Raw genomic sequence first — 243,727 nt, 5'->3', positions numbered from 1 at the left:
GCAAAAGGAAATTAATATTTAGCTGCTTTGCTGTTGTTTTTTCCACGAGGGCTGCAGATATGTGTCCCCACGTAATGTGTATGTGTGGTAGCAGTTCAGTGACGGGGTGAGGGACCTCTGAATGACGCCCTCTGCTTCTTTACCGCCTGGCAGGGAGTCTGCCAAGAGAGGAGCTGGCCAGTGGCAACAGGTCAACTGAATGCCAATCAGCAGCGGCCTGGAGGTCATGCGTGGTCAAATTTTGTTAGGAGAGAAAGGAGATAACCTGTAGTGTGGACTAATTTAGTGTTTTAATGAGCTGTGTGTGTATGTGTGTAACTGCCGTGTGGGACCAGGTTTGCCAAGGTTGTGCTGTAGGCAAGAGACAGATTTTGACAGATACTCAGGTATGAGAGGAAGGACTGTATGTATGTGTGTGTGTGTGTGTGTGTTTGTGTGTGAAGTGACCAGTGAAGCTTTCCTCTGCCTATAGATGGCACCATTACACTCCTGTGTCTCCACGTCAAAGCCCTCTCTCTCTACTGCTTCTTTGCAACTGTAGGTGAAAATATTGTCTTCACAGGTTGTGGCGTCTCACTTTCTTGCTCAAGAACACTGAAACAGATGATGTCACCTGCTGTCGTGAGGCTGCTGGGGACACGAGGTGAGTTTTTAATTTGGTTTCATTAAAATCAAATGAAAAACGACGACAGCCCATTGTATTTTCCTAGTGCTGGTCCCAAGCCCAGATGAATGGGGAGGGATGAGTCAGGAAAGACATCGGGCAAAGAATCTTTGCCAAATCAATATGCAGATCACTGAAGGTGAAGGTAACATCATGATATTATTTACTGCAGAAGACCTGGAACTAGTGGTTGAGACCATAAAGTCCTCAGGAGAAAGTTTACAGACGTTAATAATCAAAGGACAAGTAGACTCATCTTGGACTCATCACAGTTGTCCCCTGGTGGCTACTTCCATCCTTTTTCCTGGGACTTTTAAAACTCAAAAATCCATTTTCATCTCATCTATGGTGTTTTGCTCGATTTTTCTTTTCCCCACAGATAATCCAGACTCCCTGTCCTCCTTGCCAGAAATCTGAAAACTGTATGAATGTGGGACTTTGACCCCCAAACTGTAAGGTAAAAAACTTCTGTTTTCATTTAAACAGAGACAAAGTAGCATGGATTTAACTTAAAGGAAAAATTTGGAGTTACAGACCCTTTGGTTTGTCTGTTGGAACCCTCTCCTCACTACCATAGAAGTAAACTTTGTTTTGTGCACTGTTGCCCTTGTAGCTCTTTCAATCGAAATCACAAAACACGAAATTGATCAAAAGTCAACCAATTGACGTGATTGTGACGCCAACAAAAAATATGAACTCGTTATTATCCAAAAATGGACCTAGAATTCTCAAAATGTTGAACTATCCCTTTAAACCCGGGGCCGCTGACTGATTGACTGACTGATTGCACACTAACACACAGCCCGTGTAAAATGGGTCGCTCCACATGTCGTACACACGTCTCGACATCCTTTTTACCATCACGACCCATGAAATTGATTCCTTTTATCTGTATGTTTGGGAGTGTTTTCGCTGCGTGACACAGGTTTGGTCTCCGTCTTTGCCTTCACGCCGTCACCACGCAGTCACCTGATATGTCTGTGTTCTGTGTGAGACACTCATTTCATGCTTCATTTGTCGCCTCACAAGCTCCGTTAATAAACAAGACCCTCCAGTGCTGCTGTCTCTCCAACACCACACCCTCCATATGTGTGTGTGTGTGTGTGCGCGTGTATACGGGACACATTTTGATTCATATTGACATTGTGAGGACACTTTGGCTGGTCCTCAGGGTTAACACTTGGTTTTAGGGTCAAGGTTAGAATTAGTTTAAGTGATGTGCCTTTAGCCGTGATGGTTAAGGTTAGGCTATTATGTCAAGAATATGTGTGCGCGCGCAGTACTTGTGGGATTAGGTGAGAGGCAGTCTTTTTCCTTAAAGGGATAATTAAGTAAAAGTACAAATATCTTACCAGAAATTGACGTCACTTTTTTATAATATTATTTAAGTAATTTTTCTGATAGACAATGTAATTAAGTTTTAGAAGTAAGTTTTAAAAAGTGAGGAATTAGGATTGAGCCATGCTGGCTCAGAGGTAGGGAGAGTTGTCTTTCAACTGGAATGCTGTAGGTTCAATTCCTGGCTCTGCTAATTCGTGTGAAATTAGGTATGAAAGGTTTGTGAATGAGTGAATGGCAAAACTTTAGTGTAAAGCATCAAGCCTAGAAAAGCTCTGTATAAATACAGACTATTACCAACTTTTCTCCTTCTGATTTTATTTGGTAGTAACAAGTAACAAAGATAGAGGAAATGTGGTGGAGTAACGGCCTAACCCGTGCTGCAAAGGTACAGAATTTATTTAATGATTCCAGGCTTCTACCTCCAGCTGATATAATGTTCTAATGTAATGTAGTGGAGAAAAAATCGCTCAAAATACAAATAACAAAATTAAGTACAGATATGTGGATTTTGTACTTGGTTACATTACAACACTGGTGAGCGGTCTTGCTCATCAGCTTCATGCTTCATTCGTGCTGAAAGTGAAGAGAAATCATGTCAACTTTTATCATCACCATTTATGGATTATAAATCCTTCCATCAACAAATCACTTTGCCTAATTGTTTTCAGTCTGTGTGACAGATGTTGGATTCCCAAATTGGAAAGTGATGACATTCATAGCCACATTATAATGGGAGTTAATGTGTTGAAGTGCAACATCAGTCAGTCTGTCTGTCTGTCTGTCCATGTGTCTGTCCACGCACCTGTGATTAGAGAACAGTGGCCGAGACACTGATTTATTTCATTCATTTGACAAATCTTGAGGAGGAGGAGAAAGAGTGCAGTCACTTAAAAGGGTGATGAGTTTAAAAAAAAGCATATCATATTTGCTGAATCATAGTGTTGTAGCACTAAAAGTATGTGAAAGCATTTCAGCCATTAAGGGAAAACGATATTTAAAGCAGCAGTGGGATTTTATTTACCACAATCTTTATCATACCTTGTTCATTTATTTGTTGTCGTTTTTATTCTGTGTTTTAGTTGTGTAACTTGTGTTGTAATGTGATGCTGCCTGTCTTGACCAGGTTTCCCTTGGAAAAGAGGTTTTTTAATCTCAATGGGATTTGTACTACTTTGATTGATTATGAAAATAATCGTTGCAGCCCTACTTAAATGAAACGATAGCCATTCATTTTGAATGGAGCAGAGTCGTGCTGTGCAGCTGAACTACAATATTAATCCGTTGCTTTGCTTTGTTAGAATGTGTGCTGCAGAAGTCAAAGTACCGGTCCGCTTGTGCAAATATTCCAGCACAGGGTTTACCGTAACCAATTAAATCACATTCACTGTGAAATTCTGTCAAAATGCATCATGAACGTCTTTATTGCAGAATCATAATGGAATACTGTTTTATCATTTGAGGTTTTTTTCTCTAGACCCGCCCACCGTTGACAGGTGATTTGAGTTTGAGACCCCTGCTTTACACGGAGACCGTCGATCACGACGTGTGACAAAATATGACGCTTGTGTCTGCAACACAACAAATCTCTACAGGTGTGCATCAGAGAAGAGGAAAGTGTCGAGTGACACTTTCCTCTGTCACTATCTGTCGCCCGGCACGTTTAAAAGTGTCAGGGGACGGAGCATAAATCAGGTTTAAAACCACTTTGTTTTTCTATTCAACCCCCTCCTCTCCTAGAATATTACATCCTCGGTAGACCTCGGCGACGGTGAAGTCTATTTCCTTTGTATTTTTCTGTCAGCAGCACTTTGGATAAAATCTCACATGACACATTCATCGCGGGCTTACCAAGCAATTTGAGCGTGATATACAAAGTAACAGGGCTTTCATTGTCAGAGGTGCGATGTGATTTAAAAATTAGATTTTCAAAATGTGCTTAATGAACTCAACGCGGACACGTTCACAATGATGGAAGGATACAGCAATCCAGTTATTTTCAGTGTACGCTGCCGCCTTTATTTGGGCTTAAGCTTAACATAGAATTCTGAGTTTATTTTCTCCATCCATGAAGGAGTGTTTATGTACTGTGTTATTAAAAAGGAGAGAGCGGAGACAGTGACTAATCTATTTCCTTTCTCACACAGCAGCCAGTAATCACTGTTCAATGGAGCTGCTCACTCATCCATCCATAATGTTATCAAGACACATTATCAGTGTGTGCGCGTGTGTGAGCTCATGTGTGTCCGTGTCTTTGTGTGATTTTCACGGGCTTTGAAAGCAGGTGTTAGAAATGTTCGTGTGGGCATTTTGGTGAAAGCAAAGGTTAGTGTGCATTTGTGTTTCTCGGGATTTTAGATGTGTGTGTGTGTCTACTTGTATTTATGTCTTTGTGAGGTCCCAAAAAAACTTAAAAAACCTTTCTTTGTGGGGACATTATGTCTGGGCTCCTGAACTTTAAAGGCCTATTTCATGGGTTAAAAGCTGGTTTTAGTGTTAGGATTAGGCACTTAGGGGCTAGGGGAATGCATTATGTCAATGATGTGTCACTCGCTAAGATATACAAACAACTTTGTGTGTGCGTGAGTGTGTGAACCTGCGTGTCGGAGCTCAATCCAGGCCGCAGAGCCAAATGCAACACATTCACCCTGCAGCCTGTAGCTCCATCTCACATTGTCAGACAAAGGAGGTCACATACAGTAATGTGTGAACATCGATTCCTCTCCTCAGACCTGAAAAGCAGACGAAGGCTTCTGCTCGTACGACACCTTTCTCAGCTGCTTTTTTTTTTTCTATTTTACAGGGTGCTGCCACCACTTTCTTTGTGTTAGTAGCAAAGTTTACAGAGCTTTGGAGAGCGCGCAGTTCAATGCAGTGTGTCAAAACTTGTGGTCAGATGTCCTGAAATCATAGACTGCTTGTTGTCTTCTGGTTTGCAGAAGGAAGCCAATATGGAAGTAAAAATATAATGAGTAGCCACCAGGGGGCAACACAGTGTGAGTGGGTGTGACGTCACCTTTGAGTTGAGAAGCTGGGGGTAAAACATGGATCTCTAGGTAGCCATTCTTAGCGATACCAGTCAATAACAACACTCTCGTGAATGTGTTGATGTGTACGATAGACTTAATGTGGAACAAATAAGGCAGAAGTGCAATTGTGTTTTAACTGTTAATGGAAGTGGCAACCATCTTAGCCATTGTCTGCAGCCCAAATCAGATTCAAATCAAATGTATTCTTAAAACAGTCGCTTAATGTTGGTGTTTGAATTCCTGTCCTGCTCGTGCTGAATTCTGCTAAATTGAGGCATGTGTTACGACATTCAGCAAAAGTATTCCAGTTGCTTCTTCTCAATGGGAACTCAGGCAACTATATACAACAGAACCCTTTTAGTCTAAAGCTGCTTTAGTTTTTTCATTCACTCCTGACACACTGCCATCTGCGGATCTGAGACACTTAAACCCCATCAGCATGCATCGAAATAAAATACTGTATGTTTGTATTTTCAAAATACTAAAAATACACGACAGTGTAGTATTTTGATACAAAGTATGAAGGCCTTTTCATCAACTTAATAAAATACAAATGTTCTCTATTTGAAATACATGCATCAGAAATACTGGCCGTCCCTGAGTGTCTCGCCTTGAGAGACACATCAGCTCCACCACTGAGCCGCAGCCTTAAATACGATACAAATAAGGAAAATGAAGGTCTATTAGGCTACTTTATTCCATGTTGCACCCCCTTTTTGCCAAGGTTTGAATGTTGTTGAAAAAAGAAAACTGATGAATAAGAAATGAGCTAGTGAGTTGTTGGCTGTTGACTTTTATGGACTATTTATAAAGGCTGTCAGTCGGCTGAAAAACAAACTAATTGATTGCAGAATTTGCTGCGATTTATCGTGATTAATCATATTGCCGCCTCGATACTGAAGCTTATCATTGGTGTCGCATGCATCCTTGTGAATGATGTATACGGCCATATTAGTATATATTAATTTATCCCTCTATGGTTCACTATAGTATAGACACACGTTTAACAACATGCTGAGCTATTTTAGAAACTGCAATGTGAGACCGGGCTCACACAGCAGGAATACATTCATTGGATGTTTACTGTGACATATGTGTGTGTCGATGATGTGTAATAGTCGTGCACTGATCCCCGTGAGAGCGTCAGGACTCTGACCTTGACCTCCACGTGACCTCAGCTTCGTTTTACTGCCCTCAGCCTGCAACTACCCCCCACCTGTCGTGGCCCAGTAGATAATATAGCACACGACTCCACAGGCCGAATTCTCCTCCGTTCTTTGACCTTTGTCTCAATGACATACTGATACTGTATATGCATATTGTAAAGACAGACAGTAAACCTTTGTGTGTGATTCTCCCCTGTTGTTACATTGAACTCTGAGGGAAACACAGGGGGAGGGGGACTGGTCAGCTGCTGTCCAAGAACATTATATCAGCTGGAGGTAGAAGCCTGGAATCATAATATATTAGGTTCTCAGTTCAGTGTGGGCCAGGTTTCATCATTCCACTTTAATAAACTAATTTAAGTATGTATATATAACGCACTTACTGCAATTGTAAAATGTTGGTATTGGTGAATTTGTATGTTGTAAGAATATCCCTTAACTTCCCCTTCCCTTCCAAGTGTGTTGGAGAACCTATGTATGTATGTCCTTCAGTCAGCATCAACATTCAAAAAGGTCATTCATTATAATATAATTATAAAAGTCAATCAGGTGATTGATAAAAAATTAAGTGTAATTAATTTGTATTCTATTTCTGCCACTGTATAAGAATTTTAGACACTGGACCTTTACATCCATCACACAGAGCACAAGGCAACATTCATTCATTCATTCATTCATTCATTCATTCATTCATTCATTCATTGTCTTTATCCTTCTCATGAGGGTCACAGGGAGCCTGAGCCAATCCGAGGTCATGGTCACTAACCCGGGTGTTTTTGCTGTAAGACAACGGTGCTAACCACCGCTCCACCGTGTGGCCCGGATTCAGCTGGAAAGGTACTGTATTTTTAATTGCTATATAAAGGAATAGGACATTATACAGTATGACCCTGCTATAATAATAATAATAATAGTAGTAATAATGATAATAAAAAGAAACAATAACTCATTATGAGTTGATAGCAGTGAATTTCCATTATGTTGATAATCATAAATGAGGAAAGTGATTTGAAAATTATATATAATTGTCATGTTATTTACTTGTAATTGTAATGTATGCTTCGTAACATGTTGTGACATTTTATACAGAAGTTTATGGTCACGTAAGTCGTTCTGTTACATAAGTATAGTTCATCTGGGTTTTTTTCTCCCCATGTAAGCTTTGATAATGTGACAAACTATCGTTAATATTGTTGTATTGTGTACATTTTCCTGAAAGACTGTGTGGTTTGTTTCCACCACGCCTCAAAGTTCCAGAAAAAAGACACTCTGTCTTTTTGTGTCGCAGACTCACGCAAAAGTCCAGCTGAACCTCCTCCTCAGGAAATACGCTCAAAAGAGCCTGGACCTCGTCGTCTGTCCACTTGTCGTACGTCCTTTTCTTTTCCTTCATATTTTTGGAATGACCAGTAGCGAAATGAATAAGTTCTCCTTTTTTTGTCTTCTTGTAAAGGTCTTGTTTAAAGGTGGGTTGCAGCCACGCTGGTTTAAACAGCTGCAAAATGTGTTCTACCAATCAGCGTTCTTCAGCACACAGCCCCGCCCCTCTAAAGTTCTGAAAACAAGTAGGTTCTTCTTTAGGTGAAAGTTTAGGGTCGAGGGAAAATTTTTCCGCACGTAATTTCAGTGGAAATGTGCCATGATTTTTCAAAATCCTGGGTTAAATGAAAAAAAGTTCCTGTAGTGGAAAATGAGCTGTTGTCTCATACCAAGCTACAGTATATGTTTTGTCAGAATAATGTCTTATGTTAAGATATTTATGTTGCCATAAACTATTAAAAATCCAAAGCCTAGTTCAGTTTGTTGTAAAAAAAAAAAGAGATATATGGCTGGAACAATAACACGAACCAGTCTGAGCTGAACAGTATATGCTCATGAATGAATCAGGCACCAACACTGACACTTAATCAATCAGTTAGACTGTATTATTTATTGTTAATATTTGTGGTGGTAAATGCAGGTACATTGAAGAAAATACACACCATTTTTGCTTAAATTACTTTATAATTGTTGTTGTTTTTGAGTGCATTTCACCTTTATCTGCTGATATACATCATTAAGATGCCACTGATCTGGGAACCCCGATGATCCTGAACCTTTAAGAGAAGACTTCAGTGACCATCATCAATATTATCTCGAAACAACACGACAGACTGATTAAGTGTCCAGTCACTTCAGCACTAATTACACTCATATGTGTCAAATTTGATGCATAACTCCTTTCAGCCTCATCCCCCTCCAACAAAATAGGTGTTTTTGAGACAAACCATTTTTCAAAGAGAAGGTCACAGCGGGCGGCAGGTAAGGTGGAGACATATTTGGGTGAACGGTGAGTCATACAGCGCTGGTTTTTCTGCAGCTCCTCTCTGGATATTGACTCATTGCGCTCTCTCCGGGGAATCCTCTCTGTCAGACTGCTCAGGAAATTGACCTGTGAATAAAGCAGACTTTGGTTGGAATGGTTATTTATTGAAATGCTAGAGAGGAGACTTGATGACTCACTGACAGGTTCAGTCACAGACTCCTTCAGATGTACACACACAAACTTGGACTCTGGGAGAACTTTTATTTTACTTTTTTTTAAATGGTTGAAATATTGATGTCGCTTGAACTTTGAAATGTTGTAAAGATTTCCTTTTTTTTGCCTTGCACTCAGGATTGGTTTCTTTATCCTTGTTTTTGTTCTCTGAGTCACAATAAAGCTTTCTTTAAGTACAATATGATCCGGTCCAGTCAGTATAACTCTTTCTTGAGTGTCTCTTATACGGTTTTACCACCTCTTTGTCAGATGAAAGCATTCTGTAGCTTTTCATGAGCATAGAAATACTTTATATGAGTTTATACAGTGGTGTTTGAAACGGTGGAAAATGTTTTTCCTGGGTTTTTTTCCCCTAGACCAATTATGTTAGTGTTGTACACGAGATCTGAATTACCAGCTGGATCTCCAAAATTGTCAGAGAATAAGGAAGTGATAATGAAATGGCACTCAGTCTGATTATCAGGCTAGATAGATGTATGTAATCTTTCATCAGACGTGAAAACAAATCATCAAATTTGATTCATGAGGTCTCCACTTATCATCCATGAAGATGCCTCTTAACAAACCAGAAAAATAAAGTTATTAGGGCTGTCAGTTAATTTAGTACTTTGTTTTGGCCTGTAAAATGTTGAAAAATGTTGGAAACTTGGAAATGATGACGTCCTTGAATTATTCAGTTTAAATGATTTCTTTGTTATATGGAGCAAAGAAACCCAGAAAATATTCACATTTAAGAAGCTGAAAAATCAGAAAACTTGACCATTAATCCAGCTGAATGACTGAAACTCATAATAATGATAAAATGCTATTGTTATACAGTACTACATTCACATACATTTATAGTGTGTCTACATACAGTATATGGGTTACATTTTCTATCATTCATATGCACTCATGCGGTGCCAGTGCAGCCACCATCAGCAATGTGGGGTCAAGGTTAAGGGTCACACTTTCTGTGTCTTGCGTGTTGTTACAGGTTCGATGTAAATGTCATCAAAAGTCATGCTCTCTGTAGCACAACATTTTCCAATTTAGTTGGTGGCACATTCTTGTTTGGGTCAAAAGAGACAACAAAGAAGAGAGTAACCATGGAAACGCGCTTGTTTTTTCAGTGAGAAACACCTTGGTGCATGGGGGAGAATCGCTGACCATCGAAGACGGAGCATTGGGACTCATCACTTCATATCAGGTACATCAGGTACAACACTTACTAACTGTAATATTTTCTTTATTTTACATGCTTTTTATTGTGATGTCTAAGTGTACAGAGTAGGATGAAGTGAATGAATACTAATTAATATCTAAGGCTGCAATGATTCATCGATTATTAATCAGTTTGAGTGTTTTTGAGCATTTGTGGACGAAACAAGACATTTGAGAACATTGCAATTTTGAGGTTTGGAAAACAGCAATCAACGTTTTGTGATATTGTGTGGACCAAACCAGTAGAAAACAATCGACGATTATGAAAATAATAGTTAAGGTCAGGATCAGATATATTTAGTCTGGCATGAAATACAATAAAAACCTGTAAGTATCAGCAAAAATTAAGCAATCCCCCAGGTCATATGTTGTGTACAATATGAGTATTTTAATAATTTTACGTCACAAATCAGCTATTTTTTAGAGCATTTTGGGCAGATTGCAGATTGGAGGTGTAGTAGTTGCATCACTGGCTCCAAAGCTGTGAGCCTTTCATCTTTGCAGAGTCTTTTCCTGCCAACATGGCAGCATAAATAAACTGAGTCACATGACATCAAAAGCTCTATATTAAATTTATCCTAATAAACCCACCCTACATTTTAACAAATGGACCTTCAGACATAAAAAGAGACATTTTAAGAAGTCAGCTTTGAAATCCTTTATTTAAAAAAAAAAATAATAATAATAATAATAATAGACATTGTTTTATTCTTGCCTAACAACTGGGTTCAACCAACACAGACAAAGAAACAGTGAGGATGCCTCGAAAGCATTTCATGATACAGTTTTTCACACAGAAACGGTCACCACCCAGGCCAGCAGCTCAGCTGATCTGATGCTCAGTGACATGACCTTCTCATCTGGCCCACCACTTTTCCCTCCAGGCTCTCTCTCTCTCTCCCACCTCCCTTCAAAATGCTTTCCCTGTTTTGGTCTCGTACCTACAGGCGTGGCTATACCTCCACAACACACTGGTGCTGCTGCGCGCGAGTGAGACACGCAAACAATAACATACATTCATACACACACACTCAACTGTGTGCACATATGACAAACTATAAACAAGAAACAAGAGCAGGTTGAAGAGAGAACCTGGGGCAGACAGGAAGGCAAGGAAAGATGTTTACAAATGAGAGTTCTGATACAGTTTTGTCTCGATGTGTGTGACAGAATATTTGGCCGATTTGTTTGTGTGTGACTATCTCTTTGTTCTCTCCAAACGCTGTTACTGCTGTGATGGAATCCAACAGGACACAATGGGTTAGAGGTACAGTAGTGACTGACATACACTGGTTTCTGGTGTGTGTGTGTGTGTGTGTGTGTGTGTGTCCACTAACAGGCAGCAGTGTAACATGGCTCCTAGCTGTCCTGTCCTGTCCTGACACGAACTGGCCACTTACCAACCTGAAGGCACGCTCACTCTGACAGCTTACATTATAATTCATGAGGTGGATGTTTGTCTCCTCTAAACACACACACACACGCACATGCGCACACACACACACACACTCATATGTAACCTCTGGTGCTCTTAGACACAGCAGTGTACAGTCACAGATACAAAGATAGCCCCGCAGCCTTCCTGCATTATTACTGCAGATTGTTTTCTTTAACACAAGAGCGACATATAATCTGTGGTGGTGAAGTCTCACACTACACGGAAACCTCTGACCATGTTAATTGGGACTTGTTTTGTGTTGCTTTCATCATCTGCTTTTTACGGAGAAATGCCAGTTTGATGAGTGAGATTTCCAGAGAGAGGATCATTGACACAAGCACAAAATCATCTTCCTTCTCATTTTGAACGTGCAGATTGGCAGCAATTTGTAAGTCATTCCATAACATCCTTTCAGCATAATGTAAAGCAAGTGATCTGAACTAAATCTGTCACATGGGGAGACTTTGCGACCAATCACAGGGCAGTTCAGAGAGGCAACAGGTGTCTCTCTTGGCTGCTCTACTTCACAGACTCTGCATTCAAGTCCTTTCTGGTAAACTGTGCAAACTTCTGCCAAGAAACCTAAGACACTCTAAAAGACAATTTGGCATGAAATACAATAAAACCTGTCAGTGTCAGCAAAAACATTCAAAGATTAAGAAATCCCCCAGGGTCATATGTCGCGTACGATGTGAGTATTTTAATAATTTTACGTCCCAAATCAGCCATTTTTGGAGCATCCAAGGTGACTGTAGTCGTTACATCACTAGCTCCAAAGCAGTGAATCCTACATTTTGAGAGGTTACTGTAATCATTTTAAACTGCCTGCAAATTATTGTCTAAGATTTTAATTGCTCCCTGATTTATTGTTATGCAGCTGCAGGTGCATCATGCACAGCGTAGCTCAGATTTAGCCCAGAATAAAGTACATTGTTATCCATGTAGACCAGAATGTTTTCAGCTGCTTGTTGAACTGGTGGAATTTTGTCCAAATAGCTGAAAATACATTTTTATTTTATTCCCAGCAAACACTAAATAAAGTCACCTTCACACGAGGAGCCAAGAGTCAGTTTTTTCTCTCTCTCCACTTTGTATCAAACCAAATCTATTCCTGACTCTCTAATGAGAAGGAGGGAAAATTTAGAAACCTTATGGTGTAGTCAGCCCAAAGAACATCAGATCTGAGCCAACGTGGGTATAAAAATAATCAGAATTTCTGTCGGCATAAATGGAGCCTCAGACGTAGGAGCCAGCACTGGTATGTGAGGTTTTCAACAGCACAGGAACACAAACATGGAGCGTCACCTGTGACATGAGTAGAAACAACCACAGGACATTTCTGCTTCTCTTTCTTTCCCCTTCACTCTCCCTCTGTTGTGTGTTTTCTTTTGCTGACTGTGTAGGAGAAACACCGGTGTCGTAGTGTTTCTGTGAGGAAATACTTGTGTTTCTTGGTGATGAATTAGAGTGTTTTGGTCCCTCGGGATGTGTTTGTTTAGGGGAATTTTACTTTGGCCCATAAAGTTACTAACACACACTGTGACGCATCTGTCCGGACAAAGTCAAGGTCAGATTCACACAGTTTCTCTGTTTTTCTTTTTGGGGTTGTAAAAACTTGTTTATATCAGCGTCTGTGCTCCCTTTTGCTTTCGGAAAGTTTGAGTTTTCATTTTGCGAAATCCATGGTCTTAACAATGAATTGTGCCACAGCTGCATTGAAATACTTTTTTTTTTTGTCTCATTGCAGCAAGAATGAAGCCAGTGAGAGCAAATGATTTGGATTCGTGCCCTGCTGCATTAGATACTTGGAGAGCTGGATAACGTCTGTGCGATGAATAGCCATCTCCAATCTGACCTCGAGTGACCCAGCACATTATGGTGTGTTGTTCACTGTTCTCACACACAAACACACACACAAAGTTGACCTGAAAACATCTCAACACAGAGTGCATGAAAGTGTCAGACATTGCCAGCAGACATAAGAGAATGACTGCGTGTGTTCCAGGTATTTGTCATGTTGTGGGGACTTAAATCTGTTCACACAATCATATTATGAGGTATTGTCTTCCTTATGGGGACAAAAATCCCCAAAGCATATACTTTTAGATTTTAATTCTGTTGTATGGTTCAGGCCACTAGTCGTCTTTATGCACCCTATGATCTTTTCTCACATATCATACTGTTTTATAAACTGGTCCAATAGAAACAGGCAACAACCAGAGGAGACTGTGTTTTACAATACAGACGTTAGAAGAATAGCTCTGCAAACCTGTCTGCCTGTCTCTACCTGTCTCTGCCTGTCTGTCTGTCTGTCTTTCTGTCTGTCTGTCATGCCTGCAGGAGCCAGGCATGAGTGTGTGCTCATTCAAACTCATTCACGGCTTGTTTGTGTAAACCACCTGGGGCTTGTTTTCACAAATCTGGCCCTAATTTTTTCTTTGTTATTGCAACATTTTACTCACCAAACGTCATAAACGTGTTGAACTTGGGCTTTAACGGAGTCCAGAAAGCCAAGAACAAGCAGAGACGACCTTTGGAACTTGTTACCAACTGTACTGGTCATAGAGACTTAACTGAAAAAAAACACCTTTACCTGTTTTACCACCTCCAAGAATGTTGTGATCACACAGTTGTTCTGCAAAATGTAGTTCAGCAACATTAAAACCCAGTATTTCCAGATTTCCAGAAACAGAAATACAAATTTGGCTGTAATGTGCAGTTTAGCACAAGATGCACCCAATGCGTCCTGAATGTATATTAAAATCTAATCACAAATGAACAAACATGTGTTTACAGTGTTTTAGCTTCATGAAGGATTAGAGCCCGCCTTCTCCGCTAACGTTCTCCGTCCTGCTGCAGTTTCATAGTATTTTGACACACACTGATTTATTTGTCGCTACAGTATTAACACTGTTAACGCTGTTTTCCCCAAATACTTAAACATACTTACACATACATATTTCATGTTAGAGTAGTGTGAATAGAGCTTTAATTCACTCTACCTGTCACTCCTGCTGATACGCACACACACATCTGTACAGTTTGTGAATAGACATCAGTATGTGTTTAGAGACGTGAGACACATCCTGGACACATGATATTTCCAGGTGTGAACAGTCGTACTTGACGCTGTCCACATGTGACTGTGACCTCACAGGACAGATGTTAATATCGATACACACACACGAGACACAGCCTGCAGACAGGTGCACTAATGTTCAAGACACTTCCTTTTCTCTAATATCTCATCTCTTCCTTCTTTCTTCTCTCTCCTTCTCTCTCTCTCACTCTCTCTGCAGTGTTCAGGTGGGAGGTGATGCATCAGCTCGAGCAGGCGTCTTATTAGCCGAGCGCTAACAGGCAGCCTGTGTTCCCATGGGGGCTGAATGCTGCTGAGTCATCCGCTACAAGCTAAACAGTACAGTAATTCTTCAGTTTTCTCCCAAGCGCACACACACACACACAAATGGACAACTACACTCACATGCTTGTGCACAGGAACGTCAGACTGAATGGAATCCAATGGGAGTTTTAGTGTGTGTGTGTGTTTTCTTGTATTTGTAGCTTTGTGAGGACCAAAAAAGAGTATAAACACACAGAGTGAGGACATTTTGTCTGGTGGGTTAAGCTTAGGCATTAACTGGTTATGGTGAAGGATATGAATAATGCTTTGTCCAAATAAATGGAAGTCAATGCAGTGTCCTAAGAAGAAAAGCTGCACAAACGTGTGTGTGTGTGTGTGTGTGTGTGTGACTCAGTCCATCACCTGTGCAGCTTGTTGAAGCGTCAGCACGAGACCAAAGCTGTTGACAGTTCCTCTCTGTGCCTTCAGTCTGCCTCTGATTACACTGACAGTGAGGTTGAAATGTGGCGTACAGTTATGGATCACTGTGGTGAAAGACCAATCACTGCGTTGTGGTTTTCTCATCCCATTTACAGCCTCCTCATCAAGAGTCATTTCATGTATAGCTTGTTTTCACGTGGCAACTCCCCGAGTTTTTTTTGTCCCTTCCTTCCTTGTTTTTCTCCTTTTGTCACTGACATGAGTTGTACTGGTGTAAAGCTGAAGTTGTTGTTTTACTGTTGAGTTGGTTGAATGTGTGAACTGATCAAAGTGACTCCATCACACCTGAACCTTGGTCGCCATGAAATAGAGTTTGACCAATATGGATTTTTCTATACAAATCAGTGCAATGGTCGATAATGGTCGATCCATTTTTGGGCTGATATGTGTGACCAGTTTTCTTTTTTTATCCGATGAATTTAAGTTTAGAAATTTAGAAATAATCTTCACTGCATTGAAGATTATTTTCATAATTGATTAGTCTGTTGATTATTTTCTAGATTAATCGAGTAATCGTTTGGTCCATAAAATGTTGATCAGTGTTTCTAAAACCTGGAAATGATGATGTTATCAAATGTCTTCTTTTGTCCACAAGCCAAAATTTAATTTGTTATATGGAGCAAAGAAAACCAAGAGATATTCACATTTTAGAAGCTAGAAAATGTATTTATTTAAAAACACCCTAAATCTGATTAACTGATTATCAAAATAGTTGACAATTTACTTAATAATCAAATAATATATTGTTTCAGCCCTAAATGAAATCCTACATTGCTTTACCTAAATTGCTTATCTCCAATGTGCATTTTGTGTCTGTACTGCATTGCACTTATATAAAAAGAATGTATAGACTAAATATTAAATACACTTTACAAAAAAACGTAAACTTTTGGATGAAAACATTTTAGTGACTTAACAGCATTAACTAATAATTATCAGAGAGTTAATTAAGAATAATCACCATACATATTGTTACACAATGGCAGGGTAAACACATAGTGAAAATACAAAAGCAAATCTAGGGTATAATCCTAATCTTTAAGGCAAAACAGTAGCCACCAGTTAAGAAATACTGGTTAGAAAAAACTAATCAAGGGGGACGCAGTGTTAATATAGTGATGCAATAAATGAACCTGTGATAGACTAGCAGGTCAAATGATGTCATGGACAGACTGGGATTATTCAGACCTGTATTTAGCACAATCCACACCTTATCCCAATCTCTCAGGATTAATGGAACTGCTACGTTTGAACAGGTTCTTTGTATTTATTATAGATTTATTTAGCGTGTTGAGTTTTAGTTATTCAAAGACAGACACGAGTCAGTGTTGCCAAAGCTGTTTGCTCTAGTAATAGCACGGTTCTCACACTGTGGTACATGTACCACCAGTGGTACACAAGCTTCCACTGGTGGTACACGGAGGAAAATCAGAAATACTGGTTTACTGTATATACTCTACCAGTGTATGTGATTGGAGTGGAGCTGAGGAGTTTTGTGTGCAGACAAATATTATAATGATATTTATAATAAAATATAATAATTCATTCAATAATAATAATAATTAGAGTCACCTTATCTTTTGCTCCATCTTAATCTGATTTCACTATAGCAGTGTGTGACGTGTATGTAAGGAGGATGATGAGAGAGCAAATGATCTTATTGGGAATAAATTTGCCTCCAGTGAAAAGTCTGTAGCTGACTTTTTTCGTCTTATTTACACCGCTGTATTTTAACGTTGGTGATAATAATGTTACTTTGAGAACTCAGTATTTTCTCAGGTGGTTCTTGGTACAAAAAGTTTGAGAACCTCCGCTCTAGTACATTTATTCTGCCACTTTGTGTTTTTAGAGTTTTATGTATGGATTTCTTGGAGTTTATGATGTTCGCACGTACACTGTGGAAAGCACCGGTTTCCTCCCCTGACAGGTGTTCACATACCAGGACGAGCGAAATAAAGAAAGATGGTGTGGAGTTGAGCTACACACCCACAGAGTGAATGTGAGTGACAGACAGAGGCAAATACAGGGATAAAGAGAGTGTTTGAAAAAAAAAGGAACGAAAGAGCAAGTGAGAGCAACAGTAAACAGTCAAATGATCGATGCATTGCCTGACGTGACTCAGCTCTTGGTTGCCGGCCAGGATTTCCATGACTGGCGAGCTGCCTGCACGACGAAGACAAACGACCCAGCAATGAAGGAAAATGAGGATTTTATCACCCATTTCCCTCTCACACTGTTGCTGGCCCACACTGCACTGCTATGCTTGTGTGTGTGTGTGTGTGTTTTTCTGCACTGGGAAGTTAACCAAATGTGGATTACACTTTCCTGTCAGGCTGGCTTATGGTTGAACGTTGGCCCAAGGGTGCAGTTTAGAGAGATCTCTCACTCAGTCAGAGACTTGTGGAGAATTGCCCAAGGTCTGGAGCGTCTAGTATATGTTACCTGTGATCCTGTGTGTGTGTGTGTGTGTGTAAGGGAGTCTGTTTAAAAGGACATTTATCTCATCCTCAGATATAATTACACTGCCCCGGGGTGGAGGACAGTTATCCAGAATGCCCCCCTTTTTTGTCAGACCCCTCTGTCCCTTCGCTTCAACCTCTCTGTTTCTATCTTTACCTGCCCTTTTTATTTCTGCCAATCCAAGGCTGCCATCGTCAGAAGTCCTTGTGGATTTAGGTTATTCCCAGAGAATGGATACTTTCCTTGGGACATCCGTGCTTAGCTCACTCCAGCTGGGGTAAACACCCGTGCAGCCTGGAGGTCCACCTCGAGGAAATCACTCCTCACCCCCCACTTCATCCAAAAATATTAATCTTCCCCAAATCTCCTCAAAAATAAATAACAATTCTTTGAGGATTTTTGAAGAGGAGTGATCAGATTAGATGGAGGGTTATGAAAAATGTTGGTGATTCCTTTAATCTTTTAATCTTCACTCTGTAAAGTAATAGCTCCGACTGCTGCTGGAGCTGACGAACAAACGAGCGAGCGCTCGTGTAATGATAATAACTGCGTTCCCACAGACCTGACAGGAATTCACTGCCTGGGGAGAAGAAATGTAATATCAGCGCTTCCTGTTTGTGAATCCCTCGCCCCCTGTGGGCTGTGGGGTAATGACACCTGCCAACAACTCTCACTTTTTCACTCTCAGGGCAAGATGAGAGCAAAACAGTTTGTTCTGGAGGAGAGAACCTGATTGAGGAGGCTGTGGAAGGGATTGGAGGTTCCACACCTCAACCTCAACAGTCAGTTTTATCACACAGCATATGTTACAGAGTTTATATTGTATGTTATTCCATTTGCCGTGATGTAGTATTCATGCTGTATATTTTGAGGGAAGTGTGGCTTCAGGGCATCTTCTCCTCGAGCAGAGATTCTCAGACTTTTTATACCAAGCACAACCTGAGAAAATATTGAGCTCTTGAAGGTTCACCATTGCCGAGCAACATCAGCTATGGACTTTTCACAGGAGGCAGATTTATTCCCAATAAGATCATTTGCCCTCTCATCATCCTCCTCTTCCTCACATATACTGCACACACTGGTATAGTGCAATTAGATAAAGATGGAGCGAGAGATAAGGTGACTCTGAAGGCGTTTCCGTCATGGTACAGTTTGGTTTGGTACAGTATGGTCCGGTTTGTGCCTGATGTGTTTGTGCTCGTACCAGTGCAGCAACAACATCGAATGCGACACAACAGACAACATCCAGCAGCTCATTTGTTCCTGCTCGGTTTGTGGCTGTTTCAATGCCCACCGTCTATTTTCGAAGTGACGCTTTTCTGTCGCCCAATCAGCTGACTGTCGTGGGTCTAGCTCCACCCATACCGTACCCAAGTGTAGGGTTCCAAAGAAATGGAACAGTTGGGGTCGTTTATTTTGGTACTATTCCTAATGGAAATGCAAAAAAATACATGGAGTACCGTTCCACTCGATGGAAACATGCCATAATTATAATAATTAAAAATGTTTTGTTCATTTTCTACGCACTCCTGCCAAACTTCCTCAGTTCCACTCTGATCACATACCCTGGTATATACAACAGAGCAGTATTTCTGATTTTCCTCCAAGTGGAAGCTTGCGTACCAGTGGTGGTACATGCACCACAGTTTGAGTTTCTAAGACCTAAAACTAGGGAGTGAGACGATTAACTCCTCATGAAAATGTCTGCTGACGTCATATGTTTTTTTAGTGGCGATTGAATATTTTCTTATTCTGTGGTTCATGTGAGAAGGAACCTGGAAGACTACATCCATTTTTTTTATATATACTGCCCACATATGTCTGACCAGTACATGTTCTGTTCCTGTTCAGATTTAAAACAGCGACAGATATAGAAGAAAACTCATCTCCTGCTCATTATGAATAAAAATACACAAAGCAGAGTCAGGAAACGTCTGCACCAGTGTTGCTGTGCATGGTTACACACATGCAAGTTTGGACACAGACACCACTGCTCTGAGCTGTACCGTAATGAATGTCAGAGCCTGGACTCGCCAAAGCTCTTTATGACTTAGCCTCAAATAAAGGAGAGGGGGGGGAAAAAGGCACTAAAAAGTTATTAATTTGTTGTGCCACACAATGTGTCTGTTGATGGAATGGTTGAAGGATTTCTCGAGCCACAAGGCATCATTTTATTAGCGCGCTGTATAGAGAAATCGCTTTTAGTAGGGCCTTTCTGTTCTCCACTGTCTTCACAAGTGTGCAGCTGTCTTCAGCCTTGCTCAAGGGCATAATAACCATGTGTCGATGCCACACACACGCACACACACACACACACACACACACGCATACGTGCAGTGTTATCTTCAGAGTCACAAGTTAGTGTTTTTCTAAATTGAGCCATGTGGAAGCCTTCTGTTACAAAGAAGTCACACATATTTGAGTGCAGGCCAGGCATTTATCTAATATAATGTGATTGTGCTGATGTGCCCTCGCTGTCCGGGGGCCACAGGTCAGGGAGGGCCACATGGTTTGGGGCCTGCTCCTCCCCTGGGTTCTGTCTTTACTCACAGAAGTGCTGGCCTTTGTTTGTTCAAATATCGTCTGTCAGCTGAGCCTCCTTTCCTCTTTCTCTTGACTTGTTGATTTCAAGACAGTAGAATTTATTGTTTCATGTTCACTGCAAACCTAAAACTGTAAGGCATAACTTTGAAATGTCAACAAATGTCTGCTTCTTACAAATTATTGTCAAATGAGTTCACACACACACACAATACTGAAGCCTATATCAGCTCCACACACTCTCTGTGTTTTTCAGGATGTGTTTAGATCTTATGTTGCCCAACAGCTTTCCCACACTTGTTTATTTCAAGATAGACGAAGGCAACAGCAACATTGCGAGAGTAAAGCAAGAAGGCTGTGAACCGAGTGCCAGTTTTTGACACTTTTGACAATTTTGATGAGATAAATGCTTCTTGTCACCTTTTGCCTCTGAGTTGCTGCTGTAAACACAAATGCTCCCTGAGTCAGGTCTGATAGACGTGGCATCCAGCTGTGATCTTCTGCTGCTGTAGCATCATCTGCATCAACATTCAACATGTTGTGTTATCAGAGACCTGAATTGCTTCTGAACTATTTTTCTTTTTTGCGACAATTTTGTGTGAACTCTAGTGATGGTAGTGAGTGAAAATCCCACTAGATCCACAGTTTCTGAAATACTCGCCTGGCACCAACAACCATGTGCGGCATGGTTGTTGGTGAAAGTCACTTAAATCCCCTTTCTTCCTCATTCTGATGTTGACCATTTCTACAGGCCCCAATGAAGTGAATTGAGCTGCAGCCATGTGGTTAGATAGTTACGTATGCAGTTGAACAGGTGTACCTAATAAAGTGGCAGTATACAGTATATATGGACAAATGCTGACAGCACAGAAACACATCCTTGAGGGGCATTTTGGAGTTAGTCTATTTAAACCTGTGTGTGTGTGTGTGTGTGTGTGTGTGTGTGTGTGTAAAGTCCATCTGTATTTTTTTTTTCTTTCCCTTGGGCTCAGGTCTCCGTCAACCAAATAGGATTTAGTTTTCCTCGCTATACCACTCCTTTATCATTCTACCTTTTCACCTTCCCTCCTCCTGACCTTTTTCCCACATTCCCCGTCTTTCCCCAACCCCTTTTCTTCCACTTCCATCCCTTTCCGTTATCTCCACCCTGCCCCCATCTCCTACAGGGGAGTCCATCTCTCTAGAGTAATGGCTCGTTCTGACCAAGTGCTGCGACTCTTTCAACCACAAACATCTCCTGAGTGACAGACTGAGAGGGGAGAAAATATCGGTCGGATTGCTGCTCAAGATTGGCCGGGGGGGGTGAGACGGAGCAGTCAATCTCTGCTGCCGGAGAGTTTAAATATTCCTCCTAGAGTTAGCGTTACAGTGACAGCACTGCGAGACAAGAGTCTCAACTTCAATAGCAATTTCCTTCTGCAGCAATAGCTCCGGCGAGGGGCAAAGGAAATGTGTCCTTGTGTGGAAATAAGTGTGGGCATATGTTGCTAACACATGACATATGAGGTCCATCCTGAGCTTGTTCCTCGCTTTAATGTCACTCATTTACTGCGTCTAAACAGACCCATGCACTGACTCATCAGATAAACCATCCTCCCATATTCCTTTCTCTCTGTCACTCTCCCCTGCTCCTCTCTGCCTCTTTACCTTCCCCCTCCCTGCTCTGGCTGCTCTCCCTGCTCTCCGTGTTCCTCTGCTTTGCTGCCGTGGTGGGTTCAGTTCTTGACAAGGCCCCACATCCTGCTCGTTGCTAAATGAATAATACATGCATGTTCCAGCAGCGCTGTTAGACAGAGAGAGCGAGCGAGGGAGGGAGAGAGACAAAGCGAGTGCATTAGAGCTGCAGCGCTCGCGCGTATGTGTGTGTGTGTGTGTGTACGTGCAATGACTGTTTGGTCTTGAAGTCCCTTATGGAAAAGCTACAGCTGCCACAAAAACTTTAGATTCAGTTTTTTAACAGCGTGTAAAAGAGGAGATGTGGGCTTTTGATCCATCCATCTTGTCAGATCCTGTGCTTTATTTAGGCCGTATCCACACTCAGGCAGAACTTTCCCTATATGAGCTTTTGCTTTTTTGGTTTGTAAGAAAAGTTTTCCATAAACACGGCATAGTTTCAAGAAATGTCTTCATACACATGAAAGTATATATGCCAGGCCTGCATGTGGCACAGAGTCAACTTCAGGACTCTCTAAACCGGTATCAGCCTCAGAGGTTAAATACCTGGTTCTTCCTAATTGTTAATGAGAGGTGAAACGTCTTCAACTCAACTCAAGCAAGTCCAGTCCCCCCCAGCTAACCACTGAAGACGATTATGACCTGAAATACAAAGACGAAGGAGAAGAGAGTTCCCTTTAACCCAGTAGAACGACAGATGACCTACTTCTTTTTTCTTTTCTTTTTTACAGCTCCCCTCATTCAGTTTTGATGGAGATCAAAGCAATTTGCCAGCAGCCTGTATGACATGCATGCATTATCAACCATGTCTGTGGCCTTTTGTTGTTCGCGGAGAAATATTGCTGAACAGAAAGATCAAAAGGGAAAAGCAAGGTCATCAGTGGCAAAAAAATGTTTTTAGTTTTTTTGGATGCAATAGGTACATTTGTACAAAAGATATACTGTACATGCACAACAACTGTAAATTACACATGTGCAACTGTGACGATTTCTCTTAACTCTCTCTCTCAAGACTTAAGACATTTCTGGTGGAACCATGACACGTTATCTCAAAGGACGCATGCAGATTCAAATAATTTTGCCTCACACTCTGAACTATTTTTGCTCATAGGAGGAAAATAGGGTAAATGAATGGGAGCAGCAGGAGGTCTCTGGGCTGAGGAAAGTGACAGCAAGTGAGAGCCCCGTTTGTTTGCAGGCGACATCTGTGGTTTCTGGAGATGGTGCTCAGCCTGAGGTGCAGTCTTAGCTGATACCAGTGGTCCAGTAGAATGGAGGTTCTGGCACCTTAGCCAGAACTTTGCTGATTGATGCACCATGACTTCACACCTCTCACACTGACAGGCAGCCCAGGAATCTGTCTGAGCTAGATTCACACAACCTGACACAGGCACCTTGTTTCTAGGCAGAGTAGAGTCTGTGTGAGGGCAACACTGTTAACCTTGACACTCACTGCACATGACCCAGATGTAGGACTGCTGTTAGTAAAATAACAGCATAATAACCTCTAAACAACAAGCACTCCATACATTTAATGAAGCATCTTTTTACGAAACTTGAACAACATGAAATTTCTTAAGAAAAACAAGTGCAATTTCCACAGCTATCTGCAACTGAAAAATGCAGTATTTCTCATGATGATTTCATTTTTTGACACCCCCAGACCAATGTAAACAAATGTAGGTTCGTCTTGGCTGCGAACACTTACAGGCCAGTTTCACACATCCAGTGCGAAAGACGCCTAAACACTATTCAGAAGAGAAAAGTAATTTTTACCACACGACATCTGTCATAGGATAAAGTGGTAGAAGATGGAAGGATGGACAGGCATCTGTCATATTAATGACCAATTTGCGTATCGCAATCATATCATGAGATGCCCTGTGATTCCCACCCCTAATCTCTGTGACAGTTACAGAGTCTTGACATACTAAGCTTGTTATTAAATTATAATATTATATTATAATTTTATATATCAGGCAGTACAGGCACCTTTTTTTTTAAACACTCAAGGTCAAATACAACAAAAGCAAACAATGAAATACTATAGGTACAAAAAGAAAAAGTGTAATTTGATATCTTTTCCTGTGAAAATATAGCAATGCTTTCTTGATGCGCTGCATAGTTTCACTGGCCTCTCTGTCTATATTAATGCGAGTGAGTCATAGCCAAAAAAATCTGCCATTTGATGTAAAATGTCGTCTCTCCCTTTGAAGTTATGTATGTGACGCTTAACGTGTCAGCAACTCCGCCAGGGGCATAAACAGTCACTCAGCTGTGAGATCACTTTCAAAACACTTCATTTAAACGTCTGTGGGAAAAAAAAAAAAAATCAGAACACTCTTCTTCTTCTGTGATTTTACAAACCACTGCTGCTGCTGCTGCTCCGACAATGGTGCTACTGAGGTAGGTTAGGATAAGGGGGAGGTACTCGGCACGTTTCCACCGAAATTACTCCGAGAATCACTTTTTAAACGATCGATTATTTCGAAGCCTCCAGAATTGCAATTTGGCTGACACCCTGTTCAGAGTTCACAATACAGGACAACGCCAGCTGTCGATCACTCGTGTCCATTCATATGTCCCATATTTTTTATTGTCTATTTTCCTGTAAATGAGAAGATGGTTGGAAAAGAGCTGAAACTAGTGATTGAGACTACATTAACTCTTCAGGAAATTGTTGACTGATGTTAGAAATCATGTGAGAAGTAAAGGCTCATTTTCCCAGTTCATTTTACAACCATCTGCATATCATATTGCACATATCTTGAACTTGCCATACACACAAGAGGCAGAGAGCTGCAGCACTCAACCTGGCCTTTTGAGTGTAGAAACGATTTAAATATGCAATGTTTGCGCTCTCATCCATGTGTGAAGTGGGTTTTAACAAAGAAAATGTTTTTATTTGTTTGCTGCTCCTTTAAAACACACGAGTATTTTTATCTTTAACATGCTGGTGCTACAAATAATTTATGTGTTTTTCACTCATTATGTGTTTGTGGTTTACTGCAGACCATGATGCAGCGGGGGCTGCAGTGTGAAAGCTGACAAATTTCGCCACCAAGCCAAAGCTGTAAAGAAAAAAGAAAGAAGGAAAAAAAAGTAAGGCTCTATTTGTATTTGAACTGGACAAACTTTGTTTCCATAGCAACTGTACTGGCAGCTTTTAAGAGACTGTGTGAGTATGTGTGCATATTTCATAGTGGCTGTCTTGGTGCAATGTGTCTCTTTATAGTGCAAGCATACAAAAATCACACACATGAAGAGAACAATTTCACCTAAATGGCACAGGATGCAGTGATGGACAAACAGGACATGTGCATGGGTTTGATGATAGTTGTCCTGGTTTTGACATGTTTCCACTCCATTACTGTGATGGTGCTGGTGCTCAGACTGATATTTGGAAAAAAAAAACACGAAACACTAGAGATTTCAGTGACTGTCAATTGGTGCTTTTTAATACACAGTTCCAGCACAACTCGGCTCTACTCGTTTTTGGGCTTTTTTTTTTGCTTTTCCATCAGCAATAGTACCTGGTACTTTTTTGGTACCTGCTCTGGTGAGGTGATACTAAAATGTGACATCGTCAGACTGCCGGCCACTGATTGGTCAGAGAGTGTCGTCACTGGAAGAGTCATGAGCGCGACACAAGAATCAAAGCCGAACTGTAGATCAGTTAAAAAGACTTAATATCATCAAACATGCATTAACTTCCAACATTTAGTAAGGACATTTCTAACATCTCGATATTTAACAGTGGAGTCTTGTGTATTTAGCGACCGTGAGCAGAATCACAACCCATTCAGCCGTATTTCAGTTCTGTTTCTGTGCTCTGGTCATGCAGGACCGATTATGTGAACTTATATTTTTAATTAACTGATTCTAATGATTCAATTACACTGAAAACAACTGCTTTACAAGTCACCAGTTTGTGTGTTTGTGTCGCGTATAAAACAATGACACGGCAGTTTCATTTAGCCATGCTATGATGACTCCGCCCACGTTGAAGAAGTACTATCGTAATGGAAAACCAAACCAAACCGAGTAGAGCCGAGCCGTGCCGTTCCGAGCCGAGCCGTGCTGGAACTGTATAGTGGAAAAGCGCCAAATGTTGCATAGTTGTTGAGTTTTTCAGAAAACTGCTGAACTACTGGGATTTTCCCACACAACCATCTCTGGGGTTTACAGAGAATGGTCTGAAAAAGAGAAAATATCCAGTCAGCGTCAGTTCTGTGGGTGAAAATGCCTCGTTGATGCCAGAGGTCAGTAGAGAACGACCACAGTGATTTGAGACGTTAGAAAGGTAACAGTAACTGCAATAAGCATTTGTTACAGCCAAGATATGAGAAATATTTTCAACAGTGGTGCCGCTGAGCTGACTCTATTATGAGTGATAAGTGATTAGCATTAGTGGCACATGGATATTAATGATCACATGAAATGTTAGCAGCGGTGTTCAATAATCTAGCAGCTGTGGTGCACTGCTGCTGAACAAATGTAGGGAAAAGTCTGAACCATCTCTGAACTCACAACATGTCGCACTAGAAGGCCACTGCTGTCAATGGTCCGTATTTATATACTTGTATAGTATTGATGCTTTACACTACAGTTTCTGCCATTCATTCATTTTATATCACACATCTGTCACACACATTCACACGCTGCCAACACAGCTGGGGCTTGCTCGGCATGTATTACTTTTGTATACACTGTACTTGGATGTGTGTGTGTGTGTGAACTTACAACCTTGGTTCTAGACCTGGGTCTCATGAGGAAACCTAATTTCTGAGGAACTGGTTATATTCAGAGCTAAGATAGGAATTGTGATTAGGTTAAAGTTAGGGTTAGGAATTTACTGGTTATGGCTAAGATTTAACACGGTTGGTGTAGTGGTTAGCACTCTTGCCTTTGCAGCAAGAAAACGCAGGTTCGAGCCCTGTTTGGAACAAGGGCCTTTCTGCATGGAGTTTGCATGTTCTCCCCTGTGTGTGTGGGTTTTCTCCAGGTTCTCCAGCTTCCTCCCACAACCCAAAACATGCAATATGGGGATTAGTTAAATTGTTCACTCTAAATTGACCATAGGTGTGAGAGTGAATGGTTGTTTGTCTCTATGTGTGGCCCTGCAATGGACTGGGTGTACCCTGCCTATCGCCCTATGTCAGCTGAAATTGGCACAGCACCCCCTGCGACCTTCTGGTGGAGGATACAGTGGTAGATAATGGATGGATGGATGGATGGCTAAGATTCAGGAGAGTGCTTTGGCGAGACTGTCCAAATGAATGAAAGTCAACGCAGTGTCCTAAGAAGAAGCTTTTGTGGGTGTGAGGACCAAACAACCTCTCAACCAAAGGGAGTGAGGACATCTTGGCTCACGTTCTTTCACCCATTAAAGGGTCTTTTTGAGGATTAAGACTTGGTTTTCAGGTTAGAATTGTGTTTAGCTTAGGTTTAGGCATTTTGGCTGTGATGGTTAAGGTTAGGGTAAGTGGCTAGGTAATGCAGTATGTCAGTGAGTGTATTCAAAATCATCAGAGGATGCACAGCAGAGACAGAACGACAGCGAGACTCTCCTGATTAACTACAGGGAAGACAGAAGCTTTAAGCTGAGAGCAGATGCTCCTACACAACCTGGCATGCTTCAGCTGGCACAGCAGCTCAGTACAAACACAAGTAGCATGACACAGTAGCACGTGAAGCCATACTGCCGCATGACAACCTGCTGCTCTTAAATATGCTTCAGCATAAATCACGGGCATGGCTGTAAAGCCCCGATACGTCCCTCTCATCTGCATCTCCTGCTCCGAGTACACCAACGTTGTAGTTTGATTCTTGCTCTCGCACACTAACCTGCACTCTTTAATTTATCTCAACATCCCAAGTGCCTCTTAATCGCTTCTCCTCTTTTCCCTGCTTCCTCCCTCTCACTTTCCTCCTCGCCGCCTCCTCTGCCCGGGAATCCATTGAGGATTCACTACAATAGAGTTGTAGACTGGATTAAGCAATACAATGTCTGATGGAGGGGGTGCAGTGCAGAGAAATCAATGGGCAGATGTGATTTCCTAAGCCGCTAAACATCCTCTGACATGCCGTCCAATTAGCTGTGTCAAACGGGGATATCTTCACCACGTGTACAAGGTCATTAGATAAGTGAATCTGCAGCGCCAGAGCTTTCTGAACATTTATTTGAATATGTGTGTGTGTGGAGACAAAAGGATGTATGAGATAGGAGCGTTTAACAATAAAGCTGTGTGTTGCTCCTTTGTCTTGATTACCTGTCTGCCTTGCTGAACAACATTGGGGGTTACACGACTCACAGCTTGTGACACTCTGTTTAGTACTGTGTGGAGAAGTGAATTGAGAAAAGACAATTATGTCATCATATTTGTGTCTCACATGGTGAGTAAATGCACTCTTGTTTTGTTTCGCTCCCACTGCTTTGCCATACTCATCTTTCTGCAGTCACAGGGACAGACAGACGCAGAGGAAAATAAATGACACGATGAAATGCAAAATAACCAGAGTAAGTCAAAGTAAATCTCCTCATATGATGGTGCATTATGGGTGCAGCTCATCATAACAGGGACGTACTTTGGTCTAATCAGATTAATTTTTACAACTTTCCTGAAGTGTAAATGTTGAGTTTTTCATCTTAGAGACCTAAAGAAATCTTAAACACTAAGCATATGAAGAAATACAATCTCACTGTTACCACTGCCATTGAAATTTGAATGATTTGCTCACCTAACTCTCTGGTGTTTCTGCAGAAAAATGACCACCAGAGGAAGTTAATATGCACTCCTCACATTAGACTTTAGGGGACATTTTTTTTCAATTTGGCCGAAATGGAATATAAAATATTTATACTGATGTTAGTTTTTGAGCATACAATCAGACGCAGCTTAATACCTTTCAATGGTAACTGAGCACCACAATAGATTTGGAAGAGATGGGTGAAGTGAGCGATATTTGGCTGTAACAAGCAACTTCTGATCTTAGAGTTCTTTTTTTTTACTTATTTGATCTAAATTTCACAATAACAAGCTACTGACTATCATCTGTGTTTGGTCTGCCTGCAGTGGTTCAGTGGAAGACCAATAAATTATACTGTGTTTCCACACCCTTATTGGTGCTGTTTTGCCAGCATTATTAGTCTGGAAGGCCGAGTCAGCAATTCCCGGCTATTATATTTCTCTTTTCTTTATGATTATTATTGTTGTATCATCGTCTTCTACCTTTTTTGTTCTGTTTTATTTAGCTTTTGGAGTTAATTTCTCCTTCTACAGTTTTTCAGCTGATTTATACAGACAGTATTTCTGTGAGTGACTTTGTTTCGTGGGTGATAGAGAGCAAACACTTCTATTTCCTGATCCAACAGACACCACTGAGCATCTTAATGTTAATTTTGACTCAGTTCTCTGTCCAGCTCAGTGATGCACAGCCACCGCTCAGTCTTCCACTGATTTTGTTTTGCTCTCCACTGTTTCCTGAGGGAAATACTTGGCTCCTAATTTGGCTTCACGACACAATATTAACCAGGTAGTTGCGAACCATTTCTTTACTCTACAGTGCTAGATGTGTACAGTTGATTTGTCAGATCTTGTTATTTTCCTCCTGAAAACTGCTGCCTGCTCCTGTAAATGACGCTGGGAGCTTTACGGAAATCAAAAATCCGAGCTGAAAGACACAAAAACCTTATGTAGCAATGAGTTTATTACAGATTTCTCTGTGGTTTTGTTACCTTCCATATTACAGGACATAAATGTTTCGAAGCATGACTTTAAAGCTGCAGTGTGTAACCTTTGTTGACATTATTACTTTGCCTCAGTTTGGTCTGTGTCAGCAGAAACAATTTATCATGAGTGTCCTTCATTTGGTTGAGCTCGGACTGAGGGAGCGTTTGCGTGTATACAGCAGCAGTGAAGCAGCGCCTGGGGCAAAACACATTGATCCCGACTCACTACTGAATGACTGGGTTCTTTGAGCAGGAGAATTCACTTCTGAAACTTTTCATGGGCTTTGTCTTTTGCGGCCTCGCTTTACTCGCTCAGTGTTCCAGTTTTTTTCTGTCAGTTTTCACATAAAACAAATCGCTTCCTGTGTGCAGCACAGCCATGGTGAGATCTAAACACCACATATATACATATATATACATATATATAGTTGAGATGAAGCACATTCAGATGCAACATAAACATGAATCAACTACGTTCAGATGTAGTACATTGCTTTTAAATATAAACAAATGCTGATCAAGTATATATATATATATATATATAAAAAGGTTGAAAAACCTATGCAGCCATCAAAATGAAAAGATTGTCCACTGTGAGCTACTGTTAAAACACTATAGTCCAAAATGGCGGCCTCTGCACAGCTGACCGTGCTCCTAATATCAGTCAGTTAATTGTACACTTACAAATATTATTATTTCATCAGCCAAATTAAAACAATTTCAACTGCATTTTACACACCAGACTTTGATGCATTTATCTGCCTATACTGGCCATTTTTTCTCTTTATCTTATGCTGTCCAGACATAATTTGCACATTGTTCGGATTAGTTGCAGAACAGCTTCATTGTCTTCTTCTGCTAACATGAAGCACTGAATCAGTAAAACAACCCCGTGTGGCCTTGCTGCCTCAGAGGATTTATACCTGCTTTTATCATCTCGGCCTCATGCATCACATCCTGTGTGACCCATCCAACCAGGAAGTCATCGGGAAGCTTTCTAGACCAACCGCGACAGGTTGCATTGTTTTGCATATAAATCACTCCCTCCTCTAGGAGGACAATTGCACCGGCAGGCGCATCTTAGCATCGTAGCGTATCGTGTTGTTTTCCAGGTTTGAGCCGTGTCTGGCTGACTGAGTCCGGGACAGCTGTGAGTGAGGGCCACTCACTGCTCTGTCAGGAGTGGAGACAGAGGCACTCAACTGAGGCCAGCAATCCCAGGCTACTCCTACATGTCACCTTTTCTCTCCGTTATAGGTTTGCTGTGTGGAAGACAGTTGAACGGAGTAGATATTCTATTTTCTTTCTTCTAAACTTGCTGAAAAATTCTCAGGTCAGCATCAAGCCCTCCAGCACTGATTTACACAAACCTCAAGGTCTTACCACAGAATAGATTATGTAAGCTCCCTTGTGTGGATTATATAAGAAACACCGAGTGTGACTTGGTGTGACCCTCCCACAGTTGAAGGAAAGCAAGATTCTCCTCACCACAAAATGCTTTTATAAAAGGTGTCATTTAGAGCTGTGAGAAATGTTAAAATGGTCATAATTGACTGTTTCAGACAGTTCAAGTGGCACTGCTTTTAAAAACAACAGCAAAAAGCTCAGTTTGTGCTCAAATATCATCTCGAGTGCTGTGGGTATCTTGAGCCGGCAGTGATGAGCTTGTCACTCTGAAGTTCCACTCACGAGTGTCTCACTGTGAAATGTGTCGCCACTTGTTGATTTGTCAAGAGAGTCTCTGGCTGAATTGATTTAGTCCACAGCTTCAATGAATGACACTCACAGAAAGTAAGAATAAGAAAACAGGAATTGGAGGTGAACTGTGAAAAGGAACAGGGTGAAAGTTATGCTTGTTTTTCAGCTATTGCTCCCATTGTGACATCATTCTCTTCTTTGTTCTCTTTTATTTGCAGAGGATGTCTCTCACGTCACTGTTACTTTTATTTGAATTATTCCCTCTTGGTTTAGAATTGAAGCTATTTCGAAAATCAACTAATAGGACACAGTAATTCTGCGTTTTCATATTCAATATTCCACTTTTATATTCATTTCATTTAAATCAAGTGCATTGCAGTGTGTGACACAAAAGGCGCATTGGAAAGATGGCCCGTGAGGGTAACTAAATAAGTATTTTGTTAAGTTAAGCAATTTTGTGTATAATTTGTTGTTATTAAACAGATATTAAGTCAGATATAGAGGGGAAAATGGAAACCAACCAAAAATATTGTCCCCAAAACAATATCTGTATCATATATTGGCTATAAAAATCAAATTAAAATCCTGAAACAAACCTCTGCTGACAAGAGAGGCAAACACACGCAGTGTCTGTGCCAACTGTTTCTCTGCATTTTCATGTCAGAGGCACAAACTGCAGACTCTGCACAAGCAAAGACTGCATTTCAGAAGGCTGTGACAGGGTTTCCTGTGTAATGACATTTGTCTGAAGGGGGTTCTGGCATCTGCACTGACATTTGTATTATTATCAATCATAAAAATACAACAAATGTCCATCTTATTTCAAAGAAAGCTCCTATTTATAGTCTTCCACATGTTGTTGACTTTGTTTTCAAGGGTCCCAGTACTTTGCTTGACATCATAGATTAGATTCTATCGTTTAAAGTTGCCAAAGGCGTTTAAAGCACATCCCAAAATAAGCTAGGACTCCATATCCTAGAGGCATTGCATGCATACAAAGAGGCTAGTGTGCATAATTAAATTCATGTCCACATTTTTCACATCTTCTCAGAGGAAAAGTAATTTAAAATTTGACACTTGAAAAAACCAACAGGAATATAGGTGTTGTTAAAATAAAGAGTCAAAAACGCTGTCACGAGTGCAACAATAAACTGTTTGTGCTGTTGATTGAACTCTCAGGTGACCTACATTGGCTGCTGGGGGAAAAAAAAAAGACTCATCTGCAAGTGGCCCGTTTCTCTGCAGCGTCCATCTTGGGTTTTTACCCCGAGGCCAGTGGGATGTGAACGGTGCTGTCTCTCTCTACATGGGATCTTTTGTCCTCTCCACCTTCTCAATAATTCAATGGAAAGAGGAGACATCAGCTCTGGTATAATTACTGTGTGAGTGTGACAAGCTCCTCTGTCAAGGGCAAGATGAGGCCGAGCTTTACGGTGCTGGAGAAGGCTAAAAGACACAGTAATAATCTGTACCATGAAGGTACAGCTACTGGGACATGATGAAACTGCAGGTAATTTGGAGAAAAAGCTTCTTCTTTTCTTTTTGCCTTTCTGTAAGAACTCAACTCAATGTCTAATCGCTGCAAAGCAGCTCCCCAGCGGTGATGGCATCAGCAGCAACTTTTTGCACATTATTCTCAAATGTGCACCTGAAAAATGAATCACTAGACTACAGGTGCAACACTTTAGTTCTAAACTTTAGTGAACGCCTCGGGTTTAGGTAATGCTGGGCTATGTTATGAACGGTCAAGAGGCAACATGATTCATCACTGTTAGGAAAGAGATCTGATTTCAGCTCTGAGCACAGCTGAGATGACACATTCTGTTAATATAACTCCAGCCAAACCCCAAACTTCCTGCTCAGTAAAACCCTCGACGTAAGCATACCTGCCAAGATATGACTAGAACTGTTACTGTCACCAACACTGGCATGTGCAAAGGCCTGGCATAGTGCCCCAGTTTAAAATGAGCCAGACAAAATAGGCAGTAATTAGAAGTAGATGTTTTGACACACTTTCTCCCACAGGTACTCCGGAAAAGGTCTGGACTAAAACGTATCAAGTCTCTTGCTGTAGGAGGGATGACATTAGATCACTGAAGAGGTTCCCTGACTGTCTGTGACTCACGATGTAAAAGCCTGAGCTGATCCAAGACCAGCACCGATAATGAAACACTTAATTATGTTTTCTGAATCAAATTCCAAAAAACATTCAAAGCATGAAGAATGATCCAAGCATTCAAGGGTAAGACATGGCTTTTTTATGATCTTTGGATTTGATATTTTAGCAGATTAACAGTACATACTAACACTAAAATATAATAAAGGAAAGTGTCACCTCACCACAGGAACTGACATGGTCACAGAAACATGCATGTGATGTGACATGGGGAAGGAATAGGGAATCATTTCACTTGTCTTTTTCCTTTCCTGCGTCTTCTTCTTCTTCTCTGGTGAACGGGTGTTGGGTTTTCGCTGTTATCGTCTCTTCCTGGTGTCTGATTGTCTCTAATTGTTTGGGGTAAGTGGATCTTTAAAAGTGACTGCTTTCTGCCAATAAAGTGCCATTTAGTGACAATTACTGGACACTTGATAAACTCAAACTCAGAATGACCTGGGGGGCCAGTGAACTTCTAGTCTGGTCAGGAGAGGACCAGAGGCCAGTCAAGTGGAAAACAGTTTCAGGAAACTGAACTGTTCAGTGATTTGAATTTAAAAGGATATCTGGATAATCCATCATGATGTTGCAAATTAAAAATAGTCAGGGTGATATCTTGTTGTGCTTGTTTTGATATATAGTTCACAAAAAAGAACATGATGATGATGATGATGATGCAAAATGAATTTATAAATAACAAAAACAGGCAGAAATTAAACATGTAGACAATTGTAAAAGTAAAGTAAAACACTTGACAAGCTTGTACATAATTAAAGGTGGATTTGCTTATTAGCACTTAGCAGCACTACATTTGGGACTGAAGGTCTCTCATCAAAGTGTTGAAGATTTTAATTCACTAATTCATGCATTTCTATATGGCACATTATTCTATCCACTTGTTCAGATATTTCACTATTAAATTCCCAAAATATGCATTTGCTTGTGACCGATGAAACACCAGTAAAGTTAGGAAGGTTTACCCTCTTGGTACCGTGAATGTCTGAACAAAAATCACAAGTAACCCCTTCCTGCTCTTGGATATCATTAGCAACTCAGTCAGTATCAAACCACAATGCCTCACCATGTGGTATTTTAAACTTTTTTAGTTTCCAGAGAAGGTTAGCTTTGTGATAATTGGTTTACCTTATGTTTCAAGCCCACACACAGAGAGATATACACTTAAAGAACAAGCACAAGTAGTAAACATCAAAGTCCTCTTTCTTCATGTCTCTTTCTCCTTCCTTCTGTCCTTCAGATCACATGCCTGTGGAGTAAGAAAACAAAAGCTGCCCATATCAAAAGAATGTCATGACACAAGTTCCTGTCATTTTTGATCCTAATTAAATGTGTCACATTCAATCAGAAGGCTGGTGCTCGCCGGTCTCCGCGCCATGCTCGCCCCCCAAGGCGAACACATCAGAGGGCGGCAGAAAAAGTGTTTGATGGCAGCTGCGTGGCGACACAAAGAGGCTGTTTGTGACTAATTAGGTGCTGTTCGCCTCACCTAGATTTTAATTATGATCGGGTATACTTCAAAAACGTTCAAACCAAATATCTGTGTGCCCCCTTTCAAGCGTCATGAGAATGAAAAGGTGGGCAAGGGGATGGAAGGCTAAGCAGCTAACTAGCTTAGCCTACGAGTAGCTTAGCCCGACGCGACACACAACACCTGGAAAATTAATGTTACTGCCTTTGAAATGCAGCACTTTATTGATGTGCGACCTGGTGCAACATGCTTCTAATCATACTGTGCTCTTCATGTAATATCAAAGTCACAATAGCAAAGTATTCACATACACACATCACAAGCTTCATGGTGTGCTCAACCTACATTTTCTGCTGCAATTACACGACCTAATTGTTGATAATAAAGATCTATGGTCTTAAATTTACAGTAGACCGCGGGCAAATGTTTTTAGGGGACAAATTACAGCACAAATTAGCCTATATATTCACCCTGGTCCTGCTCTCCTGTCACATTCATTATAGGAAGAATCGGTTTTCAAGCGTATCACACTTTCAGTGTAAACGCAAACCTTTAGGATTAAAAACACTTTAACATGATTCATGAGGAAACACAAATTGTTATCATACCAGGCTTTTTCTCCCCGCTTTGACAGATTACAGCCCAGAGGAAAACATTCAGCAGCTGAGGAGCTTCAGCGCAGGTGATTCACTTCTAATGGATGTTAATGTGGACGACATGACTGAGGATATTCCCAGTGGTGTACACTTACAGTTAATTGATAATTGAGGTCTATGAAAAGATGCACATTAAATCATGGCCAACAAGCCTGCCTATAAGGTTGCAGCAATTTATAGAACAAGTCTCCAGAGTCTCTTAAGGTTTCCCCCACAACTGAAATGCACTCTAGATGAATAATTAAGGCGGAAATATTCTTCACTCATACTGCTTTACTTAAGACGTCCCAGTTTCAAAGATGTAACAAATGCATGCACATTTTGAACCTGTGCCATCTCCAGGTTGCCCAATCCTCTAATGATTTGATGTCTCCTTATGTTACTGTTTAATCAGTGAGTCTCCTAATGAACCATGTGCTGAGATATATTTAACATATTTAACATAAAACATCTGCATCATGTTGCACATAAATAAATGTCTGATTTGGTTCGGTTTGCGTGCGACTCATACCCGCAAACAAGCTTTTTATGTAAATTGGTGACAGACATAGTTTCGTGTTTACATGTTTTCAGTATGACACTGCAATTAACATGTACAGTACAGTGCTTTTAAAAATAAACAACAGTCTGCTCTACTGTACATCAGACAAGTCGTCAAATGTAGATGTAGACTGGAGCCATTTATTTTAGTGAAATGTATTTACTTTAAATAAATCATCACAGCTCCACCGAGTGTTGATCAATAACAATGACTCAACTTAACAAGCTGATGCTATGACAATAAAAATACCCCCCACATTAAAAGCATTTTTTAAATAATAGTTTAAATTTAATTTACCAATACAAGTTGCTAATCACAATTTGATATTCATCAAGAGAAAGTGAATTTTTGTCACTTGCACAATGGAAAACCATTGCATTGTCCAATGAAACTCATTCTTGCAAATCTTAGCACAATATAATAACATTTAAATATAAAGGATTCTATACTGAAAATATCTAAGACAGTCCATGCCTTTGTCTCCTCCAGACCAGACTTCTGCAGTGCACTTCTCACCTGGATTCCCAGCAATAGTCTTCAATGACTACAGTGAATTAAGAGGTAAATGTAAACACACAGTTCATGAGAGGGTGAAGATATGAACAGATCACACCATCAGTACAAGATCTCCCTCCTCTCCCACTGCTGCATCCATGGCAGTGTTGTAATAGACAACTGACAGTTTTTTATGGATTCACACATTTATGGTGATTGTACTGTATGTGTAAGCTTTGTTCACACTTGTATGTGTATTTTAGTGCTTTGAGATTTGTTTCATTATGTATATAATGTGTTACTATCATTATTATTAAGCATACTGACAAATTGTTCAGAACAGTGGTTCTCAATACTCTCATATACAGTGGAACAGTATTTCGGTCCCAACAGAGGACACTGGCGTACCACTGGTTGTACACGTACCACAGTTTGATAACCATAGGTTTAGAAAAACATACAACTGAACAACAGAGCAAAGGATTATGGGATAGTTTTGATCATATTTACATTCTCATCCAATGCAGAAGCCAACGGCATGATTATTTTAAGTGACAGTGCACTTAAGTTCCAAATAGATAAATCAGGAAGTTTCTTTCTGCCCTTCTCTGGTGGCACCGTGGAACAGATGGCGTGGTTCCATTTTGGCCCAGGATCCTGAGGCGGGAATGGGATTGGAGCGACTGTACGAACAGATCAGAGAGGTTAAACCAGACGAGCTCCTGTAACAGTGCTACCCAACGGTCAGCCGTCTTGTTCTTAGCCAATTAATGGGTCATTAAATTACCTGTTTCAACAGAGCTGCGCCTCCTCAGGTTACAAGGCCATCAAATCTGCACTTCGCCTGTCGGCTCGAATCTGATTAGTTTTATGTAAGTGGCACAGATTGTTGTTTTTTTCCCCCGCTTCCAAGTTAGAAGGATCCACTTACATGAGCAGTGGAGAACACAGCACTGATGAACAAACAGTGATCATATTTGTTTTGTTTGTTCAGTTCTAGACCTGATTATTATGTCTTGATAAGTTGTCTGTTTATGACGCACGGACACCAGTCTGTGCATTATTACTGTAGATAAAAACACTGCAGCATCTGTTTGCTTTGCACAATAATAATGCACACATCTTTGCTTAGTTGTGTGTTTGCACAGACCTTATGTACAATTATGTGTGCCTGCACTCATGCAGGTTAGTGTATTCTCTGCGTGTGTGCTTTCAAGGACTACTGGGATTCTTCCTTTTTCTTCCCACTGATCAGTCATTTCTTGTATCTCTCTGCTCACTTAAATGTTTGTTCTTCTTGCCAAACACTGCCCCGTTAATAGTGCATGAATAAAAACAACAATGACAAGCACAAGACGAGAGAGTTGAACAGCAACAGACCCCAAAAACAGCCATGGGTAAATGTATTTAATATTCTCTGTGCTTTTCTGCCCAAGCTGCTCAGCCTGTGCACCGTCTATTGTCAAATTGTGACAACCAAGATTAATCTGGCTCATTAAAAAATAAAGAAAAAACAGTCACAGAGAACTGTATGAAAAACCCCTTTAGTTGAAGACTATTCTGAAAGGCAGAGTAAGCATATTTAAGGTGCAATATCTTTATTTTAATACAAGACTTATGATTATTAAACACATGGGTGTGTTTTAGTGACAAAGAATAACTGTTCTGTTGGCATTATGGTAATTCAGTTTGTTTTAGTTACTCCCTGGTTTCTGGGTCTCTGTGTGTGTGTGTGTGTGTCTCACATTGTCCCTGATTTGTCTCAGTTATTCCTCACAGTGTGTGCTGCTTGCTGCTGGGTGTAGTCTAAGATTCCTTCTCCTCCTGCTGATTTACCTGCACAGCTGATTCATGTCATGTCATCTCAAACACCACTATGCTTGGACACCTCGGCATGATTGAGTCTTGTTATTGGTCAGCACTTTGCCTGCTGCCTCTCTTTGTACAGCACAAATGTTCATTACTACATCATATTGCCTCACTCCACGTCTCGGCCTGAGTTCTGCCGTGAGTTCTTAACAAAACCTTAAAGCTGCTCATTTTGTATGTGGTTCTTTGATCCCGGTTCACATAATAAGACTGACTTTGAACTTGCTGTGTTTCAAAGATCCCCACTGGAAGTTGCAGTGAACCTGGTTCATACAGACCCGCACGCTCAGAGCTAATCAATGTGCTTGTGTTTCAGTGTGAGATAGAGAATGCCTTTGTCCAAAGGCCTTTCACATGGTAAGCAAGGCTAATCTCCTGGAATTACGACGGCCAAACCGACCATTTCTAATGGCAAACAGGAGGCTTTTACAAACCTCTGAAAGCAGGCTGGTGTGATAGATCGCTGAAATTTAGCTGCTCTTTTATTCATTTAACACACAAATGTCTTTATCTCCCCCAATCAAAAACACACATGCCCCTTACTTTTATCAGACACACACTCTCTCTTTTTCTTTCTCTCTTTTACACACACACACACAAACACACACTCAGCGTATGGGGCCAGGTGGTGCGGTTAGTGCCAGATCTTGCTCTCTGCTCTCCTGAGTGCAATTGGTAACCCGAGCCGCCTGTTTAAATAACTCAGTTATCCCAAAAGCTTCCGTGCTGCACGGACAGCATGGAACATACACACTCTTGATCTTCACTCTATGTGTGATAAATATTGAAATTCAGCTTTCAAAGTCGCTTTTGCTGTCCGGAGGTAGTGTGTCATAGGAAAGGAGTTATAACACAAATGTTCTGAAGTAGCCTTACAGCCACAGCTTGTGTCCGAAATCTGTCATCAGAGTGTCAGTCTGTGTAAATTATTCGGTGTGAATGTGTCCACTGATGGTTCATGACAGGCAGGCCACGGGCCTCCTCATTTAATTAGGAGTCTCCCTACATTTTAGTTTAGCTCACAGCCAAACCTGTCTACCAGGATTGTTTTCTATTTTTAGGACACAATTCACTGTAAACGTAGCTTAGATTTTTATTTTTTTGCCTCAGACATAACATGCAATTTTTCAAAGCTATGCATCACATCAAGGCTAAATTCAATTGTAAAGGATTTGCTTTCTATTAATGTTGTGCACAATTAAGTCAAGCTACGTTTGTTGACGTTCACAACTACTGCCCTTGCCCTACTATACAAGTAACTTTTCAGTTGTTAATGTAAGGCAGTTTCAGCTTGTTAGCGTGTCGAGCGCCATTCAGAGTCACAGTCTTTCCATCTATTAACGCAGAAATGTCCCATTTTGTAAGACGATGGAGCTTCTTCTGTTGTTTCAGGGTGTTTCCGGAACGGAGAGGATGCAGTATGTATTTTTAGACATTTGCATTAGGAATAGTACCAAAATAACTGCCCCCAACCGTTCCGTATTTCAGTACCCTTCCTTTTGGGTACCAGGGTAATGGTATGATACAGTACAGGTGGAGCTACACCCACGACAGTCAGCTGATGGGGCGACAGAAAAGCGTCAGTCAGCTGCTGGATGTCCTCCGTTGTTGTCTGTTGTGTTGCGATCAGTGTTCGCTTTGTCAGTGCACCAGTACAACGTCACGCTACGAATCTCGCTGACATGGCCATCGAGCACAGTGCACACCCCGCCTACCACGTAAACGTACTGTTCTCAGTTGAAAAGTGAGCCTGACCAAAAGCTTTACCGTTCTAAACCATACCGTACCAAACCAAACTGTACCATCATGGAAACACGGCTTTAGTCAGAGGTCCCAAACTCGCTGCCCTCCAATCGATTTCATGTGGCCCACCACTCCATATCTAGTTATTTCTGTATGTTTTTATTAATTCACACAAATTCACAAATTCTTGTTATTGTAAACTATTCCAAATCACAACAAATTGTGATATATTTATTTATATCAGATATTGCTGTTGCAGCTTATAGAATTTTAAGCTCATAGTTGCCCGCCTCTACTGAACAGTTGCTTTTTCTGAAAAAGTTGGACTTTTTTTCCACTTGACCGGCCCCCTCCTGACCAGAATAGACACTCAGTGTCCCTCAGGTCATTTGAGTTTGAGACCCCTGGTGTTAGTGTTGATGTTATGGAAACATACCAGCTCAGTTGTCCTGCAAATATTTGCACTAACCATTTGCCTCTTGCCACCATCTCTGCCTCACACGATACTGCCTGTGTTTTTCCTTTGCTGCTGTCTTTAGTCTTATGTAACCATGTCTATTTTTGACACTCTGTATCAGAAAGGTGCTTTAAAATGCATTTTTGATGACATTGACAATCGTGACAGAGATGATTTAATGCTTATGTGATTTGTGGTAGTAAAATAAAATCAAATAAAATCTGAGGATCTTAGTGGTAGTTTAATAAAATGGCTTTTGAAGGTACTGTTTTGGCACCAGTGACGACTTATCTAAAAAAATAAATATTTGTGTCTATGGGTACTTACTTATACAGCTAATATGAGATTACATGTCAAGCAATATTATACCTAATGTGTGACAAAGGTAACGAAGCCAGGACATGACGACCAGAATAAATAGAAAGACAAATCATGGAAAAATAGTCGATTAGTGATTATCTGCAGGTTATTAAAAAACTCATGTTTTGTGTTCGCAGCTCTCTGTCCTGATCTCCGCTCATCAGATAAACATGCAACAAACGCGTTTGATTCATCGCTTCTCTTCATCTCTGAAAGTCTCTGCTGACAGTGACGTGTGTTGTGTTGCATTCATTGTATGACCAACACTGTGGATGTTAAGGAGTGTGTGAGCTGTTTGTGTGTTCATGAATACTTGTGACTAAGATGACGATCATCATTTTATGACACATTTATGCTGAAAACACTTAATTCTAGTCTTAATTCTATGTTTTATTGTCTCTTTTTTTTGCTCATTCTTGCTCTGTAAATGCTTTTCTTAATGTAATTGTGCCGTCAATTAAATGAGTTTATTCTTTGTCTTCTTTAATAGTTCATCTTATTGTCTCGTCAATGTGTTTGTTGTTGTATTTTAATAACTTACTTGGCAATAAAACTGATACTGATTTTGATAAAAGTCCTGATGGAAACTGGGGATTAGAATAGATTTACTCAGCATTGCAAATAATGTTACACTGACTAAACAAAGACAGAATAATAACATAAAGAATTCACCAAAACTGTATACATTTCTTTTTTATATCTTTGGTTTTTATTTTATTCTATTTAAATGCACCAAAACACCAGGTCATAATGTCATTTTATCCAATTTAAACAATAATTATTCTACCAAAAGTGAACATTTGCATTAATAATATGCAATACAACTATTATCCTCACATTAATTGTAATGTTGACAGTCAATAAAGCTTTTTTAAGCCCACATTTGCCTTAGGCCCCAAAATGACTCCACCCGCCCCTGGGCTCACTCCTCAGCCTTTTAAAAACCAGGAGTCGGGCCGGGGGCGCCCTCTATGGGCTGGTTGATGTACTGCATGGGCAGCAGAAAGCCGCCTCCTCCTCCTCCTCCCTCCCTCCCTCCTCCACCTAGGAGCGGAGCCGCATTCCTGTCTTCTCTCCATTCACACGCAGGGAGCTGCCGGAGAGAGAACACCTCCACTCACTCCGCGACTCGAGTGGAAAATTATGTTCCCAAGTTTTGGAATTTAAAACCATGGCGAGGATATCTGGTCCCAGGATCACCTGAATCTGTAAGTACCGTGCAAACTCAGGAGCAGGGGCTTTTCTGCGGGTGGAATCGGCGGGCTTCTTCTTCTGTAGTGGAGCCGGTTTAAATATTTAGGTTACATGTTTTTTTTTTCTCCCTTCCACGCGTTGCTCTGTGCGGGTGAGTTTTGTCGGTATATGTGTGTCACACTCTCTCCTCTCCGCTTTCCACGACTTGTCTCTCCAGCTCCTCTGCTTTGAAAGAGCTTGAGGAACCAAACCAAACCCGGTGTCGTGGAAAAGACACGAAGCATATACCCAGTTATTCCTGCGTGTGTTGGTGTGTGGAGGCGTGTGTGTGTGTGTGTGTACTCATTTGTGAGACCTCTGTCGGACCTTTTCTCCTGTCAACATTATGGGGACGAGTGGTTCTCGTGGGGACAAAAGCTTGGTCCTACTGAGGTAGAATCTTGATAAAGTTGGGATTAATTTGTGGATTAACTGGCTATGATTCAGGTTTTGTTTTAGCGCGCGCGTGTGTGTGAGAGACCATCAGTCGGAATAATGCTCACTAAACTGAAACTGGTGATATTTTTAAGCGTGAACTCGGCTTTTATCTTGCTAAATCAATTATCTGCTACTGTAAATTCACTTAATTATGTCATGTTAAGCACCTGGTGCCTGAAACACGAGGACAGCGATTTTATTTTTTAATGAAACTTAATAAATAATAAATGTGGTGCACACTGCACCAAATTGAAGCCTTTATTTGTTTTTGTAAGGGTAACGCACAGAGTCTTTTAGCTAAATAAATCTGGTGGTTTAGGTGCTGGGTGAATATGTGTGGGTTTTATGCAAAACTCAATAACAATCTTGAAATATCCTTAAAGTTTGTACTCCCAATATTTGCTTTTACCATTTTGTCGAATTTGGTTTAAAATTTTCATTTGCATTACATTTGTAATACATTTTATCCTAGCTACGGACTAGCTAACAGTCCTAAGAGTTGGCTGTCACATGATATTATATGATATTATTGCCACATAAAGCACCCTCAACAAAACGATAATGGCTAATTTCTTTTTATTGCAATAGTGAGTGTGTAAACTGTCTGTCTAGCTCACCAACATACAGTCATAGTGATGTATTTTGAATTTACCACAAGGGGGAGCCTGCATCTCTTCATTTATTCAGGTAACTCATGTTTTATAATGATCTTATTTAAGATTCTTTCTTTTCACTTCAAATATTTACTCCTTTTAGTAACATTACAACATTTTGTAACTTTTTTGCTTGCATGAGTCATTTTTTTGTCATGTTAGAAACAGTTTTATGTAATAGCAGTGTTGTTTTTTGTAACTTTAGTAACATTAGTTTATCTCTTTCTTCTATGACTGTAAGCTTTTGGAAAATGCTATTAGTTTTTTATTTGTTTGATAGCTTTAAAAACCAAGTCAAAAGGTAGACCATGGACAGACTGTATTTTCTTAACAATTACATCATGAATCACCGTGATTTTGGTCAGATTTATCCTGACATGAAATGTTCCACATTGTCCCATGCCTACTCGGGCAATCCTATGTGTGTGGCTGTTGCATTGCCTCAGCAATGCCAGCTCCACCACCACCAGCAGCAGCAGCAGCAGCACTGTACATAATAACAGGTATTCATGGAGCTGACACTCACTGTCTCTGGGATAAATAGTCCAGGGAGACTGGAGGAGGCTGCGATGGCTCCAGATTAAACATTTGGCTTCGTGCTTGTACATTTCATCACATTTTAGTGGATCCTGCAGAGGTTTTCTTTAAACGGACCTAAGGGAGGAGTTGCGCTGGATTTCTCTCGGGGGAGTGGGTGGAAGTGGAGGTGGTGCTTGCTTTAAAAGAAATCGATTCCCTTATTAGCTTTGAAATAATTAGAAATTGTGTTGGTGTGGTGTGAAAGGAGCGCTAATCTGCTAACGAATGAGAGGCAATTTGTAAGCTTTGGTATTCGACAGCAATTGAATTCCCCCTCATGTGAGTGCGGGTGGAGTGGTGAGGGCTGCCTGTCTGTGGGTGTGTTGAGTGCGCAGTGGCTGTCAGCTGTTGAAAATGCTCCATTGGATTCTCTTCAGTTCTGTGTTTTTAATCAAATCCTGGTTAACCAAATTAGACTGCCCACCCTGTCCGTGCATGCAACATGATTTCAATTGGAGCCCATTTTACACACGTATTAATGAATCATATTAGATGAGCAAGGGCTCAGACATATTTTCAACCTTTTGTGGAGAAAAAGGAGGAGTGGGGGGCAGAGTAGAGCATGTAGGCAAATAAAATCACTGCAATAACCAATTACTATGTATTATTTAAATCTTAAGTATGATTAAAATAGTTAATATAATCCTCCCTGCAGTTATTGGTTTTTATTTTCCAGTGTTTATTTGTCATAAGTGACGTGAGCCATTTTTCCCGGAGTTCAGTCGAGCAGCAGCAGCAGCAGCAGCAGCAGCAGCTTCTTATTGACATTTCAGTGCAGTGACCAGTATTCACATGTAAATGTTGTGGGATTTGAACCATGACATGAGTGTTTGTTTAAGAGGTGGTGCCCAGTCACGGCTTTAAATCATTCAACCAGAGACTGACTGACATCTCACCAACCACACAACACAAGTGCACCTCACTCTTTCAGTTAGTTTCTATAAAGGCTGCATAATCACACTCTTTATTTAGCTGGCACGTATTCAACAATGGTGTTGTGAAAAGAATTATTCAGAAGGATTACTGTGGATTGTAAAGATATCTGTACTTTATACACATATTTATCTGACCTGGGAAAGATTTGTGAACAGCGCTCTTTCCTTAGATGATTAATATGACGGTTCCCAACTTGTTTAGCTCCGTTCTTCCCAAGTTTTTATCATACTTTTTTCCAAAATTGTGACCTTGCATGCCATTTCACATGAAAGCTGGCAACCCAGCCAGAAAATTACAAGCAATTTGCCCCAATCTTCCCTAATTATGATACAGATCTGCCCCACAATAGACCAGCAGTGTCGTGAAATTTTCAAAGTCCACCCTGTCCAGTCTGTCTGCTGCCGTGAAGGGTAAATCGGTGCTGTCCAAACTTTGGAATTCAAGCTGACATGTGCACTTCGCACCCCTCTGCTCCTGCCTTTGTGTGACTTGCCCCCGTCACATTCCTCTGGACTTTTCAATGAGAAGCACATTAAAGGTCTAATTAGATTGTAGATTGGTGACAAAGCAGACGAGTTGAAAATAAGAGAAATGAATTGTAATTCAATCATTTTTTGTATTTATTAGAGGAGAAGATCTGAATGGAATTCCAGAAGGACCCCATGGGAGTTCCTCTGTTGGAGTAAAAATCTACTTCATTGGGTCACTGAAATAGTTTATATAAGTGAAAAGACTTTGAGTGCATAGCTCTATTCTTCAGGGTATACTGTACAGTGATTCATGGCTTTCATGCAGGGAGCCAATATATGGTTCACACTTCCACTGTGGAGCATGTGTATGTGACTTCACTGCAAAATTTAGCTCATTTGCCAGTTTCCCCCACTGTTCAACATTTCATTTTTCAGATCTAGCTCCCCTCCCCTGTTGGTTCTTTCCTACCTCCATCTCTCTTGTCACCTTTTTATAGAGAACAGACCACACTTAAAGTCCTTCACATATGTCAATCACAGTCATGTTATCTTCCCTTTTATCTCTGGTTGTCTCAGCACAATATTCAGTAATCATTCCTCAACCGGTTCTTCTGTATTAGCAGGGCAGTGCCTATCTGTTGCTGCTGCACAGTGCAGGAAGCAGCCTTTACTACAAGTGAAAGAGGATCCGCTCCCAAATGCAGGGGTTATGTCAGAGAGTGTCTGCCGCAGTCTACACTCTTTCCCCTGTGTGTGATTGAGGGCTTCCTTGCCACAGCTGCGATTTAATGCAATATCTGCTTTCATATCATAGCTGGTGGAGACGGTGTGTTTTTATTACATAAGTTTTCATTTGTGTCAGTCTTGTTAAAGAGGTTAGCTGTTTCTCTGGCGCTCTGCAACACTTTGTTTGGATCTGTGCGTCTCTCCTTTCCTCACCGCCTGTCATTTTCTTTTTACATTTTGAGCTTTCCTTTCCTTCCTCCTCACTTTGTCACCTCCCCATCTCTTCCTGAGCGTTGTCCTGTCATCTCTCCCTGTGTGAGTGAGTAAGTGTGTTTGTGTGTGTGTTTTTACTTGGTCTCTCTGGGATTTGTGAGGCGCCCCGAGGCGAGGAGCCAAACAGCAGCCGCTATATTAAAACGCACTAAAGAGAGACCAGCAGCATGGCTCTACCCATAGGCCCCGCTGTTGTACACACATGCACACACACACACACACACACCCTCAGCTCTAGTGGTACTAACATCTCTCCAGCCGACAAACCTTAATATGAAATAAACTCACTCGCCAATACCTGGCGGGCATGTCTTGACTGACTGCTCAAGTAGGAATGACCTCCATTTGGCCCAAGTTAGAAGCTGCGATTGCGAGTCAGTGGGTGGCGTTGAACTGCAAAGTGCTGGTGCGTTACAAATCATATGACGAGGTGAGTATGTACGTAAGCCAGCAGTATAAACCCTCATCAGTGCCAATCAAAAGTGAATTGAAAGGCAGACAGAGGTATCTGCAAGCTTCATCACACCTTTTTAAGAAGTCTGGAACATTCAGGGCCGGCGGCTTTGTTTTTTGGTCCCTGGAAACTGTCTGAATTAGAGCAGATGCATGAAGATAGTGCTTGGGTTGCACATTATAAATAAAAGTCTGGTCTGTGTTGTTTGGTACTTTGACCTTCTCTAAAAAATATTTTCTGTCCTCTTGCTCACTTCAGATGTAGCCAAATAAATATTACCACTGTGGTGGAAGAGCAGGAAATGTCTGCAGCCAGAAAATGGTTGGTTTTTTTTTGTAGGGAGCAGCCTTCGTTTCTCTGTCGTGCTCATCCAAGTGAAATATCTGTTATGTATAATTAATTTTTCCTCTCTCCAAGTTTATTTTTATTGCCTACTTTTAACCATTCCTTCAAAGGACCCATCCCCTGCCTCCGCCCTCTGCAGTGCCTGTTGAAAGTGACAGCTGCTTGGGTATGGGGGCTGCTCTTTGAAGCAGGCATTAAAAAGGCCACTCACTCTTGACGACTTGGAACAGAAAAATCTCCACTGTTCTGACAGTATCAAATACATGCCTGCTAATCTGGTTGAAAATAAACTCTGTTTCCACCGTAGTGTACGCAGTAGTATGTTAGGAAACAGGATTTACATAGTCTTATTTTGCTCAAAGAGATGTTGATTAGTTGAGTTGGAATGGAAAACAGCTTGAGGAGAAGGGCAAGAAGGCGTACTGGCCTCTGTTTTGCAGGCACTTGATGTTATTGACGGGAGCACTGCATTGGATCAAGTTAAGTCAACAATCAAACACATTGGCTGCATTTGAACCCTGCCACCTTACACATCACTACTGAGACTGAGCTAACAGTCGGAGTGAAGGTTGTGCCCAAAGTTCAAAAGATGCTGCATTGACCCTCATTTCCACTGTTGACCTAGTGGCCTAGTAAAGAAATCCCATCTCCTCTGCCGCTTGTGGGCGAGGCCACACAGCACAAGAGGTTCCCTCTCTGGCATGGTAATGCTCTGGTCAGCAATTCTGTCCATCTCTCCTCAGACATGACTGGCAGCCGTGCATGGCCATAAAAATGGCTTCTCTTTTTCTCACATTTCCTCCTGTGTCCTGCTATCGATCGTGGTGTCTCAGTTCCTTCCTGAAACATTAGAAAACACAGATCTTTTTGTTTCTCTTATTTTTTTGCTGTGCTGCAAAGCTGATTGCACTTTCTGTTATCCTGATCATTTGTGTGTAACCCATGGTGATCTTCCTGTTTAGTGCTTGAACAGAACATTGTGATTTAAAAGATGCTTACTGGTGTTGCATGTGGATCCCAATTAAAGGGGCATTTGAGCTCACACTATATGGTTAACCAGCATTGGAGTGGTTACATACTCCACAACCATTTTACTAGGTCTACAGGACAACTGCTCATCGTGTACCAAAGTGATCTTTTTCCTTCTCCCTGCCACTGTCACCTCTTTTCTAAAACTAGTTATTGGTACCTATCTTAGTTAACTTAAGGGAATCAATTGTTTAAAACTTTAAAGGATTTGGTTAATGAAATGTGAGTGTAGATAATTTAAAATTTCTTACACTTTAAACATTTCTTCCATTTGGTAAAAATGGTACATTGATGAGCTTCCGCAACTGCTTTCCATGAGAGCTGAGCTCTGTATTGTTGGTCTGAAGGAGCGATTGCACTCACATGTTGACATGTGAGAAACTGTAACATGACCATAATTATTTAATTTTTTCATTATGGGAACACTGGCGTCAGGCTGTCGCCATGGCTACCACTTCTTGTCCATCCAGGTTTTCCTTCTGAGTAAAACACACCAATCTCCACTGGTTCAGAGAGGGGAAAAAAATCAAATCCCCGAATGAATCGACTCCGGCCCAGAGTATTGGTAAAATCGGCACCAAGTGTGAGTTGCTGATGCTCAGAGATCCTCAGTTTAGATGAGGGAGCCTACTTGTTGTTTACTGTGCTCACCAGAGTCTGTCTGCCTCTTCAGGCATGTTTGGATTGTTAATGAGAAACCGCTGTGTGTGAGAGAGGAGACATTGCACTGTGGGTGTATGCCTGCGCATGTATTTGCATTGAGTTAAGCAAGTGTATCGTTGGTGTGCACACTGTATACAGGGCAGTATACAGGATGCACTCTGACTGAGTTTGTGGACATGGTGACTCCAGGTGTTCTATGTAACACTTTGCATTATCGAGGAGATTAAGCGAGGAGCGATCTAAATAGTTCATAGACATTTATTGTCGTGATTAATGTTAATGGTGTAACAACGTATAATTGCCTTCTTTTTTTTTCCCTTTTCTCTTCCCCTTTATTTTTGTCTCTTCCATTCATCGTCCACACACACACACACACCCGCCCCCTGCTTTCTGTTGTATTTAACAAGAAGGGGGATCTTAAATAATTCAGACAGTGTGTACTCCCCGCCCTGTAAATAAGACTAATAGAAGGCGGGCCTTGATGAGATGAGAGCCACTTGCCCAGGCAAAGCATCGCCGTAGGCCAGCTAATAAATTAGCTAGCTGCCTGCCCTGCCCCTTTACTGTGGCTCTGTTGAGGCCCAGCCAGCAACGACCCCCATGTTATCGAAAGAAAGGGCAACTCATTCTAGAGAGGTCAGCAGCATGGTGGTGTTGCCCCGAAGGCAGTGATGGACATTGAGAAAATGTGTGCATCTTTGTGGAGATGAAATCACTCTTCCTCTGCTTTCACCTGGGCAACATCCATCCTACTAGGTTTTCCTTTGAAAATCCTGTTTTCAAAGGAAATCCTTTCTTGAGGGTGTGTCCATACCTAATAGTCTGCTTCGTTGGTCCACTCCTGCTAAAAATTTGATACATTGTTCAGCTGGGTCAGTTCATGTTGACAAAGGCAAAACTTAAACACACTAGAAATTATAAATAAGTCATATAATCAGAAATACCTCTCCGTTTTTGGTCAGACATGTAGGCTGGTTTTAAAAAAAGTCCTCACAATTTGGATGGCAGGCATTTCTGCAGCAATATGTATAGATATCTTAAACAAAAACAAGAATGGAGTGGCGTGGGTGTATCTCTAGTTGTATTCTGGCTTTTGTTTATATATGTGCACTCTCTCTCATCGATACACAGTCCATGGCTCGTAAACCACACACGCACCTGCATGTGTGTTTACCAGATGAAGGAAAGTGCTCATTTTGTTTCCCTCACATTTTTTGCTCCTGACCTGTCTGGCACTATTTTAATGTGGGCTGGTGCTTCTGGAGATTTTAGTGTGTGGTCACGTCTGGTGTAGGCAGACACTTCACTGAAAACCAGTCAATAACTGGGGGGAAAAAGTTTTGTTTTTCAGAGTCATAGATAGGGTGGTTAGCCTTCTTGAATCCAGTGTGATCCCTCTTTAGCTGGAAAAAGGAGGGTAGATTTTGAGTAGCTTTAGCCCTAAATCATGTTGGAGCACTTCCCAGCCTCTCACTTCCTCATGTTTAACACTCACAAGGCACTTATACTGAAGTGCCAAGTGGGTCCTGTCAGGTTTTTGGACCGGTTCAGAACTTTTCGGAGATCTGACTGAAAGTAATATGAATAATACCACATGACAAATGATTGCTGTTCATAAGATAAGTCTGAAAATCAACATCAATAGTAACACTGATGAAAAGTGGAACATAAATGGTAGGCAAGCTTGATTTTAATAAGACCTTTCTTGCTCTACAGCTGTAATCAATATTTTATGCCCGGTTTAAGGAATTGTTTAGATTCCTGGCATCCATTTCCCCATGCTTATGGTGAAGCCCCCTCTAAGTTTTCAAATATCAGATGTACTGCTAAACTTTCCTCCTTAAGCAGTATAACATATCTTAAACCTCCTCCTCCTCATACCTCCCTTTCTTTCCACAGGCTCTTTGTCAGCTTCCTCTTTTGTGCTCCTCTCAAAGGGTTAAAGAGAGAGAAGTGATGAGTAGCCCGCCGAGTCTGGCCTCCATTGTGTTTTGGCTTTGTGCCACTGCATAGCATGGCGACCACAGACACATGTACAAGGGACTTTTCTTTATTTGCCAGCTACAGTTACCCAGTAATACTACCCCAACCATTTGTAAATCTATGCAAATGTTCTGCCAAGGTTTGTGAGGTTAAAAGGCAACTGATAACATTGAATTTCCACAGGTGGCCAACTCTCAAATAGAATGCAGTGTGTTTATGTTTGCATATTATTGCGTAAATACTGCCTTACAGCCTCCTTAAAGGTCTGATATGCATTACTTGAACTGCTCGTCACATTTGAGCATGTACATCAGACCAAAATAAAAATTACCTTTAGCGAGACACTTCAAACTACTTTCTGCCAATACTGAGCGGCTACACATGGAACTATAGAGTTAAGTTGACAAATGTCACAAGAGAAGGCTCATTTTGTGAACATGGTAAACAATTTTAACACACATTTAGGGTCTAGCATTTCCTGTGGTACTCTTTAGCTACGACTGGGCTGGTTAAAGTTTGTGGATACTCCAGAAAGACTTGTTTTTCGTCAACTTTCTCAGTGGAAACATGTGCTTGAGGACCATTAAACCCCTGCTTCCCTCCCTTACATAGCTTGTTAAAGGAAACCACTCAACAGTGTGTGGTGCACAACAGTGGTGGCTGCTAAGCCTAATTCTTTTAGCAGACCACGGTTACCTCTATGCTGCCATGATGCTAGTCCAGGGGGTGCTTTCATGTTGCCCCTCTCTGCCTAGCCCCCTGCAGAGGAGAGGCAAGCAGAGCAGGGGACTTTAGGAATAAGTACTTCAGGCCAGACAATAGTGGACTGCCGTGAGGGGGTGGGGTGTTGTTTGTAACCAGAAACAGAAGAAACACAGAAGGAGGAGGAGGAGAATGAGGCCTTCAAACTGGAGAGAGAAGTGTGATAGGGTTAGGGTTAGGGTTAAAGGTTACACTGATTCCTACTTTAAAGGTGGAGTGGGGCCATGGGGGTTTTATTGCCAGGGCCTCTTGTTGTTTTTTGCTCAGCTGGGGTGAACCTCTGAGCTGCGACTGCATTATGGTGATGGGACACGCAGGTGGTTGAGAGTGTGGTTATCCCATGATGGACCCAGTTGTGCTCGGTGACATCTGACCCTGTCCGTCTCTCCCCCCAACAGGAGCTCTGATGTAGGTCAGCGTCACATCTAGTCCCATGTGAAGAGAAATACGATGAGGAAGAAAAATTTAAAGGTGTTGCTCACGGCTTGCTTCTGGCATTTCTTGTGTTTTTTCCCCAGTGAGTCTGTTCGATCTCAGCTGGTAGAATTTCTGTGGCAGATGAGGAGGCTGAGCATGTGACGAAACCGCCAGCAAACATGAAGGAATGTGTCAGCAATCCCATTCAGTTCTTGCCGGGCCACTGCATTCCAAATGAAATGGGGTGTGTGACTTGTGACTGTTGTGATGTGCTGATGCATGGCAGCTGGGAGGAGTTGCTTCCTTTCTCTCCAAGTCTTTCTCTCACCACTGTCCACCCTCTCTCATCCAGATCCATGATTCCCGTGCTCTCCATCGTATGTGGAGGAATGTGGCTGTTGAGTTGATTGGCTCGTCTCACCATTGTTATCCAAGTGTGACCTCATTTGGCTCTTGAAGTCAGCGTGACATAGCCTCTGGTGCACCAGCAGACTCTCCCTGCCTGCCCTTTGACACAAAACAGAAAGTATTTGTCCAACTGGCACTAGAGTCAACACTGAATGTTCAGTGCAGCAAAATAACAACAACAATGACATAAAACCAATGCCTTAAGTTGCCCAACTGAAGATACAAGTTTAATCATATTTTAGAAACAGTCATATGTGATTTTTTTTTTGTCCCAAACAACAATAGAGGACCTTTTTAGAACCATCGCCACATGTGCTGCTCGTAAAACATGGCACAGTCTGTTTTTAGTTTATGTGAGAGGCACACCTCAGTCTGTTTGCTGCAATCTGTGCTGCAGTCAAACTTGGCTGCACCACAGACACATTTTTCAAAAGTAGCCCGTCTCCCAGTCTTTTTGTAGCTGCATCAACATAAAAGCCTCAAGCATTTAGATTTTTGAAAGGGGTGGGATTGGAGAAAATCTGAACAAAATGATGCCAGAGCCGACACCTTGGCCTGAAACAGCTGAGGGAAAAAAAAGAAGACAACAGAGAAGTTAGGGAGGGAACTTGGCAACTCCAGCTAACTCAGAACAGCAAAGAATAATAAATACTGTTGTGGATAAGCTCATGTGGGTAAGTCAGGGTGGAGGAGAAGAGTGTGAGGGGAAAGAAGGATGACAAAAACTGTGAGTCAAACATTAATTAAGGACTGAACTCGGCATTGGAACAGATGCTGCTGCTTGCGCCACCCTTCCACACCAGCTTTATGGCTTTTTTTTTATGTTGTGGCCAAACAGATGTTACGTGGGGGTGGCAACTTTATTCAACGAGAATTGTGGTTTCGAGAAAAGAAGCTATTTAAATCCTTCTCTATATAGATGGTATCAGTGTTTAGATCTGCTGGCCTCAGTATGGATGACATTGTGATCCTGTTACCTACCCTACATTAGTGTCATATGGATAAAGAAAGTTTATCAGCTTTCAATTACAATACATTATCATTATTTGATGCAGTTAAAGTATGAACAACCACAACATCCGGTGACATCAGACCACAATTTTAATCAGTCAGCTCACAGTTTGGGTTAGAAGCCAAAAATCAGGTCAGAGCCATGTTAATTAGGCCAGACATCAGAATTGTGCCATCAATCTTTTTTTGTTTTTGTTCCAAAGTAGTTATCGTTGTTTTTCATCATTAGAAATGTAAATGGGACAATTTAGTGGGAACTTTAGTAGTTCTCATGGTAAGGTTTCTGCCATTCTTGTGTCAGTGTCGAGGTGAGCCATCTGTGTCCACTGGAGCTCCAAGTGTGAGCTGTACTTTTAGGTGTGATGTGCAACAGCTTGAATTCTTTGCAGTTCCAGTCTCTGATCCAAATGTCTGTCATCATCAGTGTGGAGATCCCATTTGGTTGGCCAAACTCACCTCCCTTATCAGTGTGCCACTCTCTCCCCCGCTCTTTCTCATTCTGTCACTCTCCTATAGAGGACATGATGAAAATGGCTGTTTAATCATGCAGAGAGGTCAAACAATCAGCACAGCTGGAAGGAAAGGAATGGTGACGAGAAGAGAGGCAGAGAGGGAAAGACTGGTTGGTTTGTGATTGCTGTCTGACATAGGTCGCCTCTCATCCACTTACCACTGGTCTTGTTTTACCAATAATTGTCCCTGACAGACTGATGTATAGCCAAAGAAATGAATGGATAGAGATGAGAGGTTCACATTAGCAAGCCGGCCAGCTGATGATAAGATAGGTGCACAAACTCCAACCTGATGAGACATCTTCAACATTATAGGCCTTGTTCTTCCTGCCATTAACTTTAGAATTCCACTTCTACTGTAACAGTTAAGTTCTGTCTCTTACACATGCACACACAGTCTGTACAGTTAAGTAGAGATGTGCCCTAGTCCCAGTATACAAGTAATAGTGGGTAATCGATTTAATTAATGAATTGTGTTTGCCTCAGCTCTGCTAGGGGGCAAACATTTTTAATTTTAGGCAATATTGGGTTTCTGGTTCAACATGTGGTTAGTTTTTAGCATTTTGAGCACATTTGGAGTCTTCCTAAGTATCCAATTCTTAAAGATTATTTTAAGACAAATGGTCAAAGTGAAGGTGTACATGCAGTACTTGCTTAACTCCCAAATGCATAATATCTGGGTGCACTGGTCCAACTTGGAGAAATTGGATTTAGTACAATTTCTTTCTTGCCAGTGTTATGTAAATGTACTGACTGTCTGCAGACAGGGCATTTCTCACCTCAGTGTTGATGGGAGTCCCCTTTTGAACAGAGATTCCTGCTTTACTACCATTAAGGCAATACCCATGTAACTCTGTTTTCAAACAAAAGTTATTGCATCCGCACAAGTGTTTCATGTCGGAATCAGAAGAAATCTGAATCTGTACGAGGACACCTGAGAACATCATGTGACCATTCTGGCGTGGTTTGCTCCCTGTTGCACAACACTTTCCAGTCCAGTTGGTGGTGTGCTCTTGGCTGAAAAAGAGCATAATCATGCAAACTTGAGGATAAACGAGGAAGTCTGCTGACACCTACATATGTACACCTTAGTGCTCAAACAATACAAAGAAACATTGAGAGAATTGAGAAAATTAAAGCTACTAAAATGAGATCCATTCAACACGTGTGGACTGCTAGACTGATGCGGACCCTGGTTAATGTATGAACAGAACTGCGGGCATGTTATGTGTCTGCGTAGAGCTACTTGGTATGACCTGGCCCTTAATATTTCAACAGGATGTCTTTCATTCCTGCTTTGTATTTTCTGTCTAACCATCTCTATTTTGTGTTGTTTTCCTCTGTCTTTCCAGTTTCTTTACATCTGTGTGTCCATCTCATTGCTGGAGTGTTCTCAACGCTTGTGATTTTTGTTACGTTGCGCCCACTGTCGCCCTGCTCGTTTTCCTGATACAGCCAGCGAGTTAGTATTTGTGGAGTACCACTCCAACAGATAGCTGGCCTCTTGCTCTCTCTCTCTCTCTCTCTCTCTCTCTCTCTCTCTCTCTCTCTGCCCCCCCTGCCTCCCCCTCTCTACCATAACCCTCCCTCCCCGTTGCTCTGACCTTGCGTCGGCGTGTGCTGATGAGCACTGAGTGGATACACTCATATGTGGTGTGCGCGCACGTGTGAGCGCTACAGAAACCGTGGGAGCTCCATTTGTTGTGTAAATGCAAGCCGCTAATTGACTGCCGGGCACGCAGCCTCTCCTTCAGCGGCTGAACCCTGCCCTCCGCCGGGTCCCAGGGACCCTGCCAAGGGAATGTTTGCCCCCTCACACACACATCCGCACGCACTCAAAGCACCCTCCCTTTCTTTTTCTCTTTCTCTGTCGGTGCAGGCCTGGAACCGGGCCAAAGTGAGGATAGGCATAGCCTCTCTGTCTCTCTCTCTCCCAGTATGTCTCCGTGTCTAGCTCTTCAACAAAGCCTTTCCTCATGATAACATGTTGTGTTTTGTTGACAGACACTCTTTTGATGAAATGCAAGACTTCTCTCTATTTATACTTATTCCATAATTTTGAGAAAAATATTTTTAACCCAGAAGATCATTGGGTGTCCGTATGATTAGGTACTGGCATTAATTACACACATAACTGATAATGCCACAGTGTTAGATAAAGACTACATCCTCACCACTCATTTCCTGCATCAGATTTGCCTGTTATTCACACACCCTTGGCGTTCCAGAGGAAATGCTGCTGGCTCTGTTTTAGTCTGGCTGGGCCGGGAAAAAATAGCTTTAAAGATGAAGATGCAGTTACCCGCATTTAGTGGTTCTTATTGTCCAGGACTTAACAAACAAAAAAGCTCCATTAATATGTCACAACTATGTCACCTTTGACCTTGTCGTAGAAACAGAAATACTTGCTCTTATTTTCACTAGCTTTGCTTCGTGTTAGTAGAACTTTCTGAAATTAAGCAAATGCCTACAGGGAAGAGAATCAGCTTCTTGTTTATTTATATCTATCTATATCTATGGCAAGTTGTTCTCTACACAGGAAAGTGGATTAGCAGATACCACTGTATTGAACAGCTGGGTAATAACTTGCTATCAGTGATATGTGGTGTCCACTGACTAGTTTGTTTGTTTATCTTCAGGCATTGTATTTCAATTCAATTCAATTCAATTTTATTTGTATAGCACCAAATCATAACATACATTATCTCAAGGCAGCTGCTGGTGGAGCTAATGCTATGTGGTCCGCACCGACTACTGGGGGCTGGCTAACTGATTTAGCTTCTATGGTGCGGAGCCGAGTTTCTACTTCACTAAGCCTCGCCTCCACCCTAGCCAGCAAGCTACATTTTTTACAAGTACTTTTATCACTAAAGGAGGCAGAGGAGTAACTATACATGTGGCACACAACACAGGACAGAGCAGGAGAAGGAGAGGGAGAGAGAGAAGCCATCGCTGCTAAGCTAACTTTACGCTAGCAATAAAGAAACACCGTATGTGATCTACGTAAACGATAGAGTTTACGCAAAAGTAGCGGGTGAAAGTATTAGTCTTAGTATTAGTCTTAGTACTAGTATTAGTAATAAAACTAGTGTTTGTTCAGTGAAACGATAATTCCAGTAGATATAAAACTGCAGAGAGCGCAGGAGACACACAGCGGAACACCAGTGGAAGCACAGGAAGTGACACAATACGTTACCGCCCCTCGGAAAACAGGAGTAAGTAAAACAATAAGTACACGTTCAAAATAAACTGACTTCGTTTTTAGAAACTGAAGTGAAACAGGAAGTGGTTTGGTTTCTGCTAAGCAGGTTCACACAGGAAGAGGTCGCACTCTGAATGTTTTGATGGAGACCAGATTTCAAAGGAAGCTTGTTGCTTGTGTGACTGCAAAGGCAGCAGCTTTCTTAGAAGTCTTTTTTTCTTCTTCAGAGACTAAACTTGTTGAAGCCTGAAAGAACTTTATTTTATTCCCGCATGACTCTCTGGAGTTCTACAAATCCAGCTGCAGGTTCATAACTGTGGTTAGTTTTGAGTGTCATGGAGGATATTAAAAATGATTCCCAGAAATGCAATCAAAACCGTGGTGTTTCGTCAGAAAAGCACTCTCTTGTTCACAGGTCCAGACCACTTGTGCTCAAGTTTTCCCATGGCAGTTCATTGTTCTGCTGAGGTAAACATCAGGAAGCACAAAGAGAGGAACAGACAAACAGTAAACTGACACACTCTCGCGTAACACTCTGTTTAGACTGTAAACACAAAGAGCAAGTGTGTGTGTCTCTGTTGGTGTATGTGTTTGTGTGTATACAGCCATTAACACAGTAAACTACAGGTCTGAGAGCAGGGAAGAAAGAACGGTTTGGTTGCTGCACCTGGAATATAATAATGGCAACTTGCCTATTTCTCGCCATTAACCTTCCCACGGAATGAAGCATCCAAATGTCAACTGTGTCACTTTTCATTCATGGCCGTTCACAAATCCAGAGAATGCAGTAGATGGCAGTGATAACTGAAAAAAGCCAGTCCGATATGTAGCTGCATATAACTCCTCTGACGCACAGCTTGTTTGATGTGATATTTCACTGTACTTTACTACAGTTGTTCACGGTATGCATGAGGATGGTACTTGACTTTGAAAATTGGTCTACACTTACATGAGAAGTGTAAGTGTGTTTTACGTGTTTGATAGGAGCAAATGAGACACAAAGAGACAAAAGCAAGGATTTAAAATTAAGCTCGCCACATATGCTCTAGAGACAACAACAATAGGATTAGCCGGCATGCTAAATAAGTAAGGCCAAGCCTCTTACACTGTCATAAGGCCCTTTAAGTGTTTGCTCATATAGTAACCCTATTTTAACATAGTAAATTGCCTTTAAAATGAACAATGAGTGCTTTTAATTCCTGAAGTTGTCTAACAAGATTGATTCCCTACAGTTTGCAGCAGGAGAACAGGAAGACCTAGTATCCACACGTGAGAGCAAACAATAGAGTGTAAGTTAGGAAAAAGTAGATATGGCTTATTGTTGTCAAGGAAGTGTTTATCAAGTGCTCTTCACTGTATTTCCTGTTTTGATCTGAAATGTAATCTCCAACTCTGCTCCGCACACAAAACCATTGCCATTAAAGCTTACTGAATCATATTGAGTGTGTGTGGAAGTGGGATGGAAAGTGGGCGAGAGAAAATGACAGGGTAGCAAGGGAATGAGGAAGTGAAACTGAACGATGCACAAAAAGTATAAAACATAGAGTCAGTGGAACAGGAGAAGGAGATGAAGGGGGGAAAGAGAAAAGGGAGAAAGTGGCAGAGACAGAAAAGGGGTAATTTGCTCTTCCCTCGAGTACCTGTACCAGCAGTACTGCAGTCAGACAGGCAGTGTTGAATCTGAGTCAGCAGGACTTGAACCCGAGGCCTAGCTTATAGCCGCGGGGCTGCTAGAAACACACACGCACACACAGACAGGGTATCAGACCTGTTGTTCTTTTCTACTCAGCCCTCCAGCTTAAGACCTAACTATAGCTGTTCAGCCAACCACTCTTAATTAGTAGTTGCTGCTGCAGTTGCTGCTGCTGCTGCTGCCCTGCCTCGGCGCCACTGTGGTAAAGCCCCAGCCTCAATTCTGTGTGTGTGTGTGTTTGTGACGGGTTTCTGTTTAAGTTTACTCCCCTGGATCAGCTGCACTGTTGCCTCTGACCTCTCTTTTCAGGGTGTGTGCTTGTCGTCTGTGTGCAGACGTTGCCTTTAGAACTGGAAAAACTAAACATCACATATTTTACTGCGCTTGCCCAGCAGACAGTGTGGTTTTGTGTGTCAAAGTGTCGCACCTTAAAGATGTGTAAAGCTCTGGTTACGCCCAACATCCACAATATGTTTGCATTTTCAAGCCCTGAAAACAGAAGTTTAAAAATGCTGTTGGCTCAATTTTTGTTTGTAAACTCCAGGGTCTGAATGTGCAAAAATGGAGAGCTTTGTAAACAGTGATACAGTTATTTGCTTCATGACTGGTTCGTATTGGTCACAACTCGACTCTTTTCTGTGGACAGAAATCTATGTTAGCACTTAGTTTCAGATCCAGATTCACTTCAAAATCATTCTCAAAGCTGGAATCCTTGCCATGACCGTTCACAATTACTGCTTCTCATTTTTCTTAAACGTAGCAAACAAGTGTAGAGGAATCTGCAGGAGTTTGCTGAAGGCAACTGGACCTGCTTGAGTTACGTTGAAGATGTTGTGGTAGCATTTACATAATGGCCTTTACTTGACAGTTTCAGGATATGGATTCAGGATCCTGTCTCGCTGTTGTTTTGGTGGATGTTTACATCGATCAAAACAAGGGTTGGGTGTTTGTGCTTCTTTACGCGTCTCTGTATATTTATTGCTTGAGTATTTGGCTGTACTTGAACTTTCAATGGGGACAAATGTCTCTAATCCAGTTCCATGTCTGTGCACCATCCCCCTTTTCTCACATTGTGCCCTATCTCTGGTCCAAACCACGGATCAGGCCGACACATTTCTCTGTGAGGACCCCCTCAGTACAAACACATACCTGGGATAACTCTGTCAGCCAAGCTACCACAGCCCACTGGCAGGATAATCATGACCATATTTCAAACGGAGAGGGAGAGAGAGAGCACTCGCTTAACTCTGCACAGGAAATACACAGCTGGAAAACAGACAATAGAATAAGTAAACTAGTCCTGCATGCACACCTCTGTGCACACACACACATATTAATTGCTGTTCCTGGAAGATTATGGGCCATAACTGGGCAACAGAGTGACCTAAATTAGTGGCAATGCGGCTCTTTTCACACCGATGCTGGATGTAGGCCACACAGAGTCACGCGTGGATGGAACACGTCAAGCGGCGTCTGTCGCCATCCACTTACAAACAACCAAACACTGATGGATAACACTAAAATCCACTGTAAAGTGAGAGATTTGGTTGTGTGCTCAGTCGGGAGCTTGTGAAATACCTGTTTACTGTGCCCCGCTACAGTTTAGTCTTACCAGGATTTCTCCAATATGACATGATAACAACTTTAAAAGTTTTAGAGCGATTGTGGTCACCCTACATAATCTGTCGATCTCTTTGACTTTGATTATTTTTCCACTCTGGCTCCTGCTGTCCAGAATCAGCTTACAGAGAAGCTTCATGTTCTCTTGTGCTTGTTAAGCTCCATATGTAGGTGCACAATATCCCTTCTTTAGTGACCGACTAATGCATGTGTGGAACTAAAATTAAGACCAAAATGCAGACTGCCGGATTGAGCCTTAAGTAATCTGCATTTGCTTATAAAAAGCACTAATTAATTTACAAAGACTGTCCTAATTTCTTCAGGAAATGAAATGAACTAAATGAAATTGGTTAATTTTGGCAGTGAATATTGTTTGGGCCGGCAGTTTAGTGAGAAGAAATAATGTTTTTTTTTTTCATTTCTTATTGCTTAGAGCGAGTTGTTTGCATTTTGATTAAGAATTTTTTTTTGCATTTAAGATGCTAATGTGCCCTTTAGGGCAAGTGGAAAAGCCTAGTCTGTGCCAGTGTTCTGCTTTGTTTAATAACTGCTGCGTCATGCAAATACTGCAAGTAAAATTAGATTTACTAAAGTTAACCTAACCTAACATTACCTAACCTTCTCTTCTTGAAGACGTAAGGGTGAATAGCAAGACACTTGAGAAACATGAATTCATGACTGTCAATTCTCTTGGAAAGATGAGGTAAAAACATGTAATCAATGCTTGTATGTGTGTGTTCTACTGCAGAACTTGGGTTGCACTGTTGAAATTGAAATGAAGCGAGCAAAGGAAAAGAGAAAGAAACATTTATCTCCTAGGATAGTCTCTGTCTATCGCTGTCTTTGCTCGGGCATTGTTGTAGAGGTCGAGACTGGTGACAGGTTCCTGACGTTGTGTGAGTGTTAACCTTTCTCCCTTGTGAAGTCACATGAGTTTTACAAGCCAGAACAGATCATACACACTGGCCTTCAGCACATCAAGGGAGGGGTCAGCTGACCTGCAGAGGAGAGTGGATTGCTGTGCGACAATTGGTAGCAGCTTAGTCCTGCATCCCATGATCAAGCAACATTTATCAAATAGTAGGTCAAAACCCACTTGTTTCAATTACATATTAGGCTGTGGTTTAATTTCAGGCCTTTGTATGATTGATTTGGTGTGCGGGAGTGTAGGGTATGAAAGCTTGCCTGAAGGCAGAGCTTGATCTTTCATTTCTATGCTGAAGAGAATATGTTGATAACAAGGCTGGTAAAAATCAAGCGCGAATATTGCTTTTCCTTTGCTCGGTATTGGGACTGTAGTTTTTAATATTGGTATTGATTACGTGTTGTGTTGACATTAACACGCTGTTCTCAATATTACTATTGTACCTTTCCTTACACTATAAATCGCAGACAATAAAACCTGCTCGACACCCACACTTACCTACACACAATTTCTTCATTTCAGACACCATCTACTTCACTTTGAAGCCAAGAGAGCCAGCTTGCATGAATTACCAAACAATGCACGATAATGGAGCTTGAACAGCGCCTCGGGCATATTTTCAATCTGCTTTGAAAGTGGCGTTGAGTGGGGCGTTATGAGTGGCAGTAGTTCCCTAGGGCACCATGGGAGATGACGGGTCATTTGCCCGGCCAGCGTGTGTGTGATATATTTGTACACTGCAGCAGGGTAGCTGGCTGAGAACTAAGAGGAGGTGGTCGGGAAGTAGAGGGAGCGAGGTGCTTGTTCAGCAGGCAGGAATACAATAGAAACAGAGGGGAGACTTAATCAGACGGGGCAAATAACATTGAAACACGTTCAAATCCACAGGGAGCAGGAGATTTCTTTTCTTTTTTTTTTACCCCACAATGATTTTGTACCACAATAAGGTTGTGTCTGTCATGCTCAGCAATGTTGTGACCGGAGAGTGAAATTGCCAGTTTCATTCTTCCCCTCTGCAGGGAATGCTGTGTGTGGGGCTGCTCGAAAAGAGACAGTTGTCTTCCTTGTAAAAATTCAGTTGTCACAAAGTTGGCAAGAGCACTCAGAGGTGCATGTGTGTGCAGATTCAGGCCTGTAGTATCCAGTGCCGCAGGTGTCCTATATAAACTATAGTTATGTCTACCTCAGTGTTATGTTGAGCAAGACACTGATATATTTATATACACTTCCTTGTCTCCCCTGTCTTCTCTCCTCTTGTCCCCTCTTTGTCTCCAGCATTCCTCTCTCTCACCACTCTTCCTCTCATCTTCCCCCGCTCCTCTCCTTATCGCTCTTCCTCTGTTCTCACATTTCTGTCTTTCCAACACTTTTCCCTCTGTTTTTCTTTCTCCCCATGTCTGTTCTTATCCTCCCCCTCACCTCCGCCTCTCCCTCGGTGCTCTGTCTCATTTCTGTTGCTGTAAAGATACCCCTGTACATTTCCATGCCACAGTTGGAGCTTGACTACTCAATTCAGCTGGACTACCGTCCTTGTCCCAGTGTACAAACACTAGTGGCGAATCGATTTATTGAATGATGTCTGTCCACCTCCGCTCACCTTGGTGGCAATTTGCCCCCTTTCGTCTTGTTAGTATCATATGGTTTTCAGTTTAGCTGGTGGCTATTTGTTAGCATGTCGAGGGCCATTTCAAGTCATCCTACCATGTGTGAACTTTTAAAATATTTAACTTTGTAAGCTAGTACATTGTCCAAAAGATGTTCCCAGAGTTGCCTTTTTTTCCGCTGTGGTCTTATTCTTCTGTGTACCAGCTTCTCTTACTATTTCTGGGTGTAAGCTGAGTATGGGAACTGTGAAGCACGCACAGAGCGCTCGGGTCAGCTCGAGTATGACTCTGGTCCAACTTGCATGTACAGTCAGTTGTATGTTGACTCTTTGAGAAATGTATTCAGTAGCAATTCAGCCACACTAACATGCTTACAAGTATTTTTAAAAGTCTGATTGTATTTGTATTTTTAAAAAGAATATAATGTAAACCCACTCATTGACAAAACACACATATACAGTTGGCTTTTTTTGTTTCTCTTTGTGTCACACACACACTGTTTACACTCATGCCAGCTCGTATTAATTGTGCTGTTTGCCAAGCTGAAAGACAGTTATTGTAATATGAACCAATGAACATGTGCTCCAGGTTGCTGTGTGTTTTGTCTTTTGTTGAACCCCCACGCTCCCTCCTCCCTCTCTGCCCTGTGACTGACTCACAATGGCCGATGTTACTTGTCCTTCTGGACCAACCAGTAGACCTGGCCCTCCTCTTTGGAAGAGCTCCAGATTCGGGCTCCAGTCAGACGCCTCTCAAACGGCTTTGACTCTCTGAATGTGAAACAGACATGTTGGACTGTAGAAATACCTGAGTAACAGAAGTTGTTAGACTGGGCCTTCCTGTTTGCTCCTCATCAACATTCTACAATCCAGATGATATTGTATGCTGCATTAGAGCTTTGACTGAAGAAATGTTTAGACAAAACAATTGAAGAAAAGAATTATGGTTGTGAGTGTTGCATGAATTTTCACGCCCAAGTTTCACTGGTTAAATTTTCACATTAACAACGTTTTTTATTTGAGGGGAAACAGCTCTCAAGCCTGTAGACTTTGATATTTGGTTACACAGACATATGAAATCTCTGCCTGGGTGACCTCACTTAGTTTCTACATGGAAAAAATTATTTTGAGATGACCAGTTTTCACCGTTATTCCCAGAATAATTCCCAGCTAAATACTTTGCTACTCAAGCGTCTCATTAAAACTGGATGAAAGTTGTATTGTTGCTTTATAAAGAGGCTTGTTTTGAAGTTACTTAGTCTGTGTTGAAACAGGTCTGGCTGGAGTTACAGTATGTGACTATAGGTGTGTAGGAGGAAAAGTTCTCTTAAAGCTCAACATGCACAAACCGCTCTCCTCTTATCACGTTCTACCTCGCCGGCTATCTAAGAAACTATCGTCAAGTCCTCATCTCACCCGTCCATCACTCCATCCTTTCCATCACCTGTCCCTCGTGTTTCCCCCTCCTCTGCGTTTATTCTTGCATCCTCCCTATCACCTCCTTTTCACAGGAATAGTTTTTGCAATCCTCTCCATCTTGTCTCCTTGTACTGTTTCCTGTGAAGATCTCAGTCTGTAGATAAAGTGAAACCCCAGAGTGTTGCTGCTTTTAGTGTTGCAGTTCTGACTAACTGTTCGTAAATGAGGTATTAGTCACACTCTCATGCCTGTAAGCACACCAGTCTTTGTATCCGTCTCTGTCGCCGTCGATATAGTGAACCGGTGATGCATGCGGTACCATGTGCTGCGCTTCACCGGGATTACAGTATGTAGCTACGAACGGGGACATGACAGGAAATTGTCTGCTCCGTCTCATTCTTATTCTCTCTCCCCTGCGCGCGCACGCACACACACACACACACACACACACACACACACACACACACACACACACACACACACACACACACACACACACACACACACACACACACACACAGTCTGCTGGCTTGTTAATTCACAGGCTTAAAACCGGGCTCCTGAGCTAAAAACAGCCAACTTCCTTTTGTTTCAGCTCCACAACTGTGCGACTGAAGATAATTGGCAGTGGCCTCGCATGACTCACATGTAACGATGCCATTTAAACAAAATGAGTGGTCCTGTCCCACTGAGTTCCTGGACAAGACAGTGTCTTTGTTTAGCCGTCGCAGATCTTGCTGCATAGTGTGATGAGTTTGATCATGTGCATCACTGTGTCTTTTTAATCACTCTACTTTGGTCAGTGGCTCTTGATTTGTAGGCCTTTTTATGTACCTTGTACTGAAAAATACAGCACAATAAACTAGAATGTAGTAGGGCTGAACAATAAATGGTAAGGCACAGTCTAAAACAGTGTCAATAGCAGGTTACCATTGAGTGTTTTTATGTTCCATGCCAATTTGAAAAATGTGAAACAAGTCATGTCCACAAGTTCTCATCCTTGTGCTGGAATATAGAATTCATATTTTGATGTTGTCCAGAGTTAATGCTTCATGACATGTTTGTTATTTATTACACAATGATTACTGAACTTACATTTGACTTTAAAAAAATATAAACAGTGGGCCTGTTTGAAATGTTGGTGACCTGTCTAGGCCTCTGTATAATCCACAGTTAGGGACATTTACATGGATTACCAACAGAATTATCAATGGATCCCCTGCTGATGCATTGAACTTGCATTCCCACAAGCCCAGAGATCTGCATTAACACTGATGTTCTGTGATCCAACTGAGGGGAAAACTCGGGCAAAAGCCACGTGACGCAAAACAAAAGCCTGTCTTAAAGCATTTAGAGCACAATATAAAGCTATGTGGTCACGGCCAATGATTTGGTTACTATTACTCCACAACAGCACACATCCGGAGACAGTATGGCTCATAATGGAGAAAGATGGACGAGGGTGTCATGTGAGTCTGCAGTGAACCAGTGCAGATACACTGTGTGTGGTCATTTAGCAAGCATGTCATGGTTTTTGCCCATGTGTGTTGTCACTATAACAAAGAACTTAATTCATTTGTTTAAAATGGATGATGTAATGGCTGCACATGGTCAGTTTTCTGTCTGTTTTAATGAAAAAATTAACTGCAAACCACATTGAGTAGGATGAGGCACCACAGGACTTCACAGATGTGATGGGATGAGCTAGATTAAGACTCGTGTCAGGTCTTTGAAGTTCTCTGGTTATATGTTGGTTCCTTTCATGATGGAATCTCTATGGGGAAATCAAAAGAATATTTTAGATGTGATGGCATTTCCCTAGAGAGGAAATAAACATTATTCCTGCCAATAGAGAAACTAGTGATATAAGACGAGACCAACACCAGACTGTACTTAAGACTTCTGTTGTGTTGTCATTGTCATTGTGAAGTTATCAAGAATGCGAGTTGCTGTAGATGAATGTCACTAAAAGGTTCTCTATTTTCTCATTAGCAAAGAGACATCATTTGTGTCTATATATTTAAGCATTCCTAAGTGAAGATGAGTATTGCTGCTGATGGTCTACACAAGCCTATTGTTGAAACATCAAGTCCGAAAGGAGCTTCATTTATAGCATCATTAAAACAAAAAGAGACAGTGATTGTATTTAATGACTTTCTCCTTGAAGGGACTTCTCTTCCACCCACTTCCCAACACCACCAGCACTGTCCTCGAATCCTCAGAGAGGATTTATAATGTCAGTCCTCTCTCAGAAGTTTTTACAAAGCCATGCAACACAAGCCCACTCCAGCTCTCTCCGTATCAAGGGTCAATCAAGCTCATAAACGCAGGGTGTGAGGAAGCGAAAGTAGGCGGGAGCTGCAGCTGAGGACAGCAGTGTTCGGTAATAAGCGGTTCCAGGCAGAGCAGAGTGCATTCCTCTATAGTGAACTCAGCGGGTAGAATATAAGCAGCGCTGTGGAGGAGGAATGCACCCGCTTTTTTACAACAGAGAGGTCAGAACACAGTCCTAAAAACATGGATCAGCATAGTAAATGAACATACCTTGGTATTTCATGTGGTAATACGCCAACTTGTTTTAAATCTATGACACAGTAGAATTTGAACATAAGCTTGTCTTAAAAATCTATCTCAAAGCCCTGCTGTATCGTTGAGGTTTTGAGGTCCTGACTGCACAATATGGAGTGGCAAAATATTTTGTTAGTCACTTGACACCCTTCAATTATGCCTTAGATTTATCCACCTGATCCGTCCCCTGACTGAACCTGTCCGCACCTGTGGTTTCATGACAACATCACCAGTACTAACAACTCGGAAAGCTCAAACCACAACTTGATTGGCGCTGTGACCGACTGTTGTAAAACCACAAATGCCGTCTGTGGTTGACCTTCGCTGTGGCTCCTGTTGCTCAGTGTTGATTCAAGTCAAGGGATAACATGTCGATGCATGCCGGGCTCTGTGATTAGGAATAACAATGCCCGGCGAGTTCCTGAAATATCAGTGCAGGTGCAGTATTGTTTTGTGATTTCGGTGTTTTCATTGTCAAACCTGTTGAACGTGAAAATTATAGTGGAGGTTGATATGTTTTGGTTTTGGTTGGTTGTCTTTTTCCTGCTCAAATCAACACCTGGCAGTCATCGGGGGTGTCACTCATTAGGAATGAGTCATTATAGTCTAATGAGTAGATGAGCAGTCGGTGAACTATTATTCTTAGCTACTGTATGTTATTGTGTGGTTGCATTCATGTATGTTTGAGACTCTGTGGTTGCCAAGTAACATTCAAAGGAATAATTCCTCGTAACAGCAGGCTAAGCTTACATAGATGCTATGGAATAGTGTATAGTAGTTTGGTATCGTTATAAAGCCAGTAATCAGACTCACTTATGTGGAGCTGTAATCCCATAATCTACTGATCATGTTACACAAAGTAAAACTTAACTTGTTGACTATATGGACTCAACACAGAGTGTTTTGTTGTCTTTGAATTGGTGTCAATCCTTGAATCCTTTCTCATCTGTGGGGGCTTGCTGTAGCTTATAGTGTACATATATATATATTTTTTTTTCATGTGCAGTGCTGTGTATCCGTGCTCACATTTTCAGCTGCTGAGCTGAGTGTGAGTGGCAAGCATTTCAGTCCTTGTGAAGGCAAGACATGTCTGTGTATCTGTTATTAGAGTGGACTTTGCCAACACCACAGACGGCATGAATGCCATTTTCACATTTGTGTTATTCCCAGTATTAAAAGTCTTGCTGTGAGTCTATGATTGTTAAAAATATTATTACTCTTAGTTGTTGTTTAATATTCAAGTTAAAGTATAATTACTTGAATATTACTTGAATACGGAGCAGTGAAATGGTTAAACGGCCTGTGGTTGCAAGTCATCACCTCCTCTGATCCCACGAACTAACTGTCGTTCTTTTTTAAAGCCGTTTTAAATCATCAAGCATTAGCTTAATGCTACAGACAATAGCGCAAGCTCTGTGTTTGTGTCTTGGCGAGCCAGTGGTGAAATGTTCAAGTGCATCATTACTGCATTACTTTGTCACTTATGAGGCACGTTGACCTACATATCACATACCTCTGCCATCTCTCCCCACACACACAAACACATATACACAGGATTTGTCCTAGAAAGAAAGACCCAGCCACACAAACAGTCAAGAGATTAAGAGTAAACCACTAATCTGATGGGGCTTGATTGTTGCATATATGTGTCTGTGCTTTTTTCTAAAAATGTGGGAAGCTTCTCTGCAGGGCCTGGTACAGCAGTGTATCCCTCCGTCTTAGCAGCTGGAACAACGGCGTTGGTTTACCAGGAATTTCACCCCAGAGAGAAGAATCACAGTGGAGAAAACATGTTCCAGTGCTCATGTTGTGAGCCACAAAAATTCTAATGCTTAAGCAATTTGTATTTTATTTGGGTTCATGTTTTGTTCAGAGTCATAGGAGTTGGAAAGAAGAAGACGATACTCAGTAAAATGTGAGCCATTCGAGCCAAAAACTGTGAGAAAGAATATCGACACAGAGCGGGAGGATTTAGTTAGATGTCAAGATGGAGACAAATCCACTTCTTGTGTTGTTGTAATGGCATGGGCTGCATGTCACCAAAATTCCCCGAGGAGCTCCACCCTGTTTTCACCAGTGGAATCTGCCATTGTTCATAAATCCTTCAAAGCACTGAGGTGACGCTCATAATCCAACAATCGCAAGCTGTTCAGGAAATGTGCAGGCCTTCGTACAGAAGTCGAGCATATTTGTAGCTGTGTAAAGGGAAATTAGATTTATGGAATAAAGTAGAGTGTGTGCACACCTGTCACACAGATTACCTTACACACACACACACAAATATACACGGTATGCATTTGTAGGATGAGGTGAGGAATTCCTCAGAGGTTTGTGTGCAGCTCACTCCCTCTGCATTCCAGTGTGGAGCAGACATGGTGTGATATTGTCAGTGGTCAGACTCAGAGACGTGGTAGGAGTTGGTGTGAGTGTTAACATGACACGCGCACACACACACAGTACTCCTTTCTTTTTCTTGTATTCGACAAATGTGATGTAGCCTCAGAATGCAGGCACACACTGTATTTCTATTGTGGACCAGACACATACAGGCTAATTGCACCAACATGTACATATATATATGTGCTACTAATTTGTGTCTTCAGTCATGTCTACATATAATCTAATTTATCCTACCTGTGTTTTTTTATTATACTGAATGAGGAGTGGATGAATTTGTGTAAGGTAGTGGCCATAGCCTGTCTTGTGTCAGAGAGACAGCTGTCTCGCTCTTTCTCTCGCTCTCGCTCTCTCTCACACGCACACACACTGTGTCTGTTGACACAGCCATGTCAGAGTACCAGGTGTCCTTGCACATAGTGCCACTCAAATGTTCGAGAGTAGATTGTCTGCTAGTTTCTACCTTCGTCCTTGTGCAGGCTACTGATTTAAGCCTCGAAAACAAGAGGGTATATGGGACATCCGTCAGAGAATGACAGACTAACAGTCAGGCAAACAAAAAAAGCCCATTGTGTAAAACCTTTAAATCTGATTTTCATGATTTTCGTAACTGTTTATGCAGGTCTCACATCTCACACTTCAAGTTACTCGGCATCACGTGCATGACACATTGCCTCGCATATACTCTCTCTATGGGCACGACTGTGCTTTCCAAGTAGAGGGTTGAACGGTTGTTCAGATGAACTGTTATTTCTTGAAGAAAGCGTTAGGGACATTCAAGTTTTACTCAACCTACATTTAAGATCCAGTTGTCTTGTATTCAACCGGAACCTAAAAGCGTCCATCTATTGGCACTTTTCCAATACATGATCCTGCCTCACCTCAGCATGGCACGGCTCTGTCCGACAGTCACTGTCACTGAACTGAAATACAGCGGCAGGGGTCACAGGCTTTCCGCAGTGCTGTCGCTAAATATACCAGACTCCTCTGTTAAATATTGAGATTTTAGACATTTCTGTGCTAAATGTTGGAGATTAATGCACATTTTCAGTTCGACGTTTGACTCACTTTGATTCTTGTGATGGACGTCTTGCTCATGCCTCTTCCAGTGACGGCACTCTGACCAATCAGTGGTGTCACATGTGGTATAGGCTCAGCTCACTTTGAACCTCGCCAGAGCAGGTACTAAAAAAACTACTAGGTACTATCGCTAATGGAAAAGCAAAAAACATGCCATGCCAAGGCGAGTCGAGTCGTGCTGGGACCATGTAGTGGAAAAGCAACATTTGAAAATTTAAAAACTACAACTACAACTCGGCATCATATGAAAATGAACCGTTGCTTTTGACATCAGACAGACAGAGAATCCTTGCCTTAATAGAGAGATTTATTTTTTCTGTGACCCTGTATCTCTTGATGCTCTCTTAAAAACAGTCTTCATATTCAATTATTTCATGTTACAGAGCTGAGCAGCTTGTAAAGCATCTGCTGTAAAGACTTTATTCCCAGCTAAATTGTGTGGGCAAAATGAACACAGAACGATCCAAAGACCATGTGCGTGAGGCCAGTGTTTCTACTCTGCGGCTTTTTCTCAGCTCCATCTTGTCAAGGGTAGCCACTAAACAGGTCTAGATCAGATTTTATCACCCCAGCTGGGAAGATAGCTTGAACGTCAGCCCAGCGAGGTGCTTTCAAGACAAGGGGCTCAATTTGTTCCAGTGCCTGTCTTCATGCACAGGCACCCACACACGCACGCACTACTTTTCTACCCTAAAACAAGGCATTTGTTTTGGCAGGCCACCTGCCACAGACAGAGAAAGGGCACCGGCGCTTGTCCTCCACTAAACTGATTTACGTTGGCACTAAAACAGAACTCATAAGGGCTTTTTATGCGCCTCAGGACTTGCCAGTCAGCTTGTTCCCCCGGCCAAGACAGGAAGGAAATGATACAAGATACCACAACATACAATACTGCTTTATTATCCAACCTCTTGGAAATTGGTCTTACCTCCTCTGACATTTGTCTTGGCTCATGTGAAGCCTTTACATATGATATAGGGAAAGTTGTTATTGGCACTAAAATCTTGCTCGCCCAAATGGTGAACATTCTACAACACTAAATGTCTTATTGTCACATTTTTTTCCGTACCGATAAATTGATCATATGAAGTAATGACAGAAAATCCACGTCATTTCTTAGAACAAGTGTTCATGGTTATAACGCCCCAAAGGAGCCTGTTGAATTATGCTGCCTTTAAATGGAATTCTGTGAGATCATGATCACAATGTGGGAAGTCCTATGCACAGTATTGGTGTGTTAGGGTTGAATCATGTGAACACTGCTGCTCGACAACAGGAACATGGACTTAAGTCAGGATGTTGAATTATGGAGCAAAAACTGAGAGAAAGCTGGTCACAACTCATGGACATGAGCTTTTGCAAAATCCTGAGGTCATTCTTCATTCATTCAACATAACCTAATTAAGTGGCAGTGATTCAAAATGGACTTGAATGTATTCCGATAATTTAACAAGTTGGAAAACTCAAATTTCCCAACTTGTGATTGTGACTTTTTTGTGTCCTCGTCTGTCTGTGAGTCTGTCCCACAATTGTCACTCATCCCATTCCATTCCTCTGTCAATTCATCCATCAGTCAGTGTGTTTGGGGGGGATGGTAATCCATTCTTCCCATATGCAGATAGTGGCTGTGAGATTAGGCAGACCCTGGGAGAGGATTACAGCCTCAGGGCTTGGCTTGGCTCCCCTGCTATTTTACCTCCTCTCTAACCATCCTACCCCCCTCTACCAGTCGTATCCGACTGCTTCCTGCCACCTACTCATGCTGTTCAATCCCTCACCCACCCTTCACTCGTCTCCCTTTACTCCCCCGGGTAAATCTCCGATCTTTGGAGCACGTTGGTTGCCGAGAGAAGAGGTGGAGGACAGATTACATTAGAGACCTATTTAGCTTTATGTGTTTGTTTTGATGATTGTTTGTTGATGTGTTTATGTGTATATAGTATACAATTGAAGAGGAGAGTGAGTGTTGCAGATGTGTGTAGGATGAAGTGGCCCAGTATGACTCTTTAAACCATATTGCTTTCAGTAACTGCTGTGATAACGCTATGGTTGGCTGACAATAATTGACTTTGTGCTTATGTATGAGAGCGTGTCTTGAGAATTACAATTAATTTTCAGAGCCCTTTATGTGCTCACACATACTCCCCTCATCTCCCCGACTATGTTTTCCCTCTGTTTAAAATTCCTTGATCCACCCTCTCTCCTCTTCCTCCTGCCCCAGATGTGACCCACATGTTGTGATGCGGTGCAGAGGGTAGGGAATTTGTCTGAGTGCTGCTCCTCTTCCCTCCTCATCATCATCCCTCTCGCCACCTTCTCCTCCTGTTTCTCCCCTCCAGTGGAGAGTGCTGTAATTGATATGCCACCGGCAATAAATCAGCACAGCTCTGGGCTCCGAGCAGCGAGCATTGTCTAAAGGGACGGCCTTAGCTGCTGTAGAGGAAAGTGGTTGTGGGATAGTTGTGCCTGGCTACTCACAAAAGTCGCCACCCACTCATGACTTTTTGGGATTTTCTGAAAATTCCTTACAGTATTCAGAAAGCCCACCGACATCTCTTCACAGGGTTTTACCGACAAACCAAATATCCACAAGTATACTTTTTTTACTACCTCCCTTCAGTCTCTCATTCACGTTCCTACTCTCCATGCCCATAGGGATGTGGTACAGGCCTGTCAGTTGATAGGGTGTCGTCATATCAAATCCAATCAATGTGGCCCCTTCCAGCCCGTCCTCTCTAGTGCTTTTCCCTCATGTGATAAAGGCCTTGGTACAGAGATAGGGTGCTACGACTCCCAAAGCCATAGACACGCTCCAGCCCTAAATGATTGACATGTTTTACCTCGATGGTGTGAGATATGGCTCGTAACCTTGTTCCAGCGCTCCTTCCACCATCCGACTTTAATTCTGGAGAAAATTAAATAGGGATTTGGAGGTATGAGGAGGTGTAGAGAGAAATGGTAGAAATTTGGAAAAAAAAGGGGTTAGTGTGTGTAAATCCTCTTTCACACTTAAATTAGCAGTTATACATGGGAATTTTGGAATTAGATGAACCAAAAAAATATAGCAGACCAGCAAAAAAAGCAGTGTGAAAGGCCTAGTCATTTGACATGGAAGCGAATGCTGATTTAATATAATCCTACTGGTCAAAAACACTTTTAAACCTGGAATTTGACTTTTTTTTTCCCTTTAAACCATTGATTCACTATCATCAACAGTTGAGCAAGTGATTGAAAAAGAGGGAGTTAGACTCTTTTGTCTCTCCCGATTTATCTCCTGTATTTTATTCTTATATTTCAGTGTTGCCATTATGCTTGCGTGTTAAAGTCATAGTCTTATTAATGGGATAGACAGCAAGCAGCTGGTTGTCCATTGATAATCTTGTATGTCAAGCAGTGAATCACTTTAATAAAGAGAGAAATTACAAGAACAACTCTTTCAGGTTTTCTTTCTCAATCATTTAGAATCTGCTCCCTCACTCACTCTGCCTCATTGTATTTTTTCCTACACTTGAAAATGACAAAAGAAAATGGAGCAGCCGGCCTTCCTACGCATTGCTGTGCTTTGAATCGACATCTGCTCTTGATGTGCTGCACAACTGTACCGTTGAGCTGGAATTTTCTTCTTCATAGGCTGGCTAGTCACTTTATCGAGGCCACCATCAAATCGTTTTAATCTCACGGTAGATGGTGTCTTTATATCTGATGCAACTCAGTCCCTTCTGTCTGCAGTGACTCTGCCGAGCTGTCTAGATCCACGGTGCTCCCCTGGTGTTTGATTTAAGCGCAGGTATGGTCCTGATTAAAATGCAGCAGAAATGCTGCATTTTGTTTGGCTCCTGCTGCGCCTCAGTCACTTTCTGGTTTCCTCAGTATGTCTTTCTGTCCATGCAGTGTCTGCTTCACTGTCCTTCTTTCACCTGTTTTTCCGACTCTGTCTTTCTCCCTCATCTTGTTTTCCTCACTCTCCAGCACACTCCCAGGTTTTCATTTGTGGAAATTGGTTGACACAACCTCTCCCTGAACCTGGCCAGCTTTGTCACAGCTGAGCTGTGGTTTGCTATTTCATGAATGTCACCACTGCTATTCCTCTTCTCTCCTATTTTGTTGCAGCAGGGACTCAAATTTATGAAAAATTCAATGACTCCTCTTACTGGAGGTTTTAATTTTCTCAGTGCATTTCCCCTCTAGTCCAGTTCTCACAGTCTATCACATGCATGCCTCTGTACCTCTGCTTCTCAGCTTTTCTGATATGGTGTGGTCATAAAACACCCTTTGCGTTGGCACTTTGATTGTCAAGGTGAAATTGAAGCGTGCACGTCCCAGGGAGAGATGCATCGTGTTGTTTTATAATCGTCATTTACAGGAGAACTAATGTCTCAATATTACCCGAACATGATTGGCCTGTCAAGTAGCAGCATGCACCCCAGAAACCCCGTTTGCTGTTATTGTGTTGTCATTGAAGAATGCCCCGAAGGAGCAAATACTCTTGTAAGGCTGTATTCACCTCTCCGATGGGTTGATTGGTTGCTGTTGTCCAACAACATTTAATTCTGTGAGAAATGTTGGCATCTAACAACAACAGCAACAATAAGACGACATCTAATATTCTGATCCCATGACACAAACACCCAGACACATGAGAATTGAACCTCAATACCCCAACCTACTGCCACTGCTGCAGGTGGTGCAGTCTCCTCAGACAAGTGAAATCTGTCCTGATTTTACACAGTATAAATTGTGAGCATAGCTCCTTGACTGGAAGCAGAGGATGATGGGTAACCCACTATGTTGTCACAGTAGCCCGGTGCTTGAATTCAGCTGCTGGAACTGCAGGTGTAATTGCAAAAAGGAGTTTCTGGATTGTGTTGATACTTTTCAAACCATTTCAGGAAAATGTCTGTGCAGACGCAGCTATAAATTGCTTGCCGCTGATGTAACAGGGTCCACTGGCACCTTTTTCAAACACATGCCTTCTTCATAGCCAACATACTGATGAAGAAAGTTATGAAATATTAAAGAGTTCAGTGTTATGGGTCTATAACTCACTGCAGCAAGACCATTATATGAACACGGCCTTTCATAATCGGTCTTTTCCTCCCCTGTTATCTTCACTCATAATTAAAAGCTGACACACTTTTGCCTCCCAGATTTAATTTGTTATCATTTTTCACCCGGGCTCCTCGAGTTTTCTTTGCAATTTGTGATGCCTAATGTATCGGAAATGTTCCTCAGACCCTCATCTTGTTTTTTTATGTTTTGCTTCCAGGGCTCCCTCCTCACACCTCTATGGATGATGTACCCAAAGACAGCTTGCAAGTCTAAAAGAAGGGCAGCACATCAGTAGTTTTGTTCCCCTTCCCTTATCCCTCTCTCTCCCCCATATTATTCTCCCTTATACCTTGACAATAACGCAGAAGAGAAAGGTGAACCTGACTTGGTACTTGGTACCAGGGACTCCTCCTCCTCTCTTCTACCCATTCCCCTAAGCCTTGCCTCCTGACAGCCCGGAAATGTGTCCCCTAGCTGGCCGGGGGAACTTGTTTCTCCTCTTGGGGCTTTTGCTTATGACAAGCTCATCCTTATGTGGCAGCCAACCTCCGCCCTTCAAACGATTTACCCCTTCTGAGTGGGGGCTCACACATCTGGCCATACACAACAAAACTGGAGAGGTCTATGTGGGAGCTATCAATTGGATTTTCAAACTGTCAAGCAACCTGACCAAACTGCGCAACCACATGACTGGCCCAGTTGTGGACAATGAGAAGTGCTATCCCCCGCCCAGTGTCCAGTCCTGCCCACACGACTTGGCCCAAACTCCCAATGTGAATAAACTTCTTCTTATAGACTACGCACAGAACCGCCTCATTGCCTGTGGAAGCACCTCACAGGGCATCTGTCAATTCCTTCGTCTAGATGATCTTTTTAAGCTCGGTGAGCCACACCATCGCAAGGAGCACTACCTCTCCAGTGTGGCAGAGTCTGGTACCATGTCTGGGGTGATCATAAGCTCTCCCCACAGTCCAACAAGCAAGCTATTTATTGGAACCCCCATTGATGGCAAGTCTGAATACTTTCCAACACTGTCCAGCCGCAAGCTGATGGAGAATGAAGAAAATGCCGACATGTTCAGCTTTGTCTATCAAGATGAATTTGTCTCTTCTCAGCTGAAGATCCCCTCAGACACGCTGTCCAAGTTCCCTGCGTTTGACATCTACTATGTGTACAGCTTCAGCAGTGAACAGTTTGTCTATTATCTGACGATGCAGCTGGATACCCAACTGACTTCCCCGGATGCCAGCGGAGAGCAGTTCTTCACCTCCAAGATTGTCCGCCTCTGCGTTGATGACCCTAAATTTTACTCCTACGTTGAGTTCCCCATTGGTTGCACGAAAGATGGAGTTGAGTACCGCCTGGTGCAGGACGCCTTCCTGGCTCGGCCAGGTCGGCAGCTGGCAAACTCTCTGGGGATCTCTGAGAACGAAGACATCCTCTTCACAGTCTTCTCTCAGGGTCAGAAGAATCGGGCCAAACCACCCAAAGAGTCAGCTTTGTGCCTCTTCACCCTGAGGAGGATAAAAGAGAAGATTAAAGAAAGGATTCAGTCCTGCTACAAGGGAGATGGCAAACTTTCCTTACCCTGGCTGCTCAACAAGGAGCTTGCCTGCATCAACTCGGTAAGTGTAAACCTTTATCTGTGCTTTCTGTTTTCTTCTTCTTTGTCTTAAGAGTGAATTGCTTCATTTAATCAGTGAAAGCCTCTACTTTGTTACAGACTTAAACAAAGCTAAAATATACAAAATTTGAATGTAAAAACGAGACCATGAGGAGAATTGTATTGAATTGTATTCACTATAGACACTATAAGGTCATATTTCACATCACATCTTCTAAAATAAGCTGTCACTCACACTGTCGTGGTCAAAGCAGAGTCACGGATGCTCAACACCAGACTAATGTCAGGCAGGAAGTAGTCATGTCAGTCAACATTTCTGTTAAACATGAGGATTGACTCACTGTGACTGTGACAAGCCAAGTTTAAATTAACAGCTCGTTCTCTCACTTGTGGATGCTCACAGGCTAAATGGCTAGCTCCCGAGCCAACTGTTGCAGTGGGTAGCAGTTGGACTGATGTCACTGTGACTAATAAACTTATACACACATCTAGTAGAACATTATTTAAGACGAGCATTGACGGGATTAAGTGTGTGTCCCTGAAATTGTCCCATTTCTCCACTCGACTTTTGTTTTCACTGCACACCTGCTAATTGAACACGGACCCTACCCATGCTACATCCATTCACACGGACCCCTGCTACACACCTGCAGTGATTAACAAATACAAAATGTGGGAAGCCCTCCTTTTCCATTCCTCCCGCTGTCTTCTTTCGCCTTTCTAACTACACATCCTCTTTATCCTTACAGCTTTGTGGTGCTTTGATTTAGTCAGACAGAGGACATCATTAGCCCGGTCTCCTGGATTTGTGCGATGTCACTCACATGCACACATTTACAAAACCTGTGAGATCCCGAGGAAACGCACGAGCTGTAGAGTTAGTTTTCACTAATGATTAACTATGCGTGGCCCTGCATGCATTACAGAGGAATTTACTCGCGCAGACACACACATACATGCAGATTTGAAAGCACTTCCCACACAGAGTCTCTATATTTAACACGGCCGACAGTCTTTATTTTCTCTGACCTTCATTCTTTATTCGTCTGCCTTCCTCTGCTCACCCACTCTCTTTAGGCCGCATCTCGACGAATCTCGCTGGGGTATATTTTTGTTTCATCTATTAGTGTTAAGTGCGCCTCACTTTTAGCTGACCACCTGTCTCTGCACACCCATTCTCCATTCTGTGTGCTCTTTAAAACCACCCATCCGTTGCCTCCATCTTACTCTTCTCTTAAGATAGCTTAATTAAAAGACCAGTTTTAAAGTGTTTTCTTTAAATGTCAGTGCACACCATTTTTACTGGCAGATGTCTTCACTGCGCACACACACACAGAAACCATTCACCCTTTGCTGAGTCTAATGGACTGGGATGCTTTGTTAAAACAGCACGCTTTTTCTGTGTAAGTCTTTTATTAGCTTGGGCGCACAGGTGTGTTTTGTATGGTAGCGCACGTGATGTGAATGACCTGGCCTAGTCTACTCTCGCCTCCTTTTCTTCTCTCTCTCTCTTGGTCATCATCTGTAGATGTAGTCTCTTTCCAATTTTGTGCTTGTCTTCATTCTTTCTGGGGCCCTTTTTTTTTTCCATTGGACCCGTTACACAGACAATAGCCCTGAGGCAAAAAACAAGCTATCTCATTTATTTCAATTAGACCTTTGCCCTGGTGCAACAGGAGCTATAGTGTGTTATCACAGGTTAGTAGGACAAAGAAAGTGCAGTGCGACATTCTTTCTTACTACATGTCACATTGAGACTGTTGTTGCATTGTGCTCAACTCCTCCACAATTATCTGGTGGAGCAAATGATTTCTGTCGTGATACATTGCAGTAGTAGTGTTGTAATCGCTGACCTCAAAGGAGACTAAACAATTGTAGCGCGTGTTAAAAGTGGAGTGGAGTGTGTTGGCTTTTGATAAGACTTGACTTCCTGCTTTATATCGCATCGGAAGGTCTTTGCACATCAATGGCTACAAGAATCTCACAACCATATTTGTGAATTATTCTATGATGAATTTTGACATACTCTCACTATTGACATCAAGCATGATGAGATTTAGCAAATAAGGACATTCCTGGGAAGAAACAGGCTGAATCTGCACCTGGTTATGTCAGTTTATGGAATAAAAGGCAAAAGAAAAGTACCAGAGGAGAGCACAGTTACCAGTTTGTGCCACATCCTTCACATTCACCAATATGCCAATCATTCTTGCACCCATTATTCATTTATTTATCTCATTCAGTCCCACTGCCATGGATACTGATTAGGTTAACTTTTGCTGGCATTTCTTACCACCACTCAGAAGTGCTGTCCCATGTACGCTGTCATCAGTGACGATGTAGTTGCTACAGAGATGAGGTGATTAGCTGACCCCACGACAGCAGTGAGGCTGGGAGGGGTCGGCCTCAGGTTAATGACGTCTGCCACGTTTGTCCTTAAGCACTGACCTCATGTCAGCTGCTCATCTCTGACCTTAACCCCAGTCACTGGTCCGAGTAACCTCCAAACTGACCTTAAATCTGACCCCACATTTTTTTTCCAGTATGAGCAAGTGTAGAGAAATATAGAAAGGCTGCAGAATAGCAACAACAAAGCTTTTAAGATATAAACCTGCATTTCATGCCAGTAAGGAGGGCACTGCATTGACCTCCCATTCTTACGAATGATAAAATCAATAAGTAATAAATGTCACAATCCAAGCAGAGTGGGAAATACTGTTTAAATCCCTTCACTAATCGCTGTCAGAGAAATGATGATAGCTGAATGAAGAGTCCTTAATTGGAAATACACACGGGCCTTTATGTCAGAGATGGCACTGCACCATGTCTGTGTATATACTGATACTTATATCAGTCAGTACAGTTGTTTTAAACATCTTTTACACTACCACGGTGTTAATGACATGTTTAAAAACATTATTCCCCAACTGCACACACATTCTGCTTCTATAAAGTAAAAAATAAAACCGCCTACACCTTTGCAGGCTGCATTTATTGAAGTATTTATATGAAATTTTGTGATTTTAGATTGTGTCTGATTTTGTGCTTATCTTTTTCCAATATCTCACCCTGTCATTTTGACCAGTGTCACACTGATGGCAATACAGAGAATCATATTTGCCATGACCATAACAGTTATTACTGGCTATGATGCTATTATCGAGTGAAACAACTTGTGCTTTATTTTGAGTTCATACCATAATACCTAAGTTATAGTCCAGATAATAGTTCGACCATAATCAAGTAAGGACTATATATCCCCAACTCTACTTCTACAGATGATCCAGGTATATGATCCATATCTCTCTCTAGCCTCCTCCCACTAATGTCCCCAGCCACTCCAGGAATTCAAATGGCCTTTTTCTCCAACCTCTAGGCTACAAATTCATTAATGCCTACCTCAACTACATTTGACTGAGCATCGTGGGAAAAGCCTTGTGATGTGGGAGTAAGGGTGAATACATTTAGGTTGACCCTGCCACAGAGTGGGGGAGAGGGCAGGGTAGAGGGAGGCTGCGAGTCCCAGACAGCTGTTAGCCACATAGCAATGATGGATGACCGTGCGCTCTGTTAGCTCCCAGTGTGAAGTTCATATTTGTGCTGATCATAATTTCTCGCCTCTGGCCATCATTAGGATGTTCATGGCCACAGAGAGACAGTGGCTGCACTGTTGTAAATGCAAATGTTTGGCGATATTATAAGGTGGAGACACAAGGGCCACACACGCAGTACTGACAATTTACTGTCACTGTGTTATCAACACGTGCAATATACAGTAAATATCAAAAAGATATGCAAATACTGCATGTACTGGAATACATGTAGATTAGTCCTCCTTGATAGTTTTGTTTGGCCAAGAACTGACCATAAATGTTGATGATTGTTTATTGTTTAGTACGGCACCCTAACTCATTTTACTCATTCTAATTAAATCTCTTATTCATAAGACATTACCAGCTTACTCTAAGTACTTGGTGGTCAAAGAAACAAGAAGACGACTGCTCAGAATAGAGCCGTTATAGTTGAGCTATTTTCAAAGTTGCACCACAGCTCGGTGTTACACTAATACCGAATATGACGTGACGTTGTGTGTGATTGTGGCGAGGGTCGTGTTCTCAGCCCTAGATTGGACATTTGCAGTTGAATTTAAACATATGTAACCAGTAATCTAATTATTTGAGCACTTCAGGAAGTATGGGATGTTTTTGTTGTTTTGAAGTTGGCACCAAGATGTTCAGGTTGTTCCATAAAAGCCCTTACTCGGAATGGAAATAAATTCCAAAACGTCTGCATTAGATAACCAGCATATACTTTGAATATTTGTGTATTTATCACAAGTCATACCGTTATCCCATGTTTTTAAACGTAGACAAAACACCAGGCCTCACTGCAGAACTGTTACCTGCCTATTTTTGTCTGCTGTGAATTGTATTTGCGACCGTGTTATTGTTTGTGTGTCTCTTTTTTTGTGTCCCTGAGCTTTATTAATGAGCCCATGACCTTCTCTATGGTTTGAGAGTGGATCAATACAAACTATCTCCACACACAGAGGGAGGGAGGGAGATGGAGAGACACGGTTGCTTAGTTAAGGTGGACCGAGAGGGAGAAGAATACAGAAAAAAAAGAGAGAGACAAAGTGAGGAATGTTGTGAAAAATAGGGAGAGAACAAGAGAGAGGAATGTAGCGCAGCAAAACAAAGGTTTAACAAGTTAAAAGAGTGAGAGGGAATGTGGGTGGGTATAAAAATGAGAGAACAAGGAAGCTACAGGAGAAAGTAAGGCAGTATGAAGGATGGTGTTTATCGGATGAAAGAGATGAAGTGAGCGTGAAAATAACGCAGCAAGCCAAGAAGCATGCTTTAAGGGTAAAAGGATGAAGAAAACAAAGCACAAATGCTGTAGACTTGATTGCCTTTTGATAACATGTTCATGAAAACTGTAATTTTTATTTATTTGGAGGTAATCAAGCCTTGTTTGTTTAGGCCTCTGCAATATTCATGCATTAGTCACCGGAAACACCTGAACACTGTAGGGATCTTAAGACTCATCAACTCATTGTTTCCCACCTTCTCTATACGATTAGAATGGCAAATGATCTGACCCAATTGAATAATTGTAGATATAAAGAATGCAAGAAGAGTAAATTTGACTTTTCTGACTATTTTTGCTGCCAGTTGTGTCACACCTAACATAAATTTCAATAGGTAAAGTAGACATTTTGATGAGGTTTGTTTGACAAATTAATGGAAATGTCATCTTATGCCTGGTTTATCAAGTTAATCTCAATCAAAGGCTAAAGCGTTCTGGATTGACTGCACTAACTGAATCTTTATTTGTGGAATTAAAACAGGAAACAAGGAAAAAGAACGTCAATTTGTCATTATCACTTTGTGGTATTGTGTTTAATGCTCGTAATAGTAATAGCTGGCTTACTTTGACTTAGATGTGACGTCACTGTTGGGTCGTGAGTGATGATGGTTCGAATTCTGATTTGATAAAATGGTGCGTTGAGGCCTAGGAAGAGGGAGAGAGAATGGAAAAACAGCCGAGGGGAGAACTGCAAGCCGTGTTCAGCCAGAGTCTCCTCAGAGGAGAGGCCCTGATTCACAGATAGTGAAAAAGAGGAGGGCGCGAGGAAGAGTGATGGCCTCAGAAATCTTTTTGCTGCCACTGCCAAGAACAGCAACTGACGGAAAAGGGGGGATAGAATTAGAGGGAGGAGAGGAGAGGATGATTGAACGCCGGCTGCTGCACAAATAATATCGGTGTCCGTCACCTGGTCACCACACTGTCCTCTTCTGCACAGAGCCTCTCTGTCATGTCAACTCTCTCCCTCTGTGTGCAGATGGAGAAACACAGCAGAACTCCTGTGTTGTTGTGTTGTGTTGCGTTGTCAAACAAAATGAATCCCTGCATTTAAAAGAATGTATTTTAGTTTAAGGTTTCGGTCAGGAGTCACTTTGCTCAGTATACTTTCTTACTCACTTAATGCGCTACATTAATTGGAGATGTCCAACAGTTTTCTGGCGATGATAACAACATTAACCTCTTTAGGGGGACGACTCAGCAGCTGCTCAGCAGCTTTGGTGTTGCGTTGATTGAAACACTTAATCACACTAAATCGACCACCGTCGCCTACGTATGCAGCCTGGTTCATTTACAATGTAAACCAAATAAAGGTAACAAAAGATGCCATGGGTGTATGGTGGGACAGTGGCTGGCATTGTTGCCTCACAGCAAGAAGGTGGTCCTTACCACGTGTAGATTGTAGTCGATTTGTCTCTGTATGTTGGTCCTGCGACGGACTGGTGACATGTCCATGGTGTACCTCGCCTTTCACCCTCACATGGAGGATAAAGCAGTAGAAAATGAATGACTTCCTCTTAAACTGCCCAAAGATGAACGATTGACTGAATTACAGGGCAACATAAATACCACACAAACAAGCAAAGAAATAAATTGTGTTTTCATGACCGTCAATTTTAACGACATACCTTTCTCTATGGAAATGATAGAAAACGCTGCAGGAATCTGTTTTCACAACAGCTGCTGATTATAACATCTGGTTGAAAGTTTTAGTTCCAGAGCTCATCTAAATATCAAAGATATCAGGGGAAAGAAAGAAAACTATAGGAAAACTTGATGGCAGCATTGATTGTCCTCATTGGAAATGACATCGTCTCTTCATGGGAGTCTTTATTTGACCCCAAGACTTTTCAAAATGCCAAGCTGCTTTTCTTATAATCAGATTGATGAAGAGGTTTTGAACTTTTGTCACAAGCCAATCAATCAGGGAATCAGTCAAAAGCAAAAGTGAGCATTCATCATCTGACGGTGCATAGGCCAGCTGTTGTGTAGCCAGCAGTGTCAAAGGTGTGATTTGAACCTGAAATCAATACAAGAATATGTAATGATTTTCTTAAGAAACGGTTACAGACATGTTTCTGCTTTGCTCGTTATAGATGCTCGGAAATTAGTCAGAAATATTATGTTAACGGAACAGAAGGCATCATTGCTGTTTTAGTGTTTCACAACTTCTCAGCGTGTAATGAGCCCATCTTGAGAAAGCCGAGCAGATTTTTTCAGTTGTTAAAGGAGACACAAGGTGGAAACTGTTTGGAGGCTCCTAACCTTATTAAATCAATCCTTATGAATATCATCTAATGAATTGAACTCACTTGTGGTCTTTGTAAAACACATTGCTAGTTCTGTGGACCTAATCTAAAAGGATGTGCCAGCAAATGTGTTTAAGTAATTACTGTAGACCTGATTAACTGAGCCAGAGTTAATGAGTGCAGATAATTGACAGTCTAAATGAATTGAGCTAGGAGACACCAATTTGATGACTTGTCTTAAATGTTTTTTCTTTTACCAGTGGGTCGTGTTATTTAATTTGATGTAAGATTAGGATTTTGTTATAGTTTGTAAAAATAGAAGTTAATAGAGCTCTGTTACATTGCCCGTGTCTGAGAGGAAGAGAGAGCTTATGCTTATATGTGAGCGAACAATATCATGTCCATTCCGAGCACATGATTTGCTCTCATCCCATTATTTAAGAACAATAGAAAACCTTTTGGAGAACACCCCATGTAGACCGTGCATTAGCTGCTTAATTCTCTCGCTCTTTCTTTGCCTGACCTTTTCTCTTTCTCTCTGAGGAGTGTTTAGCTCAGCAAATTCCCATCTCGAGCACCACTCTAATGATACTAATTGTCAGTGTAATTATGTATTGATCTGCACCGTGTGTGTGGGTCGCGTGTTGCATACATCATTGTTGGGCATCATCAAAAAACATGGGGCAGTGGTGGTGTGCTAGTCTTGTGCATGTTAGTAGTCGTAAGTTAAGGTTAATATCATTTTTGTCCATGTAGTTTATGTTTGTTATTATTATTTAAAGCTATACTGTGCAGCTTTTTGGTGTAAATAAATGTGCTTTACATTTAGATCGTTGTCATATGAGTTCTGAGGTCTGTGGTGACACAGAGTGACGCATTTTACATCTGGTGGAGGGAAAGCGGAAGCATAGTGAAGTGAGCCAGCAGCAAATGTTGAACGATGACTTTTGGTAAAGGAAATAACCCTGGTTCTCTGACACATGTTAGATACTGAAACAAGTAAGAAAGAGAAAGGTTGGAACGTGGACTGAGAGTCGTCCGTTCACAATGCTCTGCAGGTTCTGTGGTCGGTCTGCGACACAAGCAGTGTTTTGTTGACAGACGTTACACTGGAGCTTCAAGATGTTAAGCTGAATCAAAAATAAAAAGCAAATGATCATGATTAGTGTTAAACATGGAACGAACAGTGATACAAGGTCAATTATTTCTCTCAGAATAAAGTTATTTCAGATACAGTGATGAGTTCTTGTTTTTGGTGAAAGGGTACCACCAAATTTGTCCATGTCTGTACTTATTCACTCTCTTTTTGTAGATATCTTTTGTTGAAACCCTTTAAAACTGCTGACTCGCTCTGCCACAGCTGGTCACTGAGCAGCTACTGTACATCAGAACAGCTGATGGTTAAGTAACTGGTTAAAGGGAGTTGTTGATGGAAAGAGGAAGTGTGTGGTTCTTCTGCTTGTCACAGCTGATGTTTGTTTTTGAACTGATAATCACAGGACTGAAACGAACACAAAGTGACTGCCACTTTGTATTCGTTTCCCCCTCTTCACGTACTGTATGTCATACAGTACATACAGTATGTACTGGTTCTCTCTCCCATTCAATCAAACTGCAGCAAAAACATGCAATGACAGCTTTTGGACGCAGTTCTCAGAATGAGTGCCAACTCCTCGAGGTTTTCACTGTCTGTCTGGAGTAAGTTCAACATAGAAATGTCTATCATGCAAACACATGGATTTGTGTGACCTCTTTTTCAAAATGAATAATGAGTGAGGATCAAGTAGTCAATTCAAGAAAACAGTTTGGGGGGAAAAAGATTCCTTGTTGCAACAAGTAGACATCTGCTAGGTTGTTTTCTGAGATTTGCATCAACTCTTTTGGCCCGATAATTGAACGGTTGAAAATAAGGCGTCATCCTTTTTGCTCCCTTTGAAACAAAATCAGTTAAACACACTCCAGTGAGCCAGTGTGGTGGTGAGTCACGACATTGGAAAAAAAGGGGAGTTTTTGTGTTGGTTCGACTAAAACTAAAAAACTACTAAAACTGAACTTTTATAATACATCCAAACATGTTAGCCTGACTGAAATTGTAATAAATTAAATTTCTCATAACACACTAGCACGTCCAGATAGTGTGAGTGGGAGTCAAGCTACTACTGCGTATATATTGTATATGGAAGATGTCAATAAACAGAAATCCCGGTTAGTACATGTTTTGGACTGACAAGATGACAGATTTTATGCTTCAAGAATTTTATATTTTTAAGTTAATGGATGGTAGGAAGACTTAGAATGGGGCTCGACAACTGGTGATTGCCTAATACAGGGCTCTCAAACTCAAATGACCTGGGGGGCCACTGGGCATTCAGTCTGGTCTGTTGGGGGCCAGTCAAGTGAAAAAAAGCGAGTGTTATTATAGCACAATAACAATATTAGTGATGATATTTCACAGAATTTCAAATTAAAAACCAATGTTTTTAATTTTAATTAACATACAGAAGTCATTATAAATTGATATCATGTGGCCGGCCAAATTAAATCCACGCGAGGGCCACGTCTGGCCAGAGGGCCGTGAGTTTGAGACCTCTGGTGTAACACTAACAAGAGGGTGCATAGTGCTTGTATAGTGGGGCAAGGACAGTAGTGGTTGTTGCTTGACTCAAGTGTCTCAGTGTGTTACTTATATACTGGAGTAGAATTCATTGGATGTGAGTCTTTTGTTAAAAGAGGCTATTTTAAAACGGTGTGTTTCTGTATGTGTATTTCTTCTGGTTTCTGTCTATTTCCTGCACGTTTTTAACCTTCTCTGTAATAAATGTCTTAATGGGGGTTAATATTTGGTCTTAGTTAATTGGCTTTTAAACGTCTCCTTTTGCTTTTAAAGGAAATGAAAGTAGGCCATTGGTGTTGATCAAATAATCTTGACTTTCAACTGCAAAACTCATTGTCAAGTCCTGATTTATTGGAGTAGGTCACTGAAAAATTGGCTGTCAAACTCACCATGACTTCAGTGACTGAGCACACATGCACGACTGCTGCTGCACGACTGCTGCTTGTGTTCACCTGAACAAAACTCAGCATGAAGGCCTCTGCTGAGATCTCTTGGTAATTTATGAGCTGCCCTCTCCTAGCTTCCCCTAACTCCACTGACATCCAGGAACATGCATGCATAGCTAATGTCATGTTTAAATCACCAGCATCTGCCAACACAACCTTAGCTCTGTGTGTGTGTGTGTGCGTGTGCGTGTGTGTGCGTGTGTGTGTATTTGTTTTTGTGTGTGAGAGAAAGCGACAGAGGACCAGCGTCTGTGGTTGTTGTTATTTTATTTTATTTATTTCTCACCGTCCACATCACTTTCACTTCTCCCCTGCCCCCTTCAAACATGCATGCACACACTGACTCAAATAGAAATAGGCTCTTTTGTGCACATGCAATGTGTTCCCAGTAAAAGTAAACCACAAAACATGTTGTGAAATCTGTAGTAAGGAATGAAGTATGTGCCTTTTTGTGTGATAAAGCGTCTAATATGTAATATCTAATATCTAATTGCTAATTGATATTGTGAATCAACTTGAAATGTAATATCTTCAGTCAAACTTTGGTTGAATATTCATCGTGTGATAGATTTAAAGCATGATGAAGCATGACACCAGAAGTTAAAGATATCAATTGTTTCCAATGTGGAAATGTTTACATGTTATGAATTTACATAAAACAACAGTAGAAAACAGGAAAAAAATAAATGGCTTTGCGATTTACTAATTGCCTCATTTTAAATTGTGATTCTGATTTGAAAACAAAAAGCTTTTAAAGAAGCTGATGACTGGTGTTGTGAGAACGGCCTTGTTATTTGTTCTTTCTCTGACACACACACGCACACTCACGCGTGCTCTAACACACATGAGCACACACGCTGATGAATTGCGGGCTTGTCTTGAAAGCGTGCTGTCAGCATTTACACCAGCCACCATTCCTCCCTGTCTTTTCTGTGCTCTCCACTCCTTTCCTGTTTTCCCCCATAATGAAAATATTTTGTATTTTCTCTGTGTAAATGTGTTCTCATCCAGAAACATAGCACTTCTTATTGCAACATGTTTTCCAGGCTGTTAAACGCTCACTAAATGAATGTGTTTTTGTGTTTGCGGTGCATGTTTTCCTGTGGCCTTAATAGCCATAATTCACAGAAGTTTATTCAGTCAACAACACCATGTATGTTCTCCTATATAAGCTTCTGTTGTATTCTGCTGTTGTTATAAACTTCACTGAATGGAGGTGACTATTGACGACTTGCACTTCAGGTTGATGTAATGTGTGCCCGGACATATTTTCCTGACTCCATGTATAGTATATTTCATCATTTTGGCAGTGTGAAGTGGATGAAGTGGCTCAGGCAGGACACTACAGAGCATGTGATCTTGAGCTGTTTAAAGGGACCACAGTGAGGTTCTATACTGTATTATCATGTTTCCATCATGGCACAGTGTGGTTTGGTATCGTATGGTACAGTTTGGAATGCTAAAGCCCTGGGTCAGGCTTGTGTTTCGAAAGAGACCTTAACTTGTAAGGTGGAATGTGGGTAGTGCCCGTTGGCCACGTAGCAAACGTCAGACAACAATGGAGGACGTCCAGCAGCTCTTTTGTTCTGCTCGGTTTGTGGCCGTTTGTCTCAGCAAGATGTCAGGTTTTGTGTGAGAATTAGTTTTTTGTTGCCCAATCAGCTGTTGTGGGTGGAGCCGGTCTACCTCCACCCTGACTGTACTGTACCATTTTACTCTGGTACCCCTAAGGAAAGGGTACCAAATATGGAACAATTGGGGCTGGTTATTTTGGTATTATTCCTAATGGAAAAGCAAACACATACTTACTGTACCAAACCGAAACGTTCCACTCGGTGTGTTTTGTGTGTATTATATTCTCAGTGTTATCTTCCATGACCTTGAGTACCAGCTGACAGCTCACATGTACTTTAAATATGTATATATATATATATATGTATATGTATATATATGTATATGTATATATATATATATGTATATATATATATGTATATATATATATATGTATATGTATGTATATGTATATATATATATATATATATATATACATATATATATATATATACACACACACACACACACACCATATGTATAATGATTCATTCTCAGCCTCTTGTAGACATCTGGGTTTATGATCTTTTAAGTCTGGGTGTGTCATAAAGATAAAATGATTGGTTGATTAATTTATTACTTGCTTGAATTTTTTGGTTCCTGATTTTATGTGATAGTGAATTGCAGAGTCTTGTAGAGAGAGGGAGAGACAATAAATTAATGATTTAAAGGTCCAGCGTGTAAGAATTAGTGACATCTAGTGGTGTGACTGCCTATTGCAATAAACAGATGACCCTTCTTCTCACCCCAACAACATCAGGGAACTATGGTGGCCTTTGCATACCAGAAAGGATGTTGTCACCAATGAGTATGTCATGATTCCTATAGATACACAGGTTTTAAAGTTGGTTTATACTTGGGTTTATGTATGTTCTTTGTTTGCATAGGAAACTCTCTGCTGTAGAAAATGGTGTAAGATGTCGGCCTCTGTAAAGCGCAGCCTTATCTTGAGTGCATATAAAAGGTTTTTACACATTCTACACTGATACAAACATGCTAATGAGTTGTATTTTCATTTCCATTTATGAACCATCCTAAATGCTTCCTACTGGACCTTTAGCTTTTCTCTGTGAGTTGTAAAAACTTTTTTCCCCTTAATTTTCTGATGCTTTAGACGTGTTTTTATAATTAGTTTCGATAGTTTCAGCTCTCATGTTTAAAACATAATACAGTGATTTTTATTAAATGCCCACTTCCCATTGAAAGAAGTGATTATAAGTGGTCAAATTCAAAAAGAAAACTTGAGTAGATTGGGGATCTTGAGTGGAAAGGGCCAAAGTGCCTGTGAACTGCAAATCCACAAATTCATTCAGTGTGCACCACACGCACGCTGTGAAAATCAAAACAAGAAACCTCCTCGTCTGCATTTGTAAGCCTCTGCTGCCAAAGTCAAGCCAAGGTTGTTGGATTAACTCCTTCGTCCCCACTAGGGTTCAGTGTCTTTGAAAGTGCAGAGCGTTAGATGCGGCCTCCAGCCAGTAACCCTGTGGAGACCACAGACGAGAAGACTCTCTCCCCATACTGAATGTCAGCTCTGATACACATGGGAATCATTTTGTGCCTTGAATTGCAGAAACCACATCTCTGTGTAGCTTCCATTAAAATGCTTTCCGACCTCAAGGGAAACACCATTTTATTCCGTTGCAGATCTGTGCTGTTTAAACCCCGCAGACCTACAGGAATTATGTCGCACCTTTACTGGTTGTGTGTGTGTATATGTGTGTGTGTGTGTGTGCACATTGTAACCCTGATGGACTCCATGGAGCTCCTGTGTACAGTATTTTCAGTCGTGAGTCTCCTTTAAAAGAAGATGGATTAACCCTTTTAACTTATTTCCCTTAGGCTCTGACGTCATGGGATTGTTTTTGTGTGTGCGTGTAGGTGTGTGCGTTTGCGCGTGTGTGTGTGCGTGGGGGGACTGATGGATTTGTTTCTCATGACACACTATTTGCTTTAAATTTGTTGCCCCTAGTTGTGTGTCATATGAACACTATGGGAATTGCCCTGTTGCTTGAAGCCACTTGTGTGTGTACACATAGAAAATAACTAGGATGCTTTGAGTGAATGGTGTGTGTGTGTGCGTGCGTGCAAAGGTTTACAAGTCAGCACGATACGTGTGTGGTTGTCAGCGTGAGTGTTGTCTGTCAGTCGTCTTTGTTCCGTGGAAAGAAATTGCCCCGTGGCTATTAGCTGTTACAAAAGAAAGTTGTTTCAGGTAATGGCCGAGTGTGTTCCTGTCTCTCAATTTACTAAACACACACACACACACACACGCACACACACACATATACACTTCCATTTTACCACATGACTTCACTGGAAAGCTCTTTGTAGACCCACTCATACACACAGCGGATGAGGAGGAGACGAACAAATAGGTTTGCACAGTTATTCTTCTTAGGACACGGCATTGACCTCCATTCACTGGCACATAACCAGTTAATACCCTAACCCGTATTAGTCCTAAACTTAACTCGTTCCTCAGAAGGGAGGTTCTGCCTCATTAGGACCAGGTTTCAGTCTCCATGGGGACTACTGGTCCTGACGGTCAGAGTTAATGCCACAAAAGGTCCCACACACTCGCACAATGTCTACACTTGCGGTGTATAAGGGACAAAGAAGAGAAAGACCGAGCGAAGGATGGATGGAGAGGGTGATGCAGAGCGATTAGGTGTGAAGGGATGGATGGACAGAGGTAGAAAAAGACAAAGATGATATTGATGTTTGCTCAGTTACTGTAGCAGGTGGAACAAGATGGAGAAATGGAGTGAGAAAGTAGAAAAAGGCAGCATAACGGGTTATTGACGTGTGCTGAGCTGCAGGCAATTTAGGCAGATCGCGAGAGCGAGGGAGGGGATGTTATCTTTTCTCCTGTGTGGATCAATCAGATGATGTAGTGATAAGACTGTGGATTACACTGCCATTTACACACTCCCCCCAAGTGTGTGTATGTGTGTGTGTGTCCACCTACTCACACTTGTTTCTTTTGACTCTGGTAAACGCCCACTGAAATTATTCACTTCCACACAGTAGCAGTCAGTCAGTAACCGCTAGTCTGTCCTCTCACTCTCACACATTTGGTCCCTGTCAGAATCTGTTTTGCTAAAGATGCATCCAAAAATACTCTTTTAGCCGTCCTTCAAACTAGACGAAAACTCACCAACACCCACAATCATCTGGCTGCAGTGTGAAAGGGCACAATCGGTATTCTTTCTCAGGTCAAACGACTCTGCAGTAGTCATGGGTATTGATCAGCCTTATCTCTGATTGGCAGTGATCTAAGCAGGAGAAGTGCGTAGAAACTGAAAGTTTTTTTCCCTTCTTTTCACAGCACTCATACATTTACATGCACAGTTTAATCAAGCTAAGGCCATAGTCTGACTAATACATGCAGTCGGACAACTTGCCCAGTTGACAAGTGGAGGAGAAACCCAAATAACTGGCTGTGTATGTTTGACTCTATATGCTAGTGCATATTGAATTAGTTTCCTGTTGACTATTACGTCACAGGAAAAACAAACGGCAAGACGGACGGTGCTGTGGATCTGTATGTTTCGTACCTGCTGTACATATTATTCGTGATTCAAATTAGATCGTGCATGGCTCGTGTGGTTGTTGTGTTGTCTGGAGAAATATGCTGCCATGGTATGATTTCCGGCAACAATACTGCAGTTTATACGTTGTCCAGGTATGTTTGGAAAACCGAATTATTGTCTTAGCTAATCTTGCAATTTCTTTCTTATCACCTTCAAATCCAAATGTATGTCAATTTTAAACATTTTGAAGAGTCATTGACTTTACACAAGTCAGAAATAATATACGTCAACTTTTCAGAACCCAAGTTGTCTTCTAATTGTGTGTTTGGCCTGAAAACACACGCACTCGTCCCAAAAAATTTGGTTTATTCACATAAAACGTGAATGAATTTATCAGCTACTTATTTTAGAATTAGTGCGTCACAATTGTGAAGAGAGTTGGATGCTTCATTGTCGCTGTATATGTCTAATGAAATGTGAAGTTACCCTGAAAACTCAGAACCACAAAAGTGTGTTAATTTAACAAACCCTTCACTCAGTGGCACTTTAACCCTACTTCACAGTCAAGTGATTATATTCAGCATTTGTGTATGGTGACTGGTACGAGCATCATATGGGTCAGTGGATTACCGGGGGCGATTGGCCCCTTGTGACACAGGAATGCTCTCCATATTGTCACGCGGTCACCAGCATTACTGCCATGTCACTACCGTGTCGGAACACTACAATATGGTGACAGTTTTTCATGGTGGGTCTCTGTCTAGGGGGGAAAAAGGGGCGAGACTATGAATGGGCCGTGTTTGAATAGCATTCTTCACATTTTAGTTCATCAAATAAGTGTTAAATCCAGATGACACACCTATAGTTTACTATACACTCCCACTGAGATATAGCAATGGATGTTTACAAGGCTTACACCTAATGATGGTTTTGGCTCATTCGCTTATATTTTGGTCTGTTACCAAGCAGACACTTTTTAGATTACAATCTAGATTTTGACTCTTAAGAATGATATCCCGAGCACCTTCTTTTTTGGAGAAAAGCACCCAATTTATGGGTTAATTAATTACTGTTTAGATTTTACAAGATACAATCTAGATTATCAACAGTTTAGAATAATAACTTGTCCATTACCCATCCAATGTATGGGTTCATTCTCATTTTGGGTGTAAAATTAAAAACTAAAATGACTTCAAAGTGATAGTTTTACTTTTTCGGGCCTTTGGTTTGATTGTTGTCTTTTCTGCCTTCCTCCAGCCGTTGCAGATAGACGACGACTTCTGCGGCCAGGACTTCAACCAGCCTCTGGGGGGAACCAGTACCATCGAGGGCATTCCCCTCTTCCTCGACAAAGATGATGGGATGACTTCAGTAGCGGCATACGACTACCGTGGCAACACTGTGGCTTTTGTCGGCACACGCAACGGCAAACTGAAGAAGGTAGGAATGATTTCCCACGCCTCCTCTGTTTTCAGACAGAGTTTTTCAGCATCACCACGTTGACAGTGTGTGCTTGCACCTTTGCCACTTTGCTTTTACATGAGGAATAAAGAGTAATAAACACAGTCCACAGGTTTTTTTTCTTGCAAGAGGCCTTTTACAATACGACATTGAAGTGCCTCTTTAAAAACGTGCTCATTACTGAGCAGTTTACAGCAAGTGTGTTGCTGTTCTCTCATCGATTGTTATGTTAGTCACGTAGGACATAAAACGTTAACTGCAGTGTCCCAACGCCACGTGCCGCCTCACCTCTAATTTTAAGAGCTTGCCTTCAATCTGTTTGGCAGCTCTGACTGGAGAAAGGCTGTTCTGTTCTGGTCAGCTGTGCGGCGCTGACTTGATTCAGCTGGAAAGGCAGAAAAGCAGACAGGGGACAGATAAAGTGGTGATGTGATTGAGTTTTTACGTCTGGCACGTTAATGGTCCTCTGTGTAGGAATTAGTGACATCAAATGTTAAAACTGCAGACGCACCAAACGGAGGATTCACTCCTCCACTCCTATCTCCATTCCCAAGCATGTCAGAGAGCTACAGTGGCCTTTGGGTACCAGAAAAATACACCCTTTCACAACTCTCTCCACACCTTTCCACTCTCTTCTCCATTTCTTCATTGTTTGTGCCTCAGGTGTGTGTGGACAAAGCCATTCTTTTTCATGTGCATATGAAGCTTTTGCCCCAAAACTTCACATGCAAGCTCTGTCTCTTTTGTCCGTATGGGTAGAAACATGGCAACACAAGATCGCAAGCTCTGTAAAGCAAGACCCTTGCCAAAAGAACATGTAACAGGCTTATTCCAAGGCTACAGAAACCAAACATTACTTTAATGCCGTGCACTGGATCTTTAAGTGCAAATCTGCAAGTTAGAGTTTTTGTTTTTTATCTGCAGCTTTGCTTGTCATCATCCAGGTTTGACCAGTTATGTTCTATAGTACATCTATAGTACAATTATGGAACACACACACACACACACACACACAGTCCTTTTTAAGTGATGCTGCTGATATATACATAATATTTATCTATTATGTTAGAGGTGCACTCCTGATAAACACAGTAATTGTTATTCTATCTATGTAGTAGGTTTGTGTTGAGTGTTTACTGCTGTGTGTCTCATCTGTGTGCGTGTGTGTGTGTGTGTACATCCAGTCTATGCAGGACAGAGCTCTCGGGGTAAATGAAAGCTCATTAGAATTCTCCCCGTTTCCCTTCACACTGCTCAAGACCTGTCATCCATTCAATATTATGAATGTATAATCAGGCTGTGTTTGTGTGCCTTCACTGTGCGTCTGCATGTGTGTGTGTGTGCGGCACTTGTGTGTTTGTCACTCACAGTATGCATAATAATAATAATAATAATAATGTATGCTTATGATTTGTGTGTGTGCTCACATGTGTGTTTATGAGGGACAGAGAGACACCGAAACAATACAACGTTGACTAAGATTCAGCTCGGTGCATTTGTCAAAGTGACACCCACTCACTTAGCTTGACAGAAGTCCCTTCCTTTATTTGGTGATATGCACACATCTCCTGCGCTGCTCTGCACTTGTGGTCGAGGCATTTGTGTGTAGAACATCACCTGGGAATGCAAATGCTTTACCGCGTTGTTTTATTGTGTGTACGGAGCCAAAGAGCCTGCAGTTGTTTTGGCTGCTCACCGTCTCCAGTTGGAAACCCCAGAACAATAATACATGTGCTGTTGGTGAAGAAGAAACAAGCTCGGAAATCAGACATTTGAAGAAAAAAACACTCAATTTCAAATGTTGACAGTGAGGGAGAAAAAGGAAATAGTCAAAAGTGATGAGTGACGGATGATGAAAGCACTGAAAAGGTCAACTGAATTACAAGCATGTGATCAAGAATTCGTCCTCAGTAACTGAGCAGACACTGTGTATCTTTAATGGGTCAGTGCTTTTAATAAGTGATTCTATTTTGTGTGCTTATAATCTTATCACTAAAATAAGGCAATTGATTGTTTTTATGAGTGTGTTTATAGCCTTGGACAGCGTGGTGGAGGTGCTCGCAGACCATGATGTGATGACTAAGTGTGTTCCCTCCATTAGACTCTTCTCTGGAGAGCACTGGCACTGAATGCTGTTTGTTTAGCTGTGCTTGAGGATGAGGGTGAAGGTGAGAGGAGCAGAGACAGTGAGACTTTGGGTAAAATGGATGAATGTGCTTCAAGGGGGCAGTTTTTCAGTTGCATTTCAAACATACACAGAAGGAAAGATTGACAGGATTAAAAAATAAAAATAGAAAAGCCAGCTAAATGTAAATGAGTGCCAAATGTATCTTTTCCTTCATTAGGGTTGAAATCAGTTCCTACGTCAAGTAAATTTTTTTTATTTTTACCTGAAAATCTTTTCATTTATCGTTTAGCTAGATTTGATGTGTGCTTTGATGTACACTCGGTTTATTTTTAACCATCTTTCATGCTCTGCGTTGTCTAGAGCAACGGGATGGTTGCATAAACAACATGTCTAATGCACTAATGAAGTCCCTCTGTGCTCATTTGGCCACGCACACACATGCACGCACACACACTCTCTCACACACACGGGAATCTTTAACTAATGAGTCCTGGTTTGATGGTGCAAGATATGAGAGATATACAAGGGCAGGAAGGAAGAAAGATGGAAAGATGAAGAAAGATGGAAAGATGAAGCAGATGGAGAGAGAAAAGCAAGAGGTTGAGTAGAGACGGAAGTGAGAAAGAGAGATGACATCCATCGGTGTGATGAACTAATTCCAGCGGTCATCATGGCACCGCGGCAGTCAAGGACGTGGCAACATGAAGGCAATTAATATTTAGGAAAAAGCCTCTCTTCCCTTTGCCTCCTCCATTATCCGTGGCTGCTTTGTCTTGAATTAGCATTGGTCATCACATGCCTCTGTTCATCAGTCAGCTTCACACATTGCGCCATCTCCCGCTCTGTTTTATATCCGTCCATCTAAAGAAACCCCTCCTCTGTCTGTGCAGAATTGATATCCAACAGATGGATATTTAGGTGAAACGGTGGTGGTTTGAGAGCTTCTCTGGTCACTTCTGCACTTCAAGGCACTGTTGAGCATTTACAATGAAAGCGCACTCACCGTGAAACACACAGACGCACACACACGCACACACTTGCACTCACATTGACAGTCTCAACAGGCGGTCTGAGGACATCAGACAAAAGAGGGGATCCCAGTCGATAACTCAATACCTATTGCAAGTGCTTGTATTTTTAACCGCGCACACACATTTCCACACAAACGGTTGTATTCCTCAGCTGCAGCCCTCATCGGGGGCCCATGTGAGCCATCTGCTGTGTGGATGTGGCCAGCATGCCAGGTGGTAGGAGCCCCGAGTGCCCGCTGTGTGCCCATTGTGGCCATGCCTGGCTCAGGTGTGTGCAGTGAGTGTGGTGTGGAGGAGCTGCCCAGTGCCCATTCATCTGAACAGAGTATCATTGATGCAAAATCATTGCTTCTGACAACATCAAGGGCAATTTTATTTTATTTTTTTCATAGTATTAATAGCTGTTGTGACAAAAAAAAAAGTATAAATAATATTACAACTCTTCTACACAGCAGCAGTTGTGCTATTTATGTTTACGTTTGTGAGATTAGTCACATTTGAACAAACCCAGACAATAATCTGTATTTATACCCCCTGGTCAATTGAGTGTGAGGCTGCAATCAGACAAGAAAAGTGTGGCAAATTTGAAATTTAAAGGTCCAGTGGATAATAATTAGTGACATCTGTTGGTGAGATTGCAGACTGTAGAATGCACATTCCGGCTGTTTTGTCCATTCAGGCCGCTGTAGAAACTAGAAACATGGCAGTGCAGAATGGAGGCCTCTGCAAAGTACTATTAGTACTAAAGTACTATTTTCCCCTTTTCTGTTCCAACATGATTGTGTCCCCATGCACAAAGCTTGACCTCAACCCCATCACACAGCGTTGGGATGAACTGGAACAGAGATTGTGACCCAGGCCTTCTGATCCAACATCAGTGCCTTTATTTTATTAAAAGTCTACAATGGACTACAATGAAACTGCAACTGTGATCACTTCTTTTTTTGTCAAGGTTTTACAGTGAAACATTTAGGAAGTGGTGAGTATAGATGTTAATAGAACTGAAAACACTAAGCTTAAAAAATAAAATAGTTTAACTGACTTTCCCTTATCTTGATTTTAAAGTTAGTTTCATATCATCTCACTGAACGGTATGAGTTTATTTCGAAACCCAGATTTAGTACCATACAGGTGTAGGTTGTTTTTGTTTTGGTGAAATATTGATGCGATCTTAGACACATCAAAATCAATTATGTTTCATGTAACTCAAGTAACTGCTCTGGTCACGTGACTTTTTTTTTTAGGGCTTAATAACAAGTGACAGTTTGTCATTTGTTTGTGTATATTGCTGCGTGAAGTCACTAATGAATCCCACCGGGACGACCGGTGTCTCCATCATGAGTCCATGTCATGGCCTAATTGACTAATGATTGTTATTCTACTGGTGCATAATGTTGCCCTCTAACTCCCCTGTGTGTATATATGTGTGTGAGTGAGTGTGTATGCATGTGTGCTTTCATTTAAATGTGTGTCACCTCAGCCACCCAAACACAGAAACTCCACCCAAACAGGAACAATTACACACCCTGTTGTAACACACCAGTGGCGTTTTGACCTCAGGAGGAAGTTGTTGAGTAATGAAGGAGCAGGAAATATGTGTGGTTACTCTTTGTCTGCATTCTTTGAGTATAGGTACAAACCCGAAAATATGGTTTGGTGACTCTTCCTTTAGGCATCTGTGTGTGTGCGTGTGTGCGTGCGCGCGTGTGCGCGTGTGCGCGTGTGTGTGTGTGTGTGTGTGGTTTGTGTCATTACTTGGCTCAGCCAGCAGAGCCACGAGTTGTTTAGCTCAGGCAGTGGCAGAGAGACGGCCTTTGTGCAGGCGTTTGCGAGTCCTCGGTCATTAGTTCACACAGCTACACACACGGTGGATGAGAATGAGACGGGCAAATATAGAGAATGATGAAAAGGATCAGAGGGAGTAGAGGTTACAGGGAGACAGAGTTCTCCAGACGAAACGGATCATTTGCACTTAGCGTTTTTGGCAGTTAATTTACACCTTTCCCTGAGCACCATCAGTCAATTTGTCTTATCATGATGTTTCCAAATTAACAGCAACGCATGTGATTTTCTGCAATTGTTTCATCTTAGTTTAGTTCACCCCGAAGGACCAGATTTTCTGTCCTATAAGAGCCAAGTGTGGACAGTATGTCTTTGTCATTTAGGGTTCATTATTGTGTCTCATCACACCATAATAATAATATATAATATATAATAATAATATATATATATATATATATGTATATATATATATATATATATACTATGTATGTATATATATATAAATATATATATATATATATATATATATGTATATATATATACACATACATATATATATATATATATATATATATACATGTATATGTGTGTAATAATAATATATAATATATAATAATAATGATAAAAACATAGCACTGTAATGCCATGCAACAGTCTCTCGTCCAAGGACATGTCGGCATGTAGTCTAGCAGAGCCGGGAATCGAACACACAACTTTCAAGTTGAAGGACGACTCGCTCTACCACTGATCCACTGCCAATGAAAAATATTTACAGCGTATATTTCTCCTCTAGAAATGCCACGAGCCTGAAACCAACACACTCCGCTGTCAAACTTCAACAGAAGTTGTACGTTTGTGTCCGTGTTATCCAGAGCTCGGGGCACTGCTCAATTAAAGACGGTGTGTGTGTGTGTGTTTGTGTGTGTCAAAACACTGAATATTTGTCAGGTTTTTAAGAATGAGAATGTCTCCATATGCATGTGTGTGCATGCATCCCACTGAAGCATGTGGATATCAATTATCTCTCATCATTATCAGCCCGAGTCTCTCCCCCCATCTGTTCTCATGTCCTCTCGTGCAGCTACACTCAACCTAACAATGAACACACCTCCCTGTGGACACACACACACACACACACACACACACACACACACACTGAAGCGTCGGAGGGTATCACAGCAGACTCATACACACTGAATGTAAGGTATGTCAGTCATGTGACTTTGTGCTGGAGGTGCTGCCACCTTATTGATGTGAGAGAAAGCTATAAATGGATATGTGTGCGTGTGTTGCATCTAAAGGACATTTGCAACTAATTAACATAGCCGGTGTAAAACCACACTTATGAATTAGTGAAAGGAACCATCCGTTGCTCGTCTCCTCTCTGCTTTTATTCTCTGGCTCATTTTGTGTTTCGTTTGTTGCTCACATATTCTCTTTCTGCTGTCATCCTCTCTTTTTCTGTGATCAAAGATTCCTCTCCCTGATAATAGTTGAGTGTGTGTGTGTTGAGATGTGATTGCTTTTTTTCCCTCCTCTAATCATTTTCTCTCTTTAAAGAGAAGAGAAGAGCAGAGGGAGCGAGCGCACACACTAACACACACAGTGTGACACTGACATGTATGCATGTAAAAGTATAGGGGTAGCCGTGCATGCGCTCACACATACATTCACATCTCAATTAATTGTAAAACTGCTATAAGGGCAGACGGTAATCTCACACACGCACACACTTGTGAATGTACCCACTCAGCCTCATTACACCAGTGTCTCTAACTCCAAGGCTTTATCCTGGAAGAGCCTAATTTGCCGTAATAATCCATATTTCCTACCTTACTAACAAGCTCTGGTGACATTAAGGACACTTCAATTGATTGTCCCCTATCGCAAAATCTTAATCTTATTCCCAGTGAAAGCTTTAAAACCGTATTTTCACCAGTGCAGCACTAAAATGTTCAAAGAGAATCGGGTAAGTTACAGCGGGCTCCCGTGTTACGTAGCTAACTCCTTTGCCGAGAACGGTTCAGTCCTGCACTGCACGACTCTCGCTCACTACCTCTGCCTTATCATCATAATTCGCCACTACCGGGGGTTAATGAGGCAAAGTGTGGAGTAGATGACAGAAGGAAAGAAAGTGGCGAGAAAAAGGGAGACACGAGGACAAGAGAGAGAGTGAAGATGAATAATAAATGTACCATGCTAAAATCCATTTTTAAGGGAAGATTAGAAGAGTCTGGACGCAAGCTGGGATACTCACATGATCGAAGTGAGGACAGCCTGTTTCTAGGTCATCTTTGTTAGACATCCTGAGGTAGAACATCAAAGAATACCTTATTTTCTATTCTATGCTTCTTCTTTTTTTTAATATTTCTTTAATTTAAAAGTTTTATCATGTGGTATCTAGAAGTCCTGCATCAATAATGATGTGCACACTTACCCGGAGGAGGTAGATGGACATTGGTTTTTTTATTGTCAGCGTCAATCTTTAGAAATCTGTGACGCTGACGGCCAATGTAGATTATTTTCCCTTCCATCTGATAAGATATAGAAATTTAAAGCTAACATGCATAACTTTTAAAATGTAAGGTTAATTAAAATTGCTGTCAAATACTTTAACACAATGCTGTTTTAATCAGCACCACATGACTCTCTGTGTTTCTCAGTATAGAGGTGATTTTGTGTCCTTTGGCGACATTCCTTTGCTGTACTCAGGAAATTACTAGTTTTATGTGGAGACAGATGGAGGAGAAAACAGAGAAAAAGTCCACAAAAAGTTTCAGACGTGATAAACTGTGCTCTCTGTGTAAACTTCCACATATAAGTAAATAACTGGCCCATGCTGATTATTAAAAATGATATGTTTTGAAATGATAGTGAGACAGGTGGTACGGTGAAGATGCAAGGAGAAGAGGTAGAGGAAGTGGATGAGTTTACATACTTGTGGTCAAACTTCCAAAGTAATGGACAGAGGACAAGAGAGGTGAAAATTAGGGGACAGGCAGAGATGAGTGTCAAGGTGTGACGGAAGGAGTGTGAAAAGGGAAGGTCTAATGTTTGGCTTGGAGACAGTGGCACCGTCTAAAAGACAGGAGGCAGCGCTGGAGGTTGGCAGCGCTGAAGATGCTGAGATTTTCTTTGGGAGTGACCAGGATGGACAGGATTAAAAATGAGCATATTCGAGGGACAGCTCAGGTTGAACGGTTTGGAGATTAAGTAAGAGAGCCAATGTTGACATGGTTTGGTCTCGTGCAGAGGAGGGATAGTGAACAAAGGATGTTGAACATGCAGCTGCCAGGCAGGAGGAGAAGAGGACGACCACATATATGGTCATGGATGTTCTGAATGAGGGCAGTTTGTGTTACAGAAAAGGACACAATAGATCGGACAAGATGGAGGCCGATGATCCGCTGTGGGAGAAACTGAAAGCTTTAAAGATTTTTGGGGGGCTTTAAAGGGGGGTAGAGAGAGGTGGGAAGACACGCAGCCAAGGACCTTGGGTGGAATCCAATCCAGGTCGCAGCGGGGGCCTTGGCCCATTGGGTGCCAGCTCTACCAACTGAGCTATCCAGTGCCCCTAATTATCATGGAGGTTTATCGGTCCCTGGTGTTGACATGAAGCCCTTTTTATTCCCGCAGAGAGGCAAAGCTGTGGGGTAGAGAAAATATAGCTCTGTCCATGCTGACTGACACAGCGAACAGCACACCTGGCACAGGGCCAGGACTCCACGGGTGCACGAGCACACAAGCAAACACACCTTGACACCAGAAGGGATGTCACATCTCAAACTAACGAGGCAAAATGAGCACATTCACCCAGGTATGTCCAAACTTGGAACTCACACTGGGACGGGTTGGACGGCGGCGAAGCGTCCAGAGGGTCAGGCATGAGTAACACAGCAGGCATAGGTTACCTTTGGCTCAGGTTGGTTGTATCTCACATACAGGCTCACACGTGTTCATGCTATGCCTCACACACTCATTTGCTTGCAATTAGGCCCAGCAGCTCACAGTACATGCCTTGGCTTAGATGAGCTGTACAGCTCCCCACAAGCCATCATCAGCCATCATCGTGCAAACTACATATCCTCTGAGCCACGGAGTGGCAGGAATGATCAGTGGAGGAATACGCTGGCACAGAAGCGGCACACATAATTGAACAAGACACAGCATTTCAATACTTCCTTTAAATCTCTGTAAATAACAAGATGCAATGAGCTTCTTCATCTCCATTACATCTCCACTGAAAATGAGTGTAAATATGTGAGATACTATTAAATTAGCTAATCTACTGTGAAGAATGCATACTGCATCACACATACACACACACACACACACACACACACACACACACACACACACACACTCCTATGGGAAGCGACTGTTGCTGGCTTATCAGATTACACATTGCCGAGCTAATAGATTCTTAATAGATCGTTTTGTTCGTTCCTCTGGTTTAGTGACGTTAAGATGATTAACAGTTGTGTACGGAAACAAATATGCTTTTGTCCTCCACACATATGTTGCATACAGTGTTTCATTATTAAAATTGTCATGATGGTTAGAATTATATTTGTGTGTTTGTTTGAAAAAAAAGCAGCTCATCATTATCATCATCATCATCATCATCATCATCATCATGTGGTTGTCATGTGCTGCAGGATCATTAAAGGGCCACCGTGTCTGGTTTTCTCTCTTGAAACACACTCACACACACATGTACAGACACAGAAATTACTCCAAATGCAACAGCATGGTAGCGTCTCTCGCCGTCTACCCAATTATCCCTCTGCCCACCGCGTGTCTCCCAGCCCTGTTCCCCGGAGGATGTAGCTGAGGCCTGAAGCTTTGTCACAGTGTTTGCTGGTTGGGTAACTTGCCGTCAGCCTGCCTGCTTTCAGCCTGTTTGCCTCCTGACTGCTGCTAGCCATATTGCACTGACCCTTTGGCTAATCCTGTTAGCATTAGAGTTGGTGATAGCCAAGCGGAAAGCCAATCCCCCATGTTGGTCTAATACCCTCGAGGTAATCTTTGAGGAGTAACAGTTGGCTGAAGTGAACTTTCTTTGGCTGGTTTGTCATTAGTTTTTGTGTGCAGGGCGGCAGGTCCATTCTAATTACTGAGCTGAGATTTCATTTAGTGCTAATTAAGAGGAGTCGCCGTTATTCCTGCAGTGGCTAAAGCTCTTGTTTTTAGCGTAAGTGGAGCCGCAGCAGAGAAACAGCTAATGGTTGTATTATTGGTGCAGCTGACCCTGACTTTCCCATTTCCATCTGCTCAGCCTTTTAAAATGAAGAAGCAGGCATTTAAGTGGAGTCTCAATGAGCACAGAGTGTTATTTCTCTTAAGGGTTTTTATTTTTTTTAATTATTATTTTCCCCAAATTCTACCTTATTCTAGTCACACACAGTGAGTTCATTGTCTCTCTCTCCGTGGTGAAATATTTATCCATCCTTTCCTTTGGTTCAAATGTTTCAAACTGACGGAGTCTTTAATTAGTCATGTCTGCATCCATCTCTCTTCTCCCCGTCGCTCATTCCCCATTCAGATCTTCTCCCTCTCACCCAGCCCTTCTGTTTTTCTCTCTTTGATTCACTCACACTATCACTACTCTCTTTCTACTCCTCTCTTTCCTCCATGGAATAAGTCATTAGCTGACTGACTGAGCTGATTGCATCTATTCCCAAGGCTAGCATTTGTTTGTGCATCTCCTTTCTTTCCCTCCCTCCTCTGGTCCGTTCTCTAGCTCCCACCCATGCTCGTCTCCCTCTCTCTCTCTCTCCCAACAGTCCTTTCCCTTCTCCTCCCATCTCATTCTTACCTTACCATACTTTTTTTTCCCAACACTTTTCCCAAAATTGTCTCAGCCACAATTACCGTCTGTTGTTGCTAAAGCAGCTTAACAAGGCACACAGACCTTCCCAACAGTCTCCTATCCATAACATTAATCACACTGTATCATTCTTAATTGGCCGACACCAGTTAAACCCTCACTATTTTATTTAATTGGTCATTTTGCTTGATTACTGCTTGGATGCGGCGTCTCTGTGGAAACGGTTTAGTTGGCCACGGTTTGGCACATGTGGCCATTTTGGAGACAGTTTTCTCCTCCCTATGGGTTTTACAATTGTCTGGCCAGTTACTAATACTTCTATGAGCCAAGAGATGGAAGTGTGTGCGTGTGTGTGAGAGAGAGAGTTTTGGATAGGGAATAACCAATGGCAGAGGAAGAAATATTCTCCTCTGTCAAACCCCCCTCTCTCCTCCCCACCACCCTCTCACCCCTCTCCTCCACTCCCCCATCTATGTGTTGCAGGTGGATTAAGCTAATTAAAGAGCCGCTAACAGGGTCCCCAGGGAGAGTCTGCATACACACAAACACATTACTACACCCACCCTACTGATGAAGGCAAGTTCACAGGTGTACGGAATAGAAAAATGAAGCAGGGAACACATGAATGAGTACAGACACTACCGCTGTAGTCATTATATAGTCCTTGTGAAGCATTGTTTAAATACTTTATGGATCGATATGTTGCGCCGAACACGAGCTGAATGTCCTTGTCAGTCGTTTTAAATGGATTTATGTGCATTATTTGTCACTCGTGAAGAACAGAGTTTAAGTTTGCATTACCTCGTGTTATTAAGCCAACAAGCTGCATCTTCAGTCAGTGTTTGCTCCAAGCTCCATCCTCAGGACCACTAGTTATGCGTTATCACCCATAAGCGCCTTGTGCTGTCTATTTATGGGTCACTGGCCGGAATGCAGTGGCCCAGAAATAACACTGGATTCTGGTGGTATGGTGGGTATGTGCATGCATGAGTGTGTGATCTCAAAGATCTTTGTTTCTTTGTGAGTGAGTGTAGGAACGTTATGACTTAATGTATGTATTCATTTCTGTTTGTGTAGGTGTTCATTTTTAACAAGTGTGGACATGCATTTTTTTGTTTGTCTAACTACACATGACGGCACGATAAATGATTCAAACATTTGTTTTTAATACAAATGGTTGAAAAGATGAAGAGTGTGTGTGTGCGTGTGTGTTTGTGTGTGTGTGTGTGTGTATGATCTCAGAGAACATGGTTTTCCTCATGTGGCAGTGAGGGTGTGTCAGGATATTGATTGCCAGTGGGAGCATTACAGCTTTATGTATGTATTTATCTCTGTATGGCGACCGGATCATATCAAATCAGTTGATATCCTTTATTTTCGTAGTAAGTGTTGGACAATTAAAGCACTTTTGAGAATTTAGCCCCTGAGAGAAATTTGTAGAATCCGTTTTATTGTGATTTATCTATGTTGTGCTCAGAAAAAGGCAAACACATTTTGAGGTCTATGCATCTCTATATGTATCAGTGTTCACATTAAACGAGTGGGGGGCATACGCTGTACTTTGTGTTACTTTGTGACGTCAGATAAACACTTGTTTACAAAACAAACAAAGGCAGAAAGTAAAAAAAAAAATGGGTGGGATTGATAAAAAGACAAAAGAGGGAAACCCTTGATCCTTAAATAGAGAAAGACATGAACGTCATGTCACCTGCTTGGAATTCTTTCCAACTCTAATTTTCTACGTTCAGGATATTGGCCTTGTCTCAGGACAATTGCTTCCTTCCAGAGAAACCTATTGGATCACTGATAACCTGGAATGGGTAGGACCAGCATACACCAGCATCCCTTTCTCACATACACAGAAGCCGTGTATGTGAGAAAGAGAGTGGAAGGGAACAGTTGGCTTCCTTTTCTTTTGTCTATTCTTCCACATACTCAATTTCCCTTTATTCAATTCTTTCATAGTTAATTAGTGACAAGTTTGATGGAAAATGTGTGTAACCCACTGGCTTTCAGTGTTCCCTCTGAATCACATTTGTCCTCCCGTGCCACCGCTGCGGGTTTGGCTTTCGACTGCACTGACGCCCCCCCGCGAGAGAGACCTTTTCTTATTGTGCAGATGAAGAAGAAGGAGATATCACAGTGTTGTGAGCGTGCAGCACACAAACACACTCACACAGAAACACACACCCAATAATAAGGCTCCAATAACATAGGGGTCTGTTCTCCAAGTTGTCTCAAATCCCCCGTGGTGGGCTTGCTCCTTGGTTGCCATGGCAACAGTAGTCAGGGCAGCCATGGCTGGTGATAGTAAGGAAGAGGAAGGATGAGAGAGCGAGAGAGAGATTGGTAGTGCACATTGATGTTTATGGTGCAAGCAGGGGATGTGAACAACGTTGAAAGTGGGTTGCTGCAACACTGCTGAATGTTAGAGCTTTACATTGTTGGGAATGCTGTTTTCTACTGGGGTTGGATGTAAGTGGGCTTGTAGGTCATGTTTGCCCCTCTGTGTGTGTGTAAGGGGGGTGGGTAAGGGAGAAAAAGACAGAAATGTAAAGGAAAGATGAAAAATGCAGAAACAGCACACACACACACACACGCACATGCTCATTAACTCCCTCGGCATGTTCTTGCTGCCTTCATGTTTGTGCGCTTGCAGACGAGCTGTGTTTGTGTGGACATGCTCATCCATGCAGAAAACGGTGGCTGTGAAAAGTATTCAGTCAGTGCTTTTATATTACATGTGCTTACAAACACACTACTCACATTTTATGTAAACAAATGGCAATACATTCTGGAGATGTTCCCACTAAGTTAATAAAGTTCATACAAAGTGACACCAGAAGAGTATTTTTAACTAAATGTTGTATGTTTTTTTCCCCCCTGTATTTCCTTTAATAAGTTTGTTAATATTTCCTGACTTCTTACCCAATATATTGTGCTTGGTTGATGGTATCTCGCTAGAAAGACGTGGAAACAAAAATGAAAGGTATGGTGTTGCAGCATCCCTGTCCACGCGTTCCTAAAGTACAGAACAGTGCAGTGGAGACTGGATGCACAGCAAATAGGCAGTAAGTGTCAGCTCTGCAATGGAAAATCCATAGTTTCATTACAGGCCCAGTGGTGTGAATGTGGCCGAGAGGCGGCCAGAGCTCTATCATGGGCCCTACGGGAGCCAAAATGGCTGCATTTAGTGATGCAGTGGAGTGAGGAGAAGGCAAGAGGGTCAAGGCTGCCGCTGGGAGTGAAGTGTGTGTGTGTGTGTGTGTGTGTGTGTGTACATGTGTATGTACATGTGTGTTAGACAGAGAGCAGCCAGATAAAGTTGATGTCCAGTAACTGGCATGGCCACATTTGTACTGCTGGTAAATGAGGACCATAATTCCCTTTATTTCCTCCATTTTTTACATCAATATCTACTTCTCCAGTATTCCATGCTTATGTACAAGGAAATTAAAATGGCAACAGTGCTGATATTGTTACTTTTAAAATATATTGTATATTAGACATACACAGCTCTTTATTTAATGGCCCATTGTGTAACGTTTAGGAGGTTTTATTGTAAAAAAAAAGTATGTTTGTATAAGGTTAGAATTGCTTTAAAATAAAAAAAAAATAATTTGTTTTCCGTTGCTTTATAATATGCCTTTATGTACATTATGCAATAACAGAAGCTGCTATCTTGCTTGAATAGCCATGTTTCCACAAAAGCCATGCGATAGACAGGAGACCTGGTACTGGGATGTAGAGGGAAATTATGTAGAGCGATAAATGTGCTATATTACAGTAAGTAGTATAATATAGGCAGTGGCATCTATCAAATAGAGATTTATCTGTGTTGAACACAACGCAAATAACAAATGTGTTTTCTCCCAACACAAATCTTTAATTTTTCCCATTACTGAAGATCAAAGAATGTGTTTAAGCCCCAAAGCCACTTAGTTATAGAAAGGGCAGGAGGTGAGTTACTCTGGGAGAAGGTAGGACTCATCAGCTCCTGGCTATTGTTTTTTCCTCCAGGTGATTAGAGTTAAGAGGCATGCTTTAAGGGAAATTAGGTTTCGATTGGACCTTCTGATGAAGAGGTGGGATTGTAATTGTTAGTGACCTCCAAGGCCAGGAAATAAAGATCCACTGAGATGTACTGTTCATAGTAATGTGGGCTGATCTGAGAAGTGTTTTTTTATTTGCTGAAAGTTTCCTTTCTAAGCAGCAAATGGATGCAGAGTAATATTTGATTCCTGTTCCAGGGCAAAGAAAGCAAGCAAATAGTTTTACAGCCATTATGTCGTCATAAATACTGGATGTGTGCATTATGTCGGCCATGTTTTAGTCGGGTTAATTACGTGACTCACTAACCACAAGAACAATCCATCCATCCATTCTGTTTTTGTGACATAATCTCACTTCTACATATGAGAGGTGGAGGATTACAGAGAACTGTACCACAGCAGGAAGACACACACAAGCGCACACACACGCACACACACTTAATCAAACTGATTGCTTGTGGCTCTTACATCTCTCATTGCATCATCTCTCTAATGCACTAGATCTGCCTCACTGTATCCTGCTCTCTCTCTCTCTCTCTATCACTCACTCTCACTCTCACTCTCTCTCTCTCTCTCTGTGTGTGTGTCCTGATCTTATGAAACCACGGGTCTCTCCCAGAATCTGTGTTTGTGAGCTTCTGATTAACATCCATTAGAACTCCGTTAAGTCGGGTGTGTTAGTTAATGTGCGTGTGCAGCATTTATGGAGTAGATGGGACTTTTATACACAGCTGGTTTCATCAACAGTCAAACCTGACCTGCGTTCTGGAGTTAAAACCATTTAAAGTGTTGAGTGACTGAATGGATGCAATCACCAAACAAGTGACTCTTTGGTGTTTTAAAGTGCACAAACAAGTGCTTTGTGTTCTCACACATTAAATAATCTTTATTTCCCAGCACTGGTTGGAGACATGTACAATCACACACACACACATATTCAAAGCCACACAACGCGTAACCATGCGCATACACACCATGCGACGTGTTCTTCATTCTCCTCGCCTAAAAGAGAGCGATGGAGCCAGGAGCGATGCAAATTGGGTAAAATGTTCCGGAAAGTGGCTTTTCCCATTGGGACCTCTCCACTCCAGCTTTGAGTTAGCACATTGCCTGTGTGCGAGAGAGCGAGAGAGGGAGAAAGGTGTGTGCGTGGCTGTGAGCACGCCACAGTTCTGGCAAATGATCCTGCATGTGCTTGTGTGTGCCTCGGCGTGCGTCTGCCATCGGCTGCATATGTAGAAAGAAAGGACGAGTGTGTAAAGTGTCAGGTGTTGGACTTCACATGTATTAGCTCCTCGAAAGGCTCAGCCAACTGCAAATCTGATCGTGGTTACAGACCAAGAGATAAAGACATGCAAGAGAAGAAAAAGAATCATTTGTTTGAAGAAGAGAAGGGATTCATATACAATGGGAGATGCTCGCGGATTGTTGTCTGGTATTATTCCAGAGATGGTTCACAGTTCTTCAAAGGTCCACCAGCTCATTACCCTCTTTTCTTAATTGGAAACCATTTCCGCCCACGTTCTGCTGTAGTTCGGAGTGTTTATTGCCGGAATGTAGCGTTCAGTGTTTCTCAGTTTCCTTATGGTAGTCGCCTTTGTGTTTTACTTGTGTGCTTTAGAGGCTACACGTCCCACTTTATTTTCTTCGTATCAGTGACTGAAAAGCAGTTCATTTGTGTTGTGAACTCACGCATTATCTCAAGGCACTTTACAATGGCCAATTATTATTTAATTCATCAGCAGAGGGTAATTAATATATGTTTGCAAAAAAAATTGTTTTTATCCTTCCAAAAGTTAAGTTGTGACGAACTGTGTCACGTGAGGATGCAGAGACAGACCCTTAGCGTTTATTTAAGTTGATAAGTGTATGTGTATCATTTATTATTGAACTGTTTAAATAATATTTTATCTGATGGAGGAAAACCAGCCAAAGATATTGGCCAAAAACAAACTGATTTCTAAAGGTTGGCACAGGCCATAGGAAAACCAATATTGGTTGAACCTCCTCATCACTGAGGAAGAATTTAGTAACAGCGGAGAGAAAAGTGTCGGTCTGAGCGGGAAGAAACCGAAGAGAACCAGACACAGCCTGCTAGTGATTTCCTCCATAAGATGCTGAAGTTGAAAGACTCGCAGTATGGACAACTCATTTAAGAGCCACAGATTACATCAAAATAAAACCTCCTCCCTAAAAAAGAATCCAGTTGCGGTGTTGAAATGAGGTTTCTTTTTTTCCCCTGTTCGCTGTAACAGTCAGAACTCTAAGAGAGGCGGACAGTTTGAGTGACGACAGAGGTCTTTCATATGTTGCCAAGTTGTGAGGAACTGCATCGCATGCCCTCCTGCGAGCGTGAATCAGGTTTACCTCCAGATGAACTCTGGGACTCAGTATGGTTTTCTGGCATCAACCGTCCCTCCCGAAATGTCCACTGCAGGGATTGTATTGTGCTGGTTTGAATTTATTGCGTGTGTGTGTTTCTGTGGGAGTGTGTAGCCTGTTAGGGCGGACAGTGAAGTATTGCCTTTACACAAACAGGCCCGAGGAAAAACCTACAGGTCGGAACATCTGCCTCCTGCGTGTTTTTTTTCTGTTTCTGTGTGCGTGTTGTCTGAATGTAAAGGTATTGTCAATTCAAAGCTTGTGACCTGTCAAACAGCCATTTACCCACTTAGTAGATTTATGCAGCGGCTGACTCAACAGACTTGGCATCGGGAGACGTAAAGGATGCAGTCGAAAGACGACAATGGGACTGTGCCACTCGTACTGCACACAATGCACACAAAGACAGAGAGGGAGAGAGGAAGGAAAGGAGGGACATTTTTGGAAGAAAAGGCTGTAGAATGGGCAGAGTTTGGACAGACAGGACTGTAAATAGTTAAAGCACGGGGGAAGGAAATTATCGAGAACAAGAACAAAACAAGCTTGTAAATGTATTTGTGGAAAGACGCAGCCACTGTGTGTCTCTGCAGTCACTGAGCGAGGAAACATTACCACAGGGATTTCAAAGCCGTAGATGTGAATTGGCTTTTGAAAACCTGCAAAATCATATTAGTATCAGCAATATTGCATTATAAGGACGTGCAATATGTTTTCATCGGGCACTTATCTCAACAGCCTGGCAAATGCATCACCATTAGACGTATTTACATCAAATCCCTGAGTCTCTCTGCACCTCCTCTGTGTTGTTTCCCAGGAGGAAACCAGCAGCGCGTGTGTGTGTGAGTCTGTGTGTGTGTGTGTGTGTGTGTGAATGTGTGTGTGTTTTTAGACGCAAAGAGTGAACCACACCATCTGCAACATGCTCATTTCTGGAAATAAGAATATAAGACTAATTGAGCTTTTTAATTGTCCTCTAAATCCTGCTGAGCACACACGCTGCTGCTTAATGGTGTGAGTGCGCATATGTGTGTGTTTATGTTTGCATGTGTCGGATCTGCTGGGACACACGAGCGGTTCTTCCTGTGAGTGGAGAGGGATGAGTGAGCAAGCACTCAGGCTCCCTCTGTGTATAATGACCTAATAGCAACGTGTGGTTAACCTTTGAGAAATCTACGAGTTCTGCTTTTGTGCTTTCATGACGTGCGTTTTTGTGTGTTTTCCTGAGTCAGGAGGAAGCAGGAGAAAGGGAGACTGAGTGACATCTGATTTGAGTGTGGTTTTGGCCACTTTGTAACTTTACGCTGCAGATAAAGGTGGATGAAATCTTCCAGTGGCAACACGAACTCCTGTTGAGATTTGACCAGCACCATGTCAGTTTTTGAAACCCTGAAGTTTAGAGGCATCACCTGAAATCAGTGTCCACTCATGTGCTGTGATTAATCATCTATTTTCCTCTAAATAGAACCCTCATTTACAGAATTAATGTCATGTTCTGTTAAAGCAGACATTGAGACCATTAACTCCACAGGAAAATGTTTACTGACATTATAAATAAAGTGCAAAGTGGTTCATTTTGTGGTAGGTGGAGTCGCCCCCTGGTGGCTAACTGCTCCCTCCAGCCTATTTTCTAGGGTTCACTTCCATATACAGCCTGTGGCTTGTATCCACAGTACACATGTGTGGGAACAGCTCATTGGTTGCCCGTGCGTTAGTTCACTTCCAGTTATTTTTACTTAATCATATCAGATAAATTACACAATGCCTGGTATCAACATAGACTGTGTGAAAGAGTGAATAGTTAATTTTGTAGCCAAGCACAGCTGGAATAGTCGTCTCCGTGTGTGTGCGTGCGTCAGTGTGTAATTAACTCCACCTACAATCAGGCCACATCTCTGTGATTGCATGTTTGTGTAATTGTCTGTCTGTGTGTGTGTGTGTTTGCATGTGTGACAAAGTAATCTAGGATGAAGGATTTCCTCTGTTTTCTGTATGTACAACTTCCTCTGCTCATACACACTTCCTGTCTCTGTGTGTGGGGCAGTGGAAGAAAGACGAGAAGGAAGTGAAAGGGTGAGATAAGCTGGCAGGTGTGTGTGTGTGTGTGCGCGCGTGTGTGTGAATGTGGGAGAGAAAGAGGGGGAAGAGTTGAAAGAAAGAGACACAACAAAGAGCACTTCTATAAAAAAGTTATCTTGTGACAGTCCAGTGCTTTCAGCTGACTCTCTGTAAAACTTTTGTTGTGCTTTCTCCTCCTCTTGTCTGTTTGGGTCAGAGGAAAGTCTTCTCTACAGTGGAGCATTTTTCCCTGTGTATGTTTAAGAGCTGAAACACATCAATGCTTAACACAATCTCCTCTCTCGTTCTGTTGTTTTTCACCATTAGTTTTTAACACAGAGAAGACAAATAATCTTATATAATAAAAAAATAATAACACAAAAAAATAATACATTTTAAAACTTGAAGAGAAAGTGGGACGAGTGAGCAGATGAGATTTAATGCTCGGTGACTTGTGCCAGAGGCTGTCATGTCACACACACACACACACACACACACAGGTTTCCATGACCTCAAAGACACTAAGAGACATTACATTGACTTACATTCATTTCCTGGAGACTTACTCTAACCATAACCATAATTACTACTGACCTAATCCTTCAGCCTAACTTAAAAACATGTCTTCACCTTAAAACATAGTCATTTACATTTTTGTCCTCATAAGGGAAGGAAGTCCCCATAATGTGACTGTGTAAACAGATTTAGGTCCCCACAACACAAGGAATTCTGGGTATACACGCAAACCTTCTACACGAGCACTGACTTTTTAAGGATGGCAAACTATCGTGACCCAAATCACAATTTAAATTGTGAAGAGAAGAAATTTTATGCATAATGTAGTGGCTAAATGACAGCTATATCTCTAACACCTAATGTCATTTTGAATTGGTAAACAAATTATTTCCATGACATGCAGTATTTGGTAAATCAATCGAAACTTAATTTCATGCGGGACTCCAAAGAAATTTCTTGTGAACTACCTCTGGGTCTTGCCCCAGTCTTTGGGAACCACTGGCATACAGCATCGTTCTGGTGTTTGCAATGCTACAGGTTTGTGTGTGATTGAACTTTCTGTTTCTTTTTGGATTTTTGTATGATGTTCAAATCCCATGTGGATACTAAAACTATATAAACTATAAAACTATAATGAGCGTTACTGCAAAATGTGTTTTTAGCCCACAGACGAGAGCAGAGGCTTCCGTACGATCACATTTGAATGCATTTTAATGCATTCCAGTTGTTTTTATTCTTCTTATTGGTCAATTACCGCAGAGAGTATAAATGTGACTTATTGATCTGTGCTATGATTTTAGAGTTCCAGAAACTTGATTGATCACAAATTGTCTCAGGACTTCATGGTTTTTTAGTTTTTCCTTTTTTTTCCTTCCTCGGTTCAAGACACTGATGAGACGGACAGAGTTGCCAGTTGGAGAGAAAAAAGAAAAGCACAGATTTCTCTTCATGTCCTGCGTTCCTTTCCGTTCCAGGCTTGGCAGAGATTCTGTATATCCTGATTCTGTTCCCCGTTGAAAGTGACTCAGCGTCTCTGTGTTCCTTTTTCATCAACTGCTGTTGTTGTCTTTCCATAACCTCCACCGAACCCCCAGCTGACACGGAGGAATGAGAGCTGAGCCGGCTGGTGACCGCTTATGACAAACTCTCCCTTATGTTTACCTTCAACTGTCTCCCTTCCTCACACAGACAAACCGCGCACACACATTATCTGTTAGTAATTGGCAGCAGGCAAGCTCTTATTTCATGAGGTCTCACACTCATTACTCAGTTTCTCATTTTCTCCTCCATCATTCCTCCTTTTATCCTTCGCCGGTCTCTGCATTTGTTTCTGCTGTTCTGCTTTCATCCCTGCCCTTCTCTCTGTTTGTGCTCCGAGCCTGTGGGACTGCTCTAAGTTCAACCCTTTCAGCACATTACAGCAAAAATGTTTTAGTTACAGTTTCGTGTACTGCAAATCATGTAAACACAGTTTCTCTGTGTGGGAAACAAACTCTTGCCTTAAACAAACCCGTTGCAGAAAAATGTCCTTAGTTTGCAAACGAGCACTTCCTGGTTTTCTCTGTAAAGTCAGCTGATTTTAGACGTCCCTAAAAGTTGCCCGTGCTGATTGTGTGACTGCCGGTCAGTCTGTGTCGCTGATGGAATCGGGAACACACAGAAACTGAGTCGGTTCCACCTTCTAATTGTCATAATCTGACGGGAATGTGGTGAACGTGGGTGGGCCATATCATCTCGACCAAACCCATCCCTGCCTCCTCCTCGGGGGAGCCGTCGGTGGGGCCACATTGGGTTACCGTGGCTACAGGCCAAACCAAAGGCGGGGCTTCTGTCCTCCTCCACCTGGTCATACCAGCTGCTCAAGCACTGGTGCTGTGGCATTTGAGTGTGTGTGTGTGCACTTGAGTGAGTGCACGGCAGGTGGTTTGTATTTCTGTATGTTTGAGCAGAATGAACACTTGCTCAGCTATAGATCTATCTCTACCCCGTGCCCTCTGTGGCCCCCGCAGTTACATAAGGCAGTGTAAAGTGGCTCCAGTTGAGCAGGGGAGGTATTATTAAACGTTGTGCGAGTGCTGCACGCCAAGCTCGCAGCCCACATATAGACACTTAGCTCGGCCCAGAGGCTAGAAAGATGTAGCCACTTCCTGGTTTGTAGTTTCCAACACTGCTTTTCATCACAGGAATGTAGTGGATGAATGATTTATCGCCATTACTATTTATTGCTCTTTGCCTGCGATCGGGGTGGGGAATTAACTTACTTTAACAGGGGTTTATTTGCCCCCGTGAAATACAATATGTAAAATTTACATTTCATGGATCATTTCTGGGTCAGTGTTATAAAAGTACCTTGTTTCTTCTGTCAGGGCTCCCCAAATCAAGTTTAAGACTTTCAAGACCTTTTGCAATACCACTTAGAATGACATTTAATGCCAGCAGCATAACAGTTTAAATGATATGTATTATCTATGTATTATTAGTAGATTCCCAGATTCTTATCTTCCAACCACAAATAACATCATCTCTGACAGACTTTAGACACAGAGGGAGGACCAGCAGCAGCGACTGGCTTATTTTCTATAAAACAGTCCATGGTCTGTGTGTGTGCTGTTCGCCAGTTGGCATATTAATGGAAATTTCATTGGTAATTTACGATATTTCAAGGGCTTTTGCCAGTGCTAAATTGTGACCCTGGTTGAGACCAGAAATACTTTTATACAATCACTAAAACCTCTTTATGACATCCCTTCCTGCAAACAGGTACTTTAGACCTTGTACCTCATAAAAACTGGAGACTCTTAGAGTTTGCTTTCTGCTATAAGAAGACAGGACATATTCGTCCTCCTGCGAAACTAGGCAGAGATTGGAACAGTGAGAATCTAAAGCTGTTTTCAGACGTAATCTCCGAGTAATGGCCACAGATTGGGGTCTGGACATTCTCTGGAGTTTTCCGTTCTCATATGACAAACACAGCAGGACATTGTCTGTCTGAGACAAATTCAGATAAGCGGGAGAACCTACAGAGGATATGGACGAGGCTTGAGCATGCAGGAAGCAGGTTGTTTGCTCCTGAGTTTCTTCTCCTGCTGCTCTGTCATGTGAAACCAGAGATGAGACCAGGGAACCTGGACATTGACAGCTCCGGATAATTGCAGGAGTTCAATTCATGTCTGAAAGTAGTTCAGATATTTTCTCATATTTCTGAAATTAGTATTTGTTTTTCATCTCTTATTAAAAAAAAATTACTTGACATTTGTCTTTGGGGTTATGATTGCCTCAGTGTCGCTTTCAACACAAAAATGACCTGTTGGTCTCACAGAAATGCTGAGTTAGATGATTATAGTTACTAAAAACCCAGAATCAGGAAGGTCAGATATTGAGAAATGTCATTGTTTTGAACATTTCAACTTCCAAGGCTCAAAAATGTATCTTCCTCATTTTTCTATTGTTGTCATTTAATGACTGTTGGGCATTCCGTAACGCTTGGGACGAGGTCATGTCTCTGTCCTAATGTGTCTGTGTCACATCTGCTGAATGTCACCATGTATTCTGCCCAGCTGTGCTTTTCATTCCACACGCACACACACATGCAGTGTAATGTTGCGTGTGTTTTAACAGAGTTCATTTCGAGCTCTGTGTGGTCTCATATTCCATGTTCTCTCTGTGGAAGACTTTAGCAGCTCAGTCCTTCAGTTGTTTAATTGTTTCATTTTAGCTTGTACCGGAGCCCCGCTCATTTCCTCTGTGTCGTTCACACACAGATGAGAGACCCACATTTTCTGCCTCTCTGTCCAGTCCAGTCTTTTGGCTCTTGAATCACTCATACTCATTTTGTATTTGGTGGGCAGCAGCCAAGACCGCCCCTGTGGACCATTACAGCACATGAGGAGAGCGGATTGAGGTGGCAGAGAGGGAGCATGATTTAGAAAAGAAAAGAGAGGACAAATTCTGAATGAAAAGGGATGAAGTGATGGAAGGAAACGTGTTGAAACAGTGCAGCCACATTGGTTAGACCCTCACTTGTGTTCTTGTCAGTGGCAGTCTTCCCACTCCTCCCTTCCCTCTTCTCCTTCAGTTTCAGAGGTGGCACCAGGCCCAAACCCAAGCCAGGGACTTTCCTCTGGCTTCACCCCAAAGAAAAGTTAGCTTTCTGTGGAAAAAAGGTGGGAGGCTCCACCTGTGGATGGAGAGAAATCCGGGCAAAGAGAAGAAAACATGTTTTCTGCTGGCGTCATGCTTGGTCAGACTTTTGGTTTCAACATTTATGTTTTCATTGTAAGGGCGGGGTTACACAACGGGTGACTGTGCACTGAGAAACAGCACTGCTCCATTTCAGCAGTTATACTTTATATATGCGTACACGTTAAATGGAAGAGACACTAGAATACAACAAGTTCAAAAGTTCCCCACTCCTTGTAGATTAATGATTTTCAGAGATTGACGTTTGCACACAAACATTCACTTGCCAAAGCCCACTGAGTCATGTGCAGTAGATGCTTAGATTTTTTAAACATTTACTCAGCTCGTCTCTACCGTCCACACTCAAACAACTTTTCTGACCTCTCGTCCATTACAGCAACTCTCAGAAGAGAAGGCATTAAATCCAACCGCAATGCCAAGAAAAGCAGCAGATCTGCCTCACGGACAAACACAAATAGAGTCCAGCTGTGTTAAGCTAACGGCTCAGACCTCACCAGACCTACAGATTACACACCTCATCACTACTAAACTTGGGTTTTTGACTTGAACCCAAAGTCCGTTCTCCCAGCGCCTCTATGACACCATCGTGTGTTTTACAATGTGTATTAAAGGCACAGACGTCCTCTGCTGCACCTCCAGTGTCTTTCTGGTGTCCACCTGACATGTGGCGTGAGTTGGTGGACGGTGTCAGGTGTTTGTGTGTGTGTCCACATAGAATGTTTAATCATCACAGGTACTGACATTCTTGCAGGAACAAAGCCGCTCACACAGACACAGATGATGAGGCAGTACACGATCGTGTTAAAAAGTAGGATTAGGGCAGTCATTTCAGGAATGTGCCTCCTCCCCCTCCTGCTGTACAGAAACACACACACACACACACACACAGGCTGTACCATTCTCTTGAGTGTGCACTTTTGACCTCCCTCTACAGTGTGTAACGGACACTGAAAAACAGGTCGGTTGTGTGGGCAAAGTTTGTATTAGTGTAACTATCATAACTTGATCTCTCTTAAACACACAGTATATGATTTCTACCGCTAAGACTCTGGCAGTCAAAACAACACCAAAACACCTAGTTTGAGGGATGATGGGAAAGCAGCATGGGATCATGGGAGTTATTGTCTTCCCCTGTGCATTTGCTCTACCCAGGGAGAGCTTTGAAAAACAGTATTAAGTAGTCGTGGCCTTAGCGAATATTTCCTTCCTCACTCTGATGCGGGGCTAGTCTCTTCATGTTATAAAGCTGAAATGTGACATATTATGTCATTAACAACTACTAATATAAAATAATTGGGTGATTAATCTGCTTATATTTTAAAGGCCTTTTGAATATCAGCACGTACAGAACACGGGGGACCGCAGCAGGGCAAGTATATATCAATGGGATAGATGAAAGGTCCAGAAAGGAACAGTTAGTAGGTCAGGGCTAGCAGAGGATGACGTTCTTCATTCCACGCAAGTAAGCTTCTGCTTCAAAAACACAAGACAAAAAGTGATGACAGAGGGAGAAACTAAGAGTAATGTGTGCATGTGGAGCGGTTGAATTTACCAGAAGACTAAACTCACAGGGCGTCCTGAGAAGTGCACCATGCTAACAGGCTGCCACTCGCTAATGAAACACACACACACATAGGCAAACACACTAGGCCAGCCACTGCTGTAAATCGCTCTAAACCACGCTGTAAAATTCATGTTAAACACCATCTGCATTCCTCGTTTTTTAACAACTGCCAGACGTTATTTGTGTGCGTGTTTGAGTGTGTTTGTCCACACACTCATTAATCCACCGAGCTTACGGTTGTTAGCAGTATAACCTTATTGTGATGTTTTTATTCTCCCGTATGACTGTGCAGCGACGATGCTGTTGCTGGTTTTCTGCCACTCCGTTTGCTCATCTTGGGTTTTTTTTTTTACGTCAACTTCTCTTCTTCTGTTCTTTCTCGGTTTTCTCTGTTTTCCTGTCATGGGTGCTTGTGGTGTGCGTAAGAGCTGAGTAAGGTTTTTTTTTTACTTTGTTGTTGTCGTTTTGGGGAAGAAGAAAAAAACTGATGAGAAAGATATGGAAGGGGACTTTGAAGAAAAAGAGGAGGATAAAAGGGAAAAAAATAAAATAAAGAGGGGGGTGGGGGGGCTGAAAGTGAAGAAAAATCAGAAGTGTTTTCAGACGGGTGAGATAATGATGCGAAGAGAGGGAAAGATAGAGAAATGAAAGAGACGGAGGGGAGGCAGGCATTTGTGGCCAGGAATGGTTTGGCACACATTCCACTGAGGTGTGGTTTTGGCCTGGCTCCCATTAGCCTCTTGTGTTACATCCATTACAGACATCTGCGCGCACACACACACACACACACACAGACACACACTTACTTGACGGCACAGTCAAAACAGACCCACATCTTAACTGCCATAGAATTCCTCCACCATAATTCTGTTCCTTCCCAAGAAAGATGGAAGTCACTCACACCCCCACCTCCCTTTTCTCTCTCTCTTCCTAAAAGATGCTATTAGAGGCACCAGTGGCCGTGTAATCACTGTGGCTCTCCCAGAGGAAGCCTCACACGCATGCACACACACATACACACCTTTTCTCAGTAATTAAAGCTGAAGATGAGGTGCTATTCGCTGTGGTGACTGGCTCATCTCGTCACTAGATGGTGGGTCAAGTGGGAGTGGGAGAGTGTTTTTCCTTTAAATTCCGTCTTAGTTTAAGCTATTAATTGATGCCTTTTCAGTGCGACTGATTTGGATGGAACTCCACGCCCACAATGGCACACGTGCTTGTATTCACTGCACGCGAGCACTCTGCTACACATGCAAATTTATAGACTGTCTCACACACTTTGTGTGCAGACACACTTTGTTTCATAAAAGCCACACACACACAATACAAACACTCTTCTCCCCAGCCGATCTCGTTCTGTGTTTGTATATGTGCTCCACTTCTCTTAAAAGCCGCATACACACTCGCACACTCTCCGTATATGATAGCATCTGTCCCCCCTCATTGCATCCAGCACTCTTCCCAGTCTTTGTTTATTTTCCCACCTTCCTGTGTCTGATAAGGCTTGCAGCTTGTTAGCGTAGTTCTCACTTTTCCACTGAAGCTGTGGAGGTTTAGCAGTGATCCAAAGGCTACATTCATACTTCCATGTTTTGAAACAAAACAATCCGTGTCCAGACAATCGTTTGAGCCCCGTCTCGGAAGTAATCTGTATCTATACTAACACACCGACTCTCTGTCTCTCTGTCTCCCTACAGTTTGGTTTGCTTAGTTTCAGAAAGTGCCCCTAATGAGGAAAAGAACAAGAGTGAAAAGTGTTAATGGAGCTTTTCTTTCACAGCTTATAGATGAGTTGTGGCGGATAGGAATGAATCAGGATGTGAATGTGTGTAATTGCAAATTGTTTTCAAAGGTTGCCATTTCTATAAACACTATAATGTACAGCACGGCAGTTGTTAAATGCAAATGGAGCCAGCACCATTTGTGCTTTGAAGGCCTACAAAACTTTTTTTATCCAAAACTCAAGTTCAACTCTGAAACTTAAAAATGTTTCAATTAAAAAATACACAGCCTAAAATCACATCAGAACATCTGAAGTGATTTTCACATGGTCTAGCTGAGAATCTATTTCACATGCAATCTTTGAAGAAATAGTCAATTTATTCGTTTTCCATTACTATCGCGCCTCCTCAACGTGGGCAGGGTCGCAAAAGCACGACTGCACCTTATTTTCTGTGTACTGAATCATTAGAATCGGTTAATTAAAAAGATAAGTTTAGTACTTCCTGCATGACCGGAGTGCAGACTGCACTAAAATACAACTTTCAGCAGTGTGGTCACTAAATACACCAGACTCCTCTACTAAATATTGAGATTCTGGAAATGTCCTTAGTAAATATTGGATATTAACGCATGTGGTAAGTCTTTTTAACTGATCTCCTGTTCGGCATTGTTCAGTTTGATTCTTGTGTCAGACGTCGTGCTCATGACGACACTCTCTGACCAAGCAGTCTGTTCACGTCACATTTTAGTATCGGCTCAGAACCCCACCAGAGCAGGAACCAATAAAAGCACCAGGTACTATCACTAATGGAAAAGCATCATTATAATATTATATACAAAAATGGTGAGCCAAAGATGACGGTGTCCCTGTAAGAATCTGCATGCACCCATAACTGTATGTATATTAAGTGTAATGTTTTAGTGTGGGGATATTATGTCTTCAACATAAATATCCTCTCATACGTCTTTGATGTAAATGTGTAATATTGTTTGGGTAGAGATGTCCCGCGAGAGAGTTGAACAGGAGGTCTTCTCTCATTTGAATGGCGACACTAAAAAGGCGTTCAATTGAAAAGCTCTATCTTCAAGTCTCATCTTATTGTATATGATAATGTTGTGGCGCAATTTCTTCCCCCGTTTGCAAGACAGCTGATAAAATCAGTCATAGTAAAGCACCTCTTCAGACGCAGTGCATTTCGTACCCACTGCCTTGTGTGTGTGTGTGTGTGTGTGTGTGCGACTCCATGCAGATGATTGAGTTAGTGTGATTTAGTGATGGTGGGAAGATGAAATGCCGCTGCTGTGTCGTGTCTAGTGACTCGCTACACACGCTTATCTGACAACTGCTAGGTAAAGGCATTTAATTTGAATGTAAAGGAGGGAGGGAGGGAGGGAGGGAAGGTAGAAAGAAAGAAAGAAAGAAAGAGATGAGTTTATGAGAGATGAGCGAGAAATCACGCGAGGAGAAGGTTAAAGATGTGAGGTGCTGGTGGACATGGAGGGATGGAGCTATAACGAGGGCTGTTAATATGAGCAACCATTAGGATTAAAGGACCACATCATTGATGAATAGGTTTAATTTACTGTTAAAGCAGCTCAGGTTTAGACTTCATTGTACGCAGACTTTTCCCCTGAGTGGATTGTATCACACGATGCTCTGGCTTTTTTCTCCCTTTTGTCTTTGTTTTTTTTTTGTTTTTTTTACCTCTTGTTCCTTCGTAGCCTGTTCTATTTTTGTGCGGCTGTAACTTTGTGTGTGAGTGTGAGAATATGTGACCTTTTGAAATCTCTACTGGTGAAAGGCCACAGGCTCACACATGAATACTCATGGTGTAGACATGCGGGTGAATACCAAAGGCAGACAATAAGAGTTGACAGAGTAAGTAACTGGATATGACAGAATACAGTGGATTACACGGCTGCACATTTTGAACTCGTCGGCGAGCGCTTTATATAAGCTCCGAAGAGCTTTGATAAACCCCGCGTTGTGAGATGAATGAGGTGCACACACAACCACATCCTGTTTGGACCAAATCTCAGCTCGCCTCATAATAGTTACTTTTTAACATTATGAGAAGTTCCGACAGGTGAAGACTAAGAGCTTACCTCACATTGAGACGTTATTTAATTAAATAAATAACAAATAACCTTTCAATGGAGCTGTGATTATGAGTGATTCTTTGTACTTGTGCGTTGGAGAACTGCATTGTGGGTCTGTGACAGAGTTCACGGCCATGACAATTATATATATTGATAATTCTTGCTTCACAAAAAAACTCGCAAAAAGCGACTTGCACAATGTTTTCACTCTATACTGTGGATTTAGGCGTCTCCATGGCAACCAACCACACACAATCCTCCAGCTGGCTCTTTCTGTTCCCATCTTTCCCGTTTTATCCTTCTGTCGATGTGTTTATGTGTCTTGTTTTGATAATGAATGGATTTTGTTAAATTGTTGATGTAACTGTGGAGGAAGAGATTTAGATTTGTCTTTTAGCGATAGCAAACAAGTGTGGGGGTTGGAAACAATTGAGAGCAAAAAGGGAGAAGATGGTATGGTCCAATAGCTGACGAGCAAACTTCTACATAAAGACGGTGGCATCCAAATATGATGGTGTCTGCTAGGGCTGAACAATTAATTGAAATATTATTGAAATCGCAATATTTGTTCAAGCCAAAATATGTGAATGATTACCATTTTATATGAATTATTGCCTTGATCTATGCCCATCTTATACTACAGACTGAAGAGAACATCTTTATTTGCCTTTATCTTGACAAATAACACACAGTAATTATTTTAAATAGGTTTTTCGAATGTAATGATGTAAAAATGACCGCTCCCTCCGGTCATATCGAATCATATCACAATCGCAGTTCCTGTCAAAATAATCACAATTTATTCTAAATCGTCTGTTACATGATCAAATTCTACAGGTGTATGACAGAATAACTCTTGTTTTCTGTCCATTTCACACAAGTATACATCAAGTACAGTTTAGTGTAAAAGGGTGTGATACTGTTTTTTGCTGCTAGTTATGACATTCCTGTGACTAAATAATCAGGAATGTTGTCTTCTGTCTTCCTTCCCTGTGTTTTTCCTCTGTTTTTCACGAGGACATTTAGTCTACTGTATACCTACATATTCATTCACATAAATACACTTATTTATTATCTATACTATGTCTCACAAATGCAGCAGAATTTCACACCAACATGGCTTCTTTTAAACCAACGCAAAAGAGAGGAAATATTAAGTTCAGTTAACAGCTGTTCTCATTCCCATACCTTAAAATAACCCATTCCAGACACACACATGCAGTTTTGATAGCCATGCTGTCATTCCAGTGTGTGTGTATGTGTGTGTCTGAGTGCACGCCTCCTCCATCATTGTCACCGTAGCTCTTTGTCTGTCTTGTTGCTGCTGAAGGAAAAGTCGTTTGGTCTCTGACTGTCTGACCCACATATGGCGTAGGTTTACTCGGCGCTCTTCTATGTGTCGGCTCCATGTAGTGTGTGTGGTGTGTTGGTAATGGTGGGGGGATTTTCCACTATAGATGCATCGGGGCGATCGCTCACTCATGTGTGATGCCTCCATCTGCTCTCAGCCTCCAAAACTCTCAGCCATGCATACACACAATACACACAGTCACCACCTTGGATGGACAGTATGGCAGATAAAGAATCTTTTTTTTATTTGCAAGACATTTTTTCAAACATTTTTGAAAAAAATAAAAAAAAACCATGCAGTATTACAAAAACCAGAGTGTACTCTGAGAGTATAGTCTCAGGTTCTTATTGCTTCCTCGCTGACTCCTGTATTTCTGTAACTGAAAATGGCACAACAGCCTTATAAACACTGACCTCTGTCAAGATATCAAGTTTCTATTCATGTCGCACAGGTCTGACTCCCACTTATGGAGGAGTGAGGTGTTTTTACCCCCTCTCCTTCCCGCGGAAACTGTTGCCGTGCGAGAACAGCTGATGGATTTGTTTTGTGTCTTGCCGTGTTTAGGTTCTGCCGAGCTCGCGGTGCGATAGGAAGTGAGTGATTTCAGGCCTTTATCTTGAACGCTCCTGATGCAGATGGAAAGCACAGCTTAAAGAGGGACAGAGGATATAGGTGACGTTTACATGAAGCTGTGATTAGGTTGTCTCTAACTCCCAGGCACGGTATAATGCATGTGACTGGTATGGATTTATTTGGCTGTGAGAGAAAGGTTGCAGGTTGGAGTTGTTTTTTAATAAATTGGTATTGAGGCGTTCAGGTAATGTTTTCTTGACAAAATATTGGTCGTTCAAAAGGTGAGGAGCAGAGTTTATTCATTCTTGTCCTTTGTAACAGGAGACAGGGCAGTTTGTCTTAAACTACCAAGCTTTTCCAAAGCTATTTTTGATCAAACACACAATCTTTTAAAAGCAAAATAATGCTCAATTCAAGGCTCTAATAGAGTTTGTGCTGGCGTTGATATAGTTGAATTTGAGCAAAATATTTGAGTGATGCAATGTTGTGAAATTAAATCAACAGACATAAATGGTGAAAAGATAAAGTCCCCTCCTCCTCCTCCTCCTCCTCTGCTCTTTTCCAGAGGAGAGAAGGCAAATAATCAAGGGTTTTGTTTTGTCCATAACTCGGGTGAATAATTCGATTGAACTCGAAGGCATCATGTGTCTAAACCCATGTGAGGGTCATGATGTGAAGAAAAAAAGCATCAAAGATGCCTATTATTATAAGAACATAGTCATGTCCAACTCAGTTCTCCAAAGGGATATGTGATGAAGCTCAATAGCACCAAGTCTCTGAAGTCAACTAATCTGTTGTTCCCTCCTTCATCCTCTTCATCACTCCCTCCCACAGACAACTGACTAAAGGACTACCTTTATCTCACCCGTTCATCACACTCTTGCTGCTTTCTCTCGTCTCCTTTTGTTCTGGAGAGAATGGCACTAAATTCCCCTCTTTACTAGGGACCCTTACAAACACACACACACACACACACACACGCACACAGGTTTGTGTTGTTATTCTTCTCAGGACACTGCATTGACATCCATTCATTTTAGACAGCTTAAACAAAGTGCCATGCTTAACATAAACCATAAAACCATGCTGCACACTATATTAAACTTAAACAGCTAAAATCCAAGCCCTAACTTTACCAGTTCCTCAGAAACAAGGTTCTGCTAAATTAGGACCAGGATTTGGTCTCCATGATGATGCATTTCATGCAAGACTAAGTACAAATAGAAGAGCACACACACACACACATACATCAAAGTCAGGAATGTGCAGCATGCTGTGGTTATACGTGGTTAGGCCTACTAATGTCAAGTTTCTCCTTGTGTGGTGTGTAAGTATAACTCTTAATTATGTGAATCATTTGTTGTTATTAAAACTTACATTTCTGCATTCAATAGATGGAGGGAAAATACAGTCTTTTGCCATAAATGACATACGTTTGATTCCCTGTGTCGGATACAATCTCCCATTCCATGCTCACATGGATTATCCACGGTCAGAGGCAGACAGGGAAACGCAGGGATGGTAAAACAATCTTTGTTAGGTGGAGTATTTTTAGGGATACAACTCATTTTACTCCTCTACTGCATCGGACTTCAGATTGCAGTTGTTTTCAACATAAAGGCCATTCGTCTCCAGAGGGAAGAGAGAGGGCAACTGTGGTGGAAAACACCAGTTATTACCAGTTATTATCTCTTTCTACTTCCAGTTTGGCTGTGCTGAAAAGCAACATTAAGATACCAGTACACAGCAACAATTGTAGGTCATGGAAACAGTGAGTGGTAGTTATGAGGATATTTCAGAGGCAATACAAAGACTATAGTTAGACTTTTCTACTGCTGTAATGTCCTCATCTGCTCTTCTTTCCCTGTGGCTTTTACTCCTCATTATTTTCCAGTCATTCTCACTCTGCTTTACTCTCCCCTTCTCACTGTCCTGACTGTGTGTTTAGGATCTGTTTATTTGACATTATACATGTTAGGACAGTAGAGGTGGGGCTTTTTTTCTGAAATGAAAGGCACTTCCATCACACACTGACTCATCCGTCAAGCCTGTGATGAAGACAGAAGCCTCATCCCGAACTGTGGCATAGATTTTTATGATTTTAGACTTGGTTTAACACACACATTATTACATTATTACACACCAGGAAAGACACAAGTCTTCCTCTTTCTTCGTTGGTGTTTCTTGGGCAGAGCTGTTCTTTGTTTGTGGAAAAAGCGCCGTAAACAAGGAACAAACTAGAAAAGGCTTATTTTTAGCCTGCGGATTCCAAATTAGTTTTATTTCAAGGCAATTATTCACTTATACAAACATATTTATAGGTAATATTTTCAATTTTTGTCAATAAACCCTCCTAAATGTTACACACTGGACCTTTTTAAGATATTACAGGTACCATGTTTGCAGGTGTGTAAACAAACAGACCCCATTTAAACAGGGGTAGGGACAGGGATCCTTTCTGTGTAATTAAATTGTAATTGGACAACACTAAATACTTGTTTGAACTTGCCTGCCTTCAGATCCCATCACAAAAAATCAACTTGGGGGTAGTTCAGCGACGCATGTGGCCTTTATTCGTCAGCGTGTGTAAAAACGAGTATCCAGGACACATGACAGAAACCTCAGACTCAACTTTTTCTTGCACCAGGCAGTTCAAACTTTGATTTGGAACCAGAACCATGCCAGAGCCGTGTTGGTGTGAGACCCTAATCAAGGCCCAAATACTCCATCCATCTTTTCAGCGTCAATATTCTTTGTGTGATTTTACTCTCCCTTGTTTCCATAATCTTCATTCAGTCTGTTGAATAAATCAATTTGAATTGATTTCTTATTACCTGTTGTTTTCACACATTTTTCTTTGAAATGTAAGCAAGCAGCAGTGATTTTGAGTGTCTGTGTCTGTGTGTGTGTGTGTGTGTGTGTGTGTATGGTGGTGGTGAGGTGAAAAGAGGATATAAAAGGAAACAAAGACGGCAGAGAAAAGGTGTTGGAGAATGTGCAAGAGTGACGTATGTTCATTTGGGATTCAAAATGCACAGATCTACGAGCACTTGGATACAAAAAGAAGATATTGATACCCATAGAATACAGACTTTTGTATTAGTGCATGGGCAAAATCAATCAGCTGGTCAGTTGTGGACTTAAGTATCTGATTCTGAGTTGGACATGACAACCTGATGAAATCCCTCCCTCCCATGCGTGTGTACTATATGTTGCCTCTTTTTCTGGCATTAACACTGTCCTTGTCAGGGCCTGTAGTCCTCACAGCAACCAAAATAATTGGCCATAATTGTTTAGAACCGTGTTTTTGAAGACCTGGTTAAGTTCAGGGCTAAGATTTGAATATTGGTTTGGTTAAGGTAAGGTTTAGTGATTAACTGGTTATGGTTAAGGTTGGGGATAATGCTTCATTTAGGCTGTCCAGATAAATGCAAGTCAATGCAGTGTCCTAAGAAGAATAACTGCACAGACCTGAGTGAGTATGTGTGTGTGTGTGTGTGTGTGTGTGAGGTGAGGTGGGGATTGGGGGTTGGGGAGCGCGAGCTATCCATGAATGAAATGTATCCTTTGTTTGCAGGCCCATTATCTAGATAATCACATCCATATTTCCTCTCATCTTCTGTGCTTTACCACAGCCTTACGAGTCCTCTCTCCCTCTCTCTCTCTCTCTCTCTCTCTCACTCTCTCTCTCTCTCTCTCTCCCTCACACACACACACACAAACTGGCAGTGAGAGATAATGGAATTGTTGCCCCTGGTTTCTTTTGGTGAGATTGTAAATAAATTCTGTCATCAAAAAGTGTGTGTGCTCAGCATCCACTCAGGTGTTCTCTGTGTGTTTGTGCATGCATGTACACACTGATCAAAGCGCGTATTAGTCTATGCATACCTGTGTGTGTGTGTGTGTGTGTGTGTGTGTGTGTGTGTGTGTGTGTGTGTGTGTGTGTGTGTGTGTGTGTGTGTGTGTGTGTGTGTGTGTGTGTGTGTGTGTGTGTGTGTGTGTGTGTGTGTGTGTGTGTGTGTGTTTTATTTAAATCTCTCACCTATCTGCATATGAACCTGTGTGTGTGTGTGTGTGTGCGTGCGTGCTCAGTATCATTCCCCTCCCTGTCACAGTGGGCTGATAGCAGCAGTCGACAAAGACTAGTAATGGAGAAACCCCCTCCCTCTTCGTTCTGAGCTTTTCATTTGCTGCTGAGATGACTTTGGCTCTCCGCCAGCCAATCTCCCATCTTGAATCTGAATTGTTGCTTACTATATCCGGACATATTATTCGCAAAAAAAAAAGTGACAAAGATAATTTGAGTGCCTGTGCGCCTGCTTGTTTGCACTGTGGGAGAAAAGTTGGGATTTATCTACACGAGTATCTGGCGATTACATTTTCTTTTAAAACAGAAAGATGAGAAGAGACCGTAATTCTCTGAGGGTTTTACACAAGACTGTAATATTTGCATACACATCGCTGCCTTTTGTCATCATTTCACTTGTTTTCATTAGTTCCTCCCAGGTGCTGAATAGAACTGTCTTTTCCTCAGTTGTAATAACACAATCATCCAGTCAATAATGTTCCCTTCCCTACATCTGGCACAGTAATCATGTCTGTGTCCACAATAACAATACTAAATCCAATACTGCTATTAACGAAGCCTTTCAATTAAGCTCTTTACACGGTCCTGTAAACACATGTACTTACAGCCTTTTTGTGAGATTTAATTTATTTTCCTCAAAATTTTACACTACAATTATAACCATCTCAGACTTGAAGTCACTGCTGGAGAAACATTCAGTGTTTTGACTTTGAGAAAAATTTAAATCTGTGGTACATTTTGTAATGAAACTTACTTGCACTAAAATTTAGAGGTATATCAATGAATTGTTATAGCTAGTTAAAAGGGGTGAGTTTTTATCAGTCTGTTATGTGATGAATTGGTTCATTATTTATTATTTACACATGTTTGTGTTCTCTGAAACCTTATAAATGATCACTAAAAGTTTGACAAAGCTTTATTTTTAAAAAAATACTAAACAACTAGGGCTTCAACTAATACATATTTTCATACTCGATTAATCTGTCGATTATTTTCTCAATGAGTGTCATAAAATGTCAGAAAATGTTGAAAAATGTGGATCAGTGTTAAAAAAAAACCTGCAAATGATGATATCTCAGATATCATGTTTCATCCAGAAGCAAATCATTATTATTTAACATTATTTAAACACTCAAACTGATTAATTGATTATCAAAATAGTTGAATAGTTAAATTTTTTCAGTTTTGTCCTAAAGCAACATGTTACAAGTTTACCTGCAACTATTTCAAAATAAAAGTCCTAGCATTGTTTTCAAATATTGGGGTTTTTACTGTGTTTTTGTTTTTGTCATAATACGTAAAATTAAAGGTCCATATTTCTATACGTATTCAACATGCCAAAGTATAGTTACAGAAATGTTTGTGTCAGTGTGTTGGGATGTATTTTTTTTTCTCTAAATACTGTATGTTTCCCTGTGTTTCCCTGTAGATCCTGGTGAACTCTGTGAGTCCCAACCGTCCTGCAGTGCTGTATGAGAAGGTGACTGTAAGTGACGGAGGAAGTCCTTTACTGCGAGACATGCTGTTCAGCCCCGACCAGCAGTACATCTACACGCTGACAGACAGACAGGTGAGTTCACTGTCTGGGGTTTCTCAGATAAATGCACAAATAACACAGAGACACAGTCACTCACCAACGCCATCGTGCATACTGGAGGTGTGCAGCTCTCCCACAGAGAACGGTGTTTTTTTCGTATCTAGATTTATGGGCTACAATAAGACTCAGGAAAGGTACTTTTCATGGAACAACTCAATACGATACAATTTTCACTGCCTTCACAATTATTTTCCATAAACAAAGCTTTTTCTGGTGTTTATTGAAGATCGTACTAAAAGCAGAGTGATGTACGGTACGGAGTACGGATGATAAAACTATTAATTAGACTTTTGCTGGTGTAATATACCAACAATAAATTCATTATGCATAAAATGACACACAAAGATGAATAAAAATACAACACTTATGAACAACTTGTCTCCAGGGTAGCAATATTGCAGATCATTTGGAGCAGGTGCAGCAGTATGAAAATGCACACAGAACAATATTTGGTATGATTAGATGCAATACTATGTTGCTTAATGTTGACACTCATTTGCAATTACAAATTAAATTAAGCCCAATCTGTCAATTTATACCGTCGAATAAATATTTAATGACTCAGAGAATGACTTTTTTTGTACATTCAGATCATCACAGTGTTCCATGACTTGGGTTAGGGTTTTTTTGTACACATTTTTCTATATACACTTGCAGTGTGAATCCAAGTGGCACCATAACAAGCCACATGGAATCAAAAGTTGGGATATTCCCACATGTGGTAAAGACACACACTGTGTGTGTGTGTGTGCTGTAATGATGGGTGTATATGTCTCTGTATAACCATCATTAGCCTCCATATCCAGCAGTTCCTAATGTAACAGTTACCACAGGTGACTGCACTGGGCTAACAATGCCTCATTAACACACGCCTGGACACACACGTGGGCACACAAACTATGTGTGACTTGTACTGCACTCTGTAATTACATTTATAGTGGATGAGTTGTGTTGTGATTGTACAGTGTGTAGAACTATGAGGAGTAAGATATACAGCCACTAACGTCTAATTGGGGTGAGATCTTGTGTGGATATTTGGTGCTGAACTGCTGTGGAGGAAATGACTGTTGCAATTATGCAATGCTGCTACTGTCCAGGTTAGGATTGCTTCGGTTTGGGACATTACTTACATTACATTACATGTCATTTAGCAGACGCTTTTATCCAAAGCGACTTACAATGGAATCAAGTACAATTAGCCAGGGGTGGAATCGAACTTGCGAAACATCGAACTTGCGACCATGATGTCTTTGGTACACAAGGTAGGGTCTTAACCACTGAGCCACTCCACCCTCCCTACTTAAACATCTCTATGACCGTGAAGAGCCGTACTTGGCAATAAAGCTCTTCTGATTCTGATTCTGATTCTGACCCTGCCTTCTATGCTATAACTTACACCGCCTTTACACCTGGCATTAGAATGCATTTTCTGGGATTGCTTCACTACATGCATCTACACCTGGTATTGACATCAAGTTCCGAAATGCTAGCTGATCACGCTCAGCAGGAAACAGCAATGATTCAGCAATTGATTCAAGCTGGCATGTAGTCAGGCAGTGGTTTAGGGAGAGCTTGCTCGTTGTTGGCAATGTTGGATGATCACGTTTGCAAGAAGTCCTACATAATGTCCAGATTCATTTTTTTGCTCCCTCACTTTACTCACTCTATGTGCTTCCTCCTCGGCTGCTGTGTCGTGACATTAAAGTGTGTAAAAATGGGAATGTCACTACAGAAACATAGAGTCATGTGGAGTTGACAGGCTAAATTTCATGCACTACATCTTTCATGAGTTGCACAACGTTCTCAATTCATGCTTCTGTGGGTGATCAAGGGCGTCTCCATGTAAACACACACCACCAACTGGACATTTCAGTTAGTTTAAATCGTATCAACCTGACTGTATTGTCGGTTTGTTTAATGTTTCCTTCATTTTCATAATGAATGGCTTTTATGAACTTGTTGTTATAAAGAAGCAAACAATTCACTTAGCTACTGCAAAAAAAAGTGGAGGTGGTCACTGCATCAGTGTGGAGAATATGTTTTGGTCTGACAGCTGAAGATTAAACATCCTCATGGAGACCGTGATTCACACAGTGAAGTCATATAGTGCAACAAAATATGACAGTAATGCATCACAAGAAAATTTTACAGACGTAAAAGTATCTAGTGTCACTTTTTCTGTCCATTTTTGTTGCTCGGAATATTAAAAAGTGTCGCACGACAAGGTGGAAATCAAGCGTCGAAGTAAGGTGCTTCTGAATGTCAATGAGTGTCTTCACAAAGATAGAAGTGTAGCGTGTGTGTGTGTGTGTGTGTGTGTGTGTGTGTGTGTGTGTGTGTGTGTGTGTGTGTGTGTGTGTGTGTGTGTGTGTGTGTGTGTGTGTGCGCGTGCGTGTGCGTGCCTGTGGTCATTACCAGCCTCACCACCGGTGAGATCCGTGTCTACTTTGATGGTGAGGCAGAGGAGAGGGAGGAGAACGTGTCGCTCCCCAGGCTCAGCTGCTGCGCCACTCGTTTTTCTGTCTCATTAGTGTAGCGAGTGCAGGAAGCAGAGATGGAGGGAGAAGTGAGGATGGGAAGTAGGTTTGTACATGATGTGAATATGTCTTTATTTAATAAATCCAAATTGGGCTTTAAGTAAAGACCTGATTAAAAAGGGTGAGACACAGTACATGTTTGATTAGAGAAATGTATTTTAGGCAAGACTCCATTTTCCAATATTTTCCAGTACAGTGAAAAGCAGAAGTTTGATTCCTAAACGTTCCTCTTTTATTCGCTGAAACTGGTGTTTTGATGCACAAATGTGCATCATAGACTGTCACTCTCAGACTCATGGACTTCGTGTACACAAAAACACACTCACTCCAACTCATCTACACTCAAGGACAGCCTGTCTCCATCCACCTCACATCATGCTCTTTTCTTTAGAACCCCTCACATATGCCCATCACACACACACACACCTCCATCTCTGTGTTTGATCCCCATTAATGGAAAGCAGGATTGGGTTTATCAGAATAGGGGGCCGTGTTCGTGAGACCTGCTACCTAAACCCCCCATTCCAGCACTAATGACTAGAGGGGCCAATTCCCCTCTCCTGCTCTCTGTCCTACCCTCATCTTTATCCTCTGCCCTCCATCTATATTGCTATGCCCCCACCATCCCTGCGTTTATAAATCCTTGCATCGGCCGCCACACATGCACACGCACACCCTCCCATCTTTTCAACTAAGCCCCAAATTGAGTCCTCCCCTCTCAACTGCCTTCTACTGATCCCATTCCCCTGTTTTTAATGATGTCCCACAATCGCTGCTGCACCCCCCACCCCTACCACCACCATCTCACACACACTTTCCCACACATGATGATGCCTTCCTCTTTGTCAACGGAGGCCGAGGTGGAAAATTGTGGAATTGAGAGAGGGATGGATACACGAAGGAAAGACGAGGAATTGAAAAGGATGATGGTCGTGGGCAGGTTTTTGAGCTGAAGGGCGATGTGCTTCAGTACTTCACTCACACACATACTGTAAATATCGACTCGGGAAGAAAGCAGGGCTGTATGTATCATGAGTGAATCGGGTAAGGGGCATGGTTGCATTCCTTGTGAAAGCTTCCTGTGTGTGTGTGTGTGTGTTGCACGGTGGTGTGGGGTAGGGGTGGTGGTGCTGTTTCCCGGTGGGGGTTCCTCTGACAAGCCAAGCACATTAAGGTGTCACCGGACATATCCACTGATGCGTAGCACATGACAAGCACCGCCCTCCCCCCACCCCACCCCACATACACACACACTTGAGCAGTGAGTCAGAGTAAGGGGCAACGCCCGGTGATTTATGAGTCGCTCTGTTCTTGCTATATTCATCACTGTCATTATTATCAATAGCGGGTACGACAGCAGAAGAGTGTGTCCTACTGTGTGTGTGTGATCAAACGACTTCACATCACTTTGGCTGTGACTGAAGTCCATGTTGTTGCTCATTTCACTTTGTGTGTGTGCGCAAACAGCTAAAATGTCTTCACCAGCTGCCATTGAGAAATGTCGACCTTATTGATAAGAATCTATTCACTCACTACTGAGCCGTGTTCACACGCACACATATTTCCCTCAAGTGCTGTCAATGGGCCCTTTGTTTGCACAGCAGCCTTTCTGGCAGGTGTAAATAATCAAATGAGTGTGGTTGAATTCCATTTTGGTTCCTCAGTTTCAGGGTACACACTGGTTCAGCGTGTTTGTACTTTTCCTGCTAAAAATTTGTCATAATGTCTTGTACAGTGGGGAAAAAGGGTGCCGTTTACACACTTCAGTATCAAATGTATGCATTTAGTCATTGCTTTATTTATAAAAACACTAATCCAGGTTAGAAACTTTCAACTTTTTTATGTGAAAAGCTTCACATCACTTTTTAACACTGTCGCTCGTACACTGACCGAACACAAACTTTGTAATCATTTCTGTTCGTAGTGCAAATCCTGTGGTGGCTCAGTCGAGACACTTCACACCCATCGAATCATTTCCTCTGCTCTTTTATAGTCGAGAAGATTGAATTTGATTCCACGGATGCTGTTCTAGCTGCCACTGCACACGTGTTCGCCCTCAGTGTAGCACACACTCACACCGTCACACATCCTCATGTCTTTGACGGCAGCCATGCGTATGATATCGGTGTGGTGTGCGGTGCTGGCTAATTGCTAAAAACATGAATATTCATCTTCAGTGTGAGAAGTGGGTCTGTGTTTCGTCGTGGAAACCGAAGGACACGAGACGAGCTTTGTTCAAGTGCTGCTGCTGTAGTGTGTATTGCTCAGTTGTATTTTGATATAGTCTTTGTTGGCATCTGCATTTGTAAACACACTCAAACATTCAGTGTATTTGTGTATGTTTGTGGGTGGGTGTGTGTGTGTGGGCTAATGCCATTGTCTGACTTTTTATTCAGCATCTGAAAGAGATTCCCCTTCCACATTCATTTCACTACTCCTTCGCATCCCTTGAAGGAATCCATATTCATGCACATCCTTGTACATTTAAACAAGCCATCCACAAACTGTTGGTTTGGGTTGCCACAGTAATTTGTGTGTTGCTGATTCGGCGTGGCCTCTGTGAGTAATATCTTACCCATAGGGTTTCATTTGACTTCATTCCTCTGTCTGTCGATCTGTTTACACGCACATATTACTGGTTCACTGCCAATCTCATTAGCAAACACATTAGTACAGACTGACACCAACACACATAATAAAGCAGCTGGTTGTATCAATCAAGACTGACGTTTTAGCAAACTGGATACAGCTAATCAGTCAGTTCTAAGTAGCTCAAAGATTAATTTTCCACAATTTATCAAACAGAGGAACTCCCAAAGTTAACAAGCGCATAATGCTGCGTTGAAACATCAGCTAATGACTGACACTTTGTTTCATCATTTACACAGCATTATGTAGCGTACAGCATGAGGTTTGTTTAGATACTGGGGCCTTACAGTCCGTACTATTACATCAATTATGGAGTCAAGCTACTACAGCATGTCTACATTTATGCCGCTTTTCCACTATACAGTTCTAGCATAACTCGTCACGACTGTACCCGGATTGGTATGAGACACGTGGTTTTCCATTACTCTACACAAACCCACAAATGACTGAAGAGCAAAGCAGTTCTTTTCGATGCACTGGATCATTAGAATCAGTTCAGCAGAGCTCAGACTAAAATATGGCTAAACGGGTTGTGATATGGTAAATTTTTTTGGGCAGACCAGGATACCAATTTATGCTCGGTCAGCTTAAATATTTGAAAATAGGAAGACTTTCTGTTGAGAGCACAACAGTCACGTTTGAATTGAATTTGACTGTTTAACTTTGTCGTTATTAACGTAGCAGAAAAACTTTCTACCACTTGCTTTTTAATATTTATTTTCCAGATTTCATTCATGCACCGAGGCCTGCTCATCATCGAACTGGTTCATTTAGATTCATGAGCAGTTTCATCTTTTCCAATCGCTCCACTCACCGGCAGTGGGAAGCTGGAGTGAGATACTTGGAATATGTCCTTTACGCCACATGCATGGACACACACACACACAGTACCATCATTGTTATGTTAATGTTAATAGACCTGGTGTGGAGAGATGAAGATGAGGACACAGTGATGAGAGAGGGTGCAGGGACAGGTGCTAGTGGAGGTATATGGCTTTCAATTACAATAGTTCAAACCATTATAGCACCTTTCTCAGAACAGAACAGCGATGCTCCCCTACACAGACACTCGTGTGTATAGGTGTTCCCGTTAATTACGTCTCCAACCGTGCTTGCTGTGTGAATGCTAATGCAAAAACATGAATAAATAAAGTTAATTCCAACAATGACCGTACATTCACAAGTATATATAATTAATTATTAAAATGTTTAACATGGATGGATAAAAGAAGGTGTGATCCATAAAAAACCCCAACTTCGAGTTAGATTCACTTTCTGCTTTCACGACAAGACCATTTGACAATAATAGTATAATAATAGTACATAAAAATAGTATAATAATGTGTTTCCCTGTGCGCAACTGCAGAGGTAATTTAGTTTTTTTGCATATTTGTGTCACAGCAGATGTTGATATACATTTCTTTATTGTGCAAAGTAAACAAACATAAGAAAAATCATATCAGTTGCAACTAGACTTTTTCTTAAAGACCTTTCACCTCCTCTTGTTTTGGATATTGATGACCTGGATGAATGAGAATCTCCACAGATATAATCCCCTACTGTTCTTCATATCGAGAGATTTTAACTCATTTGTCGATATCGGATAGTACATTTTAAATCCAATATCGACCAATACTGATATTGTGCCAATAAAATCATGCAGCCCTAGACAATAATTTAAACAAACTGTCAAGAGTGCTGTACTTTTCCATCACAGTATATGTCTTTGTTAAAATCATTTAATCAAGACAGTAATCAAATATAGCAGATACTGGGCTAGATACACAGAAAGGGTCCATTTCCATGTCTGCTAATATCTCAAACCTTCTCTCTTCCTCTTTTAATTCCTGATCCTCCAACAAACCTGTCTCTCCAGTTGTATTATTCTCTTTTTCCCATGCGCTTGATTGACTGTGTGCACGCCTGATCAGAAGTGGGCTCAAACTCATCTTTGGCATGATGCCATCAGTACTAATGGAAGTGTAGCTGTCACTAGATATCTTTGTGGGTCTCTCATCTCTCAGTTTTAGTCCACCATCTATTCGTTCCCTCAGGATGACGCGATAGAACAGACTGATACAGTCGGAAAAGAGGCGGAGATGGAATGAGAGGTTAATGGTTTCGATCTCCCTCTATGAACCCCCGCTCGCCTTTTTCTTCTTAATCACTATCAATTGGCTGCACAATCGCTCCTCCTGTTGCTCGACAGTGATTGGGCCAGAACGATGTGTATTTGACTGATTGTCATTGATTGAGGCCAATCAAAAGCTGGAATGGCCTGCAGAGCCACTCCTCGGGGCAAATCACTGCATTCAGTGCCGTGCCTGAACCACAAGTCATGCACGAGAGTGCACGGAGTCGTTTTGAATTTGTGTCAAACCTCCATTTTTTCCCCCTAATTCATGCGCAGCAGGTGTCGTCAGAACCGTTGTGAAGTATCAAATTGGAAGAGCTCAGGAGAAAAGGGAAAAATAATTTATTTCCCTTATCACAATGGAAGTAACAGCAGAATGTTGAAAAGAAAACAAAACTGTATTATTAAGTACATTTGTAAAGACATGTGTTTCAAATTTGGGAAAAAGACTGGGAGGAAAAACCGAATCAGAATGTTACAGGACCTGGATGGCTCTGGATCACATACCAGAAAGGACGTAGAAAATCTTTTACAACTCTCTCCACTCTCCCATTTTTTATATTATTTTTTTATGCATCAGGTTCATGTAGGTGAAGCCATTCATCATCATTTGTGTAGTAAAGTATAGTGTAGTATGTTGGCTCAAGACGGCGGCCTCCTTAAAGTAAGGCCTCTACCTTAAATATTTTTTATAGGTTTTATTTTAAAGGTCCAGCATCTAAAATGTAGGTAAAATTACTTTTGTTAAAGGTGAATCATTCCTTTAAGCAGAAATTGAAGATCAAATAATTATACTTTAACACTGAATGTTGTTTTTCATTTCCCCCCCAGAATGAGCATTTTCGTGGAGTTGGGTCAACTCCACAGAGGCCGCCATTTTAGTCCGTCATGTTTTTACAGTAGCCCACTATGGACAAACTAAACATGTTTTGAGTTTTGATGCTTACTGAAGTCTACATAGATTGTCCAACACAATATTCAGCTGTAGAGTTGCAACTTCATCAATAAATGTTACTTATGGGTCAGCCAGTCATCATCTAACCGCTTTATCCTCCACCAGAGGGTCGCGGGGGGTGCTGTGCCAATCTCAGCTACATGGGGCGATAGGCGGGGTACACCCTGGACAGTTCGCCAGTCCATCGCAGGGCCACACACAGATAGAGACAAACAACCATTCACTCTCACTCTCACTCCTACGGTCAATTTAGAGTGTCCAATTCATTGCATGTTTTTGGACTGTGGGAGGAAGCCAGAGTACCCGGAGAGAACCCACACACACACAGGGAGAACATGCAAACTCCATGCAGAAGGGCCCTTGTTCCAACCGGGGCTCGAACCCGGGTCTTCTCGTTGCAAGGCGAGAGTGCTAACCACTAGACCACCGTGTGAGCCCAATGTTACTTATGGGTAGTTTATTAAATTTGTCTTACATTTATCTGACACCCTGGACATTTGTAGTGGAGGTTTCTGCTGGACTGGTGCATCAGAGTATTAGGAGTACCATAAAGCAGAATGTCTTTCTGCCCCAGCTGGTTCTGAAACAATAGGAGATCAGTAGACAGTGAAAAAGTAATGTTTTACATTATAGTGTGTGTGTGTGTGTGTGTGTGTGTGTGCGTGTGTGTGTGTGTGTTAGGCAGGGGGGGTGTGGCATCGTGATCGATTAAATTCCGTCCGTCTCTTCTCATAGTATTTACACCAACTTTCTTCTCTGTAGATTTTTTTATTAGTTTGTCTCCATGATTAAATGTGTATGTGAATGTGGGGCTGTTCTGCAACAAATTGCTCCATGGGGATGAATAAAGTTGTATTGTATTGTTTCCCTCAGCTATTATCATCCATCTGCCCAACCCTACTGAAATATTAAATTACAAGGGTGTTTCCAAGATGGCTGCCGAGTGCTGAGACTTGCCTGTGAGGACTTTGCGTCCACACAACATCTCCAGCAAGAACAAATAAAAGATTGTCCTCCATATTTTCCTCCTCAGATCCTCTCTGTCTGTCTATATGGTGGTCACATGGCAGCACTAATGGAAATGCCAGCTGTGTGGGTCTTCACTCCTCACCAAGTCCATTTACTAAAGTGACAGAGTCATTTACCAGGCAGCCGGCCTCTCCCATCCTCACTTAATTAGAAGACCCCTAGGCCTGGCTACCTTAGCTGCTCACATTTACCGCTTTTCTCTCTCTCCGGGTTCCGTTGAGTCCATACTCTTTGTTTTTGGTGGTTTTTCAGTCTCATCCTTTGTCTCTATCGCTCTCTCTTCCATTCCATCCTTCTTACTCTCCGCTGTCTCTGTCAGACTCTCCCTCGAGTGAAGGACAGAGTATTATGGACAAATGGCTACACACAGAGTGAGAGGACATTGACCTACAGCTCTTTTTAGAAGGGTTAATAGAAATGTCTATGTGATGAGGATGGGGATGAAGAATGATGGTTTTCCATATCTTTGTTTTTAAAGGTTGATCTCAGTTTGGGTTTGTTTGTGTTGCAGCTCTTGTACTGACTTCATCCTTTACCTGCTCATCTCATTGTCTTGACATGTTTTGCCTTTTCTATTAAATGGGAAAAGCGCAACTAATTAGACTTTAGGGAAAATGACTTCAAGTGAGCAATTATAATTTCATTATCAAGGACCAGGAATTTGCATTCTGTTCAAAACTTCATTGCAAGTATATTAGACGCTCACAAACTCTTATAGCTCGAGGATCATCTTAAATCTGTACATGTTTTCATAGCAGTTTCTGTGACTGGAATTGTCTTCAAACTCAGACAAATAAGTCGTGTGAATGGCCTCTTTTACACTGGCATGGAGTATACAGGATGAGATGAAAGCAGTAAATCAGGGAAAGAAAAAACAAAGTAGAGGATGAATAATTGAGCCTGGTGCTGGGGAAAGAGGATAGAAAATATAAATTAAAGAGGTGATAAAGCAGGAGAGCTGATGGGGAGGGAGAAGTGGCAGACGAAACACAATATGAGGGAGATAAATATGGCCAGAGAGGCAGGAAGGGCAGCGGACACAAGAAATACAGCAGGGCATGAATTTTGGAGGGGAAAACAAGAGGTGTATCGCAGTGGACATGTCACTCAGACAGGTCTGCGGTGAACAGTTTGAGTTGACCACGATGATCATACTGGTCTATAAACGTGGATATTTTGTGTTTCCGAAATCCATTTAAACCTTAAATCTTATTTTCCCCAATTGTTATTCTGGGTTTTTAATTTGGGAATATAATTTGCAGTCAGGAAATTGCAGTATTTTCACTATCACAATAATAATAGAACATGACATGAGATTTGCAGAAACACTGTGATATGAATTCCCAGATTCAGTATTTGGACATGATGTAGCAAATGGGATGTGTGTCACAAGGAGATGTTGTCAGTTTTTTTCGATGGACCACACTGATGTGATTGCTGTTTTTCAATTTCCATTCCTCCCTCTACTCAAACTCCACCCACCCGCCCTCTCTTTTGTCATCCTTCAACAGCTCTTCGTCCTATTCAGTGTTAAACTCTGCGAGTGGTGTTTGCTTTCCTTCTTATCTCCACTCAGTCAACACATCAAGCTCCATCCAGTCATTGATGTCGTAAGCCCCTTACAATCCAGTCAATGCACACATGCTAACTCAGCCTTTGATTCAACCGCCCCCTCTGACCCCCTGTTGAGCTTGATGTTCCACAACTACAGGATCTGTCTCACAAACGTAAACAACCTGTTGAAAGCCATGTTGCTGTGTTTTTCAGAAAAGCTAGATGGGGCCGTCACTTTTTCCAAAAATCCTGTTTGAACGATCACACAGCTCTGAGAGTATTAGGTTAAGGAAAGAAAAAGATGTTTTCCATTTAATATTTAGTTAAAATTGTTCTACTAATTCTTTCCTAATTCCCACAAAAAAGTATTTCACAGAGATGCTGTTGGTATCAGCATCTCTGGTCAAAAAAAAGATACTGATACATCCCAAACCTCTAAATACGCCATGAATGCTTCACTAAGCACAGTCTGTAAAGAGAGTGCGACTTGTGCCACAAATGTCACATGGCCAGATTGTGGGATAAGGGATTCACATGTCTGCCAGGCTGCAGTGATCATGTGACGCACTTATTTTTAGATAAAAGAAGAAAAGAGCCAAACAAAAAGTGTTATTGTGTAAAGAAGACAGACTTTATCGGACTGATTTGTAATCGATGTATTCTTAACACTGTAGTGTCACACATGAAAAAATGGTATCAAACCATCTCTAGTATATTATTTTCCTGAGTACATATTAGCGATGCACGATATTGTCATCACAGTATCGTATGGTAAGATAAGATAGTCCTTTATTTGTCCTGCAGTGGGGAAATTTACAATGTATTGGTAGATATTAGATATCACCTCCTTGACTTAATTATTGCCTTTATTTATTTTGCTTAATTAAGAGCATGTATGTCTCTGTCTGCTGTGACATGTGTATAAAACATATTGTGTTCATTTCACCACAGAAGAGACTAAGTGAGCTCTTTAGTTTGGCACATGTGTATATATATGTATACACACATATATATATATATATATATATATATATATATATATATATATATGTATATATATATATATATGTATTGGCACATCCCCTGCTCTATGTGTGCTGTTGTCTTTATCTGCAATTTCACACTTTGACACTTGGAAGCTTCTCACTGAAACCATGTTCCTCTACGTCCCTTTTCTGCAGGACTTGAGTTATACGAGGTCAAATGTTTAGCACAAGAGGTTCAACTCTTTTTACTCAGGGAGGTATGGACATGACTAATTTATGAGATTCAAGCAGATATGTGTGTGTATAATAAACTGAATTCTCTCACCCAGACGTAACCGAGAGAGGAGGCTCTCTTCTGTGTGACATCTCTGCTACACCCAGCTCCTCCTCCTCTCCTCCGCTATAGACTCTCCCTGTTTTTGAATGTTGTTTAAAAAAAAAAAAAAAAAAAAAAAAAGAAAGGCGCTACAAGGCCAACCCTTTTATGTCTTTAGATTTAACAGCCAATGAAAAGCCCTGGTGAAAGCTTTACAAGTCTTGCGGGTTTTGGGGGTGACCGTCGCAAAACCTGTTAGCTGGCCGCATTAAGGCAGGTGATGGTGGTCTGTAAAAACAGATTGAAGAGGAAAGGTGGAAAGTTTACAGCAGAAAGGAGATGTCATGGCACTGCGCTATGGTCAGGGTGGAGGTGTGACAACAGAGGAAGAGAGAGCGAGAAAGCGGATTTGAGTTACAGCAGTGGATGCTATTGTAAATAAGGAGATGGCAAGAGAGGGGATGGCAGGCTTGGTTTATAAGGTCATTTAAAGGAGTAATGTGGCGCGCTGTCTGGAATTGGCTTTCATTAAAAGAGCCGTCGAGAGAGACAGAGAGAAGCAATGAGCGGTGGGAGGGGTGCAGGCCGTTTTCCCTGGCAGTGTTCCCTTTCACACATATATATATACATATATATATATATATATTTATCTATATATATATATATATAGATATATACACATTTTTTTAGATCTACATGCAGTTATACAAGTAAAGTCCCGGCTCCAGTAAAGCATTTTATAGCTCCACAGGGAAAAACAACCATCATATCCCTCCTAACCCATCAACATCTCTGTGGCACTCCCACTCTAGAGCCTATGGTGTCTACTAGTACAGGGACATTTGTGAACAATAGTCTATATCTATCATTACACAGGGTAATGATAAGGTTTTGCTAGCTCACCACGAACCCTTAGTGTTGGTATGATTTATGTGGACCATTGTCCTTAATCACCATCACAGTGATTTATGGAGAAGAGAGGGGGATTTTCGATAATATGAGGAACAGGCCATTCTTACTTCTCTCCATTTTCTTCTGTCTTTTTTTGTTAAATCATAAACTACATGCTGCAGAGTTTTTTTCCCCTCCATCCATTATATGCTCATTCATTTTTGCCCCTTTTCCCTTCTCCGTCATTCTTTTATTTCTAAGACACACCAGTTCCTTGTTCCATCCTTCTTTCAGCTTGAAACTACTCACATTCTTTCTGACAATGACACATAGCAGCCGTCTGCCACCATATCCCATCTACTCAGCACAATGTCCCAGCCAATTCTCCCTGTGTGTGTCTTCCATTATGCCTCTATTTTACTCTATTTATCCATCCATCCATCTAGCACTACTTCCAGTAGATGACCACCGTCCTCTCTCCCTCCCCTGATCCTTACTGTTGCTCGTTTGCATCATTTCATCTCTGTCTCCATGACGTTGTTTTGGCAGGAAGCCATATGGATAGTTACTGAGGTTCTTTATTGGCTTTTATTGTAGGGGCATGTTTTAGTCTGTTGGAAAACAAATGAGGTTCCCGGGAATGGATGCATCCATAGAAGATGGTTTTAGGACAGAAACATGTACAGGGAACAGAGTATGACATAATGGATCTGTAAGTAAATGTACAGTGTAGTTGGGAGAAGAAAACAGAGGTGATCAGTGCTTTTGTCTGTCAAAGAGTCCAAAAGCCAGGTTGACGCAAGACATTTCAGAGCATACATGAGTTCCGTGATGTCATATCTGTCTTGTATTTATGTTACACTTAAAGCTCACTGAGGATTCTCAGCCTCAGTATGAAACGTGTGTGTTGATACATCTTTCTGTCATCCCCCCCCCATCGCGAGCTCATAAAAAAGTCAGACCCCACTGGGACCAGCACCACTTAAGTCCCCACCTACCACTGGACAGAGTTCTCGTGTTAAATGTGCATCTGTGGTATAATGGTGTTGGGGTAGTGTCGTTAAATGCTGTTACTTATCAGTCACACATATACACACACACACCTCATGAAACAGGGGGATCAAGTGACTCATCAAGTTGGGGCCCTTTGGTGAAGAAAGGTTGACTGTGGTGTTGACACATCCAGCACATGTGTGCTCACAGACCCACAAACACATGCGGTTACTTTGTGGCACACTATGGAGCATCGTGTGCATATGCTCGCAATCCGTCTGTCACACACTTGCGCACACTTGTGAACGTCTTGAAATAAACACACACTTTCAGCCATGTTGTGATCCATGTGTCAACACCTGAAAGTTTGAGTAAAGGACTTTAAGCCTAGTTTGTAAAGCAACATCTGTCCCCAGTCACCAAGCACACATACTCATACACTTTTGTCTTTCTTCAGCTGGTCATTAAGTCTTTTCAAACTGTAGTGTGTCATTTTTAAATATCAGCTCCATATGACTCGCTCTCACGTTCTCAAATGTCTCATTTTTTCCACAAAGCTAAATTATTTTTGTTTTAATGATTTATTTTTTATAAGGAACAAATAAACCAGAAAATATTCACATTTCAGAGGAAAAAACACCCAAGATAGTTGACGATTAATTTAGTAATTGATTAATCGAGTGAATTCTGTTGCTCAAAAAACCTTGTCATTTGTTTGGTGGGATAAATGCTTTTTGCCCCGCACACTCCTGTGCTGTTGATGTACTGAATACACTCAAATGCTTCCTCAGTTGGGTTTAATAGTGTTTGACAAAGTTCTTGTTTTCAGATGAAGGACGCAGCACACAAATAATGTCACTTCTCAAATAATGTCATTTCTGTTCAGGGAGACCAAGCAGAGACAAATATAATATTTTTTCAAAAAGTTACAGACTGCAGTGGGGGCAACAAGTCCCCGAAAAGCCACACACACACACACACACACACACACACACACACACACACACACACACCAGGGTTTGTCCTTCTGCTCATCTACCTCCCATTGGTGTTCGAGGTCACCTGTCAATCACTGCACAGCCACCTGTCAGGTTTCCCAGCATGCATTGCGAGGTCTCTCCTGTACATGCTTCAATGGAGATTGTCACAGTCTACTGGACCAGAATCACTCACCAGAACGAACACACACACACACACACACACACACACACACACACACACACACACACAGACAGACTATTTGCTGAGCACAATTTTGAGACTGAATCAGTCTGATAAACTGCTTTCTGTTGAATATACATCTCATTATTTCTTCTTCTCTCTCTGTCTCTAGGTGGTGAGAGTTCCAGTGGAGAGCTGTGAGCAGTACACTACTTGTGGGGAGTGTTTGGGCTCCAGAGATCCTCACTGTGGATGGTGTGTCCTCCACAATGTGTAAGTACCCACCCCAGCACACACACAATGATGGTAAAAGCAGTGTTTCAGTGTTTTGGGCTATGCAAAGCACTCTGCAGAATAGTTAAAGTTCAGATGATTCACTCCTGGTTTGAAGGGAAAATTCACCCTAAAAATGTAATGTACCGGGAGTATTTTCAGGTTATTTTGTTATTTAAAACAAAATAAAATTAAAAAAACACATAAGGCCTTGAATGTATTATTTTTTTCACTGATCACACCCTCAGTAGTTAGTCGTTAGTTAGTTAGTCGATAAATTTAAACTTGAACTACACTGGTACGCACAGCTGTTAAGAGAAGCGTACTTAGCACACGGCAGATAATTTACGACCAAAGATTCAGCTGCTACTTTGAATTTGTGTATTTTAAGTTCTTACAACTTCAGTAAAATGCCTCAAATAGATATTTATGAATCACAAAAGTGTGATTCATGTCCAATTTCTACAGCGATAAGGCGATGAGGCTTCCTGCGAGCATGGTGATGCATTTATCCTGTGTAAGTGTGTCATATAGTTAAACCTCTTAATAGCACATAAATAACAACACAGTTTGGCTGCCTGCTGGCGCCGTGACACGCCCATTTGTCTTGGTGGTGCTTAGCTTATTATTGTGATGGGGTTTTTTTTGGTCTTATGTTTTTTAAGATTACTCTTTGTGTGTGTGTGTGTGTAGGAGGTATAACAAATTAACAGATCTAAATAAGCAATGAACTGATCAATGTTCCTTCCTTTTAATGTTTTGAAATGCGCAAATGAAGCTGCTGTTGTGCAATGCGACAACCAACACACTTGGAAGGGAAGGTCCAGTGTGTAAGATGTATGTTAAATTATTGTCATTTGAAAAAAAAATTGAAGATAAAATATTCAGGGATATTCAGCAGCCACATGCAGCTTCACTTTTGCACACTGTACCTTTTATATTTAACCTGAACCTCTTGAAGTTAAAATAATATGATTGAAACACATAAGATGTTATAAAATGATAAACCTAATAAATCTAACTGAATGATTCCATAATATAAGTGTCTTTCCTCAGCCATGTATGTAAATATGTTATTCCTCTAAAGCATACATGCATGACACCCCAAGTGTGCACTCGCACAAGAGAGTGTTACACTGCTGTGTTATTGAAAGGTGACAGGATGTTAAACCACTTGTGGAACACCTTCAGCATCTGGCAAAATCCCAATCTCGCTCTGCATTAATTAAACGTATAAAACATAACACCAACCTGTCTTTGCCCGTGGCGCAACACTCAAAGACACATACACATACAGTAAGTTCCATTATACACGTAATCATGACGGACCTGAACCGTTTGGGCACATTTTGACCTTGTGTCATGTGTGCAGCTCGCTCATTTCCTACTTGATAATGTCACCAAATCTGGTTGAGGCCCTTGCAGATGAAATGGACAAGTAGTAATAACAGGCAAATTATTTATAAGCCTCATTCCAGCCCTCTGGTGCTTTTAGCCACATCTTATTAAGAGCCGTGGTGGGTTCAATCAGCAGTGGAATTAAAGGGGGAGTCTGCACACACACACACACACACACACACACACCTAGGTGTTTCTAGGCAAATTAGCACACTTCATTCACATAAATTCCCCCAGTCACACATCAGAGAAGCAGTATGAGAAGCAGAATGAGGTTTATAATGAGAAAATGTGTACATTCCTTGGGATCTCTTGTGTGTGTGTGTGTGTGTGTGTGTGTGTGTGTGTGTGTGTGTGTGTGTGTGTGTGTCTGTGTCTACCAAGGCAGTGTTTGGTGACAGCCTTTTTTTTTTTGCTGAACGTGAGTGAAGGCTAACTAAACAAGGGGATGGAGGGCTGCTGTGCGAGAAGGCAGTTAGCATTTTTTATTTTTTTTTGTCCCAGCCTCCCTCTTATTGTTTAGGCCTCGCAGAACGCCGCATCAGCACTTTCCTCTTAACCACTGGGGCCAGTTGTTGTTAGTGCAGGGGGTGAAGTGATAGCTAATGCATTATAAATGGCTAATAGTAAAAAGGCTTCGATACGGGAGCTGTGTGCTGATTTTTATTATTTTTTTTTTAGCATGATCAGTTGGCTCGTAATTGTGCGAGGAAACGCTGACCTCGCTGATATATGGCTGGTAGAAATAGTATCATTTTTATTGTTCAGGGAATTTTTAATGATCGTCTTTATATCTCCTGAAACGTCGTGAGTTGTGTGGAGCTTTAAAGTGAAAAGATAAGGGGGGGTGTAGGTTCATATAGCATAGTGGTTCTCTCACAAATGTCAGGGCCAATAAGGTAATGATGTAAAGGCCTACAGTAATGGCTGGGGGAAGCTATTAGCCTGTTTGTCTTGTATTATTGCTCCCATTTGTGTGACGGTGATGGCTGTGCATGTTTGTCATCTTAATATGATCTCAATGTTAACGAAACAGTTGCTCACATCCTATATCTCTCGTCTCTCTGTCCTCCTCCTCTTCCCCTGTCCCTTTCACTCCGTCCTCCTTTCCTTTTTGTTTGCTAGTTGTTCACGTAAGGACCGGTGTGAACGTGCAGGAGAACCCCAGAGGTTTGCCTCTGACCAGAGGCAGTGTGTGGAGCTTAGTGTGCAGCCTGGAAACATCTCTGTCACCATGTCGGAAGTCCAGGTACACATTATTTTCCACTCCATGTTTTATTCATATTCACATCAATTTACAGGTCTCGGGAAGAAAGCATAGTTTACACACAGTTTCAATACTGCATTTATTCTAGCACAATTCATATGGTTGGAAATTAGTACAAATAAAGTAAGATGATGATGAAAAACCAAACTAAAGAAAAGGTAGCCTCCTGGAAATATAATTTACATACATTGTTCTCCCAAAGATTCCATTTCGTCCTCTGCACTATACAAAACAGGAAAAACTGCACAACAGCAAAAAGGTCACAATGTGGCAAAACCATGAATTTTAAGTGTTATTGTAGCAATTAAGATGCAAAAAAGTATTTCTACTGTGTCTTTTCTTTTTTTTACCTTTTCAATGTCTCTATCAGCAAATTGATGCACCATTAAGGAGGTCATTACAGGAAATGGGTAACATCAGCCCACAGATGACACTGGCTATCTGTCAGTGATTTACATTGTTTAGTGTCAGAGTCATTATCTCAGTCTGCCGTAATGTTTGCAGATGGCATTTACCTTTTATTTATAAAAGTTACAGAATATTATACTGAGGGAGGAACTTTTAATCATTTGCATGAGCTCTATATCGAGTAAATAGTTTTTCAGTTGGCGGCACAGTTCAGTTCATCTCACCATGGTACCGTTTGAAAAGGTCAAGTCTGAGTGTGGAGGCAGAATGAGCTCAGCTACATATACAGAAATAGTGTATGACATCATACCAGGGAAGAAATGCAGAAGATTAATGTGACATCGTAACATTATTTCTTAATAAAGAGACACAAATGGCCTGAAATTGTCTCTCGCTAAAAATGCCACGGCTTTAACTTGCAGCCCATGGGGCACATGCTGCTCTTCAAATGATTTCACGTGACCTGCCATTTATGTGTTTGTTTTTGATATTTAGAAGATTCATTTTGCAAAAACAAACACCTTTAGTTTGCACTTATGTAAAATATTGTCACAAATGTTGTTATTGATATGAATTAAAGCTAATATCACTCACCACACATAGACTTTTTTCACTTGACTTGAAGCTCATTTGAGTTTGAGACCCCTGGACGACAGTGTGTCGAGCTCCACCCTTTAGGTGCTGGATCAAATCCCCTTTTACTCCAAGTGGCACAGTTCACTAAAGTTTGGTACATTTTTGATCCACTTGAAGTTGTAAATGCTACCAAAATAGCCATTCTCTATATCATCCCACTTGTTTGCTCCCTTCTGATCTGGCACCTAAAGGGTGGAGCCAGACACGCTGTATTCTGTTGATTGGTCAGTTTTACTTGCGGGTAACAAAGAGACTGGAATGACAAAAACATAGTATACCATGTATTAGCACAGGGGAGAGGACATATGTGTTTCCTTTTTGTGAATAATGTCAGTGCTATGTGGCCATCTTTATTATGTTTATAGGTAGGTTTCACTGTGGCTGTGCTGGTGTAATGTCACACAGTGTACACCACACAGTATCAGGGTTTACTTTTCCAAACCGTTCTGTGGTGAACTGAACTGTGGGAACGCAGCTTCATGTGCCCCGACAGAAGTGTGCAAAAAATTGGGTCAGTGCAAAGTGGTCATTTTGTTGTCCTTCACAACTTTTGACAATTTAAACGCGCCAGAACAAACTGTGCATTTAGTGGAAAAAAAGGCTTGTGTGTGTGTGTGAACACAGTCTGTCAGCAGCTAACACACACATCCCCACACACATTAACCTTGATGTAATAGCTGTTGCAGTGACTGACGCACACACACACTTTTATTCCTCCAACTGTCACACACCACCTCCCCCTCCACCCCAAAACACCCATTAACCCTCATGTCATATCTTATAACAATCCATGTACACCATGTCCTTCCATTGATCTTGTGCGTGACTGTCTCACACTCTCTTTCTCTCCCTAGCTGGTCCTCCAGGCACGTAACGTGCCCGATCTGTCAGCGGGGGTCAACTGCTCCTTCGAGGACTACGTAGAGACGGAGGGACGGATCCAGGGTGGACACATCTTCTGCCTCTCTCCCTCCGTACGGGACGTCATTCCGATCACAAGGAACAAAGGTTGGGACAAGGAAGGGGTGAAGGATGATGAAGTCATTGCGGTTGTGAGGTCATTTGGGTGGTGGTGGTGGTGAGGGACAGTGGAGAAGACTGGGTGTGGAATATGTGGAGAATTTAGTAATGACGATCGTATTTTTACTCTCCTTATTCTACTTGACTTGACTTAATCATATCAAATTATCATTTTTTTTGTATGGCACCAAATCATAGCATACATTATCTCAAGGCTGAGACGTCAACAGTGTGCAGTTTATCTGTAGAATTAGCGTTGATTTTCAGCCAGGGGTCGAAAGATGTCATGCAGCTGTACATGTCATCACTGGTCTCAAAGGGGAGATTCAAAGATCCAGAGACGGCTACATTGATATAACATAAATGCACGGCGACTCAACATTAACTGCTGTGACGTGATCTTGTCCTCTCTGGGCCCAGGAATACGCATTTCCTACCACTCTCGTCCCTTTCACTCATTATATTTCTCCATTTTTATTATATTTCCCCCCTCTTTGCCTCTTCATCTCTTCTCAGAATTAAATTCATCAACATGTCTCCTCCTCAGAGTTGCTACATTAGAACTGGAGGGAGTATAAAGCCGTGTTTTGACCAGAACAGAATTTTAATGTTACCAGATGATGCTTAGTGCATCTATATTCAGCATACAGTGTCACAACCAATAAAACCTAGAACGTTTCCCTTTCAACGCTGTAAACACTGCTTCTCATTTATCTACTGAAAATAGACATGTATTTGAATTCCCATTATCATGCATTATGCACCGTTGTCAGTTTCATTTAATTGTTGTTTTTTTTTAACCCCATCTAAAAGACACTGTTTATGCTTCTGACTTATTTTCAAAGCAGAAACCTCCATGTGGTTTATCGTTATGAGTTAAAAATAGCGTTTTTTTGTTTTGTTTTTTTTTGACTGTTGCATGTCTAATTCTATCACGCCACAAAGATGATAAAAACATGTTTGGTATTGAAATCCAGCTCGGTGGAAATGTGTCAGATATTGTGCTCTAACTTTCCTCAGCAGTACTTCAACTGAGGCCAGTGTGTGCCTCATTACAAGCTCTCATCAGCTCTGGCACCCTAACACTGATTGGTGCTGCTATTTTTATTGCTACCCCACTGTGGGTGCGACATGAGTGGTGTGTTGCTAAGCTACACTCTTTCTTTGTGTGTTTGTGTTATCTGGTGTCACACAGGAGACTTAAACTTGTGATTATGTGTCGATGAATAAATTGTTTAATACACACTCTGTCTGTCAGTCAGTGCAGCTTTCACATCAGCAGTGGAATTCAACAGAGCCACAGTGCAGGGTTTAATTTTGATTGAATCTATTTTCCAAAGTTCACTTAATGCATTCAAATTAGCAAATGCAAACAATCTGGACAATCTTCAAACTGTCTAACAGACATTTTAAAGTTTGTTTTCTATAGCTTTTTATTCAATAAAATGTCTGACAACAAACTCATCATAAGTAGATTTCTTCCCATAACTGACGTGAAACAAGAGAATGTGGTCACCTCCCTTTTGTGTCATTTATTTTTGTTGACCTTGATGAGCAAATGCCTTGACTCTCTGTTATTACATAGTCTTTTCACTTCAGTAATGTGTTATTTTGTTGTTCCTTAAACATACAAGACTCTAAGAATAGTTTTGTCTTGTATGGTTTTGTTGTAGGTGACAAGCGCGTGGTGAAGCTCTACTTGAAATCCAAGGAAACGGGCAAGAAGTTTGCCAGCGTCGACTTTGTCTTCTACAACTGCAGCGTCCACCAGTCGTGAGTTACAATGATTAGGTTTTTCCTCCCTGTCTCTCTGTCCACCTGTCCCATTTCAGTCTTTTGCTTATTGATCTTCTACGGTCTCTCCTTGAGCTGTCTCTTATTACCGTCCACAACAGATTCAGTCACACACACACATGTTTGTGCAGCTATTCTTCTTCGGACACTGCATTGATATCCATTCACTTAAACAAGGGATTATCCCAAATTTAAACCAAAACCAAACCCAACCCCAATTCAAATCTTAGCCCTAAACTTAACCAGGTCCTTAGCAATGAGGTTCTGAGTCATTGGAACCAGATTTTGGTCTCCATAAGGACGACTAGGCCCTAAGAAAAGGTTCTTAAGAGGAAACACATACAAGTACACACACCCACACACACTCTGTCCCTCATACACACAAATACACCCGCCCTGACAACCTCCACAGGAGGCTTGAGTTACCGCTGAAGTGAAAAATCGAACCCGCTGTATGTGAAAAACGATTGGGATATGAGATGGTAATTCTACTCTTATTATCATAACCCACAACACACACTAATGATACTTTAATGATTAATTAATCAAGCGTTGGTCTTCAGTAATGCCTCCCAATTCCATATTATAACTTTATTTATTCCTCTGGCCCACTTGATTAAATAAATAGTTCCATCTTATTTGAACACTTCTATATTCAGTCTGGTATTAATCTGTGCCGTAATCTTAATTCTGTAATTGAAGTTAAATTTGTCACCTTCATTTTCTCTGTGTTCTCTCATACACCGTTGAGGCTTAACTTCTCCACTTAATTGGACTACTGTCCTTGTCCCGGTGTATAAACACTAGTGGTACATACTTTATTGAATGAATTATGTCAGCCTCCACAAAACAAGATTGAGTTTTAGGCACCGACAGAAGGTTCCGACCTGAAGACCTGAGTGATCGACCCAAAGAGTATGGGGTTAAAAGATCACAGATGCATTGTGGGTCTTGTCCATGAATTGCTCTAAAAGTCAAAACTAAAATTTTAAATTCAATATGAAACCGTCTCTCCCCTAATCCAACCTCTGCTGAAATTATCCACTACCCATCCAGTCACTAAATCAGGAGCCTGCTGCACACGGTTTGGCTAAAATTATCATCCACTGACTACACACTGCCCCAAATAACACCCACCCTCTTGTCCATCCGTGCCTGATCCAAGAGGCTTGAACGTCTGCTTGGGTATTAGCCTCAGGGCAGCAGATGGTTACTAGTCCCCTGGAGTACCTCAGAGTTCTATCATGGCTTCCCTCTGGATGTTAGATGAGCTTCCTATGAGAATTGGCCAGAAACAGACATGCACAGCCACACCTCTCCCTGCTCTGTCACTTACATCTCATTGAAGCCTTGAATGCCTTGGACACTTAATCCGTTACTGTGACCTTTAACCCACCGCCCCCTTCGTCTCCCTGCCCTCGTACTCAAATCCCCTGCCACGACAACGATGATTAGCTCAGCTGGTTAAGGGTGTGGTGGGTTACAATGTCAACTCACGGTTAATTTATCTCCCATAAGGACCTCATGGTGTTTGCTCTATAACGCCCTGTACCTTCAACTGCCTTGGGTATATCTTGTGTAAAATGTAAATCCAGTGAGCACAAAGTGCTTCATGTTAAAACAACAAACATATTTAATTAAAGTTGTAAATTGTATTCCTCAATTATATATTAAAATAAGACATCACATGTATAGGAATGACCTTAAGGCTATAAAAAAAAATAATGTATGAGAAGCGACGCAGACAAGACATTTGCCCATTGGAAGATATTCCTGCAATGAACGCTGATTAAATCCACTCCCGAGCTGATCTAATGCAGCCTCCGAGTGATGTAATGGACACGTCTAATGAAGTTACAGATATGGCACTTTGCATCTTCAGCAGCGACTGATGGCAAAGAGAGATGCTGCGATAAGAAACCCATTTGGAGCTGGAGCTACGGCCCTCTTACTGACTGTGCCCTCTGGGTGTCAGTGTGTGGCGTCTGATGAGATCAGACTGGTAATGTTGTTGGCATAATGACATTAGGCTCCCGCCACCGCATGCAAGGCCGTGTTTCCAGAATGCTTCGTCATTCTTTACAGTTTCCATCTGATTAGGCTTAGAATCAAAATATTACTGGCTTTACATGGTTAAGACTGCGGGCATGCTCCACACAGACGCAACATTCACTAACTGTGAATTAAAAATTCCTTTGCGTTTCAGCTTCATACTGCACTCAACTATGTTTTACAGGTAATTGAACCATCTGGAAGGAAAGAAATGTGCCAAAACTTGAAATCATGGGTCTAAAGAGTTGACTCTCACACAGCAACGCCCAACCCCCAGTCCCCAAAAACACACATACCCCTCCCACTCATTTACTCAACTGATTACGCCCGTAGCTTCTCAAAAATACCACACATTTGCATATTGCTATTAATCTAATTAGAATTCCCAGTCTCAGTTTTTGCTGAGATTTGAATAGAAAATCACCACCTCCTGCTCCTTAATTAAATATTTTCTCATTCCGTAGCTCCCTGTTTATTTAAGGTAGTAGAATATTGTTTGTTATAGTAGGATTTTAAATACGCCTGGCTTTCTAAATCACATTGTCTTGCTCTGGATAACATGGCTTGGTTGAGACTGGGTCTTTTGAGATCGAGGTTATGGGAGGAACATAACTGAATGATATAGAACGAAGAAAGTCAAGTTGAGAATGAAAAATTGCTTTCATCCAAGGCCAAAAAGGGAAGTAGTGCAGTTGAGAACATTTGGAAGAAAAGTGTTTTCCAAATGTTGCCGTCACTGTGAGGCACATCCACGTTTCCTTCATTTTCGACAAACTGCACTCTCAAAATATGTTGATAAAGTCATGTGCAGGATTTAATCTTGTATTCAATATTTTTTTTAAAGGGTTCCAGTAATTACAGACTAGACCACTAGAGGATCATTAAATGATTCACCTCCACTCCTTTTAAGTGACTGGTAATAACTCGTATTAAAACTCAGGAGTGTCAATTTCACCTCATTAGGAGAGCAGATTGTATTTAGTCCTCAAAACTGACAGAAATCACTGCCTTTTGTGTCGGGCCCTAAAATACCCCACTATGGCTTCAAAGCTAGCGTAGCTTGATTAGCATGTGAATATGAATGGATTAAATTAGCATTATGAATGTGGCCATACGGGGAGCGTGTCTGTGGCTGCTCAAAGCCTCTGAGTGGAGCAATAGGGGGATACTGGGGGTCTAATGCAAGCAGGCCACCCTTGGACAAGAGTAGAAGAATTATTATTAAAGGTCCTTAAATGGCCCTGGGTAAGCTTTTCCTTAAAAGGGTTTGTGTCCAGGCTAAAAGAGCGGTTTTGGAATCCTAAGGCAGTTCACGAGACAGGACCTTGGCTACTTCAAGGAACCAAGGATTAAGCAGTAGGGGGTTGTCAGACTGGGCCGACTGCTGGCCTTGGGTGGCAAACATAATGGCACCCTCTTTTATTTCAGCGGGTGTGATCTTAAAAGTCCCAGAAAGTTGGCAGCAGTTACCTGCTGATATTTTGCTCGTTATTTCAAAGTCGTTGATGGACTAACAAGGCTGATATGACATGAATAAAAGATAAAAGTCAGTTAGAAATGGTTAATATCAGGTCTTAGTGACAGATGTGTTGACTGGGTGTTTGGGTTTGATCTGCCAACTTTACATTGTACTGTTCGCAGCTTGGGCCTGGTCACCCACTGTGTTAAGTGGGTGCTGTACTGTATTTTGATGAGCACAAATGCATTGGTGGCCCCCCACACAATAAAAGACACTGACATACAAAGTAGCGATTATTGTAGTGCTAACAAAAACCCAACAAACAGCACAAAGAGCCCGCTGCTTACTTGCCATTGATGCCCTTTATTCTCTTTCTTACCGTACACTTACACAAAACACCAGCTACAACCCCCCTGCTATCTGTGTGTCGGAGCACACTATGCTAACCTATCATGGCGTAGCCTAATCGCTTTGCCTCCATTTGTTGGCAACATTGACAAATCTTCCACTTGCTCTTGCGTGGTATTAGGAGGCCTGTTATTTCCTTAGCCACACATCCCTCATTCTAAATGGACAGCTTCTCTCAGCACAGTGCTAAATTGGTCAATTAAAGCGACAGTGGGATTGAATTTAGCTCCAGCTTCTGATCTCACTCAAAAGGAGGGGTCTGGGCTGGAAACGATCGCTTAAAGTGTGCACCCACCAAATGAGCGACCTTAATTGATCCAAATGAATCCACGTCAGGGTTTGATGGATTTGTATATGAGCTCCATGTCTGAACTCAAGAGTTAAAGCCCTCAGTTTTTAATGTGGGTGAGGGGGAACGGTGGCTGGCAATTTACACAGGGTTAAAACACACTTGAGAGCTTGTCGGGAGTGTGTGCATAGCCGTTGGAGAGAAATGTGCAAATTCAAATCTGGCGGAATATAAATCAGCCTACACAGTGATGCATCTCTATCTGCTCTTTTATTGTTATGGAGCTAGACTTGCTTACCTTGACAGTATTAAATGTAGTTTATTATATTTCCGGCAAACCACATTCCCTCACAAATCATTATGGCTAAATGAAAAAATTTGAACCTCAACTAAATCTTCCCGACAAAAGGGTTTATTAAGCTTTGTAATAAAATGAAACAATTTTATTTGTAAACTCGTAATGGCTAAATTTGATACTTCTATGCACATATAGCCGCGTCTCGGGAGGGAAGAGAGAACACCAATAACATGAAGCTGCGATGACAAACTGTGTGCGTGGACCTGTCTGACTGTCTTGCGACACACACGCACACACACACGCACGCACACACTCCTCAACTTCCAACCTAATGTTTCCTTCGTCTCCCATGAGACGCCCATGCGGAGCCTGCAGGCTACACCCCGCCTCCTTCCCTTTTTTCCCCTTCTCGCTCTCCCACGATACCTGGCGTCTCCACCTCTCTTGGGGAGATCCACCTGCTTTTGATCTTTCTCTTTTCAGTCCATCCATCTGCACTTCTACTCAGCCAAAGCAGGTGAATTTAAAATGGCGAAGCGCTTGTAAGCCCATGGATGAAAGAGAGCTTTAGACAAAGAACAGGGGGGAGAGCTTTTTAAAATGAGACGGCCGCAAATGAAAGGGATGGATAGAGGGAGACGGGCAGAGATGGACAGACAGGCGGAAAGAAAGGCTCAAGGCTGAATGCATACAGAGGTAGAGGTAGGAAGAGGGAAAAGGGCAGAGATTGTGAGGGAGATGACTTTACATATACATGTAGAACAAGCAAGAGGTGGACGGTGAAGTGAGTGAGGGACAGAAAGACGGATTGTGGACAAGATGGAAGATTCCAGACAGGGTGGGGTAAAAAGTCCAACTTTAACTCCTGCAGAATAAAGACAAGAAAAGTAAAAGAAAAAAGAAAGGTAGCATCTTAAAAACATAAAAACTGCAGTGGATTATGTGTTTACACTTTAGATCACATAAAGTCCTTACCTTGCCATTTATTCTACCTCACTATATCACCCATGTAGTTTTGCTCTAAATAAATAGTTACAGAACCACCGTAATATATTTATTTTATTTTAGTGCACTTACCTGAGATGACATTTCTGAAAAATGAAATGCAAACTGCGAAAAGGAGCATGAGATATTACTGTTGCACTTTAATTTTAAACTTAGAAACCTAGTTCATTTTGTCCCTCTTTCTGCCTCAAACACCCGTTTTATCAAACGAAGCATATTTAGTGAAACACATATTTCTCATCTTGTTGTTTCAGTTGCCTTTCCTGTGTAAATGGCTCCTTCCCATGCCACTGGTGCAAGTACCGCCACATGTGCACCCAGAATGCCAACGACTGCTCTTTCCAGGAGGGACGCGTCAACATCTCTGAGGTAAGATTGATGACGGAAGATTTGTGCATAATGTTGTAGTTTTGACAAAATGTGTTGGACATTTTCATAGCACTAAAGCAACGTTATGCTTTATGTTAATAGAACTAAAAAATGAAGCGTAAGCAATTTGATCTTTCTCATGATCATGCTTAAAGTAATATTTGAGTAAATTGGTGATAAATGACCACATACACATACATACATACATACATTTTCACATCCATACATGGCAGTGATTCCACAGTGAAAGCTTGCTTATTCTCTTCCACTATTAAACTCATATTATAGGAACATTGGCATCAATAGTGTTCAGCTGCACACACTTTTACCCCCACACCTTCAGTGCTTTGGTGTGTGTCTGCCTGCCTGTATGTGTAATTGCGGCTCTTGGCAGAATGACAACAGCTTGTGTACTGCGCAGCAATAATTCTGTCGTGGCCCATAAGGCTGTAAGCAGGCTGGGATGAATGTCTATGGAAATACTGCCTTGTTCTTACATAGCAAAATGCTGCATTAGCATAAAAGCTAATATCAATCGTGGCGAGTGGCGCTATAGCGAGAGCGGCATGCGTGGCATAACAAGTGTTTGACAACTGCTGGAGTGAATATGCAATGATTTTAATGATGGACACATCACTTTTCTGTGGTTTTGCTCTCACTCACTCCCTCTCTCTCTCTCAAATGTCCTAAACAATCCTGCATATATTAGGCGTCCAAAAACATATCGCCTTAATGGACTTACATATGTAAATCCACTGCACTCTCCTGTGACTGACAGTTCTATCTGATCACACCTCACATGCACACATCCTTACAATTTCACCTTATCTCTGAAGGTTTGTGTTCCGACTCGCCCTTTGTTCTCTATGTAGATTACGTTCCTCCCCCTTGTTGGTCTTCTTAAATCACAGGCCTTTATTAATTGGTCAACCTCCATCCAATTACACTCTTCCTTATCTCTTCTCACAACTGGAGCCGTGCAGAATCCCAAACCCTGCCACGGTAAACCACAGCCTCCTCCAGTGCCATCCAAAGCAACACACAGGCCCAGCTTTCACGCCTCACAGAGCTAACGTTAGCGGATTACTGCGCCCATCTGCAAGACATGGGGAGAGCACTGGCTAGCACACTGTGAGCTGAGACAGGCCAGAGGGGCAACGGATGGATTAGCAGGAAAGGCCTGCAGCGATGATAAGAACATTTAGAAAAGCGAGGTGTGCAAGGGAACATGAATTGCATGGTAACATTGGTCGACAGCAGGGATGAGCGATACGCGGTATTGATAACGGTCTGATAGTGGTCAAAATCACTCAGCAAACCTCAGATTTAAATCAAAAAATCTGTTATTGCTGGGAGGTAGCACACATAAAACAACCATATCAGACTGATCTGTAGATACTCAAGGTTGTGTTATTGTGGTATGACACAGATTGTGATATTGTGCCGTCCTCAGCGAATAGCAGGAGATGAGGACACTTGGGAATGTGATGTGGTGCAGCGTGTTTCAGGTCTGCATCACTGCACATTTATTCATTGTAGTTGATGAATTTCATGTCAATGACATGGGAATATTTTTGTCCCAGGCGATTTAGGCACCTCACTACATTTACAGAGGCTGCGTGTGAAAATGCTTTCTGCTGCGCTGGGTTGTAAGGTCGAGGCTCAGTTCAAAGCAGAATGCGCGAGAACAAAAAGGGACAGAGATAAATAGCTGGAGAGGGAAATGAAGAAGAATGAGAGCGGCAGCAAAGAGAAAGAGGAGACAGAAGGACAGAGCGACTGAGAGTGGCATGTGAGCAGCAGAGAGCCCTTTGGTCTCCTGTCACCTCGTCTGCCCAAGAAACCACCAACCACATGCTCTGCCAAACACACACACACACACACATTCACCATAGATCACTCCTATACTGTGTCTTTCATGCACAGAAGTGTAAACATTTTGACAGTGACATGCATGTGCACACTCACACACACACAAACACACACAGTCATTCATCATCCTTCTACTAGCTGCCATATCCATTAGTTGCGCTCTCAAGCCCCCAACTAGTACAGCTCTTCCTGTAGGCGAGACTTATCCCTGTCTTCTCCAGGGCCCATCTCTCCCTCTCTCACACTCTCTCCAGCTCATTCCTTACCACTTTGATGCTCATTCACTCCATTGTTTTCCTTCTTTTCCTTCACCCTCCTCCTCCTGTGTACGAGTGAATAAAAGCAAACAGAGTACAGACACATGACTGTTTTACAGTTTCATCTCTTTCTCTCTGTGTGTGAGTAAGAATAGGTTTGGAAATGCCATCCGGGATGAGTATATGCATTCTTTTTTCTCCATGTTGTACAGTAACTCTGATATAAACAGCAGAGTTTACCATAAAAACCAAACTTGACATTTCACTTTTGCTTCTCTCTCCTGTACATAAACTCAGTGAGGATTGTATTTTCAGACAGAAAGACTAATAGACTTCAGACACCATATATTTTTCTATTTCTCACATTTAAAATGAATCACTTGACTACAAACACCAGTGTTTTTGTTCCAAAATTAAATAACATAATAGGTGACCATCAACCATATCTCTGAATTTAAGTTCTCATCTGACAGTATCAGAATCTTTTGTTGCCATGGCAACCCAGAGAACCAGTGGATAATTTTTCCTTTATTTTATGTTCTTTGTCTAAAAGAACAAAAAAAACAGCCACTACCTCATCCTTCTGCAATTCGTTGGATTAAATTTCTTTGTATGGATTTTTTGTCCCTTTTTTTGTTCATCAGGCAAAAATGAAAATGTAACACAAAATGATTTGAACAAGCCAAAGAATGTCATTTGTTTCTGTGAACACACTGTATCAGGGAGAGAAGAAAGAAGAATATACAGAGGGAGCAGGGAGGAAATAAATATAATGAGTGACATTTCTAAATCAAATATGCATGAATCAACAATGCCTCCAATGGCACAACAGACAAATTCTTAAATTAAGGAGCAACCGTGCGGAAAATTGCAGGAGACGAGCAAGCGTTTGAAAAAAAAAGCAACAGAGAGGGAGGAGGTTAGAATAAAAGAAGGAAAGTAGGTCTCCTTGCTTTATTATATTTTTATTCACATAGTAAAACCTTCCCCTTGTTTCTTTTGTGTGCTTTTCTTCTTTATGAAACTTGATTGCCATTTGTTCCTCCAGGTTTCTCCCTTCTTTCTTCTCCGCCTCTCCTTCCACAGCCCTGGAGAGAAATCACTATTCTGAGCCAAAGCCTTGATGAGTGTGGGGAAAGGGTTCGGGGTGGCTGGGCTCAGCTCTGTTAAGACCGGCTTACATGTTTGTTTTGCTGCAACGCGAGGCTCAGTCTCACTTGAGCAATCAGGGCGGCGGTTAACTTGATCGAGATTTGTGGTTACAGTACTGCCCACAACCCCTGACTCGCCTTTCCCATTTCCCCATTCTATTTCTCTCTTTAAAAGCCTTATTTCTAAGCAGTCGTGACATTGTTTGCTTTCCAGATTGAGGAAAATATTTAACTCATCACTGATGATGATCTCATAGAATTTATTAATATCTTTGTGTCTGCGCCAAATAGAGTTCATGACCAAACTCAACATTTTGTCAGGAACTACCCATTATTTTCATCATGCTCTCACACACGTCATTCACACATCCACCTAAATCTATATCTTGTCAGTAGCTTCTCCATCTTCTTCTCGCCCTCCTCTACATTTATTTTTGCCATGTCCTCCACGTCTGTGTGACATGGAATTTGTGACCCCAGTGATGAATTTTGTCACTCTTTTGTAAATTCAACACCTTCCACTCCTTGTCCACTTTCTGTCTCTTTCGTTGCAAGGATACATGATGGGCGAAATGATGTCACCCTTGTCCCTTCATTGTCCTCCACCCACTTCCTCTTCCTCCTCTTTGTCTGTTTGTGTTGGCCTTTTTCTTAGATGATACATCGTTGGGAAATGAAAACCTTTATTAAGATACTGGACATACAGTAGTCAGACGTGGGCAGCTCTAAAAGCTGTGTGCGTTCCATGAGCCCCTGCAAAATACATACTGACCCCACCTTGCCCACGTCAATATAATTTCCCCCTTTAAGCAGATTATTGCTGTACTATTTCTTGTCTTTTATTTGTTTCTAAGCAAGCATTCGACATGCCAAGAAATACATTTTAAGAAAACGATTCGAAGTGTTAATTAATCAGCTTGGGCTGTGCTTGTAATCAGATTTTTTTTTTTTCAACCTTTAATCAGACAAAGGCTAGCTGTTTCTCATTGTTTCTCATCAGCTGGATGTATTTAATGAACCACCATTGGCATCGATCGTCTCCAAGAATATATGAAAGTGTCCTTTCTTAAAGTCGCAACTCATCCTTAAGCTCTATAAATAATGCATACATAAATATACTTAAAAAGTACACACACACACACTTTTTCCTGTCTTACTGTAATTTTAACTTATCGGGTAATGTGGTCAGTTTGGTCAGTCTATGGGAAAATAAGCCTTCTTTTGTTTTCCTGAGAAGTTAATGGTCTCAATCTCTCGTTTCAGCTTTTCTTCAATATAACCTGATGTCAGTTTTGTAAATTATGTTCCCATGTAGAGAAAAGGGAACGATAATACACGGCACTTTATGAGTAAACGCTAGCGTGATTGACAGTCGGTGCCCAGTTGATCGGTCTTGACGTTTGTGAACTTCCGGTTTCAAAAAGTAGACACTTGAGGCGTCAAAACAGGAGTTAGTTTTGCAACCAGACGACTACGTCCATCTTGTGTTCAATGGGTGTGAACAGTCATACACCAAGTACTCAAGACGGATGTTAAATCCAGGACTGAACAGGGCACTAGGCTGCATTCTGAATAAAGCATACTGATTCAGGTGAATATGTTCTCTCAAGCGCCATCTCACTCAAACATTCTTTAACAGTCTCTGAAACACATACCAGCAGTTTCTCTGTCTTTCCCTCACAAACACACACACACACACACACACACATTTTGCTCACAAAGGCTGACAGGGTTATTTGTGACGGAGGTGTGAAGGCCCCAGACCGTGACATTCTGGCACGCGGTGTTTACCCTGGCTAGTACTCAGACACTAAACAGAACACACACACACACACACACACACACACACACACACACACACACACACACACACACATTTCAGAGAAGGACATACCACAGACTGTAGGCCAAGGCCGTTCGAGGGGCCATACTGTGTGCATTTGGCATACGTTTGTCTATACCGTTTTAGCATGTGTTTGTGTGACTGTCGCTGGTTCTCATCAGGACAAAGCACGAGCAGCAGCACAGGGCTGCAGGGGGCATGTGGGTGAGGGTAAGGCAGGAGTCGGCGAGTGCTTTGAACAATGTCAACCCTTTTTTTCCACTCATCCACATCATTTTAGGAATATCTGATTTCACCCCTCAGAGTCCTCTGTTCTCTCCACACATGGTGTCTTCATCCAGGTCTCTGCCGCGTCAGTTTCCTTTTTCTGCCCACTGTTGCCCCTTTAATTTGAAATTCAATTATATTTTGAGCATGGGATGAAAAGTTCACGTTCAAGCTGTAATTACCTGTTTCAAAATGCATGCTGCAGTCTCATAGACCATTTGAAGTTCCCCTTTTTATTTTATTTAACCTAGATGGAAATCTCTTTTCCAACGGTGACCTGGCCAAGAGGTCAGCAGGAGACAGGTTGCAATAATTTAACTATGTGTAAAGTTGGCTTGCCCTGAGGATCCAGCAGAAGGCCCTACTAAGGTTTCCTCCCGAGTGACAGCAGCGACAGCACCGTGGAGATGTATGCCTGCATTGCTGCTGCTTTGGTGGAGAGACATGGGGTTCACCAACTAACCACAACTTTGTCTTAGCTGGCTCATAAGTATCCGTGTTTGTCAGGATATCACATACTTGTATTTCTGGCAAACTATATTACAAATGAAGTCGGACAATTTGCCTTGATGTAACATTGTTATAATTTAGTTAAAAGCTGTCGGAGTTTCCTCCCGTTGTCCGTGATTTACCGTCCACCAAGTGTTTCTTCCATGTCACTTTAATGAGTGCTTTGTTATGAATAATATTAATACGTAAAAGCGTTCCTTTTAATGTGCGCTGAAAACCTTTTCTTGGTTGCTGTCAGTTAATTTCCTCTTTCCACCTAAGCACACCATGTAGTTCCTAGCTGGATCCATTTTTGCCTTTAATTAAAAGAAGATGTGCCTAAGCCATATTTAATAAAATATAAACAATGCTTGGATGGAAGGAAACAAAGTAAATGAGAAATGTGGGATATTATACCCCCATGCTGTTCATTAAGACAATGCAGCCCTTCTATTGGTGCGTGCATCTCACCAGAGACGAACTAAAGACGTTTAAAGGTGGTGTAATTGAGACCAGATGCAAACTGAGGTAGACAGGAACAGAAAAAGTAAAGAAAAACACAAAAACAAGGGCAGGAAAGCAAGTGCAGAAACTCTGGGCAGTAACAAGCGGCAGATTATATTCAGATTGACGCAATTTATTTTCCAAATGTAGGCTCCATGGTGGGAGTTAAGGGAGAGAAAGAGAGTAAAAACAAGAGGGAACATGGAGAGGAAGTGGAGGCGACAGGGTGAAGTAACCACATGCCTCCTTTGCCAGATGGATCTCAGTCAGACCGTGACCAGCCAGCATTTAACCCTTGGACTGGTTTGGTAGCAGTGCTTTTCAGACCGCCTCTGACTGCCCTCCAGCCCTTCATGTTTCCGTTCTTGTTGGTCTTTCTTTAACTTTCATAGGAAACTTCTCAGACACTTGTCCAATACTAGTCAATAATCACATTACCTTGGGGAAATCAGTGTGTGCGTGTGTATCAGATGTTTTAGAAAACTGTCTTTTACATCCTCTCTAATTTGTTATTGAGGAACAATGTGGTGAATTGAGGAGGAGGAAACATTTTGGAGGAATCTTTTCAGCCGCTTGGTCACTATTTGTGTAAAGACACGGGAATTTAGAAAATTCCCCCTGGATGCTGTTGTTGTGAAACACACACACGCATGGTCTATCATATGTGTATGCAGATGTTTTATCTTTCCATCTCATTGTGGCTATTTTTGCCCTCGTCATCCCGCATCTTATCTTTCCCCTCGTTCCTCTCCTCCGGGTTTTCCTTATGTTTTCTCAGAAGCTCTCCCTGAAATCCCCTCACGCTCCGCAGCGTCCTCATGTCCATTCATCAACCCCTCACCGACAGAAGGCAGGGAGGGTGGGTTGATCAGAGCTAGGGTGACACTGTGGAGCGAGCAGCCGGTTACACCCTTAGAAGTGTGTGCTTAGTCGACAACTACACAAGGACAGGAAGAGTTAGTCACGGAGTAGGGTGGAGTTTAACAGACGCGGCTTGCTTTTACTGTTAAGATTTATTTCACTAGATGCAAATTTATTTTTCTGGACTGAGGTTGATGTTTTTTCACGATATTTAAGTCAAGATGCCCTATCTGAAAACATGAAAATATTTATTTGACTGCTAATCCACAAAAAAGTTTGTAACATCAGTTAAAAAAATCATATGCTAAAAAAAGAAGATTCCTGGTCTCAAAAGCGATATAATATTGCCATGTAAAATATTGCAATATTTCACCCCCAGCGAATGCTCAGCTGGGACCGTCCTCAAATCTGGTCTGACAGACGTCCTTACATGCAAGTCCATCCAAAAGTATTAAAATGACCAAAGCTCTCTTCACTCGTCTTCCTTTTGCTCAGTTATTTCTTTTCTCTCTCTTTGCATCCGCTATAATGACTGAGCAGCTCATCGTCATCACCAGACACCGACTCCTCTGTTTCTTCTCGTTTAGTTTCTTCTGCTTCTTAATACTGTATATCCGCCTAATCTCGCTGCAGTGGGGGCGTGAATAGCGAGGATGTGTCTGCAATATTTCGCGAGTTTGTGTTCATTCACATTGCATTTGTTGTGCAAAGGCTTTCACATTTATGGAGATTTTGAAGGACACTTCCTTGGTTTGATCGTGTTAATCCTCGTCTGACATTGAGAAAAAAGTGAAGCAGTCAGTTTATCTCCTTCCAAGTGTTAGGTAAAAAAACATGGCCCCTTGGTTATTCTTTCTCCTTGAGGTAATCCTCTGCTACCCGGGAAGGCCCACTGATGCAGCGACGATCACCACAGCTATGCCATTACGCCGGCTGCGGCAATGAATACACAATCAGCGAAAACTTAATGAAGAGCAAATGGTGTAGTATAGATTCACACAAATGATGTACGCACACACACACACACAGGGATATGTTGACATGATAGATGCTCTCTGGTTTGTAGGCCATGCATGAGTGTTTTTTTTTTGTTTTCTTTTTAAGTGTGTGTGTCTGTTTCTGTGTGTCAGTCACATCCCAGTGGTTTAATTATTCAGGCTGTATTAAATCTTCATTTCTGTGACGCTTGCAGTCTCAGCCTGTTTAGTGGTGAACATAGATGAATATTGCATTTTCACCAGCAAACCTTTAGCTTGTGTGTCAGAGAGGCAAAAAGAATGTTGAGTCACTGAGAGAAAAATAAAATGACGGAATAACACAGCAATGTGAGATAAGGAGAGTCTCGGTCTGTTTGCATACAGGAAAGTCAAGCTCCAGTTGTAGCAACTAAACTGTTCAACTCAATGACTGTCCTTGTCCCAATCTACAAGCGGTTAACTGATTTAAGGAAGGAAGTGTGTATGCCTCCGCTACGCTAGGGGGCGATATGCCCTTTTCGGCTTGTTAGAATTAGGTGGTGTCCGGTTTAGCTTGTAGCTGAGTCTTCCTTCTGTCTTTTAATCGATTATTATACATAATTAAAACAAGTTTTCAGCATCTTAAATGTTATTCAGGTTTATTTGCTCTATATTACAACAAAATCATTAAAACTTTTGGTTTGTGGACAAAACAGAACATTCAAGATCACTGATCAACATTTTCTGACACTTTACCGACCAAACAAGTACTCGACGAATCGAGAAAGTACAGATTCATTGATTATGGAAATAATGGTGTGTTGCTTTACTAAAGTGACCACCACTGATTTTATTTTTATTCTACTGACACAATTGTACATTATAGAAAAGCCAAGGTGTTCAGCGATGCACCAGCTTCACACATATGGAGATGAACTCAAATGCCAGTTTGAGTGCTGGCCTTAGTCTTATACAGTATGAATTTTAATACCTCACCGTAAAATTGGTTTATTTTTCTCACCGTGCAAGGGTTTAATATTTTAAAATGCAAAGCACTTCAAACACCCGGAAAGAAAATGTGTTATTTATTATTGTGTTTGGGAAATTCTCGATATTTGATATATTGTCCCGAGGACAGGATGGGAGTAGGGAAACGCCACAAAAATGATGACTTTTGTAATTTTAGTCGAAAATAAATTCAACCTCTACTTCAAATATGTAGATATGCATATGTGTTCTGCTGGCAGTTAGAATACTGTATACATTTTGTCAGAAGTAGGTTATTTATTTTCAGGCAGCATCTTAAAGAGACTAAATGTGTTCAGATGTTGAAGTGTGACTGATGTGTTGTGTTCCCAGCACAGCTGGATAGGTTTTTGCACAGATTATTGTTTGCAGACCAGAGAGTGAAACTTTTTTTGTTGTTTGTTTTTTGAGTGTGTGGCTGGGCTCATTAATTTTTTTTTTGGTGTCTGTTCTCTTTTTTTCTTAAGGAGTAGCAAGTGGTCTAAAATGTGTTCCGTTAAAATCCAAACTATCAATGGACACTTGACCTCTGGATTCTTTATTCCTCAATTCTATAGACCTTCTTTTTGAAAGCAGAAGTAACTAAGGGTCCGACTTCCTGTGTGGCACTTTTGGTCTTCTTCCTGCTTTGGGAAAGTATCGATAACCAAACAACACCACCCTTAATCATAATTAGCTGTGGTTTTTCCTTGGATGTTTTAATGGCTTTTCATAGCGTAGATACTGCTCTAGTCCTGGATGGTCTTCAGAGGGTTTCAACAAAGTGTACTGAAGAGACATGGGGATGCATTTCCTTAGACATTTGTACGACATTTCACATCCACATTCCCATGAACATTAATTCTCTAAATAGTCCACTAAAAAGCATAATAAACATGTTTTCAGCCATGTCCCAGTCTTATGCTGACAAAAATGACAATTTATAGTGCCTCTTGTCACTGACACATGGCATTGTCTTCAGAGAGGATGCTATAGGCAGCTATAGGCGACAGATGGGAGAGTGTATACACCTCTCAAGTCAAGGTTTGTCTTTGAAAAGCTGAAAAGCACAAGGTTTGATTGCAGCTGACATATCTGGGTTAGAACGATAACGCAGTGCCTGACGTGACACCCCCTCCCCCCCCACACACACACTCACACACACACACACACACACACTATGAAAATCCATAAGGATAAAAAAAAGACTGTGAGAAAAACATATTACCACATTCCTGCTCATTTTTGTTGTAGAGTGTTGTGTGTACCATCTGTGTTGAGGGGATAAACGGTGTAGGTTTGTTTGTAAGTTAAGTATAATGGATGAGCGAATGCATTCAGTGTGCACTGTATGTCAGCGTGCGTGTGTGTGTGTGTGTGTTCTTATGGGGGACCCAAACACATACTGTATAAACCATAGGGACAAACCACTTTCTGTCACTCCATTAAGACTTGGTTTTATGGTCAGAATTGGGATTAGGTTAAGGGTAAAGGTTAGGTTTAGGCATTTAGTTGTGATGTTTAGGTTAAGGTAAGGTGATTGACCTCACTATGAATACTGTGTATACATGTACTTGTATTTATGTGTATATCTTTGTGAGGTCCAAACAATGTACAGTACAACCCTATCCTTGAAGGGACATTTTGTCTGGGCCCTACTATTTTAAAGGGTTTTTTCAAGACCTGGTTTTAGAGTCAGGGTTAGAATTATGTTAGTGTTAGGGTTAGGCGTTTAGTTGTGATGGTTAGGGTTATTTAATTTTGGTTAACTATAGAGTAAATCTTCAGGATATATGAAATGAATGTAAGTCAATGTAATGTCCCCTGCAGTCGTGGAAACCAGACTGTGTGTGTGTATGTGTGTGTGTGTGTATATGAGAGGATCATACAGCAGAGTCCAAAAGCCTGAGACCACAAAGTGATGTCAGGTCTTTGGATCCACCTGCACATTGTTGGGTACATCCAGTCAAGCTTCTGCTCTGTGAGACTTTGATCATCCACACCGTGTTTTATTCATGTCACACGTTCCCCCTGCATCTCGCTTTAAGTTAAACTCTCCTCTCTGTGCTCCCTCATGTTTCCAATTCTCTCTCCGTCTCTGCCTCCCTGCATCAATACTCTGCTCGGAAGCGAAGGGCGTGGGTGGACAATCTCTGTCCCTTTCATGGTTCAAAGTCTCTGCTTCTCTCACTCCCGCACTGTTCTACATGTTGCTGCCTTATTAAATGCCCTCCCCCTTCTCTCTCTCTCTCACAATAAGTGTCTGGTTGGTCACAGACCGTCTTTCTAGTTTCTGCCTCCTAATGAGCGTGCAACAGCTTCACGCGCACACACACACATACACACACATACACACACACATTCTCATAAAAACTTCCATGTACCTGCCACACCCTGCAGCTCATATAGACACAGTAATTATATGTACTCATACAGTAGTATTTATTTATCTTTTATTATAATTGCACCTAGACACTTTCTGTTTTCCATCACTGAACTAGAATATCCTACACACACACACACACACAACACACACACTGCTGTTGACCAGCTGGTACACAGGACCTATAGCAGGCTTTAACAATAGGTCATGACATTGTGTTCCATACTTTACACTCATTAAGGAAATGAGTTGGAAGCAGCTTTCCATTAATGATATGGTGCAAGATGTCAATCATATCACAATATTTGTTTTTTTACTCAACAATAAAAAAAAATATACTCCTCATCCAAACACCGGACTGTTGGAACAAATAAAGCAAAGCAAGCATGACTGCAATACTGCCAGCAGTTTGTGATCTTAAAAAAATAAAACCATTTATTATCAAAAGATTTGTGCTTCAAAAATGTTTTCCATTAACAGTGATTTTACAATCCTTATCTGTCTTTTGGACACCCATAAATAACACAAACCACTGATGTATTAAGTCGCGTTGTTAGGTGAGTATTTCATTTGTATGATGTGTCTTTCATCTAAAAACCAGCTCTGTCAAGCAGTGTTATCAGACCTGACTGTGCCATATTGTTGAGCACACACAGGCGTGTTTTTGTATTTGTTGTTTCAGAAGCACATAGTAAGTAGTGTTTTGTACGTGAAAACTAGCTGCTCACACACAGAACAGCCTCTTCACACAAACAAAACACAGTGTTACAAATGTGCCATAATCCCAACCAATCACTGACTGACTGGGCTAGGGGCCGTACGATGTTACCCCCAGCCAGAACATGTGACACAATCATTTCATATATACTGTGCCGAATAAAAGGATTCAATCAGCACCTTACTGTACAGTAAATTGTATCGAGGCATAGACGGGACCCTTAAGTTCAAGTGTGGATGCTGACAGGCGATGAGGAAGCATTCAATACTTTTCATATACTCCTTTGTTAGGCCCCTGTGAGACGCACGCACACACACACACACACACACTGCCCCTCTTATTTGTACCAGTGTGCCCCCATTGCTCCTCTGTGGCTGTGCATTGCCATCTCATTTCTCCCCCAGGCTCTCTGTATCGCTTTACTTCATTATTTAGCTTGTTATTTTTTCTTCTCCCTGATCTATAGTCTCCACATCACAGAGGCAGCTAATTAATTATGGATGGACTAAAGGGGGGTTTGGACGGGGGGGTAAAAAAAAAAAAACCCAGAAAAAAAACGACCAGACACCCTTTTCATTCCATATGCATGTATTTTGGGAATTTTATTAATTCATATTTTGTTATGCTACAGAAAAGCCTTCAGAAGAGTTCATTTATATATTTAGCCTCCTGTTCATGCTTTCGTCTTCCTCCTCCTACCCCATCAACCCGCACCCTCGTTTCTGTCGTGATTTTAATCTTCTACACCTTCTACATATCCCAATGAGCACACGTGCACTTGCCGGCCGATTTTCTCATTATCTGCTTGCGGTGGGTGTTAAAATGGTGTTTTGCTCACATGTGATTAGAGACTTCCCCAGCCAGCCAAGCGCTTGTTTTATTTTTTATAAGTATTTTTTCCCCATTTGGTGTGGAAAGAGGTGCTGTGGTACACATCAGAGTGCATGGAAAATGAAGGCAGGAGTATTTTCAACAGGCTTGACCTAGAATGACAGCTGCTCTCCTTTGAGAAAGCTCATAGCAACATTTAATCAAAACTGTGGGTGTTGGGAGTAAGATATCAAATAAATGAGGTCAGGCTTTTGAAATGTTGTCATTCATTAATGAAGGTTATGGCTGTTGTTTTTGCTTCTAACATTGTTTTTGTTGAATAAAATAGTTTTATTTACTACGAGTTTCAATTTTTTACTAATAATCTTACATTGAGTGATAGGAAGGAAGTCAGTCAGTGATTGACTGGAATTATGGCACATTTATAACCCTGTGTTTTGTTGAAGAGGCTGTTCTGTGTGTGAGCAGTCAGCGTTGTGTGCGCACATTACTCGAGTTTTCACGTACAAAACACTAACTATGCGCTTACAAAACAACAAATACACATACAAACATGCCTGTGTGCGCTCAACAATATGGTACCGTCAGGCCTGATAACACCGCTTGACAGAGCTGGTTTTTAGATGAAAAACATCTAAATGACACATCATACAAATAATGTTACATTGTTTTTGTTAACGGAGACCAATCAATAAAAAAAGTACCTTTAAACAATGGGAAAAAAGGACTGAAAAATACTCATTGAGTGGCCCTGGTTTGTACAACAAAAAGAAAAAAGTTATTTTTTATTTGGCAAAACAGTTTTATGCTTCAGCATCCACATCTGTTGAAAAATCCAGCTCATGAAGACATCAGAATGAAAAGAAAGTGATCAATATCATGAAATTAAGCAGATGTTTATTTTTTTGCCATGTTCTGGTATCGAGAAACCATCTGTGGTGTGTATTCCTTCACACTTCCTTTCCACTTCAAGCACATGTGGAACTTTACTATGAATGGCTCTTTCTGGTTACTGCACTGCTGGATAAGGTAGCTCACAATAAAGTGAGCTGCTGTTCTGTGTAAAAAGAGGTGGTGCGTTTGTGTGCTGAGGAAAGCTGTCGACTGTTGAATTAACTGTATCAGCTAATACCTGCAACCATATCCCTGAGGCATTTACGGCACACACCCTATCCCACAGATAAACACACACACACACACGCACACACACACCCACACACACACACACACACACACACACACTTACACACACACTTTTTCCCTCCTCCACTGTCAGTTCTTCTTGAAATGAACCGGATGTGAGTGTCACATCTGGCCAAGAAAACCACAACATCCGTCTGTAGAGATGAAATGAAAGTTGAGAAGTCAGGAAAGAAGGGGGCACAGGAAAAAAAAGGTCATTCCAGCTTCAAAGGAATCCCCACAGTACAATATTGTTTCAGTGTGCTCTGCACTTTGTAGCCACAATGCCACCTTTGAACCGTTTTGGCACCTGTCACAAATACTGATGAAATAACTAAGTGCAAAGCACTTTGTTCCTCCACCTTTCCCACAAAATTATTATTTTTCCCCATCTCTTTTCCAAAACTCCTTACCATTCTGTCTGGGACACAGTTTGATCTTTTAAATGAAAGCAGAATCTTCTGTCCTTAGAGTCCTAGGATACTTCATGCAAGATATACTGCAAATCTTGCATGAAGTATCCTAGGACTCTCCATTAGCTCTGTATTGCCATTAAGACGAGACTCTAAAATCCTGTGATGTACAGTAAGTGGTAAAGTTCTGATATATCTCATATCAAGGCATGTGATCTTACCATTATATTATCTTCTATTCTTCCTGTAAAACAGTTTTCTGTGGTGCCTGCGAAGAGCCTCAACGGCACTTTTCAAAATCAGAACCATGCGCCATTTATGACACAGCTGAACGGGGCAGTATTGTTTGTTGTTCCCCGCAGCTGTACCTTGAGATGACAATATACAGTATGGGACTAAATGAAGTAAGGGGATACTAAAAGGAAAGACGCCTGCCAGAGGAAACGATAAGCACACAGCTGAGCTGACACAAAGTCAATAGGTGGATGAATAAAACATTGGTTAGCTGCAGTTTGTGCTACAGGCTATGCTACCATCTGACACACTGGCTTCTGCGCGGTAGCTGTAGTAGCAAGGTGTGCTGTAACTTTACTTTTTAACGCTCGCGTGGCACCTCGGACAGCGCAAGGCCACAGCTCTTGACGTGAGCATCCTTTTTACTGAGACAGGATTTAAAAAGCCAGTGCAAATCAATCTCTACTTTATCTCTCTCTCTCTCTCTCTCTCTCTCTGTCGCTTCTCCTTCTCCTTCCATCAATTTTCCAGCCTTGGCTGCAGGACCAGGCAGTTAATTAAGTAGGATGTTGTCAGGAGGCTTTGGTACATGGTGTGGATGGATGGATGGATGGATGGATGGGTGGATGGGTGGATGGGTGGATGGATAAAGAGGCATAAAAATGGTTAACCAGCCATCACAATCGACCTCCACTCGTATCCAGTCCACACATTTCCTTCCTTTTTCTTTTATTTGCGACTCGCACTTCCTCCTGGCATAAACAGCGGTCTGACTTTCCCGTTTCACTTTGCTGTTTCCCCAAATAAATATGCCTCCTCTTCCTTCCCCTCTTAACTTTAAACTTTAATTTCTTTTTACTCAGGGGCAGTTATATACCCAATGACTGTTTTTATTTATTTAGACTCAAAATGTACGCAGGTGTTCTTGAAGAATAGGGTCAACACATGATCAAAAAGCTACAGGGACCCCAGCAACCAAAAATGCTAAAAGTCAGGTTAAAAAGCCTTAATTCAAACACGGCTATTTACAAATCAAACGCCAACCGGTCTCGACCTTAGTGGACACAAAGTAATAATGGACACTGATCAAACATTTGTATAAACTTGGCGAGGTGTCTCACCTCATCCTGATTGGTGTTGCAATAAGCCTCGGTAGGAGTCCTGTGGGAGGTGACACATCCAAATATTCCACATGAATACAGAAATAAATTCCAAAAACATTCACAAATATATATATGTATATTTACAGCCATCACATTTTGTCTATTCGCGGCATCAACAACAGTCTGACTTTTACTTTTCTGTTTTCCCAATTAAACTTCCCTGTTCTCCCTCACGTCCTCCTCATCTCTCCAAGCTCCCCAGCTCCACTTCCCTTTCTGTTCCATACCTTCCTCCGTCTTTCTGGACAATTCATTCTTCCTCCATGTCCATGTCAGCCTTCCCTTTCTCAGTTGATTAGACACCAGGTCTTCAGAATCCTGCTCCATCCTCCTATAGTATTCCCCGCTCTCATTACGCGTGCATGTGTTTGTATGTGATCAGACACACAAGGCCAAGACTAAGCAGGGTAATAAACAAACTCCAGCATTGTGTTCATACCCGAGGGACGTGCTGTAGCTTCTAATGTACGACAGCTCAGAGTAGAGGAGAAAGAAAGATTCTCTGACAGGCAGCCAGCTATCTGCTTAAAAGAAAAGCTACAATGGGAAGTCGAGGTGCCTCGCGTGCAGTGAATATTTTACAAGGATCTGGTCGATGTTTTCCTGGACTAAGCACTTTTGACGAGTCAACGCGAATGTGTTGTCTTAACTTGCAACTCTGACTGTGACAACACTGTCGATATTTAGGTTATTCTGCCTCCTTTGGTACATCGATTCAGCTTGACAGTGGGAAGAATGATGGCATTTTTTGTGATTTTTAAGTGAGTTTATTTTAACAGGGAGTGGCTCCTAACTACCTGAAACACACATTAAACATCAGAACAACACACATTCTCACATGAAATCATGAAATCAATTCAGTTTGCTCTCTGCTGTTAATGTGTCTTTTATTATGCGTGTCATCCCATTATGTCTCCATGTTGTAAAATGAAACATTTGTCCATTTGTTAGCCTTTTGTACTAGTGTCCAATAGTACAATTAAGGGTTGGTTAGTTTCACCTAAGCTTTAATTCATGTTATAGAGCATCTGTCGCACACACACACACACACACCCTAGCCTCAGGCTCTTTGTTTTTCAGTGTTGACGGGTTCTGCTTTGCTGCCAAATCATGACTTGATCATTGTAATGACTTCATTTCTTCCAACACATGCACACAGACAGTACATATATATCTAAGAAAGGCTTCACATACTGAGGGGGCTGTCGATTGTAATTGTAGTTTAGTATTGTGAGCATATACTGTACACCCATTATTGCAACTGCACATATAGTATCTTATTTGTCTTGCACGTCCATATGCACGCACACATACACACACACACTCCAGGGTGGAGCACTCCAGTGTCGTGAGCCAGTGAATGAGTTGTTTCCAGATGATCTAAACAAGATATTGTCAACTCTGTCCAATATCTGAGTCTGTCAACACACGCACACATTGTATAAGCAAAATCAAAGTTAATGAGCTCATTACTCCATTGCACACATGGACATAATATATATTGGACGCCCTGACAATACAGCACTGTTGTCATCAGAGCGATTTTATTTGGCATAAAATCTATCGTGGACTTTTTTTTATGTAAACCTCCGTTGCTTGGAATGCTGTCGTGCATCATTTATGTTTGGTGCGAGGCCAGCGGGGGAGCATTACACGAGCCTGTTGCACTTGTGAACTGTGCGTCACAGTATTCTTTCACTCTTATCAATGAACGTGATTCATTTAGTCTTATCTTTGAACAATTTCAGCCATGTTTTCTCAGCTTTCTTACACCCATCTGTCTCCACTAAAGGAAAACATGTTGAGTTATAATTTTTTCTTCTTCTGAATCTGCAGGACTGCCCCCAGATCCTTCCCTCAACCCAGATCTACATCCCCGTTGGGGTCACCAAGCCGATAACCTTGGCAGCGAAGAACCTGCCCCAGCCTCAGTCCGGACAGAGAAACTACGAGTGTGTCTTCCACATCCAGGGGGAGACTCACAGTGTCCCCGCCCTGCGCTTCAACAGCACGTCCATCCAGTGCCAGAAGACACCGGTGAGTCAGACCTGATGAGGACAAAGAGACATTTTTTGGCTGATTTTGCTTTCTATGTGAGAGGGATATAAGGGGGAACTCAGAGTTCCATGTTTCTACACTGTAGTTCAATTAAAAGTCTCTGAATATGTACTTGAATGCTAAAGTTTAACGAAAATAAGAGTTTAAGCAACAGACGATTGAAATCAAGTTTCTAAACGATATCAATTGGACACTCTAAATTGACCCCACATGCAGTGTCCTTCTAGTGCTGGTCCCAAGCCTGGATAATTGGAAGGGTGGCGTGTAGAAGGGCATCTGGTAATGTGCGGATCATCCACTGTGGCGACCCCTAGAGGGGGAAAAGGAGAAAGGAAAAAAAACAACAACAAATTATTGTCAAAATCCCCAAAAAATATCAAGATATTATTTTTTTGGCCCATGTAACCCACCTGTAGTGATGGTGATGAGTTCTTGTGTGATTACATGGGTAAAACTAAAGTGAATGTGTGTGGTATAAAGCAGAGAATGTTATATAATAAACAGCTGCTGTAGATCTGCAGCTGTTGTATGGATTAGAGCACAAATTAAACTTGCACTTAAAGCATAGTCATTTGGAGCCGTTCATCTTGAACCAATAAATTCTGCTAGGTAACTAAATCATGACCCTGGTAAGGACATTGACTCGGTCAGAGTTTAAGTAATGGCCACCGACAACTAATGACCACTTTATACACTAACATGGTCATTGTCGTGATGGATGACCAACTTGCCCTTTGGACACTGGCTTAGTCACAATCTAGATAAATGACTCATGGCTGATCTCTCACATTGAACTGATAGTTTGCAAATTGATATTGACGTTAAGAGTTTGCCTTTAAATTAAGATACGGATGTATTCATGGGAAATTTGGGATGTCCCGACATCATTATGGATTTTCATGGTCGGTGTGATACATCATGTAAATAGGCGAGTTTAAAGCTGTGATGGTCAGCTGTGGTTTTGTTCTGTGCCTCTATGGTTTTAATGTAATTGTGGCTTTTGGTTGTAATAGATGAAGTGTGTGCTAGATTAAAGTGTTCTCAGAGTTTTTAGAAGACGTTTTCTAGTAAGAGTTTGTGTGTGTGTGTGTGTACACAGAGGATTTACAGGTAGGCAGAGATGTTCTTAAAATGTGTGCGTTTGTGTGTGCATTTGCTTGAGGCTTCAAACTAGTGTGACAGATAAGAGGTAGCTAGCGTCGCGCTTCACTGAGGCTGAAAATGTGAAGAGGAAGTCTGTCTCTGAACCTAGTTGAGAGCGGATTGATCATGTTTACACCTCGACTCCATACCTCTCCCTCTCCTTCCTCGCTCAGCTCATGGAGCTCATCTTTCTCTCTGCCTCTCTCTCTCTCTCTCCATCGCTCCCTCCATCTGTCACACTTTCCTCTTCCGACCAAACCCCTACTTACTCTACGTTTACACACTCCTGCTTTCTGCTTCTGTCCCTGTCTTTATTTCTATCCTCAGATACTGTATAATGCAATGCAACAACACAGAGACAAGAAACAAGGTGGTGCTGTTAATTCTGTTTTAGGTGAAGCTCAAGCAGCTGTCGCTTTTCATGTCGCATCTGGAGGAAAAATATTTGACGACTCCATGCAGCTTGGGTCATTTTCTACAACTATAGTACCGCCTTAATGTGGGCGGGGTCGTCATAGCACAGCTGCACGAAAATGGCGGGACGTTGTTTTATACTAGACACAAACACAAACTAGTGACGAGCAAAGCAGTTATGTACCATGTACTGAATTATTAGAATCAGTTAGCTAAAAAAAATGAGTTCAGTACTTCTTGCATGACCAGATCACAGACTCTGTCTGACAGTGGAAGGGGTTGTGATACGGCTCACGATCGCCGGATTTTGGCAGTGCTGTCGCTAAATGCACCAGACTCCTCTGTTAAATATTGAGATTTTTGAAATGTCCTTGCTAAATGTTGGAGATTAACAAATGTTTTGGGGATTTTTTTTTTAAGTCTTTTCAACTGATCTACAGTTTGGCACACGTCTGTAGTGGAAAAGCGCTTAAGCTTAAGTATTTGTACGTATATAACGCATGTGAAGCACACACCAGCACTACTCTCTGTTTAACTATATTGCTAAGAGGTGTGACAGCTATATGTGTGTGTGATTTGTACCCGTCTGTACTGTATTGATGTGTTGTCTTCAGGGTTTGGCACATGTTAGCCAGTTGTTTGCGAGGATGGCGTTAATTGGCCGGCGATGGGCTCGTCTCTCCACAGAGATGTCTGTTTATTGACTGTTTATTGTTGCTCCAAGGCCACTGCTAATAAGCAGCGCAGTCCTGCCCAAGTCCAAAGCAGAATTTTTCCGTTTGATGTCCACAAAGTAGACATGCTAGCAGCAATTAGCCTTGGGCTGTCAGCACTTAGCCCTTGTTAGCAATTAGTTGTGCCAACTCGACTGTATGCTTGCATATCGATGCAGTGCATGCTTTGAGTCTACACAAGGCCGCAGGTAGATTCAGTGGATCGAAGAAGAAGAAAAAAAGGTGCCAGCTGCATGAACGCCATAAAAGCATAATTCATCCAGGCCTGAGCTTATGAATATAATTATGAGTCATGAATAATGAGAATGAGTATCTTATTATAGCCGTGGAGCAGTATTTCAAAAGAATGAGGAGCTTAAATATTAGTTTATCCTTTTATAGACCTTCGCATTGCTACTTTTCATGTGCGCCCCTCCATGTTTGTTCCTACTGTGACAGTGTTCCACACCAACTCAGTGAATCATGGATGACTCTGCAGTAAATGTAGACTTCATCTGTAATGCTGCCTCTGTTTTTAGCCGCACAGCCGTTGAGATAGGGGTTAATCGTTATCTGTGCGTTCAGTTTGCCTCAGGCTGTGGATCCCGGGATAGATGTACGTATATGTATATGCTTTATGTTAGTGTGTGAAATTTCCATTACACTCCTACAGGAGGACTGCTGTAGTTGGGAGTTGCTAATCAATGGGGTAAACACAGGGGTGCTAATCCCTAGTTTATTTTTGTGTTTGAGATACCAAAGTGTTTACCACTGTGTCTAAATCACACTCGAAGGAAGGGAAAGACCAAGGACAGAGACTAGAGAGCTGTGGCCAAATTCCTTTAAAGTAATAAAGGACAGGAGTGGATAGGATAAGAGAGAGGGCAAAATACCTCGAGGTGGAGGAGGCAGAGGAAAAGATAAACACAGTAGAGGTGGATGAAGAGGGATTAGACAAAGGGCAGTGACAGAGGCAGTAATACCAGACAGGAGTGGATAAACGACAAAAATGGAGATGAGAGAAGGACGAGACAGAAAAAGGGAAATTGCTGATTCAAGTGAGACAAACGGCGAAAAGAAAGAAGAAGAGCCATATAGATGAGATCATCTGAGAAGTTTCTCCCGAGGCCAAAGCTCAATCTCCTTTATTTCATACAACGTCATCACCCTGAGCAAAAGATGATACCTAACAACAGGACATTCAGCATATTCACAGTCGGATCATGTTTAAACCCCAGTTTCCCATACTTAAATCCTTTTTTACAGTGACTGTAAAAACTCAATACCCTTATATAGTATCCACTAACAGGAGGCTGTCAATAACGTACTGTATATGTGACATACATGATATATGATAGTGTAACAGCAGCTCTTTGTTAACCTTGTTTGCTATTGACTTTCCATATCTTAAGGGAGAAATGTATTGGTGCTATGGTCTTTCTGTATAAGGTTTCTGTACATACCATCGGGTCCCACAGGGAAATGAGAAAGTGTTTCATTAGACCCTGAGAGAGAGGAATGCAGTACTGGCTTAAAGTTTGCTTTTGCAATCAGAGACTTGAAACAAGTAGGCCACTTCATAGTTAAAGGTCCAGTATATAAGATTTAGATTAGGGTTTGGGTTTTATTTGTTACTTGGAGTAAATGTGAATATACAAATTATTGTGTTCATAACCATGATTTTAATGAGAAAAAAAACATTGAATTTTAATGATAACTGAAGGCCATAGGTGCTTGGAAGGGAAGAATGAGGTGGGAGATTTTCAGCTTCAACCTGCAATTTCACCAATACTTTGCTAAATCCTACACACTGTGCCTTTAAGACATAAAGGCACAGTCGTAAAGCCTCTCCATTAGAGGGAATATGTAAAAATGTGATTGAAGCTGTAAATGTTGCTGTGTGATAGGAATTAGTCATCATGCATTTTCCATTTCTCACATTTGAAGTTGGATTCTCAGCCAAACACAATTCAACATTTTTGGAACCTGTGAAAGTTGACAAGATGGTGTATAGTCCAAGTTTTCATAGCAAGTTAATTGGAGAAAATCAGATTTTATTTTTTTAAAGAGAGATCTTAATGCCAGATATGCCCACATTACCACTGACACATACGGAGCCATCCGCCAGGCCTTATGTTAGCAGTTAACTCTGGTCAGCAGCAACCAAAACACCAAGCTGGTGTCTACATTGGTTCCTTCCGGTTTTTTTGACCGAGCTCAGGCAGCGTCCTGCAGTGTGTGGGCCAATCAGTGGCTGGGGTGAGGGTGAAACGGTTAGTATGATGCTGAGCTGCAGGCTGTAGAGTTGTGCTCAGGGCACCGCGGGGGTCATGGGAGCAAATAAACACATGTACAAACAACACTTTCACACACAAATGACCACACTCTGGGGTCAGAGAGGCTGATGGAGCACAGCTGGGTGTTGTCTGGAGGTTGAAAGAACCAAATTGAACCGTTCAACACTTTTCCTTTCTCTCTGCTCCTTTATCTCCCTCTGGTCTGTGCCTTTTGTCCATTTGTACTTCAGCGTCTCCATTTTTGCCCTCCTCTTTCCCTCCTTATCCCCTTTTTCTTGTTTCTCCATGGAGGGCAGGAATGAGAGGACAGATAATATCGGTACGGGCATTACACCATTACCTTCTGTCTGATAAACCCCTCGGCCACTCCATCACCTTTTTTCTCTCACTCCTTTACCAGTGACGGTACAAAAAAAGAAAAAGGAAGCAGACAAAGGAGAAGGAGAAGAAAATTTAGTTTGGGATAGGGTGTGTGTGTGTGATTCGTCTGTGTGTGGAGAGCAGCTGTTTGTTTAAGAGGAGATGGGAAGTATCAGGGGTCCTGATGGCATCCAATTAAGGCAGATAAAATGATGATGAATTGCAGTCGGGCAGTGGAGACGTATGCTCCTGTGTTCATGAGCTCACACACACACACACACACAAACATATAGGAAGACAGCCGAAGAAGAAGAAGGGGAAGGGAATGTACAGATTTGGAGAAGATCGCTTTGGGAAATAAAGGAAAGGTGAGAAATGCAAAGGAATTTGGAGGCAGAAATCCCCCCCTCCCAAAAAAAAAAGAAGTAGAGCAGCATGAAAGATGAATGAGCAGGAGGTGGAGAGAGCACAAAGAGTCCAACAGCACCTTACAGGAAGTGTTCTGGAGAAGAGGGAGAGAACAACTTATTTACTTCTTTCCAAAATGAGGAAAAAATGGCAGAGAGAAGAATGATGGATTGATAGACAGAGCAAATAGAGGTCTGGAGAAGAGGCCTAACACGACTGCAGGGAGAGTGAAGAACACAGACCTCACTGGTCTAATGGTGACACACATCCCATCGTCGTGTATGTGTGTGCAGTATTTGCTGGCATAAACACTGACACTGTCCTCATGGAGACCAAAACTTGGTCCTAATGAGGCAGAACCTAATTTCTGATGAACTGGTTAAGTTTAGAGCTGAAGATTTGAAGTGTGGTTAGGTTAAATTTAGGATTAGACATTAACTGTTTATGGTTAACGCCTTGGTGTGCGTGTGTGTGTGTGTGTGTGCGTGCGTGCGTGTGCGCGTGTGCGTGCACATGTGTGTGTTGGAGACAGAGACAGAAATGGGAGTTGCTGATGCAAAAGTTTTTTCTTTGCCGTTTGCCGTTTGGAGTTTGTTGGATTTGTTTTGAGATGTAACCGAAAATAAAAACAAAAAAAATGTGTTATTATATTTATTAAAAAAAATATATTCATTTTGAATTCATTATAACAAGCGCATACATTTACTCGTACACAGTGCTTAAGGTGGCAGAGATGGAGCTAATGAGGCCTCGGTGCTGGCTGTTGGAGGGTTGGCGCAGCAGAGCATGGTACAGCCTGGCCTGGCATGGCCTGGCAAAGCTTAATGAGATATAAACAGTAGACCTGCCACCGCAGTCACAGCCACAGCACAACCTGACACAGTTTTAATTGGCTTGCAGACCGTGTTTGTGTGCATGCGTGATTTGTGGAAATCGAAAGAGCATGGAGAATTCACTGGAACTTACTGTGCTGATTAATGGTTATTACTGAAGATTGAAAACCATCCAATGTTGGATGACTTTGATCTTCGTTCACCTGTCATGTTACACCTCAAACAGTAATTATCAGATTAATATTTTGCCATAATACTCTTTTATATGCTTATATATATATATATATTTTAATCATTCCCCATTAATTAGTAGATGTGTGGTATTCCTTTTACTGGCATTTTCCTTCTCTTACACCCGTTCATTATTGGGATGAATCAATGTGACATTTAGTATTGACATCAATGCTGACCGAAATTACTGGATTGGATGTCAAAAAAGAAAAAAGGTTAATTTCTTATTATTATGTGGAAAATGCAGTCTTGTATGAAGTACCTTTTGGTTTTTGGAAGTAAAAGTATTAAGAAGGTGAAGAGTTAAGATTGAGCCATGATAGCTCAGTTGTAGGGTGAGTTGTCTTTCAACTGAAAGGTTGTGGGTTCAATTCCTGGCCCTGCTACTCTATATGTGTCCTTCAGCAAGACGCGTAACCCCAGGTTGAAGCGTGTGAATGGGTGATTTGTGAAACTGTAGTGTAGAGACTCATCAAGACTAGAAAAGCTCAATATAAATACAGACCATTACCAACTCTTCTTCTGATTTTATTTGGTTGTAATGATTAAAAAAGATAGTAAGAGGAAATCTAGTGAAGTAAAAGTAAAGTTGCTAGAAAAATGTCTTATCAATAGATGAGGTAGAAGACTTTAATGACTAAAACTGTGATATTGGACACAAAAAGAGTGTTATAGAGCCATCCCTGCTTCATCCTTCATCCTGACCTTTCTCTTCCCGCCTAGTCATGCGTGTGTCTCCCTCTTCCACCTCTCCTGCCTCCACCTTCCTCCTCGTCTCAGTCCCATCACTGCCTCTCCTCCCCTCTGACAGGTGACGAGCAGAGCTCCCACGCTTCTGTCCCGCATAAATAAGAATTAATTGCTGCTCAGCTATCAGCATATGCCAGCGTCTCCACCCCGAGCTGCTCCTCACTTTCATCATCTATTTCTAATTTCTGTCTCTCACCTTGTATCACTGCAATCTGCAACCTTGACTACTCTACAGCTTTCGCTTCTGATAGCAATGCTCCACCTCATGTTTCTCTATGGTGGCTGACAGGCAAAAGCAGCACAAATTATTGTGACAGCAACATTTCCAAAGTTTGGTGTAGAGAGGAGAGGACGGGAGAGCAGGAGGGAGACTTGTGCCTTTCTTCATTTTCTTTCTGTCTGACTGCACTTGGAGCTTTTTAAAATACTTACATTATTCTAATGTAAGGTAAAACACCTCTGCATGCATCACATCTAATCTCTCTAAGCCTTTGTGTGCTACATAAGTAAATGATGATTATTAAAAAACACACACTGCCCTGAGATTCATTTTGTCGTCAACAAATAATATTTTTACCTCTCAATAAAAAGTGATTGGCACATAAGAAAACATGGCAACACATCGGCAGTAAATTGCGAAAAATTAGTGTTGGATATTAAAATAAAAGTGTAATGAGTCACCGGGGAAAGTGCCTCTGGCTGGTATTCCTTCTGTCAATGACTTGAACTTGATACAAATGCTGTGACATTAATCAAAGTGTCTGTTTTTAGGGATTAGTCAATGTGATCTATCTGTCATCATTCGACAAGCACATCAACGGCTTCATGTTTGAACAAGACAGACACAGAGAACCCAAACACAAAATGTTCAACCTTGTCACAACTCCCCCCCCGCCCCCCCTCTGGCTGCATCACTTTCATGTTATGTGTTTGAGTGAATACGTATAGGTGTCGGTGATATCAAACACTGGGGGGTTAGCGAGCAGCAAAGAATGGCCACCGGAAGAATGGCATTTCTGCAAACGACCAAAAATCTGCTTTTTGTCTGGGGAGAAGTCGAGTAAGCTTACACTAGCTTAATGTGTGGGCTGCAAAATAAGAAACATTGGCTATGGCAGCATTATTTTTCCCTCAAGCCAGCACTTTTCCCTCTCTCCCTCTCTCTCTATCAATGAAGAAAGTATATGTGCAAGCATGTATGCATGTGTGTGTTTGTGTGCAAGAGATAAGCTCGGTAACTGCTCCAACCAAGCTTCAATCCTGTTAGCATTTACGATTAGCACTGGCTAACAGACCGCTATTATGATTGGGAGCTGATTCCACGCTGCCAATCCCACCCGTACACTATGTACACACACACACACACACTAAGCTATAGGAAGGATTACCACTTTGATCCTTGATTAGGAAGCCACATCTGCCGCGAAGACATGTGACTCATGTCAGTCCTGACTTTTAATAGTGCAGCTTCTGTTGAAAAGCAGAATAAATGCAGAAGAATCTGAACGATAATGTTGTGTCAGGTCGTAATTCTTGATAACTGTCTTTGTCACCTTGAAAGAGCCGAGGATAGAAGAAGACAGAAGGCTGATTCTTTCCCGGGTTAGGATTTGCCCCGGGCGAGTTCTGTATTTTTAGCTGTTCAGCTATAGCTCACACTTTGAAAATGACTAATTATCAGGCTGTGACCCTCATAGGAGGTAACCAGTGTTAACTCATCTACCTTCCTTTATCTAGTCCCCCTCCCCTCCTTCAGTTTCCCATGACAGATGACTGGCTGCTGATGCTGAAACCTTCCTCGACTCCCACTTACAGTTCTTTAAATCCTCTTTATGGGAGCTCAGAATGGCTTTGTCTTCTAGTTATTATTTTTCTTACACGTTTTTCTACCCTGAAAAGGGTAATTTCATAAATGACACCAACTTTAACAAGTTATAGAAATGTTTTGCGCCCCAGTACAGGTCAAATGCTGAAGACAGAAGCGCTGTAACCGCATTCTAAATAGTATTTAAATGACATATTGAGTTTGTACTGTCATTAACTGTATCCTGCACTGTATAACCCCCAACACACACACACACTTACACATGCAAATTCTAACCTTTCGAGTCGAGCCTGCTTAATGTTTGCATTTTCAAATTGGAATTTGCTGTGCAGTGAATAAACCATGTACAAGGTGCACGTGTGTATTCCCTAAACTGTACATCGAGTAAAAATGCTGGTTCAGTATGAAAGTTTAATAAGCCTTTGGTGCAATGAGAGGAGCTCTGGGTTATTACCTAACTTTATTACACACACATAACATAACATGGACACACACACTTCTCCCTCACTAAATATTCATGGTTTTGTCCAGCGATGGTACATTTTCAAACAGATGTACGTCTCTCTAACACAGACCCTGCGTTTGTGAATTAATGTGCACATGCCTGTAATGTGGAAACATTTAAGAGGCCAGCGTTATTTGTTATTATTATATATTGTCCATCAGCACTAACACCTCCCCAGTGTACCGCTCCGTGGTGTTAAATGGGGTTAAGATGTCGACACATCTATCATCTATATCTCTATCAGCAGAATCGGCTGCTCTCGTGTGATTTGGAGCGCAATCAGGTCATGATTCGATCGGCTGTTCAGCAGAGAAGCCTGAGTTGTAGTTTTATTGGAAAAAATTACATTGTAATTGAGGCCGCTATACAGGAGCAACAAAGGTGCCAATATACACCTGTGTGACACATTTTGCTGTTGTTCATTTCAGGAAAACACAGCTCTTGTTTGTAGATATGGTTGTTTAGCTTTTAATAAAATGGAAAGAAATGAAGGCCGAGTGTGTCATAGAACTAGAGTGTTAGAGACGGTCAAAATAAGCAATGTGAGGACATCACCAAGAAAGTATTTCCCCTATTTTCTGATAGTTATCAGTGATTCAATATGGAAAAAAGACGTCATTAAAGTAAATACTAATGCTGTCCTATAGTTTCATAAGCCATTGCAATATTGCCTAAAACTGATTAATCAAGTATCAATCAATTACTAAATGAGTTCTTGAATATTTTGATAATAGATTAATCAGTCCTGCGAGTTCCTCTATAGCATTACACAGAATATCTTTGTTTTTGAATCGAAATTTGACATCATTTTCTGCGTTTTGTGGATGAGACGATCAGTGGATTAATCAAGAACGTAATCGTCAGATTAGTAATCATTGATTGCAGCCCTAATTAGGAAGCCATTCTCCTGAGGGGCAGTCTTCAGATTTTAATGCAACATGAATCAAATGTGTGATTGTGAGAAATCCACCTGTTGCTTAGTGCAAACATCGTTGTCAAGAGAACAGCTGCTTCGTTTGAAACTCCTTCGTCTGCTACAACTGGAGCAGATGCCAGATGTGGAGCTGCCCTCAGCCTGATAACACCTCTCCTTTTCTGTGTCTGTCTCTTCTCTTCTCTGCTCTACTTCTCCAGTTTTGTCCCACTTGATTCTCCAGCCTTTCAACCTCTGCTTTATCTCATCTCTTTTCTCCTCTCTTACTGTTTTCTCCTTTTCTTACTGTTGTCAGTGGAGAGTCCGTGTGCCTTTTTGTTCCTCTTATTCTTTCTTGTAGTCTGTCACACTTATAAGCACCCATATGTTCTCCTCATCTCTACGCGGTGAAGAGGTGCTCTTGTTCCCAGGCAGACTGGGTGGTCCCTCGGGGAGAGACAAAGAGTACGAAGGGAGTGAAAGATTGGACTTGCTCTGACTTCAGGAGAGAGAAATAACACTAGACATGTCTTATCTCCCTGCGTTTGCATGTGTTTTTATATGTCATTGGGAGAACTGTGTGATTTGTCTTTGATGCATTTGCTGGCATTGATCTCTGGAAACTGTCCCATATGCAGGATGCATATTTATAGTACTGCGTGCTGTGCATGTGTGTTTTTGCTGAACATGTATGCGATAAAGGAATCTGCTCCATATTTCCTCGCTTGACCGTGGGCGTTCTGTGGGATGGAGGTAAGGGAGAGAAAGTCGGACTGAGATTTATATAGGTAGAGGGAAGGAATAATGAAAGGGAGGGAGAGAGGGTGGAAAAGAGGAGGGGTAGAGAGGAGGATTGTGGGAGAAGGAGAGGCAGAGGAATGTGTGAAAAGACCAAGGCAGACATGTCAGTGAACAAATTGAAAATGCCAATTTCACTTTAGCCCCCACCAGCTCAGGCGCTTATAGCTCAGCTCCAGCCTCTTATTCGATGTGTAAATGAATGGTGTCCACAGAATAACACACAATCACCTCTCTCTATCCATCTCTCCCTCGCTATTTCTCCTTTAACCCTGCTGCTCGTATCATCCTCTCTCCACCCTCTCTTAGCCTTCTTCTCACAAACTTTTCTCTTTTTTTTTTTTTTTAGGTCTCTCTGTTCCACTAGTCCCAGTTCACTTCACCTTTGTGTTTCCCACACATCATCCATCAGCCAGTTTTCCCTTCCTTTAACCATCACCTGTCACTTTTCTTCCCACTTTTTTGCACCTTTTCTGCTCTCTTTCCACTCCCGGATCACTCATTTCTTGCTGTCATCAGCCAAACTGTCACCTCTCTCTCTACTAGCCTTCTCCCAGGTTGAGTCTCTGTGGCTGAAAAGTCGCACATAAATAAATCAGAACACCAAAATATGCCCGGAGACACATTTTAAATGGAATTCTCCTTAAAGTCGCTATGACATCAAATTAATTTTAGTGCTTTATTTACATATATGTTGCTTGAAATGCACCTGTGCAACCTATTGCTATTGGACTTAAAGGTTTGTCCTCAAATCTGCTTTGAGACTTTTGATGACTCATCTGGACGAGTATAGTCATTTGCATCCAATCAAGTACTATATGTGTCTTTCCATCCCCGCTTTGTCCCAACCGGACGTAACATTCAGATGCAGCCACATCTTTGGGCTGTCTTTCATGATTAGCTAATATGTTGTGTTGAGTCATAGCTTTAATGCCCATCCAGTGCCATTGGCCATTCTTATGGGGCTTCTCTTCTAGCAGCTACTCTACTCGACTTGATTCTACTCAGGGTTTTTTGTTTTTCCATTAGTGATAGTACCTGGAACCTGGTGCTTTTTTTGGTACCTGCTCTGGCAAGGTTCCAGGCGAGCTGAGCTGATATTAAAATGTGATGTCAACAGACTGCAAGAGTGTTACAGCGCAAAAATACACAGCGGTCCGTCTACAAGGTGCAGAGATTCCTGTGTTTGGTAGCTGATGAAAGGATCCAGAGAGAGCCGGACGTCGCATATAAAACGGCAGTTTCACATAGCCATGCTATGACAACCCTGCCCAAGTTGAGGAGGTTACTATAATATAATGGAAAAGGATGTGCCTGATACCCAAATCAAGTACAGTTGAGTTGAGTAGTGCCAAACAGTGCTAGAATTCCAGTCCATTTTAACTGAATCTACGTAAATATGTGGAAGCAGCGCACCAAGAGCCGTGTCATGATGCCATTACCATAACAACTCTTACAGCAAAGTATGTCTGCGTATAAGTGAGAGCGTATTCATGGAGACGCTCTCCCGTATTTGAATATCAACATGTCTGCCTTCAGGGCCCGCTGAATGTAAATCAACCAAATTGCCAAAAAAATAAAGAATGAATTAATCAGCCGTTCACACATACTGACATTGCTGTGTCCTCTCATTTTTCTTATCTCCTGTACGCACATTTCTCCCTCAAATAAATTCGAGTTCGCTATGATTACAGATGTCATGATAAATCTCACTGCATCACGTCGGAGAAGAAGGGGGATATCACATATTGGTGAAGTTGTAGCTAGATTTGATCTGTGAGGGCCCCTTAGCCTCAGGCTCAGAGGCTTTCACATTGGATTTTATCACCACTCCACTCGAGGAGAATAGTCCTGCTATCTCTCACCCTGAGGCCATTGAAGATACTGACCATGGCAGTGGGAGTGAGAGTGAGTGCGGCACCCTTTGACTGACAGAGGTGTTAGGTTAACATGGTCTGTCTCTAGTTTTACCAGCTGTCACCCACACATCACAGTAGCCGCAAAGCAGAGAGCAGGCATCACTATCACTGTCCAGAATCTTTTTCATGCTGCATCAGTGACAAAGTGAGCCTCATCGGGGGCGTAGTGTTCTTGATGAATGAGTGTTTTCAGACTGTTGTGTGTCTACATCAGTGTTCTGCTGCTTTGTTTATGTAAGGGCGGGACTAAGGAGGCAGTATGAGCTGCGTTTTATTTGCTGGTGATAATAGCTGCTGATAATTCATTTGTTCTGAGGTTGGGTGGCGTCTCACTGGAGCTCCTGTTTTTTCCCCCCCCCTTTCTTCCGTTAACTCGCCACCTTCACACTGCCGCTTTTGAAGCTTGTTGTCTCATTTGAAGCAATTGCATAAAACTGATTACGCCGACGACAAGTCAATTACATTTTCAGCTCTTATTAGTTCAGGATGCAACAATGAAATTAGATGAGAATATCATTGTTGGAGATATATTACACTTTTCATTCATCACTGGAATGGAATGAGTCATACAGTGATGGGGATTCCAATCTCTTAATCAACTCGGTGCCAAGCCAGGCAGCGGCGGATATGCCGAGTGTTAAAATCACAATATAGCCTGTCTCTCATCATTCATTTTTATGGCCCTTCAACTGTGTACGCTCCTCGGGCAATGACATTACTACTAGCTTAGCTCAATTGAGCTTGCTTTTAGTGTTTGATGGTTTTATCTATTTCAATGTTTCATGATAAGACTGAGAATGTCATATATTTGTATTATTTGGTATAAGGAAAATGACTATGAATGCTAATCTATCGTTTTTATATTTCAGTATACCTATGAGGGCAATGACATCAGTGACCTGCCTGTGGACCTGTCTGTGGTGTGGAATGGAAACTTTGTCATTGACAATCCCTACAATATCAAAGGTGAGTTTGAGTTACTGTTACCAGTGTTGAAGAAAATTCATTATTATACGAAATTCAATTTTTGTCTTTTGGTTCAGTGAGCACAGCTAAGGTTTCCCACAAGTCTGTTACACCACTGACTTTGAGTGGTCAATCTTTTGTTAATAGACATTAATAGGATAATTATTTGTCAAGACAGCGATTATGTCAAGTATTGAAATTGTGGAAACCGGATCTTTACAGCACTCAAGTGACACATTTCAAAACAATTATTCTTTAGGTTTTATTCAATTTGGGTTTTTATGTTATTCAATTAAGTTTTAGTAGTAGTCTAAGAAACCATAACCAGCCAGTTGTGCTGTCATTCATTTGTAAAACATGATGCTCAATTCAGAGAACTGAGCGATGCAGTCACTTCATATAAGATCTTTTATTTCATTTGATCATATCTTCATGATCTGCATCAACTCTCAGTGTTACACATATTATTACATCATAATGTAATACGATAATGTAACAAGATCGGATTATTCTTCATTAGTCTTACAACGGGTAAATCTGCAGTGTTAAAGAACGGGACATATTGAAAAAAACTCTAGTACATAAACTCCCAGAAATATAGAAAAATATTAAGATTTATATATATAGGATATTGCACTGAATGCAATGATATCACATGGTTTGTATTTCATAATTATAATTAAATATGGGTTATCATGTATGTGTTCTACTACTACTCTAACAGCAGTGGGAAGAAACAAAGCACAATAACTCTCTTTCATACTTATCATCCAAGGAGCTTCCCAGTGCTGTCATAATGATATAGCGTGCATATGTGCATCTGAAAACAGTATATATACTCAAATGAATTACCACGCCTTACCCTTCAAACAAAGAACCATGTGGTTAACGATACATACACATAATCGATGGCCACAGTGAGGGAAGACAATGAGATCACGTCTGTTGGATATAATTACTGGTAGGGCGGTCTTAATACTGCCGTGTCCATGATTATTGTGACCTGTGCAGCGTGGCAGGGGGCTGTAACATTATTCTCCTGCTGTGAAGTACAATAACATCATCGCCTGCCACCAACTGCGTTCACGAGTTCCTGTGGATGACAAGCACAATGAGGGTTATACAAGTGAGGCAGCTGCATTATCTCTTTGTTTCTCTCAGTTGGTTGAAGACACAGAGGGAATCCGAGTTGTTTGTGTGGTATTTTAAATCAAAAACTATTACATCTGTAATGTCTGTGAAGAAGTGTCCATTTTGTCAGTAAGTAAAAGGTGACACCATGGAGTCACTTTGCCATGTTTACCAATGTTACTCTCTCCAGTCCAAATGTACCAAGCGAGCGGTTAAAGTCTCCAATTTCTTCATGATTTATTTATTTTTTTAAAGCTGCTTTCCATGACTGATATGTCACAGTGTATGGATGTTGTAGCACATCCACCATACATGAACATGGAGACCTCAGTGTAATCCACAGTAATGGGGTGTTTATGTTCATGGAGGCAACATAAAATGACAGTCAATGGTTCTCCCAAGGACATGGCGTTATATGCAGAAGTACTGACAGCATACAATATCAACAGCATGCATCAAGGTGTGAGCATTGTGTGGTATCTCATGTGTAAATCTCCTGAAATGTGTCTGGAGGCGACCTGCAGCCAAACTATGTCTTCCTTTCTCGGATGTCAGCCCTCTCCTCTATTACTTTACTCATGATAATCATCTGGTGAAGAGTGATGCTCACTTGTCTTAAATACTGATATGTTAATGTAATTAGAGAGGAGTCGTTCAGCAATCAGTAATTGGTACAGAGTTGCTTTAAAGCTGCTCCATGACCAATGGGATTTGGGTAGGAAATAGCAGTGAGAGAAAAAAAAGATTTTACTGTACAAGTCCTGAGGCCTTTAGTGAAATGATTCCTCAACTCAGCTTTGTCTCTGTGATATTGAAGAAGCACTTTTTTGTGAGGTTGTAAAAAAATACAAATAAAGGAATGTTGATTCATTTCTCAACCTGGATGTAATAGTTTAGCCCCAGTGTTTGCCAAACTTTTTCTACAGGGACCCACTTTTAAAGGTGAAAAACTATCTGACCCAATTTAAAAATAAGAATCGTGACAAGAGCAAAGTTCTGCATAAAATAACCCATTTCTGGAACACAAAATATTATTTTGAACCGGAAAACCAGACAATTTCAAGAGATATGTTTGAGGAAGGTATCAAAATTCTATTTCATGCATGTGTTATTTAATAATTATAAATAAAAAGTTTATCTGGCGACACAAAAAATCTCATGCAACACAATCTGTAGTTTTTGTACACTGATGATTGAATTTCTCTTTCTTTGTCATTCCTCTGTCTACAGCTCACCTGTATAAGTGTTACGCACTGCGGGACAGCTGTGGGATGTGTTTGAAGGCAAACCCCAGGTTTGAGTGCGGTTGGTGCGTACAGGAGAAGAAGTGCTCCCTGCGACAGGAGTGCACTCCCGTGGAGAGCACTTGGATGCATGCCACCACAGGAAACAGCCGCTGTGCACACCCTAAAATCATCAAGGTAAGAGTTGGGAATAATGTCATTTTCTCAGTACCTGTGTGTGAGCTTGCTATGTAAATCACAATTTCATGCAGCCTGACACTTAATATGAAGTTATAATTAGTTATATTTTGTATGTTTTTCTAATTAATAGTTTAGTTTCAGTGGACCCCCGGGTCATTTGAGTTTGAGACCCCTGACCTAAAGGGTCCATAAGGCTGAGGAAGAACCTTTTCAAACATAACAAGGACCCGCTAAATCCAAGTAAAGGAAATACTTTCATCTGTGAAACCAGTCACCCTTTAGCTTCTGTTTGGTGTTCGTCTCCCAGCAACCTAACATCCTAAGTAACAAACATGTCAAGTTTCTATCAGGACTGAGGTCAGAATGGGTTCAAATGACAATATGCCCTTTGTAACATGGTTGTGATTTCCTCTTACTTTGCCTTGAAATCGAATACAGGCCCTGTGACACATGTCACAGACTTCTCATTCTAAGTCATCTATAGAATGAGATTTAAAAAAAAAAAAAGCTGAACTGGTGCATCATTGTTTGGCTTCAGTGAATGAAGGGGACATTGTAGGAAAGAGGACAACAGGGAGGAGAGACAGCTTAGAAGCCATCATCATGACTGCAACCTCAACACAGATGGGCTGGCCAGGAGGAGGCGGTTCACACTCACCAAGTCTGAACACACTGACATGATTAGAGATGATGGCGACACACAAACACACAAACACAGGCTCACCTGTAGAGGCAGAGAGAGTGGCTTTCTGCAGTGTGTGTATGGAAGAGATGGACAAAGAAACCGACAACAGGGATATTGAGGAAGTTAACAAATTGTGTCCCACTATGGGTGCAGAATGTATGTGCCCATGTTTGCATCCGACAGGCCGTGTGAGCGAAGGCATCTTAACACCATGGCTTACCCATCTGTTGCCACCGGTAACCGTGGCGGTGATGATCCTCGTCTGACTGTGACCTGGGTCAGCGTCTGTAGAGTTCACCACAGGAACTGGCACGCATGCACACTCACACACACACAGAGCCTGGTTTGATCCACTGCTGTGTGAGCCATGTCTAGACGTTCCACTCATTCACTTTGTCATTCATCCATCTGCTTTCCTTCCTTCTGTTTTTCTTTCTCTCCAAAATCCTTTCTCAAGGTTTCTTTTTTTACACAGTGCATTCCCGTTTCTTAATTTTAAACCGTAGTGTGTAACTTTTACACAACAAATGTCTATTACATTCAAATCATTGTCAAATGAGGTCAGCCCCACATGACTGCCTCTGTGTCTCTCAGTATTGCAGTGTTTAGAGCTCACCTGGCCTGGTGACATTCCCGCGCTTCCCATAGGAAGTCATTTGTTTTATGTCAAAACAGATGGACGCAACAGCAACATTGTGCTAAAGCGAGTCGGCTGCAAACAAGTTAGAGTCGGAATGAAAACACAAAGAAATGCCCAAGAAGGTTCACAGTGCAGCTTTAAACATGCATTTATATATATATATATATATACACATATATATATATATATATATATATATATATATATATATATATATATATATATATATATATATATACATATATATATATATATATATATATATATATATACATATATATACATAATGTAATGAAGGCCCATTTAACCAGTGCAGATTTGGTAAGGATGAAAATAAAAAGAAATGGAGATATTGGGTAATTGGGGCACTGACACATAGATAAATCCTTCAACTTATATTCATTCTCTATCTATCCTCGCTTCAGTTATCTTTTTGAAACAACCAGAGAGGCAATTTGGTTGTGTGTGTGTGTGTGAGAGAGAGAGAGAGAGAGAGAGAGAGAGATTTGAATATATGAAGGGGTGAGATGGTGATATGTATGTGCACGCATATGCTGTTGAATACATACGGAGGGGTAAATCCCGGCCGTAGGGCAAAATGTTGGTGGCAGTTGAGAATTAGGCACAGAGCAGTTCAAAAACGACACAGAGAGAAAGACTCTTGTTTCAGGAATGAAAGAAGACAGGCAGAAGAGAGGAAGAGAGACATCCAGAAAGTGTTATCAGCTTACCTCTCCAACTTTTGACATTTACAGTGTGACATTTAATGCCAAAGAACATCTGCAGGCGACAAAGAGAATCTCTCCCTTTTCTTCTGCCATTTCATCCTTTAGGTCTCCAAAGAGCATCACATGCACCACACAAATTGAATATCGCTCCGCTTCCTACCATCCATTCAGTCACAGCCCCCGTTTTCTGTTTGATCCCTTCTCTTTTGTTGATTTTGCTCTATTAAGTGCACTTTGTTCATTTCTGCTGCATGTTAGCTGCTGTGTGGCCACAAGTTAGCGGATTAGCCTCTAATTTCATTTGGGCCAGAGAATGTGTTCTACTGGGAGGGAAACACCACTGGAGAGCATGTGAACAAATGCTGACACACGTGTACAACCATGACCTATCGACACACAGTAATCTAACACATGATGAACCCATTTGGTGTCATTTCCGTGTGCTGTTACCCATTTGTCGTCGTTCAATAGTGTGCAGTTGGGTGTCATTCCACTAATCGCGCTAGCTGATAAGTTAGTTCTCCAAACACAACAATTGATGTTTTGGGCCCTAAATGTTGTTTTTTTTCATCCCTCGTTGAAATTTTGCAGTTAAAGTGCCGCACTGACACTGTGCACTCACATTAATTAGTACTCCTTTCACGACAAGCAAACACACGGCTTGTGCAATCATGGGAACCAAAAATCAAAGGATCCTTAAAGTCAAGGATGAAATATTGATTTGTGAATAGTTTGTAAAATCACAATACAGCATTTACGGCGACAGTGACACTGACACACACGCACACGCACACACTTACACAACGTTTGGTACTGGCTTCGAGTGTAGAGCAGCAGTGTCCTAGTACTGGCCTTGGATGCTGCGTGGCCCTCCATCATCCATCATCTCTTGCCTGCCTTCTCCTAGGGGACAGGGCGAGCATTACAGTTAGCCCTTAGAAACCAATTAAAACAGCACAGACTGTGTGTGTGAGTGTGTTTGGGGAGGGTGTTGGGGGGTCAACTTAGCATGTGGCATATTAATGCACTATTTTGTGATCTTGTGTATTCAAACTGTATACGGCTTGTGTTGTTCTGCTGTTGCGTTTGCATGTGTTTCTGTGCTTTGTTAAAAGCCAGTATTTTTTTCCTTTATGTATTGATAAGCTGCTGCTTTGGCCTTTGCCTGACTGCTTTATCTCTCCATTTCCATATCCTTTATTTCCCTTCATGTATCCTCCATCTCTCGCCCTCTTTCTCTGTGTCCTCCTTCCCACCTCCAAGCATTCGGCTTTTGTCTTCTCTCATTCAATCTCTGTTCTTTACACTTCCCTTTACTTCTTTGTCTCCTCATATCCTCTCCCACTGCTCCAAGCCTTCTCTGGCAACCAATATCAAGAGAGATGTTTTTCTCCCTTCAGCTCATCTTTGTCTTTAATGGCATTATTAGATATATCTAATCATTTAAAGTGTAAAATGTTGCAATATTTATTAGTGAAGATTCTTTCAGTACTAAAAACAAAGGCAACTGGACTACTGTTAGGTTCTTGAAGACGTTTCGCCTTAAAATCAGAACAAAAGTATCTGAAATGTCCAACAAAGGTCCAGTTGCCTTTGTTTTAGCACCTACAGAACTTCCATGACCTGGATGTCTGACAATCTTCACAAACATTGGTGAAGATGTTAAGTTTGGGGACATGGTGAACTAGTGGCTAGCACTTGCAGCAAAAAAAAAAAACCTGGTTCATGACTGAGGGCATTTGTGCATGAAGGTTTCCTGTGTGTGGGTTTTCTCTGAGTTCTCTGCTTCTCTGCCCACAGTCCAAAAACATGCAGGGGTTAATTGGACACTAAATTGGCTGTATGTGTGAATGTGAGAGTGAATGGTTGTTCATCTCTGTATGTCGTCCCCCGCCTCTCTCCCTTTGTCAGCTGGGATTGGCTTCAGACCCTTATATAGAGGATAAAGCTGTAGACAATGAGTGAATGTTTAGTTTGTCAACTGTGGGATACAAAGTGGTGGCCTCCGTAGAGCTGACCCAGTTCCTGATAGAAATATAAAAGGCTCACTCAAGGGTAGTGAAAAAGTAACACAATTGTACCCACATTTTAAACACCAGACCTTTAATAAATTAATATAACAGATTGTATCTTTGAGAAGCACACATGTGGCTTAAAAGGGTGTCATGATACCGTTTCAAATCAGTCAATAATTATCATGATAAATGTTAGATGATTTAAGACATATTTTTGCTCTTGAGTTAAAGTTAAAGAAACACTTAAATTGTGTTTTATGGACAAAAAACACCAAGCACTCAACTATTTCACGCATTTAGAGGAAAAGGTTTCAGTGCTTGTAACATTCAAGAGAGTTTGTGTAATGCCTGAACATAAATGTAAATTGAACTTTTGTCATATAATAACTGAAGAAACTGTTATCAGTTCATCTCTGTCTGTGTCCCCTGCTTCCACCCGTCCGCTGCCTCTTATAACCAGCAGATGCTGTCTGAGCGTTCCCGCTCAGCTCGCCACAATAGGCCTCGCACAAAGCCTCCGACACAACGGGGAAAGTCGGAGACAAAGAGTTTGTTTGGTTGTGGAACACTGCAACAGCAAAAGCAGAATACATACAGAGTGTTTTGGCTGGTGGCTTTTATCAAAGAGGGCTTTTTGTTTGTGGTGTTGTTTTGCTGTGGATAAAACAACTTGCGTGTGTGTGTTTGTGTACTGTATGTGTGTGTGCATGCATTCATGCATGTGTGTGTGTTTTAATAAGCCAGTGGTTACAGAGAAAGACACATTTGATTAGCGTATCTGGAAATGTGAACTGGAAGACTCAATCCTTTGTCTGCCGTTAAAATATAAATGTATTCAGGCCCATTCACAGAGAGACGGAGTGAATTAAAAAGACACAAGTTCAGGGAGGAAGAGTGAGAAGGCGAGGGAGGGACGGGGGAGGGCTGTTTATCAGAAGTCTAGCTGCTTTAAGAATGAAAACACTCCTTAATCACTGTGGCATTTCAGTTCTGGCCCGCAAGACACTGGGCTTTGTTCCCATTGTGTGTTTCTGTTAGTGGTGTCCTGAATACCTGTGGCTTTATACCAGTCTTCCACCTTCTCGATAATGATGTCAAACTGGGAGATCATTGTGACGCTTCAGGTGATGACAACAAGATGAGAGAGTGGATCAAATTAATCTTTTAGGCTATAAAGTCACCTGAAAAGAATAATTAGATGGCGAATGTTCATATTTTTTTGCAGAGCAGTCGATAAAAAACATTTAGAATCTCATTTCTGGACAGTTAAGTCTACTGAGTAGAGTCTACTGCTACTCTCACTTTGTTTTATGTACATAATAAAAACATCAAGAGCAAAACATGTTCCCCACGCTATTTTTAAATCAGTTTCGGTGTCTGTGCTCTCCATATTCCTGTTGAAGAGAACTCATTCTTGTTCTCAGTTCTCATGCTGAAACAAAATAATGACTTTGTTTCTCTAAAGACAACAATAATAATAATAATAATAATAATAATGATAGTAATAACAACTATTCTTATTATTATAAGACACTGTCATACCATCATGTATAGAAAGTGTACAAAGGCAGGCACATTTAAGTTTTTAACCCTCTTCATTCCTGAATGGACCTGGATTTTTCACGCCCAAGTCCTCCTTCATACTGAAGGTTCACACAGATTTACACAGAAATGAAACCAAATCTGTTAATCTGTTGCTAATAGCTGCCTCTTGACTGAAAGCTGTTCTGTTCTGTTCATTAGAATCAGTGACTTTCCTTGCAGAGGGAAAGTAAGTTTAGATTTAGATTTTCTGGTGTAAAGTTCAACAATGGCCAGGCTTGACAAATGAATCATTGTGACCCAATTACAAATTGCCGTGACGCGTTTGACCTTTTAAAGAACAAATATAACCGCAGTACAAACGGGGGATGATATGATGTACTGTGCCTCGTGGTTTGCAGTCACTTGGATGGTAGTTAGTAGTTCCTGAACATTGTTACTTGAATTAAGTGAGTTAAAAAATCATCACCTGTCCTGTGAGGACACGAGAAGAAAGTACGTTATGCCACGTTTGGAACTGCCGTTTGCCGATGTTTGTCGGTGTCTGTGTGTAGATTGATGTCCTATCAGCTTCACAAAAGAAATATTTATGTGCATTTATGAGCTTAATATGTAAAGTGGAGATACTGTATTTGCCAAAGAGCAAAACTCTGAGCATCTTCAGTCATGATTTATTTTATCCTTCCTTTATAGCAACTGAGGTCAGAGTGTGACATTACTCACACATCCCTCCCAAACACCACTTCCTCCCACACTCAACCACCAATGTCTCATTCTTCACACTTCTCCTTCCCTGCTGGAACGAATGACCCCACCCCACCCCACTGCCAGGTTCTAATCCAATTAGCTTTAGCCCTAATTATGCTCATAGTGACTGATGACCAAAGGGCCCATTGTCTGTGTTGGGTGTGGATGAATGGGATCGTGATCAGTGACAAGGCTCGCGTTGGATACCCATAAGTACCTCTGCACACCTTTCGCAGACCTCCAGAGGAAAGAAAGGGAGCAGAGGTCATTGTGTGCAGTAATTGCACTGAGTAGATTAATCGTTGCAGGGTTAAATGAGCGATGTAAGCAAGGTCTTGATGGGTTGGTCTAGGTTAAGAGTGTGAGTTGGCAGGCGGTGAATGTTTGACTGAGTTGAGGTGAAGTTAATGGATCCAAGGTCATTTTTCATCCGACTTAATGAGGTTGCAAGTGTCTTGATTCATGCAGCAGGAGACATGAGCATAATGACATAAGCAAGCTATCATTCATGGTAACTTTCGTGATGAATGTGCTGTGATGTATTGCTTTAGGTTAAAGTTAATTGTCATATGCATTGTCCTGGCTAACTTATGTCCTCTTTTCATTTGTCCTTCCACGCAGCTGTCTCCTGAGACGGGGCCCAGACAGGGAGGGACGATGCTGACCATCACAGGCGAGAACCTGGGTCTGCAGTTCAAAGACATCCAGAATGGAGTCCGAATTGGCAAAGTGATCTGCATCCCTCAGGAGGACGAGTACATCAGTGCTGAGCAGTATGTTGACACTATCTCTGTCCTCACCTCTTCACTCCCACCCCCTCACTCTCTCACTCTCCCTCTTGGGACTCTTGTTTCTGAGACTCTACTTTCTTGCGTGTCTTTGTCTAACATTGATGTGACCCTCAGTGCTAAGAAGCGCCGTTACACTCTCTTACTCAGAACTTTCTTACACCAAAGCTTTTGGAGGTTTTAGTAAAATGTGAAAACTGCAAATGATTTGTTTATTTTAGAATTCATGATAGATTGACAGAAAACTGAAACCACCACTTGTACAGCAGCAGATGATAATGATAACGGTATGTGCTCTCTGGACTTCTACGCTCTGTTGATTGGACACGACTCTTAATAGTAAGTTACCTCATATCAGTCATTTACCGTAGTGTAAATAATAACAGGATTCCTCAATTAGGGCTGCTATTCAGACTGAGAAGCAGTTGACAAGCGCAGCCAGTGTGACGCTGGTGCTCCACTAATAGATCTGGCAAGAAATACTGATCTTATTTTTTATTTTTTTTCCAATTCCAGTGAAACTATTAAATTAGTCTTTTTTATGTTGAATTCATACAGAAACAAGGATACAATTTAGGTCGAGGAATAACTGGGGACGCTGAGCGCAGCTGGAGGTGTCCTCAATATTCTATTTCCGACTATGTAGCTGTCATTTGTACCCAAATGCTCCATTTGCTGAGTTGTGCAGCACGGTCCCAGCAGATTTAGTTTTCTCTCTGCCCCCTCGCTAAGAAGGGAACAGAGCAGAAGACTTTGAAGGTTTGGCAGCCAGGACAACAGGGTACTGTGCAGCTCTCACCAGCAATGACAGGTATCCCCTAACTGAGCTTAGATAAATGACAGGGACATGTCAGCCTTGTTTTAAAATTTATATGCTCATACGTTCTCATTTTCACACAGAACAAACTGTCTTTATAGGATGTTCTGCTATAGGGTTGCACAATTAATCACAAGAGAAGACACAGTATGACCAAGCGCAATTTCCTTATTAAAAGACACTACAATTATTAGATTATTGCGAAATTAGTGACAAAACCACATGCTAATGACATTCTGCAGGAATTTACTGCTGCAAAGTCGTTGCTCTTCAGATGAAAAAATAAGATTTGTTCATTAACAGACTCCACTTTAACGTGATCTATTATCTAGATATGTGTATACTTTTCTGAAAATAAATGATCTTCTGCACTAAATTTGAATCATATTGCCACAGCAAATAATCTCATTTCAGACCATATTGTGCAGGTCTACTGCAGAGTAATATCAGTTTTTCGGTTTGTTTTTCTTGCACTAGGTTTTTCTTTACACCATTTTGTCCAAGCATTTACATTCAAAACCACCAAGATGTCAATGTTTAACCCTGTCAGCCCTGTAATGCTGCACTGGCCTGTTGCCATAGCACCCACAGGAAGAGGAGAAAGGAGGAGGGCGCGGCCAGCAGTGAGGCTGCCATGCTAATTAAAAGTGATACTGGCCATACGGTGCCATTAGTGGCCTGGTTGCCTCTCGTCATCCGAGTGACCCAATCAGAGCTTAAGCACAGCCGACAGGACAGGGTCATGGGACTGACAGCACAGGTCAAAGTTCAGCTGCGAGAGAGAGGGGAGAGAACTAAACGTGCAGATTGTTCGTCAAAATGTAGATACATTTTTCTTGTTCAAGCTCATTTTTTTCTGCCACTCGCCAGTTCCTGTGATTGGCCAGAACATAAAAGAGTACTGGAAAAGGAATCCTGCATTTCTTTTTGCTTTTCAGGCACTTCAGTCATTAAATATTTACAAGATGGATTTGATTCCAAATCCTAATAAGTCAGTCATTGGCCTCGTTCAGATTACCAGACTAAAGTGATTCGTTTTCATTGATCTGACTTAGATCTGATCTTATCGGGGCAGCGTGGAGACAGATATGTGATTGTTCATTCTGATTTTCACTTCAGACTTGTGTGATTTAGGTATGTGGTATTTATATCAGATGTATAACCAAAATGTGCCCATATAAGAAAACACAAACAAAGATGGAGGAGAGAGTCGTCCTCTAGAGAAAATTTGACAAAGTTTCATCCTTTCTTTATCTCCCACTTTAACACTGATTGGTCTCACAAATTTTCTGTTACATGCAAAATGGTATTTTTGTGCTTTTGTGCCGTTTGAGTGAGCGGTTGCTTTCAGATGCAACACAACACACTCGTTATGAACGTGAACTGTCAAATCTGACCTGTAAAGAATCAGATTTGAAACATTTAGCTGGTAATCTGAATGTAGCCTTGACATGTTATCCCCTTATTACTAGTTTCTATTTAAAAAAAAAAATAATCTACATTAAACAATTTTTTCCTCAGTTTCATGACTATGAGTAAACCGTTGTTGTCTTCACAATTGTACAATGAACTTTCTTTCTCACCGCGTAGTAAGCGCTCAGTGTAGCCACCTGTCATCTGTGCACTAATGATACAAATGAAGCTGCAGTCTCTGAGAGCTGTCCAGCATTTTAATCACGACCCCTGTCATAGTGGAAGACCCGGGAATAAATGAAAGGGAACATAAAAACAATAGATACGCACAGCATTGGAATGTGTGATTCATTGTCACTGCAGCGCTGCAGTTGCCATGGCCACCTGCAGGGAGGATGGAGGCAGGAGAGTTAAGATGTGTTAGAGATGTGTAGACTATGAGCTTGTTCAATTAATCAGCCTCCCCTCTCTCTCTCTCTCTCTCTCTCTCTCTATCTTTCGCCAGTTCCTCCTGTTTTTTTTTCCTCCTTTCTCTACTTCCCTCTGCACTTTCACCCTTTCTCTGCGTCTCATTCATTCGCTTCGGCTAATTAACAGTCAAGTGTGTCTCCAGTGGGTGAAACATGAAGTGTGTGTGTGTGTGTGTGTGTGTGTGTGTGTGTGTGTGTGTGTGTGTGTCCCCCTGTGGGCTACACTGCCTTCCCTCCCCTCATTCAATAATTTCACCGGTAGATTTTCATTTGGCCAGCCAGCGCCCAGGGCCAAGTCTGAAGCTCAGTCTTCTACAGTACACGCTAATGCAGACACGCACACACACACACACACACACATGCAGCGCTGTATATTTCCACCAATAGTGCATTTGTCATTTTTTTATGAGCTATTTTTCCAATGTTGACAGAAAAGCGCACTGCACTCATCGTGATAATCAATCCGTCTCTCCGTCTTTTCAGGATTGTGTGTCGACTCAATGATGCAACAGGTTACAGAGTACAGGAGGCTCAGGTGGAAGTGTGTGTGAGGGACTGCCTTCACCCCGACTACAAAGCAGTCTCTACCAAGGCTTTCACCTTTGTGGTAAGTGTTACTTTGTTACTTAAGCCTCTTCCACACTAAAAGGATTTTTTAACCCAAGTAAACTCCACTTAGACCGTTTATTCACCGCTGCATCAACTGTGTGTAAAATTTGACATTTCAAACGTGCTGGAAACGTAACTATTTTGTCGCGTTAGTAATTAAATAATGTAAACTAATCTGGTAAAAACCCACATTTGACCTGGAGGTGAATGTCGATGAAACACATACTTACTGATCAAAAACCTGTTAAAACCTGGGATTTAATGGGGTTTTTGATCAGTGGTGATGGGGCTTTGGTTACGTGCATGACACAGCCAAACATTGACCTTGACCCTAAGCTTGACCTGCTTGTTCTCTGCCTGCGTGTCCCTCCTCAGTCCCCCTACTTTACCCGAGTCCATCCCTCCACGGGTCCACTGTCTGGAGGAACCAGGATCACCATTGACGGCAGTCATCTTAACGCGGGTAGTGCTGTGTCTGTGAAGATAGGACTTAACTCTTGTCGGTTTGAAAGGTTAGTGTTTCTGAAGAACTCAAAATGTGTATAAAAAACCACCAGTGTTTTAGGTGATATGCAGAAAACAAAAATGTTTTATTTTACTTGTTAAATAAGTCCATGCTTTATAAAGCTGTTAAGAGCACTTACACTTACTTCAACATTTATTGAGCTCTTCTGCAGGCAAGGATGTTTGTTTTTAAAAGCTTTTTAAGCCGTCATGTCTCTGGTACATGACACACAATGATTTTATGACACTTATTTTAATTCTAATATTCAGAATGTATACGTTCGACATCCGTCTACCTAAGTTTTTTCTCACTTGTGTGGTTACTACCTTACATTTACCATGGGTGTGAAAAAAAGAAGGAAAATCAGATGGAAAGCTGCTGTAGTGTAATTCGCAGCAATTGTGACAATGACAGTGTAGCCTTTCTCCTGCAGGCTGATACCATTGTTCATCTGTGACCTGAATGACTTATGTGCATGACCCATATTTTGTCAGAGATATGACTATAATTTGAAAGGAATGATATGGTGTTGCTGGTAACTGGCGACTCGCATTTCGCCTGCTTTGGAGCTCATGTTTCATGTTTCTTTTTTTCTCTTTTTTTTCTTCTAATAATCTGCCACTGTTATCTTCTGTTGTTTCTCACTCTGTGAGAGATTGTGCCAGGATTTCAAGCAGAAGAGACATAGATCCAATTTGATATGACTCTTAATTCCTGGAGCCAAGAACTCTATTGTTTCTTTGAGTCCCTTCCTGGCAAACTGACAGAACTGAGCTCTGGACTAAATCCACTCTTGCATGGTGTCTGACAGATGGCAGAGAAAAGAAACATGGATGAAAAGATTGATGATACAGTGTTTACTAAAAAGCTGAAGGACAGGAGTTTGTCCTGTTTGGGGTTTTCTTGTTTCTTTCATAGGACAGATTCTACAAAATGCTGGTGTCTTTATTATACTGTGTTTTTTTTCTCTTGTGCAACAAGTGACAGGTCAAACTAATGAGCTCGGACCTCTCAAGTTCTTTTTATATCATATCAAAAGAAAAGCAAAAGGCCAATTTAAAACTCTGTAGCACATCCCAAGAAAGGTGAACATAATAGCCTTGGCCTTTCTTTTACTGAGAGACAATAACCTTTATGGCCAAAGTAATGAACTGGTTGAGTCCATGTCTTTAATGTGTCTTTGTATTCAGTGAGGCCTCCGCTTTAATCAAACCCTATTTACCCTGAGTCACTCATCCTCTTATCTCCCTTTGCAACTCCCTTTCTTCTCTTTCTCTCTGTACCCCCTCTTGGGTCTCTTTTGTGTGGCTGCAACCTTGTCAAAAATGCATACATGGCACCACGGGCGCACTTGACGGCGACAGTGTTGTGAGAATGGTTTCCATGGAAACATAGCACTAGTGGAATGTGAGAAACCTGTTTCTTATATATTGTCTTCCATGTTGTTCTCTTCCATCTTCTGTCCCCCTCTGAGGGCGGAGTTGACGGGATATGTCTGTTTAGTTTGAAGCGTGTTAATTTGAAGGCTCACATTTGTGCTGGGTCCTGTTTTTTGGAGGCTCTTTTCATTTTGGACCAGCAATTTAATTTGGTTTCTTACAGCGCTAGTGAGTGAACACTGAGCAAAGCTCACAAATACTAAAATATTTTTTTACAAAAGTATCATTAAGTTTTAGGTTAAGGGGGAAAAGGAAATCACAATTATCGATTCTATAGAATCATGATACATCTAGTATCACAACTCAATCCGCACCCATGTAGCATATCGTTCCAGCCTTACAGTCTGGTTTGCTTTTCCCATTCATCCATTTTCTACCTTTTTATCCCTCACATGAGTGTCGCTGGTGCCAATCCCAGCTGGCATGATGGTGAAAGGCAGGGTACGCTCTAGACAGGTCGCCATAGAGGCAAACAACCATCCACACACCCACGGTCAATTTAGAGAGTCCAATTTGCTTCATCCCCAAATCTGCATGTTTTCTTTGGACTGTGGGAGGAAAACAGAGAACCCGGAGGAGATAACCCACACAGGAGTTTTTTGTGCACTTTACAGTTCACAGTTTACTACATATTTATTATTCATGACACTTGTCATCCGTACGTTATGTACACACAATTTCATTTCATTCTATTTTTATATTTTTATTCTCTTCTATTTTTATTCTATCTATATTGTGTGTCTTGCTGCTGCTACACTCTTAATTTCCCAGTTTGGGATTAATAAAGTACATCTATTCTATTCTATATACTGCAGGAAATAATGCATAAGATGAGTCACCAAAAAAATGCAAATCTAAACACCTAGTTAACAATTTAATCTCCTCATTGCATACTTTATTTATGTGCATATTTAAAACCACCTCTAAGTGCAAGCACACAGCCTCATGATAGCCACCCACATGCTGCTCGGCCAGCAGTGTTTGCCTCTTACACGTAGGAGGCCATGGTGGAATGAGCCACTGGAGTCGAGCGTATAAAGTTTCTGGCAGCTGCACAAAGTTTCCCAGCAGTTTCACAGCTGCCTGTTCACCAGGGATGGAGTTACATCACACAGAGTCACAACCAGCCTGATCTGCCACTTCAGATCTATTAGCCAGGAAGCACGCAGGAGGGAAGGAGACAGTCAAACAGATAGAGAGAGGGGAAAGAAAGAAAGAAAGAAAGAAAGAAAGAAAGAAAGAAAGGAAGGAAGGAACAAAGAAAGAAAAAGAGGGCTGCTTTGAAGTCCAGCACACACTGTACTGATAAAACTATAGCTGGACAGAGTGAAAGATGGTCAGTCTCATGGATAGGCATCTGTGACACCACTGAATGTATGTGCGCTTGCTTTTGTGTCGCATTTAATAAATAATTTATGACTTATTTAGGGGTTGAGGCGGATATTCTTTTCTTATGTGCACTCACTGCATTATTTTTTGTGTGTTCAAAGCCTTCTCAAGAATTTGCTCTATTCATCTATTGGTCCTCCGTGTGCACTGTTATCTCTAAGAGAGAGACCTTTATGTGTGATATCTTTCTTCCTTATCTCCCTCTACTCCCTCCGTCTCCTGCTCTTCCAGGCGAAATGGCAGGGAGATAGTGTGCGTGACCCCGGCGGGTCTAGCTCCGGGAACGACCCCAGTGATGGTGGACATCAACTCTGCTGAGCTGAGGAACCCAGAGGTCAAGTTCAACTACACAGATGATCCCACCATCCTCAAGATTGAGCCTGACTGGAGTATCGCCAGGTGAGCAGACAAACAGAGGATTTTGATATTTTTAAATCAAGTAATATGGAAATCGATTAAACAAAAAATAAATAAAAAAAATTAAAATACTGAAGGGTTATTATAGGGAATATAGTAGTCATAAAACCCCGTTAAATACAATATATTATCTTATAAAGAGGACTGGGCCATTATGTATGGCTCTGGATTCTGGAGAAGAAAGGTAGATTTCAAACAATGTCAATTATGGTTGTTTCTTAACCTTTATAATGTTTAGCTGCAGTTCTCTATTCTATGACAAGGATTTTCTTGTGACAGAAATAATAACGATTCAGTTGGTTTTTTGTTAATTATTGTGGTAGTAAAATGCATTTCAGTGTTAGTCGGACTGAAATTGTACTAAATAGAATTTCTCAAAGTTGGATCAACACGTTCCGCTAATTCACTGGAATTAATATGAATATTATGTACAAATGGACCCAAACTGGCCTTTGCTGTCATCACACTGTTTTCTCCACCACGCTTTGAATAATAGAAGCAGCCGATACACAAAAAACAAGGAGAAACAGCGAGTATAAAAGAAACAACCGCTGCAGTTTTGGACTGGTGAGGAGCTAATATATAGTCTACAACTGTAGCCAGACTTAACTCTGCATGGACCCATACTGAGTGATTGATTTATTACCAGTATTACATACATCAAGTGTTTGACAGTGAATAATCCAGAGGAAATTCTGGGTCAGTGTATTTCTCAAGCTCTGCTGCACCATATGCAGTAGTTAACTCCATTATTGTGTAAAAAAAAATGACACCACATCACGTGGTTATTTACTTATCTATAATTTACATCACAACTTAATGTTTGATCTGCAATTCTGCTTGGTGCGCTGATGTGCAGAAGAGATACACATACATGAATACTGCATTAATCCCCGGTGGTGCTTGTGCCCATACGTTACTGCCATTTTTGTCTCAAAAGTGAAATATGAAGCCAGTGTAAAAGGTAATAAAGCTATAATTCTGCTGGCATATTCCCCAATTGGGTCGAGGAGAAAAGAAACTAACTGAACATTCTCATCTTGCTTTTCAAAGGCATATTATTTATTTATTCTGCTTATCTTTATGTTTCAAAAGTAAATCTTTGGGAGCAGGAATGGCAGTAAAGGAGGGCCCCCGAAGCAGTGCACTGATAGTTGATGAGCTGCAGCACAGATGTATCTGTAAATATTACTTGACTTATTGAAATGAGATGACGTAGCAACAAGAAAATCTCCTGTGCAAACGTGAGCGTGTGTCGAGAGGGAACAAAAGGCTCACTAGTATGACCTGGAAACTATTCTACTTTTCTAAGTCAACACATGACACATGCTCATAAACAGAGATGACTGTCGCATTTAGTTTAACTATAGTATAGTTTGATTATTAATAGAAATTGTATGTCAGCTTCTTCACTATTTGATTCTCATTTTTATACGTCTTCAGTAACATATTTGTTTTGTTCAGGTCCCCGTTCAAACCTGGTCTTAATGTCAGAGTCCTGAATCACATCCAGATCACACTAAGTACATGTCTGACTTGTGAATGCAGCCTCAGGTGGTTTGAGGACACATGTCCACATCCCTGGGCTGCATGAACACAATCTGTCGTCAGCTGACTCACTTTCAGTACCAATGTTAACACTGATCATCATATAGCTTCTTTTTTTCAATGATTAATATCTTTTTTCAGGATACAGCAGCGTGAGTAGTGCTTTAACTCTTTATTTCTCTGTTACTCTCTCTCAGACGCATATAAAAACAGACAAATCTGTACTGTCAGATTCGTCATAAACACATTTTTATTCTTGCAAAAGACATGACATTAGTAAGGCTGGTGAAGGTAGATCCAAATATTATGTGGTCACAGGAGACGCATTCAGCAACAGCTGTACTTGGCACTAACCACATGCACTCGGGTCACAGAGGAGGGATATTAATACCATGAACGGGGCCTTTATCCCAGGCATTTATGTGGGAGTATCACCCATCAGGACAGCTCACAAAAGACTTTTCCACCACACACATTTTCAGTTCAGACAGCATAACAATCCACTGCTGCTTCATGGCAGGGGGTTGAGGTGAAAATGGGGTCTGCGTTTAAAACTCTGCAGGGAGACAAATGTCTCTCATGATGTGAAGGAGGTGTGAGCAGATGAGAAGACTCATTTGGATTGAGATGAATGAAACGTTGAGGGTTGGCGAAAGGGAACGAGAAGGAAAGTGCTGGTTCCAGGCTCGCAGGCAAATAACCTCGACACTCAGCTTGTGCTCGGTGTTTCACTCCCGGAGGAGCGGCCACATGGTCCTCTGAGCCAGTCGTGCTTTTATTTACCCAGCTATTGTGTTGCGCCTTCCCCTTGCGTGACCCTGTTGCCGAGGCTGTTTCAAAAAGGACAGAGCCTCCCTTGTCCAAAACACAAATCTGAAGTGACTTGCTCTCCGCTATTCAGAAGGAGTTCCTCTGGCGTTGATGAGACAAATGTGTGGCACTGCAGTGGTTTTTGTGACATTTCACCTTGTTAACATTGTGTAGTGCACTGCATGTTATATATCTTATATGCTACACTGGATAAGTGGAAAGATGGAACGATGCCACGTATGAACATAAAGTCTTGATAGTCAGCAGTACATAAAGTTTCTGGTCCCCGCAATTCTTCAATAAACACAATTATTTCATCCAAACTGAACAGATTGTTTCACTGACATATCTGTCACTCGCTGAACTGCCTATTTGTGTTAATATTTAGTGTTTTCTACAGCAGTTTCAGACAAGATGCAGTCAGTATCAAAGACGCCGTCCTCGCAGCTCTCTCTTCTCCACTTGGCTTCTAGGGTTTGTCAGACAGTCCATGTTTTTGCCTTTTGAGGGTAGAGATTTGATAACAGAGCAGAGGAGATGGGATGCGCTTTTCCAGTCTCCTACAAAACCAGTCTCCTACAAAACCAGATTTTTTTCAACAAATACTGTAATAAAGTGCTGCAAAAACAAATGACTAAAGCTTTAAGGCCATTAAAAGCCACAAGCTGTCACTTACCTTACTTTTAAAGTTGGACTTTCCAGGAGAAAAAAAAACTGTGCCACTGAAATATTTGGTGTCTTTGTCGAAAAAATATGCTCTTTTTGGAGTTTATCGAAAAATGCCATTATATTATCTGCAAAATGTGTGAGGTTTTCGCTGTCACAGTGTCACTGGGCTTCAAGTAAGTGCAGTTTTTTGGTTGCATACTGCTGATTTAGCCGTTGTCAGAACACTTCACATCAAATAAAGTTCAGCCTCTGTGGTCAACAGAGGCCGTCAAGAAGGTGGTGTGAGAGAACACGGCTCTCACCCATATTACCCACGTCTGTACTGGTCAGCGTCACATAGACCTGAATAGGTCACAGGTGTAAAGGTCACTGCGCATGTCGGCACTCACAGCAGTACAGTTGTGGAGTCTATCTCGTGCTAAAAAAAAAAAACACTAACACTATCTTCCCTAGCTTTCGAGAGGTGGTGAGGAGAGGCCAAAAGCTGCGGCTCTCAGGAGTGATGCTACATATACGCTCTTCCCTCCAGCCTTCATACCACTTTAAACAAGCTTTCAACATTCATGCCAGGACTTTGGCATTGCTATCATTATCTGAAAATGGGCTTTCATGAATAAGCAAGTGAAAGGCTACAGCAGGAGCAAGCATTAATGGTAAATCGCCAACTGGAGGGCCTCTTGTCTCCCACCGAGAACAGATTTATTAACATTTATTTCTACTGATCCCTCTACTGAATAGTGTATGCACTTGGATCCTGCAAGAAAAAGTACAGCAGGAGAGAGATGTACTATATGTAACACACAGTTGCACATAGAAGTGCTTTTATTTTCCCGGTGCCACTGTATAATTATGTTTGTCTTTTCTCTACATATTGTTTTGTCTCTCCTTTTTTTTTTTAGCGGAGGAACTATGTTGACCATTACTGGGACCAATCTGGCAACCATCAAGGAGCCGAAAATGAGAGCCAAATATGGATCTGCCAAGTCGGAGAATGTAGGTGGTTGAACCCAGACACCCGCAACTAGTTTTTTAGTTGACAAAATAAATGCAGTTTCTCTCTCACTGTCTCCCTCTGACTCTCTGTGGAAAAAGTGATTTTCAGACAATACACACGTGCACACACCGACGCACACGCTTGACCCATCGGTCAACCAGCCAAGGGCCCATTTTCTGTTTGTTTTTGATGTTGAATTTCCTTTTAGCAGTTTAACCTTTGAAATGTCAACTAGCAATAAAGTGGCTCTGGCAAATCCTCCTCTCCTCACCTAGCACCACAGGGCTTTGCTAACCTTTATCCCACCCCGACTCTTAGCTGAAAGTAAAAATATCCCTTCATTTCTCCTGTTTGTCCACCTGTTTGCAGTCATTTTTGGTTTTGCTGTCCCCTGCAAACAGTTTTGTTCAGTCTCTGTAACGTTGCACGTATGCATCGCTAGTATGTCACATAGCTGTGCTGTGGTTTCATTAACAGCTACTCGCTGACCTCTTCTGCTTCTCAGTGTGTCATTACAGTCTAATTTGTTCTGCGGTGACTGATTTAAGTGTCCAACCCCACTGGGGATTTCCAGATAATATCAACACTGATTACAACACTGATAATATTAAGCAAGCCTCTTACTCATTATGTCATTACAGATGCTTGTAATCATTCACATCACATAACCTTGTTTCTGCCTTAATATATTTCTAATTTCTTTGTCAGACTTTGATTTTTAATTTTCTTGCCTGCCTATTATAGTTAAACCTCCTCTCTTCCTCCTCCTCCTCCTCTCTGTATGTCCCTCTCTAGAACTGTACGGTTGTCAACAACACCGTGATGGTGTGTCTGGCGCCCTCCGTGGCCGGATCCGACAAAGTCTTCTCTGAGGCCGGCACCAGTCCAGATGAGATTGGTTTTGTCATGGATGATGTGCGCTCTGTGCTGGTGGTAAACGAGACTTTCAACTACCACCCGGACCCTGTGTTTGAACCTCTGAGCCCCTCAGGAATGCTAGAGCTGAAGCCCAGTTCACCACTCATACTCAAGGTAAGTTGCCCTGCGCTCTTAGCATTCATGTGTTTTACCCTTACCTGGGTTTGTTTTACATCCACCAGTTTCTTGAATTTGCCTCATTTTTTCTTTGTTCGTGTTTGTTGTCCTATAGTCTGTCCTCATCATCTGTTTTGTCTAATTTTTTCCTCTTTTTTTTTAAATAAATGTTAAAGTGTTGAAAGCCTGTGGTAAAAAACATGAGGATGAAGCAAGGTTTACTGAATGTTTGCAATATTATCAGACGTCAGCATAGTCTGTATATAAAAAAAGTCGCAGTGTTCCTGTTTGAAAAGTGGAGTCCAGGACAGAAATAGCAGTTATCCATCATGAGGTGAAAAGAACTCCTTTTGTAATAAAGTCTGAGAATATTAGTCTATTTCTCACTGGATTTATAACGTCAGTACACGTTGACGTCTCAATTGCTAGTTTCAGTTCTTCTTCAAACGAACATGATGTCAGCTATATAAATTATGTTCCCATTTATAGTGAAGCACAGTACAATAAAGTACAGCACTTATGAGTAGACGCCAGTGTGATTGACAGCTGGCATTGTCCAATAGGAGCCTGGTTGCCGGTGATTTATATGAACAAAAACAGATATATCGCCAGTCAAATTGCAAATTTCAAGGCTTTTTGCAGTCAGAAGACAATATATTTTACGTATAGTCTATAGTTTGTTTAGGTAAATGCTGAAACACAAGTACACAATGAGTTACTAACAGGCAATTAAAATGATATCCTCTCAATGTTCCTGTACACATATCCTCCTGCTCTGAGAGGTTTCCTTTAAACACAGCTTTGTTTCAGATATATCGCAACCTTGAAAAAATGTTATTTTCTCCACCTGCTGTCTCCAATTGGTTTTTGGAGACCTTTAAAAAAACAGGTAACTTCTAAAACATCCACCTCAGAAGGTAACTTCTGAAGACAGACTTCATAGCCATGTTTAATCTTTAAGCCAGAGAGGTAGAACACATTTGAATCCAGGCCCTCACCCACAGACGTTGTCTTTTTGTCATTTGTACCTCTGCTCTTCAACTTCAAAGCCTTTCAGGAGCGAGGGGCAAAATGATCATGCAATTTCATAGAAGACTAAAGCCTTTTTTTCTCTCTCAGCCAATCATGCAGAGGGTTTAGAAATGAAGAATCCTGCATCTCTCTTTCCTCCAACTCTAAATATTATTCAGTAATGAAAAGCTCTGATTGCCCCACGATGCTCTGGGTAAAGAATTTTAGAAATAAGCAGCTTAAAAACTGCATCCTATTAAAAAATATCAGATGAATTAGATGTTCATCAAGATTTTCCTGCAATTAATTCCTTCCCCTCTGCAAATAATATTGAGGTAGGTTGAGGAAGAGGTACATGTATTTGTCCAACACATTTGCTGTAATACACCCTATTCTGACCAACACTATATTTGGATAAAATAAAGTGATCAATAAAAGTTATATTTTATTTAACGATACCTTTCTATGCCAGGGTGCATATGATAGTTTGCTTTTGGTCGATTTCGCTTTGCCAGGTATAATCTGGTAGCTTCAGGCAGAAGCACTGTTGCTATGGTTACCTGCGGTTTAAAGTACCATGCACAGGGATTTAAAGCTGCCACTGAACTATTGACACCTGCCAGCCAATCAGAAAGCGGGTTGTCTTTTCTCTAGACATCAGAGCAGGAGCGAACGCTTTTGCTTTCATACCCAGGGATCATCATTCTATTCATGTCGACCACCTCAGACTGGGACCATGTGTAATTAACCAAAGCGCGTGTTTGTTCATTTGTGTGTGTGTGTTTCCAGGGCCGTAACTTAATCCCTGCAGCCCCAGGAAACACTAAGCTGAACTACACCGTGCTGATTGGGGAGACACCCTGCGTTCTCACCCTGTCTGAGAGCCAGCTGTTGTGTGAATGGCCTAACCTGACTGGAGAACACAAAGTCACTGTAAGTAAAACTTAAATGTTTTTGTGAAGGACTGTAAGATAAATGTTTTCTACTCCACAGTTTAAAAGAATGCAATTAACATTTTGCAGAGGATGCAGTGATGTGCAAAAATCTTCGGACTCTACCAGCTTTGTTGATTTAGACATTTGGATTGGAATGATGTGACTAAAAGTTAGCGAGTTTAACCTATACAACATGTGTAATGCTCAAGCATGTCTTGAATAGAGTAGCCTATCTGGACTAAAATGTAGCCGGTATATCGGGAGCTGCATTTATGCACTTTTTAAAACAAAGCATCATTTTTTTTCACCCACCTTCTTCTGGAGGATCTATCTTTCATATTAACTGTGGCCGGTCTTATTCAGTTCCTGTTTTCTCTGCTGTTGCTGCAGCGCTGTTCATCCATCTTTTTTGTATTAATCCACTTCCTCTCCTTTCATTCATTCATTCATTCATTCATCTCATTCTTTCCTTCCCATCCATCAGACTTAAATCTCTTCAATTACTCTACATTTCTCTCTTCCTCATTCATGCAGCTGTGTACGCACACGAACACACACTCCTTCACCGCTGGCTGTGTTTGCCACTGTATTTATGTCTTAGAGGCTTTTGATTGGTCTCGTTTGGCTGCCGTCCTCCTTGGGATTTAAGGAGTATTGATATTCAGTAGAGACCAAAAATGGCTAGTGGGCGTGAGAGGTCTGTGCTCAATCTATTTATACCTTCTTCTATTTAGTATTTCATAGACATCAGCCAATCGAAGACGGAATAAAAGTTGGGAAAGGGGAGAAAAACACATCCTCCTTTTTTATTCATAATGTTCTGAAAACTCGAGCTGGTTTCATGTGATAGGGTTGAATATGTTTGTGAGTGCATGTGCGTGCATTTCCAAAGGCAGCCCTTGGGGTTTGGATGTTGCCTCCTAACCCAGATATAGAGTTTTGGAGAGCCTGACAGATTTAGCAATTTCGCACTGAACCTTTCCTTTATGTTTTTTATCATTATATTGGATTTGTATAGCCTATAAAATTGGTCATTTAATCGTCATCGTCATCATTTGGAACCGTAGAGTCGCTCCTGTAAATATGTTTTTAAAAAAGCCAGAATAATGTTTGTGAACAGTCTATACATGACTCGCTCAGCACGGCAGCAGCTGATTTACCTTCAAATGAAAATGCTTTACAGCAGTGACTTCACGTCTGTCCAGTGTTGCAAACAAACCTGGGAATCATTTTCTTCTGTGTTATGTATAACTGCAGTTTGACATCTACCTGCTCGACAAACAAAAGTTTAACTTTGCTATTTATTTCTGTCTATTAGGTGCGTGTTGGAGGCTTTGAGTACTCACCAGGGACCCTGCAAATCTATTCTGACAGCCTGCTCACACTGCCTGCCATCATCGGTATCGGGGGAGGCGGTGGCCTGCTCCTGCTGGTTATCATTGTCGTGCTGATAGCTTATAAGAGGAAGTCACGTGATGCTGACCGCACCCTCAAGCGACTTCAACTGCAGATGGACAACCTGGAGTCCAGAGTCGCTCTTGAGTGCAAAGAGGGTGAGTTTTGACTGAGACGCCATCTGCTGAAATCTCAGATCTTTCCTCTGTTATGCTTGTATTCTCCCAGTTGTTTTTCATCATCATACTTCTGCTTTTCAATCATACCTAAATATTTCTCTCTCTCCCTCTCTTACTGCTCTCACTCCCTTTGCTTCTTTTCTTACTCTCTATATCTGCCAATCTCTTGCTGCCAACTGTACCCCTAAATGTGTGTGTGCGAGCGTGGGCATTAGGGTTTACCAGAGGAGTACTTTGATCTGTGCCAAGCACCAGATGTTGGGCAGCCTGGCTGGCCTCACTGCCGTCCACACACAGAGATGGAGGTTAGATGGATAAAGAGTACAGAGGTGGGAAAGTCAGGGTTAGTGAGGTAGGAGGGGTTTGGCAGGAGAGACTACATCAGGAGAAGAGGTGGGGACTAACTCAGCAGTGCATGAGCATGTATTTATTGGACGGGAGGCTGCATAGCTCCAGTGGTAGTCTGATCTGGTGATGCTTTGTTATTGTTTTGTCTGTCAAAAAAAGAATAGTGGGTGTGTGGGAAGAGGATGCTTGTTCCTTTGTTTTTGCAAACCTCAGTTTCAACAGTTACATACATTTTGCGTTGTTAATGGTGTTTTGGATGTTTGTTGTGTTTCCAATTAAAGATTAGGAAATGGAAACCTCATATTTCTCCATAGATTGCAGATTTCCAACCGCTCTAAAGCAAAGTGAGAGTAAAGGGGACATATCCATCAATAGTGCTGTCCTTTGTCCAGTTGCTTTTTTATACTTGACCAAATCGAAGGAATTAGTATCAATTTAATACCTGTTTTATATACCTATTCATGGCCACCACACACTTGAGTCTGTTCAAGCTGTCAGCAGTTAAATTGCCTTATGGGGTAAATGGCATGTAGGAGCCATGTTTTGCATGGAAGAAGACATTTATTGTAATAAAAGACAATATGTGCTACATCTATACTCATCAAAGATTGCAGGTCTGATAGTGGTGCTTGACCCATTGTCAGATGAGTGGCACAGCATTCAAATAGTGTGACATCATTTCTGTTCACGATGATCAAATAGAGGCAGAATTCAATCAACAACTACAAAAATCTACTCGTATAAACTGACACAGATACTTTGGTATCAATTGCTAGGAGCAAAGTTATGTTGGTTGATTATTAGACTATAATAAATGCACACATGCCTCCCAAATCCACACCTCAGACTTTAATGCAGAGTCAGAGTGGAAATTGATTTTAAAGTGTATAAAATGTAAAGTGTCCAGCGCTTTGTACACTGCCAGGCAAATTTGTTTCCTTGAGTCAAGAAGGACTGTGCCAATCACCTGCTCACAGGATGACTTAGTGTGTGTACACTTCATGCCGCTCCCCCCCGACACCCGACTCTTCACGTCCTTCTCCTTTTTTTAACTCCCTTCAATCACTTACACACATAAACTCAAACAGCAGGTCAAACAGTGATTGGCTGAGGTGTGAGGTGTAGAGTCCAGGTGCCCCGACCCTGTCTGTCCTCCGCTGTCACCACTGTCTGGCAGACAACACGAGGATGGATGGAAGCAGGGGGACAGAGCGAGGGCGATAAATAAGCTGGACAACTTCTGAAATGAAAGGGGCAGGAGGAGGGTGAGGGCAGAGAAGAAGAGATGGAGTGGAAGATTATGAGAAAAGGAAAGCAGCGAGGGAAGCAGAAAATTGTGCTAGAAATTGAGAGACGTTAGATATGAAGACAGTTGGTTATGAAGGTAATGGTTGACAAATATTTGACCGTAAACTGGACAAATAAGGGGTCAACAGAGAGAAAGGGAAGTTATTAGAATATAATAATATATATTAATAAGTGATGGATAGTCAGAAGCCAAACAAAAACGTTGCTGAAAGCCAAAATATAGACATTAAAAATAGATGAAGAAAGGAAGTGAGTTAAGGGGTAAGAAAGGTCTTGAGAAGAAGATTCTAAGTAACAATGTAACATTATTACCAGTAATGATACTCTTTGTGCTCAATGTCTTGTCAACCATTATGAAATAATAAAAATAAATGAAGGATCAGAGAAATGACAGGCATGGGGGGATAACAGGAGGAAAAAATGAAAAGATGGAGGGACCTAGCGGAGAAGAAAACTGTATAGGGACGAGAGGTGACCTCTAAGAAGACACTGGAGGCAAGAGAGAGGGAGAAAAAGAAAAATAGGAAGAGAGGGATAGGGTGACACGAACCATCTGTTAGTCTGGGCTTTGGTTTATTTGTTTGGGTTGTGTATCCATGTGTTGGTTTATTTTGGATGAGGCTACAGGGCACACACTCTTACACACAGATTCAAGCTAATGGAACCATATAGCTGTGTGTTTGATTTCCTGAAGAGAGTTTTATATTTGTAAAATGGCATAGAAGCAGTTCAGCACTGGCTATATGCACAGTTGTATGGGATTTGAGTGGGAGAATGGATTTGATCCAATGTATTCCTTCTAAATGAGACTTGTGAAGCCAGTGGAGTAAACAGAATAGGGTCAGAATGGAGAATGTGTAAAAACACGGACACGTGCCCTCACATAAATCATCCGGGCACGAGGTTGTGTTCAGCTGAAGGGCAACACAGGAACAAGTGTGTGTGTGTGTGTCTGACTCCTGAAATACAAACATGTGAGGTGGTAGCATGTAATGTAGGTGCACTCACAGACTCGTGTTCCTGTGTGCAATTCTATCCTGAACTCCCCTCCAGCCTCTGCACCACAGCACTTTCTTCTCCATCCTCCCTCTGCTTCTTCACTCCGTCTTTCTCTGCGCTCTCACATCATCCACCTTTCCCACTGCTACTCCTCCACACGCCTACGTCTTCTCTTTAGTCCCATCTATGGTGACTTTCCACTGTCTGTAACCAGCTGTATTGAAATCGGGTTGACATAAAAAGTCAGAGAAAGAAGACGACAAATTCATATGCACTGTGGCCGCAGCATTTCCTTTTTCTTGTGGTTTTAATTTGAGACATTTCCGCAGGCGAAGAAATGATTTAACACTTGAAGAAGCTATTGTTTGTTTGGGATAAAAAGAAGACAAAAGAATTATAAAAGGACTTTGTCCTTAAATTGTCACTTTGTTTTGGGTCAGAAGACAGATTGATTATTAACAAAGGTTTCACCAAAATCATTAAAGCAATCTGTAAGCTGTTAAAAGCTGTATGATATCATTTCCTTTGTTTGAAAATAAAACAGCTGTGTTTTCTTTTATTTGTCTTCCAGCAATGTGTAAAACATTTCCTTCTCTTTTGTGCAGCGTTTGCAGAACTGCAGACTGACATCCACGAACTCACCCAGGAACTGGATGGAGCAGGAATCCCTTTCCTGGACTACCGCACCTATGCCATGAGGGTCCTCTTCCCTGGGATTGAGGACCATCCTGTGCTCAAGGAGATGGAGGTACGGGTCAGTAGAGAGCGCGCCGCACACATGTACACACAAGCACTAGATGATTAATCAGAAATGCTTCATTTAAAGAGGAGATTTTAAGTTATGTGTAAGGTAAAATGTGTAAAATGTGTAAGGTATCTGCTTTAATATGATTTGACTCAAAATATAACTTCTAATAGAGTTAGAAGTGAACTACAGCAGAGTTCCAGTACCAGTAAGAATAATTTCAAATTTATAAGGGAAGCTCCACTTTGATTTAATACAGGGAAGGGATAGTTCTTCTTTTTGGGTAGTGAGCAATGTCTGAGCTCCACTTAGACTTGGTGAAAGTGATAGATGGCCTCTGCAGGACCGAGCCTGTTTGAGGCTCCTGAGAAAGCAATGTTCACACGTTCAATAAAACACTCTTTCCTCTGCTGCTGCTCATCCCTCAAGAGGGAACGCTCCCTCTCACTCATATGAACCGCACATGAACTGCATGGACACTGAAATGCAGCATGTGCACTTCAGTGTGCCCGACACAATTAGATTTGAACATTAATATACCTGGGCAGTGTGTGCTGCACTTACTTCCATCTTCTCTCTGTATATATTACACTCTCACACGTGCATTACATGGAGCAGCACAGTTGCCGTCCACTGACATGCATGTGAGGTGGCAACTGTGGGGGGGGATTAGGGGGACACACAGCTTTATGGCAAAGCGGTATCTGCCCGTGCCATCAACTTTATTCCAAAGGGATAGTGTAGCACGACATTGGATTTTCATTTGTTTGGTCCAGGCAATCACAGTCCACAGTAGTGCGCTCGCAGGCAGATCAATTTCTTATTACAGCATGAAGCTCGCATTCTCACTTCAAAACACCGTTGCTCTGCCTCAGAGGGGGAGGCCTGTCTGTCGCTTTGAGAGGAAAAGAATCGGTTGAAAGGAGGGGTATTGAGGGATGGAGGGAGGTAAAAACGAGGGGTGGAAAGAGAGAGAGAGAGAGATATTGCAGATATAATTGTGCATGTGAATGTGCGGCTCTTTTCCCCAATGTACCCTTCATCTGATATTCCTCATTCTCACACATACTCATTAATCCATTTCTCAACTATAACTCATAACCAATGCTTATCTCCATTCCCTCCTCTTCATTCCGGCTCTCACCCTCTTCACTGCCTCTATATTGCTCTTTTTTTTGCTGCATGTCTATACTGCTGATTTTTCTGCCTATTCCCCTCAATTACACCTTTTTCTCTCTCACGCCCCTTCTTTTAACCTCTCTTTTCTTCTTCCTTGCACTCCAACCCCTCTTCTCTGCACCTGTAACTTATTCTCCTCACACACATTTCACTTCCCCTGTGCTACCTTTATCCCCTTCTTCCATCCTGACTGCCGTTTCATTTTCTCTTCCCTTTGTCTACCACATGATCACCTTTCCTTCGTCCAAACCTCCTTCCCTCTCCTCTCACTCCTTCCCACCATTACCTCTCTCACTCTTTCTCCAGGTCCCCGCCAATGTGGAGAAGGCCCTGACGTTGTTTGGCCAGCTGCTTACCAAAAAGCACTTCCTGCTTTCCTTTATCCGCACTCTGGAGGCGCAGCGGTCCTTCTCCATGCGAGACCGAGGCAACGTGGCCTCCCTCATCATGACGGCACTGCAAGGGGAGATGGAGTATGCAACTGGTGTCCTCAAACAGCTACTGTCGGACCTCATTGACAAAAATCTGGAGAGCAAGAACCACCCCAAGCTCTTACTCAGAAGGTATGAAAAGTGACAAGATTGGAACCAAGTCAGAACCTGCATGAGAACATGTCACACGTGCACAGATAGTTTCTACTCAAAGGTTTAGGGTCTGTCCCTTCTTTGTCCTCCTGTGTTCAGGACTTGTCATATGATAACTAACGCAATCGACTGATTTGAAGTGGGGCATGGCAGGAAGTTCACATGTAAAGGTAGATAAATGGCAGATTTACATGGGAGGCTGCAAAGAGATGTAGTAAAAATGTGTGGAAAGAGAGAAAAACAGAGGGCAAAATTATGATGGGAGGAAAATACCATGCCCTCGTAAGGTGGACAAATGCAAAACAGCGAGAGAACAGAGAAATTAAAATGAAGAATTGCAGACAGCCAGGAAAAGATACGCATACTGTATTTAAGGAAAGATACAATTAGAAAAATGGCCTGTCTCCAAATAAATTAGAATTAGACATTAAATGATAAAAAGTTATGTTTTTTTTCCCTCCTACTCCATAGAGAGATATTTAATTAAAAATCTAATCAAATAAATGTTTCTCAGCCAGTGTGCCGGTGTGAAGCCTTTTCCAATCCCCTCTTGGGGCACACGGTCACAACACGCCGTCCCTGTTAACTACACTAGCCTCGGGAGCTGGCATTAATAAGCTTGGCAATTATTACACATGGATCACCCTGTTTTTGGTCTTTTTACTGCAAAAGATAGACTTCAATTTTTTTATTTTTAGACACACTGTATGCACAGCAAAGCAGAGGAGAACATTGTAATAGTGGGCTCTCTTGTGGATTTTGATCGCCTGTGGTGAAACAAAGCTCTATCATGTTCATTTGGTTTGATTTGTACATTATAGTCCGGGAGTTGCCGTGTGTCGGCTCCTCCTCCTGTAGCACATTTAAAAATGTCAGAAAGATAAGAGCTGGCACATTATTCAACATTAGTGAGATGATGTTACAAGTCGCCCAGTATCAAATGCTGACATGCCCATGAGCGTGTTCTGTCCAGGTGTGTTCATCTCGTTCGTCCTTTGTCCCCCAATCCTTCACTCTGCCTCATCTCTCATCCGGTATGGTCTGCTGACAACCAGGGGAGAAAAAACAATGCTCTACATACATCAAACCACAGTCGAACAGGGAGGCTTGCAGCAGCGTAGGAGTTCACGTCTTGTTACTGCTAAAGGCCTTCACTGGATTCATAACCGCAGTGGCCTAGTTTCCTGTGTTTTCCTTTCATATTCTTTTGCTATTCCTCTTGTGTCACTATAAAGGCAGCTCTTCTGTGCGGAGTTGTGCGAGAAAATATCTTCTATATGCTCTCGTAACTCAGCCAAATGCACCCGTCCTCACCTTTTGGCAACTTGTGGCATGCTAATGACAAAAAAAGACTCATATTTACTATCATTATACAAGCATGCCCCAGTTAGACAAACCAGTAATCAGCAGACGACTGTGAAAATTGAAGACGGTTCACGTGCATTCCCTTTCATCTCGCGTAAAAAAACAATGAATGAATAAATTTGCAGTCTTCCTCATTAATGCAAAACAAAGGAAGGATGGTGAAGGTAAATGTTATGATGATACAGAGAGAGGAGAACTTTATTTTTTGGCCCCCTGCCAGCTGTGTCATTTTCAGCCATTTAACACATTAGACACAATAAGTCCATTAATTACAATGGCTTTTAATTGCTTTGTTTTCATTCAGTCATCAGTTGTTAGCGTGTGTGTGTGTGTGTGTGTGTGTGTGAGAGAGTGTGAGTCTGAGGTTCCCTCCATTACACTGCACGTTTGTGATGAACGAGAGAAGTTAGCGAATTATACTAATTGCTGTATTTGTAATGAAGACACTGGCGTTTGTTTTCCTTCACCGTCATCCTCTCACCCCATTTTATTTTATCTCCAACTCACTCTTCACCTTCTCCCCCACCCTGCTTTCACGTCTCTCCCAGGACGGAGTCGGTCGCCGAGAAGATGCTCACCAACTGGTTCACCTTCCTGCTCTACAAGTTCCTCAAGGTAAAATTCAAATCTTTAAAGCAGGTACTAATCGTAAACAAAAAGGCCTCTTCAACACAAGCACACACACTCACAGCTGCAGTATTAGATAAGGCTGAAGACAGCAGGTGACCTGTCCCTTAACTCTGCCTTTCATGTGCTTTCTCCAAACTGAGGAGTGAACTGCGTCTGAAGCCCGAGTCAGACAGAGCTGGCTGTGTTGTTGTGATCACTGAAGCCCGTTGGACTAACCTGTCTCTGCAAAAGAGGAAGCTTTACACAAATGCTTTCTCTCATTTTTTTTTCTGTCTTTTCTCCCTTTGAATTCATGTCTCTCTGATATGGAATCAGAGGGAATAATTGAGGCTTAAACTGTGTTAAATTCTTGTTTGCACACACACTCACACATTCACACACATTCTCCACATCCAAACATTACTGCAGCTAATCAGTTAGCAGCGGGGCCTCAAACCCCTGCCAGGATAGGCGTTCTGGTGGACAGCAAACCAGCCAAACCCCTGGGGGTCGCAGTAAACATCTGTCTGTCCGTGTCTGTGGGTGGGTGTGTGTGTGTGTAAAGTTTGTGTGTGCATGCATGTGTGTATTTTGGCTTGGTTTGCGAGACTGGACAGCTGGATTTGAGTTCAGAGAATGGGGAGTTTCTTACTAGGGAATTTGTACTAGGGAACACATAATTACTACAGAAGAAGAGCAGAGAAAGTGGAGAGAGAGAGGAATAGTTTTTAGGAAATGGGCAGAAGTGGTTATGCAGGTGAAGAGAATGAAGGCTCTAAGATGAACAAAGAGTTCAAAACAGAGTGAGAATTTGAAATGAAAGAAATGGGAAAATTAGAACTGATGTAGAAACAGCAAGGTTAACAGACTAGCTTTAATCTAACCTCTGCATTTCAGCACCTCTCTTTCTCTCTCTGTGTGTCTGGGGTCACGTAAAAGAAAAGCCAGGAACAATTTCAAGGTTCAGCCAGGTGTGAATAGAGATGAGTAAAGGTCAAGTAGTTGTTCAAAGGAAGGAGAGAGCGAACCCACAAAAGAGCACAGAAGAGAGAGGAAAAAAGCTTTTGTCCATTAACCTATTCTAAGGGTTCACTTGTTCTCTTTTGCACTGACTTGTATATGAGAGAGTATGGGAGTCACATGGTTACTCTCCTTCTGCTGCTGAACAAGTTTCCTGTTGCTTTTGGGTAAATGATCAAATTTTGTGTATGGATGCAGTAATAAACGTGTTGTTATTATGGTATAACAAAGTCCAGTGTGTAAGAATTAGTGACATCTAATGGTGAAACTGCAGAATGCACAAAAAGAAATGAGTCCTTCACTCACCTCTCGCTTTCCAAAATGCACCAGGGAATTACAGTGGTGTTCACATACCAGACAGGAACAAACTTTCACTACTCTCTCTGCTGCTTCCTCCGTCTGTGTCAGTAAATGCATCAGGTTTATGTGGATGAAATTTCTGTTTTAAAACACACAACACTTGCCCTCGTTTGGGCTGCTCTCAGAACATTGTCCTTAAGAAAGGCCACTGCATTAAGAACATATAAAAGGCGTATTCTAAGGGTACGAAAACAAATATTTTTTTAATTTATATTGATCATACTAGGGCTGCAACAATTATTGATTGTTAATCATTAATTGATAATCGATTATTTGGTTTTCTTCTTAAATCTGAGTATCTTCTGCTTTCATTGATCCATTTGACAAAAACATTAAAACTGAAAGATTTTGGTTTGTGGACAAGACAAGACATTTGAGAACATCATCATTTCGAGGTTTGGGAAACACGGATAAACATTTTCTGACATTTTATAGACCACGCAGATACTCGATTAATCGAGAAAACAATCATCAGATTAATCAAATATGAAAATAATCTTTAGTTGCAGCCCTAGATCATACATTTCTACAAACATTGGTGCGTAGCATCTTCAGTTTCTGCCAGTTAACCCTCCTAAATGTTACACACTAGCTCTTAAATTTATAGAAATGAAAAGAAAAGCTATTAAAAAACAGTGGAAAATCCAAGTATGCATGCAATTCAGCCTCAGTCTTGCCTTTCCATACTGGTGGCATCTGAAGGAGACTGATTTTGATGCTGTGAGAAAGAGAGGACATCTGTTGGTGTGCTGTTTGTTCTCCATAGGAGGTGGCCAGTGCTAGATGATCCCACTGAGTTTATCTGACAGCTCACCAAGCTGACTGACATGTGATGAGGCATCAACATGCTCAGCTGAGGGACAGAGGGCAGGACGATAACACACACACACACACACACACACACACGTCCTCTGCCCGAAGCCAGCAAGATGATGCACGTTAGGAAACGTGAATCACTTGTTTAACTGCATTCATTCGTTTGATTCAAATACTCCGCTGTGACGTAAATAAAGCAGGCGCAGTTTAGTTGTCAGGCCGTCAGAATGTGACTGAGTGAGCGAAGGAGAGAGAGAGTCAAAGAGAGACAGGGGTCCCAACATCCCAGCGCTCGTTGCCTGGTTGACACGTCTCACGCTCCAAAGTGCTTCTCCAAGCGTTTTTCACCCCTCAGTCATTAACCTTCTATTAACTCCTCCATCAATTTCCACTCACTTACACTCACACTTTCTGTGAATTTTCTCCTTCCTGCTCACTCAATCACATTCACACACACACATGTGAGTTGTTTTTCCCTTAAAACTACTACTGCAGAGAGAAAACCAGTTCTCTGTTAGCGCACAGAGGCCACGGCCTCATCTCGTGTCGTGCTTGTGGTTGACTTTTTTGCACAGTTTGCATTCATAGTTAGCATTTTTGACAATCTGTTTCTTTTCTCTCTTCTCATCCGTCCACTTCCCACCTCCTCCCGTGTCTCTGTCTCCAGGAGTGTGCGGGTGAGCCTCTCTTTATGCTGTACTGTGCCATGAAGCAGCAAATGGAGAAGGGACCGATAGACGCGATCACAGGAGAAGCCCGCTACTCCCTCAGTGAGGACAAACTCATCCGGCAGCAGATTGACTACAAGACTCTGGTTAGTATGCACACGCACGCACATGCTGGTGGACGTAGGGACACTTGGCCCGTCCATCAGGTGCTGCGGAAGAGTGTTCATGTTCACTTTTCATCCACAAATGTCCTCTGATCTTTATGATCTAAACACAAAACAAATGCAAAACCAACTGGACCATTTGATTTGGATAAAATGTCCTTAATAATAATTTTCAGGAGTTAAGAAACTGGACTGAACTTCTTTTAGTGATGGTGAAGACATTTCACCTCTCATTTAAGAGGCTTCCTCAGTTCCTCTGTAAGCTGGTTAATATGCGAAACAATGCAGGTCATTCACCCCCGACCTAGTTTCAACTTGATAATAAAAATCATCTTAATTTAATAAAAGGCTGAGTGTGCATTGTTCCGTGGACAAATATTGATTCTGAAATTCTGTGTGAGGTGTTTGTTTCCAGGTCAAAAATCATCAATAATTAACGTGCTGACTTCCTGCTCTAACTGTGACCTTTGCCTTCTGACCTCCAACTTCTGTAGACGCTGCACTGTGTGAACCCAGAGAATGAAAATGCTCCAGAGGTGACAGTGAAGAGTCTGAACTGTGACACAGTGACGCAGGTGAAGGAGAAGCTGCTGGATGCCGTGTACAAGGGTACACCATACTCACAGAGACCTAAAGCCTCAGATATGGACCTGGGTAAGAGGAGAGGAAGTTTTAAGACTTGCACACTGAACACACACACACACACACACATACCAATTATAGACACAGAGCACAGGTGCACTACGACAGGGAGGGAAAGTGGGAATCATGTCGAGGGTTCTCTCAAACAGGAGGGGGCCCTTCAGGCAGGAGAGGTGATTGTGCAGAAAATAAATTCAAGCGAGGCTTCAGAAGTCTTTGAAATTTTAGTGTCGTACAGATTCTAACTTTGTTGAATCACTGAACATTACTTCTGGCAGCCTTAGTCCCAGCTACTTGATATTGTTTGAAGAAGGAAGGTAATGGTGCAAAGTCACTTGCATCTTTGAGAAGTGCCCTCTGGAATTTCCCATGTTTGTCTCTCTCATATACAAATATATTTATTTATTATTATTTAAATAAAAGTTTATTGTAAAATATAGAACACTCACACTCCGTTATTTTGTGTGACAGAATGGCGGCAGGGCAGGATGGCTCGCATCATCCTGCAGGACGAGGACGTCACCACGAAGATTGACAATGACTGGAAGAGGCTCAACACCCTGGCTCACTACCAGGTACCGCGAGCGTTTAGTTCATGTAAAATGAGCTCTTACAGTAATCGTACACTTAAAGAAGCAGAGAACAAAGGAAGTTTGGTCGTGTTGGTGTCGTTGAACTCTTGTCTCAATGCTGGATGTTCTCTGCTGTGCTCACACATCATGAATGTTGTATTTCAGGTGACAGATGGCTCAGTGATCGCCCTCGTGCCTAAACAGAACTCAGCCTACAACATCTCCAACTCCTCCACCTTCACCAAGTCCCTCAGCAGATACGGTACGAGAGAAGGTGTGTGTGTGTCTGTGTGTGTGTGTGTGTGTGTGTGTGTGTGTGTGTGTGTGTGTTTGTGTGTGTGTGTGTAGTGTGTGTTTCTGTGCATTTTTTTGAAGACATTGCATTCAGGTAGTGTTGTCTCAAAAATTACCATTTGACTTTTATTGTGTCCTTGTTTTTAAACAGTCTACATAGTGGAGTTAATTAGTTCATTAGTTGTGTAGGAAATATCTAATCAGAGCAGGTTTGCAACCAAATTCCCATTTGTGCAACAAAAACGTGTTCTTACGTGTTCCTTCACTGACAAGCTCTTTATCTCTTCTAACTTAAATTCTGCCCGATAACCTTTATGTCTTACTTCCCTATTCAGTGTGTGATGTAATACCACAATCTACATGTAAATTAAAACCTCCATGTGAAAGCTTGTCATTTCTCCTCCTGAAAATGAGCCTGTTTTAATAATTTCCTCGGTTGGAAAGATTAAAAGTGATATTCAACTCAGTCACCCTCACAATAATGACGTTGTGGTAGCATACAGGTAGTCAGGTTTTGAATAGAGAGGTTAAGAGAAATTGGACAAATATCACCAAACAGTCTGGAACACTTAAGCTGTTCTTTGTCCAGCTGTATAATTTCCTAATTTAAAGAGGGAGAGTATCCTGACGTTCCTTTGCTTTTTATGCTTTGCTCGTGGGCAGAGGTGGACTTTCATGTCACACACAGCTGGTTTTCTCTGCCCCTGAATGTTTGAATATGCAGAATCTGTTGCATTCTGGGTAACAGCTTAACCTCAAACACATGACTCCAGCTCATTCCGGGTCCTTGCACACAGGAGCGTGTAAACGGCAGGTGTGAAGTGGACCTCTGTTCTTTATTGTCACTTTTCCCCACTGTGACGTACACATAAATACTCACTAACAGCCCCATCACGGTGACTTACTCTCTACTTCCCTGGTTCATGTTTCCCTCCTGACGTTTTGAACCTCTCAATCCTTTCCTGCTTTGTCACACAAGTGACAAGCATTTAAACTTAAGGCATGTCACAAAATACAGAATCAGTGTCCAATAGAGAGGGCCAGAGAGTGGCAGACAAATTTATTCTGGTTGAGAGTGTCACACAAGTAGAAGAAGCTGTCAAAATACAGAAAATGCTTTTAACTTCACACGGGGTGAGAGTTGACTCTGTGCAGCTGCCTCTTAATTTCGTATTCATGTGTTTTGTCACCTGTGGTTTAAACAGGTTTCCTTGAAATGCTGATTAAGTCGCACTTGTGTGAAATGACACAGCGGCACCAGTTGCAGCTTCTCAAACTAATGAACAGGGTTCACTTCAAACCCACATCGACATTTGACCCTGCTGTGACCACTGACCTGACAGATTTCTATTCCAACAAACATTAGATGAGCCTAAAGAAAAGCAGAACACCATACTCTTTCTACACTGTGGATCCTCTTATCCCCAAATGTTAAACCCAAGCTCCACTCTTCATTTGTGTTGTTTGTTTTCATGTTTTTTCGCCCTCTGTGCTCACCTCTCCTCCATGTCTCCTCCTCCTCCTCCCCCTTCTCCTCCTCCTCCAGAGAGCATGCTGAGGACGGCCAGCAGTCCAGACAGTTTGCGCTCCCGAACGCCCATGATCACCCCTGACCTTGAGAGCGGAACCAAACTGTGGCACCTGGTCAAGAACCACGACCACTCCGACCACAGGGAAGGGGACAGAGGGAGCAAGATGGTCTCTGAGATCTACCTGACCAGACTGCTGGCCACTAAGGTATGGAGACGGCCTATATTCAACGCACACACAATTAAGCCAACCCCCACACACACACACACACACACACACACACACCCACATCCTTGTCATGTTGCCCACTAACACACCAGCAGCCTCTACTGACCTTTGTTTGGTGGTGGTCTCAAAGCTCATTAATATTTTTCATAACCTTTTGCACAAAGACAAACATATGCACAGGAATGAGTGTGTGTGTCTTAATTAGGAGGTTGACCTTTGACTATTGAGTTGTTTGGTCGGTGTTAGTGGGCCCTGTCGGTGGCCTGAGGGCTTTTAGGCCTCAGCTTTTACCGTACGATCATTACTCACACAATCCCTCCTTTTCTTTCTTAAAGCACACAGACACACAGAGCCTGTACTTGCTGTCAGTCTATGTATGTGTTCATTTGTCTGTTTATTAAAAAGGTACAGTAGTAATGCAGGCAGTAATAAATACAGTGACACCAAGTACAACTACTGTGTGATGTAATGTAACAATGGAAAGCACTAACAATACAACACATGTGATAATAAGGACTTCACAAGCATATCGCTTGTTGAACATCATCCGTGTATAATGCAGATTGTCATACATTAGTTCTGGGGTCCACACTGGGACAGAAATGATTTATTGTTATTTGACCTTTATTTAACCAGGTAAGTCAATTGAGGACCAATTCTCCACCTGGCCAAGAGGCAGCATAGAACCAGGGCACACCGACAACAGAAAGGGATGCTTCAACAACAAAATAATATTGTACCATTCATAGCAATTACCTATATGAAGTAAAACAGGTTAATGTTAAGTGCAGGTGCAACAGTCGTGCACTGTTGCCCTCACTAAGTTATTTAGAAATAAGGGGGGAGCGTATTTGTGTTTGCTCTAAAGCAAGACCTGTTCCCTCTTCTGAGCAATGCATTAATATGATAATAATAATTCTAAAAGATTGATTTATTTTTATTAGTCTCAAACAAAAAGCCAGGTTATCATATTCAGAATTATACCGTACATTAAAACACATGGACCCCAGTTTTTCTTGCACATAAGAAAAGTCATTATTTATATGTAAAGGTTTAAAAGGACATTGATGCAAAACAGCTCATCATGTTTACAACATAAACTAAATGTTCAACACAAACTAAACTAAACACACAGACCCCGGTGTTTTGTCCTAAATCCACATCATGCAATTGTAACGTTTCAAACCCAAACACAGAAAAGTCCCTAATGCAGCTGATGAACAGTGTCGGGCTTTTGCTTTCATTTGCGAGCACTAAGAACTCTGGTGATGCAGCTCAGCTGGTACATCCTCTGCTGCGATGTTTTTCTCATTAGCTCTAAATTTCCATTGTTCCAGCTCCAGGTAGGAAAGTTCAAAGTTAGAGGGAGCCAGTGCTGGGAAATGATTAACATGCAAAGCGGATGAAGACAATGGGGGAGCTCAGAGCGATGCAGTTTGTTCTTATTTATTACAGCTCCCACAGCTTTGTGTATTTTGGAAGCTGATTTGTGGCTGAGTGAACAAATAGAAAAGTGCAGATTGAACTTGTAGATTGCTTAAATAAGATTTTGTTAAATCTGAATGCTTAAAAATGAAAATGAAGGCCTTAAATGCTTTTTGGTTTGAAAGCTCAGTGACTTTTGTTGTTATTTAGCCTCTGTTTGGTCGTCATGAACACAAACAATTCAATATTATTTAGAATATAACAGGCAAAACTGTGAAGCAAAACTATCAGACCGGAGCGAGGGAGCGTTTGTGTGTATACACCTGCAGTGCAGGGGTGAGAGGAGTCGAGAAGTGTGTTTTTTCTTTTTTTAAGCAGTAGAATTCATTTCTTTGTGTGTTTGTGTCTTTACCAGCGCGGTGTTGTTGTTGTTGTTGTTGTTGTTGTTGTTGTTGTTGTTGTTGCTGCTGCTGCCTCGTTCTGTCTTGACATAAAACAAATCACTTTCTTTGTGAGCGACACAAGATCGAAACACAGCAATACTGGGAAACAACAGTTAAGTTAAGCAACACCATGACCAGTGATCCCATGATGTGTCTGAAATCTGAAGCCACTTAATATCATGTTACAGTGAAAACATAGCAAACCTAGCAATGGTTTTTATAACAGTAATAACGAGATGTTTGGTCGTAAATATCACATGATTAGATGTATTAAATTCAACGAGATTTCGAGTTATTTTGCACCATAAATATGTTACTATTGTGATGTATACATCATTCCATATCAAATCAAGCACTTAAGATATCTTTATTGCAATCTCATGATGGAATATTGTGTTATAATTTTAAATCATGTTGCCCGCCCGCTGCTGAGCACTTGTTTTTACCTACTTACCCTTTTGACCAGACCAGACGCTCATCGGTCCCCAGGTCATTAGAGTTTGACGGCCCTGGTTTAGTCCCTAATCGAGTGAAACTAATGTTTACGACGCAGTGTTCTGTGTTAAGATGCCAAAGCCCTTTTCATTTCACATTATTTTAGCAATAATTCACACGTCTTTAATAATCCAGCTTTTGTCCTTCATTATGAAAAATAGCCTGAAATCATTATTTTATCAGAAGTCATGAAGTCATTTTGTGGGATTAGAACATTTGGAAACAATGGCTCATATTTTAATCACTGGATTTTTTTTGTATGTATTTAAAATGTCTCAGTGTCTATTATTTTACCTCATGTATGTTTTCCTGGGGGTGGTTTTCTACCTCACCCTCACTCATACTTCTATTTCACTTTTTTATCTTGTATAATATAAATAACCGGTAATTGCTTGTCATGTTCAGGGAACGCTCCAGAAGTTTGTAGACGACCTGTTTGAGACCATCTTCAGCACAGCACACAGAGGCAGCGCCCTGCCCCTCGCCATCAAATACATGTTTGACTTCTTGGACGAGCAGGCGGACAAACACTCCATATCAGACTCTGATGTGCGGCACACGTGGAAGAGCAACTGGTGAGCTGAGCCTCTTTCACACTCAAATTAGCAAGATTGAAGCCACTAAAAATAGGTAATCAACAGCACTTTAACAGCAGCAGTGCAGCAGAATGTACAGTGTTGTTAAATTCCCCTCCCTCAGGTATTTAATCACTCTGTCTCCTTTGTTCAGCCCGAGTGTTTATGCAGCTTCATTCGCTGCAGTTCTCTCTGCGCCTTTATAAACTGTCAAGTCCTTCTAACTGCAACTCTTCTTTCTCTCCCTCCCCCTTCCTTTTTTATCCCTTTCCCTTCATACCTTTAATCGCTCTAGTCTTCCGTTGCGGTTTTGGGTGAATGTGATCAAGAATCCACAGTTTGTGTTCGACATCCACAAGAACAGCATCACAGACGCCTGCTTATCTGTGGTGGCTCAGACCTTCATGGACTCGTGTTCAACATCAGAGCATAAACTGGGGAAAGACTCGCCCTCCAACAAGCTGCTCTACGCTAAAGACATCCCCAACTACAAGAACTGGGTAGAAAGGTACATGAGCAAAACGTGTCAGTTGCTTTGACATTTGGTTTAAAATTGCACCAGAAACTGTGGCTGTAAATAATGAACTGCCTGGTGTTTGTTGTAGGAAACATTGTGCAGGTTTGTTTATTGATTTGCCAAAGGCTTTTGACGCTGTAATCACAGATTATCTCTACCTTTTGATGAAGAATCCTTTAAGAGTCCTTTAATTCCAAGAGTAAGTAACACCTCTATCACCAGTGTTAATATACAGTGGTGTAAATATGTCAATTAAAGTCAGCTACAGACTCTTCACAGGAGGCAGATTTATTCCCAATAAGATCATTTGCTCTCTCATCATCCTCCTCTTCCTCACATATACTTCACACACTGGTATAGTCACATTAGATTAAGATGGAGGTAGAGATACGGTGACTCTTATTATTATTATTATTATTTAATGATTACATTGTTATTTGTTTACGTTTTTACACTCTGATCATGTGCTCTGGTATATGCAGTAGAAGTAGTATTTGTGCTCTCAGGGGACGCTCACGTAACACAGTTTTAAAACCATGGCGTTAAATGGTTTCATGCTCTCGGGTCGAGCTCGGTGCAGAGATGCTACCACATAGAATTCAAATGTTCTCTCACTTGTTGTCTTTTCTCCACGTGAGGGTATGGAAATACAAATTCCACACAATTCGAAAGTCCTGGGATTCGAACCGACAACCTACTTGCTGTGGGGGCTTAGTGCAAGTTTTTTTTTTTTTTTACCCTTGCTGAAGGTTGGGAAGTTGTCGATGAGTGCAATAGAAATGGTTTTAGTGAATAAAAGAGGACATTCACTGTTGGTGAACCATCTTCTTTTAGTGATTCTTTAGAAACTGTCTTCATAAATGCAGACTGAGATAAGTCATGTTGTCAGAGTTTGTTCTGATCATCAGTGACCAAGTAAAGAGTGAAGAGTCTTCCCTGAATAAACCCTTAAATGCCACACAGAGTTTTCCAGTTATTGATTTGATGTTGTGTCTGTGCAGGTACTACTCTGACATCTCGAGGATGTCGGCCATCAGTGACCAGGACATGAGTGCCTACTTAGCAGAGCAGTCACGCCTCCACGCCAACCAGTTCAACAGCATGTCGGCTCTGCACGAGATCTACTCCTACATTGTCAAGTACAAGGATGAGGTGAGGACATTTTCATCAAATGAGAGCGATTGAATCTTACACTTTTTTTCTGACTTCTCACACGTGTTGTTGAAGAGTCCAGTTTGCTTCATTGATTTAAGTGTAAACATGATCAGGCAGATTAGCAGTAGCACTTAGCAACTTTATCTAGTCCTTATTTTTAAGGTTTTTATTTGAGTGCCAGCTTTTACTAAAGCATTTACTGTCTCAAAACATATTTATTTAAAATTCAGTAGCATGGTGACACTTTCCCTTTCCCTTTCCGTTCTTAATTGTACATTTTCTAAATGTATTGGTTCGTTGGTTTGTGCTTTGTGTGTGAAGAATCCTTCCATGTTCTGAAAGCGAGCGCTTCCACATGTCCCAGCTCCTCTGACCTCTTCTCTTCTTCCCTGTCCTCAGATCTTGTCGGCTTTGGAGCGGGACGAGCAGGCGAGGAGACAGAGACTGAGGAGCAAACTGGAGCAGGTCATCGACACAATGGCCCTGAGCAGCTGAGGACCATCCAGCACCTCGCACCTCCTCCTCTTCACTCCTCGTCTCCATTCGTCTCTCTCCCTCTCTCTCCCTCTCTCTCTCTCTCTCTCTCTCTCTCTCTCTCTCTCTCTCGCTCCTCTCTCGTAGAAAACAAACAAAACTGCAGCCCCCAACGATACAGACAAACTGCTCGAGGACTGACGCAGTATACTGAGAACCTGGGGGGGGGGCGGGGGTTCGGCAGAGATGGGCGGGCATGTGTGCGCTTACATGTGTATGTGTGTGTTTGTGTGCGCGCCCTGGACAGCGTGAGACACTGGGACACTGGACTTGTTTTTTTGTGGAGAAACTTGTCGACTGACAGCATTTGGTTATCGTGGATGTTGGTGTCTTTGGTGGTTTGCTTGATTTTGATTTCAGGAGTTTTGTGCAGTGGTCACAAACACACAGTGGAAGCCTGAACATGAACTCCACACACACACACGGCATCACTGTTCACAGGATTGGACTAATCCGTGCTGAGCCAATGGAGAAGAGGCTGTCAAGGTCACGTGACCCCGCCGGGGGTGTCACCGTTTTAAAGGTTGATAGTGGTTGTATTTTTTTTCCCTTTTTCTTTTTTGTATAAATGTAATCAACTGCCCACTCTCTGATCTCTCGCCACTTGTATTACTGCTGAATTTGCACAATTTACAGAAACGTTACAAAGGAAGACTATATAGATATTATATATAAAATACAGCTACGTTTTTAAAAGAAAGATTAGGGAGCAAACATTTGAGTTGTTTTCCTTCTCGTTTTAAAACAAACACAATAAAAAAAACATGATTTGCTATTTCAAGTACAAAAGGAGAAAAAAGAAAACCTACGTAGACAAAAGGAAAAAACTATGAAAAAGAAACAAAAAAGTTGTACTGTGCCATGTTTTCTTTGAATGTTGTTTAGTGCAAAGACATTTTGTTAGATGGAATGTGCTATGATTTTTTTAAAATATAAACAATGCCTAGTGACTGAAAAAGAATCGTAATGAGTAATGAGTCCCATTTTAGATCCTTGTTGAAAGTAGCGGGAAAAAAGCCGCGGTCGCTGTTCCTCGTCCAATCGGTGCAATCGTTTGGTTTCAGGAAGCCAGATATTGTTGCTTTTACGGTGAGCGCACTGTCGTCTGGCTCTCAGGCTGGTTCTTTGGTTCAAGGGTCAGGAAGCGACAGCTCGGAGGTTCCCAAAGACTGGGTCGGGCCCCACAGATGTGTCATTGGAGATGTGTTTTTTAGGGTCCCCAAACAAATTTTCCCAACCTTTTAGTTTAGATGAATGTGTATATGTTTGAAATACCAAGCCTAAAATGAAGTTGTAGTCCAATGATTTGAATTTAAATTCAAAAATAATATTAGGTGTCACAGACGTGGCTGTAAGTGAATGGACACATTTGCTCTTGTCCTCATCGATGTTGTGATTTGCTCACGATAGTTTGCCACGTTCAAAAAAACAAAAAACAAAAAAAAAAGTGGGTCCTTGTGTAGAAAGTTTGGGAGACACCGTATTATGGTGACTGAACAATGAAGTAGCTACATTGCACTACCGCAAAATGTTCCCCATCTGCTCTGATTTGAAAAACACCGCAGCCACTGAAGTCTTGAGTCTGTGAGGATTGTGCGGGTCCAGGGTCGGTGGTTGTGCAGCGCGGGGGCTCTGTGGCAGTAAAGTCTCGCCACTCTCAGACTCCGTGGCTGCAGGAGCCTCGGTGAGGTCAGACGCAGCTTAGTGGAGTGATGAAACAAAGTTTCCAGCCTAAAGCCGCCTCTTTATTTTATTTTTTTTAAATCATTTTCTCAACGTTAATGCTCAAATAAAAGAGGGGGAAAGGAAAAGATAAAGTGAGTGTTTTCTCTCCACCTCTAACCTGTTCTATTTCAGACAGGGATTTTGCTTTTTTATCCATAAGGGGAGAACAAGAGGATAGAACAATTCAGAGGTGAGACACCTCTGCTCATTAGCGACGCGAGGCTGAGTAATCCTCCACTTAGCCCAAAACTAGCCTATTGCCATGTGTGGCTTAAGCTTTTTTTTTTATTACTGCTCTCCTTAGAGGATTCCTTTGTCTCTATCGCGCTCTTCGTTTTTTTTCTAAGTCATGATTTGTGGTGAGAAGTAATTGTTTTATTTTCTGCTTGCCGAAAAACCAAACTGTGGTCTGTAAAAATGTTTTCGTTGATGTTTTCATTTGTAAATTGTATACTTTTCACCATGAGCAAAAGCTATGTCATTTTTGTTTTGTAATCAGGTTTGTCTTTTTATTTTTCCACATGTAAATTGTACATTCGACGGTACGCAGAAGACAACATTCTCTTTAGTTTGCCTGAAAGTTTTTAAGTACTTGACGGAACTGGAGGTGTTTTTTTTTTTTTTTTTTTTTTTTTTTTTTCTGATCTCATGGATCAAAATGAGCATCAGTTGTCTTTGTGATGGAAATGTGACCTGCTGCTTTAACCTCGTACCTATTAGGGCTGTCATTTTGTGCTGATCATGAATGCTGTCAATGTCTTGGGTTTCTTTTAAAAAGAGAACAACCCTCTGTTACATCTGGGGCTCGACCATTTGGAATAAATATCTGATTGCGATTATTTTGACAGGAATTGCGATCGCGGTATCAGAGGGGAATTTTTGCATCTTCATTCTCATTTACATTGAAAATGATGACTGTGTGATACTTGTGCAGATCTGTGAGAGACAAAGATGTTCTCTTCAGTCTGTCGAATAAGACGTGTATAGATGGAAGTCACATCTGAAAATAGGAAACACACATCCTTCCAAATTCATGTTAAAGCTGCCATTTTGTCTGATGTGACTCTGTGCTCTGAGCCTAAGTTAAGTGAACGTCTGTTAGGACATAATCGTTTTTTTTTTGTATCATTGGACAGCTCTGCTCGCGTTAGACGAGAAATTACAGTTCAAATCCTTTCTCTTGTTGCCAAAATATGCTTTGTACACCTCATTTTCCTGGTTTTTGTCCAGCTGACCTTTCTGCTGTATGTGAACATGTCGCTGCTGTCACACTTGATCACACGGTAAAGACAAAGACGGCTGCTGGTCCAGACTTCAGCAGTGCACAAACACAAGTGAAGGCTTCTTTTCTTCTTCTTCTTCTTCTTTTTTCTTCTTCTTCTTCTTCTTTTTTAAAGACAAACATTCTCAGTTATTCTCAGGTTCATGCTTTATTTGGGTCGGGGTGTGTTTTTCTTGTTTTTTTTTTTACTTGCCTTTTTAAGAGCATCCACACACAAACCTTCCAGCTCTGTCCTTCATTGTCATAGCGGACATCATTGCATGTTCCGAGGTCTGCTGTGTTTGCTGTGATCTAGAGGAGCAGCATCTGCTGCTGACCGTAGTTTGACAGAGTCGCCGGGATGTTTTGCTGTTTTTATGTCCAATCAGAACAAAGGAACTCACGTGAATTCACTGCCTACAGTTTTTCAGCACAAAGCCGCGTATCTCATGTTTAATCCCCCAGCTCTACGTACAAACTAAGTCACACTTATGCCTTTCTCCAAAACACCATTCTGTTGAGTTGTTTTTGTGTTTTTGTTTTTCTCCCCCTGCTGTTCTCCATTTCTGAAAATGTGATGTTTTTATTTGTTTTTCAAAGAAGGAAGTTGCATATAGGCTCCTAGGAAAACGCAAAGCAAAGGACTTTTAATACTACAGACCTCAGACTTGAAGCGACTGTCACAAGTTTGCAGGTTCAACATTCATTGTGTAAATATTCTGTTATTTCCTATTTTGCAGATTAACTACTTGTAAATAAACACGCATCAAGGAGAGATTAAACATTTTTTGCTAAATAACGTGTGACGTGGGATTTCATTTCATGTACAGTAGGTTAGATACCACAGTATATGGTGATATAATGTATGTTATTACAGTTACTTTATATAATGTATATGTGTATTTGTTATTTCCTGACCTGTTACTTTCCTCTTATTTGCACAGGGAATATTATCACAACTGAATCCTGAGGAGATTATCAGCTTTAGTGACAAGTAAGTGGTAACTAACACATTGTTTTTACATGACTTTTATTATTTTGTACAGTCGTTCAAACACCTACAATCCTCTGAACAACCATATAGTGTCATAGTAGTTACTTAACCCTCGTATGACCATAACTGTAACAAGGCTGCCTGGATTTATTCAGATTTTATGGCTGTAGAATTGTCAAAAAATGTTCAATGAGTGAATTCTTCTGCGCCCTTTTTCCAAGATAACTAATATCTGGCAGTTCAACATTACTGTGTCTGTGCAGTAACAGTTTAGAGGAATAAAAGACAAAAAACGGATATGATTTGTGTGGAAGTTTATAACAAAATAGGAACTGGACTTTTAGTTTTCCAGTTTCTGCCTGTTTTTGGAGTTCATGTGCAGGCGTTTCTATTTAAACTGTGTTGGTCCCACTGCCCTGCATGTTTTAGATGTTTCTCTGCTCCCTAAGTATCGCAAATGGTGTAGGAGTTAAGGTAATGAGGAGTACGCATGCCCAATCCTGTCGGCGACGAGCCAGAATACGCCTGTTTTAAGAAGTTCATCACTGTCAGATGTCGGTCATGATTTATAGGACGTGATATTACAGAACTGATTTTTAAACTCATCAGTCACCAGGGGATTTTATTAAACCGCTGATGAAAAGCTGGCGTCAGCTTTAACCCTGCAGGGTTGAGACAAATATTACAAGATGTGGACGTTTCAAAGTAGTTTTTATCAGGTTTAATAGAATTGTCAAACAGATATTAAGTCTTAGTATTGTTTTTTTCACAAAAAACTGTAGCCCAGAGTGTTTTTAACATTTACACTGTCTTGAATACGCAGTTATATATATATATATATACAGATATATATATAATAATATAAGTTATATTTCAGGGTTTTTTAAGTGTGGTTGTAAGAGATACTGAAGCTCACCTGCAGGGACACAAGGAGAAGAGATTTTTAGCCAATAAACCAACAGGTCATCAAATACAATCTAAGAACATGTTTGCCGCCAACTGTTAGACAGCCTTCTTGACTGGAGACTCAAGTTTGTAAATCAAATTTCCCCCACTTTGTTTAAGTTATAGCAGTCACTGTGCACCAAAGTCCACTGAGAAAATCTGTGTTTTTAGTTCACAAAGACTCGAGAGCTGTCGGTTTCCTGCTGCCTTGTTGAGTGTGTTTGCTTTAGTTAACCTGATCTACAGTTCGGCATTGTTTGCTTTGATTCTTGTGTCGGACGTCTTGCCTCTTCCTGTGACGACCCTCTCTGACCAATCAGTGGCCGGCAGTCTGATGACATCACACATAGTATTCAGCTCAGCTCACTTGGAACCTCACCTGAGCAGGTGCTAAAAGAAGTAGCAGGTACTGTCACTAATGGAAAAGCAAAATAACCGTGCCGTGCCGAGGCGAGTCAAGTATCGCTGGTGGAAAAGGGGCTCATGTGTCAGTACTTCACAGACTCCTGATCCTTAATTCACACTGTATCTGCTGCTCTTAAGCCCTATTTATGTTTCTAATTATATGTAGTTTTTATTTACATTTTTAATTTATTCAGATTTATTTCATTTCATTTCCTTCATGTCTAACATTGATGGATCCTGCTGTGCCTCAAGCTCCTACTGGATGGCTGAATTTCCTGTCTGTCTGTCTGTCCCTCCGTCCTTTTTAGATTTGCACATTTGTGTCAGCATTTGAAGAAGAAGCAGATTTTTGCAGTCCTGAGGTTTTTCCTCTTCATATTCAGCACATTCTCTCTTTCATCCATTGTAGCGTCTTAATGGAATGTGCCAATATTTTAGTGTCAAAGAAGTGAGGCTCAAAATGTTCACAGTCAAGTGCAAGTTTTCTTGTCAGCCTGCAGCGTGATGGCTTCCCTCCTCCGTCTCCCTGCCTTTCACAACAGGACCGGCGTCATTAATCATTCTTATGGGGGATGCACTCGAGTGGCTGCTCGGGGTTGGTTCTCTGGAGGTGTTAATACGAACACGTTTACCCCCCGACTGTACATCATGCTTGCACTGCCCTCAGCTTACCCGAGCACTGACATGGAAGAGCGGCTCTGGCTTTATAATACAGTGGTGCATCGGCTGGATCGCATCAATTCAACATGTATTTGTTGCTGAACATGGAGTCAAGGAGCAACAAGGAGATTGAACCAAGAATGAACCAAAACCCCTGTGTCCTGGGTGGTTTTTTTCCTGGCCTGCCGTAAACTGTCAGCACTTCCCTCTCTCTTTCTCTCTCTCTCTCTCTCTCTCTCTCTCTCTCCCCCCGCGAGCAGATTCAATGAGCCCAGATAGACAGAAAATGTTATCGTTTGCACCATGTGTAACCAGCCGGGCTAATTCAATTAAAATTCCATCCAAGGAGGAACGCTGAAATTGCGTAATGGTCGTGGGAGCACTGAATCTGGTAATGATCCTGTCAAGAGGCAAATGATCTTGTGGCGCGAACATTATGATAAATGCCTTGCAAAGCACAAGATGCTCGTTTCTTCACCTCCCCGCTCTGCCCTCCTCCCCCCTCCGACTCTCTTTGCATGGAAAATTCTTTTACTATAGTTAATAAAGCGATGATCTATATATTCCCTCCCCCCCCTCCCCCCTTTTCTCTTTAATCTCCTTTAGTTACAATTGAAGATGGCTCTGTGTTTTATCGTGCACTGAACCCGGTGAAATTGGAATTCTATTTTTGCTGTAGAGTCTTTTGGCATCTGTCAGTGTGCATTGCATCAGGAGTCTGGCGGAACCAAGAGCACCAGGAGCAGCAGTGGTTTCTAAATCCGGTGAGCGGCTCAGTTGCTCCTGGAGAGGCAAAGGTGACAGCCGTGACCGCGCGGGGGGTGGAGGCTACGCCATGGATTACTGTCACCGATCTTAACTTATCATGCACAGAAGAAGAAGAAAACCAAATCGCTGTGAGTCTGTAAGCGATGAGTAGGTGTGAAGTACAGGTGCTGCCAAACATCAGCCCACCGCAGACGTCCCAGCATGCACGAGTCTGCTGTTAGTTCAGCTGTTTACTCATTACAAGTGCCAGTAAAAATCATTCTAACACTAACTTTTCACTAAATAAAAGATACCAGAAGATGTGCATGATATTAACAAACATCTATTTATTTAAATATTGACACCATCCATCCATCTTCTACCGCTTTATCCTCCACATGATTTGGGGGGGACATATAGAGACAAACAACCGTCCACTCTTACACTCACATCTACAGTCAATTTAGTGTGTCCAATTTACCTAATCCCCAAATCTGCATGTTTTTTGTATTGAACCTGGAGAAAACCCACGCACACACGGGGAGAACATGTAAACTCCATGCAGAAAGGCCCTCATTCCGACCGGGTCAGTGAATATAATTATAAACACTTGCAGTCGATATTGTCCTTAATAAAAACACTACACTCTCGTGAGGACGTCACATAGTGCACCCTAGGAAATTTTTATTCTGGGCCATAACGAAAAATTTGACAGATCACCCCACTCATGAGAAATGCCGCTCCACAAACAAAAACAGCAAATGGAAGAAGTGCCGACAGTACCGGTCCACTTCAAGGCCGACTGGTACAGACAGAAGAGGCAAAACAAACCGAGACAGGAGAGTACTGCAAAAATAGATGAAACAAAAATACCTGCGGGAAACACAAGAAGCAGGAACAGGTAACCAAACACAGCAAAGCAGAGTGTAGACAAACTGACAAAGAGACTGAGGAGTCCAGAGACTAAAATACATCAGAGAGACAAGAGATAATACCACATGTGAAACTCATGAGAATCCGGCACGGATCGACGACCTCAAAGGTGGAAACACAGGAAGTCAATCCAAGACAAAAACAAACACGAGGAGGAACTGCTCTCTAGAGCTCCAGTAGCTGACATCACACGATCCTGTCATGCAACACTTGGAATCAAACCAGCGCCATTTTGGCAGGAAGCTGCACTCTTTAAATCCATAGACGCACAGAATGTTGCACAAGCGACTCATCTCTCTGCCCGCTGCTTTCAGAAAAAGTGAAGACGGTGGATCACCGTTGTGTCACGGGACGACAAAACAAGTCAACGGGAGAACATTTTACCAAAGATCCTGAGGGACGTGGGAGCCCACAGGAAACAGGCGTGGTGATGAGTTCATATCAGATACACAATCCAAACCTTATTAACTTTATTAGTCCTGTTTATTCTACACGCTTCCATTTTGATGTGTAAGAGGTCGCGACAAAGGAAAAAATTATCAGAAGGGTGAAGATCTCAGGTTACTGCAGGTCTGGAATGATATCCCCTCCAGCTGTTTCCATATTCACGAAAAGCACAGCAGGAACGTCACAAGAGTCACATATTATTCATTGTGATATTCTGTCCGATCTGTGTGGATTTAAAGTGCACAGTGAACACTTAAAACTTGCCACCACAGAGGTGAAAACAAACCAAGTCACATGATGTCCAGTGATGTATGAAAAACCTAAACACAAGGAAACCCAGGAACAAAGATCTAACAAGAGAACCGAATAAACAAATCACCATCTACAGTCAGTCCAAGTCAGAGGTAAACATGCTCTAATCAGTATCTCTTCTGTTACAATGTTACGAAGCCCACGCGCAGCAGACTGCAGCCTCTTTCCGTGATCAACTACCAGCTCAGCATCAAACAGCGAGCAGGCAGTTAGTAAACGAGGTGGAGACGAGCGCGGAGCGTTTGTCAGCTAATTAACCAAACTGTTCCCGGAGGAGACAAGACCAAATATCAGGCTTATGTTGTGAATATGTGCAAAAAAACTATTGAATC

At 41.6% G+C, this 243,727-nt stretch overlaps 1 protein-coding gene and 1 long non-coding RNA gene across 4 annotated transcripts; both read left to right on the top strand.

The window, feature by feature from the left end:
• Positions 1 to 6,898: 6,898 nt before the first annotated feature.
• On the top strand, positions 6,899 to 41,586 carry LOC122767627. 2 transcript variants are annotated; one of them, XR_006360230.1, is made up of 13 exons: positions 6,899 to 7,034; positions 7,486 to 7,566; positions 7,651 to 7,762; positions 9,849 to 9,925; positions 11,190 to 11,206; positions 13,125 to 13,255; positions 14,677 to 14,795; positions 24,909 to 24,998; positions 32,506 to 32,836; positions 33,352 to 33,568; positions 35,602 to 35,649; positions 36,654 to 36,725; positions 41,226 to 41,586. It is a non-coding gene; the product is annotated as an uncharacterized LOC122767627 (long non-coding RNA). The 2 variants fall into 2 exon arrangements; XR_006360229.1 differs by lacking the exons at positions 7,651 to 7,762; positions 24,909 to 24,998 and having other exon boundaries at positions 41,226 to 41,583.
• Positions 41,587 to 42,167: 581 nt separating this feature from the next.
• LOC122767829 (plexin-A1-like) lies at positions 42,168 to 234,993 on the top strand. 2 transcript variants are annotated; one of them, XM_044023327.1, is made up of 32 exons: positions 42,168 to 42,296; positions 75,754 to 77,161; positions 93,740 to 93,922; positions 130,746 to 130,886; positions 146,291 to 146,391; positions 148,915 to 149,038; positions 150,955 to 151,108; positions 152,794 to 152,893; positions 158,680 to 158,794; positions 176,760 to 176,960; positions 190,960 to 191,056; positions 193,418 to 193,608; positions 200,590 to 200,741; positions 203,940 to 204,063; positions 204,441 to 204,577; positions 207,630 to 207,797; positions 211,742 to 211,835; positions 212,632 to 212,868; positions 214,672 to 214,815; positions 216,136 to 216,370; positions 219,652 to 219,794; positions 221,277 to 221,533; positions 223,468 to 223,534; positions 226,392 to 226,538; positions 227,051 to 227,210; positions 227,670 to 227,773; positions 227,936 to 228,032; positions 229,611 to 229,801; positions 232,591 to 232,760; positions 233,056 to 233,268; positions 234,279 to 234,429; positions 234,832 to 234,993. In XM_044023327.1, the coding sequence occupies exons 2-32, from the start codon at positions 75,998 to 76,000 to the stop codon at positions 234,925 to 234,927; spliced, it is 5,658 nt and encodes a 1,885-aa protein (XP_043879262.1). In that variant the 5' UTR covers positions 42,168 to 42,296; positions 75,754 to 75,997; the 3' UTR covers positions 234,928 to 234,993. The 2 variants fall into 2 exon arrangements, with proteins under 2 accessions (XP_043879262.1, XP_043879260.1); XM_044023325.1 differs by having other exon boundaries at positions 219,652 to 219,800.
• Positions 234,994 to 243,727: the final 8,734 nt, after the last annotated feature.

This window comes from Solea senegalensis, linkage group LG4 (genome assembly GCF_019176455.1).
Source record: "Solea senegalensis isolate Sse05_10M linkage group LG4, IFAPA_SoseM_1, whole genome shotgun sequence".
NCBI classification, from domain to species: domain Eukaryota; kingdom Metazoa; phylum Chordata; class Actinopteri; order Pleuronectiformes; family Soleidae; genus Solea; species Solea senegalensis.
Note: the sequence above shows the minus strand (reverse complement) of the source record. Positions and strands in the feature narration are given on the sequence as shown.

Coding starts and splice junctions, on each gene's coding strand:
- LOC122767829 (XM_044023325.1), top strand. CDS start 75,998: ATGTGTCCCCTAGCTGGCCGGGGGAACTTGTTTCTCCTCTTGGGGCTT. Junction 77,162..93,739: donor AGCTTGCCTGCATCAACTCG/GTAAGTGTAAAC, acceptor GCCTTCCTCCAG/CCGTTGCAGATAGACGACGA. Junction 130,887..146,290: donor ACACGCTGACAGACAGACAG/GTGAGTTCACTG, acceptor CTCTGTCTCTAG/GTGGTGAGAGTTCCAGTGGA.